General features: G+C 42.2%; 3 protein-coding genes across 5 annotated transcripts in view; 2 read left to right on the top strand and 1 right to left on the bottom strand.

The window, feature by feature from the left end:
- The window catches only part of ANXA13 (annexin A13), a 59,235-nt gene extending 50,540 nt beyond the window's left edge, over positions 1-8,695 (bottom strand). The window contains exons 1-2 of one of the 2 annotated variants that reach the window (XM_082721766.1): positions 8,598-8,647; positions 7,035-7,157 (exon numbers count right to left, since the gene is read on the bottom strand). In XM_082721766.1, the coding sequence (XP_082577892.1) occupies positions 7,035-7,157; positions 8,598-8,612 (138 nt within the window). In that variant the 5' untranslated portion in view covers positions 8,613-8,647. Of the gene's footprint in view, positions 1-7,034; positions 7,158-8,597 lie in introns of both variants that reach the window. The other variant, XM_082721767.1, reaches the window with a different exon arrangement.
- Positions 8,696-33,818: 25,123 nt separating this feature from the next.
- FAM91A1 (family with sequence similarity 91 member A1) lies at positions 33,819-78,158 on the top strand. 2 transcript variants are annotated; one of them, XM_082719424.1, is made up of 24 exons: positions 33,819-34,152; positions 39,420-39,504; positions 40,532-40,683; positions 42,346-42,403; positions 43,091-43,158; positions 43,726-43,839; positions 45,355-45,445; positions 45,855-45,917; positions 49,852-49,958; positions 50,464-50,502; positions 50,986-51,098; positions 51,528-51,643; positions 52,425-52,537; positions 52,867-52,953; positions 55,636-55,768; positions 60,041-60,189; positions 61,929-62,063; positions 62,201-62,314; positions 66,434-66,506; positions 68,845-68,994; positions 70,934-71,038; positions 71,799-71,922; positions 73,214-73,283; positions 75,239-78,158. In XM_082719424.1, exons 1-24 carry the CDS (start codon positions 34,081-34,083, stop codon positions 75,419-75,421), a joined length of 2,514 nt encoding a protein of 837 aa, XP_082575550.1. In that variant the 5' UTR covers positions 33,819-34,080; the 3' UTR covers positions 75,422-78,158. The 2 variants fall into 2 exon arrangements, with proteins under 2 accessions (XP_082575550.1, XP_082575551.1); XM_082719425.1 differs by having other exon boundaries at positions 33,831-34,152; positions 39,614-40,683.
- A 45,687-nt stretch (positions 78,159-123,845) lies between these two features.
- Positions 123,846-284,433, top strand: FER1L6 (fer-1 like family member 6). The gene is made up of 41 exons (XM_082721744.1): positions 123,846-123,922; positions 166,705-166,787; positions 170,772-170,892; positions 172,402-172,456; positions 172,550-172,681; positions 175,898-175,960; positions 179,649-179,727; positions 180,950-181,106; positions 181,768-181,954; positions 183,694-183,886; positions 185,388-185,740; positions 190,858-190,966; positions 191,720-191,903; positions 197,201-197,321; positions 199,546-199,646; positions 209,466-209,556; positions 213,723-213,842; positions 215,976-216,128; positions 221,692-221,869; positions 225,218-225,342; positions 229,200-229,334; positions 232,779-232,928; positions 239,292-239,402; positions 239,672-239,833; positions 240,942-241,122; positions 243,450-243,667; positions 245,164-245,286; positions 246,479-246,518; positions 247,662-247,771; positions 248,994-249,125; positions 250,005-250,130; positions 253,323-253,450; positions 257,035-257,205; positions 259,830-259,990; positions 262,212-262,354; positions 264,811-264,899; positions 265,383-265,481; positions 267,692-267,933; positions 269,267-269,430; positions 281,775-281,875; positions 283,824-284,433. Exons 1-41 carry the CDS (start codon positions 123,900-123,902, stop codon positions 284,005-284,007), a joined length of 5,598 nt encoding a protein of 1,865 aa, XP_082577870.1. The 5' UTR covers positions 123,846-123,899; the 3' UTR covers positions 284,008-284,433.
- The last annotated feature ends 3,925 nt before the right edge of the window (positions 284,434-288,358 follow it).

Below are 288,358 nucleotides of genomic sequence, written 5' to 3'. Positions count from 1 at the left end.
TTTTTCCACCTCTTTAAAATGACTGCTTTTTAGCTACCATAGACAAGAAACCCTGCAAAGCCAGGACTGTGTGATTGTGTCTAATATACTGCTAACTTGTTTGTTGGGGGATTTTTTATTACTGCTTCAGTTTCCTTGCTGATTATGGGTCTGTTCAGGTTTTCTATTTCTTCCTGTTTCAGTTTTGGTAGTTTATATGTTTGTTGGAATGGGTCCATTTCTTCCAGATTGCCTAATTTGTCAATACCTATGAGTCAATATAGTTGCTCATAATATGTTCTTATAATTGTTTGTATTTCTTGGTGTTGGTTGTAATCTCTCCTCTTTCATTCACAATTTTATTAATTTGGTTCCTTTCTCTTTTCTTTTCGGTAAGCCTGGCCAGGGGTTTGTTGACCTTAATTCTTTCAGAGTACAGGGCAGGATGGCTTCCCAGGGGCAATTCTATCAAACACTTAAAGAAGAATTAATACCTATTCTTCTGAAGCTGTTTCAAAAAATAGAAATGCAGGGCACCTAGGTGGCTCAGTGGGTTAAAGCCTCTGCCTTCGGCTTAGGTCATGATCTCAGGGTCCTGGGATCGAGCCCCATGTCGGGCTCTCTGCTCAGCAGGGAGCCTGCTTCCTCCTCTCTCTCTGCCTGCCTCTCTGCCTACTTGTGATCTCTGTCTGTCAAATAAATAAACTAAAAAAAAAAAAAAAAAAAAAAAAAGAAAGAAAGAAATGGAAGGAAAACTTCTAAACTCATTCTATTAGGTCAGCATCACTTTGATCCCCAAACCAGACAAAGACCCAAAAAGGACAAGTACAGATAAATATCCCTGATGAACATGGATGCCAAAATTCTCACCAAGATATCAGCCAATAGGGTCCAACAGTACATTAAAAAGATTATTCACCACGACCAAGTGGGATTTATTCCTGTGCTACAAGATTGGTTCAACATCTGCAAATCAATGTGATAAATCACATTAATAAAAGAAAGGACAAGAACCACTGATGCAGAAAAAGCACTTGATAAAACACAGCATCTTTTTTTTTAGGAGTAGAACTTATTAAAGTGAAATTAAATCAGCGTAGGATAATTTTAATGATCTTGATGATGATGATGATGATTCAGACACCTCAGAGGTGCACACAGTGCTTTTTATACAGTAGAGGCTCAGTAAATAGCATATGAATTTGCATTTTAATCTACAGGGCTGCCATCCTGGTCAACTACAGGTAACTCTATTCATACAGAAAAGCACAAGAAATAGCATCCTTTCTTATTAAAACTCTCCACAGTGTAGGAATAAGAGGGAACATACCTCGATATCATAAAATCCATCTACAAAAAGCCCACAGTGAATATTATTCTCAGTGGGGAGAAACTGAGAGCTTTTCCCCTAAGGTCAGAAACATGACAAGAATGTCCACTCTTATCACCATTGTTTAACATAGTACCAGAAGTCCTAGCCTCAGCAATCAGACAACAAAAAGAAATAAAAGGCATTCAAATTAGCAAAGAAGTCAAACTCTCACTCTTCACAGATGACATGATACTTTATTTGGAAAACCTGAAAGACTCCACCCCAAAATTGCTAGAATTCATACAGGTGTTCAGCAAAGTGGTAGGATATAAAATCAATGCACAGAAATCAGTCACATTTCTATACACTAACAATGAGACAGAAGAAAGAGAAATTAAGGAGTCAATCCCATTTACAACTGCACCCAAAACTGTAAAATACCTAGGAATAAATCTAACCAAAGAGGTAAAGGATCTGTACCCTAAAAACTATAGAACACTTATGAAAGAAATTGAGGAAGACACAAAGAAATGGGAAAACATTCCATGTTCATGGATTGGAAGAACAAATATTCTTAAAATGTCTATGCTGGGGCGCCTGGGTGGCTCAGTGGGTTAGGGCCTCTGCCTTCAGCTTGGGTCGTGATTCCGGGATCCCGTGGTCGAGCCCCGCATCAGGCTCTCTGCTCGTCGGGGAGCCTGCTTCCTCCTCTCTCTGCCTGCCTCTCTGCCTGCTTGTGATCTCTGTCTGTCAAATAAATAAATAAAATCTTTTAAAAAAATAAATAAAATGTCCATGCTACCCAGAACAATCTATACATTTGATGCAATCCCTATCAAAATACCGTTGACATTTTTCACAGAGCTGGGACAAATAATCCTAACATTTGTACGGAACTAGAAAAGACCCTTAATAGCCAGAGGAATATCAAAAAAGAAGACCAAAACTGATGGCATCACAATTTTGGACTTCAAGCTATGTTACAAAGCTGTAATCATCAAGACAGTATGGTACTGTCACAAAAGCAGACACATAAATCAATGGAACAGAACAGAGAACCCAGAAATGGACTCTCAATTCTATGGCCAAAAATCTTTGACAAAATAGGAAAGAATATCCGATGAAGGGTACCTGAGTTGGTTAAGTATCTGCCTTCAGCTCAGGTCATGATCCCAGGGTCCTGGAATTGAGCCCTGAATTGGCCTTGTTGCTCAGCAGGGAGGCTGCTTCTCCCTTTCCCCCCTACCTCTCGCCCCTGCATGTGCTCTCTCTCTTGCTATCTCTCTCTGTCGAATAAAAAAAAAAAATAGCCAATGGAAAAAAGACAGTCTCTTCAACCAATGATATTGGGAAAGTTGGACAGTTTCATGTAGAAGAATGAAATTGGACCATTTACTTACGCTATATACAAAGATAAACTCGAAATTGATGAAAGACCCAAATGTCAGACAGGAATTAATCAAAATTCTATAGGAGAACACACAACCTCTTTGACCTTGGCCACAGCAATTTCTTGCTAGACATTCCTCCAAAAGCAAGGGAAACAAAAGCATAAATGAACTATTGGTACCTCATTAAGATTAAAAAGCTTTTACAAAGGAAACAGTCAACAAAACTAAAGGCAACCTACAAATGGGAGAAGATATTTGCAAATGACATATCCGATAAAAGGCTAGTATCTAAGATCTATAAAGAACCTATCAAACTCAACACCCAAAAAACAAATACTTCAGTTAGGAAATGGGCAGAAGACATGAACAGACATTTCTCTAAAGAAGACATACAAATGGCCAACAGAGACATGAAAAATGCTCCACATCCTTTGGCATCAGGGAAATACAAATCAAAACCACAATGAGATACCACCTCATACCAGTCAGAATGGTTAAAATAAATGTCAGGCAGCAACAAATGTTGGTGAGGATACAGAGAAAGGGGAAACCTCTTACACTGTTGGTGGGAATGCAGCCTGATGCAGCCACTCTGGAAAAGAGTATGAAGGCTCCTCAAGAAGCTAAAAATAGAGCTACCCTATGACCCAGCAACTGCACTGCTAGGTATTTACCCCAAAGATACAAATGTAGTGATCTGAAGGGGCACGTGCATTCCAATGTTTATAGCAGCAATGTCCACAGTAGCCAAACTGTGGAAAGAGCCAAGATGTCCATTCACAGATAAATGGACAAAGATGTGGTTTATTTATTTATTTTTAAAAAAGATTTTATTTATTTGTTTATTTGACAGAGAGAGAGATCACAAGTAGGCAGAGAGGCAGGCAGAGAGAGAGGGGGAAGCAGGTTTCTCACTGAACAGAGAGCCCGACATGGGGCTCGATCCCAGGACCCTGAGACCATGACCTGAGCTGAAGGCAGAGACTTAACCCATGGAGCTGCCCAGGAGCCTCGAAGATGTGGTTTATATATACAATGGAATATTACTCAGCCATCAAAAGGATGGAATCTTACCATTTACATTGATGTGGACAGAACTGGAGGGTATTAGGCTGAGCAAAATAAGTCAGACAGAGAAAGACAGTTATCCTACGGTTTCATTCATATGTGGAGTATAAGCAACAGTGCAGAGGATCATAGGGGAAGGGAGGGAAAATGGAATGGGAGGAAGTCAGAGAGGGAGACTCTTAACTCTAGGAAACAAATGGAGGGTTGCTGGGGGGAGTTTGATGGGGGGGGGATGGGCTAACTGAATCATGGGCATGAAGGAGGGCACGTGATGTGACAAGCCGAGCACTGGGTGTCACACTGATGAGCCACAAGTCTACATCTGAAGCTAATGATGTATTATATGCTGGCTAACTGAATTTAAATAAAAAATAAAATAAAATACAGCCAACTCTGAATGGGAGGCTTGTTTTTAAATGAAAAAGGGATGCTTTAGTGCAAGTCCTATTTTGACATCAGAGGCCCATTTTGGTTCCTCCTATAGTCATCGTGGTGTTCTGAAGGACTAATTTTCTGGGGTAAATGATTTCCTGATGTAGAGGTAGGACTGCATGATCTAGGCTGGATTCTGCTTGGTTTCTTTCACTAATTATCTGGGGTTTGGGATACACTTTAAGGCCAGCTCTCAGTTAAAACCACTTTATCCCACATTCCCAGTCACATTTTACTTGCCTCCAGAGCCTCCCTTCTCTTCTCGGGCATCTGGACCGATTCCCACCTGTTGTTTGGCTCCTGGGTGTTCCTAATCCACCTGCGTCTGAGCTTGCCTGTTCCCCTCCCATAAGTCCCAAACTGTTTTCCATTTTAGACAAGATTTATGTTGGCTAAATATTGGCACAAGCAAGTCATAAATGTGGCATGTTCCCAAACACCGTGGCAGATCGCTGAGCAGATGTTCTAACATTGACAAGTTGTTTTTCACTTATGGGCACTTCCAAGGACACCTGCTTTCATCGGTGGTATGCTGATCTGCTCTTGGAAGAACAGTGTTATGCTCTAGTTCAGCGTTTCTCAAACTCAGCTGCACCTTTAGCACCACCTGGGGATCATCTGCAAATCCCAGTGCCCAGGCCAACCACCAGACCAGTTAATTCAGACTTGCTGGCTTCAGTGGTTTTTAAAACTCCGCAGGTGATTCCGATGTGCAGTCAAGTGTGAGAACTTGTTCCCTAGTTGCTTCTCAGACCGTCCTACGCTAAGAATCCCTGCAGGATCTTGCTAAAATGCGGATCCTTCGTGGGCCTGGGATTCTGCATTTCTAACAAACACCCAGGTAATACAGATGCTGTCTCTATTCCAGAAACCACACTTTGAAGGGCCAGGCGAGTTATTCCTAGTGCCTGTTTATCAGCCTTACAAATGATTTTCCAGAAACCAAAAGTCCTCTTGAGTTTGTGATTATTTCAACATTTGTCCACGGCTCCCCTGAATCTTGCTTTCTCCCTATTGCTCTGCCCATACTCTGTAGCCATACCCTAACAGCAAAGAGATTTCACTATTGATCTCAATTCTGGATTTTCCTCCAGATAGCGATTCTCCTGAAAACAACCCACGCAAGAGAACAGAGGAGCCCTTTCACTAAACCAAAGCAGATTTTCCCATGGAAAACCTTATTTTTAAATAATGTGATTTTCCAGAATCTTCCAAAAATAAGAGTTGGAAATCGTATTTTTCTGTTGATGCACAAAGCTCATTGAGCACACGTCCTCTAGGCTAAGCAAACTCTGGACATTGTGTGATTTAGCAAATGATAGGAACCCCTTACCCGGGTTAATAATGCTCCAAATAAGTTAGTCATAAGCACTATGTCTTCAGTTGAAAGAAACTATTAATGATAGCAACAGGACTGGGGGGAAGCACAAAATAAAAAAGTAATTTCCAGTTTTCCGAATTGGCTAGGAAAGCCTCTATACCACAGTTCCTTGGGAAATGTAGTTTCCTGACCAATATCCAACTGGCTTTGGAGTACTATCCGTCAAGAAATTGTCTGTGGATCCCAGTCCATGGACATATCCTTGGGAATTCATAACTTTCCTAGTAGGCTTTTAAGATCCATGTTTAGGTGCGCCTGGGTGGCTCAGTGGGTTAAGCCTCCACCTTCAGCTCAGGTCATGGTCTCAGAGTCCTGGGATCGAGCTCTGCATTGGACTTTCTGCTCAGCAGGGAGCCTGCTTCCCTCCTCCCCCCCACCTGCCCTCTGCCTACTTGTGATCTCTCTTTGCGTGTCAGATAAATAAGTTAAGATTAAAAAAAAAAAAAGACCTTATTAAAAAAATAAAATCTGTGTTTACTGCTAGCTGGTAATCACTTAAAAACTAATGTAAAGCATATTAAACGATCAGGATGACCAAGAGCAAGCACACAATTTCAACACTTATATTTGTGTTTCTATTTATGATTGTATATATGCCAGATAGCCGTAGTTTAATTGTTGCAAGCCAATGATGAAAGATTAGAGAACAGAGAGAGGTAGGTTTAATATAAAAATCATGCATGTTAGCCAAGAGAAGTCCCGATTGTTTTATAGGGAGTCTTACAAACACAAGCTTCTCAGTTTTGGATAGAGAAACATTACAGTAGAACTAAAAAGTCACACATCACGTCCTATTTTAGACATGCAGTAACGCAAAAGAAACCATATGATAGCCATTAGGGCCATTTTTTACACTGACTGTGGCCATTTAATCCCAGCAAGATGATATTATCTATTATGCTAAATCAATGGCATGCATTTATTTGCACCTTCTCAACTCGGATTCTACTAGTATTTAGTTTTATATATTTGTTTTGGTTGTGCAAAACAAACTTCAAAACCAGAAACATTAGAGGTCGAATTTTGTACATATTCAAGTTGTTTTCTAATGTAAATAACTGAAATCATTACCAGGATGATTTTTTGTTCTTTTAAGAAGACTTTGCATTTACTTATGTAGAAACACAGTCTTAGAACATATTCATTCCTTGTGCTATGTTAAATTCCATTCGCATTTTCTAAAATATCCTAGTGGCCATCTGTAGCATCACGCTCTCCTAAGGCATGATTAAGGGGACACTGCTGGGAACAGAAGCAGAGCTCCTAGACCACCTTTCTACTGCAGCTGCAAACACTGTAACAGACATTTTCCAGGGAAAGATTTCCCTGCTTGGGAGCTGTTGTCTGCTGATGACATCTGTGGGCTGGAGGATGGTGGAGGGTCCGATGGGACAAGTCACTGGTGAGTAAATACTGGGACCATGAGAGAGCCCAGTCATGCCTATGATTTGGAGGGAAAATAAGTGCTTACAGGCTGTTGGGCCTCTGGCTGTCCATGCCCTGATGGGTGGCTGAGAGGCTGCACGGCTGCCGAGGGTTGGCTGTCCCCTTTGGGCAACTGGTGACTGCTTTCTGAGAGGGAGTAAGACTGGCTCTGAGGATTCAAAAAAGAAATACATAAAAATGCTAGACCACTCACACAAGCCAGCTGCCCCATGGAGATGACACTCCAAAGATAAAAATCTCTTCCTAAACTGCTATGGCAGGGACCCTCTGCAGCTATCAGAAGTATCTTAAAAATAGGTTTTAGTACGTCTGAAAGATACCGAATGGCAGGCTCTTGGCTAGCAAAACAAGAAAAAAGAAAAAAAGAAATGTTATCTACAAAAGGTTTGAAATATGACACTCCCTGAAGAAGTTATTTGTAGGCTTGCAACCACCAAGTGCAGGTTTAATTTGTAGCAAAGGGAAAAAAGCTTATAAACAAAGTTTAAGTTTACAGAACATTCTGGAGTTTCATTCTCTTTGGTCCTAGTTTATATAGAATAAATCATTCTTGCCATGGGGAGCTAGAGTAGGTGCAGCCAGACCGTATTAAAATGCTTACTGCAACAGCTTTAGACACATATTTTTCAATATTAAAAAAAAAATCAAGATTTTTTTTTATCCTTAAATATACCATGATTTATATATATATATATATATATATTTTCTGATAAACTTCCACCAAAGTATCTTGGTTAAACTGTTCCCTAGACTTCCCACTGCAAGTCAACAAACTTATTTCCTTTTATTTCTTTTTTTTCCTTTAAATTATTTTTATTAACATATAATGTATTATTAGCCCCAAGGGTACAGGTCTGTGAATCATCAGGCTTACACGTTTCACAGCACTCACCATAGCCCATACTCTCCCCAATGTCCATCACCTCCTCCCCTCTCAAAAATTAAGATTTAAATCTGCCCTGCCTTGTGCCTACTCCAAATGGTAGTCTTCTAGTCAGTTTTTAGTCATTCATAGTTTATAGACACAGTATTCCACATGGGCCTAGACATTTCAGGAAAAAACCCCAAACCCCAAAGATTAAGTCCATTCCCCGGATAGCTGCAAATATCCGAATGTTTGATGCTTCTTAGAATACTGGAACATGTTCATCTTTCAGCCCACATTATATACAGCCTTGTAGGGATACTTTTACCTTGGCCTATGGCTGTTTACAACATGAACTGTCTTCCCCACAAAACTTAGGTGGGCATAGCTACGAGATTTTGTGTGACTTTGCCACAACTAACAGCTTTAGTCATATGGCCCACAAATCCATAATAACCATTTGCTCTGCGCCGGGTCCTGTTTACTGTCTCATTTTAAATACTTCTCTTTAGCCCCTCCTAAAAGATTTTTGACTAACGGAGAGAAAGTATATTGTAAGTGCATTTTAAAAGCATGGTATGCTGTTGTGAAAACCATCACACAATAAGGATTAATCACAATGATCAAGTATAGAAGTATCAATCATGATTTCTCAGTTTAAACTTCTCCACATGCTAACTACAACGAAAACTTTTTTGACTTCAAAAGGCAATAAATACTTACATGACGATTGCCCATTTTCGTTTTTCTAACACAGTTGTTCTGTATTTCATTAAGAGATGGGCTCTCATACAGGCCAAGTTTATAATAGTTTCAGTAATAGCTCTTGAGTTTAATGAGTAACTTTTGGCACGGAATTTGAATACGTCGTTGGGGATGGGTAGGGAGTGGCGAGTAGCTAAAAATGAGCTTAACCTTCCTAAACTGGCTTTCTAGGCTGTCTTTTCAAAATAAAGTATTTGTTAATACATCAAGGATAGACTTTTTAAAGTGAATAGTTTATTCTGAACTAAAATTGTCTCACTTCTGGATTCCTGAGTCACTATTTTTTAATTTTAGGTATTTATTTAAAATTTTATACCTTGTAGTAATAAAGGCATTTCCTAAACAAGACTGAAAATGATGTTTTACTAACATCGCTGTTAACTATTACACAGAATCCTTCTGAGGGTGACTTTGAGTGATGTCAACACCATATTTATAATCTGGCTAATTTTTTTTTTTTAAAGATTTTATTTATTTAACAGAGAGAGAGATCACAAGTAGGCAGAGAGACAGGCAGAGAGAGAGGAGGAAGCAGGCTCCCTGCTGAGCAAAGAGCCTGATGCGGGGGTTTGATCCCAGGACCCTGGGATCATGACCTGAGCTGAAGGCAGAGGCTTTAACCCACTGAGCCACCCAGGTGCCCCTATAATCTAGCTAATTTTTAATTGAAAAAGTAATATGTGTAGTTGGTAGTTTTTTGCTAATAGTGAAAAAGGGTACTGTGAAAAGTAAGCCTACTGACCTCCCCGGCCCCTCTCCCAGTGTTGTTGTTGTTGTTGTTTTAAGATTTTATTTATTTATTTGAGGGAGAGAGAGAGTGAGAGAGTGCATAAGAGCAGAGAAGGTCAGAAGGAGAAGCAGACTCCCCGTGGAGTTGGGAGCCTGATGCAGGACTCAAGCCCAGGACCATGGTCATGACCTGAGTTGAAGGTAGTTGCTTAACCAACTGAGTCACCCAGGCGCCCCGCTCGCTCTCAGTGGTTTTTGATGGTTTGCATAGAGAGCCATGGCGCCTGTCTCTCTTTCTCTGGCTCTGTTTGTCTCTTTCTCTCCCTTCCCTCCCTCCTTCTCTTCTTTCTCTGGCCTGTACTTTTTGTTTGTTTTGTTTTGTTTTATTATCAACAAATGGGTTTGTGCAATACATCCTAAGCTTTTATGCTTCATATACTAAAGAGATACATGGCACTGGCACATTGCTTTTCCAGTGGCCACATAGTAGTCTGCTATGAATATGAGCCAAACCTTCTATCATTAGTCCACGGTTCAAGGTCATTTAGGGTTTTGTTTTTGGGTTTGGTTTTTTTTTTTTTTTTTTGGCTTTTGTGGGACTATCTTCATTTATACATCTTTGCCTGCATGTGCGTGTTTATCTGCAAAATTAAAGTCTCAGGATGTAATTGCTGATCAAAGAGTATATGGTATGTGTTGTAAAGAGCACTGGGTGTCATGTAAGACTGATGAATCATAGTCCTGTACCCCTGAAACAAATAATACATTACAAGTTTATTAATTGAATTTAAATCTAAAAAATTAAAAAAAAGAATATATGCATTTAAAAGTCTGATAGCTGCACCTGCGTGGTTCAGTCAGTTAGGTTTTGCTCAGGTCATAATCCCAGGACCCTGAGATGGAGCCCCAGGTCAGGCTCCCTGCTGAGCAGCGAGCCTGCTTCTCCCTCTCCCTCTGTCTCTCCCCTTGCTCATGCACGTGCACGCTCTCTCTCAAATAAAGGAATAAAATCTTAAAAAAAAAAAATCTGATCGATCTTGCCCAGTGTTCTCTGCACAGACATCGAAATGCTGAACTAGTCCAAGTCCAGCTAACCCATGAGCCTGAATTTCTTTTCCTATTTATTTTTTTTCTGAGCCTGGCTTTCAAAAGGTGGGATGTATATCCCCCTACAACAATAGCCAGGGCTCATTTTTCTACATGCTGGCCACGCTAAATACTATGAGGGGTTTTCATTTCTGTCAATTTCAAAGATGAAAAATGGTTATCTCAATGTTTAATTTACATTTCTTTCCTTTGTTATTCTTAAAATTATATATCGCATCCCTTAAAGGTCATTTGCATGAGTCTTTCTGGGGTCTGCGTATGTCCTTTATTTTTAATTTGAGTTATTAGTCTCTTCATTGTTTATTTGTAACAACACTTTATAATAAGATCTATGCCTTTGTCAAATGTAACAATTATTCCCTCCCCCCCAATTTGTTGTTTGTCTTTAGCTTCTGTTTGAGTGTGTTCTGAGCTAGTATGTGTGAGTACAGAAAGTGTCAGTTTTTATGGATATATTGGCTTGCTTAGAAAAACATCTCTGGGGGCACCTGGGTAGCTCAGTGGGTTAAAGCCTCTGCCTTCCACTCAGATCATGATCCCGGGGTCCTAGGATCGAGCCCCACATTGGGCTCTCTGATCATCAGGGAGCCTGCTTTCCTCCCTCTCTCTGCGTACTTGTGATCTCTGTCTGTCAAATAAATAAAATCTTTAAAACAAACAAACAAAAAACCCCATCTCTGTATTAAGATGATTAAGACTTCTTATACATTTTCTTCAGGTTTTTTAATGGCTTCTTTTTTATTTTCATATTTTTAATTTTTCTTTTTAAAATTTTAAAGTGGGCTCTATGCCCAGCCTGGAGCACTGTGCAAGGCTTAAACCCACAAAACTGAGATCAAGAGCCCTGAGAACAAGAGTTGATGTTGAATGGACTGAGCAACCCAGGTGCCCCACAATGGCATATTAAAGGCATATCTCTTTGATCCATTTGGAATTGATTTGATGTAGAATAAGGAAGCAATGGTTTCAGCTTTAGTTTTGGTTATTCCATAGATCCTAGATAGTTAGTAAATAATTCATCTTTCCACATCTGGTCCAAGAATCCATCTTTATTTGCACTAATTCCCATGCAACAGAGTACTAAAATTCTCATGGGTTTATTAAATTCGGATTGCATATATTGGTTCTTTTGTTCTTTAACCTTTACCTGTTGAGTGCCTTGGGTTTGCTAATTGCTAGGACTACAACAATGAATAAGATAGATTCAAATGTCCTCTTCCTAGAATGTAGTCAAGTATGCCAGAAACAAACCAATGCAAATTGCTATATACCCTGTGAAGAAAACCAGCAGGGTGCTATGATAGAGATGAGTGTGTGTGTGTGTGTGTGTGTGTGTGTGTAATTTACTTTAAGCAGTGGTAAAACTCTTCAAGGAGATAACATTGAAGCTAGGAACTGAAGGATGAGAAAGAGCCCATCATTTCAAAAAATGAAATGTTCCAAATCCAATGCTCTTAGTTTGTCCTGAGGTTCAGAAATTGGAAACAACTTTGCTAACTGGAGGAAAAGGAAGATAGTTGAAGAGGTCGGAATATATTGTGTGCCAGGTGGGAGGATGGGTGCGGGGAGTCAACAAGACAAAACTCTCCTCCAGGAATTTGCAGTGGAATGGGGCTTGGGGGATGACAAGAAGACATAAATTAACAATTAATGCTTCGGCCACGCTCTATGATTTTGGCCTTTAACATCTAATTTGGGCTCTATAGGTCTCCACCACCTTCCCCCAGCCCCAGACTGCTCAGGGCCAAGTTCTCCTGCCCCACATCTGTGCTGGTTTGAATCCACCCTCTGTGTCAGTAACCCTCCCTAAAAGCCTTTATCAGGGATGTCTTCCTTCCTTTCCTACCCCAGGCTGTTGAAGCTCAAGGTTCAAGAGGATCAGGGCAATTCGATATGCAGTGATCCAAGTAGAGATAAGTTCTGTTCAAGGTTCACTGGAAATGCATACAGAAAAGATATAACTTATGGCTCCAGGGAGATGAGATAGAAAGCTTAGAAGCCAAGGGAGAAGTTGACATTCCTTTCTGTTTTTCTGGATCACCACCCCTATAAGTACCTCTTGGTAATTTCACTTTGCGTGTGATCAAGTTTGGCTCTGACTGGAACAGAGCTGTTTCTACTGTCACCTCCTTTCTGCTTCCCCAGCTGGATGGATCCATAGGAAAGGGGCTACAATAATTTCAAGCAATAGCAGTAAGAGGAAGGAAGGGGAATTCCTGGGACCCCAGGTCATTTCTGGGAGGCTGTCATGGTGGGGGGAAAGGAGAGGTAAGAAGAGGAAGCAGACATTTTAGGGGAGGGAGGACACAGAACAGTGAGAGGGGAGGGGGTTTTGTTATTATCATCTTCAATATTTAGTGATTCTAAATTTTTACAGGTGTTGCCTCATATTTTTCTCTACTAGGCTGGGCCTGTTTATTTATATCTCTTGGACTGTATGGTTCTCAAAGTGGTGATGGCAGCCAGAGTTCCAATTTCCTTCTAACCTTATGAGTCTCAAAAGCAAGTCATAACTTGATCTTGCTGAAGAGTCTCTTCCTTCTATACCACCCACCAAGGTGAAGTTTCTAACACTTCTGAAAAATGTCACTTATACATCTTTTATGGCTTGAATTGTATCCCCCAAAGGACAAGGACATGAGGTCCTAATCCTCAGTACCTGTAACTTGATTTGGAAATAGAGTCTTGGCTGATAACCAAGTTGAGTTGAGATCACTAAGATGGGCCAGAACCTATTATAACTGGTGTCCTTCTAAGAAGAGGAAAACAGCATGTGAAGACATTGGCTCACGGGGAGAAGGCCATGTGATGATGAAGGTTAATAACTCTTTCAAGGGCAGAGGCAGGCTTATTGCTTGAGAAGTCCCCACAGTGCCTTCATACCATGGCTACTTAATAAAAGTTGTTCCTCGACTAAGACAAAAAGATTGACATCTACAGGAAATGATTACAGTTGCTAACAACAGCTATATATCTATACTCCTATATGTTTCCAATAGTAAAAACCCTGAGAGTAACACATCATCTTACAAGCATAAAAAACAAAAAACAACTCACAGTCCAAAAAGCTTTCTTAACCCAGTGATTGGTTAACCAGTAGCTGTATGTTTGTCACACATAAGATACCATGCTGAGCTCAGGGCATGTAAAAAATCTAGGACATCACTCCTACCCTGCCGTGCTAGGTGTTTATGTTCCAGTTGGGGGAAAAAATCCATAGAAGACAAAACACTTTGATTTAGTATAACATTTCATGGCAGAAAAACCATAGCACTGGGAAAGCAAAGACCTGGGTTTTAGGCTGGTCTCTGCTACAACTTAGGAGTATGCTCATATTAGAAACACATTCTCTCCAGTTCTTGGGTTTCTGTTATGAAAAGGTAAGAGTTGAACTCCATCTCTACATTTACTTCCAGACATAAATACTATGAATAACTTGGATTTCGGAAGACATATTGGGTTCTAACAACCTGACCCCTAATCACTTAATCAAACAAGAAATTTATTGGCTTACATAATTGGAAGAGATGGTTAGCTTCAGGCATAGCAGGATCTAGCTACTCAAAATATATCTGCAGAATCCATGGTCTCTCTTAGTTCTTAGTTCTGCTTTCCCCCATCTCAAAGGTATCCCCCTTCTTAAGGGCAAGATGGCTGCTGGTGATTCCACATTTTCATCCTTACAATTCCAAAACTTGTGAAAAGAAAATGAGAGCTTTCCTTTCCTCCAAATCCAAATATACATCCTGATCTGAATCTCTGGTGGCAGTTGGGACTCATACTTTCTCTGAACTGGCCACTGTAGCTGGGGAAACATAGTGAAGACTGGATTTCATGTCACCTCTAGAGCTGAAAGGAGTCAAGTCCACCCAAACCATGTGGATGGTCTGAGAATGGGGGAAGGGGGACACCCAGAGAAAACTGGGATGCTTTTTTTTTTTTTTTAAGATTTTATTTATTTATTTAACAGAGAGAGAGAGAGAGAGAGAGATCACAAGTAGACAGAGAGGCAGGCAGAGAGAGAGGGAGGCAGGCTCCCTGCTGAGCAGAGAGCCCGATGCAGGGCTCGATCCCAGGACCCTGAGATCATGACCTGAGCTGAAGGCAGAAGCTTTAACCCACTGAGCCACCCAAGCACTCTTGGGATGCTTTTAATAAAAGAAGGGTGAGTGGATGGTAGGGTGGCCAAATAAGACATGTCCACTGCAGAGGGCAAAAGGAGCAGAATATGGGAAGTAAAAGGAGAGAATGAAAGGAAAAGGGGAGAAAGGTCCTGAGAATGGGAGGAGGAGGTGGAAACAGTAGTCCAGATTATTTTGAACCCACTAAGAGGATGAGAACTGACTTTGGAGCCACCAAAAAGAGGAGCAAAGTGCCCTTCCTCGGAGCTTTCCCTTCCGGTCCAGCTGGCTGTGCATCGCTGGGGGCCCCCTTCCTGTGGTTGGCCACTGCCACGGACACATTCAACCGCAGCTCATGCATCTGTGTAGCAGCCTCTTTCCAGTGGCTCCTTCCTGTGGGCTCTGTCCCAGGAGCTATCCCAGTGCCGGCTGGTGGGTAGGGCTTCACTGTCCACACTTCTGGGAAGATGAACCACCACTTTTGGCCTACACTGCAGGGTTCCAGATCCCAGCCGTCATCCATTAACACACACATCATTTGCTACATTCGGAGTGTTTTAACTCTGTGTTGAGCACCATGGGGCTGAAGAAAGGAAGATAAAAAATTGGGTGTTTGCCCTCCAAGAATGTAATGTTTCTTTGTAGGGAATAAGATATTAAAAAGAACAGTTGTCAGCCAGGATAAAATTGATGTATGAAATGGCTGCTATAGACTACATTATGGACTATTATAGACAAATACAGACTATGATAGGCTATTCTGTAACTAGGATGTTACAGAAGTTGGGAAAGAAGAAATGGTGGCCCAAAGGAATGAGGGAGGCTTCATGAGGGCCTGTGCCTAACTCTGGCAAGAATTGGAAGGGCAGTTAGGGGAAGGACACAGAGGAATTGGCACTGGAAGTGGTGACTGCCTTTAGGGAATGGACAGGGGAGAATGTATTGTGTTGAGCAGTGAGTGCAAGCTGAGGAGACCTGAAAAGGTAACTTAGATGGGGACGCCTGCTCTGGAATAGTGGCAAAGGGGAAGCTATGGAACAGAACTCAGGGTTTCAGGCGGGGGTGGCTGGCATCTTCAGCTACGGAGCGGTCTAGGCAGGAGCTACTCTAGGAGGGAATGTGGATGTTGAAGTGCCAGATCGCTCACAAATGAAGAGTTTAAAGGGCAGGAGAGGGAAGAGGTGCTGGGCTTCGCTGAGAAGTCAGGGATGGAGCCCTTCGGAGATCCACCCATGCAGAAGGATGACAGAGTCTTGAGATGTGTGCAGACAGAGGGAACAGAAAAAGACCATCCAGTAAGTCAAAAGGTTCCTCAGACAAAGTGATAAGTGGGGCACCTGGGTAGCTCAGTGGGTTAAAGCCTCTGTCTTCGGCTCAGGTCATGATCTCAGGGTCTTGGGATCAAGCCCTGCATTGGGCTCTCTGCTCAGCAGGGAGCCTGCTTTCTTTTCTCTCTCTCTCTTTCTCTCTCTCTCTCTCTGCCTGCCTCTCTGCCTACTTGTGATCTCTGCCTGTCAAATAAATAAATAAATAAATAATCTTAAAAAAGAAAAGAAAATGCACACGAGATACAACAAATGAGTGTGTGGCATCGCTGGACGCAGGCTACCTTGCGTGGGTCAGCCCTGACCTTACTACTTCCCTGCTTACACCTTCTCACCCCAGAATTGGACCTCCTGTGGACACCGAATGCCTCCTCTTCACCTCTGTCCCTCCGAGTCTTGTGTGGCACTTGTCCCAGGGGAATCACTGCAGCTGACTTACAATGTGTCTTTGTGGAGTGAGTGGCCAAGATCAATGAATTCTTTAGAAAGCTGCTTGTCATAGGTCAGATTTTGTGGTGACCATCTCCAAGGGATACAAAAATTTCTTGAGCAGGAATTTCGTTCATGTGACTTTTGGGTAAATAAATAATCTGGCTGGAAAATAGGTGTGTGCGTGCGTGTGTGTGTACACAGGTTTTTCTCACTTTCAGTCAATTCAGGGTAGGAAAGCTGAGATTCCCATCCAAAGATGAGCAAGGATGTGTACGTGAGTGATCCTGCAATTCTTAGATTGTTTCCCATTACCATTCTTTTAAGAAGATTCATTAGCATGTTTTAATCCACTATTTGCTTACTTGTTGAATATCTATGTGCCAGGTGCTCTGCTGGACACTGGGGAGTGGTGGTGACAGGACCAGCGTGGGCCCTGATGGAACTTACCTTCCACTGGAGAAACAGAAACAAGTACACAAAGACACAGACAACAGAGTGACAGGTTGCCAGGAGTGTGGTGCTGTGATGGGAATAAAGGGGGTGATAGGAAGGTAAGCAGGGGAGAGAGGCCAGGGGTGATGGGGCAGGAAGGGGCAGTCTGCGTGAGTGGGGGACCTAGGTGAAGCATTCGAAGAACTAGAGGAGGCAGTTTAGGGAGAGAAAGGAGGCCCCCAGGTAGAGAGTCTGTAGTACATTTGAATGGCAGAAAAGATGACTGCTGAAGGGTGGGGGAGAGTGGGAAGCTAGTCGGTGGGGGAAGCAGATTCAGCTGAGCCTTGGAGGCTATCAGGGGAGGGGGTGAGGGTGGGGTCCGGAGGATATTCGTAGCGAACTGTAAAATCACCAAAGAATTTTAGATGACAGCATATCAGGCTCTGAGTTAGTATTTCAAAGATCACCTAACCGTGTGGGCTATGACGGACTTGACCAGACAGAGCAGAAGAAAAGAAATGGCTGAGAGTCTTTCCCAGTGGAGCAGGTGGTGGGGGGCAGGTGGCTTGGATGCAAATGTGGGGTTTAGAGATTTGGAAGTAGAGCCTAGAGGACTTGTTGGCAGGGTGACTTGTGGTTGGAGTGCAAAAGAGAATCAGGGGTGTCTCTTTCAGACTTGAGACGAACTCTTGGGTGGGGCGCCAATCACTAAAGGAGCAGGAGGCGATCTGGGAGCGGTGGGAGCAGGAGTTTTGGCTCGGATCTTGTTAGTATGTGGTGCTTATTAGCCGCCCGCATGGAGCAGTTGGGTGTGTATGCATGATGCCTGCGTTAGAGGCACCTTTGGAGTCATGCGCACACATGTAAGTCATGAGCCCGGTGGAGATTCCCAGGAGAGAGCGTGAGGATGGAGAAGGGAGGAGAAGAGCAGGCTCAGGACGGAGGCTCAGGTGACCAACACTTACCTACCGGGCAGAGAAAGGGAGGGGATTCAGCAAGGGAGACAGAAGGAGCCGAGAGTAAGAGCAGAGCAAAGTGGGAAGAACGGGATGTCTAGAAAAGCAAGAGGGTGTTTCAAGAAGGAACGTGCTTAACTATGCTGACTGCACCTGAGAGAAATATGAAGCAAACCAAGTGTCTAAAATATATTTTACTTGTACAGCTTAACCATACAGGTTTTCAGGAATATACAAACCACATGAACAGAAACAATCTCTTCTTGGATAGTTTTATTTTTTGATGACCAATTAAGGATAAATTCCCTCTTTTTAAAAAAGATTTTATTTATTTTTTTGACACACAGAGAGATCACAAGTAGGCAGAGAGGGCAGGCACAGAGAGAGAGGGGGAAGCAGGCTCCCTGCTGAGCAGAGAGCCCGATGTGGGGTTCCATCCCAGAATCCTGAGATCATGACCTTAGCTGAAGGCAGAGGCTTGATCCACTGAGCCACCAGGTGCCCCAATGATAAATTCTTTAAAAAAAAAATTCTTATTTAATTAAAGTTTTAAAAGATTAGTGGGGCGCCTGGGTGGCTCCGTGGGTTGGAGCCTCTGCGTTTGGCTCAGGTCGTGATCCCAGGGTACTGGGATCAAGCCCCGCGTCGGGCTCTCTGCTCAGTGGGGAGCCTTCTTCCTCCTCTCTCTCTGCCTACCTCTCTGCCTACTTGTGATTTCTGTCTGTCAAATAAATAAATAAAATCTTTAAAAAAATTAATTTTTTAAAGATTAGCAAATTTAATTTGATTTGTGTAAAGAGATTTGATTCTAATCAGAGTTGGCCTGGTTGGGTTGAGGTACAGCTGGTAGATGCTCACAATGTCACTCCAAAAACACCGAGGTCTCCTTGGCCACATCACCCACAAGGCACCGGACCCTGTCCTTCTTCTCTGTAATGAGCTGATGACCGGAAAGTCCTTTTGTCTTTCTGGGCTTCCATTTTTGTAGTTGTGAAGCAAGGGGGTTAGACCAGTACCTTGTAAAGTCCTTCCATCTTAAGTCTACTTTGATTCTGAGATTCTAACCAGGCCCATTCATTTAGTCCTTTCTTACTAAAACGAATGAACCTCAACAAAAATTGTTTTGTTGCTGTTCCCAAAATTTGCTAATTTGTTAGCATCGCCAGTGTTAATGGACAAAAGAGTATTTTTATTTCTGACTTTTTATTTCATGATTCTGAGCAAAGCCATATCTGTAGCAAGATGCAAGATCTGCATTTTCAGAGTCTTGTTGCTTTATGGCATCTTAAAGCCTGTTCCATGTTAGAAATCAGATTTGACTTTATAAGGTCAATGACTAAGATACCCAAGATAAGAACTCCTTGCCTTCCACACTCCTGCCCCCATTTTGGCTCTATTTTGCTGGGTGACTTCAAGACCTGAACTTCTTATAAAGAATGTGCATATGGAAAGTTATTTGTTCTGAGACCCTTTGCTCTCTCACGGGGCACAACATGGGTGGGCTCCCCCCAGGAGTTTTATAAACTTTATTTGATGACATACACATGGCAAAATGTAGACTACTGCAGTTCCATAAAAAATCATTTTTTAGCCCACGTTTCAGATCTCCTGAATATTTCTGAATTATCTTTAAATAAAGGCTGTAGAAAATTGTGATATAAGTCATATATAACGATAATGGATAAATAATTAATAGAACAGGAAGCTAATAACTCACTTGCTGACTAATATGCCATAGAAAACGTCATTGCCAAAGGGTGAAATGATAAAGGTTATGCTTCACTTTTTAATGGATAACTAAGGCTTCCTAACTGTTCCTGAGAGTCAAGACTACTTTTAGAGATAGAATTCTCAAAGTAACAAGGGAGTCAAGGAATTTATTATAAGGAATTTACTTAGTAATTAGGCACAGAGACTTATTTTATTTACTTACCATAATTTATTTATTTTTTTAAAAGGTCTTTTAAAAAAAGATTTTATTTACTTATTTGTCAGAGAGAGAGAGAGAACACAAGCAGGCAGAGTGGCAGGTAGAGACAGAGAGAGAAGCAGGCTCCCCGCTGAGCAAGGAGCCCGATGTGGGACTCGATCCCAGGATCCTGGGATCATGACTTGAGCCAAAGGCACTGGCTTAACCAACACCCAGGTGTTCCATAGCATAATTTATTTTTTAAAATTCCCCCTTTTCATTCTACTCATGTTTATTAGCCCCCTGAGAAGAGTGAGTTGAAATTTTGCATTTCACTTCTGGGGTACATGTTAAGTGGCTAGAAAACATGAAACCTTTTAAGCGATCAGTGAGTAAAGATATCTAGCCGGGTGCTATGTATCCAAGAGATGTTTAACAGCTAGCTGAGAAACCAAACACACAGACACAATAATTATGTGCTAAGTAGATGCGCAAAATGAACAGTGGTAGGAATTGAAAAGGACACTTTTTTTTCCTCCTGCTAGCACATATAAAAATACCATATGGATTTTTTTCTAATCTTTGTCTATGTCATAATATTCTTTTGTCTTTAATTCAGTGTCATCTGGGAAATTTGGTGGGTTGGAGGAAGCCCTGAGTCAAGTATTTAAGTAAGTCAAGTATTTATACTGAGTCAAGTATTTAAAACTAATTACTACAATAAAGACTATTAAAAAGAACACACACACACACACATATAAAAAAAAGAACACTTATTTGTCTGAAAAGATACCCAAAAACCTTGTAGAAAAACCAACTGCATTGTATAGACATGTGGACATGACTCAATGTTGACAATAGTGAAACCCCAAGTGCCTAATTATAGATATCGTATACAATGCAGATATTTTAAATTTGATAGAATTTTGTCTACCACAACCAGCCAAGGTGAGACTGTACTGTGGTACCTGAGGACAGTCTAGGCGCCCAAGACGCCTGCGGAACCTGGAACGGAGAGGGAGGCTGGAAGTCAGCACACGTTGGGTTGGAAAGTGTGCTGATTCATTTGCTCTGTCAGCTGGCCTGGGCTAATGGATGCCCAGATGGCTAGCAAAACATTATTTCTGGGTGTGTCTGGGTGGGTGTTTCCGGAAGAGATGAAAGTTTGATTTGGTAGACTTGAGTAAAGATTTGCCCTCATTGACATGAGGGGGCATCGTCTCTTCTGTTGAGCGTAGAATAGGAAGGGAAAAGGAAGGGCCAGTTTCTGCTCTCTCTTCTTGAGTTGGGATGTCCATCTCCTCTTGCCCTCGGATGGGGCACTCCTGCTTCTCAGGTCTTTAGATTTGGACTGATCGCACTACTGGTATGCTGGTATGGTAAGTATAGTAAGTATAGTAAGGGGTTTAGACTTTTAGATTTAGGTAGTTTAGTAAGTATACTTTGTATAGTTTAGTTTAGTTTAGTATAGTTTAGTTTAGTGTAGTATAGTATAGTTTAGTAAGTACACTTACTACCATACCATACCACTGGTATGGTATTCTTGAGTTTCCAGCTTGCAGAGGGGAGACTGTGGGACAACTTGGCTTTCATGACTGTGTGACCCAGAAAGTACCTGAAATCAATCAATCAATCAATCAATCCATCACTCTAATTGTGATATGTATACCTTCCATGAGTTCTGCTTTTCTGGAGAACTCTGACTAAGATGTCAGGGTTTTGTTAAAGCTACAGTATGGAGTCAAATCATGGTTTTGGTATTTAAAGGTATCACCAGCCACCCCTGTGTTTCATTCCACTGAACACCACCAGATCTGTCTGTAAATGTCTGCTGAACCAAGCAAACTCGCCTCCCTCCCTACGAGGTGCTGAGCACTGTGCAAATGCTGAAGATGAAGGTGGTGAGGACGTTGCTGGTGTCGCTAAGTGCACAATTGTGGAAGAGACACTAAGCATCATCTGAGACAGTGAGGAAAGTGCTCTGGGAAGGCTGTCCCAGGTACATACTGGACACTCCATCTTTTTCTTTTTGAGGGGTGATACAGAGCTTATGGAATCTCATTTTTCTCTTTACAATAGAGCTCACATCTACGTGCTATTTTGCTAGTCTGTGTGGGTACCTTAAACCTAAAAGTCTAAACCTCTTACTATGAATGGGCTCAAACCAAAACACATTCACCCTCACACTAATTGTCTTTAAACAGTCATGCAAGCATGATATTCTTCCTGTAGAGTCAATGTTGATTGAAAACCACTACTTTCAAAGATTGGTCTGATTTTGAAGGTGAACCAAGATATATACCATATGACTCTACAATCCATTTTAGCCATTTTGTACGGTTGTTATGGGATTACAGTGTATGTTTCTTAAAAGGACACTGATGAGGGGCACCATCTGGTGTTAACTTTAACCACAGCTGGTTGGAACCTGTGAATGACACAAAAAGTTTATAGGTGAAGCATGACAATTCAGAAAAAAAAAATCTCGGGGCGCCTGGGTGGCTCAGTGGGTTAAGCCGCTGCCTTCGGCTCAGGTCATGATCTCAGGGTCCTGGGATCGAGTCCCGCATCGGGCTCTCTGCTCAGCAGGGAGCCTGCTTCCTCCTCTCTCTCTCTGCCTGCCTCTCTGCCTACTTGTGATCTCTGTCTGTCAAATAAATAAATAAAATATATAAAAAAAAATAAAAATAAAAAATCTCAAGAAAATAGTAGTTTAGATGATACTTGGAAATAATAAAATTATTATTTAAATGACTGTACTTTCAGACATTGGTCTAGATAAATGCAAATTTTTAATTCCTTTTTGTGCTAAGTATTATTAGTAATAAGGCAAAAATACATTTATTTAGGGACACCTGGGTGGCTCAGTCAGTTAAGCATATGCCTTCAGCTCAGGTCAGGATCCCAGGAGTTCTAGCCCTGAGTGGGGCTCTGTGCTCAGTGGGGCGGCTGCTTCTCCCTCTCCCTCTGCCTGCTGCTCCCCCTGCTGGCGCACTCTCTCTTTCGCTCTATCTCTGTCAAATAAACAAGATCTTAAAAAAATACATTTTTTAGTGCTGTTGGCCAGACCCTATTCTAAGCACTTTGTATTTGTTTGTTTACTTAAGCATTGCATCAACTTTAGGAGCTAGTTACTATTATTTTCCCCAATTTTACAGATGGGGAACCGAAGGCACAAAGTAGTTAAACAGCTAGAGGTCGCTCAGTAAATAATCAAATGAGAATTTGACTCTCTCTCCCTGACGACTGTATCATTAAAGTGGTTATGGATTTCTGTACAACGATTGCACTGAAAATCTTCAGAACTGACTTGGGATTTACAATCTGAAATTGCAGGTGAATGTTTTTAGAGCACTTGCTTTTGTGCCAAATGGCTTGTTGTCTAGGGGACAGTTCTCAGCTTTGGTATTATTGACATTTTGGGCCACATAATTCTTTCTGTGTGTGTGTGTGTATGTGTAAGCATGTCGTGGGGACTGTCCTATGCATATTAGGACAGCATTCCTCGCCTCTACCCACTAGAAACCAGTAGTATCTTCCCTAGTCGTGACAACCAAAAACATCTCCAGAAATTGCCAGATGTCCCCCGCAGACAAAGTTGCCCCTGGTTGAGAGCTTCTGGTCTAGAGAATTCTGAACTCTCTCAGTGAGGAACCCAGAAACGATTTCCAGCAGGAGGCAATGAGATGACTAAGCAGTTCTGGTATGTTCTTTTGCGAATTCTTGCACAGTATTCATGTCATTCCTTCTCAATAGCAGGTGTGTCTCGTTTGTCATATCGGAAATAAATACCCAGTGCCAGCTTGTACCAGTTACTGTTTTTTTAATGCCATGTGTGATAAACCTTTGTGTTCTCCTTACAAAATGCACAGCCAGCTTCTTATTTTTCTAGAATCCAGTGGCTATGTACTTGGCAGGAAACTGCAAGTGATCTCAATCTCTTTAAACATTTCTTTCCTTGACTTGGTGTGTGGAATTCTTTGAGGAGGGTTCTCTGTGAAAATAGGACAGATTATAAACTAGGTCCATTTGTTTATTCATATTTTATTGATTTACTTTCTGGGTTTTTTTTTGTTTACCTTTTTTGTTTTTTAGTATTTTAAATACAAAGATCAATATTATGATTGTGATATATTAATATATCATAAAACACTGAAGAGCTAAAGAAGGACGACTCTTCTCTTAAATGGGGTTTCCAGTCATTAAATCACTGACATCAGGGTTTAGCAAGAGTGTCATGCAATCTTTTTTATTTTAATGTGCTCTGGCCTCCAACAGTATCTTCCATATCATCTCTTGCCAGCCAAAACACCTTCGCCTCCAATCCCTTAGGATCTACTTAGGCAAAAACTACCTCCTCTGTAATTGCCTCCAGAATCCTTAATCAGAAGAGCCACTTCCTTCCACTAGACCTTTTATTATTTTATACCCATCATTGTATTCTCCTTTATGTCCTGTCAAATTAAGTGCCTGGATTCTCACCCCTACAAGATGGCAAATCATTTAAGGGAAAGGATCATGCTTTATCTGTCTCTATCCCAAGTACTTAGCATAGTTCTTTACACATAGAAAGCACTTAGCATATTTTTCTTTAAAGACTGTATCCTTTTGTTAAATGAGTATTTCTCTAGAATTGGAAATCAATATTTGGCAGTGAGACAAAATCAATTGCTAACTCTATTTCTGTTGTCAGGCTTCAAGAATCAGGAGAGTGGTTAAGATCTGGGTGTGGAGTCTTCCCATCTCTTCCCCTTATGTACAGAGTGAGAGATCTTCCTTTGGGATTTTATTTAGTCCCAATTGTTACCTGTTCTATGTTTCTTTCACATTTGGGAATTAATTGCAATCTTTCATGTTAATTTCATTGATCAAATCCATGAAGCAGTCTTGCCCCCTCTCCTCTGTTAGCTTGGATCAGGGTTGTCTGCCTAAAAGAATCCCACAGAAACTTAATCCTTCAAAGGATTCTCCTAGTTCCCTTTAGATCCAGGCCCTTGGTAGGTCATGGTTTGGGTTTTCTTAGTTATTCCACTTTCCCAATGACCCATGGAAACCTGCCATGCTTCTCCTTGTGACAGGCCCTGCTATTGCTTGTTACACAAGGATCTCAACCTGTAGATATTGGCACTATCTTGGAGGGCAGATAGATAGTGAGGGGCGATCCCTCCAGCTCAGTCTTGCTCCTTCTTATGTTCCATGTGCAGAAAAATAATAGTGGCTGGGGCGTCCGGGTGGCTCAGTTGGTTGAGCAGCTGCCTTCGGATCAGGTCAGGATTCCAGGGTCCTAGGATCGAGCCCCGAATTGGGCTTCCTGCTCAGAGGAGAGCCTGCTTCTCTCTCCCTCTGCCTGCCTCTCAGCCTACTTGTGATCTCTCTCTATCTCTCTGTCAAAATAAATAAATAAATAAAAATATTAAAAAATAAATCATGGCTCAGATTAAAGCTGGCAATTGTTTGGACAAAGAAAATGTGGCTATTTGGGTTTTAAAGTTATACTTAATCATCCTCATACCCTCCCCCACACTGGGTAGTGTTGGGGGTGGGGAGTGGGGCTTTAAATCTACTAATAAATATGCTCTTAATTCAGCCTCTTCCTGTTTAAGTGCAGCCATTTCACAGGAGGACTGGATTCTCTTCAGCAGATACTCTACCTTGAAGATTTTATCTTCCCCCTCTGTTTCTCCTCAAGACATGCCAGTGGGAACTAAAATAATTCAGAAAATGTTTCACAACCAAACCTGGCTTTTAAGACTACTAACTTTCTCAGACTCAAAAATCCCATTTTTTAATTTCCAATGGTGAACCTTGACTTAATCTTTGCCTTTCTTTGTAATAGTCCTTATCTTCTCAAAGACAAATGGATGATGTTGGCTTTTTAATTAAATTTTTCATGGCTTTTGCTTTCCTGGGCCTACCTTTTACTGGGTTACATGGTTCATTTGGCTCCCTATTTAAAAGAAAAAAAGGAAAGAAAAGCTACTTAAAAGAAAAAAACAGTCACTGTGCATTAAAGCTTACACCAAGTCTAAGAAGACATGTCACTAACCACATTAAACTCTATCTTCAGAAATTCTCAAAGAAAGAGAATTCCGCATCTCTGCAAAGTGAGTGAACAAATGTTTACAAAGACCTGAGCCAACAAATAGCTGATTTTACATTGTTCTGCGATCAGTTTTAGTTGTAGCCAAGAAAGTATCCTATCTCTCACTCAAATATCATTAATAGAGATCATGAAGCAATCCCACTATATGTGAATTTAATCCCTGATCACAGTTTACACTAGTACATAAGCTCATATTTCTTGTTAGACCATCAAGAGATTACGTGTTGCTAAAGGTGTAAAGTTTGGATGACATAATGTAGAAGGAAACAAAAAAATATTTCATTTCAGCTAAGTTCTAAACCACTGAGACAATACACCCAAAGAAGCTGAAAAGATCTGGGATGGGCCGATGCCCTATGTGTAACATGAACTCAGATCATTTCCACTAGTCCGATAGTGTGTAATTCTTTATTTCTCTCAGGGTTCTTCCAACAGTTATCAAGGGGTAGAGAAATGATTTCCTTGATCTACATGAATGTGGGATAGTTATTTGCATACTTCTTTAAAAAAGAGCCTTGGGCAGGGGTGCCTGGGTGGCTCAGTCAGTTACATGACTAACTCTTGTTCCAGCACAGGTCATGATCTCTGGGTCCTGAGATCAAGCCCCAGATCAGCCTCCATGCCCAGTGAGGAGTTGGCTTAAGATTCTCTCTCTCTCCCTGTCTCTCTCCCCCTCTACCTCTCCCCAAACTTGCATGCCCTCTCTTTCTCAAATAAATAAATAAATCTTTAAAAAAAAGAAAAAAGCCTAGGACATACTGGGGGAGTTATTTTGCGTATGCAAGATTATTTTAGTTGGCCATGGCATTATTGTGTTGTAGAGTTAGAGTTAGAAGTTATCTTTATTCAATCTCCTCATTTTACAAATTAAGCAAAAGCTTATTGAGTACCTGAGGCCCAAAGATACCTGATGAGTAGTTATCAACCCCTGCTGTGCATTCAATCACCTGGGCTCCAACTGAGGACTTCTGATGTCATTGATCTGGTGTGAGGCCCAGACACTGGTCATCTTAAATACTTCTCAGGTCATTCTCATGCTCCTAAAACTATCCTCTTCCCTCGTGTGTGTGTGTGTGTGTGTGTGTGTGTGTGTGTGTGTGTGAAGATCTTATTTATTTAGTTGACAGAGAGAAAGGGGGTGAGAGTGCAAGCAGGGGGAGTGGCAGAGGGAGAGGGAGAAGCGGACTCCCAGCTGAGCGGGGAGCCTGATGTTGGACTCGATCCTAGAACCCTGGGATCATGACCTGAGCTGAAGGCAGACACTTAACTGACTGAGCCACCCAGATGACTTTCTTTCCTCTGTTAAAAAAAAAATCTGCCATTGAAATCTTTTCTTCTGTATCTAATCCACATACTTAAATGAAGTTATCTGTGAGAAGACCTCTCCAGATGCCTCCTCACTTCCATAGGCTTTCATAATCTCCTCCCTTTGTCCTCTTTATTTTCCCAACCTCTTTTACATAATAGAATTGAATAGCAACCATGGAAGTCACAAATCCCATTCACCCAAAATGCGATTTTACTCCTCATCATGGATGCTATGAAAACACTTTCGATTAGGGATAAACTATGCTTTGCAGCTGATGGACTTCCTGTTTACCTGGTCTACTAAGAAGCAGACAACATTAGGCTCAATGGTGACCTTGAGACTGTGCAAACCTCAGACAGACTACTGTCCCACAGTCCTCACTGCATCAGTTTCCAAGGAAGAAATGACAATATTTGGTGCCATCAGATATGGGAGACAAAGCTCCGATAAAGAATTTCAAGGACTTTACGGCCTGAGAGATTGGTTTGGATAATGAAGGGACGCCTGCACCCCAATGTTTATAGCAGCGATGTCCACAGTAGCCAAACTATGGGAAGAGCCCACATGTCCATCAGCTGATGAGTGGATAAAGACATGGTCTCTCTCTCTCTCTATATATATATATTCCATTATAATATTAATATTCCATTATAGATTTAATATTCCCTACTATATACACAATGAAATATTACTCAGCTATCAGAAAGAACAAAATCTTGCCATTTGCAATGACATGGATGGAACTAGAGGGTATTATGTTAAACAAAATAAGTCAGTCAGAGAAAGACAAATACCATATGACTTTACTCATATGTGGGATTTAAGAAATAAAACAGATGAATATGGGGAAGGGAAATAAAGTAAAATAAGATAAAAACAGAGCAGGAAGCAAACCATAAGAGATGCTGAACTCCAGGAAACAAACTGAGGGTTGCTGGAGGGGCGGAGGGAGGAGGATGGGGTAGATGATGGGTGTTAAGGAGGGCACAGTTGTGACGAGCACTGGGTGTGACATGCAACTGATGAATCGCTACATTCTGTCTCTGAAACTAATAATACAGTATATGTTAATTAAATTAAAATTAAACTTAAAAATTTTAAAAAAGTCAATAGAAATGAGGAAGCAAAGATTTTGCAGGTTTTAGGTATAGAAATGTTGTGTGAGATCAGCCTCTAGTGGGCACTTTAACCATCACAATGGCTCAGCATTTCAGTCATGTGGCTTGATTTTGGAATGTTCATTTCCACACCAGATATGTTCTAAACACAGCCTGACTTCAGATGACAGAAATAGATTATTTTTGATATTGAGATAAGTATTATAATATCAATCTTTTGCAGGCTCTATGGAGAGGATCCCTCTGCCTCTCTACAACAGACTTGTGACTCTCAGTTGCTATTCATCTTTGCAGAGGAAAATCCTAGAAACTCTCTAACATAGAGAAAAATGGTCCCTCATGTTTTTTGGCCCTTCCTGCTTCTCAATCCTTATCTCCTGATTCTGGAGTGTTCCAGGCACAGTGTCTGGATGAGAAGGTTTCCAGGTAGAGAAGCAGAGGAAAGCATTCAAGAGAGGATGTCTTCTATATGGCGTATTTATCCCTAAATTGCAAATGTCTTAATATTTCTGAAGTGTATAATTCAAGAAAGGATGGACAGCTGGGTCTTTCAGTCTTTTTTTTTTCTTTTTAACTTTCACCATAGAAGAATACAGAAATATTTGTCCATTCCGAAATAAAGGAAGTGCAGGCGGGATGGTTTTCATCACGGACAGTCTCCATAACAGAGGTGGAAGGAGGAGTGAGGAATGTGGCCTGTGGGAGAGCCCACATGCTCTCTAAGCCAGATTACCTGTCCTCTGCTTCACTGACTGGTGGGGGAAAGGGGGTCTAATGCTGTGAGATTTTTCACATTTTTATTTTTAAATAGGTAACAGATCTGGGTTTATTTCAAAGTAAATGTTTTATTTTGGTACTCTTTCTTTCTTTTTAAAAATATTTGATTTATTTGTTTGACAGATAGAAGGAGAGAGAGAGAGCACAAGCAGGGGGAGTGGGAGATGGAGAAGCGAACTCCCTAATGAGCAGGGAGCCTGCAGCGGGGCTTGACCCCAGGACTCTGGGATCATGACCTGAGCTGAAGGCAGATGCTTAACCGACAGAATCATCCAGGCGCCCCCTGAACTCTTACTTTCTTTCTTTCTTTTTTTTTTTTTTAAAGATTTTTATTTATTTATTTGACAGAGAGAGAGAAAGGGATCACAAGTAGGCATAGAGAGAGGGGGAAGCAGGCTCCCCGCTGAGCAGAGAACCCGATGTGGGGCTCGATCCCAGTATCCTGAGATCATGACCTGAGCCGAAGGCAGAGGCTTAACCCACTGAGCCACACAGGCGCCCCGCTTTCTTAAAGTATTTTTCCATGAATTCCAAGAGGTCAGATTCTCAGGAGACTTAAATAAGTTTTATATCACTTAAAAATTGATTACATGTGCTGTGGTATAATTTAATTGTTTATACTTAAAGAAAATATGGGGAATTATATTTAGCATTACTTGTCATACCCATGAGGAGTTCCCAATAATAAGCAAAAGAAGAAATCTGGACATTTTAAAAGACTTTAAAAACAGTTTCTCTCTCGCTCTCTTTTTTGCTTATTTATAACAATAGATGTGAGCTGTAAGAATAGAAAGTTAAGAAATTTTAATGCAATTATAATTAGATTGTTTTTTTCTTTAATAAAGATTTTATTTATTTATTTGAGGGAGAGAGGGAGAAAGAGAGAAAGAAAGCACAGAGAGAGAGAGTGAGAGGGAGAAGTAGACTTCCCACTGAGCAGAAAGCCTAATTCAGGACTCAGTCCCAGGACACTGAAATCATGACCTGAGCAGAAGGCAGATGCTCAACAAACTCAGCCACACAGATGCCCCTAGATTAAGTTTTTTCTATTGAGGTACAATTGATGTATAATAGCTTATTAGTTTCCAGTGTATATCACAGTGACTCAATATTTTTATACATTAAAAAATGATCCCCACCATATAAGTCTAGTTACCATTTGTTACAATATTGTTGACTATGTTCCCTATGCTGTACGTTACAGTCCCACTGACTTACTTATTTTAATGACTGCAACTTTGTACCTCTTAATCCTCATCATCTGTTTTGTCCGCCCCCTCCCCCACTCGGCAAAACTTCCTCCCTCTGGTAACCAACAGTTGGGGACCTGTATCTATGAGTCTGTTTCTATTTTGCTTTGATTTTTAGATTCCACATATAAGTGAAATCATATGGTATTTATCGTTCTCTAACTTATTTCATAAATGCTAAAGCATAATATTCTCTAGCTCAATCTGTGTGGTCACAGATGGTAAAATTTCAGTCTTTTTTTTTTTTTTTAATTTCAGTCTTTTTATGGCCAAGTAATATTCCATATACTGGCTGTTGTAAATAATACTACAATAAACATTGGAGTGTATGTATCTCTTTGAATTAGTGTTGTTATTTTCTTCAGATAAATACCCAAAAGTGGAATTGCTGGATTGCATGGTAGTTCTGTATTTAGTTTTTTGAGGAACCTCCATACTGTTTTCCACAGTGGCTGCACCAATTTACATTCCCACCAACAGTGCCCAAGGGTTCCCTTTTCTGCACATCCTCACCAACACTTGTTGTTTTTTGTATTTTTGATAATGCACCCATCCGACAGGTGGGAGGTGATATCTCACTGTGGCTTTGATTTGCATTTCCCTGATGGCGGGTGGTGGAGAGCCTTTTTTCATATGTGTGTTGGCCATCTGTAGGTCTTCTCTGGAAAAATGTCTATTCACATCCTCTGTCCATTTTTTAATCAAAATTCAAAAATTTTATAAGAATTTTTATTATTTTTCCATAGGTAAAATAAAACAATTTTAAAAGGTAACATATTCCAAGATACTTAAGATATAGTTCCAAGAGAAAAACAAAAGCTCTGCAATGAAAGTTTGTGCTCCCTTAAGATCAGATTTCACCACTCAGGCAATTCAAAATTAACACCACGTAGTCCCCAATCTGATTAAGAAATGTTCACCAACAATTTAGAGCATCTGAAGAAGCCAAATGGGAAGAGAAAACTTTGCGGGTTTGCATGTATTTCTACCAGTAAGATAATGAGAATGATTTCTGATTAGATAACCGAAAAAGGCCATGGCAGCTATAACACACAGAACCAGTCATTCAGTAATGCAGGGTTTAATGGCGTTTTTTGTTTTTTGTTTTTCTCTCTTAGGCTTCTGCTTAAAATATAACTAATGAATCATCGAACACTACATCAAAAACTAATGATGAAAAAAAAAAACTAATGATGTACTACTATAGGCTGGCTCATTAAACATAATAAACAAACAAACAAATAAATAAAAGCATAATTTTGGGGGAAAAAAAACTCCAAACAGTATTCTTGATTTCTGCCCTAAAGCTGATCCTGTCTAAATATCATGCCACTCTTACTTCTAAGAAAAAGGCACAGAAAGTGGATACATGTTTTTCAAGAGGCTTAATCTGGAGGAAGAAGAACTAGCCTCCCTAGAGAAACTTCAAATGGTGATGAAAAGTCCCCCAACAGAGTAGAAAATAGACTTGTAAAATATGTTAGGAATTTTCACTGTGTGCTGTGCCTGGGTTGCTCAATCGGTTAAGCATGTGAGTTTGCTTTTGGCTCAGGTCATGATCTCAGGGTTGTGAGCTCGAGTCCTGCGTCATTGCGCTCTACACTCAACAGTGTGCGTGGGATTCTCTCTCCTTTCTCCCTCTGCTCCTCCCCGCTCACCATGCTTTCTGTCTCTCTTTCTCTAAAATAAATAAATAAATCTTAAAAAAATAAAATATGAGTTCTCACTTATTCCAAATACTTTTTACTAAAATCTAAAATAAAAAAAAATTACATAAGAACTAAAATTTAGTTGAGCTGGCCATGATTTTAAAAACTCAGCAGTAAAAAAAAAAAAATACTGGAAGTTCATTGAGACTCAGGCACTAAAGATAGATTAACTTCAACTGTGACTGCTCCTATTTACCCACTGCCTTTGAGAGACTTTAAATACAAGCATGTCATGTTCACAAGGATTTGACTGCAAATCACAGTCTATAGAGACCAATTTCTATGTAACACTATTTTGGAGTGCTAAAAAATTTTCAACTCAGCTGCTCAACTTCACAGATATCTGCTCATCTGAAATGTCTAAAGCATCCTTTGAACTTCTTTGCCCTGATGTTCCTTTTAGATCACAACACAAGGAAACCATTGGCAAAGGTTTCCTGAAATAAGCAAACATTTCCCCTATGCCCAGGTATCCCATGCCCCTGGGTCTCCCTAACGCTTAGGATCTACCTGGTCTAGCAGGCAGGGTGCAAACTCATTTACCTTCTCCCCAATCCACTAGATGTGTTTAAAAATTACTTCCTAACGGATGCCTTATAATGCAGTGTGCCTGGAATGTTAACACTGGTCTTTCTGTTTAGGCTTTTGTACTTCGGGAGCAGCAGGTTCCCTCCTGATGTCTTTGACATCATTGGTTGTGCCCATCAAATAGAATTCTTTGTTGGGAACAAGACTGACAAAATGAGTGAGGCAGTTGGACATAGAAAAAAAAAAAAGCTGAAACGGCAGTGATATCCCAGGTATCTTCTCTGCTGAAACTCTGCCACTTGAGAGTGGCAAGTGCAGACTCCAGCAGAGAGGTCAGACATCTCCAGTTCACACACACCTGGTCAGGGAGCTCTGGGTTCTTCAAGTAGACTCCGTACCTGGCACTGTGGTCAACCCCACTGCATGGACTCTTGTTGGCCAGGCTGGTCACTAGGACGTTCCCTGTCAGATCGTCTGAGCTGGCCTGTTTCTTTGTTGCAGATGACACTGTAATAAGCAAAGGCAGCTCTGAGTTCTAATGGCTGGTGAGACAACAATTTACATTTGGTAAAAATCCTGTCAGCAGTGACAGGACTCTGAGGAAGTGAAGCATAGACCTGCTGGCACCCTGTTCGAAGCCAGGAGGCCTTCCTGCAGATGCCTGCCCTCTCACAGCTTTTTTTTTTTTTTTCCAATACAAAGTCATAGAATTTCATTCTACATTTTGGATATTAACCCTTTATTGGATATATGATTCGCAAATGTCTTCTCCCATTCAGTAGGCTGCCTCTTCGTTTTGTTGATGGTTTCCTTTGCTGTGCAGAAGCTTTTAGTTTGATGTAATCCCACTTATTTATTTTAGCTTTTGTTGCCCTTGCCTGAAGAGGCTGGTCCAAAAAAATTCTGCTGAGACTAATGTCAAAGACCTTACTGCCTATATTTTTGGTTTCAGGGGTTTTTGGTTTCAGGGGTTACAGTTTTCAATCAGTTTTGAATTTATTTTTGTGTATGGTGTAAGATAGTGGTCCAACCCCATTGACTGGAGATACTCTTCAGTGCTGGCTTTGCTTTTCCGCTATTTAAAGCCAGCTATGACTTCCTCCCCAAGGAGGAATTCTTAGACATTCTTAGACAACTTACTCCAGTGCCTGAAACTGGAGAAAAGTGGGACATCTGACAATGGCAATGCAGACCCAAGAATTTATCTTTATTCATCCAGACACTGACCTGTGGAGCCAAACACGTGGGCAGGGGCGGTTAACCCGGACTTGGCCTCACCACCTCCTTGCCCCGCCCCCTACAGTCTGGGGGCGGGACAGGAGACCAGTCAGTGCCCCGCCCCTCAAGCCTCGCGCCAGAGGGCGGAAGTGACGCAAGTCCAAAGCCATTTCCGGCGGGCCGAAACTAGGAAGAAACTTGGAGCTGCCTAGGCGCTCCTGCCAGGGTCTCGGTTCCTCCTGTGCCCCGTGGCCCGGCAGCGCGGAGCTGTCGGGATCCCTGGCCATGGGGCAGCCCCGGCCCTCCGCAGTGTGAGGCGCGGGGCCTCCCGCGGGCTCCCCGATAGGCCGAGGGCGGGCAAGCGGGAGGCGTCGTTCCAGCTGCGGTCACGGCCGCTGCCGGCCGGGCTCCCGGCACCATGAACATAGACGTGGAGTTTCACATCCGGCACAACTACCCCTGGAGCAAGTTGCCGGCCAACGTGAGGCAGGTACGGCCGGAATCTGGGGTCGGGGCCCCGCCCTGCCGTCACCTGCTCACCTTGCCGGCGGGACCGGGGCTGCCCCTCGCGGCGGACTCCCGCCCTTCCCCCGCCGCGGTCTCGGGGCGGTCGTCCCGCAGGTTAGGGGTTCGGAGGGGACAGCCGTGTGGGGCCACGGGGGCAGCATGGGGCGGTTGGTAAACGGGATGGACTCGCTTGGCACCTTTGCCTGGAGTCTCGTTTAAACCAGGCGCTGGGTCAGGCGCTTGCGACATCTATTGAACGCGGCCCTTGACCTCCAGAACTTCAGGATGGTGGGGAATAGACGAGAAACAAATGACTGCGTTACAGGAGGATAGCCGCGCACTCATCCTGGCGTTGTAGTGCACGTGGGCACACGGAGGAGTAAGAAATTGTCCAGGGAGTGTCTGGAGCCCGTGTGGAGGAGGCACTGAAATTGGGCCGTAGAGGACGAATGAGAGAGAAGAGGGAGGAAGGTTTTCCGGTTGTTTGAAGAACTTGGACGAGTGAAGGAGCGTGTTGAGAGTAGTTAGCAACTTAGTATCCGGGGAGCTGGAGATGTGGGTATACTGGTGTTTGGAGGTGGGATTTTGTGAGTGAGTGGAGGTTGGTTGGTAGCAGATAAGGCTGGAAAAGCAGGCAGGGCCAGATTTTGAAGGGGTTTTCCTACTCTGATGGTTGGACTGTGTCCTCTAGACAGGATAGGCTTACTAGTGATGTTTGAACAAGAGAGTGTCAGGAGGTTTTTGGGTTTTTTTTTTTGAGGGTTAATTCTCAACTGCTTGAATGACATTTTTACCAGTTGCTCAGCAAATGTTAACTGAACACCTGATTGCTATGCCTTGTTCCAGGTGTGGGTAGTTTGCTTCAGTCAACAAGATAGAGACCCTGCCTTCATGGAGCTTACATTTTAGTCAAGAAAGACAGTAAACAATTAAACGAAGAAGTACCGAACATGGCAGGTGGTGTTGAATCTTAGGAAGATAGTGATAGATGCTGCATATAAGGCGTTGTTTCTCTGGCCATGGATTGAGCTTCAAGTTCCTCCCTTTCTGCTTGGTTCAGAGTGAAATTCTGTTTTCCACTGGCGCTGGGCAGTTGTATTTGGAACGTTTGGGATGGTGGTGGTGATGGTATAGGATTATTAGTTTGCTTCCTCACTCAGCATGGGGGTGTAGTATTGGGAAACAAATAATTTTAAGGTTCTGGCAGTGCATCACGTGGTGGGGAAAGTGCTTTCAACGGAAGATACCCAACGAGAAAGTAGCAAGATAAAGGAACTAAGATTTCTTGGTTTTCTGTGGCTGCCCATGTGGCATTTATCTTGATTTGGAGGAACAAAGCTCTAAGCTCGAAAGAGTGTTCTCTTGTTAAGCTTGAATGAGGGCTTTGGTAGTTTTGTTCTTTAGGGTTTTGTGGCGTATCCAGAGACAGCTGGAAGAACCAAGAGTGCTTTTCTTTGTTTCCATCTTTACTTTTCCTTTCACGAATATAAATGTAGCATAATGGAAGAAAGATGGATGATTCAGTTACGTTTAGCATGAATAATGGATCTCAATTAGTATTGGCAAAAGCATATCTAATACTTAGGACTATTAAAAATAATCACAAATCAGTATTATCATTAGGTAGAAATGTGACATTAAATTAAAATTTAATAAGATCACTTAAAAAATAGCTGTCTTAGCTTAGGATAAACTTCCACTTGGAGCCGGTGTTGGAAAATCCATCTGTACTAGTTACTTCCTTGGACTTACTACTTATCTAGCCTTACTACTGTTCACCTAGGTCACGCTCCACCTTGAATTGCTACATCAGCTTTCTGTCTGGTCTCTCTTCCTCAGTGAAGGACTCCCTCACATTCATTCCTCACACTACACTGGGGTGAGATTTCTGAAAGGCCCATTCAGTCCTGTACTGCCTGTCTCCTGTAGATTACTTGTAACTTCTTGAATGTCAGAACTCCTCCAGGAAGGATTTCCCTGACCTACATCTGGAGAATTTGACCCTCCCCGGCACAGTTTCTCATCTATACCACTCAACCCCACTGTGTTGCATTTGCTGCTTACATTACCTGTTTTTGCTTTTGTATTTTGAGCACCTGTCACATGGTTAGCTTTTAGTAAATATTTTTGGAGCAAGTGAGTGATGGTATCAGTCAGAGGTATTTTTCCAGGACTAAAGCTCAGTCACTTTAAAAGCGGGAAATGGTCCTTGTATGGAAAGATTTTTTTTTTTTTTGCCATTATAGATACTAAACACTTTGATAGAGTTTCCAGTAAGCTTTGATGACTTTAATTTAGAAACAACTCATTTCCCACTTCTTGAAAGCTGTGAGAAGGTGATTTCAGATTTTTCTTAAAAGCGCATGTCAAATGGTAAGGGGATTCCAGATTTTTACAAACTGTACATAAAGCTTTTCTGGATGGGATGGACTTTAAAAAATACAGTAAAAGTTGTAGATAAGGCCATTATTTCAAGGTTTTTTGTAGCTTATTAGTATCTTTTATTCATTATTCAAAAACAGTTTGTAGTTATTTTAAGGAAAGTCTGATGATGTTCTGTATCATCTAAGAAAGGTCAGTTAAAAAATTGTGCGTATCTTTATTGTGGGGGGCCGTGATTGGGGTTTGTGGGAGCAGAGTCTTTAGAAAAAATTCCTTCTGCTAATAGCAGAAGGAATGTGCAGTGGTTGTCTGATAGCCAGCGGCTATGTCTCTCTGAATCTGTTACAGAGCCTTTTATATGCTGCTGTACTTCATCTGTCAGACCTGGTCAGTATTTCTGCAGGGTCAGTGGGTCTCAGAGTAAAATGACCCTTCTTTTAGTTTGCTTCCTGTGGTGGTAACGGTGTTTCAGAATGTGAATGGTGGGAAATTTGGGGGAGGGGTGGAGAGAAGCCAAGGAATCTTTGTGAACAGATCAGTTTTATTTTATGTATCTGGGTAGTGAAGAACAAAGTCAACGTCTAACATAGTTTTTAGGTATTTGTGGGCACACATATGTATTGATTGATCAGGGTCAGTTGTTAACTTAATTCCTGGCACGAAGGCTTAGATGATGAAATGTCGCATTCTCTAACTGGCTTATAATTAACAGGCCCTTATGTTTTGTATGAGTGGCTTGATTACACTTTTTGTTGTGGCGTTCCCAGGAATGAAGTTAGGAAGGCGGAACCTGGTTGTAAGTTGGGCTAAATTAAGAGATTTATTTTAAAACAGAAGAGCAAACCTCAAATGCAGAAGATGCTCTAGGTTCTACCAAAATCGTGTGCTGTGTGCGACCGTGTTTTGTGTTCTTTGGGAAAGAGGCTTACTTCTCTGGCAACAAAGTTAGAGAAAACCCTTTACAAGTTTTGTAGCAAACCCAGCATTTGAATTCTCCTCAACATCTTTATTACCCAGGTTTTGGTGCTGCATAGAGGATGTGGAGTAGTTTCTCTGTGATAACTTTGCTCCTAACCTCTGCAGATGTTAAGACGGATGAATAAAATAAAAGCACATATATTCTGTCATAGTATGGGTCATTATTTAGCCTGTGAAAACTAATTAACATAGGTTCAGGAAGAAAGATTTCCATTTTCTCACATCCTCACTTTTTTGTTAAAGTACATCCCACCAGGGGCGCCTGGGTGGCTCAGTGGGTTAAGCCGCTGCCTTCAGCTCAGGTCATGATCTCAGGGTCCTGGGATCGAGTCCCACATCGGGCTCTGCTCAGCAGGGGGCCTGCTTCCCTTCCTCTCTCTCTGTGATCTCTTCCCTTCCTCTCTCCTACTGTGATCTCTCTCTGTCAAATAAATAAATAAAATCTTTTTTTTTTTTTAAAGATTTTATTTATTTATTTGACAGAGAGAAATCACAAGTAGATGGAGAGGCAGGCAGAGAGAGAGGGAAACAGGCTCCCCGCTGAGCAGAGAGCCCAATGCGGGACTCGATCTCAGGACCCCGAGATCATGACCTGAGCTGAAGGCAGCGGCTTAACCCACTGAGCCACCCAGGCGCCCCAAATAAATAAAATCTTAAAAAAGAAAAAAAAAAGTACATCCCACCAGTGGTCCAGTTATGGGCCAGTTTATTCTATGTCTTAACCTGTCTTGTGGAGATTGCCTTCTATGGAGGTATGTGTAGAAACATTTACCTTGGCTTTCAGATCTGTGGGTAGGAAGTATAACTGAATCCTCTGATCTTTCTGCCATTAGTTTCTCAGATGCCTGATTTTATATTACAGCGTGTTGGAAAGATCATACCTAGTAATTAAAAAGAGGGAGAGCAGTCATGTTAAATTGAGTTTGTGGTTGCACATTGAATGTAATGTTGACTGTAATCAGACATACTTGTTCCTTGCTTTCATGAGAGCCCAATTTTGAACTTAAAACACCAAAGCACAGCTAGAAAGGTTTTGCCCATTAAAAAGTGTATCAGAATTTTAAAATTGTCTAAATTTTTTTTTTTTAACAAAACCATAAGGAGAAGGTGTTTTTTAGAAGTCATCTTATTGGGGCACCTGGGTGGCTCAGTCGGGTAAGCATTGGACTCCTGATGTCCACTCACGTCATGATCTCAGGGTCCTGAGGTTGAACCCCTGCATCTGGCTCCGTGCTCAGTGGGCAGCCCACTTGAGATTCCTTTTCTCCCTCTCCCTCTGCTCTTCCCCACACTTGCATGCGTGCACACACTCTCTCTCTCAAATAAATAAATCTTAGAAAGAAAAGAAAAAAGAAGTCATCTTATCATTTAGAGGTACATTTAAAATGTACATTCTCCAGAGACATTAATTTTTAATAATCATAGCCTTCAAATGTAAATAATTATCAGACAGGGATCTGTCTTTAGTTGCCACTCTTAAATTAAAAAGATAAGTCGGTGCAAGAAAGCATCCATTCATCCATCTATCCATCCGTCCACTTATTCCACACAAATTAGGAACGGTCAAGAAAGAAATCTTTTTAAGTAGAGTTTAGTTTTTTGTTAGTTTAATGAAGTTATGCTCTTGGACTGTTACTTGATATTAAATACTTTAGGTAGTTTCAGTAAGTCCTTTTAGAAAGGCAAACTGAAAATAAACACATCAAATTTTTGTTTAATATTATAGAATGAAAATTAGTATAATAGCACTTAAGAAAGTATTCTTCGTCCTGGAAATTAGAGGTAGTAGGATAAAATTAAGGGGCATGGTTTTGAAACTGTATGAGGAAAAAGTATTGTTGTTTAGTTCAGAAGCTATTTTTAAAACTATCTGAATTTTTCTTTTTTTAGAGTCTTGGAAATTCACAGAGAGAATATGAAAAGCAGGTTGTTCTTTACAGTATCCGCAATCAATTACGATATAGAAACAACTTAGGTAAGTAGAGACATTTTTATATCACGGTGGAAACACCTGTTGCTATTTACCATTTTCATTAATCTATTCTGTCTTTTCAATGCATGTTTTATAATTTTATTCCATATAGACATTTAAGAAGCTCTGTACTGACCCATCCCACCTAACAACAATTTGTATGAGCAAGTAAATTTTTCTTTCTAAATCGGATTCAAATTATTTTTTTTTAAAGAGTATCCATTGTAGATTCATTTTACCTATAAAATATTAATCTCAATTCAGTTGTTGTTTTTTCACTTTAGGTGAAAAAATAAGCCAGAAGAGAAGTATATTCATTCTTAATAGTTTCTGATTTTGGATTTTGTGGGTTTTTTTCCCATAAATTTTCAAAATATAAATTTAATGAAATCTCTGTAATAACTGGAACAAATTTTAAGCATAGTTGGGTGTGTGTGTGTGTGTGTATGTGTGTATGTGTTTTAACTTTTTCTTTAAATGTTTGGTTTTTGTCAGATGACTCATTAGTCTGTTCTATTGCCCTGCTAATCTTTCTGTGCATGTATTTACTCTCAGATTAAGCACTGTAGTTAAGAGATAGTTTTGTTTTATTTAAATGTATTTCATGGGAGTCAGGGGTCTTTTTCCATTTAAAGAACAAAACTATCAAATAATTTTTTGAAATAGACTTGATGCATTGAAAACTACTGTTCAGTTTGGCTCTCTTGTGGTATATAGTAAGGGATTTGATGAATTCTAGCTTGCGTTTTGCATCTTTTAGAGAGAACATTCCATGATTGCTTTCTTGGCTTTCTGACTTGGTAAGAATTCTTTCTCTATTTATCTGTCCTGTTGCAGATTCCGCTTGTGTACTCTGAAGTCTGTTTCTTTGTGGCTTGTTTCTTTGTTCCAACTTAGTTTCGTTTGTTCTCTTCCAACTACTGTGCTTTTATTTTTAGTTAATGTTGGTTTGTAAAGTAGTTCTTATTGCATTTATAATTATAGATAGCCGTAAGACACCTGAAAATTGAAAATTTCTCGCTTTCCGCAGTTAAACATGTCAAGAAAGATGAACGCAAATACTACGAGGAGCTGCTAAAGTACAGTCGTGATCACCTCATGCTGTACCCTTACCATCTGTCAGATATAATGGTAAAGGGCCTGAGGATAACACCGTTTTCATACTATACTGGGATCATGGAGGTGAGTTCACGGTGTATGTGGGGCATTAGGAATGCGACGGGACTCTGTGTCGTCAGTAGCGATGCCAGTAATGACTGGCTGTGCTCTTCTCAGCCCCAGTGGGCATTGTTTCTGAGTTTACAGTGGAAAAAAAAGAGAGTTGGTTATGAGTTAACTATGTCATCCACACTGTACAAGGAGTTGTTGTCCAGGCTCTCATAATGGAAAGGTACCTGTTTTTGTGCCATGTTTTTGAGGGCATTGTTGACCCTCAAATGCTATTGTAGCATTAGTCACTCATTTATGTTAGCAGAGTCTCTATAAAACCGACTGCTTTGAACACGTGATTAAGGTTGAAAATGTGGGTGACAGAACTGAGCATTGAGTTCAGAGAAACTTAATGCGTTTAACGATTCTCTGACTAGAGAAAGAATAAGTGATTATAAACCCAACATGCAATACACGTGTTAGAAAAAGAAAAGTATTTGTAGTTCTGGCTGTTAATGTCTTGCCATTTTTATTAATTTTTGGATGTTAGCTTTTTTCCAAAGTCAGTATTTAGACCTTTGTCAAGTAACTTTAAATATCCTGTTTTTAAGTGAGCTGCATGCAAAGATTGGCAATGTTTGTCTAGTATTCAGTGGCTACTTAGTTTGATGAGAGTGCCGCTGTTTTGGGCCCACTAGCTGCCTCCAGAGCAGGGGGAGGCCTTGAACTGAAGGAGCTGGGAACGTGCAGGACCAGTGAGGTCACGTTCCCATGTGGCTTCCTCTGCGAGAGCTCCCTTTGCTTTTCTCCCTGAGCCGCTTCTTCACAAGCGCTTAGGCCGTCCTGCGTCTCCCATGTGTCTGTGTCCCTGTTCGGGAGGAAATATTAGTGCCAAGCTTGAGGCCTGACAGCCCCGGCTTCTGTCGATCCCCTTTCCTGAGAGCCAGGGCGGCAGAACGAAGGTGGCCGGTCATCAGGACGGAGAATGATTCGGACTGCCTCTTTGTTGCGCTGGCACTGACTATGAGGTTTAGGAGAGATGATAGGGGAGGGCTTTTCCCCCCTTTACCAACTTTCAGTTGTGTCCAGGTGCTCCCTGCTCTCTGCTTTCTGTTCTTACACCATTGGGTGTAGGTCCTAGGTTGAAAATGGGCCCTATCCCCACGGTAGACAGTTGGTTTATTATTGGAGTAACAGAGGGGCATTGGAAGAAGCTGGATGCTGAGGTTAACTGTGCCGCTGCTTGGGTCTCGTAGGAGCCAAGATGACTGAGCGGTCACAGTCTTTGTTGGTAGTGCACGTCTCAGATGTGTGTTGATGGAAGCATGACACATCAGGAGACCTCTCTCGGTTCACGGATCTGGGATGAGGTGTGAGGCGTGGAGAGGCAGGAACCGGGAGCTCTGAAAGCGGTGTTCCGTGTGTAGCTTCCACAGAGCGCAAGTTGCAGGGCAGATGTTTGGGATTCAGGAGCGCTGTGGGAAAGCCAGACCTGAAGGGCTGATCTGCGGTGACTCGGTTGGGCCCAGGTGGCCCACAGGGAGGCCTGCATGCTTTAGGTCACACACTCTCATCTCAGTGCTTCGGGCAACAATTCTGATTATCCTGTTTGGCTCTCTTAATAGGTATTTATTCACATGTTTTTATCTAAGGATATTTTGCATTTAGAATTTTTAATTGTTTTTTTTTTGAAAGGACATTATGAACAGTGAGAAGAGTTATGATTCATTGCCCAATTTTACTGCCGCTGACTGTAAGTATGTAATGACGCTGAAGGTAACGATTAGTCTGTTGTTGTGTATGCGTGCTGTTGTCTGTGTTGTCATGTGTGTTTTAACCTGAAACATTTGAAGCATGGGAATAGCAAGCAACAGTGTTGGTAGGAATTTTTATCAGGTGAGACAAGTCAAGTATAAGGTTTAGTCTAAATGTCTAAGGGAGAAATATGTTAGAGGGTAAAATGAGAAGTCTGTATTTCTAGAAAATGAATTCTGATACTTGGGCTGTGTTGTGTTCCACATGAGGGAAGAAAATTTAAAATTTGTGCATGATAGTTTCGCAGCATGATACCCAGTTGTTACTAATAAAATTTGCTTTATTATGCTTATTTTAAGGAAGTATATATTTGACATGGGACACCGTTCTCTTGAGTAAGGAGAAACTTTTGCTGAGAAGTACACTTTGACTTCCTGATATTGGAAGGGTTTCTGCTTTTTAAAGATTTTCCATGGGACATTGTCAGAGATGTCAGCTTGAGTTCATCTTTCCCAGTTTGGTTTTCTTTTGTTATTTTGTTTGAAGAATTTCTTTTAATTTGATGTTGATTGTTAATCAGTCATCAGGGATGAACAAAAGCTAAGGGTTTTTTCCTAAAAGACCTGGGTGTACTGATATTTTAAGATACATTAAGTGTTTTTAAAATAAAGCCTCTTAATTTCAGGTCTAAGGCTTCTTGGCATAGGAAGAAATCAGTACATTGATCTGATGAATCAGTGTCGGTCGTCAAAAGTAAGTTAGTTGTTTCCTTCCCTTTCTTGTTTCATCCCTGTTATCACACATTCTCATTGTTTTAAGTAGTAGAAATACTGAATTGAAATTTCTTTGATCAAGAAAATAGGCTTCATACAAAATACCAAAACAACTCTTCCATATTTTCTAGGTTATGCTTATGCGATTATTGAATTAAAATGTTTAAGGAATAAAATATTTATTTTTAAAAATTAATTTTTGCTCTGCTGATTTTTTACTTGCTCATTCCTCTCCCAGCATGGTGGGTGAAGTAAGGACACGTTCTCCAAATTCATTTTTACCTCCTGGATTTCCTTTGGGTTTCTGGATTTAGATCCAGACTTGAGGTTTAGTGTTTTGAAGTAATTTAGTTTGAAATAATTGAAGAATGACTTTCTCTATATTATATTTCTCTCCAGTATATCTAAAATTCTTCAGATTTTAAAGCAGGAGGATTTAAAAAGATTTGTTTATTGGATTGTGAGAAACAGTCTTATACTTTGATCAGTAAAAAAGAAAGCATGGATTTCAGGCTGATTGCAAATTCTCACGTTTGTACCATTGAAGAAATTTTTCAGAAGGAAAACAGCTCGTGATCTTCTACCAGTGAAGCCGGTGGAGATCGCCATAGAGGCGTGGTGGGTGGTGCAGGCTGGATATATCACAGAAGATGACATAAAGGTAGATCCCTTTGGAATTAAACATTGGATTTTTATTTTTTAAATTATAACTTTTAATCAGAGCTCTAATTTTTCTAAAAAGTAACACTGGTTTTCTGGAGGAAAATTAAGTGTAAGTTCAAAGTTGTAAATGACTGTGGTAGGCTAGAATATTGGTGGTTTTCAAAGACACTTTTTAGTAATGAGGGGGGTGCACTTGGGTGGCTCCATCGGTTAAGTGTCCAGCTCTTGATTTCTGCTCAGGTCGTGATCTCAGGGTCATGCGATCGAGCCCCACATCAGGCTCCACGCTCCGCACAGAGCCTGCTTGAGATCCTCTCTCCCTCTGTCCCCTCCCCGCTTACATGTGCGTGCATGCATGTTCTCTCTCTCTCAAATCAGTACATTTTTAAAAATCCAGTAATGAGGGAGACTTGACTTGGTTTGTGTTCAGTAACCTGGGGACTCGGATTAGACAGAAGCTTCATCTCAAGTGATGTGAAGCTGCAGCTAGCCGCCACGATAGCAGTCAGCGCTTCCTGAGCACTTGCTGTGCGCTCGAGGCGTGGGGCTCTCTTCCCAGCACCTTTTGTATTGTCTCAGATGCTCTTAACAACCCGCTGGGTGTGTCTGCCTTGTGCTCCATTTCATGTATGAGGAAAGTGAGCACAGAGACATGAAGTAATGGTTCAAGTCACCCTGGGGGTGAAGGTGCAGGATTTTACTTCAGCCATTTTGCTGTGGGAGTGGTGCTCCTCGTGGCTCTGCTGAAGTGTCCTCAGGAAGAGGGAGGTGCTTTGATTGGGGGTGGGGAGGGCCTGGATCAAGGGCAGTGATGTTTCCAGTGGTCAGACCATGTTGCAGATGAGCCCGTGTCTGGTAGAAGAAAATGCTGAATTGGAGGAAAAGGGGCAGGGCCACGGACCAGAGGGCCTAGAGACCAGGTCACGCCTCTCTGTGGTTGAAGGAATAAAAGTGAGTGTGAGGTTTTTTTTAAGTTTGCATTTTATTTTACTTCAGAGGATGGATTAAATCTCATGAGCGGAACAGTGTAGGAACTTTCTAACAGCTGTCAGACTGTCATAAGATAGTGAACTTCCTGTAATTGATAAATCCACATGGAGGCTGAATAAACTTCCGATTTGAGAGGTTCAGAGTCAGCAAATGGATCTGAATCCCATTCAGAGATGATGATTAAATATTGGTATTTGTTAGGTAACACTTAATACTTAACAGCAAATATTGTACTTAAAATTACTTTGTCCTCCATTCTTTTGGTAGCATATTGTGGCGCCTTAATTGACGGTTATGTACATAGCTTTTCCTTTGAATTCTAGAGTGATAAAAGAAAAAGTATGTGGTACATTTAGCTAATGACACATAATAATCGTAATCATGTATGATACATAAAATGTAATAATATATAATCATATATAGTAATCATAATCGTAATAATCATTCGATTTTAAACATGATTTCAGGAGACTTCTGAATTACTTTGGATCGAACTTAATTGAAAATATTTTGCTCTTCTTAGATATGTACTTTGCCTGAGAAATGCGCTATTGATAAGATCATCGACGCGGGCCCTCAGCTCTCTGGATCACTTGATTACAATGTAGTACATAGTAAGTGGTTAGTAGAAACGGTCTTTTGTCAACATAAAGACTTGTTCTAAACCATCAGCAATTAATAGAAATTTTTATCAGTTAGATACCCATGGTACTATTTACTAAGGCATGTTGTTGTTTGAGCTGTGACTTTGGTCCATTGTTTCCCTGTGTGGCTTTCATTCAGTTATTCACATACACTAGAAATTTATACAGATGAGTTGTAAGGATATTTCTCTGGTTCTGAGCACATGAAGAAAACAGTTTTGAAAACTTCAGTTCTTTTCCTCTTCTGTTTCCTTTTTTTCTCCTTCACCTAGCATTCAGTTGTAAGGATCTTTATAGAAAATCAGGAATCTGTTTTGTTTTGTTTTAAATTTATTGTGGTTTAGTGTTCCACCTAAAACAAATACCTTTGCTTCCGTAGGCTTATATAATAAAGGATTTATTTATCTGGATGTCCCAATATCTGATGACAGTTGTATAGCGGGTAAGTATGTGCTGGTGTTTTCTGCTATTTTTCAGTGGTTACTAGGTCCTGGGCATTGCGTATATCACATCTGTCACCCTAACAGATTAGACTCATACCATTCTGAGATCTGCAATAATAGATTTTCTCAGAGGAAGACATTTCTCCTTTGTTACATGGTAGCACATTGCAGTGTGTTTTACTTAAATTCCTTATTTTTATCTTCACATTGTTGTACACATAATGTTAAAATAATGGAAATCAGAAATAAACTTCTCACATCCCAAGTCAACTTAATGATTTTACAGATTTGTCCTTTTAGTCTTTGTTCAGTGCATAACTGGTTTTATAGATGTTCAGTCCTTTCATTTGATACTTTTACTCTGTGTGCCTGTCTTATTTTTTTGTGTCACTATTGTCTTTCTTGACTTTATCTACTCCTCCCTTTCTCCTTCACCCATTCCCAAGTTAAACCACTGTTAAAGCCCTTGTGTATTTTCTGGTGGATGTATCAGTGTATTAACCTGTTGCTGGTTATTGAGGTTACTTAAACTTTTCTTGCTAGGATAGTGATGTGGTTAACATCCTTGAACACAGTGGAGCTTTTCTTCTCTAGGTTAGATTTCTTACACTGTATTTAGGTTATATGTTAAGGTATGTTTTCCAGCACATCTTTCAGCTATTGTTCTGGTTTGTTAGTATCTTTCCTCAAACTAAGATATTTAATGTTTGTGTAATCAAATATAAAATGTCAAAAATTGCCAGGGAATGACTTTGCTACTAACTATTGAGCGATGATAGCAGCTTATGACAAGAATACTCCCTCCTATCCATGTTGAATCCGGACAGGTTTATCATGTTGTCGTGTGTCCTGACCTTTATTTGTGTTAGCATGCGTCAATGTTCTTTAAGAGTGGATTTTGAACCATGTGCATACATGAATTCTATTTTCAGTTTGGAAGGACAACCAAAAAGCAATGAAATACTAATTCTGCTTTATAGAATTGCTGCTATAACACTAAAATAAATAAAATAACTAGTTTTACAGTTCGAAAGGTTTTGACAAGGAAATTATTTCTGGAGGATGGGCTGTTAGTGGTTTCCTGTCACTGTGAGAAAATAGGAAACCATTATGCGTTATTCTAGTCTTTACTCTCATCAGTAAACTAATGTTGACTCATTTGAGAATCTCCTAAAAAGATTGGTTTTTGATTGGTTCATTTCAGTCCCTGTTGACTGAGTGTTTGAACACTGACTCACATTATCACTAAGTGCATCTGCAAGGTGTGGTCCGAGAAGGGCCAAGTGGATGGCTGCGCTGTTACAGAGATGTGTTCTGCCAGGCTTTTCTTAGGATCTAGCAAGTTCTGTTGGTACAGATAGACTCATGCTCTTACAAGTGCTGAATATATCCTCCTTCTCGCCATGGAACATGGGATGTTCCCTAATTTGGAATAACCTGTGAAAGGAAAGCAGTTTGACAAGATGGAGGCCATCAAATTTAGCACGAGACACCGAAGTTGATTTCAGAGAAAGCATTTCATCTCTGTCTCAACAAAACAAGCAGTATGATGGTGGGACAGATAAACTGGATAAATAAAGAGAGTAGTCACGAAGGGGTTTGTTGTTAAAATGGATTTAGTGCATCGTCATACCGTATACTTGCTTGGTTTATGGCTCCCCTTTCATTTATAGCTTTCTAGATTTCTGTTAAGCTTGAATAGAATACTTTTAAGATACATATAGAAATAGTCTAAAAATTCTTAAAAACCTTTGTCATACAAATCCAAACCTGTAGCTGGAACTTTTTTTTTTTAAGAATTTATTTATTTATTTGACAGAGATCACAAATAGGCAGAGAGAGAGAGGAAGGGAAGCAGGCTCCCTGCTGAGCAGAGAGCCTGATATGGGGCTCAATCCCCAGATGCTGGGATCATGACCTGAGCTGAAGGCAAAGCCTTTAACCCACTGAGCCACCCAGGCACCCCTACTCTTTTTTTTTTTTTTTTAAAGGTTTTATTTATTTATTTGACAGAGAGGGGGGGAGCGAGAGAGATCATAAGTAGGCAGATAGGCAGAAAGGGGGGGGAAGCAGGCTTGCTGCTGAGCAGAGAGCCTGATGCAGGGCTCCATCCCAGGACCCTGAGATCGTGACCTGAGCCGAAGGCAGAGGCTAAACCCCCTGAGCCACCCAGGCACCCCAAGATCTACTCTTTTAACCATTTTTAGATATGCAGGGCAACATTACTAACTAGTTGTTATGCTATAAGTTACATCCCTAGGACTTACTTAGTTTATAATTCAAAGTTTGTACCTTTTTACTCCTTTTATGCCCCTCCCCCCTACTTCTGGCAGCCACCAGTCTTGGTCCCTGTATATGTGAGCTTGTCCTCCCCCACCAACATATTTTTGAGTAGGCAGTGTTAAGTTATTAAATTCTAAATTTATAAAAGAGTATAAAAACATATGCCTCTGACCCCTGTGTCTGGCCACCCAGTTTCTCTCTCAGTGGCCACTGTTAAGTTTCTTGTTTATCTTCCCAAAAGTGTGCTCAGCACATAGACATGTATGTACATGTCCTTTTTCTATGGCTTTAGTTTTACCCAGATGGTGTGTTGTAGTTCGTATTCCGTTTTTTTAAACTTAGTATGTATTGGGAGACTCTGCAGTATCTCATCATGTAGAGTTACATTGTTCTTTTTGTCTAGATGTAAATTGTGTATTTTTAACCACTTAAGTGTCTTGATTTTTCTTCTCTACACTACAGGGGTATAGCGTTGAATGTCTTAGGAGGTTAAGAGGATTAGATGAAATTGTGTACTATAGTGTGGCACTTAACATGTGCTCAGTATCCGTTTGTTGTTATTCCCACAATTGATAGTGTAGGAAAAGAATGAATGGTATGAATATGAGGTTCTAAAATACTTGTAAAGAGAAACCCGGGATCCTTAAAGTACTTGGATGATGGGAACCATGGGTAACACTAACTTACAAAGTGACTTGAGCCAGTTCTGGAAAGTGAATAATCTGGCCTGAAATGTACAGTGTGATTTTTTTTCGTAGTGCCTTCATTTTGACCACTTAAATTTTGTCTGATTTCTCTTTTAGGAATAACTTAGGTTTTGGGTGCAGTTGGTTGGTATTAGGGTCAGGGGACACAGGGATACTCAGACCCTTTGTTGGCTTAGGCACTCTTCCTTCCCAGGGTGCACATTTAGGGTGCATTTTAGGGAATGTTAAAGGAAGGCACAGTACCTCTTCATTATCAGCTGGGCAGAGTGCCCTAGTAAATTGGATTAGAGTGTCTGGACCAAAGAGATGGAGAGAAATGAGCGTGAGTACGTCTTTGGGTGGACAGCCGCCGCTGGGCTGCCTCCTGTGCTCAAGAAAGTCTTGCCTTTCTTCCCCCTGAGGCCACTGAGGAGGACACAGACTAGTGATTGCTGGTAAAAGTGGCGGTCCTGCAGATAAATTTCCTTTCTTCTCAGGATGGAGCAGGAATGATGGGAGAAAGGCAGTCAGTGCTCTCCGTTCACCTGGTCTTTGTATAGCACACCTGGTCTCCTGCTTTTCTGCTTTAGCCCAGTCACCCCTGCTATCTGTAAGGCATTAAAACACACTCATTGAAGCCTTCCCCATTCCAAAGCAGCCCCAGTCCCCTTGCCTTTCTACCCAGTTCATGTCCTCCAGCACTTCCTCTGTCTCAGTAATGCTGACAGTTCCCTGGGGTTACTCTTTGTAGGATTTGTGCTCTACTGTCAGAGTCCTCTGTGTAGATGGGGTTGTAGATGGCCTTAACTTTGGGGGTTTTAGAAAACTTGCTATGGAGTAGATAAAATAAATAAAAAACTGAATTTAGTCCCTAAGGTAGAGGTTTGCCTTTTTGAATGGGTATTTGCATATGCTTTCTTGTTTTATAAAATTGAATCACTGATAAAAGTCCGTTTTGTTTTAGTTCCTCCTCTTGAAGGTTTTGTAATGAATCGGGTGCAAGGGGATTATTTTGAAACTCTACTCTATAAGATATTTGTTTCCATAGATGAGCATACTAATGTTGCGGAGGTAAGTGTGACAATGTCTTATGAACGAACTTAACCTCAAGATTATAAAATACATTTGTGTAAAGTAGATAAAATTATTTAATGATAAGGTTAAAATGTTTTCAGAGTCAATATGCATGGGTAGGTCATAGACCATTAATATACTTAAGTTACAATTCTGAAGTTACTTTCTGTATATACATAATAACTTTAGTAAATAATATAATTTGGTAAATAACTTAATATAATTGTTGGTAAAAGGATTGCAGACTGTTGATTGATATAAGCATTTTCTTATTTTAAAAGAGACCAAAGAGGAAAGAACCTCCCATCCTTATGGTCACTATCTGGATTTGTGCTACTTAGACATAAGGAAAGAAGAAAGTTCTGATTTCAGAATTAATATATTGAGTCTTTTAATTATTCATAATTTAAAATTTTGCTGATTATGGTTCACTTGTTTATTACAACTGTATAATATTGATAATTCTAGGAGTGTAAATAATTTTTTTGTTTTTATTTTCTAGCTTGCGAATGTCCTTGAAATAGACTTATCCTTGGTTAAGGTATATAATTTTTATACTCTTTTTATTTATAAGTACTGAATGGCTTTTATTATAAACTTTTGTCTTGATAAGCTACTGAGAAATAGACACAGGGAGATTCTTATTGGCTGTGCAGGGGAGTGAGGACAGTAAAGGGGGTATCTGCAAAGATCGAAAAGACCAAGGTAAGGGCGCTGAAGCAGTATTCCACGCTGGGAGTGAGAGCCCACACTCACACTCCTGCGCGTGCAAGAAGCTGCCCGATCAGTGTCTCATGATGAGGCCACTGAAAGCACCCTCTTCTGCTGCTGCATCTGAAAGAGTGCCAGGCCAGAGAATTGGAAGTACTCTCTCTTCCACATCTGTGAACACCTTAGGGGAGGAGCAGGCCTACTGAAAAATGTTTTTTTCTGGTGGCATAAAAGTGTTCAGGGATCACTTTATCTCTACAAATAGTCTGATGTCTGGTTTATTTTAAATGCTAACTTCTTTATATTCTTTCAGAATGCTGTTTCAATGTATTGCCGATTGGGCTTTGCCCATAAGAAGGGACAAGTAATAAATTTGGATCAGCTTCATTCATCGTGGAGGAATGTTCCATCTGTAAACAGATTAAAGTAATTCATTTATTCAGTCTGAGATATTAGAGTTTCCTTTTGAAAAAAACATTGCTCTGTGTACAAAAATTTTACTTATCAACCTATCCATTGAGGTGAATGCTGCCTGTTAGTGGTATTTAATCTTTTGTGTGATAAATGGTTTTTATCATCTGATGAGAACAAGAATGCTTTCCCCAGAGGAAAGTACATACGGTATTTTATAAACAGCTGTAAAGAGTTCTCACACTCCCTGGAGCCTGCCCATGGGTCTTGGTTAAGAATAATTGCTGTATGTGGGCAGAGCATTTTGGGGCTACGTCTCCGTTTGGGGCTTGAACATAAGACGGGACTGGGTGGGTATTCACAATTTGAGTGCTGACTTCAGTAGCACAGTATAAGCTAAGATGTATATGATTGGTAAAACATGGCTGGATTCTTCATTCATAGGAGTACCTTAGACCCACAGAAGATGCTGCTGTCGTGGGATGGAGGGGAAAGCAGGAGTCCCGCGCAGGAAGTTTCATCAGCTACCGACACGGACACCAATAGTCAAGAAGATCCGGGTTAGCAGTCCCTCAGGGTATAGAGATGCCTTGTGTCTATGCAGACACTCACAGAGCGAACTCGGCTTTGTTCTTGATACTGTTCATTTGATGTGCAGTGTTCGAGTCCTTAGCGGTATGCTGGGCATTGAATATGGCACTGTCCTTCTGAGAATAAGTCTAGGGAGAGGGAAGGTAGTGTAATCACAAAAACCACAACAGTGTGAGAAGTGTTTTGGTGCTTGTGGGGAGCAAAGAGAAAGAGCTTTCTTGTCTAGAGATTTCGGAAGCCTTCATGGAGGAGATGATAATTGGGCTAAGAACGAATAAGAGCTTGCCAGCTGGTGAGTGAGGGAAGGCCTCAGCATGGGCTAAGCACAAAGGGAGGCAAAGAAAGCGCAGTGCGTGAGGGGCTGCGTGTGGTTTTATGTTGGGGCGGGGGGAGAGGAGTGCAGCGTAGCCCTATTCTGACCCCAGGCTCTTAGCGGAGCCAGGTGACTTGTCTGAAGAGGTCAGGCTAGCCAGTCGTAAGTGTTCTGACAGTTACCAAGTCTTGGTTTATTACTGGCTTTCAAGAAATACCACAAAAGTGAGTACTTAAAAGTTTTTTTTTTTTTTTTTAACTTTCTTTGGTTGGAGAGAGGTTGGATTGGGGTCTCCTAGAACTATAAAATTACTAATAGTTACATACTTTTGAATTATTAAATCAAGTTGAAATGCAGTTCTTTCTCATTCCAAAAGGTGGGCAAAGAAAAATTTTCATTTACTCGATTTTAAATTACGATTTTTTTTTTTGTTCCAGCGGACACAGCCAGTGTAAGCAGTTTGAGTTTATCTACAGGATATACAAAGCGCATTGCGTTTCTGTTCGACTCAACTCTTACTGCCTTTTTAATGATGGGAAATCTTTCACCGGTTAGTCCAGTTCTTGTTTAAATGTGACAGTGTTTAAAGATTAGATGTAAAATAGTTCATGCTTTGAGATCTTTTTTTTAAGTACTGGATTTATTCCTGAAAACACAAAATGCCAACCGTCTTGTTTTATATTCCATGGAGGAGCATGGTAACTTTTTAGTGACAGTTAGCCTCGCGCCTCATCACCTTTGTTTATATTGGAAGGCATAATAGAAATATGAAATGTTCTGTTTCATTTTAAAAAGAGAAAATTAGAACTTATTCATAATAGACTTGTAGAAGGTTTTAAGATCCATTTTAGTTTTTTTGTTTTTGTTTCTTTACGCCAGAACTTGAAAAGCCATGCGGTCACCATGTTCGAAGTTGGTAAACTCTCAGACGAGTCTCTGGACAGCTTTCTTCTAGAACTGGAAAAGGTGAGTCTGGAGTGCTCGTCACGGGATCTCAGGACGTTTGGTGCTGTTCCTTGCTTGATACCGATTGTGTCGATTTTTGGTGTCTGCCTCATTCCCCATCTTTACTGTAACAGTCATTTACACTTAAAAATACTGAGTGGATTAATTTGATTTTGTGATTTTCAAAGTGGTTTTTGGACCTTACCTCTCACTTAGCATGATTCGGTTTAATGAAATGTGGTATAGGAGAGCCCCTGGGTGGCTCAGTCAGTTAAGCATCTGCCTTTTTGGTTCAGGTCATAATCCTGGGGACCTGGGATTGAGCCCTGCATCAGGCTCCTTGCTTTCTGCCTCTGCCTGCCACCCCCCAACTTGTGCTCTCTCTCGCTAGCTGTATGTCAAATAAAATCTTAAAAAAAAAAAAAAAAAAACAAAAAAAAAACGAGGGGCGCCTGGGTGGCTCAGTGGGTTAAAGCCTCTGCCTTCGGCTCAGGTCATGATCCTAGAGCCCTGGGATCGAGCCCCACATCGGGCTCTCTGCTCAGCGGGGAGCCTGTTTCCTCCTCTCTCTCTCTCTGCCTGCCTCTCTGCCTATTTGTAATCTCTGCCTGTCAAATAAATAAAATCTTTAAAAAAAAATGAAATGGGGTATAGAAATAATTAGTCAATGTAAATTTTTAAATTACATTTTTCTAAAAGAGCCTTTTTTTTGGTTTTTGTTTGTTTTTTCCTTTGATATGACTGTCTAAGATCTCCTCTTCAGCAGTTTTATTTAAAGTTTTTGTTCCCCTTGTCTTAAATCTGGAGCAGCGTCCACGGGTACCATATTTATGTCCACTCTCACTAGCCCCATTAGCATCTTGAAGACTTTAGCCATAGCTGCTCTTAGGCACCTCTTCCCCTACATGAAAATAGCCCAATTTGTCCTTAGCTCTAAATCTTGATTGCCCTTTCCTGGTTTTTCCATTCCCTGGGTTTTTTATTTTTGCCTTTTTTTGTTATCTGTTTATGCCAATAGTTTGTTTGCTGAGTCTCCTCCTTGACTAATAATTTTGGTACCTTTTGTGCTTCAGCGATGAACTCTGTATATTAAATGTTTTACTTAGAGGATTTTTGATGATTCAATATATTTATATTTAAAATTTTTTTTCACTCTTCATAGGATTTTTAGTTTGATAGTACAGAATTATATTTGAGATAACCCTTTGCAATTAATTGATCTTTCATTTTTACCTTTATACATCCATTATTCCCTCAATGCTTTTAGTATCGTGTTAATCCCATTTCTAATGTATGTGTATCATTTTTTTGCCAATAATTTTTTTTTTTTGTTTTCTGAGATCCTTTTTTTTAAAAGATTTTATTTATTTGACAGAGAGAGATAACAAGTAGGCAGAGCAGCAGGCAGAGAGAGAGCAGGGAAGCAGGCTTCCTGCTGAGCAGAGAGCCCGATGTGGGTCTCATTCCCAGGACTCTGAGATCATGACCCGAGCCGAAGGCAGGGTCTCAACCCACTGAGCCATCCAGGTGCCCCTGTTTTCTAAGACATTTTAAGTTCTCTTTTCTTGATTTTTATTTTTCTTACCTCAACTAGTCTTTTATCACGTATAGCAAATTAGAAGATCACTTTATTTTTTATATATCTGTATCATTTTATGCCACCTAGCCATTCTTGGGAAGGCCTTTTAGTGTGAAGTTTAGTCATTAAAAGTAGTTTCTTAGCTATTTTTTAAGAAGCCTCGTCCTGATTAAGCTTAGTTGGTTAATTTTTTTTAAAGATTTAATTTATTTGAGTAAGAGTGAGCGAGTGAGAGAGAGAGAGAGAGAACATGAACAGGGGAAGGGGCAGAGGAAGAGGGAGAAGCAGGCTCTCCTCAAAGCAGGGAGCCTGACGCAGGACTTGATCCCAGGACCCTGGGGTCATGACCTGAGCTGAAGGCCAGCACTTAACTGAGCCACCCAGGCGCCCCAGTTGATCTTATTTTCAAATGCCAATCTAATTTAGTCATTCCTCTTGTAGACCTGTCCTTTTGTCCGTTTCCTGTGTTGTTTCTAGGATGTATGTATTTCTACATGTTAAAGAAGCACCTGACTCAGTGTCAGAAGAGCATGCGTTAAAACATAAGGCCAGTGAGCACAGGGGTTTTGTCCGCTGTTCTGTCCCTACATCCTAGATGGATCATACCTAGCACATCATAGGGATTCAGTGAATCCTTTTAGAATGAATTTAAGCTGTATATTCAGTAGTGTGGAAACAGCGATGTTGAATCTCATTCTCCATTGTCCCTTGCAGCCAGTGATGCAGAATCGGGGACATAGTGACAGGAATTAGAAGCATAATTGGAGACCATGGATTGGAGTACTTTCTGGATGAAGCAGAAAATAGATCTTAGATTTTTTTTTTTTTAAGCACCCTATTTGAGTCATACGTGGGAGATAAAACATATATAATAGAATAATTTAGCATTATTTGGTTGCTTCAAATTGTTAGTTTTACTTGCTAGGATAATTTCTGTCATCTTTAAAGATGTATTCAAGTGGAAACTCAACTGAGATTTAAGTTAAGATTTGTCTCAGTATTGCCTGGGCAAATTTTTGATTTACTGATTCTTAATAATGTTCTGATGTCTGTACTATATGGTTGTTGTATATTAGGATGAATGGTTTGAGAGTGATACTGCAAAATTTATTTTCTCGGTTTAGGTTCAGAGCACTGGTGAAGGAGAAGCACAGAGATACTTCGATCATGCGCTCACTCTGAGAAACACAATATTGTTTCTGCGTCATAATAAAGACCTAGTTGCGCAAACTGCACAGCCAGACCAACCGAATTACGGTATGATAAATGTACTTGATTTTGAAGACATGACCCCATGGAACTTCTTTCTAAGAAATTAAACAGGTCATGCTCCCTTATTTAATCATCGCTTAATGCATTTAGTGTAGATGGCATGTTGAATTTGCAAATAGAGGCTTGTTTTGTGACTTCCTTTGCTTGTCAGCTCTTTCTGATTTTACCTTTTCTCCTTTCTCCTGTGCCACTGGCATTTGTAGTATCTCAGTGTGCTTAGTACCTACAAAAACGGTTGGAGCGTTAACTTAAGTGGCTGGCATGTAGAACAGGCCTCGGGTTGAGGTGTGAACAAAGCCAAAATGTAGTGATTTAGGAAGCATACTATTTCCTGAAGGCAGGATCCCATTGTAGGACAGGAATAAGCAGGAGTTTCCGATTGAAGTGCTGTTGTAATACTTACTGAAGTATTTTACTTAAAAAATTAAAAAAGAGAACAGAAAACCTTGTTAAAGAGTAAAAGAAAGAAGGCAGTGGCAGTTCTAATCTGTGATGAACCCTGATGTGGCTCGTGCCCTGGTGTGCACTCTCGGGTATGGGATGGGTGGGTGGGGGGGCATGGGGAGGGGTTCCCAGGCTGTGGTTGAACGGATAGTAGGTCCTAAGGAGGGCATTGCCACCCAGGAATGCATGTTTTTAAAAAGGTGGCACGGCGTGGGCACCAGGGAAGAGCATTTGGGTCCCGTCCTCGCTCATTCACAGGAGCTGCATCTCAGAACTCCATGAATTCTTAGCACCATGAGAACATTGAATTTCACTCATTTCTTTCATTTACTTAAAAGTTCTGTTTTTCTGGCCGGGAACCAGTGGTTTCTGAGTCATACCCAGTTACATTCGACTTCTTTCACCAGCACCTGACTTTCTTTTCAGCTCAGTTTGAGCATTTAAGAACAGAATCAGTTGTCACTTTACAAAAGTGGTCATGGAGATGAGGACAGAGACACTGGGTAGTTGAGCTGAGTGAAGCCGGACACACTCAGATCCTGGTGACTGGCTTCTGCAGCTGTAGTATGTCAGGGTCAGAGTTCTGCTTTAGCACAATTAGGACTGATTTCATGCTGGGGTTCTTTCTGAGATTGTTCATAAATAGTTGCGACTGAATATTAAGTCACCAAGTGCCAAGAGGCCAAAGCACTTATTCATAGGCATTCGTTAATTTTTTGGCTACCAGGTAGATCATGTGACCTAAGCAATGAGGAGCACTATCTTGAAGATGTCTTTGTATGTAAAAATCCTGAAATTACTAGGACTTTTTAGGGACTTAGGGAGGTAATGGATTAGAATATTTGTAATACTCTGTCATAGCCATCTTGAAATACATCATCCTTTCCTGCACATTTTAGTGTCCAGAAATGTTAGTGCTGGTGACCAGTCAAATGTAACTCATTTTATAGGTAGAGAAATTAGCTTGTTTTGGTCAAATCTTCTGCCCATTTGTCCTATAAGGATTAGTCAGTGGAAGACATGGGACTTAAGTCCATGTTTCTTCAAAAAAAATTTTTTTTGCTCTATCTCGTTTATTATCTTCTCTTGAACATTAAACTATTTGTTGATTTATTCCTAAACAATCTGTTGCTTAGTAGTCTGGACTAAACTTTGTTTTTCACCATGAATGGTCTATGAACCAGAAAGTTAAATTGAACGAAAAACCCAAACCTTATCTGTATGAAAGTAGTTAAGTATTATTGTAACTCGTGAGGTTGATTTGATAGTGGACTGTTTTTGGTACCAGGTAGAGCTTTCATTGTTTAGTCTTTCCTCACTAAGATTTTTTATCTGACATTTTTTCACTCATAACTGATTTCTCAGTTTTATTAAATTTGTTCTTGATTTCTTGTATGTAGCCAAACATAAATTTCTTTAGTCTTTTTTTTAAGGTTTTATTTATTTGAGAAAGAGAGAAAGAGCAAGAGCAAATGGGAGGAGGGGCAGAGGGAGAAGCAGACTCCCCACTGAGCAGAGAGCCCGATGCGGGGCTTGAGCCCAGGACTCTGGAATCATGACCTGAGCCGAAGGCAGACACTTAACCATCTGAGCCGCCCAGGGGCCCTTTCTCTAGTCTTCATAGAACTTTGCCCCTTCTCTCCTTTTCCTAAGCCACCTGCTTAGCTCTTGTTTTCCTTCAAAATGAACCTCCCATCTGGCTCCAGCCAGATCTGTCTTCTCCCCTCCCCCTGCCACCTTGTTTGCTGGCTGTGTGCAACAGATGCTCTTCCTGATGTCTATGACTTGCTCTCCTCCATTAGCAACATTTTATTTGAAAATACCTCAAATTTACAAAAAAGTTTTAAGAATTTAAGAATAGTATAATTACTTCGAACCATGTAAGTTGGTACGAACCAGTAAGTTGCGTACCATGATCTTTGTCCACAGAATTATTCAGGGGATGTTTCTTAAGAATAGGGCTAGTCTCTGACATCATCTTCAGAAGGTTAATTGCTACAGTAACTCATATTCCAGTTTATCAGTTGACCCAGTAATGTCCTTAATAACATTTTCCCCCTCAAATGCAGGATCTAGTTTAAGATCCAGTACTACATTAAATTGTCATGTCTTCTTTATCTCCTTTATTCTGGAACAAGTCTGTAACCTTTTTTTGTCCTTTACGACATTATTATTTTTTTAAGAACATAGTCTCTTTTTGTTAGTTTTACTAGAAAGTTCTTCACGTTGGGTGTGTGGAATGTTTTGTTGTGATTAGGTTCAGGTCATGCACTCAAGTCCAGAGTATTACCTAAGTAATGTCATGTTCTTCTAAGGGTATGACATCTGGAGGCATGGGATTCCTGTCCGCCCCCTTTGTGATACTAATTTTGATCACCCAGTTAATGTGTTTTTGGTTATTCTACTACACAGTTAGGTATTCTCCCCTTGTGCAGCGACTCAGTAGTCTGTGGACAGGTACTCTGAGACCGCGCACATCACCTGCTGCTCGTCAGTATCTCCCCCGGATGGAGCGTCCAGTGTTGGTCCTGCCTGAACCATTCTTGTCTATGATGGTTATAAATTGATCATTTTTTTTCCAACTCCAGTTCTTCCGATAACAGTTGGGACTGAGCATTTTTTTATATTCTCAGTATGGATTGATGAATTTCTGTTTTTTTCAATGGCTTATAATTAGTCACTGTTTTCTCTCAATTACTTGTGTGTTATGGTTGTCTCCAGTTTTGCCAGTAGGATTCCTTTCAAGCTGCCTCCAGTTTCCTTGTGCCATGCCTCCATTTTTTAAAACAATTCTTACATTTGGGGCAGTTCTTTACTTTCTGGCAAAACTGTCTTCTCTCTTTTTTTTTTTTTTTTAAAGATTTTATTTATTTCACAGAGAGAAATTACAAGTACACTGAGAGGCAGGCAGAGAGAGAGAGAGAAGGAAGCAGGCTCCCTGCTGAGCAGAGAGCCTGATGTGGGTCTCGATCCCAGGACCCTGAGATCATGACCTGAGCCGAAGGCAGCGGCTTAACCCACTGAGCCACCCAGGCGCCCCAAAACTGTCTTCTCTTATTCTTCTGTCCCAGTCTTGGAATCAACCTTTTCTCCCAGGAGCCAGTTTTCTTTTATTAGAACATGGTATTCAAGAGCGAAGTCCTGGTACTAGTTGTGCCAAATGCTTCTGGGCCCTTCCAGCAGGCTATATGTTTTTTATTCATTCTTGCTTGAGGGGGAGATGAACTAACTTGGTCTCCTGGTGTTTCTTTCAGCCTTCTCTTTTTAAGAGAATGAATAGGACTGGAATTTTCTGAAAGGGTTCTAGTATGGGAACAGTGAAAATCTTTTACATGCCAAGGGACTTCCTGCTTTATGGACCAGCAGTCTTGGGCCCGTATTGTTAATGAGAACTCTCGTTCCTATACCAAATTCAGAACTTGGCCATGAAACTCTTTGCAGAAATTGGAAATTGGGGGACGCCAGGCCACAGCTTTTTTGTGGCCTGTATGTCTTCATAATATGCCACCTCCTGGGAACGGCTGGAGATGGAGAGGAAGTGAGGTAGAGCAAACACGTATCTCTAATATAAAAGGGAGTAGCCCCATAAAACCCCAGTAGACGGTTATCTTTCTAGATCAGCGAATAAAGAGTGTTAGCTTTAACTCCTAAAGGGTCTTCGTGGTTTCTGAGGGAATTTGGCACTATGAATAGAGATACTCTGTCTATTGGAAGGGTGTTGAACCACCAGGACGGTTAGCGGTGTTTGTCTTAGACATTGCTCTTCCACCCTGTCTGTCTTTCATCCTCCGTGTACGCTTGCTCGTCATCCAGGTTTTCCTCTGGATCTCTTACGCTGTGAGAGCCTTCTTGGTTTGGACCCTGCAACGTGCAGCCGAGTGCTAAACAAAAATTACACACTGCTCGTGTCCATGGCTCCTCTCACCAATGAAATCCGGCCTGTGAGCAGCTGTACCCCTCAGGTAAAGAGCCACTTGGAGCATGGCGAGTGCTGTCATTTCACCCTTCCCTGTGCTGACTTGAAGAAGAGGTTTACCGGTTTGATCATGTTATTTCTCAATTTGCAGATGCCACATGCTAACACCAGTAACTCAGAAAGCAGTTTTGTATTTTATGCTGTTGTAATATGTTCAGTTTATGACATAGAGTTGGTATGTTTTATTCACGTTTCATCTGATGATTTGGGACACATTGATGTTTTCTTGATGAAGGCAGTGTTTTACTTTATTACTGTTTTTTTTTTAAAGATTTATTTATTTGACAGAGAGATCACAAGTAGACAGAGAAGCAGGCAGAGAAGGAGGAGGAAGCAGGCTCCCTGCTGAGCAGAGAGCCCGATGTGGGCCTCCATCCCAGGACCCTGGGATCATGACCTGAGCCGAAGGCAAAGCCTTTAACCCACTGAGCCATGCAGGCACCCCTTATTACTGTTTTTTAAAGATTTTATTTATTTATTTGAGAGAGCACGAGTATGCGTGGGGAGAGGGGCAGGAGGGGAGAGAGAATCTCCAGCAGACTCTGCACTGAATATAGAGCTCAACACAGGGCTCAGTCTCAGATCCTGAGATCTTGACCCGAGCCGAAACCAAGAGTCAGACGCTCAACCAATGGAGCCACTCAGGCGTCACGATGATGACTGCGCTATTTTAAAGGGAATGTTCTGGATGCTCTATGAAGGAAGCCTGGATTGCCTGCAGGGATAAAGTCAATTTAATTTGGAAAAATAAAGTGTCTTAGAAGTGGAGCTACGATTGCTAAATAAACCGGAAAGGAAAGACTGCTTGAAAGCTAGAACTCTGGATGTCTCACAATTGACTTATGAACATTACTGCTCTCTTTTTAAACATAAATCAGTTGTTTATTTGTATGCTTAGCAAGGACATTGTGGCCTGTACCGTTTTCAGAGAGCGGGGATCATGTTGCTGTTCTTAGTGCTGCATCCTGCCTAGTCCCCTAAATGTGCGAGGTTACTGGTGTAGAAGAAAGGAAGGGATCCTGGTACAAGCTTGATATTTATATGCTCTTCTAGCTGCCTTAGTGAGCATGCCTCACGCAGCCCCAAATTTGTCCTCTATCCAGTAGGAGTGGTTATAGGTTAGCATTTGCCAGTTTTTAAAAAAATAATTCTTTGTGTGCTCCCCCTGCAACTCTATATACACACTTTCTCCCATTCTGTGACATGACTTCTAGGCCTAGTAGGAATCCATGAACTGAAGATGGATGGAAGTTTCGCTAGTTCCTTTTGTGAAAAATCACATGTGATTAATGACAGTAACTGGCACTTTGAAATAGAGCTTATTAGATGACAGGTGCTGTTTTAAACCTTTTGGAACAATCTTACGGTGTCTTTACAAAGTAGATATTTTATTCGCCACATTACAGAAGAGCAAAGTGAGGTACAGAGAGTTATAGTGAGCTTCTTAAGATGATATAACTTAGGGGACAAAGCCAAGATTCAAACCTTGGTTCTGCTCCAGAGTCCATTCTCCCAGTTGTGTTAAGACGTGCTTTCTCAGTTCTAGGGTAAGATTGAAACTGTTTGAATGGAGCATTTGAAGTTTCTTTTCATAGGGATAATAGCAGTTAACATCTATGTGAGGCATTACCTATTTGCAAGACTTCGTTTTTGGTCCCTTGTGAGTGAGATGTGTCTGCTTTCATTAAGTATTACAACTTTATCTTCCCTGTTTTGTGATTCCAGCATATTGGACCAGCTATCCCAGAAGTCAGTTCTGTCTGGTTTAAACTGTACATTTACTACATCACTGGGCAAGGACCACCATCTCTTCTACTGTCCAAAGGTACAAGGCTTCGAAAACTGCCAGATATATTCCAGGTATGTTGTGCGAAGTGTGTCTTTTTTTTTTCTCTATATTTGTGAGGAGGGTAGAATTTGATAAGCAGTATTTTAATGACCTTCTGAGTTTTTTTTTCCATTTCTGAACACCATTTTATTCATTTTTTTCCCCATAGGGTTATGATCGATTACTCATAACATCTTGGGGCCATGATCCTGGCGTCGTTCCTACGTCAAATGTGCTCACAATGTTGAATGACGCCTTGACTCATTCGGCAGTTTTGATTCAGGTACCGTTGCTTTATTTGAAACAACCAGTTTTGGATTTTGACTTAGAAGATTATAAGTTGTCTAGCTTTCTGCTGAGCCGCAGTTGGATGTCAGTAATTTGAGATTTGTAAAGCTGAAATGTAAGGGATCAGACGCCGGTTTTCTTGCTGGCCTTCGTCCGGCAGTGTGGGAATCGCAGAAACAACATGGACTCTGGGTGAGACCCAGCTTTGAATTCCAGCTTCGTCTTTTGCTACCCGTGTGGCTGTATTTACAGTAGTTGTGTTGAGCTAGAATTCACATAGCCTACAGTCCACCGATTGACATTGTACAACTCTGGTTTTTAGTTGGTAGGCACATGTATCCACAGCCTTCCCCATGCTCATTTTAGAACATTTCCATCACCTCAGAAAAGAACTCCCGAATGCTTAGTTCTTCTTCCCTTATTCCCCAACCCTAAATAGCACCTTACTATCTCTCTAGAATGCTTATTCTGGGCATTTCACATATGTGGAGTCACATAATACATGGTATTTTGTCACTGACCTCTTTTACTTCGCAGAATTCTTTTTTTTTTTTTTTAAGATTTTATTTATCTATTTGTCAGAGAGAGAGCGAGCGAAAGCGAGCACAGGCAGACAGAGTGGAAGGCAGAGTCAGAGGGAGAAGCAGGCTCCCCGTGGAGCAAGGAGCCCGATGTGGGACTCGATCCCAGGACGCTGGGATCATGACCTGAGCCGAAGGCAGCTGCTTAACCAACTGAGCCACCCAGGCGTCCCTACTTCGCAGAATTCTTTTGAGGTTCATCATGTAGCGTGTATCAGTCCATCATGAATCAGTATTACATTCCTTTTTATGGCCAAAGAAGAGTCCCTTGTATGAATAGCATTTTGTTTTTCCGCCTATTGCTGATGGACATTTGGGTTTCCACCTTTCGGTAATGGTAATCATAGCTACACGCGGTCATTTATAGGTTTTTGTGTGGCCGTGTTGTCATTTCTCTTGTGTCTAGGAATGGAAATGCTGGGTCATACGGTAATTCTGTGTGCAGCTGTTTAAGGATCTTCCAGACTGTTTTCCAGAGTGGCCGCACCATTTTACATTCCCACCAGCACTCGGTATTATCTGACTTGTTTTATTATAACCCTCCTAGGGTATGAAGCGGTATCTCACTGTGGTTTATCTCATCAGGTATTTTCCTGATGCCTAACAGTGGTGAGCCTCTTTTCTTGTGCTCATGAACTGTGTGACGTTTTAAAGATACTTCTCTTATACTTAGTTTGCCACCTGTAGAATGGCCATGACAATATTTACTGTATAACAACAAAAAGTAATAGTAGCAGCTAATGAGGGGATAAGCTGTTTATAGCCCTAGGATTATTGAATGAAATAGGACTGCGTGTGAAGTGTGTAGCACGCTTTCTGCTTCACAGCAGGTTCTCAATAAAGATTTCTTCAGTTTATTCAACTAACAATCGTATGTGCCTTATTCTGTGCCAGTTAATGTGGATAGACAAGTAAGACATAGTCCCTGAGTTCAGGGGATTTAAGTCTGGTGGGAAATGCTGCCTAAGCAGTCCATTTCGGTTCTTTCCTGAGTGCTGAATAGGATTATATATGGTGCACACATTAGAGTAGTACTCAATTCAGCCTTGAGACAAGGAGAAGGGCTTGGGGGACACTCATCAGAGACTGTGAGACTCAGGCTGAGTATAGAAGGAGATACAGAAGGATATAGAAGGAGAGCCCGGCCAGGCACAGGGGTTAGCAGGAATAAATCTCTGGGCAGAGATATTTTTTTCTTTTACCCTGCTGCTGCTTCCCTAGTACCTAGAAGAGCACCTGGCTCAGAGTAGTTTCTCCTGCGTGTTTTGATGTACACTCCAGGCAGGCTCTGGAGTGTAGTGTACCTTGACCTTTTTACTACAGAGCTTACACTGTACCCTCTAGATTGATGGCAGCCTGTAAAGGGTACTGAGCAGGGGATTTTTATGGTCAGTGTGTTTTGGGAAGATCAGCTTGGAGAGGTTGCTACCCAGGTATGCTACCCCCAACCTAGTAGGGTAAGAGACCTAAAGCAAGAAATCTGGTTAGGATTTAGTGTACGAATCCCAGTAAGAGGTGAAGGCAACCTAGATCAGGGAAGTGGTAATAAGAATTGAAAGCGAAAATGGGTTCAAGAATTATTACAAATTAAGATGAATAGAATTGATCAGATGTCTGAGAAGGATATAAGAGGAAGAGAATGATTCCTGGGGTGTTGGCTTGTGAAAGTGGAAGAGTGGTCCTATCCCTGCTTGACAGAAAAGAGGAGGAAGAGCCAGTCGCTGGGGGTCAGGTGATGTGTTGCGTTTGGGGCATGTTGAGTATAAGGTGCCCTTGGGACATGTGGATGGTGGCGCTCTCTAATCGGTAATTAAAAATACTTTGATATCCAAGTGAGAGTTAAACAGGAGACACTGACTTGAGTGTCTGCATCAGCACGCGGAGGTAGTTGAAACCATGAGGGATGAAGTGTTAGCCAGGAGGGAGGAACACGAGGCAGGGTTTCATGGTGGGAAATGACATAATGGAATGAGTTAAGTGTGGGCTCCAGTCAGTCTGTCTAGATGCAAATCTTGATTCTACCACTTATGAGGAGTCTCAGGTGAGTTTGGTAATCTTGAATTCCTTCGCCTGCAAACTGGAGATAATTACAGGTTCTATCTTTATAAGGTTGTTGAAGCTTATGACCGAGTTGCATAATCTGCACAAAACGGGTAGAATCCTACACGTAGCACACAGGAAGGTCTCCCGAGATGTTCAGTGTGAGGTGGCAGTGGTAGGAGAAGGAGACAGGAGTTTCCAAGTGTTGGTTACAGAGTTTTGTTTTTGCTCAACAAGAATGCCTTTTTTATTAAGTGGTATGGAAGAAATACACCTTGCTGGAATTCATAACAAAATCAAGATTTTGATCACAACCACACTTTCGTTACAACAGTCTTGATTACAGAATTTAAATTGTAACTGTACCAATGAAGCTGAAAAGAGCTGTCTGAGGAAACGTGTTCGCCTTGTTGTATGAACCATCTTAATGAGTGCTATTTTTCTCTGAAACATTTTTCTCTTTTATAGCATAGTACTTTTACTTCAATAATGTATAGGTTTTTTGAAAGGGAAAAATGTATAGATCCCCAATGTCAACTTAAATTTTCTATTATAACACCACTAAATGCATGTAAACATTAGATTCTTCATGTTTATTATTTTTACATCAAAACATTTGGGGATTTAAATGCAAAAAACCCTGTAAAACTAACAGAATTCAAATGAACATTAATTGAATGCAATAGCTAAAACTAAATTATGTGTAGCATGGGAGTGGGGTGGTTAGACTCCAGATTTTTCTTAATTTTTGAATTAATAGAATCTTCACATAATTCAGAAGTAAAACACTATGAAAAGATGCACAGAGCAAAGTGTTACCGTACTTCTTACATTGTCTGCTCCCTTCTCCCCATTTCTCCTCCAGATCAGGTACATTTATTAGTTTTTGCTGTCCTTGTCTAGGTTTTCTTTGCACGCGTGAGCCGATGCACAGTGCTGTCCCCCTGCGATTTTCACTTAGCAAGTGGAGACCTTTCCATTTTCAGTTCGTAGGGAGCTTGCTTTTCCCCACCCCCCACTGCTGCCTTGAAAATACATCTATTAATTTAACCCCTGTAGAGGGGCTTTTATAATTATACAGTCTTGAATATATGTCACTGAATGCAGGTTTTTGAGTTTTGCATTCCCAGTTCATGATCTGCCAGGCAATTGATGGCGGGATTCTTTTATCAGAACTACAGCTAACCCTTGTGTGAGTGTACTTGATTTCAGTCTCTGCTGTCTCACCTCGTGTACCTGTTAAATCGGCCTCTTTGTTTTTCATTAGCCATTCACTCCATTGGAGACACATGGCTTTGTAAATTATAATATGCCCTCAAGGTGGTCATTGCTTGGTGGGGAAAAATTTAAAAATTATTGAAAGTTTTTTAATGGAATATTAATGTAGGGTATACCATCACATGGCATAGTCTTATTTATGGTTTGATGATCTGTTTGCTCTTGGAAATACAGGTTTCTTATATACCTTTCAACTGTTTTTTTTTCATCTTTAGGGACATGGTTTGCATGGGATAGGAGAAACTGTCCACATACCGTTTCCATTTGATGAAACAGAACTACAAGGAGGTATCTTACTTTTGAATTATATCTGTTTAACATTTTTGTAATTAATCTTTGTCAACAATTTGGTAGAAAACATAGCAGGAAGTGAATTCTTAAAATTTTTCAGTCCTAGGTGCTTATGCTGCTTTTAAAAGACTGTTAGCGAAGATGGGGGCACCTGGGTGGGTTGTCGGTTAAGCATCTGACTCGTGATTTTGGCTCAGGTCATGATCTCAGGGTCAGGAGATCAAGCCCCATGTCAGGCTTCACACTCAGCGAGGAGTCTGCTTGAGATTCTCTTTCCTTCTGCTTCCCCTGACTCTCCACGCCCCCCCTGGCCCGCTCATGCTCCTGTGCTCATAGATAAATAAATCACAAATAAATAAATAAATAAATAAATAAATAAATATTGGCAAAGATAGTTTTCTGTCATGTGCCTTTTCCCACGAAGAACTAGTAGAATAAGACTAACTTAGGACCTTTGAAGGAATGCTAGTCTGCCTTGGAGATGAAGAGTTTAACAGTGGGTCCCCCCTGCCTTGTGGAAGACTAGGTTTTCTCTCTGTTTAGCCTTTCACTTTCCTTGTGTTGTTTATTTGGAGGCTGGGGGAGAAGACAGTTCATTGGGAATATTTCATGCTTAGTTGATTTTTTTCCCCCCAATGTTACATACTGTCCCTCCCACCTGACAGGGGCTTTTTAAGGTAATTTAGACCCAGTTGTCAGTCAACATGTGTGGACTTTACAGTGTACGGAGCACTTGTAGGGATTCCCTCTTTCAGAATTTGAGTTTGCCATTAAATATTATTTTTGCTATTAGAGAGGATGTGAGTTAGAGGTTGAGCTAAATTAAGCTAGTTAGAATCAAGGGGTGAAAGCCCTGTTTAAAGTTAGCTCTTTGTAGAATTGGATGTAAGCTACAAGTGCATTTGATGAAAGATGCTCACAAAATTTCTGTTAAAGTAAATTTATTCTTTCTTCTGTTTATTATAGGAGATAACCTCTCTCTTTTTTGAATATTAAAAAGGTATATATATTCAAAAGAGAAACATTATCTGATTTAAACTGCCATATATTCATACAGCACTTACGTTTTCCATTCCATGTAAAACTGCTGTTCTGTAACCTTAAGTTCTGGTTATGTTTCTGGTTTCATATGTTTTTTCTATATATTTCTGGTTCTTAGAGCCATGATGCTTGAATTTTTAGAGAGCAGTGAGTGGTTCAAGTAAACTTAGGTTAGTTTCTATAAGAACTTAATATTCTTCCAGAATGATAGTAGTCACCACTCTCCCTTACTCCCCCAAAGTAGGGAAAAGGAAGGTTTTTAAAATATTTCTTTCCTCTTCACATAGCCAGACCGCAGAAGCCTTGCGTTTGAAGTTCATTTCTCTTTTGCCTGTTGTGAATAAATGTACGTGAAATTTGGAGAAGAGTTTTCTCTTCCAAAAACCAGCCCCTTTCTCAGAAATAAGTACTTCTCTGCAATTAAATTCTGCTACTTAATCCTTTGACACTTCATAAATTCTGTGGGAAAAATATTTGTTCACCTCAAGATACAGGCTCGTGACAACGGGATCTTCAAATGTGTAAAATCTTAAAGACTGATTAATAGCTCTTTTGCCTTGAGAGAGGGTTGTGTGAAAGATAAAAGAAAGGAATCCTCGTATTTGAGTATGGAGCATCTTTCTGTTTATAAGTTCACCGAGTTATGAGGAATTACACTAATATTTGAATAATTTATTAAGGATATAGTTTGAAGTGCACTTTAGCTTTAATTTCAGTAGGAATAATTTTACTTTTAAAAATTTTTCAAAAACATGGTGTGTATTTAATACATTTCTTGGCAGAAGCCCAACAAGTAAGCATTTGAGGCAGAATAGAACCACAAAGAGAAGCCTCGAGAATTTGCCCCTGACTGGTCCTGTTTGCTTACTTAGGTAATTTGTTTTGATACAATAAATGCCTCCTGGAGGCTGTAAATAATGTGTGTACGCCGGCCTTTCATGTTCATGGGTAGTTCTTTGTTAGAATCAGCGTTGATAGATTAAAGTTCTAAGAATTGATTAATAGGGGGCGCCTGGGTGGCTCAGTGGGTTAAAGCCTTTGCCTTTGGCTCAGGTCATGATCCCAGGGTCCTGGGATCGAGCCCCACATTGGGCTCTCTGCTCAGCAGGGAGCCTGTTTCCCTTGTCCTCTCTCTCTGCCTGCCCCTCTGCCTACTTGTGATCTCTGTCTGTCAAATAAATACATAAAATCTTAAAAAAAAAAAAAAGAATTGATTAATAGAAGTATAGTTACATTTTTGATGTCTTGTTATAAAACTGTTTACTTAAAATGTGCTGTCAATCTTTGTCCTCAGAATTTACTCGTGTCAATATGGGTGTTCATAAAGCCTTGCAACTATTAAGGACCAAAGTGGACTTGCAGCATTTTTGTGGCTATGTCACCATGTTGAATGCTTCTAGCCAGCTTGCACACCGAAAACTCAGTGATGCTTCTGATGAACGAGGTCAGCCAACAGTTGGGTTCTTTGAATTAAGATCACTATGTGGAGTTGATCATAATCTTAATACTTAAGAAGCAGGCAGACTTCTGTGGGGATGTTGAATTATTTTATGCTTGGTGTTTTTTCATTAAGATGATGGAGTATTCTGTGGTGTTATTTGGACAAACCAGATATTGGGATGGAGAAAACACTACACGCCCAGCTAAAGGGGTGCTAGCCTGGGGTTGGGGTACAGAACGGGTGTGGGGTGTTAGCCCTGTCATCTCTGTAGGTTTTAATTTAAGTCCTTTTGTGGGGTGATGGCTTCAAGACTTCAGTCTCTGTGTAAAACGGTTTCTAAAGTAGAATGAACAGTTTTTCCCGTTGAAGCTTTCTCTTTCTGTCAAAGGCATGACTGTCTCAGTAACCCAGGCCTGTAATCTTAATCTTTGCCTCTTCCCTCTTTTGCCATGATGGCCATTTAGTTTCCACATTCTGTGAATTGGTCTTTTAAAATGTCTCTCATATCCTGTCTTCCCTTCTCCGTTTTACATTCGCCGTGATGGTCACGCTGGTCTGCGCCTCAGTCGTCTGACCATGAGCTGTCGCAGCCTTGTCCTGCTCGTTAGCCTTCCTGGCCTCGTTCTCCTTCCTCTGTCTCCACGCCAGCCTTCATGCTGACAACAGCTGGTTTTCCTTTTTCCTTTTAATTAAAAAATGTATTTTCCCATCACCTTCTGCTTACTGGTTGTTTCTGCTCTGGAAGAATTTTGGCTTGTATGTGGCTTTGGTACCAGCTCTGGTCCGTGACTCTAGAAAACCTTTCAGTTCAAACATCTGCTGTGGATAGATGTTGGTTCCTTAAGCCTCTTAGCGTGGAATCCCCAGTAAATATGGCCATTGCTCGATGTCCAGTGGATTGGCTTGGCTCCCTTTGAGTTACATATCCAGCCTTGGTCCTTTACCTTTGGCTGGAGAATCTGAGTAAATCTTAACAGTTGGCCGTCACATATCACAGGGCATTTTCCAAACAGGGGTATTTCAAAGCATGTCTGCTACAGTCATATTTTATTTCTTTCATCGCTCAAACATTTATGGAGTACCCGCTTAGGTGCTAAAAGGATTGAAATTACTAAGACCTAAGGAAGGGAGACAAGCCAGTGGAACCAGCCTGCTGTGTAGTGTTAAGAGGCTGCGATAGAGCTTGGCAATGGCTTAATGGGCTGCCGTAGGACAGAGAAGGTGCATCTCGGCCCACCTGAGCTATCAGAGGAGGCTTTTTAGAGAAAGTAAAGTTTGAACTCAGTTTTGAAAAGTGAGGCTTTGAGTACATAAAAGATGTTTGTTTATTTGGACAGTAGCAGCCTTTCAGGTAGAGGGAACCAGGCAGAAGAATAGCTCATCTGGGCCAAAAGAAAGAATTTGTTGGAAAGTAGTAGAAAATGAGAGTAGGGAAGTAGGTAAGGTCAGGAGATCTTGGAGGATCTCGTGTGCTAAAAGATAGGAGGACTCCGAATTTTGAAGAGGAGTGACATAATCTGACTGCATGTTTCCATGGGGATAGAAGCGACTTTGGTAATGATCTAAGTGAAAGTCTGAACTTGTGTTCTAACTTTAGAGTCCTTGTTTCCTGGGGCCTGGGTTTCACCACTTCGGCACCATGTACATTCTTAGCTGGACAGTTCCGTGTTGTGGGGCCTGTCCCGTGCGTTGAAGCATGTTTAGCTCCCTGGATATCGGTAGTGTCCCTGTCCCCATGCATGACAGCTGCATCGGTCTCCAGACATTGTCAGAGGTCTTTTGGGGGGCAGGAACAGCTGGGAACAGCTGCTATAGGCTGAAGACCCTTCGTTGTTCTCCATTGTCATTCCTGTTGTTGGAAGTCTTCTCTCCCTTTAGGGCTGATGGACGACTTGTGCCAACTACGAGAATCCTAATGTTGTGTATGTCTTTTCATTGCAAGGAGAACCTGATTTGGCTTCTGGCTCGGACGTAAATGGGAGTACAGAGTCATTTGAAATGGTCATTGAGGAAGCAGCTATAGACTCAGCAGCAAAACAAAATTCTGGTATGGCTTTAAGAATTATTTGCAGTTTTAGGGGCACCTGGGTGGCTCAGTGGGTTAGGCCTGTGCCTTCGGCTCAGGTCATGGTCTCAGGGTTTTGGGATTGAGCCCTGCATTGGGTTCTCTGCTCAGAAGGGAGTCGGCTTCCCCTCACTCCCTGCCTGCCTCTCTGCCTACTTGTGATCTCTCTCTCTCTGTCAAATAAATAAAATCTTAAAAAAAAAAAAAAAAGAATTATTTACAGTTTAAGACTAGTTTTGGAGAGTTAACTCTTCTGTTAAATCATTTGGATGTCATTTGTCTGCTCTGATTTTCCATAGCGGGCCTTTTATTTTAGTAAGTATTCATTAGGAAACATGTTTATGTATTTAGAATAACAATGAAAATGAAATGTTACAAAAATAGAACCTGAGAACAATGACTTTAGTTTCATCTTTCCTGTGTTAAATTCTTTCATCTTGTTGATGTCTTACAGTGTCTCTCTCTCTTTTTTTAATTTATTTTTTATTTTTTTGGTAAAAGGCCATTTTGAGCATCTGGTGAAAACTCTGCCTTCCCCCCAGAAGCATGTACTTACTCAGTAAAGATTCTTTCTTGATGCAGAGATTCACTGACTGGCCCTAAGTCCTCTTCCCTGTGAAGCCCATTAGTGGACCCCAGGGGTAGGAGGAATCTGAAAATTTCTGGATGTCCGTTAAGAAACCCTGGTCTATTAAAAATTTGTAAATACGTATGTGATTAATAACTATAAATTGCCTTGTAGTTGCCACAACAGAAGCAGATTGGGTTCCTCTAGAGCTGTGCTTTGGAATTCCATTGTTTAGTTCAGAATTAAACCGGAAAGTTTGTAGAAAAATTGCTACACATGGCCTTTGCAGAAAAGAGAGGTAAGGGTTTATGTTCACTGTCATCTTTTCATCTGTGAGGCTTAGGCTGTCAGTTTCCAGATCTTATTTTCCTTTATTTCACACATGAGCATAGTAATGGCCTTGTGTCTCTTCGTTGATTGAATCAGGATTGCTAGTTTAAGGGTTTTACTATATTTTTCAAAAGTAAACTTTAGCATCTCAAAATTTTGACACATGCAAATATTGGGGGCACATATTTTGATTAATTTTAATTATGTTAACTTAGTTACCCGGATTTGGTTAGAGTGCTAACCAAATTAGCATGCTTACGTGAGATCGTGCCTAGTGTTTGTAATATGTATGTCTCTGTAGAATGTTTCCCTTGTGTACTTCTGTCCCTCTGAGCAAACGCACTCAAGTTATGTCATGTAAATGACATGTGATTCTTTTGTTGGAATCATAGCTGAATTTCTCAATTTTCTTCAGTTTCGTATTTTCTAAAGTGAGCAGGTATATTACTTATCAGAGAGGACATGGAGGTTTTGTCTTGCATGCTGACTCTGATCCATTAGGAGCCGTTGCTAAGAGTCACTGTTGGAAAAGTTTTACGACTGTTGAGCAGAGAGGAATGTCCTTGAATCTGACTGTCGTGGCAAGGGTGTCTAGGAGAGTGGATGTCCACAGGTCTCAAAGTTGGATAATAATTCATTCAGTTGACTTAATAGTACTTTATCAGAAGATTAAAAGTACTCCGTCAACACAAATTTCAGTAATTCTCCAAAAGTCATCTACATGAATAAAAAAGTAGAAATACGATACAGCTTTAAAGATTGCCACCATAATTGTTACCAGTTTCCATATTTGAAAAATACTTGATTTTGGTGGGTTGATATATAGTTAATCTGTCAGACCTTTTATCAGGATGTATTTTAAAATTAATTTGGGTATTTGAAGTTGGTATCATACTTGTCATTCCTACTTGAAAAGTTCTCTTTCATTTAACATTTATATTTGCTGCTAATAGTTTAGGCTTTTGCTAATGGTTAACTTCTCAGTTTTGGTTTTATACATGATTTTTTATTTCAAAATGGTCTTTTTAGGCATTATTAACTCCCAGTTTTAATATTACTAGATTGATGAGAACCATGGCAATTTGCTTTGCCCCCAGGACAATTTCATTGATAAGAACTGTTGAAATTTTAAAAAAAATATGTGATTAATCAGAATATATTTACATATATAAATGCATTTATGTTGCTAAAATTAAACTCTTGCGAGATAATCGTTCTTCTCATTATATTTGTTTTAAACTTTTGCCCCTGTTTTTCAGCCTTCAGAACCTCTTACATTCCAGTAGAAAACTCTCTCTACAGGTCCTTAACTTTGTTCACTCATTCCAGGTAACAAAATTTTAAAAATATGGTATTTGCATAGAGCTTTAGAGGATGCAGAACACTTCCATGTTTATCTTGGGTCTCCACAGTAATGAAATAAGCATTAATTTTCATTGATCAGTAAAGATGCTGAGATTTAGGAAGTTTATTTTCTTGCATATGATTTACTGGCTGGGTGGAGAAGGTCTAAAGCTGGGACTCTGTTCTGTGCCAGGGCATCGTTCAACAGAAATGTGTTACGCATCTCCACACTGGGTGCTGGTTGCTGGATGTGATCTACCTCTGTTAACTGCAGTAGTTTTCGGTTGCTGAGAGGCAGCTGTTTGTAGTTCAGGCCAGTGCTGTAGACCTTTTGTCTTCCCCTCCCCCAGGGAAAGAAAGGGTATTCGTAGATTTGATTTGTGGATAAACTTTTGGACAGAAATATTTCTGTTCAGAATATCTGATCCAATGTTATAAAATCAGTATTTTGGAGTTCTGTTTCATTTATTTTTTTCAATAACTACTTGAGGCTGCCAGGCCCTTTACTAAGTGCTGGGGAAGCAATGCTGTCCAGGACACTAGTAGAATTTATGATGATGTTTGAGAGACAGAAGATAGTGGACTGAACATTGAAATATGTAAGTAATTACGATTTTAGTAAGCACTTTGAAGGAGCCAGACTGCTTGGGATCTGATGGAAGCCAACGGGGCACCTAATTTAAATGGACAGAGATGATACAGAAGCTGAAACTTCCTAAGGGATGGAAAAGAGTATGCTGTGCAGAGCTTAGTAGGAGCAAAGGTCCTGTGTGAGGAAAACGCTCTGTGTCCAAGGGAATGAAAGAAGGCTGGTGTGGCCGAAGCCTCATGAAAGCGGTTGGGGAGGTGGGGCGTTGGCAAGAGGTGAGGTGGAAGAGGAGGAGAGGCAGGGCCTTCTAGAGGATAGTAAACGATTTGTATTTCATGCTTGAGTGCAAAGAGAAATTATTAAAGACTCTTAAACAAAATGACATTATTTCTGATCAACTTTTTTAAAAGATTAGTTACTATTTGGAGAGCAGATTAGAAAGGGACAAGCTCGTTCAGAGACCATGTAAGAGTTTTTGGTAGCTGAGCATCCTCTTGAATTAAAAATACCCCCAAATTCTGCATGTATCCATAATAAAAGTTTATTACCCATGTGTACTGTTATATCAATAAATTATGTATATAATAAAACATAACACAAAAATAGAAATTCTGTAAGGATACAGTAGTTGATACAGGATTTCTAAAATTTTTGTAGTCCCATAGCCCATTTTGGAGACCACTGGCCTAGACTGTGGTGCTGGGCTGTGGTGAATGAATCAAGTAATTTGGGATACATGTTGGAGGCAGATTGCTGGAACCTGGCAGTTAATTCAGTGTGAGGAAAAGATTTGACGGTGAAAGGAAGGGAGGAAGCAGGCATGATTCTCCAGTTTCTGGACTAGCTTGATGTATGGAGTAGGGAGGGCAGGGGAAGAGCTTGGGGAGGGGGGTGAAGGTTATGGACCTGGTAGGTGTGGAACGGATGACGAAACACCCAAGAGCCTATGTGAGAGTGTGAGCCTGGAGTCCTGGGGAAAGGTCTGCGCTAAATATGTGAATCTGAGAGCCCTGGGAGGGCATGGAATGTTCTGGTGCTTAATGCTATGTGAGGGGTTTTTAGAGGTCGTCTAAGATTGAACCTTTGTCTTCTCTTACAGTCTCATAGCCCATTATTTCTATTTATTTCCAAGCACTTACCACAGTCTGACTTGTACTAGCCATTGTCGCATTGCGGTGATACCTGTCGCTGGTTATCTCAGGGTCTGTGAGGTAGAGATCTGTGTCTCCCACAGTGTTTTGCGTTCCGTAAACATTTCTTGGGTCAGCCAAGTCTATATTTATTATGGGCTGTATGAAGTAGTTTGGTAAAGTGTTGGTTATAGGGTTTTTCTCCTCTCTTTTTCTCTCAGGAAGGTGCTTCGACCCTGGACGTTCCCACCGAGGCTGGCTTCCCCAGCGTGCTCTCGCAGTCCTGCGCCGAGTCGGGCGTTCCGCTTCCGGCAAAGAACTTAATATTTAAAGATGGCGTCTTGTCAGAGTGGAGCGGACGGTCACCTTCCTCGCTTCTTATTGCTAATCTCCATTTGCAATAATTTGGTTCCACCCTTCGTTGCTCACACTTCTGCCTTTTTTTCTTTCTTAACGTTAGCTTTATAGTGCCAGCCACTAAAAAGCATCGTGTTGCGGCAGCGCAGTTCACGCTTCACTGATGTTCAACGGTTGGGGAACGGGTTCGCGTTTTCTCAAGTTTCCCTCATTATGGCACCTCCTCACGCCACAGAGAGCTTTTTAGCAGCCTGCACTGTATTTTTTACCTTGAGACAATCTGCATTTCTTTTATAAAACTGAGGATATATACTTTATAGGCTCTACAATGACTGTTACCGTTTATAAGCAGTCACTATGAATATTGTAGTGGTAATTTTATATGTTAGTTTATCAAACATAAATCTTGTTTAATTTTATATTTTGTTACCTACTCTTTAGGGGATCATGGGAAGAGGCGGAACTCTTCCCCTAAAAAGGCTTCTTGGTACTTTAAAGTAGCAAAACTATAAAACAATAAACATCCAGTTTTGAGAGATGATATGATGGGGCATTAAGAATTTCTGTGGATGTCTGTAAATTATGTATATGAGTTGAACGTTGTCGAAGGTATGTAAATCAGCATAGTTATGTATAACTTAACCTTGATTTATAAGGTCTTAACTCAGACTATCACTATACATTGACATCTCATGAGAAGCTTTGAAAAACATTCTATTTTTAAACCAATGTTTATATGTGGACTTCCGTTGTCACTCTGGGCTTTATATTTTCATAGAGTCTTTATGGAAGAATAGAATTTATTTTCCACTCTTGTAACTGTGGCTGCTGCACGTTTTCACCCAGACTGATTCTTGTTTAGTAGCTTTACCAATGAATTGTTACGAAATCGAATTTGATGTTTTGAAACCAAGGATTGTGATTTTAGGTTAGAATTACATATTAGAGGCATTAAGGCTATGTCTTCTGATCAAAAACACTTTGGTGATAAACTTGCTTTGAAGACTTTCTTAGGCAATCTGGATCTTAAATTTATGTGACTAGTTTTGGAGGAACTGAGAAAAATTGAGTCATTTCAAAATGTTTCTTTGGTCATTGGTTCTTTTAGATATCAAATGGTAATAAGAATAATTGGAATCAGTTTCTAGATTTTCTAAGTTACTTTCCTTGGGAAGTTTGTGCAGTGTTATAGTTTAGTGTAGCTCTTCTCATAGGATAATGGTTTGCTCGTTTAAAACTGTAACCAAACTAACTGGTCAGACAACATATATATCTAAAATACTAAAAGCGTTAGAAAATTCGGGAATGTTAGAACCTAAACATTTTTGCTGATAATTTTTGTTATTTATAGAACTGGTATTTGTGTACTTAACATACTTCTGGAAATATATGCCTTTCTTAAAATTGTTAACATAACCATGCATTCAATACCATGGCCTACCTATAGAATTGAATATCTCAGAGCAGGTCACCTGTGACACACAGTCAGTGCTGTGTTTTGGGGTAAGTGCAGTAACGTTTCGTTTTCTACTTTGTCTTATATGAGGTAGAAATCAAGTGTATGTTATCAATGTTTGTCTATAAAAGGAAAAATACATACTAATATTAAAATAATTTCTTATGACTGTGAATCACTCATTTATTTTTCCAATAATTGATATTGTACATTCCTAGTGCTATTAGGTATGTATGTAACTTTTATAGTTTTTCAACAGAAAGTTGTAAGTATTTCACTTGATCAGGGCTCTTTAATCTCATTTTCATCTGCTTTGTTTAATATTAACTGTAGTTATTTTATTTATTCCTGTGTTAACAATCTAAGCCTACAGTAATGACATGTACACTAATAAAGAATCGAATAATCTGTAGTTGTTGGTGGGGAACCCAGTGGGTGGAAAGTTGAAAACTTAAAATATGGGAGTGATTTGCTGCTATATTTCCTTTGAGAGATAATGGAGGAAGAATTGGAACCCAATAGTGATCATGAATTTTAGGGAAAGTACTGGCAAAACAGGTGGGCAACTCCCATGAATGAGGAAAGGTTCTGAATCTCCGTTGAAAAACCTCTCATACTTTTAAGGAGGGAGAATCTGCTTTTTAGAGCTGTTAGTAAAATTTGAAAGCTGCTTTTGTGCTTTGCTTTATGAATTTGGCTTTGTTTCATCCGTGTGTTAACTCATGGAAAGATGCAGCTCCTAATCCTACAGGTGTTGATCCAATTCAACAAAACGTTAAATTTTAAGTGTAGACTTCATTTGCCAAAGAAGACTTATGAAAGAATTTTAAAGTAATTTCATTTGGATTTTTGCTACCTCCCCTTTCTTTTCTTCCCTTAATGTGCTTAAACCGTCGGAAAACATTCTCTAGAAACCAAGAGAAAAATATCCCAAAGGACACAGAATTTGGTGTGGTACAGTTTCACCTCTCAGGTGGGTCTACAGAAATGGGACTTTGTGTCATTTAAAACCATACCTGATTTTCTCGATTCCTTTATTTCATTTTAAATCTGTGATCAGATGATTTTGTATTCGTTTTTGGGGGGAATATCAGTTTCTTTTACTTGATGTTGTCAATCTTCTCTGCCATTCATGTTTCTCTTTTATGTTCAGTGTTTCAAATACAGTTTGTATTTAAAGATTTTAAAGTACCACAACTCTGTAACTGAGTACAGTGGCTTGTTTTCTGGTATGATGTTAATATTCTGCAACAAAATGTATAAAGTGTTGTCAATTTGATTATTGACAAATATAATATGTTTACAAATAAACTGTGGTGTTGATCAAATTACTGCGAAAATGTGTGTATAATCTCTAAGTCCCTTTCTTAATATTAAATACAGCTGTGCTTTCAGTGCTGTGGCTTTTCTTTACTTTTCTTTAATGATCTTTTAATTTCAGGTTTAAAAGACATTTCAGATTTATAAGAAGGTTGCAAGGATAGTCCAGAGATGTTTTCTATACCCTTCCCCAAGTTTCCCCTAATGTCACCACTGTATAAACTATGGCATATCTGTCAGGCAAACTCAAAAAACTCAGACAATACTATTTACTATACTATGGACTTAAAATTTGGTATTTATCTGTCTTCCGCTAATGTCCTTCTGCTGTTCCAGAATCCGATCCAGGACACTGCGTTGCATTTCTTTCATCACTGATGCCTCCTTTGTCTCTTCCAATCTGTGACAGTTTCTTAGTCTTTCATGACCTCAACACTATGAAGAGTGCTGGTTATTATGTAGAATGTTCCTTAATAAATGGGTTTGTCTGATGTTTTCTTGTGATTAGATTTGAGGTTATGCTTTATCAGGAAGGATACACAGAGGTGCTGTGCCCTTCTCCACCGTTTCACATCGTAGGGTACATGATGTCTGTAGGCATTACTGGTAATAGTCCTTCATTGGCTAAGTTGGTGTCTGCTGGGAATTTCCACTGTAAAGTATTTTCCCCCTTCCTATACTTTTTGCCTTTGGAAGTAAATTACTAAGTCTAGCCCACAGTAAAGTGGAGGAGGGTAGTATCTATATACATTACTTAGAATTTTTCTTAAAGTTTGTTCCATTTTCCTATTTATTTGATCCTTTGGTTATATTAGTAATGTGATCATGGCTATTTATTTTATACTTAAGTTAAAATCTAATACTGTTATTTATTGTGTAAATTGTTTCAACTTGGGCTGTTGAGAACTCTTTGAGGTTGACTCCTAAATTCTTTTGATGTGCCTTCCTTTTTTTTTTTTTTAAGACCATATTTTTACTTTCTAGCACTGCCAAGTATTATCTTGATGCAAGCCCTAGAATTAGCTGTTTCTCCAAGGAACACTGGTTGCTTTTATTGAAGACTGGTATTTAGATACCAAGATCTGGGTGTTGGGTGTGCTTACTGCTACTGCTTCTACGGTTTTTTGGTGAAATGTGCTAAGAGTTACTATATGTGTACTAACCAGTATATGGTACACATCTCTATAATTATTTCTTGATATATCTGTATATATGTTGAATTAAACATTCAGTTATATTCACTGAACCAGCACTGCAGGGTTCATTCTAGTTTTGCCTCTGTGTTCATTTATAACTTCTTTCTCTGAGAGTGAGAACCCCTGGCTTCTTTATAATTTATTTGCTTACTTGTTGAACCTTGGAATATTTCTGAAGTGGTTTTGGAATAGTCAAGTTCTACCCCTGTGAGAAAAATGGTCCCACTGGAGTACAGTGTTGAAGTGAGTGTTTTGTCCTGAGCCTTATACTAGCTACTCCAAGCACCATTTTCCAAGGTTACTTAGTTCAGCTCCTGTTATTTCCCACTTCTTTCATTAAGGTTGTGTCAGACATTTGGAAAACAGATTGGCTTGTCACTCTGTGCCTTCCATCTGGGGCCTCTTACATCTCAGTTGAGTTTCTCAGTTGAGTAAAATTCACTCTGTATGGCCTTTGACAAATGTATGGTATGTTCGCACCGTCAAAGTACTGTATAGAATAGTCGCATCACCCTAAAAATGCCTCTCTTACTCCCCACCATCACAACCACTTATCTGTGTTCCATTCCTATAATTTTGCTTTTTCTGGAACGTCATAAATGGTGGGATTATACAATTCGTAGCTTTTAAAATTCTGGCCTTTTTTGCAATGCAGAATGCATTTTAAATTTGTGTTATATGAATCAATAGCTCATTCTTTGTGTTGCTGAGTACTTCGTTGTATGGATGTATCAGGGTTTATCTTTTAATGGTCACGTGTAGGTCTGTAATATAAACATAATTCGTTTTGCTGTGGGATTGGTGACTCACTGACAGCTCAGATGATGGTTAGCATTTTTTAGCAACAAAGCTTTTTTAAAAGTAAGGTATGTACATTGTTGTTTTTTTTTAAATTTTTTATTTGACAGAGAGATCACAAATAGGCAGAGAGACAGATGGCAGGGTGGGGGAAGCAGGCTCCCTGTTGAGCAGAGAGCCCGACGTGGAACTTGAACCCAGGACCCTGGGATCATGACCTGAGCTGAAGGCAGAGGCTTAACCCACTGAGCCACCCAGGCGCCCAGCATTGTGTTTTTTAGACAGTGCTTAATCGTCTCCACTACAACCCAGCAATTGCACTACTGGGTATTTACCCAAAGGTTAAAATAAAGTGATCTAAAGGGTCACCTGCACCCCAATGTTTATCGGAGCAATGTCCACAACAGCCAAACTGTGGAAAGAGACAAGATAGCCATCGATAGATGAATGGGGACTATGTGGACTATGCAGAGTGAAATAAGTCAGAGAAAGACAATTACTGTATAGTTCACTCATGTGGAATAGAAGAAACCTGGCAGAGGACCCTATGCGGAGGGAGGGAAAACAGAATGGGAAGTCATGAGAGAGGGAGAAAAACCACCATAGGAAACAAAGTTGCTGGAGGGAGGTGGGCAGGGAGGATGGGGTAATTCGTTGGTGGAGGGCATATGATGTGGGGAGTACTGGAACCAACCTGTACTATCTCCAAGGAATGCCTGTATTCCCTCACTGCCCTTTTAGTCGGTGGGATCAGAAAGTAAAAAGATTAAGTGAGGTAAATTCCAAAGAGAAAATGTTTGAGAATTGCCCAGAACAGATGAAAGGAGTCCAGAGGTATAGGAATCCAATGCAAATCAATAATGAATTTAAGAAACAATTCAATTACACCACAAAAATAGTTAGAGAAAATGTTAGCCTACATTATGAATCCAGCAAAACTCTCATTCAGCAGCAAAGGTGAAAAAGATATTTTCAAAAATAAGTTACTAAGTTTATCATTAGACTCACCTAAGAAACCATTCAAAATTCAAATAAAGGAGAATTACTCCAGAAGGAATTTCTGCAATATGGGGAATGCTGCACATAGATATTGGTTAAAATGATTAAAATTTTTTTCTGAATAAAAATAAAAACTATGTTTAATATGGGAGAGTAAGAAAATAGGACTAAAACCCTAAAAGATAATGGCATGTGAGTCAGATGTCTTACATAGAGTTAAAGCACCCTACTCACTGTATTTTTTAGAGAGTAAATAATCTTTGATTTGCACACCCAACACTTATATTTACTAAATGGCAAATTGGGTGCTAGTTTGTAAGGGTGGATCGGTGAATTAAAACATTCTGGACGTCATAGAGCTTACATTCTAGTTAGTGGGGACAGACACTAAACAAAACAGCATGCACATTAGAGAGTGGTAATTCTATGGGAAAAAAAGAAAAGTCACGGTGAGAAGGATGGGAAACATTAGGCCTGGGATTCTAGTCCACCCGTAACTGGTCAGAGAAGACCTCAAGAGGAGGGAGACATGTAAACAAAGACTTAATGAGAACATGAGCCATGTAGACATCCGGGGAAGTGCGTTGAGGGAGAGAAAACCATCTGGGCAAAGGCTCTCGGGCAGAAGCATGCATGGCATGTCCAAGGACCTTCAAGAAATGTGATGAGACTGGGGAAAGGGAGCTGGGGGGTTGCTGGACAAACCTGGTAGCAGGGGAAGATGCCAAAGGTTTGGTATCTTGCACTTAGATTCAGGTGTGCAATCACTAGGTTTCGAGCAGAAAAGCATAAAGTGTGACATTTTATCGATCCCTCAAGCTGGTATGTTAAGAATAAGGGGCAAGCATGGAATTGGCGTATGTGCAACAATCCACCTGTGAGGTATTGATTTCAAGAAGAAAAAAAGGCGATGTTTTTAGCAAATTGAGAGAAGAGAGGTGCTTTCTCAACCTGGTAAGATCTATCTAGTAAAGACCTACCACAAACATCATTTTAGTGGGGAAGTGTTAGAAAAACTCCCTTTGAATTCAGCAACTAGATAAACATACCCAGAATTCCTACTTTTATTAAATCATATGTGGGAAGTTCTAGCAGTGAAGTAAAAAAAAAAAAAAAGGTTTGGAAACAACGAAAGGAATAGCCATTATCCACAGATAATGAAACGATATAGAAAATAAATTAACCTGGTAAACTATTAGGCTCAGTGGGTTAAGGCCTCTGCCTTCGGATCAGGTCATGATCTTAGGGTGCTAGGACCGAGTCCCGAGTCAGGCTCTCTGCTCAGCAGGGTGCCTGCTTCCTCCTGTCTCTCTGCCTGCTTGTGATCTTTCTCTGTGTCAAATAAATAAAATCTTTAAAAATAAATAAAATTCAGATGCATCTCTATTCACCAGGAATAAAAAAAATTAAATATTTGGAAAGGTACTAAATGGCAAAAACCTCAAGTTCCTAGCAATGAGGTTTTAAGAATTTATGCAACACTGCTACAAAGAGCTTCTTTTGTCTATCAGCGTTTAGGTAGAAAATAGAAGCCCCATTAGTTATTTTAACAGAGAAGTAAAATAGTCAGGGAAACAGTTTTTTTTTTTTATAAACATATATTTTTATCCCCAGGGGTACAGGTCTGTGAATCACCAGGTTTACACACTTCACAGCACTCACCAAATCACATACCCTCCCCAATGTCCATAATCCCACCCGCCTCTCCCAAACCCCCTCCCCCCAGCAACCCTCAGTTTGTTTTGTGAGATTAAGAGTCACTTATGGTTTGTCTCCCTCCCAATCCCATCTTGTTTCATTTATTCTTCTCCTACCCACTTAAGCCTCCATGTGGCATCACCACTTCCTCATATCAGGGAGATCATATGATAGTTGTCTTTCTCTGCTTGACTTATTTCGCTAAGCATGATACGCTCTAGTTCCATCCATGTTGCTGCAGTTTTTTGGGGAAAAGGAAAACTGAGATCACACAGGGTCAGTAACTGCAGGAAATCTATCTCCCCCGGGTCTGAAGTAAACCTCAAAGGAGGTGAGCATGACCAGAACCTTGAAGCAGGGAGGAGGAGTCCTCCAGAGTCTGGAAGCTGGCCAGGAAGGAGACAGCACCGCTGAGCTGCCCAGCTGCCCTGGGAGCTCTGGGAGGAGGTCCCCTGTGGTGCTGGGACTCGGATTTGAGGAAGGAGCACCTCCCGGCTGAGGGAGAGAAGCCGAAACTGGACTCACGTTGCCCGTGGCGTGGTAGCAATTCCGTTTCGCCTCAGTAACCAGTTATCTGGCCGGTTCAGTGGCCCCCTTGATTACCCGCTTTTTCAATGACGTAAGAAGTTCCCAGGTGGCCAGGTGGCAGTCTCAGCTACTGGTTCCAAGGAAGCTTTGCTGTGCTCCCTAGAGGAAGCATTCCTCCCTGGGGAGCCTAAAATCTCCAGATGGAAAAGCAGAAATGTGGCAAATGGTTTATCAGTGGCGTCGTGAAGGGCGCCATGCCCATTTCCCCTTCTTGACTCCTGGGCCCTCGTGTTCTGAATATGGGAGAGCGGGTGCCGAGAGTGGGTGCCACGAGGTGGTTGCTGATTCAAAGTGTTTAAGATTCTCTAAGATAGACCCCCCCCCCCAGGTGTGCACATGGAGAAGACCTTCCCCAGTGGGAGCTCTTGCAAACTGCCTGGGGTATAAATGGAAACAAGCTTTTTTTGGAAAACAATTTGATACAACCTTGCAAAGCTGTGAATTTACATACCCTGAAATCTAGCGTTTCATTTCCTAAAAATGACTTAGGAAGCAAGGAGCAGCATTTCTGCTGCAGCAGAAAATGGGGGTTGGTGGGAATAATCCAAAAGTCAATAGAAGAATCAACAAATGATGTGTTCGTTTCCTTTTCTTTCTTTCTTTTTCTTTTTTTTTTTTTTTTTTTCCTGCTTGTGCTTCTGGAGGTTTTCCTGTAAAGACTGGTGATCATCTGTGTGGGTGAGTCCCCCCAGAAGATCACTGGGGTGTGCACAGGTGGGGCTTGTTGCGGGGTGGGAATCACTGAAGGAGGAAACTGCTTTTTCCTAGGTGCTTCCAACTGTCTGGATCTGGAGGTGTTTTCTCTGGGTCTGAACAGTGTTAATGGTCAGTGTAATGGTGCGGTCTGGGCACTTGTGCCACTTCTGGTTCAAGGAGAGGTTCTAGGGAGACTTCAAGTTCCTGTCCAGAGGTTATAAGCATGGCTACCAAGCTCTGGGAGCTGGGAAGGGAAGTGGAGTCAAGGTTTTATTAGCCATTCCCTTCCGTCCCCTGCCTTACTCCGCCTGAGCCTTTCTGACTCAGTTTCTCCTTCCATCTTAGCTGGATGAGGAAGTGGTGTGATCTGGGGAAGTCAGCGCTCTTTATAACGAACTCGACTCTCTGTTGGATTCCCCTTCGTCTGCTCTGAAGAGCCATCAGCCCTCTCAACGATCCGCCTTCCATCGTCGTGTGCTGCGGTTTGGTTACAAACCTCTCTTTATTGGTGATCATCTCTGCTTCTCATTCTCGTTGTGGTTTTTAGTGCACGGTTGCCAGGAGAAGAAGGGCAGAATGTTCTTTAACTTTTCAAAATCAGAAATTCTCCCAACCTCATTATATTTTGTTTATTCCCTTAGGGACAAGGAACTCCACTCACAGAGGAAGCCACTGTGGGGCTGGGTGTAGTGCAGGGAGGGGCTGCCGATCGAGAGGGACATGTGGGCGTGTCCCTGTCCCTTCCCTTGGCTAGAATGGTCACCTCGCCCTTTCTCTCTCTGTTGGGTGGGTGTTCTTTCTTTGTGCTCAGTCATTGGCTGTGGGCTGCCCTGAGAAGACTGTGGCCCAGGCTGGAAAGCTGAGGGTGACCCTGAAGGAACCAACAGCTGGGGGCTACCAGATAGCCACCCTCTTTGCAGCCGGACAGCTTGAAGGGGGGCGCCTGGGTGGCTCAGTGGGTTAAGCCGCTGCCTTCAGCTCAGGTCATGATCCCAGAGTCCTGGGATCGAGCCCCATGTCGGGCTCTCTGCTCAGCAGGGAGCCTGCTTCCCTTCCTCTCTCTCCGCCTGCCTCTCTGCCTACTTGTGATCTCCGTCTGTCAAATAAATAAATAAAATCTTAAAAAAAAAAAAGAAAAAAAAAAAGAAAAGAAAAGATAGCGAGAGCTCACTACCCGGATCCCCCGTGACTTCGGTGAAGAGAGCATCTGTTCTTTCCTCACCCTTCCCCGTGGTCTGACCGAGGTGCCATGTGCAGTGAACCCCCCACAGTGTAGTAAAAAGGGAATATCCAGCACTCTCTGACCAGGCTAGCCCTAAATCACTTCCTCTCAGGGCACCTGGGTGGCTCAGTCGGTTAAGCGTCTGGCTCTCCGCTCCGTCTCAGGTCGTGATCTCAGGGTTGTGAGATGGAGCCCTGCGTTGGGCTCTGCGCTCGGTGCGAAATCGGCTGGAGATGCTCTCCCTCTGCCCCTCCCCCTGCTCTCGCTCTCTCAGAATAAATCTTTAAATTACTTCTTCTCTTTTCCAAACACATATTTGTTGTGAGGCCAAATAGTTTTCATATACTTCAGTCAAAATGACGTCTCTCGACAGACGGAATACAGAAGCCTATGCGAATCCAGATGCCTTTTCGGAAGCCAGACGTTTACAGAGATCTGCAGGGACAGACAACAGTGCTCTTTTTCTCGCAGAAGGACTTCTTTAAAAAAGAGAGTTACTTTTGGGCACCTGGGTGGCTCCGTTGGCTAAGCGACTGCCTGCAGCTCAGGTCATGATCCCAGAGTCGTGGGATCGAGTCCTGCATCGGGGCTCCCAGCTCGAGGAGGAGTCTGCTTCTCCCTCTGACCTTCTCCTCTCTCATGTGCTCTTTCACTCACTCTCTCTCTCAAATTAATGAATAAAAGTCTTAAAAAAAATAGAGTTACTTTTCATTATATATGTTGTTTATTATTATACTTTAAACTGAATTAATAAATGCTCAACATTTTTTTTCAGTTTTAATTTCTACTAAAGATCAACAGGTATAATGCATTCACACAAAAGCCCTTTGGAGGCCTCACTAATTTTTAGTCTTATAAAGGAGCCCTGAGACCAAAATGTTTGAGAGCTGCTGACCTTGACTCTTCCAACTGTGACAGCAATCAGAGATATAGACATGTTTTAAAATCACCATCAGTCATAGCCTCTATAATTGTTTACATTTTTTATTATTTTTATGTCACCATTATTTTCCAATTAGGACACAATTTGCTTTCACTATGACAAATTGGAAAATGCAGACAAAAATGAGGAAGACAATGTGAACCATAATTTCAGTTCCCCGAGATAAATACGGGGAACTTTTTTTTTTTTTTAATTTATTTTCAGTGTAACAGTATTCATTGTTTTTGCACCACACCCAGTGCTCTATGCAATCTGTGTCCTCTCCAATACCCACCACCTGGCTCCCCCAACCTCCCACCCCCCGTCCCTTCAAAACCCTCAGATTGTTTTTCAGAGTCCATAGTCTCTCATGGTTCACCTCTCCTTCCAATTTCCCTCAACTCCCTTCTCTTCTCCAACTCCCCTTGTCCTCCATGTTATTTGTTATGCTCCACAAATAAGTGAAACCATATGATAATTGACTCTCTCTGCTTGACTTGTTTCATTCAGCATAATCTCTTCCAGTCCCGTTCATGTTGCTACAAAAGTTGGGTATTCATCCTTTCTGATGGAGGCATAATAGTAGTGTATATGGACCACATCTTCCTTATCCATTTGTCCGTTGAAGGGTATCTTGGTTCTTTCCACAGTTTGGCGACCATGGCCATTGCTGCTATAAACATTGGGGTACAGATGGCCCTTCTTTTCACTACATCTGTATCTTTGGGGTAAATATCCAGGAGTGCAATTGCAGGGTCATAGGGAAGTTCTATTTTTAATTTCTTGAGGAATCTCCAACGTGGCTGCACCAACATGGGGAACTTTTTTTTTTGCATGTTTATTTTTTTATTTTTTATAAACATATATTTTTATCCCCAGGGGTACAGGTCTGTGAATCACCAGGTTTACACACTTCACAGCACTCACCAAAGCACATACCCTCCCCAATGTCCATAATCCCACCCCCTTCTCCCAACCCCCCTCCCCCCAGCAACCCTCAGTTTGTTTTGTGAGATTAAGAGTCACTTATGGTTTGTCTCCCTCCCAATCCCATCTTGTTTCATTTATTCTTCTCGTACCCACTTAAGCCCCCATGTTGCATCACCACTTCCTCATATCAGGGAGATCATATGATAGTTGTCTTTCTCTGCTTGACTTATTTCGCCAAGCATGATACGCTCTAGTTCCATCCATGTTGTCACAAATGGCAAGATTTCATTTCTTTTGATGGCTGCATAGTATTCCATTGTGTATATATACCACATCTTCTTGATCCATTCATCTGTTGATGGACATCTAGGTTCTTTCCATAGTTTGGCTATTGTGGACATTGCTGCTATAAACATTCGGGTGCACGTGCCCCTTTGGATCACTACGTTTGTATCTTTAGGGTAAATACCCAGTAGTGCAATTGCTGGGTCATAGGGCAGTTCTATTTTCAACATTTTGAGGAACCTCCATGCTGTTTTCCAGAGTGGCTGCACCAGCTTGCATTCCCACCAACAGTGTAGAAGGGTTCACGGGGAACTTTTTGGTGTGTTTCTTTGCAGTACCTTTTCCCACTTATTCAACACAGAAACACGGACTCGTAGACATAGGTAAACACCTGCAACAAGGGGGAACCTTCCTCTACATGAAGCCTGGTCTCTTGCTTTTTCCATTCCACATGACCTCGTTAGGATTTTTTCATCTATGAGATGTTCTCTGAAAAGGTATACTTTCATGCCAAAGTTTCTTCATGGATACAAAGCATCATTAGTTAAGTAAATTGTCTTTTTTTTTTTTTTTAAGATTTTATTTATTTATTTGAGAGAGAAAATGAACAGGGGGAGGGGCAGAGGGAGAAGCTGACTCGTCGCTGAGCTGGGACCTGGAGGCTGGGTGCTGCACTCCATCCCGGGACCCCGAGATCATGATCCGACCCAAAGGCAGACGCTCTACCGACTGAGCCACCTAAGTGCCCCAATTAAGTAAATTGTCTTAAAAAATTGTGAGGATCAAAACTTAGGTGGTTCCTTAAGGCCAACTGAATACAATGAAAGTTACACTTATTTAAAATAAAGTCCATGAACAACTAGCCCATTTTCTCAATCCAAAAAAAACTCCGATGAAAGCCTAGTGCATGTCAATCCCGAATAAATCCTAAGAGGCTCCTTCTTGGGCCCAAATTCAAGAGTGTGATTTTTCTCTCTGTGCGGGAGGACAAGGACACAGCTTGGGAAAATGTGAATCTGCTCTAAAATGTTCTGTTGTTTTTGTATGTCTCATCCTTGAGAGAAGACAATGGACACTTTCCACTCTGTAAGCAGAAACCGGCTTCATCCCAAGTTGACTGTCCAGCAGAAATCTGTCTTTAGACCATTCCCACTGTCTTTTGAAGAACAACGTTGAAAATCCAGAATGCCAAAACACAGGTTCCCGATTAAACCTTTCTTTAAACATGATTTCTCTGTGATTTTCTTGCTGGTGTTTGGAAAGGGACAGTCCACACCCCTGGAGGGCTGGCGTTGGGACTCAGGCAAAGCCCTTCCTGCCGCTGCGGTCTTCGAGTCTTGTCTGCAGGCTCTTCCCTTCCGCTGGGTGGCAGTGTTTCCCTTCCTAATCATCCTTGCTCTCCGGGAATTCTCAGCTTGCCTGGGAGGACGGGGAGGACCGCACACATCTCTTTCAGGAGAGTAAGCAGGAGTCGGTGGGGTGGTCATCCCCCTTCTTCGCCCGCCTCCCCAGTCCTGTTAACTATTGTTCTCTTGCAGAATCACCCTGAGAACATCAGGACTTACTGCCCTAGGTTGGTATGAATATATTTCCAAGGGAAAGTGTCTCGTGCTGGGGGTGTCTGTGTAAGGTGACACAGGAATATTCTCACAAGTCACTTGACTGTATTTGGGTGGCAGTGGCTGAGATGGGTGCCCACCACCCCTTCTTCCTGACCTTGTTCTAGGAGTCACCCCTCCCCCAACAGGGGCCACGCAGGAGCATCTGGCCCAGCCCGGCTTCACGGAGGGGCACAGAAGGGTGGGTTCACAGCAGAGGGATGTTACTGAGTCTGAAAAGCTGACACTTGATCGATGTTTGCATTGAATGAAATGTTCCGTGTGCATTGGGTTTCCATGTTGTGTAAAAAACTATCACACACTTAATGGCTTAGAATCACCTCTGTGGGTCTGAGGTCACACACGGTGTAACTGGGTTCTCTTCTCAGAGTCCCCTGAGGCTCAGATCAAGGTGTCCAGAAAGCTGCTTCTCATCCAGAGCTCATCCAAATCCACAATTTGGATTGTGGCCAAATTCAGAGTTCAGAGCCGTGCAGGGCTGCTTTCCTTGTTGACCATCTTGCCTGGAGCTCTTTTCGCTCTTAAAGGCTGCCTGCGCTCCGGGACACCTGTCCCCCTCTATCTCCAAAGCCATGGGGAATCATCCTTGTGTTGAATCGTCACACTGTGACCCTCCCTGACTTCTCTGTAGCTGATCTCTAAACTCGTCTGTAACGGCTTAGGTGCTTAGGTCAGACCCACCTGCACCCAATCCTTGTTTTACCTTAATTACATCTACAAAACCCCTTCACAGCAGCACCTAAATAGTGTTTGATCAAAGAACTAAGAGAGTATCTGTGACACCGGGGTGGTGGTGGGGAATCTCGGGGCGGGGGGCAGGAATTCTGTCACTGCCCCAGATAACAGTTCACGTGTCGGAAATAAGACATGCAAGCTTCCTGCTCTGATGGTGTTTCCATTTGTGACCAGGACGTTGGGCTGGGGACATAAGATAAATGAAGAAAGGAAGCAACAGGATACCTTCAGGGGGTGCTAAGTGCTCATGAAGAAAGTAAACGGGGAGGTGTTGGAATGGCAGGTGGCTGAAAGTCCTGGACATGGGCTCTTTAGCCAAGGCCTCTCTGGAAAGGGGACATGGAGCTGAGCTCTGGAGGGATGAGTTGAACCAACGATGCCAAGAGTTGGAGGAAAAGCCTTCCAGGTGTACGGGAGGGCAAAGGTGAAATTTTGAGGACTAGAAAGGGAGACCCAGGTGGCATGCGTGTCCCATTTCCTCGGTGGCTCCGTGCAGGTGGGCGGTGCTGTCTCCTCAGAACGACCCAGGTGAGTCTCCCTCAGCACCTGGTCTGCATGCAACAGGGGGCTGGCTCTGTATGTTCGGCTGGTTGGTTTCATGTAGGAAGGAGCGGAGGGTTTCACAAAGGTCTTTAAGTCCAGTCAGATTCCTGGTTCCACTGGACCAGGGAGCTGACGCCGGGCAGGGTTGGGTGGGGGGAAGGCCATGACTGTGTGTTTGCTCCAAATCAGTAAATGGCGCATGTTATGCTCACTGCTTGGACAGTTCCGATACTTCCCGCTGCCTCCCCACCCCGCCCCTGGCCCACCAAAGAGAGCCTTAAAGGAGTTTAAAAGGATTTGAGCAAGTCATGACCGACGGATGAAAAGGCTGGAGAAAAGAGACTTTAATCTGCACCCCATGCCCCTGTACCCTGGGTTCACAGCACCCACAGGCTTTCCCAGTGATGCACAGTGGCCCCAAGCTCAGCATCAAGCTCTGAGGGCTGCCCTTCCATTTGTACTTGAACTTGTCTATTTGTGTGAAGTGGAGTAGTAGCGACATCCCTATTTGATGTCTTGATTTGAGGTACAAATTAAAGGTGTGTCTTGGGTGAGTTATGTCAAAATGAGATGGATTTTTATGCAAATAGCTGATCTGAGAGCTGAGCCCTGAAATCACATTGGGAGGGGGAGGGAAGGGAGAAGAGCCGTGAAGGGTCTATAAAGACCGTAGATGTTCAGGGTTCCACTCCGTAGGGGACCCTCTGGGAAACTTGGGGAGGCACATCTGAGCAATGTGCCTTGTGGGTCAGAGACTCTGGGGATTGCTTCTCTGACCCCGTCCCTCATTGGTTAAGAGCAGCTCCTGTGGGCATTAGCTCCCTGGTACCCTTGACCTGGCCTACCCGGGGGCTGAGCATACTTCTCGGGTCAGTGTGACACTTCAAGACAGAGAGACGTCTGTACCTGGCGAAGGAAGGCGACCATGTACACAGGAACTGAAGCTGCGGGCAGTCTTTGGGTTGGGCTGGCGGGGGAGGGGGGGATATTGATGGGGCTCAGGACACTGGGTATGCTGCTGGGGAAAGCAAGCTATGTTTTCACTTTGTCCTTGCGTGGAGCCCTGTTGGTGGAGAGCCACATGGGGGCAGGCGTATACTAGGCTAAGGCTGCAAGCTGGTTCTCTTCTCGGCAACCAAAAGGGGCTGTCAGACTCCTGTGCTCTCTGTGATACCGATTCGACGACCGTTCCCTTACAGTGCGGCTGGGCACAAACTTCACCACTTGTCTGAACTTTGACTTCCCAGTCTGAAGAGTGGGGATATACCTCTTCCTCACTGTGATGCAGTAAAGATTTAAAGAGATGGTAAATGTCAGCATGAAGATGCCTCATAAGCTTCTTCCTTTCCCTGCCTCCTCTGTGCTTTTGTTCTTAGGAATATTCATTCTCTTCTTACTGGGGGAGGAGATGAACAGTCCTCTCCTTTTACAAAGGGTTGGCATATTATAAGGACTTACAGAAGATGGTAAAGTTTCCGGATCCGTGGAATGGCTCGGACCCGTGGGTGTCCCACTGTTCATCTGACTTGAAGCTGGTCAGCTCCGTAAGGTCTGCAGACTGTGGGGGTCAGTCACGGTTCCGTCTTCATGCTGGAGTATTTCCTTCCAACTTGTGACAGTTCTCCAGGCTGGCCATCACGCATCCCTGACGTTTACACTGTGGACAACAGTCACAGAGGGGGACATAGTCCCCAGTGGCAACCGAGGAGTGACTGTTCTCAGAGCCACTCTTTCTAAAAACAAGGCCGGTTATCACTTTCGAGAATACTGGCTTGGCTAAGTGACCCTGGACGGGCTGTGTGATCATTCTGAACCCCACTTTCCTTATCAGGAAAATAGGGATGGATAAAACTTAGCCTGCAGATGCAGGCAAGTGTTAAATGATGTGGAGTGAGAGCTCTGGGACATCATCACCATTGGTGAGTCCTGACAAATATGCTTGGCACAGCATCCTGTTAATGTGACCCCAGCCGTGGCAGAGTCACTTACCAGAGTGTTCCCTTTTCTGAACATAAGAGATCCACGAAGTTTCAGTCTTTTTGACCTGGTAGCCCTGCAGGGGCATGAACTGCTCACAGCCCCATCAGAGGCCTCGGCTGGTTGCCAGCACCCAGCCAGCATCTCTGGTTGGAATATAAGCAGGATAACCAGTGGGACTCTCAGAAGAGTCTTGGGTCTGCATAACCTGAAACCTGGGCAGAGGGTTCCATTCCCTCAGATGCTGCCCTTTCAATTAACCTGTGCTGAACAACATCATTCAGTCCATCTCAACGGTCTCAAACAGTTAGGTCTTTTCTCTTGGGATCAAAATAAAACCTGTTTCTCATGAGAGGTTACAGAGAAGATAGACTAGAAGGATCCAGACTGGTCACTCAGCCATACTGTCCACCCTTACATCACTCTTCCCACAGAGCTGTTTATGGAACTGCCTCTCAGCCCTTCCCTCTCACTGACGTCATCATGAAATTGGAGGACTCAGACCTGGGGTGGGGGAGTGTGCATGTGCGTGCATATGCGCATGTATGCATGGGCACGTGCACTTACAGATATCGGAAAGGAGCATTTCCAACACTCCAGGAAACCCTCTTGGGCTCCTTTCTCACTCACGTCCCATCCAGGTGTCACTGCTGTGCTGACCTCTAGCACCTTGCTTTTGAACTTCATGTACGTGGGATCACATGGTTTGCACTGTTTTGTGTCTGGGCTTCCTTTGCTCACTGATGTGTCTGTTCGACCAATTTATATTGTTGCTTGGCTCAGGAAGCAAGTGTGTGGCTCTATTTGCTAGTGGTTAGTAATGAGTGGTGCCACTCTCACTTCTGTTCTTGATGCCCATGCCCATGGATCTTCACTAAGTCAAAAACAGCCCCATATGTTGGGTGCTGATTCAGACCATGTACAGCCCCCCCAAAGAGCCTTGCCCCAGCCCTGTAGGGGTTGCCTGTCAGCTAACACTATGACTTCCTCTTCCACTGTAGTGTGAGGTCAGCTGCTTCAGGATCATGGTAAGACCAGTGAATTCCATGATATGACCCCACTGACTACTCTCCATTTGTCGTGTTAGTGAGGGCAGTGCTAGCTACTGTAACAGAACAGACCCACCCTGGAGCCTCAGTGGCAAACACACCAGATGCTTCTTTTTTGCAGGCTTACAGTTCAGTCACCAGTGGAGTGTGGGTCCCAGACTGATGGGTACGGTGCCATCTTTAACACCTGCTAGCAAATGAGGAGAGAGAGAGAGAGAGCAGAGGAACAAGAGCAAATCTTGCAAGCATAGGAGCTGGCGTAGATCACTTCTCTTCATGTATTTGGGCCACAACTCAGGTATGTGCTTACAACCAACTGCAAGTGAGTATGGGAATCACAACAAACTGTGTGCACATCCAGGGAATGGGGGAGGTGGGCTGAGAAATAGCAGCCCTGCCTCTGCCACAGGAGGTTTCCACGATAGACCTTCAGAGTTCAGGCAGTAGAATGCTGGCTCTGGAAGGGATCATAGAGGTCATGTAGCTCACTGGTTTTCTACCAGGATTGTGCCATCCTCTTAGGGACCATACGACCAGAAATGTGTGGTGTTGTCTTGATTATGACAATCAGTGACAACCACTCACTAGTGGCGGTGGCTAGGGGCTGGGAATGGTAGACTTCCTGCAATGTGCAGTGCAGTCCCAGGCAGGGAACCATGACCTCCACTGATTCATTTTATAGGGGAGGTAAAGCCTAAGGTGGGAAGATGCCTGTCTGTGGTCACGGTGTGTCCTGGGACAACAACTCAAGTGCCCTATTCTGGGTCCAACGTCTATACCCCTCCAACACAAGACACAGTGGTTAACAGTGCATGTTTGGGAGCCAGACAACCTGAGTTTAGATCCCGGCTCCAGTATGTTCTATCTGTGTGATGCTGGGCGGATGACTTACTAATCTCATTTTCTTCATCTGTAAAATGGGAGTAACCTGATTACTTGTCTCATAGACTAGTTTTTTGAGAATAAGAATGAGTTAATTGTTGACTGAGCAAAGAGCCCAGAACAGTGCCTGGGACATGGGGACCACTCCTTAAATGTTGGGTGTCAGTATTTCTCACAATATTTGTATGTAACTGTTATCATGAAAATGAATGCCATTTCCCTTCTTTTAATGAGTTTTAATGAGGTATAATGTATTTGTAGAAAAGTTGACATAGTGTAAGGATGCAAATTAATGAATTTCCACCAACTGGGCTAACCCTTATTATCAGCATCCAGATCAGTATCAGAAGTTGCTGGTACCTGCAAAGCTCCCTTTTTCTCCCTACCAGTCACATCCCCCACAAAGGATAAATCATTATTCTAAATTCTAACAGTGTGGATTCTTTCATGCCAACTTTTGTACTCTATATGCATGGAAACACATAGCATGCACTTTGTGTGTGTCTGACTTGTTTCACTCGACATTGTATTTATGAGTTCTGTACCTCTCAACTCCTCCCCTCTCCCTCTCTCCTTGTTTACTGGGAGGGACTAAAGTGCTGGTACAGAGGGAAAATAGATGGGTGGTGACTTAACAAGAATTTTTAAAAGGAAAACATGCTACTTAGATCAAGAGGGGGGTGCCTGGCTGGCTCAGTGGGTTAAGCCTCTGCCTTTGGCTCAGGTCATGATCCCAGGGTCCTGGAATCGAGCCCCACATCGGGCTCTCTGCTTGTCAGGGAGCCTGCTTTCCCCTCTCTCTCTGCCTGCCTCTCCTCCTACTTGTGATCTTTCTCTCTCATAAACAAACAAATAAATAAATAAATAAATAGATTAAGTAAGAGGATTTGGTGAGCTTTTCTGTCTTATTTAAAATCCTGACATTTAAGAAGAGACAAACCATAAGTGACTCTTAATCTCACAAAACAAACTGAGGGTTGCTGGGGGGAGGGGGTTTGGGAGAAGGGGGTGGGGTTATGGACTTTGGGGAGGGTATGTGCTTTGGTGAGTGCTGTGAAGTGTGTAAACCTGGTGATTCACAGACCTGTACCCCTGGGGATAAAAATATATGTTTATAAAAAATAAAAAATTATATTAAAAAAAAAAAAAAAGGCCAAACCATACTTAGCATCTTTTCTAGGCTGTTGCTAGACAAGATGCTCGTTCAATAGAGCTATTTCATCTCCTTCTACAACTTTTTCCTGATAATTCTATTTGTCATAACTGAAGGTTCATTTCTTTATATAATGAAAACACACTCTAAGTACAGCAATTTTTCCACTCTGAGAAAAATGATCTCTGCTGCCTGTACACTTTGTGAGGTGGCCCTAAATGACCCCTCTGTTTCTTTCCCCTAGCATACCTCCATGCAGGCCTGTTGGTATATTCCTGTGAATAATAAATAAAAGTCTGTTGACTTGAATCGATACTCATCTTTATTTTCCAGTAGGAGTCATTGTCTGTTTAATTTCAGGATGTAGATGTAATAATTTCTCTCTCTTTCACTGTAGCTGCAAAACCAATTCTGAGCTAATGATTCAACAAGGTAAGAAGTCACCAAAGACTTGCCAGACATTTCAAGAGAGGTGCAATATAAAGTTTAAAGTATATTGTGGACATTGCTGCTATAAACATTCGGGTGCACGTGCCCCTTTGGATCACTACGTTTGTATCTTTAGGGTAAATACCCAATAGTGCAATTGCTGGGTCATAGGGCAGTTCTATTTTCAACATTTTGAGGAACCTCCATGCTGTTTTCCAGAGTGGCTGCACCAGCTTGCATTCCCACCAACAGTGTAGGAGGGTTCCCCTTTCTCCGCATCCTCGCCAGCATCTGTCATTTCCTGACTTGTTGATTTTAGCCATTCTGACTGGTGTGAGGTGATATCTCATTGTGGTTTTGATTTGTATTTCCCTGATGCCGAGTGATATGGAGCACTTTTTCATGTGTCTGTTGGCCATCTGGATGTCTTCTTTGCAGAAATGTCTGTTCATGTCCTCTGCCCGTTTCTTGATTGGATTTTTTGTTCTTTGGGTATTGAGTATACACAATGGAATACTATGCAGCCATCAAAAGAAATGAAATCTTGCCATTTGCAACAACATGGATGGAACTAGAGCATATCATGCTTAGCGAAATAAGTCAAGCAGAGAAAGACAACTATCATATGATCTCCCTGATATGAGGAAGTGGTGATGCAACATGGGGGCTTAAGTGGGTAGGAGAAGAATAAATGAAACAAGATGGGATTGGGAGGGAGACAAACCATAAGTGACTCTTAATCTCACAAAACAAACTGAGGGTTGCCGGGGGGGAGGGGGTTTGGGAGAAGGGGGTGGGATTATGGACATTGGGGAGGGTATGTGCTTTGGTGAGTGCTGTGAAGTGTGTAAACCTGGTGATTCACAGACCTGTACCCCTGGGGATAAAAATATATGTTTATAAAAAATAAAAAATTAAAAAAAAAATCTAGAAGGCATTGGAATACAAATAGCAAAAAAAAAAAAAAAAAAAAAAAGTTTAAAGTATATATTCCACAGAGAGATTCATTAATAACTCAACAATTCAGCCAGGGAGGAGGAGTTGTGAGTTATAACCTGCAGCTACAATGGCATCCAGTTTGTGGCTGAATCTGGGATTGCTGCCAGGTGAGATGGAATGGTTGTCCAAGGTGATTAAGATAGAGTAAAGGGCAGGAAATTTTTCGTAAAGAAATAGTGAAGGAAGTTGCTGTTGGATAAGGAAGTGAAGAAGATAAGGCCTGATGGTAGAAAAAGCAAAGGATTGGACTAGTTTCTCTTCATCTTTGCAAGAACTTACTTTTTATGTTCACATGTCATTGTAGAGTTAGACGTTTTGAGAATTCTTAATAATTGCCCATATATGATCTCCCTGTTTCCCTGTACACACCTGTGGCTCCAATCATTCTTGCACAAGTGACTCCCAGATCTGTGTCTTGAGCACATCTCATCTCCTGTGCTCTGAATCTGTAGATCCAAATGCTGGCTGGGCATCTCCCTCTGATGTCTTGCCATCATCTCTGTGGGTAATATGCCCAGAGATAAGTCCAGCATTTCTACCCTTTTCCTGTCAAATCCATTTCATACTGTCTTATGTGACTTGATAAATGGCACTACCCACTTTCTCAAGCTCAAGCTATGAATCTGGAAGTCAATTTAAATCAAAGGAAGTCAACTCTCCTCTCTCTATTTCTTCTCACATCTTTCATTATTGCCAAATCTTGCCCATTCTACCTTCCAAATACTGCTTAAGTTCAACTGGTCATTCTTTCAATTCTCATCACCTCTAGGGAATTTGATTCCTTTCTATTTCTTAACCAAATTATTCCAGTAGTCTTCCAAGTAGTCATCTGATCTCCAGTTTGACCAGATGGGTCTTGTCAATCTACCTTGTGCACTGATGCTATAAGGATCAATGTCAAATCATATCCGAGTCTAATAATGTATACAAAAAACTATACACAACAACCAAATGGTATTTGTTCCAGGTATGGAAAATTGGTTCACGAATCAAACATTAGTCAATGTAATCTACCATATCAGAAGGCTAAAGGAAGAAAAATCATATGATCATATCAAATTGATGCAGAGGACAAATTTGACAAAATTCAACACCCATTTATGATTTAAACTTAGAATTGAGGGTGACATCCTTAACTTGATACAGAACTTCTACAAAAGCCTGACATCTAACATCATTCTTGATGACGAGGGACTGGATTCTTCCCTCTAAGATTGGCAGCAATGGAAGGAATGTCCTCTCTCCCCATTCTTATTCAACATCCTAGTGGAACTCATAGCCAGTGGAATACAAGAAAAAGAAATAAATGTATACAATTTGGGAAACTTTACTTCATGTAATATGCAAAACTTCTAAATATGCAAAAATACAGAAGATATAGAAGAAAGTCTATGTGACTTTGGCTTTGGCGATGAGCTTTTAGATACAACAACAAAAGTGTGATTTGTGAAAGAAAGATTGAAAGGTTGAAACTGATAACAAAAAACAAAAACCAAAAAACAAAACTTCTGTCCTGGAAGAGATACTGTTAAGAGAATAAAAATACAACACCACAGACTGGGAAAACATTTGCAAAACACATATCTGATAAAAGCCTTGCACCCAAATAATACAAAGAACTTTTACAACTCAAGAATAAGAAAATAAACAGCCCAATTTAAAAACTGGGCAAAAAATCTGCACAGAATCTCACCAAAGAAGATACATGGATGGCAGGTAAGTCTAAGAAAAGATGCTCAAAATAATTTTTCATCAGTGAGATGCAAGGCAAAACAAAAATGAGATTCCAGTATATATCTATTAGAATGGCTAAAATCTGAAAAATGGAGAAAACCAATTGCTGACAAAGATGTGGAACAACAGGAATTCTCATTCATTACTGGTGGGAATGCAAGATGGTGCAGTCATTTTGGAAGACAGTTTGGCAATTTCTCAGAAAACTAAATATCATCTTTATAGGTTATTTAACTATTATGCTTCCAGGCATTTTCTCAATGGATCTGAAAACTGATGTGCACACAAAAACCAGCACCTAAATATTTATCACAGTTTTACCAAATTATCAAAAGCTTTAAGCATTCCATGTGTCCTTAAATAGGTAAATGGTTAATTAAGGTGTGCTACATCCAAGTTATGGCATTTTATTCAACAATAAAAAAATGAGCTATTGAGCCATGCAAAGACATGGATACATCTCAAATGCATTTTTATAAGTAAAATAATAATAATAGCACATACTGTATTATTCCATTGATGTGGCAGTCTAGAAAAAGCAGAACCATAGAGGTGATAAACCACTCAGGGTTACCAGGGGGTTAGGTGGAGTAGCATTAACTAGATGAGACACAGGAATTGTTTTAGGGTGGTGAAACTATTCTGTACAGTACTTCAGTGCTGCATGCATGATACTACAAGTTTGTCAAAACCCATAAAACGTCATGAACCTTAATATATGCAAGTATTAAAAATTATGTAAGAAGTTGGAGGATCCCAGGATGGAATGCAGAACATGATAAAATAATCTAACTGCATTAAAATGTATAGAACCACTTCACTGAAGGGGTGGGGGTAAAGGTAGTGGCCTAAGTGACTTAGGAAATGAGTAGAGTCTGTAGGACTGAAGGCAAAAGCAGCTACATACACAGTGTACTTTAGCTGCTAATGTCGTTTCTGAGAGGGTATGCATTAGTGATTCTAAAACCACTATACATGCATATGAGAATTTAGCAATTAAGGAAATGGATGGTTGCTGGTGGGAGCCACTTTTTTTTTCACTTGGTCATTGGAACCTCTCTCACTTGGTTCTTTTTTCCTATTGACATACCCTTCAATATTGTGGGATTTTTTTTTTTTCCTGGAGCACTTCCTAAACTGTTTGGCACTACAAAGTGTTCCAGACTCATCTTGTACACTTTATGCACCAGTCCTAGAATCTGCCATCTCCTCAAAGAACCCTGGTTCCTCTCATTGGAGGAGATGTGCTTGTCCCTACCAGGGTGTTATTGTTTGTAACAGGTCCTTTTTGCCAACAGAATATATTTATGTATACTAATCTATGAATATACACATATTTTAAAATATTTCTGTATGGATCCATCAGTAGCTACATTTAGCTAAACATGAGTTCATTCTGATGTTTCTAGCTCTAATCCATTACCACATGAGAAACTGTCATAGCCAAGAGGAGTCTAAGGAGACACGACAACTAAATGACATATGGTATCCTGTATGGGATCTTGGAACAGAAGAAAGACACTTTGAACAACCAAAGGAGATCTGAATAAAGTATGAACTTCAGTTGAAAATAATTATCAATATCAGTTCATTGACTGTGACAAGTGTAACATACTTTATTAAGATGTTAAGAAGAGATTTTGAATACAGGAATCACACAGACCTGTACCACTGGGGATAAAAATATATGTTTATAAAAAATTAAAAAATTAAAAAAAAATTAAAATGAATACAGGAATCACAGGAACTCTCTGTACCATCTTTGCAGGTTTTTAGTAAGTCTAAACGATTCTGCAATATAAAAGTTTAAAAATTAAAAAAACATTCCATTTCACAAAGCAATTGTGATAGGGTCATTCCCCCTGCTTGGGATCCTTCAATGGCTCCCCATATCTACTGGGTAGGATGAACTTCTTACATGGTGTACAAGGTGCCTCCTAATGAGAACTCTGTGTACATTGTAACTCTTGTCTCTCTTGTCTCTCATGTTAATTCTGTGCACCAACCACATCAACCTACACGGGGATCCCCATACACGCTATGTTTGTTCACATTCGCATGTTGTTAGACATCATGTTCTCTATGCATTGAACTCATTTTCCTCATTGCCACTATATCATGTGAAGAGTTCCTAATGCCTAGCTTTCATGCTGTTTACATGAAGACATGACTTTAGAGCTCTGTCTGAACCTGGAAAAATTCACATCTCTCCTCTTTCTCCTCACTGCCCCTTACAACCTCAGAATGGTTATCTGTCTTAAGGATGGTCAAGATCCACTGTGTCCTTTTCCCTGGCTCTATTGGCCTCTTCTGGTAGATTCAGATACCCATATCCTTCCTCCTCATTGGCCCTTTCATGTCCTTTGGCTCTACACAGCCTCTAATTTGACACTCCTTCCTCCCAAATCCTAAAATCCATCCACCATGCTCTTGGAGCTCATCACAATCCCCTCCATCTTCAACTCTCTTCTCACAGGTTTCATGCCTGATGGAAACCTGTTTCACATTCAAGTAGCTATTTCTTTAACTGCCCCATTAGTGACAGCTTTTTCCTACCCATAATATCTTCCATTGTACTGGGCTATGAGATGGGATATTCTCCTCTCTTCTCACTAATGTTCTATACCACTATTGCTCTCTCCTTCCTAAAATCTTCCTGCTTGAACCTTATGTCTTCAGATTTAAAGTACCCACTAACACTCTTTGCCACCACCCAAACCAAGGACATTCCTCTTCATTACTTGAAGATGTAGACCCTGGCTCCCCACCATTCTCTCCAACCCTGCTTCTCCTAATGCCTAGTGATTTCAATGTGTGCAAGAATGGCTCTGCAGAATCCTGAGCTCTCAGCCTCTCACCCTAGTCTTATCCAGTGACCTTGTCCTCTGCTCTGCCTCAGCTTCCCTGAACTCATCAATATCTATACTTGCATTCCCTCTGTGTCTCATTCTATTCAGATCATAGTCTCTGATCTTCATATTTCTATCCTCAAATGCCCTGAATCCAACAATTATTCAAGCCACTGGGACCTTATCCTGATCATCTATTCAGGGCTCTTCTTGTCCCTCATATCATCACTTTTCTATCAATTTCCGTTCTGTAGAGACCATCTCATAATTGATACCTTGCACATAACCATGGTTCTTTTGCTCTTATTTCCTTTTATTGCATTCACCTTGCCAAGTTCCAGCCATGGCTGCTGACAGATTTCCATCTTTCTTGCATACCATATCAATCTATGAACAAAGCCTGCAGGCTCTTCCTTCCAAATCTATCCAGAAGCTAATCATGTTCCCCACTTCTGTCACTGTATGAAGGCAGGGACATTGTTGTTGTTGTTGTTTTCCACCAATATAGCCTTCAAATCTAGAAGAGTCCTTGTCAAAATTTGTCTGGACAAAAGCTCTGGGTATCCTTCAAGGCTTAGATTACATGTCACTTTCTAAAGAAAGCCTTACCAGACTCTATGTTTCATAGGCTCCCAAGATGAGCTGGCCATTCCCTCCTCTGTTCTCCCCAGTGCTCTGCACTGAGAGCTTTATAGTTGCTTACGGGTCTCTCTGACCCAGCCCTCATCCCACACTAGTCTGTAAGACTCAGACACAGACCAGGTCTTCTCTTCCTCAGAGCCCTGGTGCCAACCACAACTCTTGGCACATAGAAATGGCTAATTATAGACTGGCTCAGTTGGTGGAGTGTGCGACTCTAGATCTCGGGACTGTGAGTTTGAGCCCCACATTGGGTGTGGAGATTACTTAAAAATAAAAAAGTATTTTGAAAAGTTACTGATAGGACAAAATTATTTAACTTATGTGAAAGCACTTGACAAACATCCACCTGAGTCATTCTTTTATTTATTTTTTAATCACTTATTTTAAAAAAATATTTTATTGGATTTGTCTGGAACTGCTGTCCTTCTTTTTATTCACTGTCATGGTTTTAGCCAGCCCTTGTCTATTTAGCATATTTTTCCACATCTCATTTCCTCTGCTCCCAAAACTGCAGTACAATTTTCTCTGATGGATGCTGTTTCTCTGCACAAAATAGCAGAGGTTTTGGGCTTATACACCTGAGTTCTCTGGGCTCAGGTAGGGTTCAGAAGGATATCGGGAGCTCAGCTGCCAGAGGATGAAGGTGCTTGGCAACAAATGAAGCATGGGGAAATGACAGACCATTTCAGAATGGCAGGCAAGATGAGAGCCATTGCCACTCTGCTGCTTTAATAGGCAGTTTCTGGACCTGTTCTGTGAGTAGCCTCACTTGCAACCTCATCTTGTTTGAATTTATATCTCTCAGGACTGGAATTAGCATTTTCATCAGATTTCTCCAGTGACAGGAGACTTCATCACATAGTATGAAAATAATTCTCTAGAATAGACATGTGAAGTCAGCTTCCTTTAATTTTGTTTTCTTTACCTGCCCCTGCACAGAAAATGAAATTATTATCTCCAGTGAGACTGCGTCTTTCCTAACAAAGCTTTACCATGATGAAACAGGATTACCAGGCGTAGTAGAAGTTGACAAGTTATTTTGGTTCTTTGCTTAAGCAGATTTATCTTGGTAAAAACAGTTTTTGCCTCTTTTTTAGGTTGTATTTTATATTCTAGTTGGAGGAGAGTATAATAAAGGAAGAGAGAAAGTAAGAGAGAGAGATCTACAGAAATATTTTTGTATCATGAAGAATCTAATGCTCTAGTTGTTTTAACATATTCTATTGTTATTATTTTTAGTAAAATGGAGGGAGTCTTTTAAGAAATCAGGTTTAAAATTGTTGAGCCATCTTGTGTCACTCTCCCAGGGAGATCATGGAGAGCAAGTCTTCAAGAGAACTGAGGACAGTTGGGGGTGTAGGGGCACAGCCACAGGGACTGTTTCAACATAGCAAAGAGGAGAGGCAGGAAGAGCACTGATAATTACTGCAGGGAACTTGGGGGATTCACTGGAAGCATTTTGCCCCCAAATGTGCTTTTTAGCCCTTTGATGGCCTTGTAGAAGCTGGAATTCATTGAATCAAAGTCATAAGGAGAGCCTGCATCTGTCCTTGGATGGGAGCAAGTTAAATGGAGGGCAATGATGGGGATCTGGATATCATCCTGATAATGCAAGGCTCGACCCAGCACCTCCCCAGCACCCCAGAGAGCGACTGTCCCCTCTGAGTACCTGTTCCAGGCCCTACCAAACCCCAGCTCTGTGACCTTGTGTAAGTTTCACCATCCATCAGGCTTATCCCTAGGATAGACAAGTTAATGTTTGTGAAAAATTTGGAATAGTGCTTGGCACATGGCAAGAACTATGTGTACATCAAATAAAATGCCCCCCCCCCTTTTTTTTTTTGCCTTGTCCAAGAACTATTTTTTTCTATTCCTTTTCTATAAACTTTTCCATTTCACTTCATTTATCTTGGAAGGAAACTTTATGTCATTCTTGAAAATGAAGAACTATGTTGCAAAAAGAAGCTACCTAAAAATAAAAACAAAACAATGTTATTAAATTCTAGCTATATTCTGTGCTCTGAGTCAGGCTCTGAGCCTGACACCTCCTTTTCTTTGTTAGAAGATGAGATTAGCTAATGCTTGGGCATTAAAGATACAATAGTACCAAAATGAAACTTTCCCTTTGGTGCGATCACAAGGATCAAGGGAGACAGAGAGTTATGATAATTGTAGCATAAGTTTTAATAATATTTAATCTCCCCTAAAATAATCTCAAAATCATCAGTATCTTGTGGGCATGTGTCCCTTACTATGGGAAACATTAAAAAACACACCCACCTCTTGTCGCTCAGAAGGAGATGGAATGTCAAGCACACAGCACCGTCTCTGTTTCCGTGCACTGGTTTGTTTAAAGATTTATTTCCTTTAGAGACAGAGAGCACGTGATTGAGGGGGGTGAGGTGGGGGACAGGGGAGAGTCAGAGGGAGAGAGGGAAAGAGAGAGAGGGATGGAATCTCAAGCAGACTCCACGCTGAGAACCAAGCCCTCATGGTCCATCTCATCCCTCTTGAGATGGTGACCCGATCTGAAACAAAGAGTTGGACGGAGAGGACGGAGCCACCCCAGGCGCCCCTGCACTGGTTTGTTTAAAAGCAGGAGATGGTTCTGAAATCGGATGCTTCTGAAATCGGAACCCGAGGTTCCCTGCTGAGAAATCCAATGGTTAGTTATGCTACAGTTCTGGCGGCTTTGCCTAACCCACATAAGAGGCCAGGGAATTGGGGATAAAAGGCAGGAATGCAGAATTAGCCTGTGCACTTAGGGCTAAAACTGGGATCATGTTCTCCGTAATTTTGTTTTTTTAGTTCAAACATGGAATTTTTATTTTTTTAATTTAGTTTTTTCAGTGTTCCAAGATTTATGTTCTCTGTATTTTGATGTTACAAATCTACTAGTTTGAGTTTCTTTAAAAATTCTGGGTATAGATTTACATAATGTTGTCTGTGTGAAGAACAAGTTCCTATTTCCAAAGGGGAAACTGAGAAAGATTCTCTCTAAAGAATGGGTCTTTCATCCAGAGAACACAGACTTGCCAGAGAAGCCTAAAAGGAAAGCGAGTGTTCATGACATCTCCCAGGCACCCCCACGGCCACAAGGGGAAGAGTAAAGGGCCATAGCTCTCAACATCCCAGACCCAGGGTGATCCTCCTTGATGGTGGGGCTTGACTCCACAGTGTGAGGGTCCCTGGGGAGCTGGCTCAGCCTCATTCTAGGGAAAAGGCACAACTGCTTCCACAGGTCCTGCCCCACCTGCCGGCAATGATGGGAACGATGTGTCACTACCTCATTTGCATCGTAGAAGAGTCATCAGGGGTCCCCTTCTCTTTGGGGCCTGTTGACCCTATTGATGGATCTTCTCTGCATCCATCATGGGTCACCAACCAGCCATGACCTTCACATCTGTGCCAAAAGGCAATCACGTTTCACACCTTTTCAATCCCTGCCTTTGTACTGAAATTCAAACAACGACACTATAACCAAATTGCATCATCCTTCTTTTAATTTAAGGCCTGTAGATTTCAACTCATTTAGGCAATCCTTTGCGGATCAGAGGAAGAAAATCATCTAGGAATGTGATATTAACTTAAAGCGCATTGGGTTCATAATGGGATTGTCTTAAAACCCTGCCTGGTAAAACCACACTTTTTGTTGTTGTTGTGGTTGTTTTTTCTCCCAAAGCCTTTAATGACCAAAAGTGGTGTTTTTTTAAGACTTAATTTTTGGGAGCAGTTTTACGTTTATAGCAAAATTGAGCAAAAGGTACAGAAAGCTCCTGTATGCCTCCGGCCCCCACACATGCACAGCCCCCTTCCCATTACCAACGTCCCCCACTCTAGCGGTCCATTTGTTACAATCGACGAACAGGCAGAGACACATCATTATCACGCAGAGTCCGCAGCTTACACCAGTGTTCACGTTCCGTGTTGTATGTTCAGTGGGTTTGGACAAATGACTGATGACACGAATCTTACATTATAGTATCATACAGAGGAGTTCGCTGCCCTGAAAATCCTCTGTGCTGTTTTGAAATAGATTCTAGTAGATTTGGTTATTCCAGTGTAAAACAAAGGAATGAGGCAAGAGAGCCCACCGGCACGAGACCACTCAGCTGCCCATCTCCTCGATGTGAGCCTCAGAAGCCTGGAAAGGACAAGTGGGTGTGGTGAGTGAAGAGCAAGGACCGGGTGGGGAGCAGCTGCAGAGAGGCTTCCAGGGCTGGGCGCACCGGTTCTGATCTCTCAAGTGCAGTGTCCGTGTCCGGTTGGTTCATCCGTTCATGCCGTCACTCCACAAATATTTATGGAGCTCTGACTACATGTTGGGGGAACACAGTCGTTAAACAAGAGAGACAAAGTGTCTTCCCAGAGCTTATGACCTTGCGGCGATGAGGGGACCAAAGCATAAATACATAGATAAGAAAGTTTCTGATGGTGCCAGGTGTTAAAATATGGCAAAAATGACAAGGCAGGAGAAGAGGGCTCTGGTAGTTAAGAGGGTCAAAGAAGGCCTCCCCAAAAAGACATTCAAGCTGGGATAGGAACAAACAGGGCTGAGCCGGGCTGAGAAGTCAGGGAAAGTGCTTTCCTGACGGAGGATCTGCAAGCTCGGGAGCGAGCAGGTGGGAGCCGCCAGTCACATTTGCATTTCTGGGGTCCAGCGCTGGACTGACTCTCAGGAGGTGCTCTGAGAATCCTGAACATATCCTGCTTTAGAGTCTGCCTCTGAGGAAGGAGACAGAGCAAACAAACATTGCCATGCAGGTGTGAAAGAGCTTCGAGTAACCCGCCATCGGTGGGTGACCAGGGAATCAGCTGGAGGACATTGTGACTTTTGAGTGGTCCCTGAGACATACAGGCACGAGACATAGAAACAGATACTTGGTGGCATTTGCTGACAAAAGGAAGGCCAGACAGACATCTGGGGATACTGAATGGCACAAAGTGATGGTGATTCAGATTCATGTTGATGTCTTTTCAGGTCCTTTTACACATTAAGTTGTATTTTGAACACACATTTATTGAGCTCCTATGAGATACCTGCCATGGGCAAGACCAGTGCCTGCCCTAGGAGCCCATGGAGAAGCCCTGGGGAGAGCTGTGCGGCTTACTCAAGCCTCGAATCACGACGGTGTGTTCTGAAGGCTATGATGCCCTGCCTGGAGGCTCTGGGTCACAGGGAACATGCATGTGCTGCCCAGGAGGTAGGTTGTGCCCCTAGTGGGGTGTCTCGGGAGGGCAAGGCTTATCATCCCTCTAAATGGTTCTCCAGTCTTGGGAGGGAGGCATGATTATCCACACTGCAGATTAGAAAGTTGAGGCAGTGACCATGAAGGTAGCAGAGACACATCCAGGATCACACGCATGACCTCTGCCCCAAGGCCAGAGCCCCTCCCTGGGCCATGCAGCTTGGCTGGACTGGTGGCCAGGGAAGGACAGAGAAAAGGGAGTGGCAGAGGTGCTCTGCTGGGATCCACAGTGTGGGCTGCTCCGGCTCTGTGGAGGGTTCCAGTTTTTCTTGACCAGAGGATTTTTGATGTTGCAACTATTTATGCGTGTGTCAGTCCAGGTCCCTGTACAAATAGATGGCCCGCTCGGAATGAAGGGAAATTTAAAGGGACTTTTTTTTTTTTTTTAAAGACTTTATTTATTTGATAGAGATTACAAGTAGGCAGAGAGGCAGTCAGAGATAGAGGAACTTTTTGTAAAGATGCCAGCGGGGTGTAGGGAAACCTGGAGAGTTAGTTCACACCCTCTAGTGCAGGTGAGGGTTCTGGAAGGATGTGGGGAGGGAGCCATAGCCTCTTAGAGACAGAGCAGAGCTCCTGATAGGAGTTGTGGCCCTGGGACCAAGGACAAGGCAGCCTCTGCTGATGCCCCAGGGAGGCAGCTCGGGAAATATGTGCCCTGGCCTGGCCTTTCTGTCCTTCTCCCCAGCATCTTCTGCTCCTGTGCCAACTGCTGTGCCCACTTTCCCTGAAACCCAAGTTTGGGCAGTGCAGTGGAGTGAATAGCAACCTCCAAAAATCCATGTCCTCCTGGAAGCTCAGGATGTGACCTTATTTGAAAATAGTCTTTGCAGATGTAATGAGTTAGGATGAGGGTAGCCCCTAAGTCCTCTGCGAATCTTCTTATAACAGAGAGAAAAGAACAGAGACCCAGAAGAGAAGACCAGGTGCAGACAGAGGAGGAGATTGGAGTGACGCGTCTCTAAGCCAAAGACTGGCAAGGACTGTCAGACCGCCAGGAGCTAAGAAGAGGTAAGGAGGGATCCTGCCTTAGAACCGTTTGGAGAGGGTAGTGCCCTGCCGACACCTTGGTTTTAGGCGTCAGCCTCCAGAACTGTGAGAGAACACATTTCTACTGTTTAAGCCATACATTTTGGTATTAGCTGATATGGCAGCCCCAGGGAAACAAAATCAGGCAGTGCTGTGTTTTCTCCTTTTGGTCTCCTCTAGCTCCCCTGTTTCTTCTTGAATAATAGGCAACATTTTTATAATTTAGATCTAGTGATAGACACGGTTATAATTACTCCACGTGTGGATTAACTCATTGCTAGTCTCACAACAACACTATGAGGTAAGCCCTACCATTAGAACCATTTTCTGGCCAAGGTACTAAGACACAGAGTGGTTAAGGAATTTGTCCAAGGTCACACAGCAAGTAGGAGGCAGTAATGGGACAACTGAATTGTATGCCACCTAATAACATCAAATGAGATTACATTATCACTTCTGTGATATTTCTGCCAAAGATGTGTGTCCCAAATTGGATTAGAGAACATGTCAGACAAGCCAAAACTGAGGGACATTCCACAACACAGGTGACTGAAATCTTTGAAAGTGAATGAAAACCCCGACAGGCAAGGACAGACCAAGAAACTGTCCTGACTGAAGGAGAACTGGGTGACTTAACAAGAAAATTCAGAATACAACTCTGGCCCGGGTCCTTTGGCTGTCAGGGACAAAACTGGTACTCTTGGTCGAACTTGAATGGGGTCTAAGGATAGGTGATGGGGATTCCCTTTCTGTATGTCTTACTCATATGAACTCATTTAATCTTCACAACCACCCCCTGAGGTTTTGATTTACAGATGAGACAACTGAAGCTCAGAGAGGTTAAGTAACTTGCCCAAGATCACACAGCCATGGGTAGCAGAGCTGGGATTGCCTAGACAAAGGTGGAATCTTATCACAGCACTCAACTGCCTCTCAATATGGGAACAAGCAACAAACATGCAGATAAGCTAAAAGAATTGTGAACCAGAAGGTGAACTGATGCTAAGGGGGAAGATGAAAGCAGGGAGTGCTGGGCACTGGCTTCCGAGTGAAACGCGGTGGTCAGGGATGATCTCACTGAGCAAGAGAGGGTTAGAGCAGAGACCTGAAGGGGCTGGTGGAGGAGCCCTGAAAAACCTTTGATCTGTTCATCAATTCAACCCTAGAGAAATTACAGGATGCATTAGCTCTGATGTATGAGCCCATTGCTGAGCTCAACGTAATAAAATGCACAGAGTCAAGTTACAAAGAACATATTGATGCTCAGTGCTGGGAAATAAAAATGAGATGAAGACAAATAGATTGATGAATAAGGGAGGCTTCTTAGCCTTCTCGATGCCTGGTTCCAAGTGAGGGTGGGATCCCAGCACACGTGGCCCAGGCTGCCTGCGGGGGGACAGCTCACAGAGTCGGGGCTCCTGGAGCCCAGCAGAAAGAGGGCTTGATTTGGGGGCAGCAGCTGGAGGAGGAGCAAGCGCTGTCCTGGGGGGAAGAGGCAAGGGGGGTCTGTGGGAAGGGGTGGCCAGGGAAGCCAACGAGCAGAGGTGTGACAGTCTTGGGGGCTGTGGGTGATGGATGAGAGCCCTCAGTTCAAAGGCTTCCACATTCCAGTGCTAACAACACGCTCACCTTTACACGCTATTCACTCCAAGGAGAACTGTAAGTCCTTCCCTGATGAAGGGCACCTGGGTGTCCTGTTTGCCACTCATTTCTACATTGACGAAAGCCTGGCTTCTTCTTGCTTCTGCTCGGACAGGGCAGTAAAACCAGCACGTGGGATTTGTTTTCATGGCGGTGTTTCGTTAGGTGCTGTTAGGGGTACCTGAAACTGTTCTGATTTGCTTTCTTGCAAGGGCTTTGCCTCTTTGCTTCGAATCTAGAAAGATTTTTGGAAGGAAAAAATGTGTCTTGACAGTGATTTGTTTCTTCTCTTTTTGCCTGAAAGGTCATGAGTCTCTCATTTCTTTCTATCATCTCGACGTCCCCGCCCCTGCTCCAACTTTGCTTTTGAGTGCTGCCCGGATTTGTTTGTTCTTCCTTTTAAAAGACTCACAAATCACGTTTGTGGTTCTTCTCACTGTGTAAAAACAGTATCCGTACTAGGTGGAAAACAAGGGTTTTAAAATACCCACTGTACGTAGACAACACCATCGCAGCCTCCCCCTGAACTCCGTGCTCGTGTAACCACGTGGCTGCCCTCCCGAGGGGCTCTCCTTCTTGGAGACTGGTGTCTCCATTCAGCCCATCACTCAGACCCAAATCCACCTGAGTATCCTTCACTGGACACCGTCTCCACATCCCACAGGCAATCCATTAACAATTACCAATCCTTCCCACCGCTTCCATTGCTGCCACATGGGCCAGGTGCCTTTCGTCTTTTACCTGGAACAACGCAGCAGCCTCCCTCCCTGTCCTTGGCTCTTCTGTCCATATTCTCTTCAAATACCAACCAGAACATTCCTTTCAAAACAAGAGTTCATTCATGTCACCTTCTGACTGTCTAAAGCTCCCAATATTTCTTCTCTGTTTAGACTGTTGGAGTTTCCCCATCTGTAAAATGGGGCCAATCTTGTTCGCCTCAGGATCTGTTAATAAAACGAGGAACTTTGGAAAGTTCTAGACCTGCCAATAATATATGTGGAGCCTGGGATTAGTTGGCAAATGGACACCCACATCTCACAGACATCAAGATTTGAAAGTTATAAATCAAGCCATTAACTGTTCAGTGAAACACATGAAATCTTTACATGAAATCTTGGTACATTTGCCTTCACAGAAAACTATATGGTTAAAACAGTTGATTTTATAGGACTGAAATTGGCACAATATCAAGGACGGCTGAATTTAATGTTGATTTTACATGTTTAGGTGTTCCGCTGACCGGCCAGCCACGTTAGGGTGAGTAATTTATGTAAGAACATATAACTCATCGCAAGCTATTTATTCAATAAAAGTTGGTTTTCTTGACTTTGCATCAGCAACTTGCTAGCTTTATTGTTATAACCAAGATTTTCACATAATTTGTGTTCAACTGGGAGTAAAGTAGGACTTGGTAAACTTTCCTTTTTTTTTTTTTAAAGATTTATTTATTTATTTATTTGACAGACAGAGAGAGATCACAAGTAGGCAAAGAGGCAGGCAGAGAGAGAGAGAGAGGAGGAAGCAGGCTGCCTGCTGAGCAGAGACCCCCCATGCGGGGCTCGATCCCAGCGCTTTGAGATCAGGACCTGAGCCAAAGGCAGAGGCCTTGACCCACTGAGCCATCCAGGCACCCCGAGTTGGTAAACTTTCTGTAAAGGATCAGACAATAAATGTTTTCGACTATACAGGCCATTTGTTTCTGTCTCAACTATTCAACTTTGCTGTTGGAGCAAGAAAGGACCATGGGAAAAACATAAATGAACAGGTGGACTCTGTTCTAGTAAAACATTATTTACCAAAACAGGTAGGAAGGGTGCCTGGGTGGCTCAGTGGGATAAACATTTGCCTTTGGCTCAGGTCATGATACTAGGGTTGTGGGATCAAGTCCTACATCCGACTCCTTGCTCAGTGGGGAATCTGCTTCTCCCTCTCACTCTCTGTCAAATAAATAAATAAGATCTGTTAAAATATTGTTTAAAAAACAAGCAGGAGGCTGGATTTGGCCAGCAGGTTGTAGATTGTGGCAGCCCGACCTAAAAGATTAAAAAAATAATATGCAGCTGTATTCCAAATATACAAATCTGAATATATTTTAATCAAAATGTAGTTTAAAGTAAGTGTAAAAATGAAAAAAACCCCGTTTTCTATATGTCTTAATAGTAATTTTCTCAAAAAATATCCTAAACTATCAAAACAGAATACAAGTATAATTAATGACTATCTAAATTTTAAGTTAAAACTATTTAAATAAACCTGAAGATTTTAATGTAGTTTTTTGAGACTATAATTATGTCTCATTGTTAAATATTTGTATAAAAAGGGAACTGTTGGCAGTTTTTGCACTCAGTGTCCACCTGGGTGCCACTGTAAAGGATTAGCATAATGTATCAGGTATATGGAGTCTACACTTAGATATGTACACAGTTAAGGGCATTTGGGTTGTTTCGTGTTGCAGAACGTTCTCTAGGAGCCACGTGCTGCTGTTGGTAATAGTGCCCTAATCAGCAAGTACTTCTGGACTGGCAAATTATTGCAGAGAGTGAAGCAAGACCAGGGATGCTGGGCACCGCTGGGAAAAGACTTACTGATGCAAGAATCTCATGCTCTCTGGGAGCAGGGATTTGACAACTTAATTAACTTACCTTTTCTCTTACCTAAGCACTTCTGCCACTCAAATGCTCCCCACACTCCAAAGCAGTGGATGCGGTCACCTTTGGTCTCAAAAATATAGGCAGTAGATGTGTAGAAGTGTTGCCCTGAGGGCTGGAATGATGTGAGTGATACAAGACATGTATTTGACAATATGAGTGTCGCTGTGCCAGCACTGGGTGCTCGTCTCGAGTGACAGATGCATTCATATAATCTTTAATAAACTGTGTGTGTGTGTGTGTGTGTGTGTGTGTGTGTGTTTGGTTTGCTTGAGTCTATAGGCAAGGTTGGGAAACAGTGAGCACCTGTGTGAAATATAATTATCTCACAGTAGGTCCAGCCTACGCTGCAAGCCTATGAGCTTCCACACCTGAAGCCCCTTCTGCTATGGTGCAGAAGAGTGGAGCCGGGGCCAACAACTGCTTACGAGAGCCATATTCAGCAGGAGGTATGGATCAAGCACTCCTAGGTTGAGAGGGAAAATCTACCTCTAAAATGTGGAGTGCAGCAGCTGCTTCGTAAAACTAGGGCTGTTGTCTGGAACAGCAGTGATTGTTTCAACATAAAACAAGGAACCTTGAAAGGCGGGGACCTCCCAGACACCATAGTGTTGAGCAGAAGATGGATACCAAGGTAGGGATGGCCTGGAGGGGTCTTCCATGGGTATGTGTTGACTCCAGACATTCTCTGAGATCTCACTGCACTCTGAGATTCTGAGAGTCTAAGATTAAGTGTTTGGGGGTAGCAAACAATCAAGCAGAAAGAAGAAACACATGGGACATAGGTATACTGGTGTCCTGGAGCACCCCCCCCCCCCTTGGCTTGCAAGAGTCAACTGTTAAGTATTCAGGAAGTTTGAGAAGAGGTGGCTAGCCATTGAGGAGATATGGTTAAGCCATTGTAATCAGCCACGGTGGGAGTACGTACACCATGGAAAGCGGCAGACACTGTAACTCAGGGCTTTATTTTTCTCTGGAGGGCTGGTTTACCAGCATACCCCTTAACACTTGGTTGGTCCAGCCATTAAATTTTAATCTAGCTAGGATCTATAAAGCTAATTCACATCACTTCTAGCAGAGGAGTACAGGAACCTGGAAGATTGGAGTGATTAAGCCCCCAGGCTTTGTGCACAGACAGATCTAGTCCTAACGAGCTGCATGGCCTCAAACTACTTGGCCTCTTTAAGCTTTGGTTTCTTCATCTATAAAATGGGGGATAATAATAGTATTTAACAAGATTGTTGTGAGAATTACATATGGTAATTTATGAACAATGGTTAACATGGTTCCTGGCACATGATAATCTCAACAAATTAATAAGTAGCTGTTACCATTTTTCTAAGTTACACATTGTTAAAAGCTGCAGTGTTGGGTTTAAACAGCAGGAATGATTCCTAAAACTATTCCTGTTTATATGAAGCAACAGGGGTGATTGAGAGGATGTTGCATTCCATGACTGATGGAAATGCAGAAGAACTAGGATCAGATAATAAGCAGGAACCGAGAGAAGCAAGGAGGCTGGAAATTCAGGCAGGATTTTGCCACAGGGACAGTCCTGGGTGACTGGCCTTACTGCTGGCCCCGTGGCGACCGATACTGAGTGTTTCTGCTTCTCCCAAGCCCAACCACTGGAATGCATTATCTGTCCCTGTTTCTTTGCAGTCTAAGTAACAGATTCACAGCCTTGGGCAGTGATATCCAATTGGTCAATCCTTGTCAGGGGCCAGCACCTTAATTTCTGGAAGTGTTGAGTAAAAGCAAGTATCTGATGTTTTCAGGATCTGTGCTAGAGGATGGCCTATATCTCCCACCAAAACCCACATTGTGGATTATTTCCAAACATAGGAAAAAATCTGGGCAAGTGATTGATGTCCAATATGGTGTATCCATTTAGGGGCCCTGCCTTCTTCCCCTCATATTAGTGTTCAAAAATAACAACAAACCAAAAACAAATATAAAATGTGTTTCAAGACAATTCCTGGTACATCTGAAAACAATTTAACTCTCTTGGCAACCAGTCTTCTGAGCTAATGTCCTGCTCCAAGTTTTGGAGCTCTGATTCAGGCTAATTCTTCCTTTCACTTTTGGGGATACCAAACAATACTCTGCAATCTGTGCACTAGACCAGGGGTTGGTAAATTTTTCTATAAAGGATCACATAATACACATTTTAGGCTTTGCAATTGTGGTACTGTGATTTATAATAAGTATGTATTTGATTTTTGTCCCTGTTCCTGGCTCAGAGCCTTTAAAATCCTTGGAATTTCCTAAGTGATGAGAGAGATGAAGGTGTCTTTTGTTATGTTAATGAGGTGACAAAGGAGGGGACCCTCCCAGCCATTGCCAGTACTGTGACTTGAGTTCAGAACTTTCATTTCTCCATACCCAACCTCCAGGGAGGAGAGGGGCTGGAGATTTTCAATCTTCTATAGCCTACGATTTAATCCATCATGCCTATGTAACAAAGCCTCCACAAAATCCCAAAAGGAGGGGGTTTAAAGAGCCTCCAGGTTGGTGAACAAGTGGGGATTCAGGGAGAGTGGCATGCCTGGTGAGGGCATGGAAGTTCTGTGCCCTTTCCCCAAACCTTGCCCTGTACATCTCTTCCATCTGGATATTCACCTGTATCTCTTAACATGTCCTTTGAAAAAACCCTGGTAAACAGAAAGTAAACTGATTTCCTGAGTTCTGTGAGCTGCTCTAGTAAATTGGTTGAACCCCACGTGGAGGACCTGGAAACCTCTGATTAACACCCAGTCTATCAGAAGCTCAGGGAACAGCCTGTACCTGCAACTAGCATCTGATGGGGGGCAGGGTTCAGTCTCACAGGACTAACCCTCTGGCATCTGACGCTCTTTCCAAGTAGATAGTGTCAGAATTGAGTTGAACTGTGGGACATCTAACTGGTGTCAGAAGCTTGCTTGGTGGTGTAGGAAAAACAGGCACAGAGGAACTGGGGTCAGAGTTGTAGTTATCCAACTGTGTTTGTCTGGGTCACTTTTCTCTGCCACTGTAGCCTGACAGCAACCTTTGCGGATATGTCAATGAATGGGTGTGGCTGTGGCCTGCCATCTGCAGTTTGCCAACCCCTGGATTAGATTACAAAGTTTGCTCTCACCAGTATACTCTGTGTATAATAATCAGGCAACGTAAAGGGGCAGGGGGCTGTTACTGTATACACATACTCACACACCATACATAATGCAAGAAGTAAGTAGAGGCATAGGAGGGAGGAATTAGTGACCTAGAGACCATAAGGTCATAGCTGCTGATGTCTCTTCTCTTCTTTAGGGCCCATGCTGTGTCACCTTCTCAGTTGGCAACTCAACTGGTTGTGGCTCATTAGCTAATGGGGTGGCCCAAATCTGGATTGTGTATGAACTTTCGGTCATTCTGCCTTTGTGGGGCTGGAGTGGTCATCCAACGACTTTCTTACAGGGCGTGATTATATGAGAGGCAGCCAGGGGACTTCCCATGAGTCTTACCCATGCTCTTCCTACTCTGTCTGGGAAGTGACAGCCCCTATTTCTCCTTGATACTCAAAGCTTAGCAAAGAAGTTCAGGTTGTTCCTGGGTGAACTGGAGAGACCTTGGGACTTTGGGGCTAGAATAAGCCAGGCCAGGGGGAGTCACTGAAGGTTCTTAGTCTTGTCACGAGAACGAATTCAAGGCCAGACATGCAGCACAGAGAATGAGTGAACAAGTGGGAAAGTTTATTAAATCGGAAAGTACGCTCTCAAGATATGAGAGAGGAGCGAACAAGAGGGTGAAAGCTGCACTCCCTGGGGTTGGATTCCTATCTTTTATTGATAGTTGGTAAATGTTGATTAATTAAGAAGGGAAGCAGATTTCCTACTTGTTCTTCCTAATTGGACCAGGGGTTTCCTGTCATGGCATCCACCATTTTGGGTCTGCTTGTTCCACCCAACTTCTTATGGATGCTGCCAGGACAGGTCTCTAACCTTCTGATGATGAATCCCTTGTTGATGAACTCCAGGTCTCCTGTTAGAACCTAATGAACTGCCTCCTCCAACAAGACTGCAGGCAGAGAGGTAGGTTATAAATGCTTACTACAGAACAGCAGTATACACACAAAGATCACACCACACACATGTCATACACAACAAATATGGCGGCAAGGATCTGCTCTGTTCATGTGTAGCACTTGATAAAATGTACCTAAATGATTTGTTTGTTTCCCCCACTAAGCTGTGAGCCTCCAGGAGCTGAGAACAAAACATATGTGTTTTGGCCAGATCCAAGCACAATGCCTGATAAATCATTAGATACTTGGTTGAATGAAACAGTAATGTTATTTAAAAAGTCAACATCCAAAAATATGAAGAAGTAGCTCCCAAGAATGTAACTTGCATTAAATAAAGAGGACAATAGGTTCTCATGGGCAAATGTTTGTAAGAAATATATGTACTATTTGAGGAAAATGAAGTTTTCATTTTCATTTCATTCATGTGGTTTTTGTTTTGTTTTGAAAGATTTTATTTTTAAGTAATCTCTATACTCAACATGGGTCTTGAACTCATGATCCTGAGATCAAGAGTCACAAGCTCCACCGACTGAGCCAGTTTATGAGTAGACCATGATGCAGGGTAATGACAGTGCTTACCCAAGGGCTGAGATTCGGTATTTCTCTATTTCTTCTCTTGTGAAGACATTGCAAAATACTCTGCAGTGGGAAGTAGGACTGGCTCAGGGCCAAAGCAAATTTCCTGCTCTTATTTTTCCTTGGAAGATGATTTATTTAAGAGCTTAAACTTTTAAATCAATAGAACTCTGAAAAATAATTTGTTTCCTCAGTAGATGAGACCTGTGGTGAGAAGCAGGTGCTATTGGCACTAATGTAATCTCAAGTCTAGACGAGGAGTGGGAAAATATGATCACAGGAGAGTTGACTTGTGCTGGAAAGTTTAAAGGCTGATTGAACTAAATTAAACTAAGTTCAAGTTAACAGATATTTTTGAACATCTAAAAGAGTAAGATACAGCATAAGGCAGACTGAGGGTACATGAAAAATAGGAATTCGTTCTTATCCCCAAATCTGTTATAATCTAGTGAAGTTCTTTAGGTGCTGGAGGGATCAATTAACATGTTTAAGGAGGAAGAGATTAATTCCCATCAGAGAGTCAATATAAACTTGAAAGATGATTAATATTTTGATAGAAGTGTATGGGGAAGAACGTTTCTGGTGGTGAGCACATACAGTAAAGGTCGCAAACTCAAATATCTAAGGAGTGAAGTACATCACAATCAAGACTAGAGCTAGCTGGGTGTAAGACAACAGGGATTGTGGCCATCTGGAGAGGATATGTTCCATTTGAAGGAATTAACCACTTCTCAGTTTCAGGTAACCATGACCTCAATCTATTACTTTTCTAAGAGAAGCTGAGAATTTTCTTAATGTTGGCAATGGATTAGATAAAACAACAACCACTATAACATCATGTGATCCAAATCCATTTAAATCTAGTGCGTGGACAGTGATTTACATAAAGGTGGAGAGGGAGAGATTTGCAAGCCATGTTTGGGAGCTAATACAGCTGGATGTGTGTGAACATGAGTGGTTATGAGCAGGGGCAGTGAGACCTCCCAAGACACTGAATTCACTTTGACGGAATTCAGATCCTATTCTGTGGGCAGCAAGGAGCCTGTCATCCCAGAGGTGATTTGTTGAATACTCTGGTTTAGAAAGACTTCTCTGGCTGCCTGTGGGGGAACGAATTGAAAAGTTGTTGATGAGAGCAGGGAGATGGGTTAAGAGGATGCTGCAGGAATTCAGCATGGGAATGGAGCAATGTCTGAATCTGGACCAAAGGAGACTGGGGAGACACAGTAACTGTCAAAAACTATTCATGACTGGCTAAAAATAAAGGTTGCTTTCTATTTCTTCAGAGGTTGATTTAGGAAACTGAAGTCCAAGTCCCAGATAAACCACTAACTAGTTTTGTGGCCCAAGGTCAACCATTTTTCTTAAACTTTAGCTTTTCTTCCATCAGACAGTGACAATAATAACTGTCCTGCCAACTCAGCATGCTGTAGTAGTCAAGAGGAGCAGAGCTCGTGAAGGAGCAGCCAGCACTATAAAAGACTGTATCCGTGGAAGTGACTTTTATTGGTGCTATGATAGTTAGCTCTGGGATTCTGCATCAGTTAGGACTTTGTAAACATAGTGAGACATGAAAAGTTATTATTTGAAAGTGACAATTTGTTTTAAGATTTATATGAAACAAGAGCATCTGGAGAGGAAACTTTTTACTCTGTTGTTATTAGCAGTGACAATCATGACACGTGCTGTGGCTTGTAGCACCTTCTAAGTAAAATGGCCCAACCCACTACCCTAGCTGAGGGCCTAACCCAAGACAGGAAACCTCAAACCATGCCCAACCCACGGGCAGTAGATTCATCTGCTGATTAATGGTCTAAGATGCACTCTTGTGTCAAAAAGACTCTTCCAAATGGGAATAATGGTAATTAGTTGAGCCAGGAATGTAATTTCTGTACGGAATTTCAGTGGGGGAACTAAAGAGTAAGGCACCCTGTCTGTGGTGTGAGGACAATGGGATAGATGCATAATAGGGCAAACTTACCATGGTAGGATGGTAGATGGAAGATGGTAAGATAGAAGATCACTAGAGAGAAGATCCAGTGCCTTTACATACAGCACTGCTGGGGTTTCCTTAGGTCAAGAACCATGCTTTGTCCCCGCCTCCCTGAGGCATGACAGTTTTTATTATTTTGTTCAATAAAATTCCATTCAGTGGGGATCCTTAAAACAATCTTTTTTTAAAATTTTATTTTTTTATTGAACAGAGAGAGAGAGAGAGAGATCACAAGTAGGCAGAGAGGCAGGCAGAGAGAGAGAGGGAGGGAAGCAGGCTCCCTGCTGAGCAGAGAGCCCGATGTGGGACACTATCCCAGGACCCTGGGATCATGATCTGAGCTGAAGGCAGTGGCTTAACCCACTGAGCCACCCAGGCATCCCCTTAAAACAATCTTCACCTTTCACTTGAGTTTGTTCATTCTTTCAACCAAAAGAGTCTCCTGAAGCACTGTCCTTATTCACCAAAAATAAGAATGACATTTTCTGAGGTGTTTGAATTTAAGAACAGAGGTCATGTAAAATTTGCTTTATGTCTTCTAGTGGGAAAAAAAGTGGTTAAATTAGATGGCATGAGACTGGGTAGACTCAGGAATTAGTGTCAAACACTTACATTTCAAGCACTTAAGAAATGCTGTATTTCAAATTCTTAAAGAGGGTCAGCTGCTTTTAAAAAAGGAAGATATTCTACAACTAGTCCAGGCAATGACTGTGGAAAAAGTTGAATTAATTCATGAAGTCAGTGGAATGGAATAATCACAGACTGTAGAGTTAGAAGCCTTACCCTGGAGACCAAGCCCAGTGACTTCCTGGTTGGGTGGGCATTGAGATCTCAGGTAAGGTGCTCAGCCCTGCAAGGCCCAAGGTGTTGATGAATAGAGATGTCATGGTTATGGTGGTAATGATGATGGTGGTGCAGGAATCCATGAGAAAATTCACGTGGAATTCTTCATGAACTAAGCCATATGGTTTGTTATTATTAAGGAACTAAAGTTAAAGGGTAGGAAATGAAAAGGGTTAAGGTGACAACATCGAAAAGCAATAGCAGTTATACATTAGAGAAAGAAATGGACTAATTTCAGACAAATTACTAGTGAAGAGTTGACATTCCCACAGGATTCCATCTGATTGTTATGCAGTTTTGGGAGCCTTCACTTTTTAAAGGAAGGTAGTTTTAATAATGGTGGTGACTGTAAAAATGATGCTAATAATAATCACAGCAGCCCCCACCTCCTGAACATTTCCCATGGCCCAGTACTTGATATTCACTATCTCCAACATTCTAACAGCCAGGTTATTATTCCCATTCTACCCATGAGAAAACCAGGGTCAGAGAGATTAAGAAGCTTGATCAGATTCAACCATCTAGGGATTTGAACCCGGTCTTTCTGGCTCTACATTCTATGCTCATCTTGCTCTTGGCATAATTACGTCATCTTAGAACAGGGAAATAGTCTACAGGGATCCTTGGAGAATGTCTAGTGTAGGCCCCGTGTTTTAGAGAAAAGGAGAGAGGCCCAGAGAAGTGAAATGGCCTATCCAAGGGCACACAACTAGTTACTGGTGAGACTGGATTCTCAAACTCTGGTCTTCTGACTCTCAATACCCTGATGTCTACAGGATGCTGCCTCTCTGGTGTGCAGCCATTTTGAATAACCGTGCACCCTTGCAAACAGATGGTTGGTTTTATTCTAGAGAATTATAGGTCAAATGTCCCCTTCCCGGGGGAACAGCTGGCATATGTGCTGTGGTGTCTGATAATGCAACACACCTTGGGTTTATGATGGCTTGCCTCTGGCTTCTATTGGCAGTGGGGAAGCTCTTTGTCATGGAGTGAGCAAATAAGGGAGTTCACTGAAAATCAGTCCCTCAGTTCTTGTTTATTAGCTACCTCTAGCATAAATATTACATGTGACTTCCTTAGGTGGGAGTGGGGATGACTCATGAATATACTGGGAAGAGCCAGTCTTTATGAGAGTTCATTACCTCCCAGGGTCCTTTAATTCTCATGATTAAGCTTCAAGTTAATGGATTAAACCCATTTAACAGATGAGAAAATCGAGACCCAGGGTTACGAAGAAAGTTGTCAATGTTCAAGATAAAACAAAACAAAACAAAAAACCTTAAAAAGTCCTGGGGGCAGGTTAAAGCTTTCATCCCCAGGTATGTTTGATGCCAAAACTGACATTTGTAACTAACATACACACCTGTGCTGCACCTATAGAACTTTGCACCTATGGGGGATGGGGTGGGTAGGAAATAAAGGGAAAGTCTTGACCTTCACAAAGTTTATAGTCTAACATGAGACACAAGCATGATTAATTCTAATATTCTGCCTCAGAGAGCTTGAGTTCTTTCTGTCAGACACTCTGCTAAGAGGTTTATGAGAATCATCTTTAATTAATTAGAGAGAGAGAGAGAGCATGCGTGAGTGGGGTTGGGGTGAGGTGGGGAGGGACAGAGAGAGGGAGAGAAAGAATCTTAAGCAAATTCCACACCCAACACACACCCAACACAGGGCTTTATCTCGGGACCCTGACATCATGACCTGAGTCAAAATCAAGAGTTGAACATTGGACTGAAACACTCAGGTGCTCTGAGAATCTATTTCTCAGTATGACTATGCAAGGAATTTTTATCCCCATTTTACAGAGAAGAAAACTGAGAGTAAGAGAGGTGTCACAAATTACCAAGCTTTCTATAGTTAATAAGTATTAGAGTCTTAATTCAGTCCAGGGTCATAATCACAGTGGTCAAGTTTTAAATGAATGAATGAATGAATAATATGAATGAGTGAATAAATAAAATGCTATGGGACTCCAAAGGGAGAATCCTGTAAAGTTGAAAGCTAATTACACTAAATCCTTAGAACTAACTTCAGTGAACTTCCCTCCCAGCCACAGTGATCCTGAAGAACAGGGCAGTGCATGCAATTGGAGGCAGCGTGATGTAATTAAAATAGAAAGAGAATGGGAGTCAGAGCTCCGGGTTTGAGACCATCTCTTCCTCCCAGTGAACTTGGTGGTAATTGAAGAGAACTCATTGGATCTTTCTTCTGTGTTGTGCTTCCTGTCACTGAAAGGGGCTCTCAAACATGATTTATTTTTAAGATGTGATTTTTGTTTTAATGCTTGTCTCTGGAAGGTTGCCCACAGATGCTAACAAAGACTGGGGAAGCTATAAAACATTCAGAAGAATCTCAAAGTTATTGAATTTCACTGAAATAAAAAAGGGCTAGTTCTGTTTCCCTCACAGTTCCTTCATAGACATATTTATGTAATTATTCATCAGCAAATTTATTGTGGATATTGCAAAAGCCTGTTCCCTCTAGTCTTTCAAGTTCCCAAGAGAAAGGAAAGCAGAGAGGTATTTTCAATTTAGCTGGCTGTTTCTCCCTTGTGAGCAGCTCTGTCTTTTCTTTGAGCTTTGTGGCAGAGTAAAAAGAGCACTGATGGGGCTATCAGGCTGACTCCACTGTTTCTTAGCTATGTGATTTGGACTGCTCTTCTCCTTTCCTGGGCTCTGTCTTCTCTCTCTTTTTCTCTCTCAAACCAGCCATTGAGTTTCACATCAAGCTGTGCACTCTTAGAAATGGTGGTCAGGGGCTTATGAGTTATTGGAGAGGCTCTAAGAACCCTATGTTGGACAAGTCTCAGGGGTGGGCAAATTCATACCTCACATACATCCATTACATATGTATCTGAGGATGCTGTTGCAAGTGATAAAGTGTAATTTAAAATGTTACTGAATTTTTACTAATTTTGGTCATTATGCTTTTCTTGGTTAAAATGCAGTTAAAACTGTTATCGAATCACTTATTTTGATAATCTTGATTTTATTAATTAAAATATGATTTAAAATGTTACTGAAGTTTTGTTAATTTTGGTCATTATGATATTCTTCATCAACAGATACTAAATGTTCTGTCAATATGAGAAAGGTCTGACTATATCTTTGATATTAAGAATGGGTCTTACAATTGGAAAGGTTGAGAATTACGTGTCCATTTGATTTCTTGGGTTCTTTCTAGGTCTGAAATTTTGGGATTCTAAACTAAAGTGTCCAAAATGGTAGTCATTAGTCACATGTGGTTAAAAAAAAAAAAATCCATTCAGTTGTACTAGTCACATTTCAAATGTTTAGTAGTGGTCACATGGGTTAGTGGCTACCATATTGATCAGCATAGATGATGGAACACTTCATCATTAGAGAAAGTTCTGTTAGGCAGCCAAGTGAACTAAATGATTTTATTAATAGGTTTTCCTTGAGATGAGATAGTCTTACCATATAATTCTCAGAAGAGCATGAGTTTGAATATTGAAGGCATTTAGCCCTTGGTCCCGTCACTGAAGGGAGTGGGAGGGGGCATGGCTAAGAAACCTGACAGACTGATCCATCCTTCTTGGGATAGTCTGCCTTTGTACCTTTGATTGTAATAGGTAACATGATGCTGAGAATGAGAACAGCTGTGCATACTGATGAGTGTTGATTCAGCCACACCCCCACATAGTCTTACCCACCAGATTACTCTGAAACTCAGAAGCTTGTGTTCAGGATCTAGATACAGCCAGACACCAGGATTTTGCTGGGTTCCAGCCCAGAGGAGCCAATAAGAAGAGGAAGAATGGAGAAACCATCCAAAACCAAGTAACATATTTCCTTCTCCTAATAGGAAGGCTTCTTGGGGTGTGGCTGGAGCTAAAGGGCTGGGGGCTGAGGGCAAGGGTCTCCCTTAAAAAATCCTCAAGTTAACTAAGACTTAGGGTTTAGTAGGTGAAGGTTATGGGCCAGGAGAGATGGTGTGCTTAAGAGACACATGTTCCCCTTCTGATGAGAAAATACACTATTCATTGTAGAAAATTTTGAAAACACAGAAGTTATGGAGATTTAAAGAATCCCTTATAATACAACTGGAAATAATTATTGTTAACATTAAGACAATTAGTTGTTGAGCTGGACTATAGAGGGTTAGTATTAAATGCTTTCATTTTTCTGGAACTAGAGCCTTTCCTTACTTAATTGATGACCTATTAGCCCAACTGAAATCTGGTTTCATTTTTCTCTCTGAGCATTTCCTTCTGCTTCAGACTCTATTATCTTGGTTTGTGAGTGACAAACGGGGTCTTTCCAGTTGTTTTGCAAGAATGATGTCCACTGTCCTCATTCATAGATTTGCTGAGGGATCTCCTCTGGGACTCAAACTCTACCCTTGTGACTATGGTGGCCTTGGGGTTTAGTCATGTGGTTCAGAGCTGGTCTTGACTTTTCATTTTGTTTGGAGCTGGATAAAAGTGGTTTAGACTCATTTGTATTTTTCATCTGCAAAGTGATTTGGTAGAATTACATGGGTACGTCATCAGCTCAGACTGGGGATGAGTTTTGGGTTCTGGTATAGGATTGCTGCTGAATCACTTTAAAAATTTTAATCATTTGATAAATATTTCTGTTATGAGGATAGTGCTTTACTAGCTACTGGGCTCACAAAAATGCATCTAAACACATTATTCTTTTAGAGTGTTTACAGATAAGTATTGATCAATAACAACATAGGTGATTATGAGTTGTGTGTTATAGGTATTGGGATAAAGGTCTGCTCAGGGTGCTGTGGGAGCCCATGTAGGGAAAGATATTTCACCCACATTTGGGGAAATCAAGGAAGGCTTCTTAGAAAAAGTATGTCTAAGCTGAGAAGTAAAGAATGAACAGGAAAGAACGGGCTTGAATGTGGAAGTAGAAGTGAAGGTTAGGGAGAATCTTCCAGACAGAAGGAAGAGCTTGAGTAAAAGCTGGGACATGAGAAACCATGATGCATTTGGAAATGACAAAGTCAGTAAATGTCCATTGTGCTTATTCTGCTGGCAAATATCTTGGACAATAATGTTTGCTTCAAGACTGGCCTGTGTTATTCTCTGGAGGCATATTTCCCTTCCTACCCAAGTACAAATGCCACTATATTCTAAAGAGGATCTGGGTCAAGGCCACCTTCCTCAGGAAGTCTTCCTGGATTTCCTCTGGTGGAAATAAACTCTCCCTCCTCTGAATTCCACAGAACTCCTGTCTTCTCTGAACTTCACACTTTGTATAACTTCCCTTACAGTTGTTTTTCTTTCTGCCTTAACTATGAAGAGATTGAAGCCAGGGACAGTCTTCTTGCCTCTCAGAATCTTATCTGGTGCTGAGAACAAAAATGTGTGTATTCAGACAATTCTGGATTCATGACTAGAACTGGTCTTTTGTGTTGTGTTGTATCTCATGCCCGTTTTTCCCCCCCAAGACTTTAGTGCATTTTCTCCCTCATTGCAATTATTTTTTTTTCCCCCTCCAGGCATCTGCCCTGATACTTAACCACAGTTAGGCTCAGGATAATTTTCAGAAGAAAGGAATGGCATTTGATTTTGTTTATTCATGCAGATTGGATTCATTAGGATGAAGGTTTTAAGTGGGATTACAAATAGTGCCTGGAGTGAGGGCTCTGCTGTGAGCAGGCGGAGAGCAGAACTTCTCACGTGGGTGAGAACCTCCTTGTTCCACATGCTAGTTTTTTCCAAAACAAAAAGAGATTTAAAGTTTGGGGTGAATGGAAAATAATACACAGCCTTTATAAAAATGTAAATCAATATAGAAAAAGATATAAACATAAATAAAATTAATGTCAAATCCCACCTGACAATCTTTTTGTTTAAAAGATCCCTTCAGGACACCTGGGTGGCTCAGTGGGTTAAGCCTCTCTGCCTTCGGCTCTGGTCATGATCTCAGGGTCCTAGGATTGAGCCCCACATTGGGCTCCCTGCTCAGTGGGGAGCCTTCCCCCTTTCTCTGCCTTGTGATCTCTTTCTCTGTCAAAGAAATAAATAAAATATTAAAAAAATCCTTTCAGGTATCTTTTTATGCATTTTTTCCAACATAAACTGCATCATATTATACGTGCTGTGCTGCAGCCTACTTCGCTATGAACATTACCAGCATACACGGAAAGTGCTCTTATCAGGTGGATGGTTGGAAAGAAGTGTTTAGCATTAAAAAGTGCTGTGATCCCTGTGGTTCATGTCATCACAGCATTCAAGAATCCTGTGTGTTGAATCCTTTTCTTGCATTTTCTCCCTGAACTACTAAAGTTTCTGTTTAGGTATTGTCTGGTGGTACTTTCTCAATTTCAATAAATGCATACTTGCACTGTCATTGTTGATGAGTACATGGGATCCCATTGTATGTACAAAATTTATTTAATTTGTCCCCAGTTGATAGGTTTTTGAGTTATTTCCCATTTTTAAATTAACATATAATGTATTATTTGCCCCAGGGGTACAGGTCTGTGAATCATCAGGCTTATACATTTCACAGCACTCACCACAGCATATACCCTCCCCAGTGTCCATAACCCTGCCACCCTATTTATATCCCCCAACCCCAGCAACCCTCATTTTTTTTTCTTGAGATTAAGAGTCTCTTATAGTTTGTCTCTCTCCTGATCCCATCTTCTTTCACTTTTTTCCCTCCTTACTGCACCCTGCCTCTCAAATTCTTCATCTCAGAGAGATCATATGATAATTGTCTTTTTCTGATTGACTTATTTCATTTAACATGATACCCTCTCGTTCTATCCATGTCATCACAAATGGCAAGATTTTGTTTCTTTTCATGGCTGCATAGTATTCCACTGTGTATGTATACCATATGTTCTTTATCCATTCATCTGCTGATGGACATCTAGGTTCTTTCCATAGTTTGGCTATTATGGACATTGCTGCTATGAACATTTGGGTGCACGTGCCCCTTTGAATCACTACATTTGTAGCTTTAGGGTAAATACCCAATAGTGAGATTGCTGGGTCATAGGGTAGTTCTATTTTCAACTTTTTGAGGAACCTCCATACTGTTTTCCAGAGTGGCTACACCAGCTTGTGTTCCCACTAACAGTGTAGGAAGGTTTCCCTTTCTCTGTATCCTTGCCAAAATCTGTCATTTCCTAACTTGTTAATTTTAGCGATTCTGACTGGTGTGAGGTGGTATCTCATTGTGGTTTTGATTTGTATTTCCATGATGCTGAGTGATGTTGAGCACTTTTTCATGTCTCTGTTGGACATTTGGAAATCTTTGCCAAAATGTCTGTTCATGTCTTCTGCCCATTTCTTGATTGAATTATTTATTCTTTGGGTGTTGAGTTTGTTAAGTTTTTATAGATTTTGGATACTAGCCCTTTATCTGATACATCATTTGCAAATATCTTCTCCCATTCTGTCAGTTGTCTTTTGGTATTGTTGACTATTTCCTTTGTTGTGCAAAAGCTTTTGATCTTGATGAAATCCCAATAGTTCATTTTTGCTCTTGCTTCCTTGCCTTTGACTATGTTTCTAGGAAGAAGTTACTGCAGCTGAGGTTGAAGAGATTGCTGCCTATGTTCTCCTCAAGAATTTTGATGGATTCCTGTTTCACACTGAGGTCTTTCATTCATTTTGAGTCCATTTTTCTGTGTGGTGTAAGGAAATGGTTCAGTTTCGTTCTTCTGCATGTGGCTGTCCAATTTTCCCAACACCAATTGTTGAAGAGACAGTCTTTTTTCCACTGGACGTTCTTTCTTGCTTTGTTAAAGATTAGTTGACCATAGAGTTGAGGGTCCAGTTCTGGGCTCTCTATTCTGTTCCATTGATCTATGTGTCTGTTTTTGTATCAGTACCATACTATCTTGATGATTACAGCTTTGCAATAGAGCTTGAAGTCTGGAATCGTGATGCCACCAACTTTGATTTTCTTTTTCAACATTCCTCTGTTTATTCAGGATCTTTTCTGGTTCCATATAGATTTTAGGATTATTTGTTTCATTTCTTTGAAAAAAAAATGGATGGTATTTTGATAAGGATTGCATTAAATGTGTAGGTTGCTTTAGGTAGCAGAGACATTTTCACAATATTTGTTCTTCCTTTCCATGAGCATGGAACATTTTTCCATTTCTTTATGTCTTCCTTAATTTCTTTCCTGAGTACTTTATAGTTGTCTGAGTACAGATATCTTGCTACTTTGGCTAGGTTTATTCCTCGTTATCTTATGGTTTTGGGTGCAATTGTAAATAGGATAAACTCCTTAATTTCTCTCTTTCTTCTGTCTTGCTTTTGGTGTATAGAAGTGCAACTCATTTCTGTGCATTTATTTTATATCCTGACACTTTACTGTATTCCTGTCTGAGTTCTAGCAGTTTTGGAGAGGAGTCTGGGTTTTCCACATAAAGTATTGCATCATCAGCAGAGAGTGAGAGTTTGACTTCTTTACTGATTTGGATGCCTTTTATTTCTTTTTGTTGTCTGATTGCTGAGGCTAGGACTTCTAGTACTATGTTGACTAGGAGTGGTGATAGTGGACAGCCCTGCCATGTTCCTGATCTTAGGGGAAAAGCTGTCAGTTTTTCCCCATTAAGGATGATATTCACTGTGGGTTTTTCATAGATGGCTTTGATGACATTGAGGTATGTACCCTCTCACCCTCCTATCAAGATAGGATGCTGTACTTTGTCAAATATTTTTTCAGCATCTATGGAGAGTATCATATGGTTCTTGTTCTTTCTTTTATTAATGTATTGTATCACATTGATTTGAAAATGTTGAACCAACCTTGCAGCCTAGGTTGGTCGTGGTGAATAATCCTTTTAATGTACTGTTGGATCCTATTGGCTAGTATTTTGGTGAGAATTTTCGCATCCATGTTCATCAAGGATATTGGTCTGTAATTCTCCTTTTTGATGGGGGTCTTTTTCTGGTTTGGGGATCAAGGTAATGCTGGCCTCATAAAATGAGTTTGGAAGTTTTCCTTCCATTTCTATTTTTTGGAAGAGTTTCAAGAGAACTGATATTAGTTCTTCTCTAAATGTTTAGTAGAATTCCCCTGGGAAGCCATCTGGCCCTGGGCTCTTGTTTGTTGGAATATTTTTGATGACTGCTTCAATTTCCTTTCTGGTTATAGGTCTGTTAAGGTTTTCTATTTTTTCCTAGTTCAGTTTTGGTTGTTCATATATCCCTAGGATGCATCCATTTCTTTCAGATTGTCAAATTTGCTAGTATATGGTTGCTCATAATGTGCTCTTCTTCAATATTTTTATTTATTTATTTGACAGAGAGAGATCACAAGTAGGGAGAGAGGGGGAAGCAGGCTCCCCGCTGAGGAGAGAGCCCAATGTGGGGCTCAATCCCAGGACCCTAAGATCACAACCTGAACCAAAGGCAGAGGCTCACCCACTGAGCCTCCCAGGCGCACTGCTCATAATGTGTTCTTATAATTGTTTGTATTTCCTTGGTGTTGTTAATGATCTCTCCTCTTTCATTCATGATTTTATTAATTTGGGTCCTTTCTCTTTTCTTTTTGATAAGTCTGGCCAGGGATTTATCAATCTTATTAATTATTTTGAAGAACCAGCTCCTAGTTTCATTGATGTGTTCTACTGTTCTATTGGTTTCTATTTCTTTGATTTCTGCTCTGATCTTTATCATTTCTCTTCTCCTGCTGGGTTTAGGCTTTCCTTGCTGTTCTTTCTCCAGCTCCTTTGGGCGTAGTGTTAGGTTGTGTACTTGACACCTTTCTTGTTTCTTGAGAAAGGCTTTTATTACTATATACCTTCCTCTCAGGACTGCCTTTGCTGTGTCCCAAAGATTTTGAACAGTTGTGTTTTCATTTTCATGATTTTTTTTAGTTCTTTAGTTTCCTACTTGACCTATTCATTCTTTAATAGGATACTCTTTAGCCTCCATGTATTTGAGTTCTTTCTAACTTTCCTCTTGTGATTGAGTTCTAGTTTCAGAATATTGTGGTCTGAAAATATGCAGGGAATGATCCCAATCTTTTGGTACCAGTTGAGACCTGCTTTATGACCCAGGATGTGATCTATTCTGGAGAATGTTCCATGTGCACAGGAGGAGAATATATATTCTGTTGTTTTGGGATAGAATGTTCAAATGTATCTGTGATGTCCATCCGGTCCAGTGGTCATTTAAAGCCTTTATTTCCTTGTTGATCTTTTGCTGAGATGATCTGTTCATTTCAGTAAGGGGACCGTTAAAGTCCCCTACTATTATTGTATTATTGTCAATGTGTTTCTTTGGTTATGTTATTAATCGTTTTATAGAATTGGCTGCTCCCACCTTAAGAACATACATATTTTAAATTGTTAGTTCTTGTTGGACAGACCTTTTAAGAGTGATATAATGTCCGTCCTCATCTCTTATTATAGTCTTTGGCCTAAAATCTAATGTATCTGACATAAGGATTGCCACCCCAGCTTTTTTCTTTTTTTAATGTCCATTAGCATGGTAACTTGTTTTCCATCCCCTCAATTTAAATCTGGAGGTGTCTTTGGGTCTAACATGAATTTCTCGTAGGCAGTATATTAATGAGTCATATTTTTTTAATCCATTCTGATACCCTGTGTCTTTTGGTTGGGGCATTTTCCCATTTACATTCAGGGCAACTATTGAAAGATATGAATTTAGTGCCTGTAAGGTGACTGTTACTGTATATTGTCTCTGTTCCTTTCTGGTCTGTTACTTTTAGGTTCTCCCTTTCAATATTCCCTGGAGGGCTGGTTTGGTGTTTGAAAATTCTTTTAATTTTTGTTTTTCCTGGAAGACTTTTATCTCTCCTTCTATTTTCAATGACAGCCTAGCTGGATATAGTATTCTTGGCTGCATACTTTTCTCATTTAGTGCTCTGAATATATCATGCCAGTCTTTTCTGGCCTGCCAGGTCTCTGTGGATAGGTCTGCTGCCAATCAAATATTTTTACCATTGTATGTTATAGACCTCTTGTCCTGAGCTGCTTTTGGGATTTTCTCTTTGTCACAGAGAGTTGTAAGTTTTACTATTAGATGACGAGGTGTGGACCTATTTTTATTGCTTTTGAGGGGGATTCACTGTGCCTCCTGGATTTTGATCCTTGTTTCCTTCACCAAATTAGGGAAATTCTCTGCTATAATTTTCTCCAATATACCTTCTGCCCCCCTCTCTTTTTCTTCTTCTTCTGGAAGTCCAATTATTCTAATATTGTTTTGTCTTATGGTATCACTTATCTCTCATATTCTCCCCTCATGGCCTAGTAGTTGTTTGTCTCTCTTTTGCTCAGTTTCTTTATTCTCTATCATTTGGTCTTCTATATCACTAATTCTGTCTTTTGCCTCATTTACGCTAGCAGTAAGAGCATCCATTTTTAAAAATTTTAATTTATTTTCTGCATAACAGTATTCATTATTTTTCACCACACCCATTTGATTGCACCTCATTTATAGTTCAACATGGTTAGATTTTAGTTCTTCTATTTCTCCAGAAAAGGATTCTCTAATACCTTCCATGCTTTTTTTGAGCCAGCTAGCACCTTGATAATCATCATTCTGAACTCTAGTTCTGATGTATTATTAATGTCAATATTGATTGGGTCCCTAGCCATTGGTACTGCCTCTTGTTCTTTTTTTGTGGGGGGAGGGTACATTTTTCTGCTTCGTCATTTTATCCAGATAAGAATAGATAAATGAGAGTACAAAATGAGAGTACAAAATGCTAAAAGGGTAGAAACAACCCCAGAAAAATACACACTAACCAAATCAGAAGAGACCCAAAACCGGGGGGTGGGGAGGAGAAAAGGGGGAAAAAAGAAAAAAAAAAAAAAAGACTGGTGAATAGAACAGAGCCACACACTTGATTTTGGGTGTATTTTGGTCTGTTAGAAGAAACTACCTCCCAAAATTTTAAAGAAAGAAAAACTTATATATATACACAAAAATAAGGGTAAACATGATGAAGGGATGGAATATGACTAAAAGATGAAAATTTAAAAAATTCTAAAAGAGGAATTGATAGGATATGAAGTTGGTTGAAAAAGGAAACAAAAAGAGGAGAGAATGTGATCAGGCTGGAGAACTAGAACAAAGCTATGTGCCAGATTTAGGGTTTATTTTTGTGTATTAGACAAAATTGTATCCCAAAATTTTAAAGAAAATAAAAGCCCTATATGTATACAAGAAATACAATGAAGGGATAAAATACGACTATAACAATTAAAATTTTTAAAGTTTTTAAAAAAGTTGATAAGATAAAATAGTTTAAAAAAGTTAAAATAGGAAAGAGGAAAATTAAAAAAATAGAAAAAAAATTTAAAAAACTTAACTTTAAAAGACTAAAGGATCATGGGAAAAAACCCCACAAATTCTATGTGTTGCTTTCCCCTAGCTCTGGAGTTCCACAGTTGTTGTTGCTTGGTGAACTTGGTCTTGGCAGGATATTCTTTCTCATCTTCTGGGGGAGGGGCCTGTTGCCCTGATTCTCAAATGTCTTCACCTGAGGCAGAATTCACCACCTTTAACAGGGGCCTGGCTAAGTAATCTGCTAAATTTTGGTCTCAGGAGCTTTTGTTCCCTGAAAGTTTTCTTTTCTTTTCTTTTCTTTTTAATTAATTTTTTTTTTATTAATTTTTTATTTTTTATAAACATATATTTTTATCCCCAGGGGTACAGGTCTGTGAATCACCAGGTTTACACACTTCACAGCACTCACCCAAGCACATACCCTCCCCAATGTCCATAATCCCACCCCCTTCTCCCAAACCCCCTCCCCCCAGCAACCAAAAGACAACTGACAGAATGGGAGAAGATATTTGCAAACGACATATCAGATAAAGGACTAGTGTCCAGAATCTATAAAGAACTTAGCAAACTCAACACCCAGAGAACAAATAATCCAATCAAGAAATGGGCAGAGGACATGAACAGACATTTCTGCAAAGAAGACATCCAGATGGCCAACAGACACATGAAAAAGTGCTCCATATCACTCGGCATCAGGGAAATACAAATCAAAACCACAATGAGATATCACCTCACACCAGTCAGAATGGCTAAAATCCCTGAAAGTTTTCTGTAGAGCTTTAGAGGATGGGAATGAAGTTGGTGGCCTCCTAATCTCCAGCCTTAGAGGAACTGAGAGCTCAGAGCCCCACTCCTCAGTGCACCCTCAGAGAAAAGCAGTCAATCCCTTCCATCTCCCTGGTCTCTGGCCGTGCTCCAAGCTCACCAGCCTGTGACTGAGCATTTCTATCTCTGACGCTCAACCCTGTTTGGAGTCTCCAGACCCAGTAGATTCCTGCCATGCTCACATGCCACTCCTCCCTGAGGAGGAAGGTGAGTCTTCTGGATATGCTGCTTGTGGGGTCCCTGCTTGAAGAACAGTGGCCTGACTGTGCCTCAAATCATGGTTTAAGGTAACCCTGAACTGAGAGTGCACTTCTCGGCTCCATCTCTGAAGCTGGCTTCCCCACTCCAATACCTGGGAGCTCTGCCACACTCAGACATCCCTGGTCTTTCTGTGACCCTGCAGGTCCTGAGACCACACTGTCCCTGCGAGGACTCTACTCCCCATTTAGTCTCTGGAGTTATGTCCCTCAGTGGAGCAGACTTCTAAAGGTTCTGATTTTGTGCTTTGCTGATCTACTGCTTGCTGGGAGCCAGACCCCCGCCATATCTATCTTCCCATTGCTTTGGATTCACTTCTCCACACATGTACCTTCTAGGAAGTGGTAGATTTTCTCTTCCTAGAATTGCTGCTCCTCCTTTCTTTTATCTCCTGTTGAGTTTGTAGGTGTTCAGAATGGTTTGATAACCATCTAGCTGAACTCCTGGGACCAATGATATCTCAATCTCTTGCTCCTCCACTGTCTTACTCCTCTCATTGGTCGAGTTATTTTCCATTTTTGACTAATGTAATAATTCTGTAACAAACATCCTTTTATATTCAACTTTGCCCATTTGCAAACTTTTACAATCCCACTTTAGGATGAATTCCCAGAAATGAGAAGGCTGAGGCCAAAACTCTCTAAGTTTCAATTCATATTTGTGTCAGGGGCTATTAAGGACCAAGAGGAGTTTACATTGTGGAAGCTGGAGGTTCAGCTCAAGTGGAGGCATTTAAAACTCATGCATAATCTGGGAACAGAGCAGAAAGTATTTAGAAGAGAGCTGAAGAATGAACGCTGTTGAGTGAAGGGATTACTGATTTTTGGAAGCAGTTTCTGAGAAAGTGAAGTGACCATACTTTGGAGTGCCTGCACCCTCAATGATGAGTGTATCTCTTAGAGAGAGCCCTGCCTAAAAGCAGAGTGGGGGACTAGCTTCTTTTCAGTTCAACAGATATTTCACAAGTGCCCCTTCAGTGCCAGACATGGGATAAAGCTCAGGCTTATCTCTATGAGGGGCTCTCATTCAAGGGGAGACACATGGTGACCAACAGGAGTGGCAATTCAGAGTGGATGTGCTCCCATGGAATATTGCTCAAGAGGTGGCACAAGGACCCTGAGTGGACTGAGGGGGTGTGCAGGTGGAGAGAACCCTTCTTACTAGAGCTGGTGGTTGAAAGATGAGCAGGGACTCCTCAGGCAACTAGAGAGTGGCCCTGAAAGGCTCAGCTATACAGAGGCTGGGGGCTGGGAGAGGGTATAGGGCACAGTGGTCCAGCCCGGCAGGAGTGCAAAGCATGGAAAAGGAGGTTGGTCCTTAGAGGTTATTTCCCACACCATGCACCATCTACCTTGTCTTATCCCCTGGAGTTCCTTCCTGCCTTTACTGGGTCAGGCTGGGCTTCCTTGCAGAGAGGATTTGTTTTCCATCGATTCTTTATGTAAAATAAAAATGTCCAGGCAGAATATGGTAACTGTCAATTGTAGAAACTGGCTCTGCTTCAAGAGTAGCTGAGCAGTTGCCATTTCAATCAGTCAAATATAATCCAATACAGGCAACTTCCTATGTTTCAGCTTAATACCAGACTTCCCTAAGGTCTGGCAAAATTCTGAAAATACTCCTAAGGGCAGAAAAGGATAAGTTGTGATTAGGAGAAGCCTAATCTATTATTTTATATTCTTTTAAAAATCAGATCTCTAGGCATAATAATGATGATGGTGGTGATGATAATGATGGTGATGATGGTGGTGGTGATGGTGATGATGATGTAATGATGATGGTGGTGATAGTGATGGTGGTGATGATGATGATGAAGATGATGAGCAGTGATAATCCTTGTGGAACACTTAACCCATGCCAGGTCCTATGCTGAGCACTACCCATCCATTTCATAAGGTATGAACTATTATCATCCCTATTTTACACATGAGGAAACTTAAATTTGAGATTCAGAAAGTGAAAACATTCAGCTAAATAGAATGTTCAACTAATCAAGACCCTCAACCAGGCTACCATGAAAGGATGAAGACCTGGTGCTCAGAGACAGCCATCATGTATAAAGTATTTTTTCTGTTATGCAACCAAAATGGTACTAGTTCTATGCCATCCCTGGGAGAATTGAGAAAGTCACACAAATCATTTTCTGTGTCTCATCGTTTTGATGAGGAACACTGGACAAGAAAGGCAATTAGATAATGCAGTCACCTGTTCTTTCCTCTCAGTTCTGTGTCCCATTCTTCTAACTGTTCTCTCACAGCTACTGTCAAAACTGAAAGGACTGTGTAATGTGGTGCTTTTTAGGTTGTTTCTTTGTTTTTTTTTTTTTGTATGCCTATTTGTTTATATAAGATAAACTTTTGACTTTGATCTAAAATTCAGTGGGATGTCTAAAGTGCAATTCTCTAGAAGTGAAATCTTTAGGCTGTTTTAGATATATGCTCCATTACTATTATTTGTTACTAAGAAATTATATTCTCCTTTTAAGGTATTAATATATTAGTTAGGATATTGGCTTGTCTGTGTGTAATGGACTAAGAACAGTGGCTTGTACAGATAGAAATGGGCTTCTGTTTCACAGAATAGTCAGGAAGGAGGCAGTCAAGGGCTGAGATAGCTCTGCTCCATGAGTGTGCCCAAAGACCCTGCATTTGTCTTCCTTGTAACTCTTACATTCTGAAAGTGTTATACTTACTTCAGGGTCTGCTGAATTATCCATGTTCCAAGTGGCAGAATGGGGGAAAAGATGGCGCAGCATGACCCTTGTGTTTAAGGATGGAGCTTGGTTACAACATCACATTCATGACCATCTTACTAGCTAAGGTATAACATAGCCACATTTAGCTTCAAGGCACCAGGCTTCAAGGGATGCTGGGAAATGTAATCTTGCAACTTTTGTGTCTATAAGCCTAGCTAAAAATTGATTCTATTACTATGAAATAGAAGGAGTAAAGGATAGCAGAGACAGTATTCAAAAATAAAGCTGAACAATGGTGAGAGAAAATATATGTAAATTGAAATTTTAATATTGCTTTTCTACATTGTGAAGGATGGTTTTGCTCAAACTCCAGAGTGTATCTCCTCTTCCTTGGAAAACATTGACCTATAGGGTTGTCTGGTTTTCCAACATGCTGGAATGCCCTCTCTGAAAATGATAGACTGTTGTCCTTAGAAACATAAGCTCCAGGACCAGGTACATTATTTGTGGGGTCTATTCCAAGAGAAAATATAGGATCCCTTGCTCAAAAATGATTAAGAATTTCAAGATGGCAAAACCAGAGCAATGAAGTCAGTGTGGGGCTTGTCTAAGAGTATGACTCCCAGTGCAACTACATAGGTCACATATCCATGATGAAGCTCGCTCAGGCCAGCTCTCATGGGGGGTGGGACAGAAAAGGTATTTAAGTTCCCACCACTTCTTATTATTGCCACATAGTTCTGGCAGTCAGCAGTTATAACACAATATGGTATAAATCAACACCCAGGGTAGGACTTCAACAGCTAAGTGTTAGAATTTGCTAGTGTGGTAGGGTGACAACTGGTGGAGGCTTTGGGAATGTTCTCAGACTTGGGATGCCAGTCATATATTTCTGCAAGTTAGAATTTGCCTTGTGACTTCATTAAATGCTCTTTGCATGACTTCCCCTGAAGGTAGGTTAGTACTATGTTTAGTAATCTGGATGACCTATTTTCTTCTGGGTTTTGGGACAGAAGCCGTGTCCATATGTCTTGGAAATTGTCAGCCCATTCATTTTGCCGTATTCTGTGCATGGTGACCAGAGTGTACGCTGCAGGAATGTTGAGCTGGGGCCAGCTCTGGGAGGTCATCACAAGAAGGGCTAGACTGGTGGGATGTAAGTTCAGGTTATGGTTGGGGAGGGAAGTCTTGCCAACTATTAGGTCAAGGCTGTAAAAAGGCAATATGGGGTTGGATAAGAAACCCAAGAGATCTAGAAGACTCTAGGCTGCAGAACAGAAATGGAATAAGGTAAATTATACAGAATATAAGCTGTAAATAATCACTATCTGGCTCACAATCCCATATTCACAATTCCTAAATCCGTACAGCTCTAAAATCTGGCAGTTTTCTCTAGTTTTGGCTCAGAATCTTCGTTGTAGAACCTGACGTGAGGGTGCTTATTGTCTTTACCCAATTAATATGAATGGTCACAAGTTTTGCAATGAATGCTGGCCTAAACTCTAATGAGAAATTGTTTAATACTTCCTCTCCTAAAATCAGAAATATTTTGAATTTATGGGGATCCCAACATTTGTTGAACAGATACTGTGTGCCAGACACTATTCTGAGCACTTTATATGTCTTAATTTCTTTAATATTCATGGGTTTTATGAGGTAGATACCATATTTTCCCCTTTTGACTGGTAAGAAATCTGGAACATAGAGAAGTTTTACAATTTGCCTGTGATCCTAGATAATCAGCAAATGGCAGGCAGTGAAAAAGATGAGTGTCTGGGGGACCTAGTTTTATATCATGGAGGTGAGTCAGGTCAAGAAGCATCAACAACAAATCTCATTTTGGAGCACAGTGGCTTGGCTGAATGATTGGACAAATCAGCTCTAATAGTGAATCTATTTGTCAGGTGAGGTATGAAGCTGAATGAAAAGTGTTCTTTCTACTATGTCAGCGACAGTCAGAACTGTTCTAATCGTTTGGGGAAATCAAGTGACCTTTCAGTGACAAGGCCTCATGGGTAGAAATAACCCTTCTTTGTTTAAATATCCAAAGGGCAACCAAAGTTTTATTTCTTAAACTGGATTTTTGGCTTTGATTGTAAAAGATAATCTGTATTTTAATAAAAAAAATCTTTACAGTGGCTTTTGTGAAAGCACCATTTGTCTTAGTAGAAATCTTACTTCAATGCTTTTCTCAAAAATTGTATTTCTGGTTAAGAGCTGGGTGGGCTGACTAATAGTGTATTACTTTACTGATGCCCACATTATTCAAGGCAGAATTCCAAGCCATGACAAAATAAAAATAGATGACTTTTATTGCTTCTTCTAGATGTTCCACATTTGTCTTGGTAAGAGAACTGAATTAGATTCGTTTGACAGGATTTGTTCTTTATGAAGCTTTACTAACTGCTCTCTTATACCTCTGTACATCACTTTGTTTCTACCCAAAGTTTTTGTCTGATAATTTCTTTTTACTCTTTTTTTTTTCTGGAAATAGAGGCAATGTGTGTTTCATGAATAATGAATGGTTTTATTTATATAATTGCTACAAATGATGGTAGGGGTTAGACAGTAGTATTAATTCCTCCATTAACGCTTGAATAGGAATCAAGGATTTTGTTAATTTGTAAATTACCTCTTAATGAAATTTGGAAAAAAGTTTTCTCATCATAGTTTCTCAACAGATTCTTGATAAATGCTTACTTTTATATACAAAAGCATGAATATTCCAAGATGTTTAATTTTTTGGAGCAAAAATGTTCTTGGATGAACTAATATCACAGTAGCCAGGTAGTGATTCATGCAAGTTTTTTTAGTGCTGGTAGAATGAAACTTTGTTTTTCTTTTTGACTGCTCTGCATCTTTCAACTTCCTTTTCCATCTGTAAATTCTTTCCAAGTAAAAACTGTAAATTTGCCTTCCCAGCTTTTCTTGCGGCAAGGATGCAAGCATATGACCAGGCTGCACCAGTCAGATTGCTTGCATTTGAGGTTCTGAATTGAAAGTCCATGATACAAATAAGCAGGTGCAGTGTAGAAAATTTTGGTGAGGAAAAGGGCAAATAGAACTGCTTTCTCAGGAGGGCAGTGCTAGAGGATCTCTGGCGGCATCCTCTTGTTTCCAATGTGTTGGATAAGCTGAAGCTTCTGTGTCTAGAACTGGGGTCTCCTAGGGGCTGTCTGTGGGGTGAGATAGGCATTGCTTCCTGCTTTCTTGTCTTCCAGTCTGGTTCCCTGGGTGCCCCTGAAAATCTGGAAACTGTCGTTCCTTTTCTATTTAATCTAGTGGGGGTGGTTCTGTAATTTACAACTAAGAAACGTAACTGATATGAGGATAATGACTGGGAAATGGTATTCTTCTATGTGTATCTCCTTTCAGCTGTTGAATAAGACTAATTTGCTGGGTCCTGCTTACCGCAGTCATCATTCATTTGAACTGACTCACTGTTGAGGACAGCAAGCTGGAGAGAGTGATGCATATGCAGGCAGGGTGTTTCTGAGGGAAATGGAGGATGACTCAATGCCGGTGCAATGACTGGCTGAGTTTAGAATTTACCTGTGGCCTTAAGAAAGGGAGTTAAAAGATGGGCCACGAGGAGATCCTGGATAGAGATCTTCTAGAAGGTTCCAGGGCCTTGGCTTGAGAAGCACTAAGAGCTGGTTGGAACCAGTAAGACATTTCACTAGAGGCCCATGATTTAATTCTTCCATTCACTTATTCAACATATATGTAGATATATACATATTTAAATATTTTATTTATTTATTTGACAGACACAGAGAGAGAGAGGGAACACAAGCAAAGGGAGTGAGAGAGGGAGAAATAGGCTTCCCATCGAGCAGGAAGCCCGATGCAGGGCTCAATCCCAGGACGCCAGTATCATGACCTGAGCTGAAGGCAAATGCTTAACGACTGAGCCTACTAGGTGCCCCTCAATACGTATTTAATAAGTACTCTGCCCCATGTCTATGCAAAGTACTGGGGAAATAGTGATGAATTGGGCAGGGCTGAGCATATCTTTTTTTGGTGCTCTGGGGATTTCAAGTGCTCTCAGAGAGACATGAGGAAGGATAACAAGTTCTATCACTATTTGTAATTGAAGACACTGGATACAGGAGAGCTTAAGTGATTTATCCACAAACACACGTAGCAAGTAGTGGAACTAAGAATTGAATTCAATTCTTCTGGTTCCAGATCATGTATATTTTCCAGGGTGCCAGGCACTTCCTACCTGCCAGAGCTCATATCAACTCTGAGAGACAGGTGTCAAAATATGACTACTTCTCTACTTCTTCTCATTTCTAGAAAGGAAGTCTTAGTCAAGGAGGGCTTAAATTGGTAAATAAAGAATTGGATTTCCACTTTCTAGGGCTTGGAGTCCCTTTACTGTCCCTTGTTTCCACTGCCCCAGGCTACCTCTATCATTTATACGTGAATTGGGAACATGGTATTGAGAGCTTCCCTTGTTGGTTGATGTGCAGGGAAGGGAAAATATCAGTAGGACATTGGACATCTTGAGATTAGAGTTAGGTACCATCTTGAGATGGGGATCAGGTACCATAGAATATAGTCAAGTATGAGAACTGGGGATCAGAGGGTATGAGAAAGGGAGCTCTACTTACTTGGCTATTTTTTTCCCTATGGGCTGTGTTATTTATAAAAGACACGGTCCCCACCCCTACCTGATACCGCTGTCTAGTGGGTAAGATAAGTATGTACACAGCTGAGTCATCCCTGCCATTAGACCTGTGCCTCTTCTATTGCATTTATCCTACTAGATAGCATGAGTTTCTTTCTTTTTTTAATTGAGTATTTTATGAGATAATTATAGATTATGGAGAAATGTAGAGAATACACAGTTGTAAGAGATAATACAGAGATCTCCTGTACCTTTTACCCAGTTTCCCCCAATGGTAGCATTTTGTAAAACTGTAGTACAATATCACAACCAGACTATGGACATGGATACAATATACTGATCTTTTTCAGATTTCCTGAATTTTACTTGTACTCATTGTATGTGTGTGTATGTGAATATGTATGTGTGTGTATTTAGTTCTATCAAGTCTTATCACCAGTGCTGGTTTGTGAACCCAACACCACAGTCAAGATACATACAGAACACAAAGATCCCATGTGTTGCCCTTTTATGATTTTATGACCACACCTCCATCCCTTCCTGGTTTTATTTATTTTTGGCTCATGTGTCCTTGGTATCTATAAAGTTACTTAATAAATTTGTGTTATATGAATAAATCAATTAACAGTACCTAAGAGATTAACATATATAAACAAAGGCCTCTGGAGGGCAGGGGAAGGAGCCATTCATTTGACCTGGGCCTTAGAGATAAAGAGGAGAAGCAGAGCATAGCAGTGAGTGGGCACTTATGATATGGGCGGGACAGCACAGTGACTAGTCTCGAGAGCGACTGACTAGGTTGGAATGTCCCTTCTGCCATGTACAGTCCCAACTAAGCCTCCTCAATTTTCTTATCCTTTTTTTTTTTTAAGAGAGGTGGGGGAGGGGCAGAGGGTGAGGGAGAGAATCTTAAGCAGTCTCCACACCTGGCATGGACCCAATGCCAGATTCGATCTCACAACCCTGAGATCATGACCAGAGCCAAAATCACGAGTTGGACGCTTAACCAACTGAGCCACTCAGGCACCCCAATTCTCTTATCTTTAAAATAGGGATGATGCTAGTGCCCACTTCAGGGGTTGCCTTGGAATGAAGGCAATGGCCTGTAACCCCCTTTGCCAGGGTCTGGCACGTGGTGAAATTTACCTCAATAAACGTATGCTGCTTGGAACAGTCTTAGTTCTAGTTGTTTGAGAGGGGTCTCCAGTAACCCTGGGTGGAGGTCCTGTCTAAATCTGCCTTTGTGAGAAGGCATGGACTGAACCTTCTCCATGAGGCTGCTATGGGAGGGGACACCCAGACACCATCCCACTGTGGTTCTGTAATCCTTGCCCTGGCGGTCAGTCCCGTGCAGGCTCTAGAAACACTGCTTGCACTTTTTACATCTTTTATTACATTCTGTGGACAAAATGATAGGTCAGTCGACCATTGTAAATCTGGAGATTAGTGAAGGTTCTGGAAAGCTGCTTTCCTGAATAACCAGGGTCTTATGTACCAAAAGCCCTGCCAAGACTTTGAGCAGTTAGTGGACGAGTTTTACTGTAGCCTGAGCTCTTCTTAAGAGGCATGTAGGAAATCATTTACAAGAACCAGCTTCGCTTTCCTGCAACTTCCTCCTTTGTGAAATTGAAGGGGGATGTTTACTGTGGCTCAGACTGGCATTGTGTTTGGACCTCTCTTGGTTCCACTGAAATTCCCCCACTGTGTATATGCCTGTTGTGAGAAAATAAATCCCTGTGGGTTACAAGGACGAAGGCAGTCAGAGCAGGATCCAAGTTAAGAAATCCTCACAAATCCCCCTGCCAACTGTCAGACCCCCTGCAGTAGGGCCACCACAGCAAAGTCCTGTCCGGAGAGCTGCAGAGACTTTCTAGTCTTTTCTTTTTCAAGACCGAGGTTCAACAGAGCCTGGCAAAGTTCGTTCCATCCATGGATTTCTTTTCAAGTAGTGTCATCATCAGAATTTATTTTCAAGTAGTGTCATCATCAGAATTTAATGTGTGCTGCCATATAGTATTATCTCCATCTTTCTTCAGAGCTTTTTATAATCTTACCAGTCCAGAGATTTAACACATTAAGTATGGGCAGTGCAGTGTTGGGTGGATATTGAACTGTTTCCCAGTTAACGGACTCAAGACTTAACACTGCTGTTCACACAGGCAATGGTTTTACGGGGTATGGGGACACGACATTAAATAACACTGGGTCAAGAAGAAGAAAGCTGTTCTCTTTAAAATCATCTTCCATTTACATTTTTGTCAGAGAAAATGCCTGTGACAGCTCTCCAAAATTTTACAAGTCTTTTTCTGAATGAGAATAAGCTCTATATTCAGAATCAGTTATAGCTATGATTTAACAATAGTGTTTCCCCCACCAAATTTATTTATTTATTTATTTAAACTTCAAATTAGCATGTACTTCATTACTATTTTCAGAGATAGAATTTAGTGATTCGTCAGTTGCAGATAACATCCTGTTCTCATTACTTCAAGTGCCCTTCATAATCCCTGTCACCTAGTTATCTAATCCCCCCCATCTCCCCCCCAGCACCCCTCAGTTTGTTTCCTAGAGTTAAGAGTCTCTTATGGTTTGTCCCTTTCTCTGTTTTCATTTTATTTTTCCTTTCCTTCCCCTGTATTCATCTGTAGAATTTACCAAACTCAATACCGCCCCCCCAAAAAAAATCCAGTCAAGAAATTGGCAGAAGACACAGATATTTCTCCAAAGAAGATATACAAATGGCCAACAGATACATGACAGATACTCAACATCACTTGGCATAGGGAAATACAAATCAAAACCATAGTGAGATACTACCTCACACCTGTCAGAATGGCTTAAATCAACAACTCAGGAAACAACAGCTGTTGGAGAGGATGCAGAGAAAGGGGAACCTTCCTACACTGTTGGTGGGAATGCAAACTGATGCAGCCACTCTTAAAAACAGAATATAGGTTCCTCAAAAAGTTAAAAGTAGAGCTATCCTAAACCCAGCAATTGCACTATTAGGTATTTATTCAAAGATATAAACATAATTACTCAAAAGGGCACATGCACCCCAATGTTTATAAAAGCAATGTCCACAATAGCCAAATTATGGAAACAACCCACCAATTTATTTTTAAAGTTACTTTCTGTGAAGGCATCTATTATTAGTTTACCATTTGAAATAAAACATACAGATTTATTTTATCATAAATCTTTTGACTAATAAATGGTGAGATAATTCTTAAAAAAACATGAGAGACTATGGACTCCAGGAAACAAACAGAGGATTTTAGAAGGAAGTGGGTTGGGGGGAATGAGTGAGTCTGGTGATGGGTATTAAGGAGGGCATGGATTACGTGGAGCACTGGATGCTGTACACAAACAATGAATCATCGAACACTAACATCAAAAACTAATGATGATGGATTGTATGGTGACTAACATAACACAATTTAAAAAACTCAGTTAATGATAAAGGAGAGATGTGGGTTTGGCATTGTCTGAAGGTGGTCTTCAAATACCTGAAGTGGGAAAGCATTGGTGTAATGCAAGCACTGGGTGTGAGGAGAACTGGCTTTTAGAATTAGATCCTTCAGCAAGTATACTAGGACCCTGGGCATCTTACAGCTTCCCTTGTCTTCCATTCCCTCATCTGTAAAATCAGGGGGTTAGAGTCTCTGCAACATATTCCTCAAACACCTGTTGTCTGTAAAATGTCAGGCTTATGAGTATGAAGCTACTATGATGAAAATGGGATGAATCCTGCCCTCAAGAAGTTTACAGAATAAAACAAAACACCACACAAGTTGATGTATTAGTGGAGGCAGCAAAGAACCAACTACCAAGAAAAGCAGGATATGGCTCAGTTCTGGCCCTGGGTCTGTCACTTATGACCTAATTTTTAACCCATCATTCTACTTCTCTGAGCCCCAGTTTCTTCACGATTAAACCAAAGGCCCTTCCAAACCTGTTCTGGCAGAGGCTGACATTTCCCTAGGGAGCAGGAACATCTTTCAGCAAAAGCTATAGGTCCAGCTGTTGGCTTTGAAGGTCTCTGGACAGCTCTGAGCCCATCACCAAAGGTTGTCCCCAGAACCGTTAATGGAACCTGTAAACACAGGATTCCAAACCGGAGCAGAAAGTACTTTTTCCTCTTGTCAAAATCCTTCAGTCTTCAAAATGTTATGAATTTACACAACCTTGGAGAAGAATGTTTTCTCCTCTATGTTTATTCTGATTACTTGATCACTCTATCATGATATGTTATGTCACATCACATCGCATCATATTTGGGTGTGTGCGTGCGTGTGAGTGTGTGTGTGTGTGTGTGTGTGTAGCCTCACACTGGCCTATGAACTTCCAGGACACAGGGACCAGGTTTTCACTCTTTCTGTCTCTCTACAACATCCCTCAGTGTCTGGCACATAGTAGGCAACACCCAGATCTTATGTGAATGTGTGTGTGTGCATGAACATGTTGGTGGTAAAAAAGGGAGTCATAATATTTGGAAGATAGCTGAACAAAGACTTTTTTTTTAGATCAACGTTTTTATAGAACAGCATGGGGGAAAGTATACAAAACGAAAGTAACAATTCAATAAAGGATCACAAAGTCAGGTTAATACCACTCAGATCTAGAGCTAGAATATTGTGTGCTCTGCCCACCTCCCTTTCTCTCAATCTTGCCCAAACGCAACTGCTTTCCTTACTTCGTTTTTTTTGTTTGTTTGTTTTTCCTGTAAATTTTTATCTCAAAAAGTTTCAAATCTACTGAAGAGTTTCAAAAACAATGTAACAAACACAAACAGACACTTTACCTTGACAGGATAGTTAACATTTTTCCATGTGTTTTCTCTCTCTTTATCTTTTTCTATTGTATGTAGTTTCTGCCATTTCCCCCCTGGAACCATTTGGGAGTTAGTCATAGACATCATGGTACATAATCAAATAATTTATCATTCATCATTTCCTTAGATCAAAGGTAATCTTTTAGTCAACAACAAGACAACCACTAAACTCTGGAAATTGATACAGTATTATTGATACGATTGAGATAATACTATTACCTAATATTGCACAAGTTCAGATTTCTTCAGTTGTCCCAATAATGCCCTTTATATCTATTAAAAGCCTTGGGCGGGGGAGGGGGAGGTCCCGAATCCAAGCAAGGAGTCTCACACATTGCACTTAATCATGAAGATTTTCTGGACTTTTTGTTTTGTCTTTATGAAATTGACATTCATAAAGACAAATTATTTTGCATCTTTTTCTCAGTTTACACTTGTTTGATTACTTCTTCATGATTAGAGGCAGGGTGAACTTTCTTTTTTTCAGAGAAGCACATGGATGTGTGCTTAGTACACCACTGGGGAAAGCACATGATATCCACTGGCTCATTATTGTGGGTAAGTGCAATCAGCTGATTAAGTGGTGTCTACCAGATTCCTCCCAACAACCTCTCACCCAGTGGTTTTAGCTTCCATGAGTGTTTCTTAGCTAATTAATGATCACTATAGGGATTGCAAAATGATGATTTATGATCTTTTTTTCTATTATTACCTCTGTGTATAAAAAGAGATTTCCTGAGGTACCTGGGTGGCTTGGTGGGTTAATCCTCTGCCTTCGGCTCAGGTCAAGATCTTGGGGTCCTGAGATGGAGTCCTGCTCAGTGTGTGGTAGGGAGTCTGCTTCCCCCTCTCTCTCTGCCTGCCTCTCTGTCTACTTGTGATTTCTCTATCAAATAAATGAATGAACTCTTTGGAGAAAAAAAAAAAAGAGATTTCCCTCCTCCTTTTCTCTTCCAACCTCCTCCCTCTCTTTAGCCTTTAGTATGGGTTTATGGGTTACTTATCTAATGGGTTATAATCCATTCCTGGATTATTTATTTTGATATTCAAATTGTCCCATATTTTGCTAGAGGGAGCCTCTTCAGGTCGGTTCTTGTGTTCTTTTGACATATCCCCATTAGCTTTTGAGCACTTTTTTCCTTTCTGGCATAATAAGGTTTTCCAGGTTCATTGTAAGAGAGGAATTGAACTGCCTATCTAACGTCTTATAATTAAAATGTTAGAAAAAACAGGAGGGTGAAAATCAATACTCAATCTCAACACTGGCAAATACAGCCCTGGACTTTGACAAAATCAGCAGGTTCTAGATTATTCTTACCAATACTTGAAGCTCCAGCAATGGGTTGTGAGACAGGGAGCTGGCTGTGAGAGGCTGCTGGGTACAGAAACTGCTGGTGATGGGCAGACCCACGGGCTCAGCCAAGTGCAGTTTCATAAACACCCTGGTCAGCTCCTTGAGTGTATCCATGGTAGTGGAAGACAAGAAGCATATGGTAATTAGAACCACAAGTAATTTTAACTCTTGCTTCATGAACAATATGAGAGTAGCAAACCAATTACAAAATTATCTGTTTGCTTTGCATCAGTTTTAACTTCACCTGTCCTCTCATCTGTAGAGATGAGGATGTCCAGCAGAAGAGGCCAAAGGAAAATGGAGAAGATGATGAGGTTAACCCCCCCCCCCCCAAACTGGCTGATGGGGGATGAAAAAAAAAAAAAAAGCCAAATGTGAAAATAATCCACCAATAATCCACATGTAGGGTCAGGGATTTCCAGATGGCTCACATTTCACTTGGCAAGTGTCTCTCATACAACCATGCAATTCCAGATGGGTATGTGAAAATAAATAAATATATTTGTGTATTAGGATGGGGAAAAAAATAACCACTTTGTCCGAGGTGGCCATTGGCCATACCACCAGGAACCCGTTATCACAATACAATAAAGGCCATTAGGGATGTCCCTACTGAGCCATCTACATCCTTTAAAATTGCTCCGTATTCACCCAGTTGTTTTAAGGACAGAACCCCAGAAGAGGGCCCATGCTCCTTCTGGGGCAAGTTCAATGAGAAGGCCACATCCTGGGGCAGATATGAGGAACAGCTGATTTCCATCCCACAGTGCATTGCCCTACTTTCTCACCATAGATATTCCAGGTCCTTTGATATTATTTACTGAGTTAATTAAGATGTTGCCCTCTGAGTTTTGGAAAATGTACTGATATTTTTAGATAAAAGATGATTGCAGGCTGACCTTTCAAATAAACAGAAGTGAGTTTTCTAAGGCAAAATAAGAGTCCTGCGATATCTCCTCCACTTGCACCCAACCACCAGCATTTTCTGGTCTCCTACTTGCTAAGAGAAGAGGGTGATTATTAATAAAACAGATAGGTAGTAGTCAATCTTGATTCACAGACCTGTACCCCTGGGGATAAAAATATTTGTTTATAAAAAATAAAAAATTATATTAAAAAAAAAGTCAACTTCCAGGGGATATTCAGGAGTTGAGTCAGTTAATTCACACACCACTGTTCTCTACCTTGCCCATTGCAAACACAAGTAATCTACAACAGCTTCGAAACCTTCTGAACTTTTTGTTATTAAAGCAGCTCAATTTCTTAAAAAAAAAAAATAAAAACAAAACAACAACAACAAAAAACCTTCTGAACTTCTTCTCCAGGGAACCACTGAAAACTGAGGAGAGCTTACATTTATTGTAACCCAGATCAGAGATCAGCTCCAATGCACTCTTACCCTTTCTTAGACCTGCTTATTGTTGGTTAAAATGATGACCCTGGTATAAGATTTTTAACTGTCGAGGGACATTTGATAATGTTCACTCTATCCTAATGGACTGAACCAAGAAATAGTCTAATCCAAATAACAATTCTTTTTAAAAATACTGTTCCATTCAAAAAGGAGGCCACATGCCAAGGTAGATGCAGCACCAAATTGACAGGCAGGGGTCCCGGGTTCCGCTCCAAGTCTGACCCTAGTTTGATCTGTGTGATTGCGAGCTGATCTGGCTCTCGGCTTTCCTGCAGAGGGAAGGCATTGGACTGAATTGCTAAGCTTTATCCAGTGTGCATTCTGCATTTTAAAACTTTTTCAGTGCGTGCTGTATATTATTAATGAGATACTTACACTGAATGGGATGCCAAGGGCAAGAAAAGCGAACTGTAACTTGTCTGTCTCCAGGAGCTTTCTGGGTGCCTGGGAAGACATGGAGCGTGGTGATGGTAGTTACTTTTGGATGCGCCTTCAGCCTATCAGAATATTACAACCACGTGGAATCAAAATCATCCACTTTTTACTGTGCCACTGTAGTTGCATGAGGATGTCCCATTTCTCCTGGATCTTTCACAAGATGATACTTCCCAGAAAGAAACTAGTCCTATAGCCAGTTTTGGTGGTGATTTCCCTATGTGCTTCAGTGTTAGTTGATTTGGGTTCCTTGATATTGCACAGAACTAAATAGTGTACAGGTTTCCCCTAGTAAGAGAAGCTTGTTCTACGGTACATTGAATATGGGAGAATGAACCAAGGAAGCATAGACGTGAAGAGCAAAGGTGTCAGAGGCACATCGTGGCTCCACCACATGTAGGGTGGTTGATTCTGGGGAAATCACTTCTCTGTATCTGTTTCCTTGTCTGTAAAATAGGGATATAGTAGCTACCTTGCAGAGTTATTTTGAGGATGAAATGGGATAAGAATATAAAAGTCTTTCAGTTCCTGGCATGTCATTAATGCTCAAATTAATAATTGCCATTATAACTGTAATTATCATTATCATTATTGTTCCATGTGGAATGAATTCGAGCAGGCAGCCTTGTGGAAGAGCAGAAACATCAGTATAGCCCCCCTCCTAAGGATGGGAGGTTCGCTCAGGAACTGGGAGACTGTTCTGGGTTCACATCCGCTCAGGAGGTGTGATTATCCTGAAATCCCCCTGGGCACCAGGCTTCCTCTGACTCTTTCTTGCTTGATCATATGTAGACTCAGCCCCTCTGTCTCTGTGTCAGCTGCTGCTACCACCACCAATTAATTTCTTTCTAGTCCCTCTCTAAATTGTGACTTCTGTTGACTCATAGTTTTTGAAGCCCTGTTGTTGTTCCCTTCTTGGGACCACAGCAGCCTGTTTACTCTGTGTGAGTTTGGGGTTCTGCCCCTGCTACCAACATCTCAACTCTGTCTGACTTGGATTTAAATCCTTTCAACCATCATTTTTATGACAGGTCACCTCCCACGCTGCTGAGTGACTAAGAACTGAGGTCACATGGTTTCAGAATGGCCTGAACTCTGAGAGGGGGCTGGTGAGGGTCACAGACAATCTCAGACTTGTCTTTCCAATCCTGTGAGCACAAAGATGAGAAGAGACCACCAAAGCTTACAGTGCTCTTGATACCCAAGTTGGGAAAAAGATAGGAAGCAGTATTATATATGTTAATATATATGTTAATAATGTTATAATTATTAATATATATAATATTATAATTACATATATATATATTAGCTTTAGTAATGCTTTTCATTTTCCCTTCTAGAATATTACAACTTTAGGGACACCTGGGAGGCTCAGTCGCTAAGCAGCTGCCTTCGGCTCAGGTCACGGTCTCAGGGTCCTGGGATTGAGCCCCACATTGGGCTCCTTGCTCGGCTGGAAGCCTGCTTCTCCCTCTCCCACTCCCCCTGCTTGGAATTTAATTCTTTCAGGTTCTTTGGTGTCTGCTTGTGGCCTAATATAATTAACTGGTCAGTAATACAAGACTAATATATCTGGCCTTTCAACAAATATTTAGTAAAAATAAATGTGCCTCACTTTTTCTTTTTTCTTTTTTTTTTTTAATTTTTTATTTTTTATAAACATATATTTTTATCCCCAGGGGTACAGGTCTGTGAATCACCAGGTTTACGCACTTCACAGCACTCACCAAAGCACATACCCGATGCAACATGGGGGCTTAAGGGGGTAGGAGAAGAATAAAAGAAACAAGATGGGATTGGGAGGGAGACAAACCATAAGTGACTCTTAATCTCTTTTTTTTTTTTTTTAAGATTTTATTTATTTATTTGACAGACAGAGATCACAAGTAGGCAGAGAGGCAGGCAGAGAGAGAGGAGGAAGCAGGCTCCCTGCTGAGCAGAGGGCCTGATGCGGGGCTCAATCCCAGGACCCTGGGATCATGACCTGAGCCGAAGGCAGAGGCTTTAACCCACTGAGCCACCCAGGCGCCCCCTCACTTTTTCTATAGTAGAAAAATTTTTTCTACTATCAGAGTTATTTAAGGGTCTTGTTGAAAAGTTCTAGAGTAGTATGGGAAAGAAGAAAAGAACCAAGAGATGACAGAGGACAGAAGCAAACAAAATTCCAAGAGATATTAAGGAATGTCACTTGTAATGTCTATGATCTTGTGCCAGTAGCTTGCCTTCTCTGGGCCTCTGTTTCTTCATCTAAAAAGAAATTGGGGTGATGGTCCTACTTACCTCCAAGATTAGAAAGGCTAAATGATACATTTGTAAGGTGCCTGCTATGGTATTTGCCTACTACCTAGCTGGTGACCAAAAAGCAATTGGTTCCCACCATTGCATCTTACCAAGAATGTCTCATACCTCTCAAGGAGGGGGGAGAAGGAAAAACTGGTGAAGTTTAAGAAGACTGAATCCCATATAGACTTACTTGTTTGTCTCTTGACCCGGAAATGACCTGAGTTTACTCTCTCAGGTGACTCTCACCTAACTGTTTACACAAGGAACACCTCCTTGGTACACAGAAATGCATTTTCCCACCAGGCTCCAAATACACTGAGCTTGGGCTTTGCCAGGAATTTTGCAGAAAAGCTGTAGAACAATTTGCATCACAGATGGTTCCCTTTTCATTCAAGTATTGGATCATGAAGACTTGCTGAGGTCCGATCACTGACTTTGGACATTGAGTGGAACCATTTTAATGTGAATTCACTGAGAAATGTCTGCAGGAAAAACAGGTCCAAATTTAAAGCCTGTAGACAATTTAGGATCCATTGCTTATGTTTGAAAGCTTTCAGTTTGCCCTTCTCTCAAAGATGAACCTATTTTAAATAATTAAAATCAAACCATTTCCTAAGAATAGGAATAAAGTTTTAATGTAAAGTATAATTAATTTCCTAGTCTTCCAGGGAAGCCTACATTGTTTGAGGGTTGCCTGTCTTGTTTGCTTTTCCTGTCTTTTTTTTTTTTTTTACAGTATTATTATACATATATTTGAGAATAGCAAAAGAAGAGTATCAAACCATCATTTTGAGCATCTTTAACAATGCCAAGGAAAGAATAAGCGTTTATTTGTTGGAGAGTGGGGCTTAATATCATTTCCCAAATTGTGGTCTGTGGAAAACCAATGTTCCAGTCTCCAATTCGGGAGAACTGAATAAAAGTTCTTGTTGTCCACTCAGTTTGGGAGCCACTAGAGTCTGTGTTCTGTACTTTGAGGGGTCAACTACACATTAGCATCTTGTTGGATCTACGAAGTCTGGTGACACTGGGTTTACCTCCTCACTTTCCAAATGTATTTTAAAATGGAATCTCTTTATTGGTGGAAGGTCCTTTTGTGTATGACAAGGTCCGGATTCTGGTTCTGTTAGGGTGAGTCCTCCAGAAAGCAGATTCCAAGATGGCATTGGTCTGCTCAAGATTTATTTGGAGAAAAACCCGGGAAAGATCAAGAGGTAAGAGCAGGAGGAAGCAAGGAGAGTCTTCAGACCATGATGCAGGAGTGACATCTATGACAGAGAGCAGAAAGGAAGGGGAACTGGGTTGGGAGAGTCTTCTAAGAAAGCCTCCTCCAAGTGGATAAGGATTCTGGTGGCCCAAGTCATCCACTGAAGGAGTTCTAAGTCTTGCAGGAAGGACCTGAAATAGTTTTCTGGCTGTGAGTAGTCTTTAGCTAGGGAGAAGTTCATGGGCAGTGTGGCCTCAGTGAGGCACAGGGTTGGGTTGGGAGGTGTGACAGCTGGGGCTGTCACTTAATGATGCTTTCTGTAGCTGGAGATCTGAGTGGCACATTTCATGAGAGCCACAACTTCTAGCTGTGCCCCTTGTTAGCCACGCAATGTTGAAATAGTCAGTCAAAGCTTCTGGCACCCAAGAAGTTAATCTGCTAAACAAGAGGAGGGCAGATCTGACCCTTCTTGCCTCATATAGCTGCTGTGATGCATAGCCACATAGGAAAGCTGTTTGTATTCTATGAGCATTCCAGAAATAGAGAAGGTTTTTGTTAGAGGGTAACTGTAGGCTTTTCAAGTGTATTAGCTGCTAGACTGCTGTTGTCTTGCTATCACCGCTCTGAATTTCCCACAAGCCTACTACCGTGCTGGGCATCTAATACGTACTGAGTAAATGTTTGTTGAATCATGATAACGAGTGTTGTGGGTTCTCCAAGGAAACAGTCCATGACACTGGCTGTACGTGGGATAATGATTGCAGACACTGCGCTGTATTTCCTCTGGCAGGAGACCACATAGCAGAAGGCAGAGCATGTGGGAGGGTGGGGGATGATTCCTGTTGATTTGATCTGTGCTTGTATCTGGATCCAGTGTAGTAGCTTTGTGGTAAGGGGACTCTTTTTCCCAGAGTGGGGACGGCTGGAGAAGTGTTGCTCAATCCCCGTGTTTGGCAACGTAGTCTCTCTTTTGCATTTCTAAAATAATTCTGAGGTTAATTGAATTGTAAAGACAATTCCCAAACTTCATTCTAGATAATTGTATAGCATCATTCCCCTGAAGTTCATTTTCCAGAGTTGTTTACCAGTTACGCTTGTCACTGCTTTGAGTTTTTGCCAGCTCAGCCTTTGGGGAAATACTGGGCAGGGCTAAAAGTGTTCGGAGGTAAGCACAGGAAAGAGGGTAAGTGTGGTAGCAAAGGTGATTTCTTGCTGGGTAATTTCTTAGCATCTACTGTAGCTCATCTATTTGACTTTTCTCTTCTGAGGGGTGGTGGTTTTGTTTATTCCTTTGTACATTTCTTTTCACCAGCTCAGTATTTTATTCAATAAATGTTTGAGGAATGAACCAATGAATGAATTACACGTGTGGTCTGTGTGCTGGGTGCTGGTGAGACACTGATGAGTTAGCTAGACTGAGTTCCTACCCTAATGGAACTTTTTGTTTAATGACGGTGGTGAACGCTAATGCAAAAGAATCACATTAAAGTAAAATTACAAGCTAGTATCAGTAATGAAAAGAAAAAGCACTGAGGATCCGGGGATCTGCTGAACCTGGGAAAAAGCCTCTGACAAAGTGATGGCGTGACCCTGGAGGAGTGGATATCGTGAACTCAGCAGAGGTGTGTGAAGCCATGTGGATTCAGGCATGGAAAGGAGCAGGTGCAGAGACCTGAAGGGAGGGGCATGATCCCATCAAGTCACTAAAGGAAGGTGGTGTGGCCGGGGAGGTGGGTAGACGCACGTAGCAGGAGATGTAGCAGAGAAACAAGGCTGTGCATGGGGTCTTCATTGGATTCTTCCCTGCAATGAGCAGGTAACCAACATTTGCTGTAGTGTCTACTGTACAGCCAGATGCCGTCTGCGGTCAGAATGGGTACTGGTATCTGAGTCTGACGCAGCAGCCTCGTGGGGAGGGTATCACTCTGCAAACAAGGAGGAAGAAGTTTAAATTTCAGGAGGAGGGATGAGAACTTGAGCAGGAGAATGCTTTGGGCTCAGGGCTGCTTAGCTCAGATAAGAGTTACCACAGGATCTCTGTGAAGAGATCAGATGAGGGGAGGAGGTTTGGTTCCTTTGAAAGGATTAGGGGTCTGGAGACTGGGTTCCAGCTCTGACGGGGCCACCTTAGGCGATGTCAGCTGTGTGGTCAAGAGTTTCCCCACCTGTGACAGGTGAGTCTGGGACTCACTGACAACTGATGACCTTGGCTTCTGAGGGGGATCAAATCTCCCATGATCCAGAATGGAAGGAGTGATGCATGGGAGACCTGCTCTCAATCTGTGAATCCTGAGCCGAGGCTCATTTCTCTGGGGACAACGTGCATTCAGCTGTAGATTTTGAACGAGGTTGCTTCAGGAAACTCCTATTTAACTTGCGCAGTCCTTACCTGCAAAACCTGCCTCCCAGGCCCCTGTCCCGCACTGGGGACTGCCTGCCTTTCTCGCTTGGTATCTGAACTGTGGGGGCTCTTATGCCACCAGTGGGCCCACAGGCACTAACTTGCCGGCCTTCCCCGTGAGGTACTCAGTGAAGTGAATGAAGCCAACATTCCTTCCTTTCCTGTGACGCAGATACATGCTAGAGGAAGTGACCAAGAGCAGGTGCTGTTTTCCTGGGGCTACCATAACAAATGGCCATAAATGTGAAGGCTGAAAGCTACAGAAATCTATCCTCTCACAGTTACTGAAGTCAGAGGTCTAAAATCAAGACGCTCACAGGACTGTGCTCCCTCTGAATGCTCTGGGTGGAGCAAGGGGGGCATCCTTCCTAGCTTCTCTGGCTTCTGGGGGCTCCTGGTGCTCCTTGGCCCATGTCCACATTGGTCCAATCTCTGCCTCTGTTTCCACCTAGTCTTGTCCATGTCTTCCCCCTTTCTGCTCCTTGTGAGGACACTTACTGGATTTAGGGACCACTTAGATAATCCAAAATGATCTCTTGAGGTCTTTAACTTAATGTACATCTGCAAAGATTCTTTTTTTTGCAAATAAGGGCATATTCACATTCTCTGCAACATGGGAATATCTTTTGGGGAGGCAACATTCAAACCACTATAGACAGAGTTTCTGAGGCATTTGGCACCAAAATTTCTTCTTTTTTTTGTTTTATTTATTTTCCTCCCTTATAAACTTGACCTCTTCGAAATAACATCAGGACTCAAGTCCTAGTGAAATGCCACAGAGATAGCAGCCAGAGGGCCTGAGAGCAGAGGCTCTGAGATCCAGTGGCTTCAGTTCAAATCCCAGCATCTACCAACCACTCCATGGCTCAGTTTTGCCATCCACACATTGGGCACAATAACCTCTGAGGGCTGTTGTGGGTCTTAAATAGGTTAATATTTGTAAAGTCATCTAGAATTAGCCTTAAGTAAATAAGTGAGCAGGGGACAGTGTGAAGGATTAAAAGGACAGGCTGCAATTGCTGGTGTAAGGAAATGGTCCAATTTCATTTTTCTGCATGTGGCTGTCCAATTTTCCCAGCACCATTTATTGAAGAGGCTGTCTTTTTTCCATTGGACATTCTTTCCTGCTTTGTCGAAGATTAGTTGACCATAGATTTGAGGGTCTATTTCTGGGCTCTCTATTCTGTTCCATTGATCTATGTGTCTGTTTTTGTGCCAGTACCATGCTGTCTTGATGATGACAGCTTTGTAATAGAGCTTGAAGTCCGGAATTGTGATGCCACCAATGTTGGCTTTCTTTTTCAATATCCCTTTGGCTATTCGAGGTCTTTTCTGGTTCCATATAAATTTTAGCATTATTTGTTCCATTTCTTTGAAAAAGATGGATGGTACTTTGATAGGAATTGCATTAAATGTGTAGATTGCTTTAGGTAGCATAGACATTTTCACAATATTTATTCTTCCAATCCAGGAGCATGGAACATTTTTCCATTTCTTTGTGTCTTCCTCAATTTCTTTCATGAGTACTTTATAGTTTTCTGAGTATAGATTCTGTGTCTCTTTGGTTAGGTTTATTCCTAGGTATCTTATGGTTTTGGATGCAATTGTAAATGGGATTGACTCCTTAATATCTCTTTCTTCTGTCTTGCTGTTGGTGTAGAGAAATGCAACTGATTTCTGTGCATTGATTTTATATCCTGACACTTTACTGAATTCCTGTATAAGTTCTAGCAGTTGGGTATTTACCCTAAAGATACAAACATAGTGATCCAAAGGGGCACATGCACCCGAATGTTTATAGCAGCAATTTCCACAATAGCCAAACTATGGAAAGAACCTAGATGTCCATCAACAGATGAATGGATCAAGAAGATGTGGTATATATACACAATGGAATACTATGCAGCCATCAAAAGAAATGAAATCTTGCCATTTACAACAACATGGATGGAGCTAGAGCGTATCATGCTTAGCGAAATAAGTCAAGCAGAGAAAGACAACTATCATATGATCTCCCTGATATGAGGAAGTGGTGATGCAACATGGAGGCTTAAGTGGGTAGAAGAAGAATAAATGAAACAAGATGGGATTGGGAGGGAGACAAACCATAAGTGACTCTTAATCTCACAAAACAAACTGAGGGTTGCTGGGGGGAGGGGATTTGGGAGAAGGGGGTGGGATTATGGACATTGGGGAGGGTATGTGATTTGGTGAGTGCTGTGAAGTGTGTAAACCTGGTGATTCACAGACCTGTACCCCTGGGGATAAAAATATATGTTTATAAAAAATTAAAAAAAAAAAAAAAGGCCAGGCTGGATGGCTGGATAGGGGCTGGAAAACACCCAGGGCTTTGGCACAGTCTGGAGCTAGGGTTCTTCTGAATCCTGATCCACCCGGGGCGACCTGACTTGGAATGGAAAATGTCAATGGCCGCTCCTCTCAGGACCTGCTCTGAGCGGCTGTGTTTGCTGATCAGAGTCTTGGGATCTGGCAGCCAAGCCCTGAGGAGGACGTGAAGTTCAAACAGAGATAGGGAGCGACCGGTGGACACACATGGAAAGGCATTTCCTGGGAGGCACCTGCCCCTTGCGATGGAGCAGACTTCTGCCTCCTGATATCCACTCCCCTGGGCTGCTGCATTCTAGGAAGAAGCTCCCCTCTTTCCCACACTAGTGTTGGACGCTGTGCCTTGTTCTTCTCTGACCTGTCTTGGGTCCAAGAAGTTAGTGAACGCGAGTGCGTCTGGGCACTGGTGGGAACCCCTGCTAGTCAAGGTGAGACTCTGGTTCTAATTGCTGAGCTTCTTTGCACCGCCTGCTTGAGTTGGGCTCCTGGAAGCCCACAGCGCTGCTGCTGCTGCTGCTGGGTTTCCTCTGCTTGTTCTTAGAGTGAGCCGCCTGGGAAGGGAGGGTGGCAAACAGAGCGCAGAGCCCAGGCTTCGGTGAGGGACTGCTATGTGGTTGTAGGCAAGTTACCAAACCTCTCTGAGCTGTGATGTTCAGCATCTGGGAAATAAGGATTCACAATATTTGGCTCCTCTTAGGTTCTTGAAAAACTGTGGCTCTGACGGCTGTTTGGGAGGTAGCCTACCGTGGAGGTCTGCCAGGCCCGAGTTTGGGTGCAGCTTATGGCTGTGGGATCTAAGGCAGGTTACTCAACCTTTTAGATTTCCATTTCTACATCCTGAAGGGAGATTGAACCTTTCTGTCAGATGGTTGTTGGAATGACTAAATTTAAAAAGATGTATGCAGAACCTTAACCTGATTCCTGGCTTATCCTACGTGCCTAAGGGACAGTGGCTATCATGACTGTTCCAGAACACTTAGAATGATGGTAATCAAGGGGATGAATCTATTGAATACATTATACATTGTACAATGGATAACCAAATTTGGCTCAATCCCGGTGTGGTCTGGAAAGAAAAGTACTCAGTCTTGGAATGGCCTTAACTCCTTTCTGTTCAAGGTGATACATTTTTGAAGACAGTCAAAGAACTTCTAGTGAAATCCTGTGGTGCTTTCTATGTGTATGCTCTATGTGTCCCTCTGTCCACCCGTGTGTCTGAAAGTCATCGAGCCCTGCTCTGTACCAGGCGTTGTGCCAGACACTGAAGGCACAGACATAAACTAGGTATGGTTACTGGCTTCAAAAGCTCAGCATGTAATAAAAGGGAATGATCTTTTTCAAGTAACTATTATGATCTGTGGGATAAAGGCTAAAATAAAGATAAGAACAAAGTGATAGGAATCCAGAGGACTGAGTGACTTGTTCCTCCTTGCGAAACTGGAGAACCCAGAGATAATATTATTTATTATAATAAATAACAATCTCCAAATAAAGTTGGGGAAGTTTGGCATCTTTTCAGTATTGCATTTTCCAGTCCGTGAGCATGGAAAATCCTTTACTTTATCTTTTTTTATTTTTTTTTTGTAACTTCTAGTGTACAGGTCAATTTTTAAATTTTTACTTAATTTAAAAAATTTTTAATTTAATTTTATTGTTATTTTAAAAATTAATTAATTATTTATTTATTTACTTTTAGGGGACTAGGGAGAGGAGAAGAGGGAGAGGGAGTGAGTATCTTAATCAGGTTCCACACAAACCTTGGAGCTCTACCTCACAAGGTAGACTTATAAAAAAAAAATATATATATATATATATATGTTGGACATGCTGTTGTACTAAATCCCTATTATGTGTATGGCTGCAGATTACAATGACCTAGCCACATTGGTGAGTATCATAAAGTGACCAATGGTATATTATGAGCAATAGGCTTTAGAATTCTGATGGCTACTAGTCATTTTCTATTTATAATTCTACTGAATCTAACAAACTCTAAGCAGCAATGTTGATGTCCAGACAAATAAGGATGGTTATTATTAGGATAGGAACCACTGGTGGCATGAAGAACAGAGAATAACCCCTTTCTGAAGGTCATCCAAATATAACAGAACCACCACAGTTCTAATAACATGTCCATCTACTGTAGGTAGAAATGGAAACTCACAAAACCATAGCTATGATAAGTATTGGCTTCAACCCAGTAATGCTCCACTTTTAAGAGTGCTAAATTAATTTGTTTTGATATGATTCAGTGTTTTGTATTTTATATTCATATGTCTCTGTTCATATGTTTTATGTTTGTGTGTGTGTGTGTGTGTGTGTGTGTGTGTGATTTTTATGGCTATATATGTTCATTTTTCAAAGGATAACTAAGCTATATTTCCTTATTAATTGGTCAATAGTAGGATTGGTCATTGATCTGTTATTTTTTTTAACATACACTATTAGTTTCTGGTATACAATATAGTGATTCAACAATTCCACGGAACTTAGAATGATTCCTAAGTTTTAAATTTTTTTGTCCTATTACCATATTTTTTATTTACAGTTTTTAGTTTCTAATTCTTTGTTTTTGGTTCAGAGAGGTATTCTTGATTTTTGTATATTGGCCTTGTTTCTAGATACCTTGCTACACTCACTTGGTGATTCAAATAGTCAAACTTTATTGAGCTGGTAAGGGCTTCTAGTGCAGTGTTAAATAGAGTGGGTGTTCATGAACATCCTTGTCTCATTTTTTTTCTTTTTAATCTTAGGGAGAAATCTTTCAATATTTACTGTTGATAGACATGAACTCTAGGGGGTTTTGTAAATATTCTTTATCATATTAAGAAAGCTCTCTGCTCTTCTACTTTGCAAAAGTGACTACAGAATGGAGACTAGTTTGCAGGAAGGAGAGAGAAGGAGAGAGAACGGAGAGGCAGGAAGACCAATTAGATGTTTCTCCACAATAGGAGCACTGTTGATGGATGCAGAGAAAGGATATTCTGGGCTCTCTGTTTCCTCAGTGGTTCTTACTTAATCACAGCTCCCCTCATAAAAGTTTCAAAAGAGAAAAGAGCACCAAAGTTTCCAGGACTCTCTTTCTCCAGGTGTCCCTCCTAGTGTTCTTTAAGATATTATCCAGTGTTTTGTGATAAGGGTGTGGTCAAGTCAATTTAGAAAAATCTGAATGCTGTGTCATCCGCTTGGAGAGTCACAATCTACATCAGCACTGTTAAAGGCTCTGAGACCCTACAGCAAAAATAGCTACTTAATTTAATATAGCACCCATCCTTCTATCTTCAATGTCCATGACACCAAAAAAGGAGACTTGGAAGGAATTTCCTAGGTCCCTTCTTTACCCATCATGGAACTAATGACTCTCACTTGTGACAGTATCTTTATATGTTAGCAGATCAGCATCTCTGAGGTGATAGCTCCACCCTTCTCTTTCTTTGTTATGTTCAAAACCCATTGAGACATAGACTTACTCATCAACTAGGATCAAAATATCATGTCTATTGCTGGTAAACTAGATTGGAGGAAGCTGTATGGATTGGAGTCCGGATTGGTTTTCAAATCTTTTCCTGAGAATCAGATGAAGTCAGTGAGCAGCTGCAGGGAGGAGAAGCCCTGCCTCAGTCAGTGACTTCTCCCACTCGACATGAGGTGGAAGAAAATATCCTGTGACAAGGTAGACCCAAAGAAGAGAAGACCACATGGGAACAGGAGCCTTGGGCCTTAACCCAACCCAAGGGAGGAAAAGCCAAACAATGGATGCCATACTATTATCATTCTGCCAAAAGATAATCAAGGAATATATGGGAAGGTTCTGGAAGGAAGGACGAGGAAGGTTCTGGAAGTAAAGAAAAGGAGAAAGCCTGGAAAAAGTAGGAGTCTGAAGACTTCTTTATGCTGAGACACAGGGAGGGAGAGTTGCTTGTTCCAAATGTTGGGAAGCTGCCTGTAGTCTATTTTTTGGAAGAGAGGTTAATTTTTTGTCTTTAGGAAAACAGACATCAGGTCTCCAATTAGTCTGGATATGAAGAGAATAGAATAAGAAAAATGAACATTTTCATAGGGGCCCGGGTAAGAGAAGGTTTGGGGCTGGGAAAAATTTCACAGCCCTAACTCTACTGCCTGCCAGTATTTATTTTTCTTTCTTGCACTCTAGCCAAGCAGTCATGGGCTGATCTTAGCTATAGGGGAGGAGCAGGAGAGGTTGGAGGCCAGTGGCCACAGGTTGAAAAATATGTCAGTTGTGAGCCCTGTCGGCATGCTGCCAGTTGGGCGAGATGCACCCGAGGGGAAAGCTCTCCTTTTCCTGGGGAATCCTATAGAACCAGCCTTCTACCACCTTGTCCTTGAGCATTGGCAAGCCCTTTGAAGGTCTGTCAGGGCTGAGCCAGGCCAGCTCTATACCATGTGGCTCTGAATTATCCCTGAGTCAGTCTTGGGTCAGAGAAACCACAGGAGGAAGGATTCATTAGTATCCTCGGAGATGCATTTCCTAGACTCAGCTGAGTCTTGAAGGGACAATGTTGAGGTTCTCAGTGACTGTCTGTGAAGCTGGTAACATAACTCCTTATGTTGGCCACTGAGGCTGGAATGGACAAAGTGAGGGTCTAACAGAGAAATGTTTATTTTACTGTCGCAGTGAGGTGGGAGATGGCAAATCAGAGTATGCCGGAGCGAGCTGGTTCCCGTGAGGTTGGGAGTCATTGCTCAGTCTATTCGGGCCATCGTCTGGGACACTTTGGACCAAACAGAGGACTGATCCCGCTCTTTCAAACTGGAGGAGTTGGTTCCTCCAAGGTTGGGTTGATTCTGTGCATAGTAGTGAAGGAGACAATTCTGTGGGCTAATCACCAGGATCAGGGTTGGGTGGAAGAGGAGCTGAGGTAGGATGATCAAGGCCAGCCTAACAAATATATTCAGCAAGTGCTCTGAATTTCCCAAGTTTCACGGTGGCTGAAAATTTGTCTTTGAATTTCCCTTAGAAACCATACACCTTCTCTTTGGGAGGAAAGCTCTCTGGCACTAATTACTTACACACAAGGATTTCCAGCACTGCTGCTGCACATTAGAATGACCTTGGGAATCTGAAAGGCACTGAGCATTGTCCTCACTGCTGACCAGTGACATCAGACCCTCTGGGATGGGGTCTGGCTGCAGTGTGGGAAACCATTTTCGAAAGCACCCCATAGGAGTCCAATGTACAACCAAAGTTGGGCACCGTTGCCTAAAGAAATAGGAAATAGAGCAGGTAAGTTATTACAGGAAGATAATGGGGAGAGAGGAAGAAACATTGCCGTCTTGACAAGGCAGGGGGTCCCATGGATTTATGTAACAATCTTCAGTCAAAATCCACATTATGGCTAGTTCTATATTTGGTGGTTTTCCTTTAACGAATATATCCCAGTTTTAAAAATAAGATGAGTACACGGAGCAGATATTCCTCGGTAGGCAGCTGGGAATTTATCCAAGGCTCTCTGGATAACCTCAGAACAGTGGTAAAGCTTGTTTTTGCTTTATTTTTAAGGTACTCCTGATTACATAGAAATCCATTTTTTTAATAGGGAGTTTTAACGTTTATAAGAGTTTACCATATAAATAAATCCACAAATCAAAGTGGTTTTTTTTTTCCATGCTGGATGTTATGACTGATTTTGGAGGGTCAGGGGCACAGATGACCTGTATCCTGTGTTCTCTTAGGTGGGAGAAGAGCAGCAAGGGCTGGTCCTGGTCACACCCGCGGACTCAATTAGCTTAGTGTTTGGCTGCTTGGCCTGAGCTGCTTCCACTCCACATTGCAGGTAGAAAAGGTGATTCCAGAGGGGGAATTTTGTGAGGCAAGTGGAAAACCACATGGAGACCCTAATTGTGAGCCATTTCCTAACCCTGGTTCCAGGGAGCCATGGACATGAGAGGACATTAATTATTTGTAGAGTTCCTAACAGTGCAGCATGAGCACACAGGGTGGCCATATAGGCATCACACCCCATGACAAAAGCAGAGTTAACTTTATGGCCACTTCCTGCAGAAGTGGAGCCTGAGCTCCGAGAAGTCCCATGGCTAGCCCCACTGGCATAGTTAGAAATGGTAGGGATGAAACTCTGGCCGTTGAGCTCCTCCTCCTGTGTGTTGGGCTGGCTGCCTTCCTGGCAGTGCCAGCCCTGTGGGGCCACCTGGAGTGATGTCACCTGGAACACAGGTACTGAAGGGAGCCTAACAAGCACACTGTGTAATGTTCTCATTGTTTGGATACAGATATCAGAGTCATGGTAGCTTTCACCCTGAGGAGACCAGGTTGATATTGGGGTTTCTGTGTGTCTTGACTTACCTTGGGGTGGCCCTGGGAGGAAATTCAGTAGATCTGAAGCCAGAGAGCCCCATCCTTCTTTTGTGAAGTGGGGGGTTCCCATGCTGGACTCCTGGGCACACCGACAAGGAGAAGGGGGGCTGATGGCTCCTACCCTGGAGAACTTCCTTCCTGATTTACTAGCTGATCCCAATACACAGGCTGACAGCGTTTCATCTGTAAAAATGGGAAACAGTAGCATCTGCCTCGTGGTATGTTGTGAGAATCCTTGGAGATAATATGTGTCGAATGGTGCTCCTGGCACAAAGTAAGCATTAATCTGTGCTTCAAAGTATTAGACTCACTCAGGAGAATATTGTAACACATTTCCTTGTCTCCAGTGTTGTAATGCAGTATTTCGTAGCATGTTTTACACTGTATAAGCTTTGTTCACCACCGTATGAATTGGGTCAGAAAAGCCCACGTGGGAATGAGACATGCTCATCTGGGCTAAGGGTCTGGTTCTAAATTTGAGAGCTAATAGGAGATGCAAGCAGGCCTGTGAGCTGTCTTCTTTCTCCAGGTCGCTCTCTGCTGCCCAGTCTGCCAGAGGCATGATTATTCTGGGCCAGCAAGCCGTGCCTTCTCTCTACTGCAGACAACAAGTGACTGAGGAGGAAAAATCAATTTTCTTCCAGAAGCCTTTCATGCTGGGAGTCATGCTGGGAGTGCCCTTGATGACTGACTCAGGATTTCAGGCAAACAACCTTGTGTGTTTGTGGAACAAATATCAACCCATCCAGGAGAGCCGAACTGGTTGTAAATCCAATGGGCATTTACTGCAAGGCTCTCTGGCTTCCTTGGTAGCTGGGTCTGAGCTGTGCCTAGAGCAGGGCTTCTTGGCACTGGTTCTTCTCCAAAGCAATTATAGATCTCTGGAAGTGGTTCCAGACATTGGTCTCTTTTAAACTTCATGAGGTGCCCCTGATGGTTAGCAGGGCCAAGACGCCTGGTTTCAGTGGGGTAGGGAGACCCATCTTTCCCTCTGCCTGTGCCCTCGCCAGTCACCTCAGGCATGACTTAATGCCTCAGTCACTGGCTGCCTGATGGGGGATTCAGAATGCTCAGGCCATCTGTGATGAGGATGTCAGCTTCCTGTAGGAGCTTCGAGTCTCCCTGTGGTAGATACTGTCATTTATTAGTAGTGACTTCCTGTTCGCTGATGGAAGTAACCTTCAACTAGTCTGCAGAACTCATTGGCCAAGTCCCAGGGGACATCAGATTCTGCCTCCACGAAATGATGATAGCACTGAGCCCTTGGATACTGCACTGGCAAGTCAGGGTTTGGAAGATATGGCTTTGACCCTCTGCTTGGTAACTCTCTATTGAAAACAGGAAAGTTATTGGAAGTTGCCTTTAAGAAATTTCAGAAGAGGGAAATCATCCTTTTGTATGTTCTCCTGAGATTCTTGGGAGACTGAGAGTGATTTGCATCATAGAAGATGGTAAATCAAAGAAGGAAAATGTTACCTCCAAAACGGGCACATTCTAGCACTTTCTACATACCAGGGACTGCCCTCAGTGCGTTGCTTACTTCACGTCTTTTATTCTCATGATTCTATAAAGTTATTGTACGTTATTATTTATTTCCATAAATTTGTACCCATGGGGAAGCTGAGGCTCAGAGAAATACTGTGACTTGCCCAGTCCAGTCTGGGGGCTTCCAGAGCCCATTCTTTCCATGCTACTTTATCTCAGCATCTTAAAGGACCCCCAAGATCCCATAGGCCAGTCCCCCTCTTCTGATGTTTGTCCTCTACAATATCCTTTTCCAGCCATTGGTGACCTTTGCTTGTACACCTCCAGGAACAGGGAACTCACTCCCACTCAATGCCGTCCATTTCACTGTTCAGACAACACTAAGGTGGAGGGCTCCTTAATTCCTCAGTTGAATTAAGGCAGGACATAAAAGTAATAAGGAAAAAAAATAAGTAAGTAAGTGAATAAATAAATAAATGAAGTGAACTTCTGTCACCTAGTAGCTTCCACTCATTGGTCTTAATCCTACCCATTACAATAATAACAGCATAACTAATATTTATTGAGCAACTGGTATGTTCCAGGCACTGTGCTAAATGCTTTACATTTCTTATCTCACCTTATGCATGAAGAACCTGAAGTGTAGAGAGGTTCAGGCTGCACTTGCTGGGACCAGAACCCAGACAGCCTGATGTGGGGTCCCTCGTCTAAGCCCCTCCTGAATCCTATGTCCGTAAGCGCCTCCCACGTCCTGTGTCCGTAAGCGCCTCCCGCGTCCTGTGTCCCTAAGCGCCTCCCGCGTCCTGTGTCCGTAAGCGCACTGGACAACTTTGATGGCCCTTCACTTCCCTCACATCGCTCTGGGACTGCAGGGTATTCCTGGAAGGGTTTGCTGCTCTCTCCTCCCTCCTCCTCTGTTCGGTCCTTGTTCTTCCTTTCCCATCCTCCAAGGGCCCGCCAGCCTGTCTGACTCAAGGCCAGGACTTTCTTCTGAACTGGGTCCATCCACCGTTCCAGCCAGCATTCAGTCTCTCAACTCCAGAAGAGGATTCTCTCAGGAGGACTGTGCAGAATGCTTCTGCTGTCTGTTAAGACAGAGGAGCAAGCCATTTCCTGGGATAGAAGGAGGCCCCAAGTAGCTTCCACCCACAGCTAATAATGCCAACAATAATAGTAGCTGATTTTCTGGGAACACATCATGTGTGTGCTGAGCTCTGTACTGGTGGTGGGACCCCAGTGAGTCCGTGGTCTCTTGACCTTGAAATGTTCTGGGACCTCGGCTCTGGAGATTGTGTTCACTCTGCTCAGGGTAACCTGCTCAGCCATCCAATGGTTAAAGCCTGGGTTCCTGTGGTCCTGATGCTCAGAGCTGTGTGACCTCAGAAACAGCAACTACCCTCTCTGGGCCTTGTCTTCTCATCTATAAGATGGGTAAGAGAGGGTTGCTGTGATGATTAAGTGATGTCATTCACTTGAGTACCTGGTACAGGTAAGTGAGGAGAAACAGCAAAATACCAGCTGGGTCTCTTCATAGTCCCATTTAAGTTCTGAGTGGACCCATGATTTCTGGTGGGGCTTCATGGTTTCTGCAAATGTAGACTTGTCTGAAGACCTTATTGGGTCACCCTGACACAGGTGTTTTGGTCCCCATCCCCAGGGTGGAAGAGGAGGCTGATCAGCTTCCAGGATAACTCAGGGTGTGTGTGTGTGTGTGTGTGTGTGTGTGTGTGTGTGTGTGTGTCCTCAGATGTTTGAATGACTCGACGTTACTATTACAGTGTTATTTAGTTTTTCTTCTTCTTTTCAGAAAGGGGATGTTTGGGCTCAAGTTGAAGAAGAAGAAGAAGAAAGCAGAGACGGGGCTAATCCTAGCCAATAAGGCTGCCCAAGGTAAGGCTTTGGGGGGTGAGGGAAATGCACTGCCCTGCAGCCTACAGGTCTCATGGAGCTGAGTCCACCAGGCTGAGAATGGAACTCTCCCTCCATGGGAGCAAGGCGGGACGTGTGCTGCCTGCTGGGTCTTCAGGCCCTGCTGCTCTCGCAGGAGTGGCATCCATCCCAGGACTGCTGGTCACCTGGTCACTGGGCCAACTAGGGTGGGGTGGACACCTGCTGGGCCGTGGAAGAGGACCCTAGGGAGAGGCTGCAGCAAGGTTCAAGCTCCTGTTTCTGTCCTGATTTGCTCCCTGGCCCAGGAATCTCAACCCATCTGTGATTCTCAGTTTCTCCCTCTGTGAAGTGGGCACCATGGGGGCTGCCGGGCTGACCTCACATGCCTTGAAGAGGATCCAGTGAGAATTTAAAAATAAGAGTGAGGACAGCAACTGCTACAGGAGAGGCTTATTTATTGTCTCGTTCGACCCTGCCATCATCCTACCAACGGGTGTTGCTATTTATAAACAACAGGTTTACAAAGAAGGTAGTAGAGATGCAGAGAGAGAAAGTCAAATGTGGGAGCTGCTGAGTTTGCAGGGCACAGTGGAAAACGAAAATGCAAAGCCATTGTTAAGAAATTATGAAGTTTCTGGAGGGCAACAGCAGAGGATTGGGCGAAGTGTGATGAGGTCCTTCAGATCACAGGACCCTGTGTGGCTGCACAAACCTCAGAATCTGCCCTGAGACTGGGAACACAGAGCCACGAAGCAGTGAGTGGGATTGGGAGGTCCGTCCGGGCTGTCTGAGATTGCGTCCTCCGAATGGACCGTTTGCTTCTTCAAAAGAGCAAACGAATCCCCAAGGTACAGTGTGAAGTGTGCCAGTGGGGCCAGACCCAGCATCAGGAAGACTCACAGGTTTGTTGAGTCAAAAAAGGATTAAGCACTTTAGTTGGGCAGTTCTGTGGTGGTCTCCTAGAGGCTTCTGCCCAGTGCCCCTTGACAACAGCCAATGCAAGGCCAGTTTTCTGGACCATTTCCAAACCAAAATGGTGCAGTGGGTCTGCTTTATCTTCACCCCTCTTGCCTTCTGGGGGGGGGGGGCTCCTTCACCCTTCACTGCTGCCCCCTGTGGGTGTCCTGTCACTTCGTGTGCCTCTCCCCCAGCTCACTTCCTGCCCTCACATATAACCTACAGTGGAAATCTATGGAAACTCGTTCAAACCAAAGTGTTGGTAATAACAATGAAGTCATCCTTGGATGGGATGAGAGGTATTTTAAGTGGGGGCAGGGCTTCAAGCTGCTGACCAGGGAATAGGTGGAAAAGGCTTTTAGGTCTTTTCTGGTATCCTTGAAATTAGGACCCTGCAGTAGGTCCCAGGGCACAAGGTTGAATAAGCCAGTCCCTTACGTTCAGGAACTTATGAAAAATAATATTTAGGACACATTTAATAAGTCCCTGCTGCTTTTTAGTTGACATGCATTGTTCATGAGTCTAAAATGTAGGTTCCTTTGCATCTGTTCTACAAGAGGTACAGAGAGGTTAAGTACTTGCCCAAAGCTGCACAGTTAAGAATTGGAGAAACTGGCTCCCCAGCAGAAGTCATTCTTATACAAGAGCCTGGGTTTTCCTACTCCATGGGTCAACCTCCAGGTAGCGGCCGCTACTGACTACACTGGGGAGGAAAGAACAAGCTGGTGGAGATTTAGGGCAGCCAACCTGAGCCATTTCAGAGAAGCTGGCTCCCCTGGCTCATTCTAATTAGAGTCCTTAGCCCACAAAGCAAACAGGGCAGAGAGGTACCAGGCCCCTCCTAGAAAGCAAATAGCATTCATGCTGCTGGCCAGGGGCTTGCTCCGTGGGAGACTGATAAAACAAAGTCCATAGAACTGAGGTTACTCTGGTGTCTCATTTTTTTTTGGCCTGGTCTGGGAAGTTAGGGCTTTTCTGGATGAAGTGTTTGAAGATTCTCCAAGTCAGTGCCTCTCATATCCTTGTATTTGAGGCCTAGAGTGGCTCTGTCTTAATTTCATAAAATTCCAATGATCCTAACCTATCCATTAATTAGTTACCCAATGAAATTACCAAGTTCCTTTCATGATCAGGCGTTCTTTCATTTCCTCAACAAATGCTAAAGGATGGTCTGCTGAGTCCTGGGTCCTGTGCTAGATTCTGGTATAGAACGGTGCACTTGAGTAGGGCAGAGGGAGGATAGCCCTGTGTAGGACTCTTCTGTTTGCCTTTCTAAATCAATTCTCCACCCCTTTCCAGCTGTTCTGGGTCCCAAGAGGCTGACCTGTATTGATGCAGAAGCCAGGTCCCTTTCCAGTGGGATGCCCCAGCAGGAAGTCTGAGGAGGGGCGGGGGTGTGAGCTTGGATCCAGTGGCTGGATGTGTCCCTAAACGGAACAGTTGTAGGGAAGCTGACTCGGTCTGACTTCCTCTCCTTCCAGCTTCTGGTAACTGCTCTCTTGCTTTATTTTTGGGGTCTCCAAGCACAAACAGCTTGGCTGCCTTGAGCCCCAGATAGCTGCACAACTTTTTGTGATTTTCCTGTACCCACACCTTTGTAAAAAAAGTTTTCAAATCATCCTGTTCTGAGGGAGGGGGATGGGCAAGCCTCTTTTATCTACTGAGACCTGAGGAGGTAACTGCATTACAGGTTGAGAAGTGGGCTATAAAGAAAATAGACAGTAGAAATATAACACCTCTGTGAGGTAGGTAATGTTGGCCTTGCCTGGCTTTATCGATGAGGAAAACAGGGCTGAGAAGTTAAGTGACTTGCCCCAAATCATGATGTTAGGAAGTGGCAGAGCTGGGATTTCTACCAAACCTTTAGACTCAGGGTTTTGAACTACACCACGCAGTCTGTTTGGTTTTTGCCAAAAATTTGGCTAAGAAGTGGTTCTTAATCTTTGCTGCACATGAGAATCACCTGGGGAGTTTTTTTTTTTTTTTTTTAAATGGACATCCAAGCAACATCCCAGATCAACTAAATCAGAAGCCCTCTGTGGGGCAAGAGGCGGTCTGAAGAATATGTTCACTATCCATTCATTCAAATTTTCTAGACACTCATGGATTCATTTCCTGTGGCTGCTGTAACAAATGACCACACACGGGGTGGCTTAAAATAACCCACACTAATTTTCTCATAGTAATGGAGGCGGGAAATTCACAGTCAGTATCTTGGGGCCGAAATAAAAATATTGGCAGGGCCCCACCCCCTCGGGAGTATCTGATTCCTGCCTCTTCCATCTTCCGGCGGCTGTGGTGGGGTCTGGCCCATCTCTGCCTTGTGATCATATTGCATTCTTTTGTTCTCCTCTGCCTCCTTCTTTTGATACATATGATTGCAACTAGGACCCACCTGTATGATAAGGGCTAATCTCCACTGCAAAATCCTTAACTTAATCAAAGACCCCTTATCCAAGTAACATTTACAGGTTCCGGGGACTAGGACTTGAGGTCTTTGGAGTCTATAATTCAACCAATGACACCTTTCTACTCAAAATAGGCCCTCAGACAGCAGGAGCAGGCTTACCTGGGTCATTGTTATTAGAAATACAGAGTCTTGGGCTCCACCCCAGACTCACCGAATCAGTATCTACATTTCAAAGCTTTTCAGGTGATTCTTATGCACATTAAATTTTACTGAGGAGGTTCAGAGGGAATACATGACTTGTCTTGACTTGTCTGAAGGTCCCCTGTGGCAAGGTCGTGACTTGAAATCACGTCTTTCAATTCAAATCTCGGTTTCTTTCCATAATGCCATGCATATAAATCTACTCTTTTTTTGGAAACAGAAGATGAATATATAATTTTCTTTTTAGAAAAATTAAGGTATGTGCCTTTCTTTTATGTTAAGTTTCATGCTGCAGGGACTGTCTTATAGTTGCCTTGTCCACCTCATGGTGATTGGCATAGTGCGGGGACAGTTGAGGCTCAGACCACCACTGTGTATCCTAATAGACAGTTTTCTTCCTTTGTTTGCCTCTCTAGATGGCCAGAGTGAAGCTGAGGCACCACAGGAGGGGCCTCCTCAGCAGGAAGGACCGGGAGGAGATTCGATTAATGATCAGGAATCTGTCATTCCTATTCCTGCAGCTCCTCCAAAGAGAAGGTACAGTGTTGGTGCAGGCAGTTAGCACACGTTTGCTGAACACCTCCCGTGTGCAGGTACCTCTACAGGTTCTGGGAAAAAGAGAATGATACCTCATCACTGTCTGCAAGGAGCCAAAGGTCTAAGACAGGAAGACAGAGGTCTGTATCTACTTCTTGTCCTCTATGGCAGTGCTGGCCTCTTGATACCAGTCCGCTGTCAGCAGGCCAGGGGCCCAGCTCTATCAACTTCTGGCCTTCAATCCCCTGAGTTAAGGCCTACTGTGCCTCATAATTCAGGAATGTCAGCAACAACAGGAGACAGACTCAGAAGCTGTCCCTCACCTGTTCTTTAATACATCAAGGTGTCAGATCTTTTAGCTTTGTTGTTGTCCCCAATGTTTATGCTACCCAACAAAAAGTCAGAACAAACTGGTCTTCTGCATGTGATTTGCCATTATCAGTTAATAATAATCCCAAACTCAGAGGCTTAATACAAAAATTTAATATTGTTTATGAATCTATGAGTGAGTTGGTTGGTCTTACTGGTTCTAGAGAGTTAGGCATCCATCACTCATGTGTATGTGGCCATTTGGTAACACTGTTGATTTTGGTTGGAGGGTTGGCTAGTGGTAGGCTGATCTGGGATTGCTTCACTTGGACCACTGAGCTCTCCTCCATATGGCACTAGATCCTCTAGCAGGCTAGTCCAAGTTTATTCCAATAGTGGTGATGGCAGAGTTCCAAGAGAGGGAAGATGGAGTGGAAGTACACAAAGTCTTTTGAGCCTAGGCTTGGAATTAGCAAAAGTAATTTCTGCTGCATTCTGTTGGCCAGTGCAAGTCACAAGTCCAGCCCATGTAAGAATGAGAGACTACAAGGTACAAGGCAAAAGAGCATGTATCCAAGGAGTCGAATACTTGGGGCTATCAATGCCTTCAGTTTACCATGTTTGTTTATGTCGATTTCTTACTCATGGTAATTCCTCATACACTCCCTTTTTTTTTTAAATTTTTTATTTTTTATAAACATATATTTTTATCCCCAGGGGTACAGGTCTGTGAATCACCAGGTTTACACACTTCACAGCACTCACCAAAGCACATACCCTCCCCAATGTCCATAATCCCACCCCCTTCTCCCAATCCCCCTCCCCCCAGCAACCCTCAGTTTGTTTTGTGAGATTAAGAGTCACTTATGGTTTGTCATACACTCCCTTCTATTTCTGCTCAGAATTCTTACTATCAGTAGAACAAATTAGTCATATCATTCACTTGTGGCAATTACTTCATGTGGTAAAGACTATTATTATTAGTTCCAATTTTAGGATGGAGAAACTGAGTCATAGAGAAATTAAGTCACTTGCTCATTTACATTTATCTCTTGCAGAGACAGAGAAAGAATATGTGATACAGCATAGGTATCACATGTGTGGACGTAGATGTACCTGGGGAAATATTATCATGGCTTATGGATCTTAAAGTGTGTTCTTACTTAATGAAACAAATATGTTAAAACTTTCTTTTAATAGATCAAAACTGTTGACTAAGATCCATGGTGGGGAGGTCAGGTCCCAAAACTATCAAGTAAGTGAATAACTCCTCCTGCCCGGCCTGCCCCAGTTCTTCTGTGAATGAGCAGCAAGGTCTAGAGTGCATACATGTTGTTTTGTGTTGTAGATCGCCGTCACCATCACCGAGGCCCGCCAGCTGGTGGGTGAGAACATTGATCCAGTTGTGATCATTGAAGTGGGGGAAGAGAAGAAACAAAGCACAGTGAAGGAAGGAACCAACAGTCCATTTTACAATGAAGTAAGTCATAGAGGTGACCAGCATCTTCTCCACCACGCTCCCTCTGTTGTCATCTGTAGGAATGGTAGCAAAATAGAAAAGCTGTGTCCCTCCTCACTGCTTCCCATCACTCATCTAAGCCCTGGCAAGCTCTCTGAGCCTCCTTACAAACAACCCTCTAGAGTCTCACCAAAAGGATGATGAAAAGGTGTGGGGAGGAATTCCTGCTGATATTAAATTCATTGCCCTATTTTCAATATACCCTTTTTCTTATTTCGCATATGCTCACCATCCATGATAAGCTGTGGTTTTACATTAAATAAATGTATTGAGTGCAGTTATAAAGAAGATAAACATCTTTTTCATGAAAGAGACACTAGAAATTTATTTATTAATTTTGAAATAGGCACGTTGCAGTGGAAAGTAAAGCAGATGTATTTTTCTAAGGAGTGCAAAAATTGTGACGATCAAAGAGAGGAAAATATCAAAGAGAGACAGAAGTCTCTAAATTTTATACACACTAAATTCTTTTTGAAAAAAAAAATTACATAGTAAAAAATGGTAAAAGATACAAAGAGTATAGGGGCGCCTGGGTGGCTCAGTGGGTAAAGCCACTGCCTTCGGCTCAGGTCATGATCTCAGGGTCCTGGGATTGAGTCCCGCATCGGGCTCTCTGCTCAGCAGGGAGCCTGCTTCCTCCTCTCTCTCTCTCTGCCTGCCTCTCTGCCTGCTTGTGATCTCTCTCTGTCAAATAAATAAATAAAAAATCTTAAAAAAAAGATACAAAGAGTATAAAATGATATATGATGAAAAACATATGTCCCTCTGATCTTTGATCCCTAAGCTCGCATCCCTCCCAACTCATTCTCACCAAACATTTGTGTATCCTTCCAGATACATCTTAGACATATACAGTGTGCAAACAAATACTGTAACCAAATGGTAGCATCCTATCCACACTGTCTTGGACCTTGATCTTTTCATAAAACAATGTATCTTAGAAATTAGTCTATATCAATACATATAGTTCAAACTCATTTTCCCCTCATTGGTTTAGTTTCCCATTGCATTGATACACCATAATTTACTAAACCAGTCCATTCTCTCATTGATGGATATTAATTTTTTTCAGGTTTGGGATACTACTTACAATAATATTAATATGGCATAACTGGGACAAAGAATATGTGTATTGAAAATTTTGATATCACTAAATTGCCCTTCAAAGAAGTAACAACTTACACTCCAACTAATAGTGTACAAGAATGCTTGTTTCCCTATAGGCACTTAGACACTGTGAATTATCAAAAAATGCAGCAAACTCTTAATTATTTCCCTAATGGGAATAATAATTGAAAAGGGAGTCCATAAGAAATGAAATCAACAGAAAATAACCAAATCCCATTTGAGCTGTTAATTCCCTGCTTCGTTATCCATCACTCCTGTCTTTGAGGCTCTTACTAACGTGAGATTTTTTCCTTCCCATCCTACCCATAACATCCTTCCCATCATCTCCATAACAACTTTTAGCATGGGTGTGACGTGAAAAAATATGTATGAAAATGTTTTAAAACTGCAAAGCTCTACAGGTTTGTTAAATGATATAATTAGTATTTTCTTTATGCATGCAAGTCTTGGATCTAAATGACACAAAACTGGGCCTGTGTATCATCAGTCGACACTCAAGTAAAAACACAGAAGTTGAACTGAAAACTTTTATTATAGCTTTTGACTCTAATTTTCAAGCCCAAGGCCCACCAGATGTTGAAGGAACCCATTAATAGGGACTGGGGAATATTTTCCAGCCAGAAAAATGTGTGTGGCTCAAAGGTCTAGCGAACCTGTGTGAGGTAATTGAGTTTGAAATGTGAAACTCAGCAGAAAGCAATAAACACTGGAACTAATTTATTGGTCCAAGGAACTCACAGCATTTCATCTATCAGGACAAGGTATTTCATGTGTTTTCCATATAAAAGAAATTCTGAACAACACAACTCTTTAAAAGTTTGAACATATATATGAAAAACTTCCTGAAATGTCATGGTATTTTCTGATTTTCTTAAACAGAAGACATTGAATGTAACGTGGCCTGTCCTTAATCTCCAGGGACTGCCAGTTTGAAGGTTTTTTTATTATGATGTATGATGGCATCTTTCGATTTCTACATTTTGGTTTTTCTGCGTTGCCCTTTAAAAGCAGGCTGTGAGCAGTTAGTTCTCCCTTTTCTGTTGCTGTCCTGTTCATCTCTAAGGTCCTTTCATTATTCCTCCACCTGGAAGCTCAAAACAAACATTCTACAAAGCAACTTCCTGGTCCTGCCTTCCCCACCCCTACCAGTCCCCAAAAGACACAACCCACAGCAAAACACCACTCCATCGTTCTATATCTTAGGAGAATATAGCCTCACATTTGGGAGTTACTCGGTAAAGTTCAAATGGTGAAACATCTAGTACTTGAAGCCCTCATGTGAGGACTTCTGGAGAAGTAGAGCCGTGCTCTCAGGCTCAGAAGTAACCAGCTGTCTGAATCCAGGCATGTCTTTTAAATCCTTTAGTCTTCAGTCTCTTAACTGTAGACTATAGAGACTGGCCTAGAGAGTTTCTTCAACTCTAATTTCAATCACTTTCTTAAAATTAGAAGCCCTCCTTGTCCATAATTTCTTCTCATTCTCTTTCTGGTTATTCTTGAGAATGGCCACAAAGATGTTTGAAACTGAAACGTGCTGAGAAAATTAGATTTTAACTAGATTCACCCCAAATTAAAACCACGCTGAGATATGATTTTCACCTATCATTATTTATAGGTCAAAAAGTCAAGAGAATTGATAATATCAAGGGTTGTCAGGGGTATGGAGAAATGGCTTTTTTGTATGCTGCCAATGAGAATGTAAAATGGCTTGGCCCCTTTGGAAAGAAATTTCATATTATCTACTAGATATTTACATGCCCATAAGCCATGACCTGATAATTGCACATTTTATGTCCATTTTAGAGGAAAATTCATGTATATCCTGTGCAAAAATGAAGATGACAGCATTTTTTTTCCATTTGAAAAAAAAACTGGAAGGAATGTAGGTGACCCTAAATAAGGGATGACCTGTTGATTGATGATGCATCCATGCCACTGAGGACCATGCAGCATTTGGTTAAAATGATAGAAATCTATGACTAGTCCAATAATAAAGTTCTTAGATGCAAGCCTGGAATTTATGGTCAGAATGAACTTTCTGTTTTTTAGTACTTTGTCTTTGATTTCATTGGACCCCAACTGCATCTTTTTGACAAGATCATCAAAATCTCAGTAAGTATATCATTGGTGATGAAGTGGTGGTGGGAGAAATTCTAGGTTTTAGGAACTCTCTAGAACAGCTCGGCCTGCTTAGAGGTGAATAGGTCTGGGAGGGTGAGTGTGAGATGGTGAGTTCAAAATCAACAGGTAGAACATGAAATAACTAGTGTGGAAGAATTTGGGAAGGAAAATCTCCTCAAGGAAACCTGTGCTTCCTGAAAACAAGTTATAAGCCACTCTCAAGCCACCATGAATTGAATTGTAGAGTTTACTAATGTGGGAATTTGCAGCATATGCTTCAAGTGCCATCTTGACAGATTGCCATTTTGAGTTGATTTATTTCTTTTTATGAGATGAGTTGTTAGTGTTTCTCTCTTGGGATGATATTCACACTAATGATAATTAATCACACTGCTAACCCCCTCCTCGTTGGTAATGAATAGAGAAGTAGGAAAAGGCATCAGGAAGGAACCAAATATGTCAGTAATGCTGATCAGAAAATGTGATTTGGAGCAAGTGGTTTCCATTTGGCCTCTTCATAGTTGCCTCTGAGTGTAGACCTTAGGACCTGCTCATGGGGGGTTGTGTCTGCTGCACAGACCCTTCCTCAGCTCCATGGGTGAATTCCTGTCTCCACAGATCATGTGAGACAGAGAAGCTTCTTGGTCTAGCCAGACACCTTATCCAGGTGGCCCACCACATGGAGGACAGGAATGGGATGGGAGAGTGCCCATGTGAAAGTACCTGCCCAAAAGAGAGAGAATGGGGGCCAGAAAGGATTGATGCCAGCCTCACATCACTCAGTTAAAGGACAGACAGACCAGTGGGTGACAGACTGCATTTATCTCACCAGTCTGGGAAATCACTGCTTCTCCCATGAAGAGGTTAGCATGGCTCTGCATGCCTGAGTGAGGCCAAGTGAGTGGTGGAAGGGTATGTGCTCTCTTCCTAATGGTTCTGAAAGGATGAACTCCATACTTTATGTGCCAATGCAAGACATGTGGAGAATGAGGAAATGTTTTCCTCAGCAGTGACTCCAACTCTAATTGGAATTTTGAAGATGGAAAAACTTCTCTTGGAGACTTCCTTGCTTGTCTTTACCATCCACCTAACTCTAGAACATATATTACATTATACTTATTATATTATACTCATATATTTTACATTATATATGTACATAATAATATAGATATAACATAGTATATATAGGCCCTGCATTAAGTCTTAGGTAATAGTGGAATTATTATATTCTCTTGATCAGGGGCACTTGAAGAATGTGACTCTTGAAGAATGAAAAGTTATCAAGAATCAAAATTCTTAAAAAAAAATAAGAGCCTTTATTTATGTATCTAAATTTTCTTAGAGGAAGAGCACAAGTAGGAAGGGACAGGGAGAGAGGGAGAGAATCTTAAGTAGACTACACACTCTGGAGCCCATTGTGGAGTTTGATCTCACAACCCTGAGATCATGATTTGAGCTGAAACCAAGAGTCAGATGCTTGACCTAGGGAGCCACCCAGGTGCCCCAAGCCAGACATTCTTAATTTGAATCTCAGGCCTGATGACAAGTGGTGCAGAAGATATTTCGGGCCCCAGGGCATTGCCTAGGAATGTTACATTGCATAGCTCTGGCAACCATCTGTTTGGGAGATTGGCAGTGGAGCTGGGTCCTGAGGAACTGTCTAGATTTCAGGCAAACAATTAATAGTTAGATGTTTATACCATAGCATAGACAAGGGTCATGACTCTCTGTGGGACAGTGGATTTTCACACTGAGGACCAAAGCTGGTATTGCTATTTTTCTTTCCCTAACTTGGAAGAAGAGAATACTTTGGGCTCCCCAAATGACTCTTAGGGACAGAGATAAAAGGTTTTAAAGGTAAAACTCCCTTTGGAGGAGAGTGTTATATTAATATAAGTTTTCTGGTAGTTCATGAGCTAGAAGTCAATGTGCCCCAAATAAATTCAACATGAGAGAAGAAGGGGGCGGGCACAGTAAGCAGATGCTATTGGGATAGCCAGGCTGTAGTAGACCATGGTGGTGCCAAAGACCATCTTTCCTTGCCAATGACCCCAGGCATACAGGGCCCCCAGAACTCTGTGTGTGGAATTCCTTGAAGTCCCTAGAATCCCATGTGTGCCCACAGCAGGGTACCTGGCACTCAGACTGGTGGATGGATTATTTGAGGAGGTCTCCTGTGTTATTTAAAGACCTATGTGGGCTCTTGTGTCCCATTGTGCCGATAGGGACCCAGATGCCTTTGATCTGAGAAGAGAGCATGAGTCAGGCTTATGTTCTTGCTGGGGCCTTTGGGACGCCATGGTAGCAACTGCAATCATGGGGAGGTTTGGAGTGAGCTTTGTATGTGTGGCCTTAAATAACTCCTCCCCTTGAGCCAAGCTATCCTTACTTGCCCTCAGTTCTCTTAACTCCCCTGTGAAGTTTGGGCAAGGTAGTAAATGTTGAAAGGGAGACTGGAAGATCATTATTTCTTCATTTCCTGAAGTCAGTTGAATTTATTTTCGTTAGTCGCCTCTACCAAAAGGAGCTGTTTAGAAATCCCAAAAGTCTTCCATTCACCCATCATTCGATTAGTTAATCATTCATTAATTCATTGAATGTTTACTGGACACCTATTATGAACAAGGCTATGCATGTGGTGGGTAGAAGAAAGTAGGAAACTGTTTTTGATTCAAGGAACTCACAGAATGTCATAGAAGGAAGCCCAGAGACCCTCTAGTGTAACACAGCTGGTATGGGAACCCCTGTCACCACCTCTATGACATGGGGTTTTTGGTGTACTGCTTGGTTAAATCCAGTGATGGATAGTCACTATCTCTAGAAAAGCCCACTCATTGCTGGGAAGTTCTATTATAAAACCTATCCTTGTAGTGAGATGTGTCTCTCTTCCTGTGACTTGGGATCCACATGGGGAACCTATTCCTTCTTGTACACAGTGGTGTTTCCAAGACTGGAAAATACTTCAGTTACAATCACTCCTCCTCCACAGTTAAAGGTTGAACTACTCCTGCTCCTTCAGCAGTCTCTCATCAGTGTGCCTTCTGAACCCCGTGCCAGGTCTGCTGCTTTCTTTTAGAACTTCCTCATCTTGATAGCCCTGCATTAAATTGTGTTGCTCTCACCAGCCCGGCCCTCTGCTGCTGACTTCTGATCAGATAAAATATTGAGGATGACCCTTCCTTTGTTCTGACTATTGTGCATGTCCCAAACTTCTCAGAGCACTATGTGGCAGATTCTCTGAGTAAGTTGTGAGCAGAGTATGGTGGAAGTTTAGGAGAGAAAAGAGACTTTCATCTGTGGTGGATAAGGAAAGGCTGCTTGGAGGAGGCAACATTTGTTCTAGGCAGTGAAAGATGGGTAGATTTTCAGTAGACAGAGATGGGTGTTAAAAGGTAGGTTGTACCAGAGCTCAATTTGGTTTAAAAAGATACTTTTCAGAGAGTGAGATTTGTTAGGTATCCTTCAATAGCTGAAAACCTCCTAGGAGGGAGAGGTCCAGGTGAGATGCTCTGGATGCCCTTTTCACTTGATGACCAAATGTCATTATGCTCCAGAGAAGAGTGAAGGCCAGACGAGCGTCAAGGTCTAGAATCCTCACTGAGGTGTCATGAACCCATTTCACAGATTGATCTTCAAAGAAATCTGTAGCAGCTGGACTCACTGCTCCATCTCTCCTTAGGTCTTTCACCACAAGCTGATAGGCAGCATACTGATCGGCTCCTTCAAAGTAGACCTGGGGACTGTGTACAACCAGCCTGGTAAGGAAGCATTTCTTCCCAATATCTCCCTTACTTACCTCCTAGTTTGCCACACCTGATGGTCAACTCATTCATGTGCCCATCCGCTGACCCACTCACTCAATTACACAATTGGAACAACCCTGGCCCTTTCCCACAACATTTACAATCTGATGACAACATTCTCTTTCATGTTTTCCTCCCCCAACAAACTCTATCTATAATTCAGAGCTGTGATGATGTACGACGCAGGCAGTAAAGGTGGCATAGGAATTACACATATGGACTCTGGAGCCAGATAGCTTGGCTTCAAATTCCACCCTGCTCTTTCCTGGTTGTGCAACTTTGGGCAAATGAGTTGACGACTCTGCTTCTTCATCAGAGAAAATGAAGATAAAATAGTACCTCCTTTCCAGGGTTGCTAGAAGATTAAGTTGATATATAAAGTGCTTCATAAAGAACCTAGCTCAGAGTAATGGCTGTGGCATGCCATATAAGGTTTTGCTGTATAATTCTTATTATCTCTGATTTATAGGAAAGTGAAACTCAGAGAAGGCAGGTAATTCGTCCAAGGTCAGAAGCTGATAAGTAAGAAGGCCGTCAACAGATCTAGATTTTCTCATGAGAGGTCCCTTCTCTTCAAAGCAACTTCAACTCGCACGAGTCCAGGGGGCCAGCCCCTGGGTATATCAGAGTGCAGTGGGTGGGGCTAATAAGGCCTGCTGCAGACTGTGGGGAACAGGAACACTTACAACCCACATGAAAGGCACAGTGGCCCCTCAGCTCCCATACCTCCTGCTAACACATGGAGCTGTGCATTCTGTTTTGGAAGACCTAACAGCCTTTTTTTTTTTTTTTTTTTTTTTTTTTTTAAAAGATAAGTCAGAGGTCTAGAGCTTTTGAAGTTTGGACTGACAGTGTACACCAAACAAAAAGATGCATGAGCCCCATTTATAGCCTGCGAAAGAATATGTGAATTCTCTACTCCGTTAATGTTCTCCTAGCCTATCCAAGCTAAGAACCTGTCTAGGCAATTAGCACTGAGTGGAAGGCTTTCCAAATACCTGTGGCAGGTTGGAGAAGACAGACAAGAGGGTGGTAACAAAAAGAAATGGGGAAGGAGAGGAGGCAGCATGAGGTTGGGAATACTGGAAAGAGCCACCTCCTGGGTGTTGGACAGGACTGGCTGCACTAGCTGAGTCCAGCTGTGCAGAGGATCTGAGCTGTCAGGACGCTTTTACAGGTCATCAGTTCTGTGACAAGTGGGCCCTACTCACAGACCCTGGTGACATCAGGACTGGCACGAAGGGGTACCTGAAGTGTGACATCAGCGTGACTGGGAAAGGCGACATCTTGAAGACCAACCCCAAAACTCCCGATGCTGAGGAACAAATAGAAAAGTGAGACAAGGCCCATCCAGGGTCATGCAAGAGAAATGATATGTCCCAGGTTCCATCTCTCTTTCCTCCCTCTCCCTCCCCTTCCTTGTGGGCACATGAGAACTGTCAAATTCATGGCTTGTCTACCTGGGATTCTGCTCTATCAGAGGCACCAGGGGAGACAGGTTGTCCTTGTCCTAGAAGCTGACCTCCCAAAGGCTAGCGACACGATTTATCCAAGGTGTCACTAGCCTTTGGGAGGTCAGCTTCTAGGACAAGGACAACCTGTCTCCCTATAATAACCCAAAATAGATAAGCTGTTCCTCAGCTTATCCTACTTATCTGAATTTGGCTGATTTTTCTTTAAAGGAATTATCATTTCAACTAGCGGTTTGTGAAATGGGAAGACTTAATGTCCTTTTTCAAAGTGCAGAGTGGGACATGGTGTTTATTCTATAATTCAAAGACTCGAAGGAATTAGCATTTATTCTGTTCATACCCTTTGCTGCCATTTACACCACAAAGAAAACTCATTTTAGCATTGAATCCTGATCTTTTCAGTTTTTTCTTCTACATCAGGGTCCTTCTTTCTGTCTCTAAACTGCTTCTACCTTTTCTCTCTTCTTCTAAGTGAGAGTTTTTGTTTGTTTGTTTTGTTTTTTGTTTTTTGTTCTCCCTCAAGGAACCTTTTGATCCCTCAAGGGTTTCCATCAGAGAGACCCTGGGCCAGATTCTACGTTAGACTGTACAAAGCAGAGGGGTTGCCCAAAATGAACTCCAGCATCATGGCAAATGTCACAAAAGCATTTGTGGGTGACAACAAGGACCTCGTGGACCCCTTCGTGGAGGTTTCCTTTGCTGGGCAGGTGGTAAGGAATGTTGTCATCACCAACAGCAAACCAGGGCCAAAACTCTGCTCTTTACCTAGGACATTTCTAATCAATTAGCAATAATCGCGCCTCGGATAAACCTCATTGGCTACGATACTGCCACTGCGCAAAGCTAGGACATTTCTAATCAAATGAAATAAATTAAAATAAAAATTAGGAAGTGCCTTAAGAGAGAAAGCTTGTCACAAAATGTGTTGAGTCACATGGCAGGACAGTGGGTGTGGTAGTGACCCACTCACTGTCCATTTAAGATCATGGAGAGGGGCTATGGGGTATTGCCGATTTAGGACCCAGGCAGATAGACCTCCTTCCTTACCTCTGACTAATTTTCTGAGCTGTTACTCAGTCCCCAGGCTCCATAACATCACTACCTGCCTCCCAATCTGCTCCCCAGTCTCCGCAGGTAGTCCTTGTCCTGCATAAGTCTAGACATCTCTGTTCCCTGTTGTTCCCTGCTCAAGAGCCATTGAAAGTACCAGGGCCTGGACACATGGTCACAGCTTAAACCTGGTTGGCTGGACTTTGAAGCTTTGGCTGACACACATGTTGTCTCTGCCCTCACAGTATATGCTACTTGAACTCCTCCTCTTGGCAGGGTGAACATTGTAGTATTTTTTACTTGGATCCCTTAAGTCATATAGGACATCATTTTCATTTTCTGACAAGGAAGCTGAGGTCCAGAAGGGGGAAGTGATTTGCATCAGGTCCTAGTTTTATAAGATACAAACTCAAGGTCTAACTATATCTGCTTTATTCCTGGAGATGCATGGAATAATTCATATTCAAAACAGGCAGGTTGGCCTTTTCCCAGCCCCCCTGTGATTATGAGAACTTCCTGAGGGCAGGACCCATCAATTACTCCCTTTGTCCCTGAAGCCTGGCATGGTGTCTAGTGCAGAGTAGGATGTTAGTACACAGTATTCCTCCCTTATCTGGGCTTTTGCTTGGCATGGTTTCAGTTACTCATAGCCTACCATGGCCTGAAATTATTAAATGGGAAATTCCAGAAATAAACAATTGATGAGTTTTAAATTGCACACCATTCCAAATGGCGGGATGAAATCTTGGGTTATCCTGCTCCATCCTACCCAGATGTGAATCATCCCTTTATCCAGTAAGTCGGCCCTGACTACAGTCAGTCACTTAGCCACCTGGGTTATCGGTACACTCTGGTGCTATGGCAGTATCTGTGTTCAAATCACCCTTATTTTACTTAATAACATCCCCTAGACGTAGGAGGAGTGGTCCTGGCAATTCAGATACACCAAAGAGAAGCAGTATTTCCTTTAAGTGAAAAGGGAAAAGTTCTCAGTAAGAAAGGGAAAGAAATTGTAGGCTGAGATTGCTAAGATCGATGGTAATATTTATTATAGTATTGTTTTAACTTTTCTGTATTATTGTTGGTAATCTCTTACTGTACCTTATTCATAACTTATACTTTATCATAGGTATGTATGTATAGGAAAAAAAACATAGTATATATAAGGTTCAGCACTACCTGCAAGTTCAGGTATCCACTAGGATCTTGACATGCATTCCCTGTGGATAAGGGGGAGAGGCTATTCTAACAGATTCCCATGGGTGCTCAGTGGAAGCAGGTTCATTATTTCTGGCAACTTACTTTATATTTCCTGGTTTGAAGAGAGTTTTCTTCAGTCAATTCAGAGGGCCTCTTTCCTTTCTTTTGACGGCTTACACCTTGCTGGCTTTGTTTTTAGGGGCGAACCACAGTGCAGAAGAATTGTGCTGATCCTGTGTGGCATGAACAGGTGGTCTTCAAGGAAATGTTTCCTCCTTTGTGTCGGAGGGTGAAAATCCAGGTGTGGGATGAAGGCAGCATGAATGATGTAGCTCTGGCCACCCATTTCATCGACCTGAAGAAAATCTCCAATGAACAGGATGGAGACAAAGGTAAAGCCTCATGTGTCTGACTTGGAAATGGGAGTCACAAAACGATTGATTTTCGTAATGGAAGAAGTGGAGCAGGCAGTGTGTTAAGGCATTTCCATGTTCTGTGTGGTTTGTGCTTTGGATTGGTTCAGGGCAGTAGCTGAAGCCTGGCTGTGGGAGCCAAAAAGCGTGGTCCTGGTCCCAGGAGTTCCATGAGCATCACAGTATGTCCTTGAGGTAGTCACTCACCATCTCTGGGCCTTAGGTTTCATAAATGAAAAATGAAGAGTTTAGATTAGATCAGACATTGATAGACTATGGTCCATGGGCTACAACCAGCTGGCCAAATACATGTGTATGGCTCACAAGCTAAGAATGGGTTTTACACATTTAAATAGTCCAGAAGATGTTGTGCCCCTAACTCACTGCTAGAAGCACATGACTGTTGCAGGAAGGTGCTGCTGGCTACACACTCAGAGAGCCACGAGGAAATGAGGAGTCCCAGCGAATCCGCCGGTCAGGGGAGAGAGCTTTACTCTTTCTTTACCTGTAAAACCTAACGTAGCAGATGATAACTTTCTAAATATCCCAACAAACCCCTGCCTCCTTAAAATCCCAAGGCAATCTTTCTCTGCACCACAAATCAGTGTTAATTGATGAATATATTTATGCATATATATGTGTATGTGTGTACATGTAATGTATATACCAAAAGGTTCACTGAAGCAGAGCGTGACACCTGTGCCTCTCACAGCGTGACACCACAAAAAGACCTCCATAAATACCTACTGTTTAAGTCTGCCTATCGTGGAAGGGTTTGCCGTAGGATTCCTTTACACAGAACTCACACCACCAAACAAGTTGGGAATATCCCAACTTGACGTAAACATGTTTTACTCCAACTTTTCAGGAACATCTTGATGGTGTTCAAAGAAATGTATAAAATATTTTTGAAAATCAGACATCAGGAGCCATAAAATCTTTTTATCCCCTTTAACCTGGTATTTCTCCTTCTTAAAATTGACTCTCCTTTGGGACAGAATCTCTCTCTTTCTGCCTGACCCCTCTCCATGCCTCCTCAGCCTGTTATTTGTTCTTGCTGCATAAGGTAAATCTGCTTAGCACTTATAATGTAAATATTTACTTGTTTAATGTTTGTTTCTGCTTCATTCTCCACTGGGCTCCATGTTTAGTGTCTAGCTTAGTGCCCGGCACGTGTCAGGACTCAATGACCATGGGTTGAGTGAATGAACAGACAAGGATGCATGTTGGCACTGGTAGTATCATGACAGCTGTGAAAAAGTGTAAACGTGTGCATGCCAGAAGGACTTGTCAGAAAGAAATACAGCAATGGTAGCAAAGTGGCAATTGTGGCTCTTCTGGGGATGGGATATTCTGTAAATATTTTCTCTTGTCTTTTCTGTATATTTTACATTTTAAATGAATGTGCACAATTTTCATAAAGCAAGAAATAATCAACTTGGAAACATCACTGGGCAACTAAAATGTGAGGCTTTTACAGGCTTTCTACCAACCTTCGGACCTGCCTGGATTAACCTGTACGGTTCACCCAGGAACCACAGTCTGATGGACGACTACCAGGAACTGAATGAAGGCTTTGGAGAAGGCGTGTCATTCAGGGGCAGAATCCTGGTGGAAATTGCTGTGGAGATCCTCTCTGGAGGGTCGCAGGAATCTAAGTTTTCCAAGGCACTCAAGGAGCTCAAATTGTCTTCAAAGGACAAAGACTCCAAATCTTCCAAAAGCTCCAGTAAAGACAAGGGTGACAAAACTGATGACGGAAAATCCCAGCAGGTTTCAGACAAGACCAACTCAACAGAGGTAGAGGTGGAACCTTTCGATGTGCCCCCCCAGGTAGGTCTGAGCCCTGCTCCACAACCCCTGCAAGGTGAGCCCAGGGTGAAGGTTGCTACCTTCACCTGCCACCCCTGCTTCCACAGGCTCCCAAAGGCATGCACAGGTCTCACTCTCCCTTCATAAAGTGTGTTGGCTCAGCCCTACTTTCTGGGTCAATCCACTGCCTCTTAGGGGCACATCACAGCCATCTGCTAATGATCAATCTCTCCAGTGTTCCCCCAAACATGGAATCCTATGAGAATCAAGGTGAAAGGGAAATAAAAATGTTCTGGGATAGCTGGTGAAAGTGGGGGTAGGGGGACGGGCTGAGCTCTATCTGTGGTCTGATTTTGTTGAACTTTGTTAGCCTAGCATATGCTCTGGATGTGAAGTAATGTGGGATGAGGGATGAAGAGGAAGAAGAGTGAGTGCCAAGCTAGGATGAAAGAAATTGAGAAACCTATTTCCCTGCCTAAGAAATCACAATTCAAAGAATGCCTATTACTCAGCATAAAACACATTAGCATTTTTCTAGCCTGGTTCTGTATGAGGGGAAAGAGATCTGGGTCTCCAAGAGGAATACAAACTGAATATCCCCTTAACTGTCTGATTGTTTATTTGAGAGAAAGAAAGAGTGGAGGGGTGAGGAGGGGCAGAGAGAGAGAGGGAGAGAGAATCCCAAGCAAGCTTCACACTCAGTGCCTGATGTGGGACTCGATCTCATGACCCTGAGATCATGGCCTGAGCTGATATCAAGAGTTAGAAGTTCAACTGACTGAGCCACCCAAGCACCACCCACCAACTGTTTAGAGTAGCAAGACTGCTTTGTGCTTAAGCAAATGAAGGGACTGTGTTTCGTTAGTAGCAGAGGTGAGTGGATTCTAGCTCTCAATCTGGATGATTCTGTGTCTGTGATTTTGTTTCTCAGGTCAACCAGACAATCATTTTGGGTGGAGAAAGGAGGAGATGGTGGTCTGGGTCACCTTGGCCTTAGTAGAGCCACTCATTTTAACTGCTGGGATCTAATACATCTTAAGAAGCAGTGTGGGGAAGAGGTTGGAGCTCAGGGTTGGAAATCTTGAGGGTTGATTCTATTCATGGTTCTGATTGTAACACCTCTCCATGTTTTAGTTTACTCATCAACAAAATGGGGTAGTAATAGTCTCTTTGTCATAGGCATCTCCTGGATAAATGAGGGAATGCCTGTAAAATGATCGATAGGGTTCTTTGCATGGTAGGCCAGCAGTACATTTGCTGTTACTGTGACCAGTGTTTATGATTTGTTCAGAGCTCACCACCCTATTTTTTGGACCTACTTTGGATATTTTGTGGACCTCCCTAGCTCTCCCTTATGAACCTGTCTATTGGGAAATAGCCTCTGGAAATGTGTATTGTCAGTTTCTTGTTAGAAGACATTGCTTTGATGTGATTGTACTTATGTGTATTTTTTCAGAATATATGCCAGCTTTGGAAATGATATAAGGTACTATGGGTACCTTAAGTAGCCACCTATGCTGATATCCAATTGTATCTGATTCTGTAGCAATCTTTCCTACTGTTGAGACTGGCCATTCTTTTCTAGACAGAAATTACCAAGAAAAGCCTAATAGAAGATTTTCTTAATCCACATCAGTATTTTCAAGATATTTTGCAATGGCCATCTTAAAAATAATTCTAGCAGAAAGCAATGGTAGCTTGGAATTTATGTAGAGTGTACATTTTTTACAAGTCCAAGAGCCCATCATGGTTCTTGGGTAGAAGGTATTAGGAGAGGGAAAATTCAGGTCATATTCAAACCCTTATTTCTCCTTCCTTTCTTCGTCTTGGCTTCTCATTTGAGTCAGTTTCTTGCTGGGTTTATTAGTTATCTATTGCTATATAACTATTACCCCTAAATTTAGCAACTTTTTTCGGTGGGTAAGGAATTTGGGAATACCTAGCTTGGTGGTTCTGGCTCAGAATTTTTCATAAGGTTTTAATCAAGATGTTGGTAGGGGCTGCAGTCATCTGACAGCTTGACTGGAACTGTGGGATCCACTTCCAAGATGGCACACTCATAGCTGTTAAGAGGAAGTTTTGGTTCCTCATGGACCCATTGGAAGACAAAGTTCCACATGGACCCTTCCCTAGGCTTCTTAGGATCTTTATGGCAGTTGGCATCCCCCTGAGTGGACTGGGGGAGAACAAAGCAGAAATGTCAATATCTTTTAAGACCAAACCTATAGAAGTCACACACTGATATTTATGACACATTCTAATTGTTAGAAACAAGTCACTAAGCCCAGCCCACCCTGAAAGGGGAGAAAAATTAGGCTTCATCTTTTGAGTGTGGGGTGCCCAAGGATTTGTGGACATATTTTCTACCTTCTCCAGAGCCTCTACAGCTTCAGACATGGCAATATTTCTTCTTGCAGAATCTTCTTTTTTAGCTCTCCAGGGTCCTGAGCTCTTATTTCCCTTGCTGCAGCCATGCTCTCATTGCATACCTGGACAAATGAGATCCCATGACATTGGCTTTTCCAGCTCACCCTCATTACCACCATCAAAGGTTATTTCCCTATGTCAAGCTTTCACAGAGCATAACTAATCTAACAGATGTGTTCATTTTCAAATTCTGTGAACATGTACTGACTAGTTTCTTTTTTTTAAAAAAAAATCATCCTCAATATTGGTAGGAATACAAATAGAGTTTGACTCCATGGGAATTATGATATAGAAGGGGAGGTAAGACATACAAAATAAATGTACAGGAAATAAAAAGTGATACATGCAATAGGGAGCTACAGATAAAATACTAATGTTTTATGGAGTAAATGAAGTATAACAATTAAAATGTTGGGCTCTCAAGTAAGATAGCTGGATTTTAGATGTAGTACTTGTTACTGCCCAGCCTCTGGAGAAACATTGCCTCTGAATTTTTGGGCAAATGACTTAAGCTCCTTATGCTTATTTCCAATAATCATTTCTACTTGGTGGGCTCACGTTGAGGATTTAATGAATTAATACATGCAAAGTGCTAAGAACAGAGCCTGGCACATAGTAAATACTCAATAAACATTAGGCACTTTTAATAATTTTGGATAGGTATTTTAATCTTTCACAGACTACTTGTCCTCATCTTTAAACAGATAAAATAAAAGCAACCCCCTCCTAGGGTGGTAATGAGAATTACATGAGATAATGTAGGAAAGGGTCTTAATACACATCTGACACTTAATAAGTACTCAGTAAACATGTCCATCATCGTTACTCAAACTCAGGAAATCAAAGTATGCTTCCAAAAGAAAGTCATTTGAGTTAGGCCTGAAGGATGGACAGGATTAAGAGATGAATTCTACCTGTTGAAATACTTGCCATGACTACCATTCTTGTGGTATTCTTACGTGTAGGCTTTATACAAGGTGCTCCATGTGGATGATCTCATTATTCCCCCCTGTAAGCCCTATGACAATGTTTATTTCACAGAGAGGGAAAGTGACAACCAGAGAGTGGACATGACTTGCCTAAAGTCAACCAGCTAGGAAGTAGCAGAATTGGGATTTGAAGAAAAATTTATGTGGCTAGGAAGTCTACCATTTCTCTTCCAGGCTACATGGCCTGTATTCCCATCAGGTCTTCAAATGCTTTTTAACCTCCTCCCAGAGAGTAAACTTGACCCCAGAACGGCGAGATAAGTGGATTATTTACAGCCAATACGTACAGTGGCAGCAAGTGGGAGGGCTGTGTGCTCTCTGTGACTAAGATCCAGAACTGGGTCCTCACCCTTTCCAACATTTTCTGGTCAATAGAAACATTTCCTGCTGATGCCAACAGCAAGGAGGCCCCTGTGTGAAGGAAAGCTCACCTTTCTGAGACCTGTTGTCTCTCGAAGTGACAGGGTTCAGGGCTCTTGATTGAATGGGGCTCTTCAGCTCTAAATCTGCAACTGTTTATTTTCCTTAGATGAACCTTATTGCTTTTTCCATGGAATTTAATCAGTCCAACTGTGAAACCAGGAAGCGCAGACTGGCAGCTCATTCAACCTCTTTGTTCAGAAATGTGATGCTGTGTCAGTGTCTCAGCTATATCTGCTCCCTGAACTATCAACCTGTTCCACATCAATAGGAGTCATCTACAAACAGCTGTGGTTGCATTGGGATGGTTCCTGTCTTGTGACCTGTCATGGTCCTGTCTTCCACAATGTAGTTTTCCTTGAGAGGGAAGACTTGGTGGAGCCAAGCCTGAAATCTTGGCTGACTTTAACTTGCTATGTGACCTGCAGAAGCCCCTTAATCTCTCTGAGCTTTAGTTTATTGAGGTAGAAGGAAGATGGAGCAGGTGAACCCCAAGGCCCTTTTCAGTGTAAAAGCAGATGTGATCCTGGGACCCTCCACGTGCTTATAGCTCGTCCTGGATGCACTGGGTGGACTGATGCTCACGCAAGTGCCTAGCCCTTCTGTCTCTTTTATCCAGGCTCATGTTATTTCAGGAAGTGTTATTTCAGGAAGTCTTTGAGCAGGACCAAGGTGTTGGGTTAACATGTGGTTGAGTTCAAAGAACCTGGTCTGTGGTCAGAATACTTGGGAAATTTAATAAACTCAACCTTAAGTTTAGTTTCCTCAGCTTCTTCACCTGTAAAATGGGAATGATTCAGATTTCAACCTTTTGGGGTTGTTGAGGAATAAACATAATGTATGCGACCATCCTGTATAATTCATAAAAATAATGTAAGGGTTTGGTCCTATGATTCTGTTTTCTAAATGGCTGCTCACTTGAAAGTGATTCCAAACCTGTGTTTTACCAATAGTACTATAGAAGATACACATACCAATCTTTGTCTTTAAAATTTAAAAGAAGCAGATTTTAATTGCAAGGTAGACGCTCAGAAGGTTGAGATTACATCATTCTAGATAGATGGCTCAATTTTTTTTTTTTTTTTAGATGGCTCAATTTTGATTTGTAATTTGTAGGTTCTGGTTTCTGCCTGCATGATGAGTGGGGAAGTGACACTTTAAGGCTTTAAGCCTTTCAGGCTGACACTGAAATTCAAATGCTTACAAATCACTCTGGACGAGTTAACATCACTAATTCAGCTTCCTGGTAATAAAATAAAAAATTAGAGCCAGACCTGTCTAAATATTTTTTTCTTTCTATAGATTACACCAGAAAAATGTGAGGAATTTTTACTTTTTGGAGCATTTTTTGAAGCTACCATGATTGACCGGAAGATTGGAGACAAACCCATTAGCTTTGAAGTTTCTATTGGTAAGTGCAAACAAGCACAGTGCTTGGCACATGACATTGGCTTTATATCTGTTTCTTTAGTGAATGTGTTATTGTCTTACATAGAAATAGCATTCTGGCAGAGGTTTGTACCTCAGAAAGAAATGACTAGTTCTTTGTTTCCTCTAGTGTCAATATGAAGGGATAGATTTATTTTCATGCTAAAAAAGGATTAAGAGTATAGTTTGGATTTAGAAAGACTTGGATTACTAATCCTAATTCCCTTACTCCTAGGTTCTTGATTTCTCAGGGTCTTAGTTTCTTTAACTATGTAGTTGGCATAACAATAACTCTTCATAAAGCTATTGCAAGAGTGTAATGAGTTAATCCATGAGAAGTTCTGTGCACATTGAGGGTGCTGTTATTATAACTCCTGATGATCTTCCTGTGGTGATGTACAGCTGGGAAAATCTTTCCAGGAATGAGCATTCCATCAGAGAAGGTCTTACTTCCCATCAGGAGGATGTCCTTCCAAGGAGCAGAAGCAAGTGGAGATGGAATCCAATTAGTTTGTGACTTAATTAGTTTTTACTAAAGAGAACATAAGATGGATGTAGATGATGACTCACCATCATTGTTAATCTTATTTCTTTGGTCTGACCATCATACTTCCTACCTTCATACTGAGATCTTATTTCTCTGTCCTGGGAGGATATGACCTTAGATCTTTATGCCACGTAGCCTGATTCTGCTTTTTGACATCTGACCTGTCTCTCCTTGCTACCATCTCTTTAGGTAATTTTGGGAACCTGCTTGATGGAGGGTCCCATCATGGGAATAAGAAGAAGTCAGCTGAATCAGCTGAAGAAGACAGCCTTCCACTCCTGCACGAAGGAGAAGGGGACGCAGCCCACAATGTTGCCTTCCCCATGGTCTCCACCACTCACCCAGAGAAGCCACTTGTGACAGAAGGGAACAGGTAGGAAGCCCAGTAGGGGAGATCAGCCAGGGTTCTGACAATAGGAGTCTGACCTGTTCCTGGGACTGTTTGGAAGTTCTTCCCTAAAACCAGAAACATCATTTTTTAATCTTAGTTATGAGAGAAAGGCACGAACAGGGACATCATGGTCATTGCCACTCTACTGAATCTTTTTTTTTTAACTTTTTAAAAAATTTTATTTTATTTTTTCAGTGTTCCAAGACTCATTGTTTATGTACCACATCCAGTGCTCCATGCAATACGTGCCCTCCTTAATACTTACCACCAGGCTCACCCAACCTCCCACCACACTCCATTCCAAAACCCTCAGTTTGTTTCTTAGAGTCCTCAGTGTCTCATGGTTTATCTCCCCCTCTGATTTCTTCCAATTCACTTTTCCTTTCCTTCTCCTAATGTCCTCCATGTTATTCCTTATGCTCCACAAGTAAGTGAAACCATATGATAATTGACTTTCTCTGCTTGACTTATTTCACTCAGCATAATCTCCTCCAGTCCCGTCCATGTTGATACAAAAGTTGGGTATTCAACTTTCTGATGGAGGCATAATACTCCATTGTACATATGGACCATATCTTCTTTATCCATTCATCCATTGAAGGGCATCTTGGCTCTTTCCACAGTTTGGCAATTGTGGCCATTGCTGCTATGAACATTGGGATACATATGGCCCTTCTTTTCAGTACAGTTGTATCTTTGGGGTAAATACTCAGTAGTGCAATTTAAAGGTCATAGGGTAGCTCTATTTTTTAATTTCTAAAGGAATCTCCACACTGTTTTCTCAAATGGCTGCATCAACTTGCATTCCCACCAGCAGCGTAAGAGGGTTCCCCCTTCTCTACATCCTCTCCAACACTTGTGTTTAACTGTCTTGTTAATTTTGGTCATTCTAACTGGTGTAAGGTGGTATCTCAATGTGGTTTTGATTTGACTTTCCCTGATGGCTAAAGATGAACATTTTTTCATGTGTCTGTTAGCCACTCTACCGAATCTTTAGTGACATGTTGACAACTCTCCAAATGTCACATCCAGGTAATTCATCTAAGGACAGGACAATGATGATGACTATTATTACCATATATATAACTTTGAAGCATAACGAGGTAGGAAGGTCAGAATTTAACATTTCAATCCGAACCCTATTAACAGTTACTATATTCATCTGAGCTCTGTGCCATTACGTAAGTGGGATTATTAGATACATCATTTCTTATCTTGTTTTTGCTGAGGTCAGACTAAAGAACTCAAAAAACAACTGTCATCTACCAAAAAAGACCATTTCAGAAAACATCTGGGGTACTTCTGTGAACACTCACTGATCTTTAACTCACATAAACTTTCAACATGAAAAAAGAAGCAAAATTCTAGAATTCTGTTGTAAGAAAGTGGTATTGAGCACCAAACATGTGATTTACAATAAGGGAAAGTCAGACCCAGCAAGAGTCTTCTGTGTTCTGAGCCTTGTGCCATGAGTAAAGCTTTATCTTCTCATTGTGTTCTCATAAGAGAACATAGTTCTCTCCTTTTGTATGTGAGGAGATTAGAACAACATTGCTGGTGCTCTTCGCTTTCTCTGCTCTTCCCAATCTAGATACTCTCTCTGGGCACGGATCCATGGCTTGCTGAGCACTGTCAGGATAACAAGGCCTCCCAAAATCTTTTCCCCAGACAGCCCTCTTCCCTGAGCAGCAAACCCAAACACCCCCACTTGGGTGTCCCAAAGTTGTAGCAGGTTCATTGTCTTCACAGACAACTTTGCTCCTCCTCCTATCTTTCCCATCTCATGGACAAGTCCTACCATTCTCTGTGTCCTATGAACCTCATCAAAAAGTTGTCAGTTGCTCTCTGTTCCCTTCCATCCCATGACCAGTCAGCAATGCAGTCTGGTCAGTTTTGATTCTCAAGTATTTCTCATATAAATGGTCATTTCTTTAATTCTGGCCATTGGCATGTTTGTCCTGGATTAGTCTAGCAACTTCCTACCTGGCTTGGATCTTCAAGAAATTCACTAAACTATCTGTCAGAACCAGTTACTCTGACATCATTCATTGGCAGCCTGTAGGTTTCAGGATTATTTTGAAGCTGTACCTTGTTATTTCCATCCCCATTGATTTCTCTACCATTATTTCCAGTCACTCCCCAATGGCTGTCATTGCTGCCACACAATGTCTCTGTTAGTTCTCCAAATGTGTCCTGCTGTTTGCTGCCTCTGGGCCTTTGAGAATGCTCTGCCCTGTGCCAGGCAACAAGCCCCCTTTTCAGAACTGTTGGTTTCCACTACCCTTCAAGGCTAAGCCCACATTCCCTTCCCTGAATCCCAAGTCTGATTTCTCCACCAAGCACCACTCACACTACATTAAGATGCTTTTTTTGTCTACCTATGAGACTGTGAGTACCCTGAGGACATAGACCATGTCACATTCACCTGTGTTTCTGCTCCTCTCTAAGCCTGGAATGTAGTAGATCCTCATAAATGTTTTTGAATGAGTTAAGGAATTACCATAACTGAGTTGGGCCCAGGGTAGGGGGCAGAGAGAGGAGGCAGATTACTTACTTTCCCTGGGGAAGGAGTGAGGAGTTGAGAAAGTCACAGAAAAGGTAACATCCTAAAGAATGGGAAGGGATTTAAGCAATGGAAAGAGAGTATTTGGGACGAAGTATGAAGGAGTAAGTGAAAATAATCTTAGCTGTTTATCTGCTTATCTGTGTCCTATACTTTCTAAATCCTTTCCCTCCCATGGGCCACCTACCTTGGGATTTTTTTTTTTTTCCTAGCAGCCATATTTGGTTGTCTGACCTCCTTTTCACATATCTAACAAGGAACCCAAACTCCCCAGTCCTTTGATGGTTTCTGTCTAGTCTCAAAACTGAGTTGGTCAATGATGGATCCTGTGACTGGATCTGCAACTCAGGGAGAATTTTCTGAAACTGCTCAGAGGCACAGTGCATCCTTTCACTGGGACAAGGCAGTGAAACCTCCCCACCTTGTTGGACTAGCCCATTGTTGACAATGGGTGAAAGTGTCAGGAGATCTAGTATGGAAACAGTTTGGGAAGAAATGAGAGGTCTCAAACTACACTTGGCCATCTTGTATTAGTTCTGGCCAGCCGGCTTAAGGAGGCCCAAATGAATCATGCTATGTTTCTTGGACTTTCTGTCTCTCAGAAATATTCCTCAGTCACTGACCACATAGTGGCAAACTGGAGTGGCAGCAGCTGAATTGGAGGATCCTGTGTCTATATAATAGACACATGTGTACATGCATGCACACATGCACAGACACAGTCCCTTGATTTGTGTGTTATCTTCATTAAAATACCTCCTTGCATTTGTTCTGGGCTTTCCAGTTTTATAATGCATGCACTCACATATGATTTATGTATTGGGCTGGAGTTCAGGAATGAGATCAGAGCACAGGACATCCCATGATCATTTCATTCTCAGGACTCTAAGGCTACCCTTGCCCAAAGTCACAAGGCTGGTCTTGTGTCAGGGCAGCCATTCAAACTGGCAGCCCTCTCTTCCCACTGGCAATATGGTGCCCTCATGATGCCCTCCCATCTGCCATGCTCCATCTGTACTGAATTTGCCTGAGACCCACAGCATCTCAGTCCCATGACCAGTAAGACTAGGCAGACTCTGAGAATCCAAGAGACAAAGGCCCTGAACATCATTAGTGCAAAATAATCTGAACCATAGAAACCTTGGAACAAGGGACAATACTGGATGAGAATGTATCTTGTTGTAGGATTCTTGGTGCAATAATTTTAAAAGAAGTGAAAGAGCAGTTTGATTCTAACTTTTTTATTTATTTATTTTTTGTTCTCCTGTTATAATATCAACCTCAGGCTCTGCCAAGAATTTATTTGGCTTCTTTTCTAAATGTGCCTGCCGATTCATTTTCTGCAGAACAGACTATAGGACACCTTTGCTAATTTTATGATCTCCAGAAGAAATTTGCGTTGGAGAACCAAAAAAGAACAACCATCCATTCTTTCAGGCTGAAGTTCTCTTTAGTTTTTTGGAATGGAAACAAAGCTTTTGCTCCCTTGGTCTCTCCTCTCTCTGCCTCTATAGGTGTATGACTCCAAACACTGCCCATGTTTATAGGGCTATATGTCTCACCCTGCCCATTCCAAGAATGTTGCCTTGGCCTTCCTTCTACATTTCTCTTCTCTTGGTCCTGGCTGTTTCTGGAAAAATTACAGGGTATTTGGGGAAAACTTGGTCAATGTTATAGCTATCACTAGACAGGAACTTCAACTTTTTGCCACACTTCTCCTACCTTACTTGCCTCACCCCATCCCTTTCTTTCCTGGAGACCAAAACTGACAAGTTAGTTTCTTCTTTTTTGTCTTCAATCTTACCTTGTTAACTCTCTTTTTCTCATCAACATTTAAGCATATCCAACCATCATCCTCAAAAATTTTCTTTGGCTCCACTTCTCCCCTTCTAGCTATGTCATCACCCTCTTGTCCCATTATTGACACCAATGCCTGGCAGCAGTAAATATTGGATGTGTGCATGGATGGATGGACAGATGAATAGATGGATGGATGGATAGATGGATGGATGGGCAGATGGATGAACACATGGATGGATGCATGCATAGATCATGGATGGATGGAAGAATGCATGCATGCATGGATAGATGGACGGATGAATGGATAGACGGATGGATGGATTCATGGATGCCTGGATGCATGGATGGATAGATGGAAGGATGGATGGATGGATGGACGGATGGATGCATGGATGCCTGGATGCCTGGATGGATGGATGGATGGATGGATGAATGGATGGATGGTGGTATGGGTGCTGTAGTTTAGATATAGGCACATGCTTCATCCTCATTAAGCTCTTAAAGTTCTCTAGCAATTTCATTCACTCCTGTTATCTTGGTTGAGTTTCACACAGTGTGTAGCTTATAGACATTAAAGTTAATATGTTACTTTTTCTCCCTTCTTTCCTCTCTCAACTGGAATGAGAAGTTCCTCCTTGCAGAAAGCTTGCCTGATAAACCCTGCCCTCTGGTGCTCAGCTCTAGGCTTTGCCCTGGGCCTGATGACTGTAGCTGTTAGTACCTCTCCACTGTTGCAACATATATGTTCCTTGTTGATTTTTCATGGGTCCCTGATTAGAATAGAGTTAATAGTTTTATTGTTTTGTCACCAGCCCTCCCTACCCCACTCAGAATGTATAAAACATAAATATGTGGCTAAAATTGCATGAATAATACTGATGGCCAAGTAACACCCAGACTTAACTTGTTCTCATAGGAATTACAACTATTTGCCTTTTGAGGCCAAGAAGCCCTGTATTTATTTCATCAGTTCTTGGGGAGACCAGACATTCAGGCTGCACTGGTCCAACATGCTGGAGAAAATGGCAGACCTGCTGGTAGGTGACTCTCAAAGGTAATGGATTTGAACACTGGACAGCTGGAGGCAAAAAGGATCTTTTTATTCATCCAGGAGAGGGTCTTGACTTCAATTTAAATACAAGTAAGTTGCAGCTGCCTCATTGGAGGGCACATAGTTCCTACCCTGTGGACCAAGGGAATGAGAATATATTTTGACTTTAAATACAACTACATGGATTAGAAACCCTGCTCTGCTTCTTAACATTCTGTCCCTAGGGACAGGCTGTTTTCCTGATCTCCAAAGGGCAGGAAGTTGACAACTTTCTCACATAATTGATAGATCCTGGCTTCAACTCATATAAAACTCTAAGTCCTTAACATGGTAGAGATCTTATAGGTGAAGTCCTGCCACCTCTTTTTAAGTCCTGCCTTTCACATGTTTTCTCCTTTGTTCCAAGCACATTGGATTTTCAATTTCTTGAGGTAATGATGTTTCTTTATGCCTCATAGCCACCTCCATGCCATTACCTTATCCTGAGCTTTTTCCCCTCCATGCTTCTCCTGGGTCACCTGTCAACCTCCATAGGTCAGTTTCAACTACTTCTCAGAGAAGTCTTCTGGCTTCTGCCCGTTCTCCTCTCTCATAATACCCTGTGCTTTACCTTCAGAGCTCTCTGTATTTTAGAATTGATTTGTGTGTTTATTTGTTCGATAACAATTTCCGACTGTTCAGTGACATCTGGCATAAGACCTGGCACCTGAACGGGGCCAAGAGTTATTTGAGAGATTGAACGTGTGGAAGTATTTATGACCGTGCCAATATTCAGTGACTGCTGGCTGGCTCCACCCAACACCCTGGAAAGAAGGCAGCCCTGGGACCTCTGCTTCTTTGTGCTCCTGAGCCTGATTTTTGATCTCTGTGCCTGCTCTTGTATTTCTCTTTGTGCCTTCTACTTTCTGTGCCGCCATGCCTCACCAGGTGACCCTCTCCTTCCATGAAAACCTGTGCTAAGGAAAGAACAAATTTCTCTCTTTCTCTCTCATTTGCTTTATCATCCTGTCTCTAGTTGTGTGAAACAAAGTTTCCACTCTGGTTTTGGGGATCCCAGGCATCAGGGAGGTAGATTCTGAAGGTGGTAGAGGATGCTTGGTTTAGTGTCACATTATGTGGAAGCTTTAGACTTGCTTTGTAAGACTGGTTTTGCTTCTCCTTCAGGCCAAGGAGATAGTTCATTTCTAAAAGGCTTGGCGAAACAAGAATGTTTTCCTAGAGACCATAGCTGCCTTTACCATTCATTTCTACCTTTCTCAGTGCCAGGATCCCTGCCGTACTTGGCATATCACAGCTAACATGACTGAATGTTTATTAAGTACTAAGCTGTGTTTGAAGAAGTCCACACCTCCCTATGGTGCATTAGGTGGGCACTTTTATTACCTGATTTTACAGGAAACTGGGCACAAGGGGGTTAGTTCACTTAAGGATAGAGCCTGGCTTTGAACAGAGGTAGATTGACCCGATACCTAAATTTTTAATCAGTCCACAATTTACTTGTTCTTATAGTGAAGGGGAAAGAGGGAAACATGTGTCTCCAGATATCAAACTTTGATGGGTAGTAGTGAATGCAGTTTTTGTAAATTCTAGCAAAGCAGTGATAACATGTATATTGCCTTTTAAGTGCTGTATCCCTCCAAGCCACTGGATGGAATACTAGAATTTAGACCTAAAACGGAAAGTATGATTATTAAATATACAAGTATATGGCCATTGTCATATGCAATCTATCCTCCTCCCCTCTCTAATACCTTACGTCCCTGCCCAAACCCCTATGATCAAAAGAATTAATAACTCCTGAAATTTAGAATTATTCAGTACTGCTGTATTCCCATATAACCAAATGACTTAAACATTGCTTTTGGAGTTTTTAAAAATTATATCAAATTTATTCTACTTTGTTAGGTATGTCCTGATATTAGATTTCCCCACAGGGTAAACTCTAAATAAATGGTTCTCCATTTGGAACGATGAGTTTGAGTAAAGTAAGGGAAGACTTGTATTTAGACCAATTCCAGTTAAGAAGAACAAGGTTCAAAATTAGAATACAGTGACATTTCCCAGATCAAGCACAAGAAAATGAGGGAAATCTTACCTCATATCTAAAACACGAAATAGCGAAGTAATATATCTGAGATATTATCATCAGTGTCTCCATTACAGTGTTTCCTTCTGCCCCTCATCACTCCACCTCTGTGGTTTGTTTCCAGGAAGAAAGTATAGAAGAAGTTAGAGAATTGATCAAGATTTCAGAGAAAGCATCAGAAGATAAAATGAAGGCGGTGCTCAGTGACTTCATCAGTCAAAGCAGGTACCGAGAGAGACAGCTGGCATATGGGTTGCTGAGCTTATATGAGATCAACTTTTAATTACCTTAGAAAATAGTGGATTTTCCATGAATTTAGATGGGCATTTTATAGTGTTCTATCCATCTTTATTTTCTTCAGTAATTGAGCTGGCATTTCTGGGCTTGCTATTTCTTCCTGACACTTGACTAGAGCATAAAGCAAAGAGGAAAAAAGAAAAAGAGAAGAAAGGAAAGACTCACTGCAGAGACTTTTAAATGAAACAAGAAAAATGCTAGTGACATTGAGCCCAGCATGCTTCTTTGCATTTAGTAGCTACTCAGCAACTATTTGACAATTAGGTGGATAAGTCATATCAAATACCATTTTGTAGAGTTTTTTTTTTTCTTAAAGATTTTATTTATTTATTTGACAGAGATCACAAGTAGGCAGAAAGGCAGGCAGAGAGAGGGGGGAGGGAGGCTCCCTGAGATCATGACCTGAGCCAAAGGCAGAGGCTTTAACCCACTGAGCCACCGAGGCACCCCAAGTAGAGTTTTTTTTTTTTTTTTAACTTTTTATTTTTTATGAACATATATTTTTATCCCCAGGGGTACAGGTCTGTGAATCACCAGGTTTACACACTTCACAGCACTCACCAAAGCACATACCCTCCCCAATGTCCATAATCCCACCCCCTTCTCCCAAACCCCCTCCCCCCAGCAACCCTCAGTTTGTTTTGTGAGATTAAGAGTCACTTATGGTTTGTCTCCCTCCCAATCCCATCTTGTTTCATTTATTCTTCTCCTACCCACTTAAGCCTCCATGTTGCATCACCACTTCCTCATATCAGGGAGATCATATGATAGTTGTCTTTCTCTGCTTGACTTATTTCGCTAAGCATGATACGCTCTAGTTCCATCCATGTTGTCGCAAATGGCAAGACTTCATTTCTTTTGATGGCTGCATAGTATTCCATTGTGTATATATACCACATCTTCTTGATCCATTCATCTGTGGATGGACATCTACGTTCTTTCCATAGTTTGGCTACTGTGGACATTGCTGCTATAAACATTCGGGTGCATGTGCCCCTTTGGATCACGACGTTTGTATCTTTAGGGTAAATACCCAATAGTGCAATTGCTGGGTCATAGGGCAGTTCTATTTTCAACATTCTGAGGAACCTCCATGCTGTTTTCCAGAGTGGCTGCACCAGCTTGCATTCCCACCAACAGTGTAGGAGGGTTCCCCTTTCTCCACATCCTCGCCAGCATCTGTCATTTCCTGACTTGTTGATTTTAGCCATTCTGACTGGTGTGAGGTGATATCTCATTGTGGTTTTGATTTGTATTTCCCTGATGCCGAGTGATATGGAGCACTTTTTCATGTGTCTGTTGGCCATCTGGATGTCTTCTTTGCAGAAATGTCTGTTCATGTCCTCTGCCCATTTCTTGATTGGGTTATTTGTTCTTTGGGTGTTGAGTTTACTAAGTTCTTTATAGATTCTGGACACTAGTCCTTTATCTGATATGTCGTTTGCAAATATCTTCTCCCATTCTGTCAGTTGTCTTTTGATTTTGTTAACTGTTTCCTTTGCTGTGCAAAAGCTTTTGATCTTGATGAAATCCCAATAGTTCATTTTTTCCCTTGCTTCCCTTGCCTTTTGCGTTGTTCCTAGGAAGATGTTGCTGCGGCAGAGGTCGAAGAGGTTGCTGCCTGTGTTCTCCTCAAGGATTTTGATGGATTCCTTTCGCACATTGAGGTCCTTCATCCATTTTGAGTCTATTTTTGTGTGTGGTGTAAGGAAATGGTCCAATTTCATTTTTCTACATGTGGCTGTCCAATTTTCCCAGCACCATTTATTGAAGAGGCTGTCTTTTTTCCATTGGACATTCTTTCCTGCTTTGTCGAAGATGAGTTGACCATAGATTTGAGGGTCTATTTCTGGGCTCTCTATTCTGTTCCATTGATCTATGGGTCTGTTTTTGTGCCAGTACCATGCTGTCTTGATGATGACAGCTTTGTAATAGAGCTTGAAGTCCGGAATTGTGATGCCACCAACGTTGGCTTTCTTTTTCAATATCTCTTTGGCTATTCGAGGTCTTTTCTGGTTCCATATAAATTTTAGCATTATTTGTTCCATTTCTTTGAAAAAGATGGATGGTACTTTGATAGGAATTGCATTAAATGTGTAGATTGCTTTAGGTAGCATAGACATTTTCACAATATTTATTCTTCCAATCCAGGAGCATGGAACATTTTTCCATTTCTTTGTGTCTTCCTCAATTTCTTTCATGAGTACTTTATAGTTTTCTGAGTATAGATTCTGTGTCTCTTTGGTTAGGTTTATTCCTAGGTATCTTATGGTTTTGGATGCAATTGTAAATGGGATTGACTCCTTAATATCTCTTTCTTCTGTCTTGCTGTTGGTGTAGAGAAATGCAACTGATTTCTGTGCATTGATTTTATATCCTGACACTTTACTGAATTCCTGTATAAGTTCTAGCAGTTTTGGAGTGGAGTCTTTTGGGTTTTCCACATATAGTATCATATCATCTGCGAAGAGTGATAATTTGACTTCTTCTTTGCCGATTTGGATGCCTTTAATTTCCTTTTGTTGTCTGATTGCTGAGGCTAGGACCTCTAGTACTATGTTGAATAGCAGTGGTGATAATGGACATCCCTGCCGTGTTCCTGACCTTAGTGGAAAAGCTTTCAGTTTTTCTCCATTGAAAATGATATTTGCGGTGGGTTTTTCATAGATGGCTTTGATGATATTGAGGTATGTGCCCTCTATCCCTACACTTTGAAGAGTTTTGATCAGGAAGGGATGCTGTACTTTGTCAAATGCTTTTTCAGCATCTATTGAAAGTATCATATGGTTCTTGTTCTTTCTTTTATTGATGTGTTGTATCACATTGACTGATTTGCGGATGTTGAACCAACCTTGCAGCCCTGGAATAAATCCCACTTGGTCGTGGTGAATAATCCTTTTAATGTACTGTTGAATCCTATTGGCTAGTATTTTGTTGAGTATTTTCGCATCTGTGTTCATCAAGGATATCGGTCTATAGCTCTCTTTTTTGGTGGGATCCTTGTCTGGTTTTGGGATCAAGGTGATGCTGGCCTCATAAAATGAGTTTGGAAGTTTTCCTTCCATTTCTATTTTTTGGAACAGTTTCAGGAGAATAGGAATTAGTTCTTCTTTAAATGTTTGGTAGAATTCCCCCGGGAAGCCATCTGGCCCTGGGCTTTTGTTTGTTTGGAGATTTTTAATGACTGTTTCAATCTCCTTACTGGTTATGGGTCTGTTCAGGCTTTCTATTTCTTCCTGGTTCAGTTGTGGTAGTTTATATGTTTCTAGGAATGCATCCATTTCTTCCAGATTGTCAAATTTATTGCCGTAGAGTTGCTCATAGTATGTTCTTATAATAGTTTGTATTTCTTTGGTGTTAGTTGTGATCTCTCCTCTTTCATTCATGATTTTATTTATTTGGGTCCTTTCTCTTTTCTTTTTGATAAGTCGGGCCAGGGGTTTATCAATTTTATTAATTCTTTCAAAGAACCAGCTCCTACTTTCGTTGATTTTTTCTATTGTTTTTTTTGGTTTCTATTTCATTGATTTCTGCTCTGATCTTTATGATTTCTCTTCTCCTGCTGGGCTTAGGGTTTCTTTCTTGTTCTTTCTCCAGCTCCTTTAGGTGTAGGGTTAGGTTGTGTACCTGAGACCTTTCTTGTTTCTTGAGAAAGGCTTGTACCGCTATATATTTTCCTCTCAGGACTGCCTTTATTGTGTCCCACAGATTTTGAACTGTTGTATTTTCATTATCATTTGTTTCCATGATTTTTTTCAATTCTTCTTTAATTTCTCGGTTGACCCATTCATTCTTTAGAAGGATACTGTTTAGTCTCCATGTATTTGGGTTCTTTCCAAACTTCCTTTTGTGGTTGAGTTCTAGCTTTAGAGCATTGTGGTCTGAAAATATGCAGGGAATGATCCCAATCTTTTGATACCAGTTGAGTCCTGATTTAGGACCGAGGATGTGATCTATTCTGGAGAATGTTCCATGTGCACTAGAGAAGAATGTGTATTCTGTTGCTTTGGGATGAAATATTCTGAATATATCTGTGATGTCCATCTGGTCCAGTGTGTCGTTTAAGGCCTTTATTTCCTTGCTGATCTTTTGCTTGGATGATCTGTCCATTTCAGTGAGGGGAGTGTTAAAGTCCCCTACTATTATTGTATTGTTGTTGATGTGTTTCTTTGATTTTGTTATTAATTGGTTTATATAGTTGGCTGCTCCCACGTTGGGGGCATAAATATTTAAAATTGTTAAATCTTCTTGTTGGACAGACCCTTTGAGTATGATATAGTGTCCTTCCTCATCTCTTATTATAGTCTTTGGCTTAAAATCTAATTGATCTGATATAAGGATTGCCACTCCTGCTTTCTTCTGATGTCCATTAGCATGGTAAATTCTTTTCCACCCCCTCACTTTAAATCTGGAGGTGTCTTCGGGCTTAAAATGAGTTTCTTGGAGGCAACATATAGATGGGTTTTGTTTTTTTATCCATTCTGATACCCTGTGTCTTTTGACAGGGGCATTTAGCCCATTCACATTCAGGGTAACTATTGAGAGATATGAATTTAGTGCCATTGTATTGCCTGTAAGGTGACTATTATTGTATATGGTCTCTGTTCCTTTCTAATCTACCACTTGTAGGCTCTCTCTTTGCTTAGAGGACCCCTTTCAATATTTCCTGTAGAGCTGGTTTGGTATTTGCAAATTCTTTCAGTTGTTGTTTGTCCTGGAAGCTTTTAATCTCTCCTTCTATTTTCAATGATAGCCTAGCTGGATATAGTATTCTGGGCTGCATGTTTTTCTCGTTTAGTGCTCTAAAAATATCATGCCAGCTCTTTCTGGCCTGCCAGGTCTCTGTGGATAAGTCAGCTGCCAATCTAATATTTTTACCATTGTATGTTACAGACTTCTTTTCCCGGGCTGCTTTCAGGATTTTCTCTTTGTCACTGAGACTTGTAAATTTTACTATTAGGTGACGGGGTGTGGGCCTATTCTTATTGATTTTGAGGGGCGTTCTCTGAACCTCCTGAATTTTGATGCTCGTTCCCTTTGCCATATTGGGGAAATTCTCCCCAATAATTCTCTCCAGTATACCTTCTGCTCCCCTCTCTCTTTCTTCTTCTTCTGGAATCCCAATTATTCTAATGTTGTTTCGTCTTATGGTGTCACTTAATTCTCGAATTCTCCCCTCGTGGTCCAGTAGCTGTTTGTCCCTCTTTTGCTCAGCTTCTTTATTCTCTGTCATTTGGTCTTCTATATCACTAATTCTTTCTTCTGCCTCATTTATCCTAGCAGTTAGAGCCTCCATTTTTGATTGCACCTCATTAATAGCTTTTTTGATTTCAACTTGGTTAGATTTTAGTTCTTTTATTTCTCCAGAAAGGGCTTTTATATCTCTCGAGAGGGTTTCTCTAATATCTTCCATGCCTTTTTCGAGCCCGGCTAGAACCTTGAGAATTGTCATTCTGAACTCTAGATCTGACATATTACCGATGTCTGTATTGATTAGGTCCCTAGCCTTCGGTACTGCCTCTTGTTCTTTTTTTTGCGTTGAATTTTTACGTCTTGTCATTTTGGCCAGATAAGAGTAAATGAAGGGGCAAGTAAAATACTAAAAGGGTGGCAACAACCCCAGAAAAATATGCTTTAACTAAATTAGAAGAGATCCAAAATCGTGAGTGGGGAGAAAGGGGATAAAAAGAGGTTCAAAAAGAAAGAAAGAAAAAAAAAAAGAAAAGAAAAAAAAAATTTTTTTTTTAAAAAAGAAAACACCTGAGAAAAATGTAAAAAAGAAAAAATATATATATTAGATAAACTAGTAAAAAATCGTTAAAAAAGAAAAAGGTAACAGTTAAAAAAAAAATTTTTTACCCGAAGGCGAGAAGAAAAAGAAAAAAAAAAAATGAAAAAGAAAAAATTAAATTAACTGCAAGACTAAAAAAAAATCACAGGAAAAAAGCCATGAGTTCCGTGCTTGGCTTTCTCCTCCTCTGGAATTCTGCTGCTCTCCTTGGTATTGAAACCGCACTCCTTGGTAGGTGAACTTGGTCTCGGCTGGATTTCTTGTTGATCTTCTGGGGGAGGGGCCTGTTGTAGTGATTCTCACGTGTCTTTGCCCCAGGTGGAATTACACCTCCCTTACCCGGGGCGGGGTGAGTAATCCGCTCGGGTTCGCTTTCAGGAGCTTTTGTTCCCTGAGCGCTTTCCGTAGAGTTCCGGAGGGCGGGAATACAAATGGCGGCCTCCTGGTCTCCAGCCCGGAGGAGCCGAGAGCCCAGGGCCCCACTCCTCAGTGCGCCCTCAGAGAACAGCGCCCAGTTATTCCCGTCTGCCTGACCTCCGGCCGCGCTCCGAGGTCACCGAGCCTGCGATCGGTTCAAGGTAACACCGAGCTGTGAGCTTACTGTCGGCTCTGTTTCTGTAGCCGGCTTTCCCGTTCCAATACCCGCAAGCTCTGCGACACTCAGACACCCCCGATCCTTCTGTGACCCTGCGGGACCTGAGGCCACGCTGACCCCGCGTGGGCTTCGCCCCGGTTTAGCCTCTGGAGCGATGTCCCTCAGCGGAACAGACTTTTAAAAGTCCTGATTTCGTGCGCGGTTGCTCCGCCGCTTGCCGGGAGCCGGCCCCTCCCCCCGGGGTCTATCTTCCCGTCGCTTTGGATTCACTTCTCCGCCGGTCCTACCTTTCAGAAAGCGGTTGTTTTTCTGTTTCCAGAATTGCTGTTCTTCTTCTCTTCGGTCTGCTGATGGATTTTCAGGTGTTTGCAATCTTTAGATAAGCTATCTAGCTGATCTCCGGCTAGCTGAAGCAGTCTCAGCTTGCTACTTCTCCGCCATCTTGACTCCTCCCTAGAGTTTTTTTTATATAACATAATAAGCACCATTTAAGGTCTCTGATTCCAGGTAGCAAACAATATAATAAAATATTTAAAAATAGAGTATATTAGTTGCTTATTATGGAGTAACAAATGATTCTCCAATTTAGTTGCTAGAGTTTTGATGATCTCAGTTTGTATGGGTCAGGAGTCCAGGTGTGGCTTGGCCAGATCCTTTGCCAAGAGCCCTCAGACACAATGGTCAAGGCATTGAGGGAGGCTGCAGTTATCTTGAGGCTTCAGTGGGCAGGATTCATGGCCAAGACCACTCACGTGGTTATTTGTGGAACTCAGTTCTTCATGGGCTTTTGGATTGAGGACTTTCAGTTCCTTGCTGGCTCTTGGTTGGAAGCCAGACTCAATTCCTTACCATGTGGGCTACCTCTCATGACATGGTGGCTGACTTCATCAGAGTGACCAAGCTAGAAGAGTCATAGAGAACATTCCAGCAAGATGGAGGTCATGGTCTACTTAATCTCATCTTGGAAGTGGTATCCTATCACTCTTGACATACTCTACTATGAGCAAGTCCCTACGTCCAGTGCTCATTCAAAGGGAGGGAATTGCTCATTGGCAAGAAGAAACAGAAGAAGATTACTGGGAGCCATTGTAGGGGCTGCCTATCACATAAGGAAGCAACCTGGGCTAACACTTGAATTTAATTGGCTCCAGACTTGAACAGAAAAGAGAATTTATAATAATGGAAGCAATGTAGAAAGGGCAGAGATTTATTTGATGGAAGGCAAAACTTAGTAGATAGGGGGTGGCTAAGTTGTTAGATTCTGATGTTCTGCTTTGTAAGCTCTCTTTCCTAATCTCTCAGTTACCCCACATTTTTACATTAAAAAAGGGAAGCAAATAAAAATATATATATATTTATTTCTGTCTTTCTTTTTCATTTCTCATTATAGAAGCAGTATGTTTTGGTGCTACTCCTGCTGTGAGCTAACTGCCACCTGAATTCTCTTTAAGCATCTTTGAAAAGCTCCATGATCTCATATTTTTAGAAATAAAAATATTTTTTTGGGCAAATTATAGCTCAATAATTTTCTATATTGGAGGTTACTTGGGGTGATAATCATTCCCCTTTCTCTTCAAGTTACAACCAACTAAAAACATATTTAAGATGGTCAGAGCTCAGAATGTTAGTTTTATATTTGGTAAACTTGGATTTGAGAAAACAGCGTGGACCTTAGGTCAAGGTGGACTTCTGCCCGCCCCCTGCCCCCGGCACACATTCATGGTTAAGCAGCTGAACCTTAAGGTCCTCCTTCCCCCCACCCCACCCTGCCGAGAAGAGACAGGCCACTTGTCATGTGAAGGTGAGAAGGCTGTCCATAGGCCACAGCAGGCTGGGTTTGAAAGATGAAGAATGAACAGGAACAGGAACCATGGTCATTTACTCTGATTCTGATGAGGAAAGCACTGATTTTTCATCCTGTGAGAAAGGGAGAGAGAACTCAGAAGTGTCTACCATGTCCCCTTGAGCTAGTCCATCCTGGGACTGCAATGGATTGTCTATGTGGCTCTCAGAAAGATAAATATGTGATAACAAGTTGCCTTCCTCAAAGCAGAATCTTTTTTATTCTTTTTAAAAATTAAGAGAAAATGTAACTTGACTACTATATCCACAGAGAATTTCTGGTGAGGTTTCTAAGTGCATTGAGGTCAGCCCTCATAGGAGGTGTATTATCTTAGACCTCCCCTTCTATTTCCGTGTTTCCTTTTGTTTCTCCTTGATTTTCTAAATCACAGTATTATGTGCTCATCTTACAAAAAAAAAAAAGTGTAGAAATGTATAACAAAAAAGTGTTCTCAATTCTCTCTCCAAGCCCACTCTCCAGATACAAGTGTGATTTGTCCTCCTGGATTTTTTTCCCGTGTGTTTGCAAACCCACACATTCCTAAAAACACTCTATTTTTTTCAGAAATGTTGCACACTTTGCTCAGCAGGTTGCTTTTCCTCTCTACAACCCATCACTGGCATCTTTCTACAGTAGTACACAATAGTCCTCAATGTATCACATATTTAACTGGTCCCTGATATATTAGTTGTTTCTACTTATTTTCCTACTATAAACAATGCTAGGATAAGAATCACTGTGTGAACATTTTCCTGCAAGAATTTTTAGTTATATTTGAAAGACAGGATTCTAGTTTAATTTTTGGATCAAATTATACAAATTATACAGACATTTAAATTTTGACAAGTGCTATCAAATTGTCTCTTAAACATTATTAGAGAAGAGTGACTATTTCCTCCACCAACTTCGAACATTATCCAATTTTTAATAGGTGAAAATGGTATTGATTTTAATTTGCATTTGTTATCTCTAATGAGGGCAATATATTACTTCCCCAAGTTTTAAAGCCATTGTATTTCTCTTCAATTGTATTTATAACCTCTACCGTTTTCTTATTGAGCACATTTTTAACATCATCCCTTAAAATGTTACCACTTAGTCTTTCGTATAGTTTTTAACATGTGAGGATATATTCCAGTATTGAGTCTAAAATAGTCTTTACATGCAACTTTTTGTGAAACTCTTGGTGTGTGTTAAATGTGTAAGATGATGGAAAACTACATTATTTTGTGTTTGTTATGACCTTGGATAGCAATCATCATATATATGTATAAAAGAAAATAGGAAAACAAGCACTTATTCCCCCAAATTAATTTGGGGTCTGGGTATCATTTCCAGGCCTCACTTTGTCTCTTAGAAAAGTTAGCGCAGCATTGCTTAATTCTAAGTGAGAAATCTTTGGTCTGTGGCTTCATCAACTTTCCCATTGTATTGCAGAAAGCATTTCTGTAAATCTCTGGAATTGCATAAATGGATTTTCACTAAGTAGGTTTCAGAATTGTTATTCTTCTCCTACAGTACCTTTATCTCTGAAGCAGAGAAGAAACCCAAGATGTTGAACCAGACCACTTTAGATAAAAAACGACTTACGCTCTGCTGGCAGGAGCTGGTATGTGAAAATCTATTTATACTTTGAACAGAATTAAAACATGTGCTTTAAAAATAAACCTCACAGATGAGGCAGAGGTCATAGACCAGATGAGGATACGGTTCTAAAGGTTATACATTTTTGTGATGTAGAAGAATGAATGAGAGGGGAATATGTGGGCGAGTTGGAAAGGAGCTAGCATTTTCTGACCATTTATAAGAATGATTTAGAAGCCTACCAATCCTACAACATATTCTGATGGATTTCTCCCTTACCTATTTTCTTGACATCTGTATTTTGTCAAAGGCTATAGGCTCTTGGACTTGACCTTTTGCCTCACAAACTGAAAAACCAAAAATATAACTCTTCTCCCTGCTTCAGTTTCCTTCCATTAAGAATTGTGTGAGGAGTTGTAAGCATTCTTGACAACATGGCAGGAGTGCTGTGTCTGTAACAGTACATGTCTCATAGGTACTCAGTCCCTGTCACAGTCTGAGAAATTCCAGACCAACTCAGACCCTGGGTTATCTCACCTCGAAAATTTAGTTCCAGCAGTGGCACCGAGGGACGTTTTGAATGAGGCCGTGATAATTCTGCAAAGAAAAATTACTCAGGATTTGATGGTCAGGGACATTTATAAATTGTGAGTGGGTCCCAGAAAGATTAAATGATTTTTTAAAGGTCATAGCTAATTAATCGTAGTCCAGACACTTAAAACCCGTCTCTAAACTGGTTTCCCTTTCTTTCCAGAATGAAAGGTTTGTGTACTCCTCCTCTGGACTCCAAGGGAGGGCAGATTTTTACTCTATAGAAGATCTTTGTCCTACCCCATTTCTTCCTGAGCACCTCTGACAGCTCTTCCCTGTCTCTGCAGTGTCTGTCCACTACACATATTGCCCACAGAGCTCTATTTTCTTCTTAGCATCCAATAGTCCTTGGCCTGACCACAAGTGCACAAGTTTGATCTCTTGTAGTGGCTCACCTCTCCCTCCTCATCTCCGGGTCTCTGTTTCCACCTTCCCAGTGGACATGTCATCTGCTTGTCCCACAACACCTCCAACTCTTAAACCCATCCTATTAAACCCATCCTATTAAACCCATTTAAACCCACTAAACCTTGTCCCCATCCTGTATTAGCACCACCAGCCACGCTTGTTGCTCCAACCAGATGCCTGCACTCAACTTTGAATCCTTATCCCTAACCCTCAACAATCACTTCGGCTGTAGGCCCTATTGATTCCTCCCCTTAAAGACTCTGGAATGGGCTCCACTTCTTCATCCCCAGAATCGCAGCCTAAACTGACTTTCTTAGCACCCACTAGGCCCAGTCTATTGAAGTAGGCTTTCTTCAACCCATCTTCCATACCACAACCAGAATGGTCTTTCTAAAATACAAACCTGATTAGATCACCATTGCTCCAAAAATCACTGGCATTTGTCAATCCTTCATACCCTCCATCTGAAATTGGTTCCTCTGTCTGGACTGTCCTTTTTTCTTCTTTTTTTTCCCCTTTTCTTTCTTTTTTTAAGATTTTATTTATTTTATTTCTTAAATTCAATTAGCCAAGGTGTAGTACCAAGGTGTAGTTTTTTTTAAATTTAATTTTATTTTTTCAGTGTTCCAAGACTCACTGTTTATGCACCACACCCAGTGCTCCATGCATTACGTGCCCTCCTTAATACCCACCACCAGGCTTACCCATCTCCCCCTCCTCCTCCCCTCCAAAACCCTCAGTTTGTTTCTCAGAGTCCACATTCTCACGTGGTTCATCTCCCCCTCCAATTTCCCCCAGCTCACTTCTTCTCTCTAACTCCCAATGTCTTCTGTATTATTCCTTATGCTCTGCAAGTAAGTAAAACCATATGATAATTGGCTTTCTCTGCTTGACCTATTTCATTCAGCATAATCTCCTCCAGTCCCATCCATATTGATACAAAAGTTGGGTATTCATGCTTTCTGATGGAGGCATAATATTCCATTGTGTATATGGACCACATCTTCCTTCTCCATTCATCCGTTGAAGGGCATCTTGGCTCTTTCCACAGTTTGGCAATTGTGGCCATTGCGGCTATGAACATTGGGGTACAGATGGCCCTTCTTTTCAGTACATCTGTATCTTTGGGGTAAATACTCAGTAGTGCAATTGCAGGGTCATAGGGTAGCTCTATTTTTAATTTTTTGAGGAATCTCCACACTGTTTCCCAACATCATTAGTTTTTGATATAATGTTCAATGATTCATTAGTTGAGTATATCACCTAGTGCTCATCATATCACATGCCCTCTTTTTTTTTTTAATATAATTTTTTATTTTTTATAAACATATATTTTTATCCCCAGGGGTACAGGTCTGTGAATCACCAGTTTTACACACTTCACAGCACTCACCAAAACACATACCCTCCCCAATGTCCATAATCCCACCCCCTTCTCCCAAACCCCCTCCCCCCAGCAACCCTCAGTTTGTTTTGTGAGATTAAGAGTCACTTATGGTTTGTCTCCCTCCCAATCCCATCTTCTTTCATTTATTCTTCTCGTACCCACATGCCCTCTTTAATGCTCATCACCAGTTATCCCAACCCCCACCCACCTCCCTTTCCGCAACCATCAGTTTTTTTCCTGGAGTGAAGAGTCTCATGGTTTGTCTCACGTTCTGATTTCTTCTCATTCAGTTTCCACCCCCAACTCCTATTGTCCTCTGCATTATTCCTTATGTTCCACATATGAGTGAAAACATACGGTATCACCTGATGAATTCTGCTTGTTGTTTAAGTCTTAGCTCAAATGTCATGTCATCTGTAAAACCTAGCTCTGTCTCTTTCTGGTTCCCTGAAGTTTTGCACATACATTGCTTTCAGCTCACCAAATTGTCAAAGTCTCAGGGAAAGGAAGCCTGTGTCTTCTCCTGTCCTAGGCCTTGGCTCCTAGGACAGTACCTGGTCCGTAGCAGATATTCAGTCCTCCTGGTCAGCACGAACATGAGACTTCCTATGGCAGGCCCTGTGCTAGGTGCTAGGAACATAATAGAGCTATAAGGACTTGGTACTTGCCCCTGAGGAATGTATTGACTGACTTATTCATTCCACAAACATTTATTTAACACCTACTATATGCCGGGAACTCTGCAGGACACTGAGAATAAGTAAAAAAGAAGTAAGAACTAGCCAGAGGAGGTCCCTGTCCAGTGGAAGTTTATACTTTAGTGGAGTAGACAGAAGATAGAAATGTAAACAACAAATAAACAAAAATTATTACAGGTTATGATTATGAAGAAAACTTTGAAGGCCGCAGTGGTCAGGAGAACATGGGAATACATGAGGCAGTGGTGACATTTAAGCTGAGACCTGAGAAGGAACGAGTCATGCAGAGTCCAAGAAGGACATCTGAGCAGGAGGAAAGCCCCCCACACACTGGTCTTGAGGATGGACTGAGCATGGCATATTTTGGGCCCTCTTGAGGACCTGTGTGCTCGGGGCCAGTGTACGAAGCGATACAATGAGATGAACCAGAGAGTAGACCAGGCCCATTCATGCAGTGTCTCGGAAATCACAGGGCAGTGTTTAAGGGTTTCCTGAGCACAAAAATGCGGCTGAATGAATGAATTCAAATAAACATTTTTGGATGTTCCAAACGTTCACTTTGAGCTCCCTTTCTGCATTTCTCAAATAATGCCGGTTTGATCTGGAAGCATTCCTCCAAACCTCTGAAGAGGTAGTAAGAGCAGCGAGGAAGGATGTGGGTTCTGGACTCTGCTGGGGCTCTGCTTGGGCTTGGCCTCTCTGTACTGCATTCTTCTCCCTCCTCAGCGATGGTGCCCACCCTAGAAGGCTGCTGTGAGGAACAACAAGGATTAATTCCAGAGCTAGAGCTTTGCCTGACAGGGACTAAGAACTCAATGTATTTTAGTTACTTTTGTATGAGAGAGCCAGAACTCTGGGACCCTGACAGACCTCTGACTTTTCTGGGCCTTGGCTTCTCATCTGTCAAACAAAGGTGAGATGATACTTACTGCCTCCACATGCCTATGAAATTTTTATTAAACGGGCAGCATGCACACAGGCAGACCCTGAACTAGCCTTGTGCGTGGCTCAGTGTGGAACTTACAAGCACCTTCAGGATCCTCCAGCAACCGGTAGTACTTGTCCCAATTTCTAGAAAGATCTACATTGATTCTTGTCCTGTTTCAGGAAGCAATGGCCAAGGAGGCCAAGGGGATCATTCAGCAACAGAAGAAAAAGTTATCTCTTGATGAAATGATCCATGAAGCAGAAAACTTGGTGGAAAAACTCCGCTTCCTTGTCGATGAGGTAATCAACTTTAAAGGCAAACTTCCCTTGGGAGATTAGATCAACTGTATTCCTAGTGAGGTTTGAATATTTGATGAGGGTGAAGAGGGAGACCAGTACTTTCTCCCAAGCACTGCTGAGCTGAGCAGGCATGATTAGTTTAGGGATGAGAATGGAGAGTCTTAAATTAAGCCAAAAATGTACAGCTTCATTGATTTTTAAATGAAGCCCGGATATTCAGCAGAAATAAAAAACATGTTCCTTAATGGAATCAAGAAAATTCAAAATAAGTATGGGAACTTTGATAAGATTTCAACTCTAAGAGAATTTAAACTCATCTGCAGCAAAAGTCAAAACAGCATCTCATTTTTTTTTAATTTTTTATTTTTTATAAACATTTATTTTTATCCCCAGGGGTACAGGTCTGTGAATCACCAGGTTTACACACTTCACAGCACTCATTTTAAAGTTAGTTGTAATTAGTATCTTTTGTGACTTCTAGAATGATCTAAAAAGGTCCTCATATTTGCTTTGGTCAGATACCAGATTTTGTGTGGGAAGATTTCAAGGAATAGTACAGATCTACTGCTTCTGTCAATCTCAAAAGTTTTATTTCTTGTTGCAAAGCTTTCATTCCCTGAGGACAAAATAAGCAGTGAGAGAGGAAGTTATGTTAATAGATACAGGAATTTTATTAAGCACTCAGAAGTTTCAAACCAAGCATCAGGACTTTAGGTCTGTGACTTACTCACCTTCTGACTAGGAAAACCTCTTTGTTGATGTTTCTATTTCCATACCTGGAGAGAAGGGATGCCCTCTTTGGGAACAAATGACACCAGAGGATTATAGGGTTAGAAAGACAGAGCACCTGCTTTGAGCCCAAGAAAACCAAAACATAGTCTATAACAATGTACCTCCCTTTTGATTTGGTAACTATGCTGGCTCAGAAATGTGCATTTCAAACACTCATAACATAATGGGCCTGTTGGCAGGGAATTCTGCAATTCCTGTCTTGATTAGGTCAATTTTATTTATTTATTTATTTATTTATTTTTTTAAAGATTTTATTTATTTATTTGACAGAGAGAGATCACAAGCAGGCAGAGAGGCAGGCAGAGAGAGAGAGGAGGAAGCAGGCTCCCTGCTGAGCAGAGAGCCCGATGCTGGGCTCGATCCCAGGACCCTGGGATCATGACCTGAGCCGAAGGTAGCGGCTTAACCCACTGAGCCACCCAGGCGCCCCTGATTAGGTCAATTTTAAAGTAGAATTTTATGTGCTATTTAGTCGAGTTTCTCCTGAATAACCACCTAAAATGGAAGTGAGATACTTAGTAACCATATTATAGGTCAAAAGTTCCTTGTAGAATTGTTTTTCCTTCCTGATAAGTAAATAGAAAGACATTCAAAGACATGCATGGATTTTTTTTTCTTTTTCATTTGAATATTCTGGAATGTTACCTGACTGTTTTTTTTTTTTTTCTTTCTAAGTTTTTAATTTTTTATTTTTTATAAACATATATTTTTATCCCCAGGGGTACAGGTCTGTGAATCACCAGGTTTACACACTTCACAGCACTCACCAAAGCACATACCCTCCTGACTTTTAAGAGGACCAATGATTGAAAAACAATCTGAGGGGTTTGAAGTAGCGGGGGAGGGGGTGGGAGGTCAGGGTACCAGGTGGTGGGTATTATAGAGGGCACGGATTGCATGGAGCACTGGGTGTGGTGAAAAAATAATGATACTGTTATGCTGAAAATAAATAAGTGAAAAAAAAATTAAAAAAAAAAAAGAGGACCAATGATTGAGGATGAATCATTACGTGATTACAAAAAAGCAAAACCAAAGGGGAAGATATTTTGTTCCATAGATGGGAGATAAGTAGGCCACTAGAGATGCCACATTGTGGGTTCAACTTGCGTATACTTAAAGGACCATAGCACAGTTGGGGTATGCAGTTTACATGTACTTGTGTCATGACATAGTTTTTCTCCAAGAAGTTATACTTGCTTACTTTCGTGGATGTTTAAGTGACTAGATGGTTTAAGTCACAGAATGTGTTTTACAGAGGGGGACTCTTTCAGGATAGGAGAACACTGGAAGGGTACTTGTTAAGCACCCACCCATCAAACCCATTCCCCTCTGTTCCCACAGCCACAGCACACCATCCCCGATGTCTTCATCTGGATGCTTAGCAACAACAAGAAAGTGGCATATGCCCGCATCCCCTCCAAAGACCTGCTCTATTCCCCCAACAGGGAGCAGATGGGCAAACACTGTGGGAAGATCAAAACTCATTTCCTCAAAGTAAGTCTGTACTATTTTTGACTCAAATGCAAGAAATCTCTGTTTTTCCTGAGTCTCTCAGCATTCCTAGTATGTGTCCATATCTCTGACTCTTCCCCCCAAACTTTCAAAGATCTGAGGACAGACCACTGAAACACCTAGCCCCCTCTGATTCTAACTGTGATTTGGTAGACCATCCTAAGACTGAATATTTTTCAGTTTTCCAATTAATATGTCAACAGGCTCATATAAAGGTTTTCTTTTTTTTTTTTTTTAAATCTAGGTGGTGTACCTCAAGATTGCTTTAATTTTTATTTCTTTGATTACTAGGAGAAACAAACATTTTTTTATTAGTTTTCTCTCTACCTTTTCTCTTGTGTTATTTGTCCAAGGCATCTTTCCATATGAATTCATCTGAATTTTAAAAATAAATTACAGGAGAAAAGGTTTGTATTTCACAGAACTGGTAGCTTGGGATTCCTCGTGGGGCTTCAACTGTGAAATTTCCACTTGGGTCCATGCACCCTTCATGAAGACAGGTCACCAGATGCCTCCCTTGATGCCTCATGAATGGACAACCATAGAAACAATCTCCAGGAGGTTGCTGCTGCTGACTCTAAATCAAACTCTGAGCCTTTCTTAGAGACCCTAGGTATTTTACTTCTACTACAAATTTATATCTCGGAAGTAGACTCAGGCAAATCTGGAGGAGGAATGGTCCAGAGAAGGCTCACCACTCACTAGTGACTGACAAGAATGTGTAACAGTACAGTAATAGTACAGACTGATGAACTCTTCCCAACTCATCATTGACTTTCCTGGCAATTGTAGTTCTGATTTCTTGCTATAACATAATTACGTTCTACTGCCTCAGAGAGAGTGTGAAGAGGCTCACTAACCATGCCATACGAAGAATGGGTGAAGAGATAATGCTTAACTGACAAGACTTGACAACATGATAGAGCTTTTAAGTGTCGGTAGGGCAAGCACATGGATGATAATTGAGTATGTGTGTGTGTTTCCAGAGGACAGAACCAAGCCTGGTGATAGCTGTGACAAGGAAATGCGCCCTATATAGAGGTCCATATTTGTTCTCTGTCCCCTTGATATAAACATGTCAGTGGGCAGCTAGATTAGATAGTCCCCAAGTGCCGTCCAAATATTAGAGTCTACCTTAGATGTGATTGTTAAATGTTGCAGACAGAAGAGGCATTAGGGGATAATGATTTAATGCTTGGGCTTTGAAATGAAGTGAATCCAGGTGGAAATTTGTGTTGGCTTATCAGGGCTGCTGTAACAAAGGAACAGCAAGGGGCTTAAACAACAGAAATGTATTATCTTACAATTCTGACATTCAGGTATGGGCAGAGCCATTCTCCCTCTGGAAGTTCTAGGGAACCATCTGTTCTAGCTTCAGGTATTTCCTTGCCTTATGGGATCATAACTCCAAACTCTACACTGTGTTCTCCCTAGGGTGTGTCTCTTCACATGAAGTCCTTTTTGTAAGAACTCCATTCTCCTCTCCATCTCCCCATGTCCTGCATGTTATTTCTTATGCTCCACAAATAAGTGAGAAGGGAGTTGAGGGAAATTGGAGGGGGAGAAGAACCATGAAAGACTATGGACTCTGAAAAACAATCTGAGGGTTTTGAAGGGGTGGGGGGTAGGAGGTTGGGGAAGCCTAGTGGTGGGTATTATGGAGGGCACGGATTGCATGGAGCACTGGGTGTGGTGCATAAACAATGAATTCTGTTACACTGAAAAGAAATTAAATTAAAAAAAAATGAAATCTTAGGGAAAAAAATAGAACCATACTCTAGTTTGACTTCATGTCAACTGTATCTGCCATGACCCTATTTCCAAACAAGGTCACATTCTAAGGTATTGGGGGTTAGGACTTGCATGTATGAATTTAAGGGGAGCACAGTTTAACCTATTCCAGAATTCTGGGTTTAATATTTACAAGCTGTGTGACCTTGGGCAAGTTACTTAACATCTCTGTGTTTCCTATTCTTCCTCCAGCAAATGGAGACGATGCTGAGGGTAAGGTGTGTAATTGCCCATAAAAGCAGGCAGAGTGAAAAAAAAAAAAAAAAAAAAAAAGCAGGCAGAGTGAACATCATCCGGATTAATGTTGGCATTCAAACAAATGACCATCTGATATCTAGAGTCCGTTTCTGGAATTGTGTGCCCCTTTGTATCCAGTGAAGTATTTGCGGCTCTGTGTGTTGTTTTCTATCAAGTGTGTAATGTGAATCTTAAACTGATCCCTGTGAAGCTGTAACTGAAAAAAAAAAAAAAAAAAAGTTCCCTGTAGCTATTTACCACACATGTTAAGGTTTCTCTTCAACTTTCTCCGTCCAAGGAATTCTGGGGTTACAAGCAACATTTGTCTTAAAAATAGCAAATCGTTTGAGAAGGCTCCATGCTAAAAATACTAGAAAATCAGTGTAAAGTTCCTTCTTCCTAAGTATTTGGAAGTATGCTGACTTTATTTAAAATTAGAACAAAGAACAGCAGTCACAGGAAGCCTGAGGACAGACATAACTGAGAATTGAGGCCCTCCGTCCCTAGCCTCGGCCTACGTCGGTCTGTATTTTCCTTTTGCCACCGGGATTACTTTGGGTGATGGCTTTTTAAATTTTGTTGAATTCAATTGCTCTGACTTGATGACCCATCTTGGTGAGATGATTCAGCAAAACTACTTTCAGTCCAGTTTTGATCATCACCCCTGCTTTTTCTTCCCTCTCTCCACCTCTCGTCATGTCCTTCTCTTGGTGAGTCTGAAAAAAGCAAAAGCAGCCCCAGGGAGGCAAAATGTGCGCCCACCTACTACTCACTCTGGCTTCTTAGCTGAGAATTAAAAACACAGCAAGACAGAGCAGAGAGTGCAACCCTCCAAAATCTCCAGGCTGGAGATTCCTCCAAGTTTATGCTGTGGGACAGCTGGCCTTTGGGTGGCCCCATGAGCTTCCATGTTTAAACCCGCCTGAAAGGTTGCAGGTGCCCCCCTCCCTTCCCCAGGGTCTCACAGTACCCCTTACCAGTGAAGGGTTCCCAGAAGTTCTGCAGTCAGAAAACATCTCTAACCTTTACAACCCACGCTTGCCAATGTTATCCATCTAGAATAATTATTTACGGATGTTAGGAAACTCCTTTCACGAGGGGCCCAGTTTGGGGAATATTAACCTAGGGGAAATCAAATTGCCTCATCTGAAGTCACATAGCCAAATACATAGTAAATTGTAATAGTAAATCATGGTTTCTGGTTCCATGATCTTTCTTGTTTTCTAATTTAACTATACTATAATGTTTTAGTGAACAGGATGGACTCTTTGGAACAAAATTTGCTGAGCTCAGCCTGATCCACCCACCGAAAGAAGAGAGGCATCCCACTTCAGTCTCAACCCTACTGTACCCCCAGTGGCCATAGGGCGGGAAAGGACATTCATGACCAAAAGGAAACTATGTGTGCAAGGAACTGGACATACTCAGAGCCCAGTGGGAGGGTGGCTCTCCACCTTCCTTTCCTCTCTGCCTGCGTGAAGTCCCCCTGCTCCAACTCACCTCCATCTGAATCCCATCTCCTGAGTCCCATCACTTCTCAGGACCCCAACTTTGAATCCAGCTTCCCTAGGATCAGCACAAAGTGGCGACTGGGTCTTGCCACAGACTGAAACCTCTACAAGGCGAGCACACCCTGTCTTTCTAACTTCAGTTTGTATGAATTACCATCTCTTGCCCACACAATGAGCAGGGTCCCTCATCCTTGTCTGTGTCATTCTCTTTCTTCTCTGAAAGCTTTTAGCAAATCCCCTCCTGACGCAGAGTCAGCACTGAGCCTCCGCTCCACTGTTAGTTCCCTCCCCTGTGTCTCTCTGTTCAAGCCTTCCCTCTTCCTGGGATGCCTTCTCTACTGGTCCAACTCTGGAAGTACCCATTAAAGCCCAGCCAAATAGTTGACTCACAAAGAAAAGATGAAAACACCTGCTCCTACTTCTCTGCTCCCTTAGCCTTTTCTCTTACCCTTGACCTTATCCTTGAATAAATGAATAAAAGGCAACATCCTTGTCTAGATGTGAGCTAATAAAGGAGGGCCTGGAAGTGTGTCTCGGTCATTGTGATTCCCTCCTGACCCCACCGTCTCAGTAGGGCTTAATGGCACTTCAGGCGGTTGCTGAATTGAGCTGCTGAAAATCCATTTAGGGGACCCACAGGGTAAAGATAGAAAGGTAAACAACTGTGCTCAATTTTGGACTTAGGTGCTCTCCACAGGTGCCTTGGAAACTGTCAGATCAAGCTGTAGCCTCTCATGTAGGATTTTGTGATTCTCTTCTGGAAAAGAAGTGGTGTGGAAGGAAGGGGAAAATACTGATAGGAAATCCGTAGAAACACTAAGAGACACTTAGCCGAGTCAACAAATTCTGGAGAGGTAGTTACTCTCAGAATGAAAGTCTTGCCAGCAATCCTGAGCACAGCCAAGTCTGGGGTTTGGGACTCCTCAGTTGGGGGAAGGAGTCCCCTAATCCTGGTGACTAAGAAATAAAGAAGCCACACTGCCTTGAGCTATAGCCTGCACATCTTGAAAACACAGGCATCGGTATATGCACACACTCCTACCACTTACACGAAGACACATGTAAACACACAGATTCAAATAAACATGAATGGAAATCCAAATCTGAGTACATTCAAGGGAGAGAATGGGGGCATGACTAGGTGGCTCAGTCAGTTAATCGTCTGCCTTTGGCTCAGGTCATGATCCTGGGGTCCTGGGATTGAGACCCCCACCCACATGGGGTGGGGTGTCCCTGCTCAGCAGGGAGCCTGCTTCTCCCTCTGCCCTGAAGCTCCCCCGGCTTGTACACACACACATTCTCTTTCTCTCTCTCTCTCAAATAAATAAATAAAATCTGTAAACAAAACCAAACAAAAAAATCAAAGAAGAGAATGCAGGGTGGAAAGGGAATTTGAAAGCATGCTACATGAAGAAGGGATGAAGGGACTAGAGATGCTTAGCCAGGAAGGAAGGACACAGTAGGGCAGGTGGGTCCCTTCAAGCACACAGAGACCTGAACTATGGAAGAAGCGCTTGAATCCTTCTGAATGAAGCCAAGAGGGAGAAGCTGTGGTTGGAATTCCAGGTGTCTGAGAGTTCTGGGAAGGGAGGTTTCAACTCGGTGTGTGACGAGGCAAGCTCTGGAGGTACAGAGACTGGCGTCGAGCTCTAGAAATATCTAGAAATATCTCCCTGGCTCTGTCACGTGAGAGCTGAGTGATCTTAGGGAACTTCTTTAACCTCTCTGAGCCTGAGTTTCCTCTACATAAAACAGGGGCAATAATCATACCTTCCTGGTAGATTCAAATGATCCAGGGCTTGGTGGTGCCTGTTTAAGCTTCAGGTCCCATTAAACCTGGATCCACCTCTAGAATGGTGTATGGTGGCAACTAGGGTCATTGGTGTTATTTTGATATAAGATTAAGTACTGAGACCTGCTCTCTGAACACCAGATCCACTGGACCTTTTTTCTCAAAGAGTGAGGCTCCTACTAATGAAGTGGTCTTCCTTGTAACATTTTCCCAGCTTCCTGGAAAACGGCCAGCTGGTTGGACGGTGCAAGCAAAGGTCGATGTGTACCTGTGGCTCGGCTCCACCCAACACTCCAGTGCCATGTTGGACAACTTGCCAGAAGGCTATGAAGCAGAAACGTCCTCCAAAGTGGCTGGCCCTGATCAACCCCCAGTCAACCTGCTCTACCAAGGTATGATGCCCCACTGGGCAAAGAGATCATTACATGGCTCCTATGGACTTCTGAGAAAACAGCGAGGACGGTGGCACGCATGAGCTATTAGGCATATTATTTTAGGATCAACTTATTAGCCTTTTAAAAATACAGTTTCTGAATTTTCTTCCTCACCTTTCAATGTCCCATCTCAAAAGAACAAAGTAAAGTCATTAAATACATCTGGAGCAAAAGTTTATGTTTTTCTACTAATGTAGAGAATGTATGCAGTTTGAGTTTCTTTGTAGACAGATTCTATAGATTGAATTTGCAATGGAAGCAGAAGATGTCTTTTAAAAACATCAGCAAGTTTTTGCTTTGATGTGATGTGTGGTGCTAGGGTTTTGACCTATAAACCACAGGCATTTGCATTTACCAGTAACAACCCAGTGGGAACTGGGTATCACTGGGGTCACTTGTGTTTCTTCAGCTTGGATCTTGACATGGTCACTTTTAGAAATTTAGCATGATTTATATAATCCTTTCTTCTATATGGATATTTTCTATGCGTGCCATTATTTACATTTTCATATAATTTAGGATTTTATTATAAATATTAATGCTTTACAGTTTCTATTTGTGTTCTGTTTCCAAATGGCTTCAATTTGCAGGATTTTCACTGCTGCATTCAGAGTAGACTGCAGTTACACCTTCACTTCAGCTGAGGATAGGTTTTGCATTGAGCCAGTGCTGGAAGCACAGGAGAACTATCCACAAGTTCTGTGTTAACACAAGACTCCTCTGATGTTGGTTGACCTTGACTGCCAGTGGACTCTAAGTGGCTCAATAGTTAGAAAAGACATGGTCCTGGGGATATTTATCCAATGGTTCAGCTCATGGTTGCTGTGCCAGTGGCAGTGCATAAAAGCAAGGAGTTCAGCCCTGTCTTTTTGGAAAATGCATAGCCCCTACTAGGTGCCAAGGATCAGGCCCTCTACTTTATACATTACATTGAATTTATTTGTCACGTCAGCCCTGGGTAGTGTCTTCATTTTACAGAGGGAGAAGGGATGTATCAGAAATGCTTAGCAATTGCCCAAGATTATGTGACTAGTGAATGATGAAGTCAGCTTCTCCAAACCCTGCTTTATTGTCCCTCCTTTCCATCCTGCCTTTAAAGAGCTTTCGTCTTTGAGTGAAAGACACCCATGTCAAGTTAGCTTGTTATTTCTGTAGATACTATCTCTAGAGATCTAAGATACCTGGACCTATTTCCTGTCCCAGCTACTAACTTTTCAAAGGAGAGGAAAGATTTTTTTCCAAAGCTTTCTGATCCTCCACGGTGTGTTATTTTCATGGAGTGACCTAATAAACTTTCTCTGCCGTGCACTGGCTTTGATGGCTTTGGTTGCCCTCCACACCCACTGGAGAATTTTATTTCTTCACCCATTTTGTACTTCAGAAAATAGCCATCAACCAATAATTAATTTGCACCTGCATATGGCAGGCACGGTGGGAAAACTAGTGGGGGATGCAGAGATGAAAGAGGGGTCATCTGGCCCTCCAGTGGGGGCAATCAGACTTGTCTCTACTAACCACAAGTGGAAAGTGAGCTATAATGCAAGAAGTGGGCCACCAAACTGTGAGAGCGAAGAGGAAGCTGACTTTATTAAGATAGTCTAAGGTACGGAGCTGGTAAGAGGCTTCAGAAAAACAAAAACCTCAACTAAATAAATGGCGCCCCCTAGAGTTGTGTGGTGTGCTGCCTGCGAAGCTGTAGCAGAGGGCTCTGAGGGATGCCCAGGTGGCCCCAGCTGCCAGCATCACAGGTCACATGACAATAATCAGTAACAGCCTCTGCAGCATCTTCACACCATTTCTTCCCATGGTTCAGGCACCATTTTTAGTCCTTAGATCTCCTATGTCAACCCTATGAAGAATTATCATTACCCCCATTTTACAGGTGAGGAAACAAGACACAGAGAAGGGTAATAACTTTGTTTGAGTCCATGCATAGATCTGTGTGACCTAAGCCTAGGGGAGGCACAGCAGGGGTGGGGGGCAGTATTTGCCCCCTTAATTTAACCAAGTAGACCTAGTCAAAGTGGTATGTGAGAGTTCCTGTATCCCAGTCCCCACATCAGTGCAAAACACTGATACCCTGAATGCAGTAAAATGTAGCCTTTGTGGGAGACAAGGAATAGGAGTGCGAAAGGGGTTAAAAAGGAGTAAGGGGACATAAAAAATAAGAGAGGCCTTACAAATACACAGAAGCCCAGGAATATGTCAGTCAGCTCTCACTTGGGACACTCCTGCCCTCACTGAACCCTGGTCTGCACTTACCTGCACTTACTCTGCTCCTGTCCTGTGAACAGATGTGCTCACTCCCACCTTTCACGTCCATGTACCTTGCTGGTATTTCTCACAGGACGCTAGTCCATGGCCTCCTGTCCCCGGGGTATAGGTGCTTGTCTTATCTGCTGCCTCCTCCCTGGAACTCCCCAAGGGCAGGGGCTGTCTTAGCCACTTCGGAATCAGTAGACCAGACTGCACCGTGTACACAGTAGGCACTCAAGATGACATCGGCTGGCTGAATGGAAGAATGGCTGAGTGGCTTACTCAAGACCTTGCTGAAGCAAGAGTATTAGGGGATCAGCCCCCTTTCTTTCTTTTTTTTTTTTTTTAATTTTTTATTTTTTTAAACATATATTTTTATCCCCAGGGGTAAAAAATTCACAGGTCTGTGAATCACCAGGTTTACACATTTCACAGCACTCACCAAAGCACATACCCTCCCCAATGTCCATAATCCCACCCCCTTCTCCCAACCCCCCCTCCCCCCAGCAACCCTCAGTTTGTTTTGTGAGATTAAGAGTCACTTATGGTTTGTCTCCCCTATTGTCCAAAATCTATAAAGAACTTAGCAAACTCAGCCCCCTTTCTTAAACACACACACACACACACGAGTGCACGTGCCGGTGGAAACCAGGAAAATTATGAAAACATAAAATGTGGTGTTTTGGAGAGAGAAGGTGATTTTGGAATCTGACAGAACTGAAATCCAGGCCTTGGCATTTCATAACTCTGCAAATTTGGAAGACTTCTGCAGCCATTTGCCTCATACATCTATGGGGATAATTATACATATAATCACAGGGTTGTTATGAAGATTAAAACCCACGATGTAGTAAAAGTGCCAAGAACAATGCATGGCCCCGAAGTTCCCCATAAATAGACGGCCCCTTTCCTAACTGCTTCCACTTCAGTCTCAGAGGCCGGTGATGCTCCTAGTCTGTGTCTAGGTGCACAAGGCACACAGACACTCGTTCCCACTCACTGCTGGTAAAAGCCCACTGATGCCTGTCCTTTTCCACTATTTGTCCACAGCCCGGCATGTCTTTCAGCTGAGAGCTCACATGTACCAAGCCCGGGGCCTCATCGCAGCCGACAGCAATGGACTCTCAGACCCCTTTGCCAAGGTCACGTTCCTTTCCCACTGCCAGACCACAAAGGTAACCAGGGAAGCCTGCCTATCTTCTTCCCACAGCCCACAGCTGACACGCAGTAGAGCCCAGCAAAGGGAAAAGCAGGGGCATGTTGTCTCTGGGGATGCAGGTTTTCAGCCTCCAAAGCACATGTGCAAGGAAGGACTGACACGGGGCAGGTCTCTTGTTCCAATGTGACCCAAGGTCTTATAGCCAAGAAAGGAAGTCCCCACGATGAAGGAAGGGTGTGAAGAAAGAAGGATGAGGAGGAGAAGTGACAGCTGGCATATGTGAGTGCCTGCTGAAGTGGTGGGAACGAGGCCAAGGTCAGAGGGAGACAAACACATGAGAAAACTGCACACAGACATGGCAGCGGGAGGCTTATGATCCAACCTTTGTGAAGGTCTCAGTGCAGAGGAACGTTTTCCAGCTTTGTGGTCAGGAAGCCCTAGAATTTGCATCATTGCTTTCTACTTATCAGCTGGGGGACTCTGCATGCTTTTAACTGTGCAATGCAGTGTCTCTTTCTGGAAAACACTAATTCCTAGTGGGTGTTGTGAGGATCAAAGCAGTTGGGTCTACATTGGTTTCCTCTGGGCTCTCCTGCTTTCCTGTACACTGAATGCTGGAAAGTGGAGGGGTCTCTAATCTGCGGGCATCCAGTAGGACACTTTTCCCATTAGATCATAATATCCAAGGACTCCATTCTCTGAGGCTTCAGTGCTCTGAGGAGAGGTCACAAGGAATTCACCCATCTCCAGGTGTTAAGACAAACACCAAGGACCCAAAGAGAGCTAAGTAGTTCATCTACTCTCTGACTGCATTTACTCATCAGCCCCACATCTGTCATCTAAAAACAGGGCTATGTGAAGAAGCGCAAAGTTAAGTGTGTAAAGTGATGGATGAATGGTGGCCATTACATCGGCTAATGGTGCACAGGCGGACATGTCTCTCCAAAGTGAGACCCGTGACCTGGGAGATCGAGTGATTTGTGACATGTAGACCTAGCTCATAGTGAATCGTCATCTCATACATTTCTCCAGCCAGCCTCCTGCAGAGTACTTGCTCTGTGACAGCTCCGTGCTGGGCTTGGGGGCTGCACCATGGAAAATCCCATACTGCGAGGTTAGACCAAGTCTTCCAAGAGCCGTGTGGAGAAAGGTTAGTTCAGTCTGAGGTGGGGAGGTGAGAGAGATCTCAGAAGGAAGCTGTCTGCATCCTCGCTTAGTGAAGGAGCGTGAAAACCCCTGAAGCATAAAGGCTCGAGACTAGTTTCTCTTCTCTGTGTTTTGAGAGGTGGTGATAGCTCAGTGATTAAGAGCATGGACTCTGGAACCACATTGTTTGGGTTCGGATCCAAGCTCTTGAAGCAAAGCCCTCATGATGATGACTTTGTGTACGCTTTCTAGAGCGTAAACCACCCAGGACAGTGCCTTGCTTGTAACAACTTCTATGGGACTCCTTGTTATTCTTGTCATTGAGGCATCCCAGCAGATGCAAGGAGGATTCTCAAGGGGTGAACCCCTGGATCCTTCCTCCACCAGCTGCAAAAACATGGGGTTCCAGGTGCTGGTGATCTCAGGGCCCTGAATGGGGAAGGGGTTTGAGTGATCTCACTGGGCTAGGATCATCTTCCTATTTTTGCATCTCTATCCAGTACCTTCATTTGACTTGGACTCCTATCTCAAAGGAACAAATGGCATTTATCAAATAATCACTTGAAAGGGAAAACAACTTCCTGTTGAGCCCTGAGCTTTGCCACTATACTGTTGAGCCAAGTATCTAATTTTTGTTAATAATAATAGCTGCCAGTTATTAAAAGCTCCCAATGCATCAGGAATCTTGCTAAGCATTTTCTTTTTTTTTTGAATTATTAATTTTTTATTTTTTATAAACATATATTTTTATCCCCAGGGGTACAGGTCTGTGAATCACCAGGTTTACACACTTCACAGCACTCACCAAAGCACATACCCTCCCCAATGTCCATAATCCCACCCCCTTCTCCCAAACCCCCTCCCCCCAGCAACCCTCAGTTTGTTTTTGCTAAGCATTTTCTATGCATTGTTTACTACATCTCACTGCAGTCTAAAGGTGGATGTTATTAGTGTCCCCATTCTGCAGATGAGAAGGTAAGGCTTAGGGACCGGATAGGTCCATTCTGCAGATGAGAAGATAAGGCTTAGGGACCGGATAGGTAAAAGGTAGTAGAGCCAAGATGGAAACCCACATTGGTGCAGTTCCGATCCCACTTTACTTAACCACTCTGTTTCTATTTTGGTAAGCAATGGTTCTGGTTTCCCTCTGCTGCTTCAGTGTTGTGCTGCCTCAGAGTGTGTGTGTGTGACATGTCCCACACTGCACTCTTCTTGATGGAGAAACTGAGCCTGGAGCCCCTGTAGTCCTATCTGAGCTCCACCGTTCACCTGGTAGCACCTGCCTGAACTGACCCCCCCCACCCCGGCGTTCAGAGGGAGCGGTCTGAGCAGGGGTGGTCTTGCAGCCAGTCCTCTCTAAAGTGACAGCATGTCCTCCATGTTATTCCTTATGCTCCACAAGTAAGTGAAATCACAGGATAATTGACTCTCTCTGCTTGACTTATTTCACTCAGCATAATCTATTCCAGTCCCATCCATGCTGATACAAAAGCTGGGTATTCATCCTTTCTGACAGAGGCATAATATTCCATTGTATATATGGACCATTAACTTCTTTATCCATTTATCTGTTGAAAGGACATCTTGGCTCTTTCCACAGTTTGGCGACTGTGGCCATTGCTGCTATGAACATTGTGGTACATATGGCCTGTCTTTTCACCAAATCTGTATCTTTGGGGTAAATACCCAGTAGTGCCATTGCCAGGTCATAGGGAAGCTCTATTTTTAATTTCTTAAGGAATCTCCACACTGTTTTCCAAAGTGGCTGCACCAACTTGCATTCCCACCAACAGTGTAAGAGTGCTCCCCTTTCTCCACATCCTCTCCAACACTTGTTTCTCATCCTGTTAATTTTGACCATCCAGGTTCTTAACCAATGATGCAGACAGTTGCCCTCTGTTCTTTGGTTTCTCCATCTGTAGGATGGACACAGTCAATTACCAATGCCAGTTTGCTCTCTCAGAAAAAAGATGTCATGCACAATGGTGAAGGTTATTTTGAAGACTCTGGTTAGTTCTACACAGTCAAATAAACATGTACAGTAGAGTGGAATGCCAGAGAAAGAATAGTAGAGGTAAACCCCACTTTTGAGTACTTGATGACAAAATTTTATTTGTTCATAAAATAAGCGAGTAATCATTAGATCTTCCTCACCCCCGATGTGCATTTCCATAAAATGGAAAGAGTATTCACATCTACGTGGTGAGGTTGGATGAGGTTAGCAGCCTGGGCTTCGGTGCCAGAGGATGCAGGTAAAATCCTAGTTCTGCCACTTGCTGACTCCGAACAAAGTGAGCCCTGGTTTCCTGATCTATAAGATGTGAGCAGATAACCGTCCACCTCCCAGAGTGGCTGTGAAGTCTGGATGAGACGGTGCATCCCGGGGCAACAACTGGCACGTAATGCTCAATGGAGGGTAGCGTGGGTTACCAGCACTGCACTGCCGGGAGGCTTGAGTTGAAATTATGGACACAAATAAAGTGTCAATCATTACAAGGGCTCTACTCATGAGCTTGAAGCGCTACGGGACAAGGATTCTGCACCCCCTCGTGTCTAGCACACAGCGGCAGTACATCGGTCTGTGTTGTGGCCTGGATGTTAAGGAGCTGAACGAGGAATCTTCTCTTTGCCCTCCACCAGGAACTGTGGCATGAAGGCAACCCCCCACCCGCCCGCCTCCAGCCCTATTTAATAATCTTTTGCTTTTCTTTCGGCCCCACCTTCTAGGTCATTTCCCAGACCCTGTCGCCCACCTGGAACCAGATGCTGCTGTTCAACAACCTGGTGCTGCACGGAGACCAGAAAGAACTGGCAGAGTCCCCACCTTCGGTGGTGGTGGAGCTCTACGACAGTGACGCGGTGGTGAGTGTCGCAGGCGGTGCCCACTGGGCCACAGTCCACTGATGTACTTTGTCTAACCAGCCTGGGACTGCTCAGGACCTGACCGGTGCCCAGATGCCGTTCTGACCTCGGAAAACAATGATTTGAAATGGGAACAGGATAGGATGCGGGTCTCACAACTTCAGTCTGCACACACTTCTTCAGGAACAGCATACTGGTGTGACGTCCCCTGTGGTTGTGCTCATCCTCCGGCCCTGTCCTACTGCCGCTCAGTAAAAATGCTCACTAAGAGTGTCCAGGCCGCAGGGACCTGGGTGGCTCTGTAGGTTGAGCATCTGCCTTTGGTTCAGGTCATGATCTGAAGGTGTTGGGATCCAGCCCCGTGTCCAGGCTCCCTGCTCAGTTTGAAGTCTGCTCCTCCCTCTACCGCTCCCTCCACTTGTACACGTTCTCTCTCTCTCTCTGTCTCTCATTCTCTCTCAAATAAATAAATAAATAAATAAATAAATAAAATCTTAAAATAGAAAAAAAAGTCCAGGCCTCTTGAAACCTGGAGATGTTTACTGACCTCCCTTGCCTGGAGGGAACTGGGTGGGTATCATCACCACTTCAGCCCTTGTAGCTGGGTCTTCTTCTCTCTCGGTTTTGCTGCCAAGCCCATGTCTGTTATGATGTTAACCAAAACTTTTCCTCTCCAAGTTGTCTGTATTCCATACTACGTACATTCAAAATCTTACGGGAGGACTTTTTTATTGTTTAATTACAAAGATAAACCTCCTTCTTCTTCTTTTGGATTTTACTTTTTTCCTTCTTTTTTACATTAAATAAGTCTAAGATAAAAAGGCAAAGTCTTATTTATTTTCTTTGATGTCTGCCCCCCCATGGGAGGTTGCAGAAGCACAAATATATTAAACACAATAGTTGTTCCAAGAAGGCTTCCTAAATCCTCCTCACCTCTTCAAGCATGCTGGCAACTCTGACCGTGATTCAAGGTCAGAAGGAAATGAAGATGTGAGAATTGTAGAAGAGGAGCAGGGATCTTGGACAGCATGCTCTCTTGTTTCCTGGGGAAGGAACCAGCGACCCAGGGAAGTCAAATGCCTTGTTCAAGGTCATAGGTAGCTCTAGGCAGAGCCAGAACTTGAACCTCACCTCCTGTGTCCCTCCTTTCTTGTACACGGGGAGTAGGTGGCATGGCTCTATCCATTTAGACATACTCATCCTGCTTTTCCATGTCACTCTCTCTGCACCCTGTTCCTCCAGCTATAAATCAGAGTTATAAATTGTACATAACTATGAGTTCTACAGTTGTACATATAGATTTTCTGTAGAGACAGCCACAAAATAAATAACTTTAAATTGTGTTGCTAACAAAATGATTCCCACTCTAAGTATTTTTGTATTTGAAAACCAGTAACAATAATCAAGCATTTTGGCAAACTCCTAAACCACCTGCTGTACTACATGGGTTTCTCTTTGTTTTCAGACCTCCTCCTGATCCTCATTCTACTGACTACCCTCCTGGGCCCCACCCGAGCCAGACCCTTTCCAGGAAAACAAGCCTGCATTCTCAGGTCAAAACCAAAAGGAAATGTAGGAGAGAAAAAAAAAAATACATGGAAACTTTGTATTTTCTTCCTGGAGAGATACATGTAGACACGCTTAAGGTTCTGTTTACCCCTGAGGGCTGCAGCTAGGCCAGGCCCACAGCCCTGGGGTGGTAATCAGATGATTACACTCTGACTGTGCCGGAATATGGCTCCGGTCTAGAACTTTCTCTCATTATCCAGTGGCTTGTAACCCTCATTAGGACCTGCTGCCTCTCTAAGCAATGAGTTTATATTCGGCAAATTAGCTCGGGTTTAAGTTTATACTCTTATGTGCCCAGGGCAATTTTACTTAATTATTCCTGGCTAAGATCATGGACGAAATAGTTAGACAGCAGACCACTCGCACCCAGGATAGCATCATGTCTATCCTGGGAGGGATAGTTCTGACCCCACCAGCGGATACCAGCAGGCAGGCTTTGTTTTAAAGTCAAGCTAATCCTCTAAAACAATCATAAAATCACCAAATAATCATTTGTTGAAACGAAACCCCATTCCACCTCAACCAAGGTTCTGTCTACAGCCAGGAACGCAAGTGCTGGTTTGAGTCCCAAGGCAATGAAGCAAGGCAGCTGCAAAACCCTGCCAGCCGCTGACTGTGGGCGCTGTCCTTGTACTTTGGAAGTCATTAATCCAACAGCTTTCACTCCATAAAATGTAATGAGTACCTGCCCTGGGCTGGGGGACACAGCAGGGAGTAAAACAGGCAATGCTGCCATTCCTGAGATAAAGGGGGAGGCTGCCCCATGCTCCAGCCCCATGCGGCTCCTGGAGGAAGGCAGCCCCATGCTTCCGGGGGGCAGGTGTGGGGAGAGGCAGGAGAAGGTGGTCTCCCATAGTTCTGAAGGAAACTAGAGGCCCATATGCATATGTACATACAAAAATATTTCAATGGCCTCTTTTATTACCAAGAAAAATCACTTGACTATACTGACCTTCATCATCACCATCATCATCATATTACCATGTATTGAGCGCTCACTGTATACCAGTCACTGTGCAAAAGCACATACATCATTAAGTCCATCCCCATGGCCCCAGTAACAGGCATTATTTTGAATCCCTTTTAAGACATGAGGCTCAATCCCATCTTGTTTCATTTATTCTTCTTCTACCCACTTAAGCCTCCATGTTGCATCACCACTTGGATTGGGAGGGAGACAAACCATAAGTGACTCTTAATCTCACAAAACAAACTGAGGGTTTCTGGGGGGAGGGGGTTTGGGAGAAGGGGGTGGGATTATGGACATTGGGGAGGGTATGTGATTTGGTGAGTGCTGTGAAGTGTGTAAACCTGGTGTTTCACAGACCTGTACCCCTGGGGATAAAAATATATGTTTATAAAAAAAAAAAAAAAAAAAAAAAAAAGACATGAGGCTCAAAAAAGTTGAGTCAATGGCCCAAGGCCATAGAGCTAGAAGGCAGCAGATCTGGGAGCATGGACACCGGTTTGCCTGGACTCCAAGGCTTTTGTGTTCCCTGATCCAATGGTCTCCTGGCCCGGAGAGCTTTTAGAATGTTTAGTGCCACCTTTTTTCTTCTTTTTCCCTTCAAGTCTACCCTAGATGATTATTTTCACTTAATTCCATTGAGCTCTGTATGTTGAGAAAAGAGATAACCCCTAAAAGCCTTGGGCCTGGAAGTTTTCCTTGGGAGCCCACAGGCATTCCTCTGCACGCCCCCTCCACGCCCCGCCTTGGTCAGGATAAAGGTGCTTGGCCGAAGAAGAGAGGGAGTTAGCAACAAGAGGGAGACGGAAGCGGACAGTTTTGTCACGATTACTTTTAAAAGTGCACTGACGCAGGTCAGTACAAGGTAGGTAACCATCAGGGACAAATTCCTTTCTTCTCTGCCCTAGGGGAAGCCAGAATATTTGGGTGCCACCGTGGTTGCTCCTGTTGTACATCTGGCTGACCAGGACTATGAGCCACCCAGGCTCTCCTATCACCCCATCTTTTGTGGGAGCCTCTCCGGAGGGGACCTCCTTGCTGTGTTCGAACTGCTACAGGTAAGCAGACCGGAAGTGTCATCCGCATTAGAATCCACCTCGTCTTCCTGGCCAGAGATGCGGCCTCGCTGGAAGTACACTCCATGAGCTGTACTCGGTCGCTGCCTGCTGCCCTGGGTCTGGAGATGTCTCCTTCTCGGGATATGGGAACTGCCACTTCAGAGTTCAGGTGACCCAGGCTATTTCTAGAGCCCCTGTGCTGTAGGACAGAGCCCCAGGATGAAAGAGCTTGTGGGTTTGGTCAGCAGTGCCTGAGCAGCCCTGTGTGCATGTCCTGGAGCTCACACAGGCCGTGAGAAGCTATGGGGGAAGAAGGGAGCAAACTTGTGGCACATGCCATGCATGACGCTTGCTGGCTCACATAACTTTCATCACACAGACCTCCCTCAAAATGATTCCCATTTTCCAGATTGTAAACCAAGGTTTGGTGCAGTTGACTGACCTACCTCACCCTGCAGCTCAGAGCTGAACTGAGACCTTTAAAGCTGTTTGCTTCTTACACTGCATCACGCAGTTTCCTGAAGATGGGGAGCTCTTAATCGGTCCCATTAAGACACAGGGGAATTTCTGAACGTGTGCCTCAGAAGACTTTTCTAGAAAGCAGAGACAGGATACTGGGGAGGGAAACAGAGACTCTCTGACTGTCCAGTAGAAAACCAAATGGGACATGGATGTGGGAAAAGAGGTGACCAAGGTAGGGTCTGCATCAGAGACCACTGCGTTCACTGAGGCAGGAGGCACTTTATGTTTGGATCCAATCAATTCCTCTCTCCAGGTAAGCCTGTTTCTCAGATACCCCATTTTTAAAAAAATTCACTTGGTAGAGAAACTAGAAGGCAAGCACTCCTGACACATAGGAAGGAGGGAGAGGAAGGTGACAGAGTCAGAACTCATGGGTGTGGATCTCATTTCCACCACTTACAGACTTACAGTGTGTGACCTTGCAGGAGCTACCTAATCTGTTTCACCTGCCAAACAGGGATGAGATCAGTCTACCGAAAGTGCCTGCCTTGGAATAGACAGTCAACAAATACTACCTATGTTATTAGCAGTGGCAGTATGCCATAGAGTATTAGAGCAAAATGTCTGGCCCAACCTATTATTAAAGGTGAAGAAATTGAACGGGTAACAGAGAAGTAATGACTTGCTTAACATGGCAGGCCAGGGCCCAGAATCCAGCTATACTGATCGATTCCCCTGATGGCTGAGAGGCTGGAAAGTGTAAAGGGGCAGGGAATCTGAGAGTGCCTTTAAAGAAGGTCAATATCGAGAATAGGAACCTTTCCCCAAAGTGTGCTTCTTGGAACACCAGTCCAAAGATAGGGCAAAGAAAGCTTAAGAAATGCTTCACCTTCCATAATCCAATTTGCTTTTCAGTGGTCTTCTTTCTAAAGTTGCTTTTCATTTCTGGCAAGTGATCCTCCTTTACTTGGCAACATAGTTCCCTTTTTATTTTTTATTATTTTTTTTTTTTAAAGATTTTATTTATTTATTTGACAGAGAGAAATCACAAGTAGATGGAGAGGCAGGCAGAGAGAGAGACAGGGAAGCAGGCTCCCTGCTGAGCAGAGAGCCCGATGCAGGACTCGATCCCAGGACCCTGAGATCATGACCTGAGCCGAAGGCAGCGGCTTAACCCACTGAGCCACCCAGGCGCCCCTCATAGTTCCCTTTTTAAAAACAAAATGATACCTGATAAAAATGTTCGCTGGGTAATAGTACAGATGATCAATGTGGTAGAAGAACCGCTGGTTGGGAAAACTACGTCTAGGGCAAGGCTCCCGTTTCACGCGTCAGGAAGCTGGGGCTCAGGGCTGACTGACTGGGATTCAATCAGCTGCTCTTTAGCCACAGGAAGCTGCCTGCCCCCTCTGATCCTGAGTCCCCTAGTCCCGCAGTGAGGGGCTGGGTGACTGGTGCCTACAGGCTTCCTAAGGGATGGCTCTCTGGATTCCATGGTCTTCTCTCCCTCCACGCTGAGAGTGCCCCCTCACCCCCAATCCACTGCTGAGGGTACCCCTCCCTCCCTTCAACCTAAGGATCCCCCTTCCTCCCTTTAAGCTGAGAGTACCCCACCCCACTCCCTTCATACTGAGGGACCCCCTCCTCTCTCTCCCTCTTTCCTTCTACACTGACGGTCTCCCCTGACCTCCTCCCTCCACTGCTGAGAGCACGCCCTCCCCCCACCCTCCATGCTGAGTGTCCCCCCTCCCCCTTCCCCCCCTCACTGCTTAGGGTACCCAGAGATCTTCCTGACAGCAGCGTTAATTGTCAGAGGTGAGCAGCCCAGGAGATAGAATTCATTAGGGTTTCATTAGGACTTCTCGTTTGATTGCTTGTTCAAAAAGTAATTTGATCATCAGCGTGACAATCTTAGTATGTGGATCTTTTACGTGCTGAGAAGACAAGACCTGGAAAATGCCTTCATTTGTCACCAGCTGCTCTCAGTTTTCATCTGTGTCCGATTTGCTTCAGCCTCTCCACCTCCATTACTGAAATGCTTCTCTGTCTCAGAAGGATTTAGTAACTCTGCTCTTCTGTGTCCAGACAGAATGCATTGTCTCCTCTTCCCTTTCGTACCCAAGCCAGCGGGCCCTCTCTCTGCCTAGTACTGGTGCAGAGGAATGTTTCTGGAGGTAAGAAGCAGGGTAAGAAGAGGAGGAGAGTGGAGTGGGCCGGCTTGTCTTCTGGAAGGAATGTGGAGGGATGACGTGAACAAGAAAAGGGCAAGAAGCTAGAAGACCAGGAAAGAGGCCAATGCAAGGCTCCTGAAGAGAAATATGGCAGCAGGGAAGATTTTTGAAGGCAGTTTTTTTAAGGTGGGACTATTTCACTCATTCACTCATGCAGTCAAACAAATATCATTGAGTGTACACTGTGTCAGGCATATTCTTAAGAATTCATCAGTGAGGGGTGCCTGGGTGGCTCAATCAGTTAAACATCTGCCTCGGGCTTGCTCACAATCCTGGAGTCTTGGGATCAAGCCCCAAGGCAGGCTCCCTACTCAGCGGGAAGCCTGCTTCTCCTTCTACCCCTCCCACCCACTAGTGCTCTCTCTCTCAAATAAAAAAAAATAAATAAAATCTTTTAAAAAATAAAAAGAATTCATCAGTAAATAAAACAGGCAAAACTTCCCACCCTCCTGAAACTTATATTCTAATGAGGAGAAGATCAGAGTTTACTATGTAAATTATAATGGAACAGTGGTGTGATACACTCTAAGAAGAAAAGGTAATGCCCTGTGAGATGTGGAGTGGACATGTGTGTGTTGGGGGAGGGGGCAGGTTGACATTTGAGGGAGGCCTCACTGAGAAAGTGGTATTGAAGTCAAGACCTGAAGGGAAGAAGTGAGTTGACCGTGCTGGTATCTGGGCACAGAGCTTTCGATGCAGCAGGAGTAGCAAATTCCAGGCCCCGAGGCCTGGGTATGCCTAGCGTGTTCAAGGACCAGCAAGGACACCAGTGTGTCTAGAGCATAGTATAGATTGAGTCAGAGGAAAAAAGATTATGTGGGGCACTGTAAGGAGTTTGGCTTTTATTCTATAAAAGATGAGAAGCCAAGAGAAGATTTTGAGCCTAATGTCTGACTTATGTTGAAAATCATGGATGATATATTGGGTATACACTAAAGGAGCCCAAGGAGAGAAACAAAGGGGATACAAGGAAGTCAACTGGGAGGCTTTTCAGGTAATCCAGATTGGAGAACTGGAACTTGGATCAAGAGTGTAGCCAAGGAAAAGTATTCTGGTAGAGTCCACAGGATTGGCTGATGGATTGGAAGTGGGGTGTGAGATTCATCTCCATGTCACACATGGAAGCCAACAATCATAGACACACATAGTAGACTCTCAATACAGTATTTTCAAACATGTCTCGCTCATTCACAAAAATATGTAGACAAAATATGAATGTAGGGTGGTAATGTTTTCCTTGTGAGAGGATTTAAATTTGCTTCTGAGGTAGTTTGGGGCACTAGCAATCCTAGCTCACCTGAATCCAAGATGGCGAGAAGTGGAGTTTCTACCTTTCTGCCTCCAGTAGACACTTACTCCTAGGGAACTTACATGTGCTAGAAAGTGTGCCAGGTGACTTGCATACTGTCTCGGCCATTCTTCACAGCATCCAATGAATTAGATATCTTGATCTTCACTTTACAAATGACAGAACTGAGACTCAGAGACACTGAGCAAATTTTCAACTAGCAAGCAATGGAGCCCTGGGTTGTGCTACCCATGGCACCAAAGAAGAGGGGTAACACAAATGTAAGTGATGGGCTTAGGGACACAGAGGATGCAAAAGACTTCTGAGCATTAGTAAATTTTCAGATGAGCAGGCATGGGAGTAGAGTCATGCATGACCCTGAGAGTGGCACCTCTCTAAATTTTGTACCCTAGGTCCTCATCCTGGCCCTGCATCTGGACCTCCTTTGAGGTCCTGATCTATTGTCTCCACTGGGATTTTAGAGCAATTGGCTTTTGGACCAACCTATTTGACCCACCTCTGATGCTTACCCTCCTGCCTTTGTAACTGTTCTTTATCTTCTTCTGGTCCGTGTGCCAAGTAACTACACACCAGGCATATCTGTAAGCTAGCAGCTGACCCATTTCCCTGTGTAAATGTCTACTCTTGGCTGGGAGCAATCATTCAGCCTCCACCACGACACAGAGCCCTTCAGGGTCTGAGTTGAGTTCAATGGCATCTGTCAGGCACCATGGGACAAAGTTTTTTCAGGACATTTCCTGGTGGCCCCAGAATGAAGAAATATGTGGTACTTTTATAAAAGTCCAACCAAGGGCACCAATCTGTGCCATGACCATAGCTGTTTTGTGGATTTCCCTCCAGAGCTAGAGGAGCAGTTAGCTTTCTCAGGGAGGCGAGGTTTGGCAAACTGAATTGCTCAGGCAGGGCAGTACTGAGCGTGTGTCCTCTTGGTTTCCAGAGCCTTTATCTGATCTGGTTCTGCATCTTCATTGTCTCCAGCTCTTTGGTGTTCAAAGCATCTGCTGTCTTCTTTGTCTGAGCTTTTCTGTAATTAGCTTAACCGCATCTGTCATTGCCTGCTAGAAGATGTTTGTGAAAATGAAATGGTGATATGTTTGTGCTTTGCCTGTTTTGAGGAGCAATTAAGCTTTTTTTGAGCATATGGAGCTAATGTGTCAGTCAGCCAATAAACATTTATAAAGAATCCACTGGACTGGAAAACTGCTTGAGGGGCTTAGAGAATGAATGAAGTAAACAGAGCTTCCTCCTGGTTAAGTCAGACAGACGTGCCCAGTGCATCTTGCTCTCAAAAGGCTTGAGAGGTCATCTGGCCCAATATTTGGGGCCCAAAGTGGGGAAGGGACTCATACAGAGTCACACATTGGGGCCTGGTTTCTGGACTCAGACCCCTAATTTCTGCATCAAGCTTCCAAGAGAGGACACACTACATTCCAGGGACCGAAGTGTAGGAGAACCACCACAGTGATTGGGGTCAAATCAGGGACAGCTTTTTGGAAGATGTGCACAGTGAGCCAGGCCTTGAAGGCAGTGTGGGGTGGCCTTTGTAGACTTGCCAAACCCTTTGTATGAGATTTCAGTGAGGCACAGGAATTATCCTCCTGCTGTTTCTGTATCTTCCAAATGACCAGAAAATGATATCTTTTCATTCTGGAGGTCTGTCTTCTAAAGACTTTGTTTCTGTTTCACTAATGAAAATGTAATCTCTATTTGAATAAACACAAATCTCTTGGGGCACCTGGGTGGCTCAGTCAGTTAAGCGTCTGTCTTCAGTTCAGGTCATGATCCCAGGGTCCTGGGATTGAGCTCTGCATTGGACTCTGTGCTCAGCATGGAGTCTGCTTGTCCATTGCCCTCAGCTCCTACCCCCCATCCTACTCATGTTTTCTCTGACTCAAATAAATTTTAAAAAATATTTTAAAAAATAAATACAAATCTCTTTTGTTGTAGCGAGTAATGGGGGTGTAGCTAAGCCTCAGAGCTCAGAACCAGATCAGAGCCCTTCTCCATGCCTCTGCTGTCATTCCAGTGTGGGGACCTCACAAGTCCTCAGCTTGTGAGGACCCGCTTGTCTTTTCTTCTCCTCTGTATTGTGAGCTTACTGAAAGCTTATTAAGCTATTAACTTTGTGATACATTGTAAGTGCTTACTAAGTGTTGGTTACCCTTGTGAATGTATCAGTGAATCAATATTTGTCAATGAATAAATCATTAAGTGTGGTAAAATGCACTGTCTTAGCTATAATTTAAGCTGGAAACATTAGTTTTGTTAAGTGGATGTCCTATGGATGAGGTGGTTGCTTGGCGGCACTGGTCTTCCTTGCCTCTCCCCCACCTTCTAATGAGCACTTGTTCTGTTTGGTAGGTCCCTTCGTCTGGGCTGCAAGGGCTCCCTCCCATTGACCCACCAGATGTCGCCCAGATCTACCCAGTTCCTGCCAACATTCGGCCAGTGCTGAGTAAATACCGAGTGGAGGTATGGTGCAGGCGAAGACTGAGTTATTCTTTGGGGCTAAGGGCAATGGTGCACTGCCACACCTGCCTGCATTGTCTGAGGGGGTTGCAGGGTGGAACTTAGGCATAGCTGATAGGACGGGGCCCTCAGGGAGTTGCATGGTCCCATTCCAGAAGAACATTCTTTAGCTCACTGGCAGCACATTTGACTTGCCACACCCACACCAGGGCCCGCATGTCTGCTGCTCCCTGGGTCTCTGAGTGATCACGCTCTGCTGGTCCTTTCATCAGGTCCTCTTCTGGGGAGTTCGAGAAATGAAGAAGGTGCAGCTACTCTCTGTGGATCGCCCTCAGGTCCTCATTGAGTGTGGAGGACGAGGAGTCAAGTCTTGTGTGATCCAGAGCTACAAGAACAACCCGAACTTCAGTGTCCAGGCAGATGCTTTTGAAGTGGTACAGACTCTGTTTCTCCTGTACACTCATCCCCTTCATTTCCACAGATGAGATGCCCTCCCTCATTCACTTGGCTTGGGGAAATGCTTTTGAGTTTTGGGTGTCCCTTATCTACAACAAAAAACAGTGTATTTGGGTGAAAAGTGAGAATCTCAGAATGGGACAAAACAGACTTTAGTTATTGCTGTTGGGTTGTCTTGTTTTTAAAGGTTCTGTAAATCAAAGCAAGTGGACAAAGGTTCCCAAAATTTGGCCCCCAATTCATCAGCATTAACTTCTTCTGGGAACTTGTTAGAAATGCAGATTCTCAGGCTCTGCCCCAGTTCTGCCAAATCAGAAACTGCTAGGTGTTGGGGCCCAGACCCCTCTGGCTTAACAAGACCTTCAGGTGATTCTGATGCATGCTAAAGTTTGTGAACCACTGACCTAAAATGAAACTTACTTTAGTGATTAGATTTTTTAAAAAATTATTTATATGTAGCATGTCAGTGGCTTACATGCAACCTTATGTTTCTAAAGTGATTTTTTTTGACACCTGAGCTTCTGTTTATTTTAATATTTCAACACACATTTTTGTGTTCTGATCTGGAACTAACTGAAGAAAGCTTGCTTTATGCAACGCTGTCAGTTCCAATGGATACATCTCCTAAATTAGCAGAAAGTGGAATTAAAGAATGTGTATGATGTTCGCAAACCTGTTACACTGGGCATTGTTGAGTCTCTGGGGCCACCAGGGAACATGAGAGGGAAGATACTGGCCCCTTACCCTCAGCTCCATTTTTAATGTATCCACTTTCATCTATTTTCTGTCTTGGACTTGGACAGTGTTCAGTTGAGGCAGTCTATGATTTTTGCAATTTACACGTAGGATGACTTATTAGTGTCATGCCTCATATTATAGCTACTTATTCCCTGGCTTGGAAGGCAATGCCCCAGACTTCTGGTCAACTGCAGGGGTGACCTGGAGGGACAGAATGACAAGGCAGGGACAGAGGGAGGATGGGAACCTGGCTTGCTTTGCTCCTGTCCCTAAAGAGGTCAGCAGGGTACCAGCAGTTGGGTTCAGCCCAGGCAGCACTCCCCTTTTCACCCTTGCCTCTCTTCCCAGGAGCTGCCTGAGAATGAGCTTCTGCACCCGCCCCTGAGCATCTGTGTGGTGGACTGGCGAGCTTTCGGGAGGAGCACCCTGGTGGGCACCTACACCATCAACTGCTTGAAGCAGTTTTTGTGCAAATCCAAGGAGCCCCTGGTCCTCACCTGCCAGGTGGTTGGAACCCAAGTCGAGCAAGGTAGGAAGCCCCTTCTAGATTCTGGAGCTTCAGACTACAAAGCTGTCGTGCCTGCAGGGCCTGCTAGGGGAACCCACAGGAAGAGGGTGCCCCATGGTCAAGTGGAGCTTCCTGAAGAATTTCTCCTGCAACCCCTTCAGCTTCTTGAGCTGCTGGATTCTGACTCTAAGACTGACATTAGGGTCAGCTCCTCTAAGAAGGCTTCCATGAATATGACTCCAGCTTCCTTCCGCCTCTACTTGCTGATGTTTTTCTTTGTTTGATGTTATTTTGATTTGTTCCCTTTTGGATCTCAGGAACAGAGTGGAGTTAACTGCACTTCTCTGTTCATGCTGTGTAGTCATCTCTGGTCTGGTCAAGGCTTCTTTCTCATACTGACTGCCCTCCTGTTCCTTACTCCCCATCCCTACTTCTTCCCCTTAGCCACTACAGGGCCCACACTGTCTCTCTTTGTAAAATTCAATCTGTTTAAATGACATATATATGATGCTATAATCTTCATTTGGTTTCCTACTCTTGTGCTCAAAGCTACGCTTAAGATCTATCCAAATTGCTGTGTGCAATCTAAAGGTAACCACCTTTAGATCTACCCCACTTTGCTTTTCCTTTACCCTCATGCTGTATTCCTAGGCTGTCCTCCCCACTTCCACAAATGATGCTGTTATGAATATCCTTGTGAGCACTGCCCAAGGGAGGATTCTGCATGGAATTTTCTTTGTAATATACACCCAGGAGTGAGATTACTGGCTCCCAGAGAACACGCACATGTAATTCTGCAGAGTACTACTAGAGGGCGCTCTAGAGAGCTGCACTGGTTTACCCCAGTCTACCCCAGTCTACACCAGTTTACATTCCTACCATTAACTATGTGTGGAGTACCATTTTCTTTTTCCTCAATACCTCCTACTATTACCCAACTTTTTGAGTTTTTGTTTTGTTTTGGTTTGGTTTTTGCCACTTTTCCCTATATAAAGTAGTATCTCACTAAGCATGATACGCTCTAGTTCCATCCATGTTGTCGCAAATGGCAAGATTTCATTTCTTTTGATAGTAGTATCTCATTTTTATTTTAGCTTGGTTGTCTCTGATGACTATTGAATTTACACATCTCTTCGTATGCTTATGCCACCTTGATTTCCCTTCTGTGATTTGCCTACTCACATCCCTTGCTCAAGTTCTATGTGTGTTTTTTTAAATTTTCTTTTTTGTATATTCTAGACGTCTATATCCTATAGATTATATCTTCTCCTAATCTGATAACTGCTAACCTCCCTGTGATCCCCATCTCTGAAGAGAAATCTTTAATTTTAATGTAATCATATCAATCTGAATTTCAGACTTTATGGTTTGTTCTTTCAGAGTTTTGTTATAAAACTGTTTCTCAATTCTTGGTCACAAAAAATGTTGTTTCACATTTTGTTCTATTAGTGTTATGTTTTTTACTTTCACATTTAGATCTACAGTCATCTGTGTTTGTAGATGGTTTAAGATAGGGATCCTGCTACATTTTTTTCCATAGAGTACCTCATTTTTCCCCCCAAAGAGTTTATTATCCCCCACTGTTTTATGCTGCCAGCTTTTTCATAAATCAAGTAGCTATATAGCTTTACTCTATTTCTGAGCTTTCTATTCTGACCTGCTTATCTCTCCATCTCTGTGCCCAGCACAGAGTAGATGCCTATTAGGTGTTTATGGAGTTAACTTTGCTGTTGCAAAGTCCGCAACTGGGGACAGAAAACCCCATGGGGTCTCCCAGCTGAGAGATGTTTCTAAGGGCTTCTGCCGCACAAAATGGAGAGGAGAGGACTCTTGGCAAGAAGGGACAGTGATTTTACCTTTCCATTGGATCAAAAATCCAGTTAGAAATTTCACAAAGTCCAGGAACCTACCCCTGATCCCCAGTGAGCACATGAGGTCGTGTGTCCAGAATCTAGCCTGCAGCTGGGAGCTCACAGACCTCAGGAGCCTCCGACGTTTCCCTGAGTTAACTGGGATTGGGAAAAGTTAATCCGCACAGAGGACCTATGCCCTAAACCTTGATACGCATTTTCCTTATGACCACAGTAATTTAAAATGGCTCTGAAGGATCAATAATAAGTACAAGCTTTTATTGATTCCTGATTATGCACTAGAAGGCTTACATCATGCTCTCACTTATCCCTTAGTGAGATGGGGTTTTCTTCACCATCATTTTGTCGGAGATATTAAGAACTTGCCGTATCTGAGTCCAGATCTGTCTGATGCCCAGTACTGGGTCTCTGAAGTGACCACCCTGTTTTGCAGCCCAGTTTCCCGACCTGATGTACTTCCAATTTCAACTCTTTCAGATTTGCCAATAGCCACCGAGCCCTCTGGATCCCTTGGCTCCTCCCAGGAACCACAAACAGATCACATCTATGTGGATGTTGAGCCACCTCCCACAGTGGTACCTGACTCTTCCCAGACTCAACTAAGCAGTGTAGTTGAGATCCCTGACTCATCTCCTATGCTTGAGCCTGAAGCCAAACCTGTAGCCCAGGAGCCACCCAAAGATGGTAAAGCTAAGGTCAGAATGTAACCTCTCTTCATATCTACAAAGCTTTGCACTGGAGGCTCTAGATATTAATCCTCCCACCTACCAGCTCTGTGACTGGGACCAAGCAACTTCTCATTTCTGAGCATCCGTTTCCTCATCTGTAGAATGAATATACTGATACCCACTTCACAGCATCGCTATAGAATCAGATAAGCCAACGTATATGAAATTCAAGTTCTAGCCAACTGTGACAGCCATATTCAATTGAACAGAAACACTTTGCAATTCATTAGCTTGGAAAGACAACTGTTTCTTTATCTAGACCTGTTCCACAAATAATTAGTATCTATTTTGTATGAGGACAAATAAGACAACAACAACAAGACATGTTCTGTGGCATCTAAAGAGAAATGGGACTTCTTATCTTTAGCTGGGATTCTGGAAGGCAAGATGGACAATTACAAAAAGAACCATAAAGCATGAATGTGATGAATCTTTCTAAGTCTTAAATTTCAGTGCAAAATCCTGGTGTATCAACTGATAAAGAAGAGGTCAGTTTTTTAAAAATCTTGAGGGACTGTCTGCCCAGAACATGGTGAAAGCTGAAATAAAACACAGAGTAAGGCAGATTAGTGGATACTTGTAGGCTGTTCCTATCTTATCTATTCTTAGTGTGACCCTCTATGGCTCCTCAAGGACTTCTCTGCATCTCACCAGCCATGCACCTGCCACTTCCTGTTAGAATTCCTAGCTTCAGTGTGGTTGCCACCATAAAACTGTGGGCCCCACCAGGTCACAGATGATTCTTTACAGATCTCCGTAGTCCTTGCTCTTGACGGAGCACCTGGACTGTTATAGCTGCTCCCAGAGATGTCTGAGAGCACACAGATGATGAGTACATGATGAGTCTGTCATGGGACCACTGTCATCTCCCCAAATTCCTCCTCTATGATGTTCATGTATCACAGCCTCTCCTCTCCCTCCCTCTCCTGCTTATGTTATTGGTGTCATTGACTTGCACCCATTCAGATCAGAAATTAATGCTAAAAAGAAATTATCTACATTATATCACTTAATCCTCACAACAGTGACATAACCAGATAGGATTGTCCCCAGTGGAGGAAAATGAGAATCACAAAATTTATATTAATTGCTTGTCCACGAATGCCTTTTCTGCCATAGCACACTGTATCATGCCTCCTGCCTGTCTCCTCTACTGAACGAAACTTCCCCAGTGTGGGGATTGATTCTCATTCCCCTTACACCCCCAGTGTCAGGCACAGCACCTCACATCTGTGTCTTTAAATAATAGTAAATGTTTGCTGAATAAATGAGCGAATGGATGGGTCGATGGCTAAAGTGTTGTTTATGGAAGTGGTATAGAGAGCTGCAGCTTCAAAAACTGCTCACACCCTCCTCATCTGCTTCCAAAGGGACCTGGGTGCTCCCTTCTCCGGAGACCAGCCGGTCACCGGCAGACAGATCCCTGAGGCCTCCCTGATAATCCATCCCTCATCCCTTGCCAGGATGCCAGGAAACCTACTCGAAGGTCGACCAAAAGGAGAAAGAGGACCATAGCGGATGAATCTGCTGAAAACGTCATTGACTGGTGGTCCAAATATTATGCCTCCGTGAAGAAAGCACAGAAGGTAGAGTGTCTCCTGGCTGTGACAGTCAAGGGATTGGATGAGAAAACACAGCAGCCTCCACAACACTGTCCCCCACCCCTGCAATCCCCTTCTAGGTTCTACTATAGTTAGGCCCTACTCAGGTGGGGTTCTGTTAACTGCAGAAAGATTCAAAGCCTGGAAGTTTCCAGAATTGAAAAATCTTCAGCCTCTAGCTGGAGAGGACCCTAGGACACAGACTCTATTATAAATGCTGGAAGGATGTTCAGTCCAACATGGCATCTAGAGATCTGGCCTCTGTCAGAATCTGAAAGATCCACCCATGAGAAAGTGGGTCTCTGGATAGATGGATGTAGCAATGGGGGCTTCAGGTGCACCTGGAGATACCCAGATCAAAGGGCCCCAGGTCTCCAGCAGGATTCTAAGTTCATATGGGAAGGCAGAGGAGTTGGCCTTTGCAAATAGAAATAATGAACAGGTTGCCGGACCAGGGCCTCATGCACACAGAGTAAGAAAGGGATTGAGTTACAAAACTGGAGAACCACTGGAAAGTGGTAAAGAAATTCAGGTAAAATCTCAGTGACTGAATTTGGTAAAACTTCTCGTCCTTGAGTAAACAAAGAAAGGAAAATTAGTCATGTGGTATCACACTTAATTGCATAGAAACTCTTCTGATTCTTTCATTTGTTAAGACCATAGTTTCTTCACCAAATGGCAGTCTCTGCCTCCAAACTCCCTCCTAAAGCAGACATTACCACTCCCAGTGAGGGCTCAGTCCTTTCCCCTTGCTCTACTTAACCTCCCCAGACCTTAGTATCAACCCAAAGACCCAACAATCCAGGGTGCAATGATCCAGAGTTCCAGCAGATAGAACTCATGGTGCTGATTGGGTGACGTTCTAGGGAGATGGGAAAGTAGGGAAGAGAGGTAGTGGCTGAGAGGGGGTTGTGCATGGAGGGCAGGGAAATCTGCTGCTTGCTGGTACTTTCCTTGGGATGCCTATTCTATAGCAAGATATCTTGCTACAGGCGGATCCCCAGTCTATCAGTGAGGCTTTGCTTAGAGGCTTCTTGGACACAGTTTGCATAGTCTTTTAAAATGTCATCTCCGAGAATGCAGAAGGCTGAGATGATGGGATTGGAATTGTTGGCTGTCAGGACTCATAAATGAGGCATGGTAGGGTCAATAATCTTATCTCCTTCTTTTCTCAAAGGAAAAGGAGAGCAATCCCAAGGAGAAAAGAGGCAATGCAGGTAAGTTATTTAAGAATGGGGCAAGAAAATATTAAAAGGAAGCAGGAGGCATACTAGTGCTCCACTCCCTCATTTCCTACATGAGGAACAAGTTCACAAGCATGACAACACTCTAAAAAGGTCACATAGATGATTTGAGCTGGACTGGGACCAGATCTCAGGTCTTCTGAACCCAGTTAGTGCTGGAACTCTGGCTCCTGTCTTGGTGTAGAAAGAGAAGAACAAAAGTAGGAGAAAGCTGGCATGATGGGCAGATCCAGTATGGTGAAGTTTAATAGAGGTGACCCGGGTTTTAGGTTCCTAACTTGGTTTATGAGGATCAGGTAGATCTGGCTTGGCAGAAGTTCAAATGAAAGAGGCCAGGGATTTGAAATGACCACAGACTGGATTCAGGCCAACTGTAGGTTTTCACCTAAAATCAACAGTGACAGCAAGTGGTGAGTGCTGTTTCAGGTGATACCAAAGAAGTAGGAGAACCAGAACTAGGCTCACTCAGTTCCTCAGACCCCTCCTTATTGGCAAATTTAATCTCAAGACCAGCCTCATGACATTAGCAACAGTATCTTCACTTTGCGGATCGTGAAACAGAGGTATAAAGAGATTGATTAGCTAGTTCAAGTTTATGTTCTGGAAAAGAGCAGAGCCCAAGGTCTGTCTCAGACAGTGTTTTCCTAGAGACAGCTCCTGGAAAATTCCCAAGTAATCTCTCTAATAACATTTGTGAATTGGTGCAAGACCCTTAACATAGCTGAGCCTCAGGTTGCCGAACTAGATGAATCTCAAGTCCCTAAGCAGATCTGAGAGGAAATGTAACTCCAAGTTTTGGGGTCTGTCCATCTTGGGCCTGTTCTTAGCCAGTTGGATGAATGGGCAACTCCCTTCCTTCTTTCCATCTCTGTGTCTAGTTTAATGAATTCTTACCTACACCAGGACAGGTCAGCACAATGTCTGGCCCTGGGTATCTGTTGTTACTTCATTGCTCCACGAGTGGCATCTCCTCCCATCATGCAGCATGTTACTATTTATTTTTGAAAATGAAAGTCCTGACATATGCAGGAGCAAAGGGAAAGAGGGAGCTTGACTTTGTTTCTTCTCATCTCAACAGCACTGAAAAGTCTAACAATTTCCACTAAATATCCACAGAGGTGAAACCAGATGAGGTGGTGGTAAATATAGATGGGCCAAAGAAGAAGAACAAGATGCTCAAGACGAAATCCAAAGAAGATGAAATCCCCAACCTGGCTACCTTGCAGGTGTGTGGACACCGCCATGTTGGCCACGGATGGGGTGGGAAGCTACGGAAGCAGGTTCTGTTTGTGCTTCAGTCAATCCTAGTAATGCCTTTGTCTGAACTAACTTACTTTGTCTTCATTATAATCGCTGATGCAGAGAAATGAACCTTAACAAGCATGTAAGCCAAGAAAATGGAGCTTGCTACTTTTCTATTGTCTATGTCCTCCTATTAAGAAAGGGCATAACTTGCATTGGTTAGCCTGGATCCAGCAAGGTAATTTGCAGTGGATGAGTTCCCCCTGACTCACCTCTCAGAGCTTCACATCATCATGCTCAAAATATTATCAAAATAGCAGGAGGTCTTTTTTTTAACATTTATTTGAGAGAGAGTGAGACACATGAATGGGGGGAGGGGTAGAAGGGTAGAGAATCCCCAAGAAGACTCCCTACTGACCATGGAGCCCAAAGTGGGGCTCTGTCCCAGGACCCTGAGATCATGACCTCAAGTCAAGTCAAGAGTTGGCTGGTTAACTAACTGAGCCACCCAGATGCCCCCAAGTAGCAGAAGTTCTAATTGTCACTAAAGTCAGCTCCATCAGACCCATCTTAACATTAGTTAGAGGCTATTAGTAGAGGCATATTTATGGATATGAAAATTGGGAATATGAAAATTACATATAAGAAATTTAGATAAGTAATTTTGATAGGAAATTTGCATAAGTGATTTAATTCTATTACCAGACATAAAACTCAATTCAATTTTGCATTTCTAAAGTACACATGTTATAACTTCGCATGTGGAGAATTCATGTCTATAAGCATGATAATAAAAACAAATATTCCATCATTTCATATGTGTTAAGCATGAGATGCTTAGTGGACATTTATTGATATGAATGTCCTCAAAATATTTTAGTCTGGATCCAATAACCAAATGGTATCAATTTACTATAAAAAACTTTCTCTTATTAATAATATATTTTTAAAAATTTTGGTTTAGCTATACTTTTTGGAACTTCAAAGTTTATCCAAAAGATGTTATGAATTTCAGAGTAGTACTTAGTTCTAGGAATGCTGAGTCAATCATATGCTTTATTTTGCCAAAAATAAGTGAATAGGGTCCTCATAGATTTTTCCAGTGGGTGTATATCAAGGCTGGTTTGGGAGACTCTTGGCATTTCTCATTAAATCAATCCTGGGCCTTCCTTCCTCTGAGCATTCTCTTCTCTCTTCTCCCTAAAGATATATGACGGTGATCTTGAGAGTGAATTCAACAATTTTGAAGACTGGGTGAAAACCTTTGAGCTTCTCAGAGGCAAGTCTACGGAGGATGGCCATGGCCTTGATGGGGACCGCGTCATAGGGAAGTTTAAGGCAAGTTCCAAAGTTAACCCTTTTATTTGGCTCTCCTATCTGTAAATGCTCAATATGACTCAGTTCTGTTAGTGAGATTGTGGTGTGGGTTGTGTGTAAGAAAATTCCTTAGTCTCTATGCAAGAGCCTCTCTTGAACCCCACAAAGTCTTCCCTGGTCTTTTGACCAGGCTTGTGGTCAATGAAGTGAGTTGGAACTCAGGCTGATGGGATATAAGGAGACAGAGCTGTTACCTAATAGGATCACTGAATTTTATTTTGCTTTCGTACCTCTGACCTACCAAATAGATGATCTATGCAGACCTACCAGCTGCTTGATTAAATGAATCAAACAACACCATTGATACTGGCAGACTCTTGGTGTCACCATCAACAAGCAGTGGTTGTCACTTACTCTGACCTGCTGTGCACTGGGTCATTTGGTGCAGGGTGGTGTGTTGGAAATAGCACAGGGATTGCAGTTGGCCCCTCTCTGATATTGTAACACTAACTAGCATCATGATTTTGGACTGGACTCTGGCAGCATCTGAAAATAGGAATACTGCAGAAGGTTTGAAGGACATCGTGGGGGAAAGCACCAGCTCAGCTCCCCGTGTATTAAAGGTCCTCAGTATCCCATCAGATGCTCCTATCCACATTCGTCACCTAAGAGCCTTGTGAGCTGTTACTGTACCGACACCGATTCAGTGACATACCGTGGAGAAACTCAGATGCAAGCAGGTTATGTAAACTGCCTGAGGACACCCAGACACAAGGGTGGTGCCAGCCCAGGTCCTACTGGGTCCCAGGCTCTGCTCATTTCCCGGGCACTCTGCCTTATAGGGCTTTTGGTGGGGCATATGGCCATCTTGTTTCACTGGGTCAAGCTTTGCCATTCCAGGGCTCCTTCTGCATCTACAAGAGCCCCACGGATTCCAGCATTGAGGACAGTGGGCAGCTGAGAATCCAGCAAGGGGTTCCACCCAACCACCCCGTCAAAGTCCTGATCAGGGTGTACATTGTTGCGGTAAGCCACCCTTGTTGACCCTGGGGACTGTCTTCATCTGCTCAGGCTGCCAGCAGGAAGTACCACAGACTGGGTGAGGGGAATGACAGACATTTATGTCTCAGTGTTCTGAAGGCTGGAAATCCATGATCAAGTTGCCGGCAGAGCTGGCTTCTGGTAAGGTCTCTCTTCGCGGTTTGTCAGGGGCCACTTTCCTACATGGCCCTACCTCTGTGAGCATATAGACACATGCACAGACACACATGCACAGACACAACACACATATAACAAGAGTGAGTGAAAGAGCAGGAGAGTGGGAAAGAGAGAGAGAGAGACAGGGAGAGGAGACCTGGTGTCTCTTCCTCTTCTTATAAGGCCACCCATCCTTTTGGATTAGGGCACCACCCTTATAACCTCATTTCACCTTAATTAGCTCGCTAAAGACCCTGTCTCCAAAGACAGATACATGAAGGGTTAGGGCTTGGACACAGAATGTTGAGGACATGCACTGCAGTCCATAACAGGGGGTAGGAAGTTTGGTTGGTAACATGCACATTTGCTGGCTTTTCACTTAGGGAAAATACTTTGCAGGCATATAAGAAGGCTCTGGGCAGCTTCATTTGCTCTGTGGTTGTCTGATAGCTGGACACCAAACAGGCCTGGAGCAGAAAGCTCACAGGCAAGAGGGCAGAACCAGGGCCAGGCAGGGCGGCTGTCACTAGGAAGTCCTCTCCCATGGCTCTGCAGTGTCACAGCCAGAAATTTCAAGTCAAATGTATTTCCAAGAAAAATATCCTTTCTGCTCTAGGTTTCCCATTTTCTGATAATGAGAGCACTACAGTTTTTTTCTTTTTCATTTTTTAAGTTTTTATTTAAATTCCAGTTGGTGACCATACAGGGTAATATTGCTTCAGGTGTACAACACAGGGATTCAACACTTCCACACATCACTGGGTGCACAGCATGACAGGTGCATTCCTTATTCCCCCTTACCTATTTCCCCACCCCCCACCCACCTCCTCTCTGGGGATCATCTATTTGTTTTCTGTAGTTAAGAGTCCATTTCTTGGCTGACAGCACTCTACTTGAATGGTGAAATTGTTGGCCTGATTGCCTGGAAGCCTGGGGCCACATCTGATTTTCACTCAAACCAAATCTCTGCTGAACCTTTATAGTTCATGTATTTGTTCATATCCTACCCTTGGAGTTGATTTTCATAATCCTATTTGATTGTTGTAGTCTTATTTTAAGCTAAGTTCCTTGTTCTTATTACCTATATCCTTTTTTAGAAACATCAATGACGCATAAATCAAAGATGAATTATTCTTTAATGCCAATAAGTTAACTTAGAAATTTTTTAGAAGTACTTGGGGGGTTTAGCTGGTTAAGCATCCGCCTTCGGCTTGGGTCACGATCCTGGTATCTTGGGATGGAGTCCCGAGACAGGCTCCCAGCTAAGCAGGGAGTCTGCTTCCCCCTTTCCTTCAGCCTGCTGCTCCCCCTGCTTGTGCACACTCTCTCTGTGTTAAATAAATAAATAAAATCTTTTTTAAAAGTTTTAATTTAATAAAACATCCAAAAATGTAAAAAATACTAGTACTTAAAAGTTATTCCAAGAAAGAGATCAAATCTCCCTACCTTTGCAATTCTATCCCCAGAGATAACTTACTTTTCTTATGAATATGTAAATACCTCCATATCTATAGTTGACCATTGAACAATCTGGGGTGAGGGCACCAACCCCCCTTTCAGATGAAAATCCACATATAACTTTTGACTCCCTCCAAACTTAACTACAAATAAGCCTACTATTGACTTGAAGCCTTACTGATAACATTGCCGGTTGATTAACACGTGTGTTTTGTATTCTATTATACACTGTATTCTTACAGTAAAGTAACCTAGAGACCAGAAAATATTAAGAAAATCATAAGAGAAAGTACATTGCAATTCCCTATTGTATTTATTGAAAAACACCCCCATGTAGGTGGGCCTGCACAGTTCAAACCCACATTTTCAAGAGTCAACTGTCTTTATACTTGTTTACAACCACAGGTAAGTACTTACTTAACAGACTTTTGCTTCATGCATTACACATTGATCTGTTTTTCTCTTAGTATAATTTGGTCCTTTTCCAGATGAGTACTATATTAATTCAAAGAATCACTGGGTGTTCCTTTTCTTTGTAGTAGACACCTAGTGTTTCCTTGAATTAATGTAGTACCCGTTTATTCATTCGATCAGCAAATATTAAGACCCTGCTCTAGGTCCTAGAGATAATGTAATAAACAAGACAAATGTCACACTTGCTCTGAGGAAGATTGCACACTAGCTGAGGGGCATGTGGAGATTAAGAAAGGACAGAAATAAGCAGAGGAGCACATAAAATTGGGTGATGTGACGAGAGCAAGCGGGGAAGGGGTATTTTGGGTTGAGTTCCTCCCTAAGTAATTGACATACGGGTCATTTACAAATATGACTAGGAAACCATGCTCTCATGAGCCTCCTTGAAAACACAGCTTTGTGCACTCACGTAGTCCATCTGTAGGACGGAGTCCTAAAAATGCGATCATGCCTCACTCAGCTCTCATTTCTGCAGAGTTTCTCTGTCTTACCATTCTTCACCAGCCTCCTACCTGGACCTTCACTTAGAACGTGTTTCCTTGGGACGGGTTAAGGCCCAGGTTGTCTGGAAGCAGACCTCACTCTGAGAAACAGACCACCACTCAGCTAAATGCGGGCCTGATGGAGTCATGGATTCCGAGCCCATCAGTTGCGGGGTGGGCCTTCGGGGCCCCCTCTCTGTGTTTTTACAGATAGATCTTGGGGAGGAGACGTGGCCTGCCCAAGATCATACAAGACATAGGACTAGAACCCAGAGTCATGCCTTTTGGCTGGTGTCCAGTGTAGTGTTCATTACTCTGTGCCTAGCGCTGTTTTCCACTGGGGAGATGACTCCAGAGAAAGTTCAACTTGAGCAAAGCTGTAAACATTTCTTTCAGCAACAAAATGAGAGGCTAAAGCAGTGGTTCTTAACCTCAGCTGCACACTGGAATCACCTAGGTTGCCGCTGAAAGTCCCAAAGCTCAGGGCCAATTAAATTAGAATCTAGGGATGGAACTCGGGCGTCCATATTTTTTAAAATCCCAGGTGATCTGAGTGTGCAGCCCATGCTGGGAACCACTGGACCAAAAGGATTTTCTTTCTCTCCAGGCGTTTAATCTCAGCCCCACTGATCCGGATGGCAAAGCGGACCCCTACATTGTGGTCAGGCTTGGACAAACGGAAATCAAAGACCGGGACAAATATATCCCCAAACAACTGAACCCAGTATTTGGAAGGTCAGTGGCCTCTGCGTCCTGATGTGCTGTCCTGTGTGTGTTTGCTCCTGCTGTGTTCCTGCGGGGGCGGGGGGGTGGTGCATATGTGTGTGTGTCTGGAGAGCTGACCTCTGCCTGTGGTAACAGCCAGTCAAACTAACCTTCATGCAGAAGCACTAAATTCTTTCCTTGGTCCCTTCAGGAATGTGGTTGTACCTGGTGATTTTCATGCCTATAGTTTTCCAAGAATGGTTTTCTTAGATCTCAAATTTAAGAGGCACCTGAATGGTCATCAGATTCAGCCTCCTGCCTTTGGACGGAGAAGTTTCCTTTTATAAACAAGCTAAGGGCAGCCCAGAGAGGTTTAGAAACTTGCTCAAGCTCACACAGCTCATGAGTGGAGGAGAAGGGGGCATACCTTTGGTCTTTTGTCTCCTCTCAAAGGGATTTTTCCATCAGATTATGTTGCAGGTGACCCCTGAAAAAAATAGACTGAATTACAGCTTCTGCTCGTGTTGTTTTCCTGCAAAGTGTTTCAACACACATTGCATTTGTGCATGTTTAGGTGCATGAGATGTTCTCCAGTTCACAGCAATCTTACTGGCCTCATTTGTCTTCTAGCAGTGTGTGGCACACATTTATATCCCTGCGTGGGTCTGTGTACCTAACTGCTCTTAACTTTGGATTCAGGTAAACGTGGGTTACATTCTGTCACATATAAGCTGTGTAACTTTATGCAGGTAGGTTAACCTCTCTGATGCCCGTTTTCCTACCAAACAATCGTGACACTTGACTCTCACTGGCCTCTAAAAATATACAGCACTTAGCACATCGCCTACACGAGCATGTGTTGACACTCAGAACACATTTGCTTCCTCTGTCTCTCCCGTGATAATCATTTTAGCAATGGCTCTGTCCTAACTCTACTTAACTTTTTTTTTTTCTGGAATAGCAAGGAGGGTGAGAGCAACTCTCCATTAGCCTCATTTAAATTCATTTACACTTTTGTGATCACGGTGGACCCTCTGACCTTTGACCAGAATGAACCTCTTAACACTTTATCGCTCCAGAAGAAATGAGCCCATAAACGATCTTGCCTGCTCCGATTAATGAGAATGATTAAAATAATGGTGCCGGGGAGGCCTACCCTTGCTTCTCTGATCCAGAGATAACTTTTATGATTACTTGCTATATTTGTAACCAGCACTTCGTTTTGCCAAGTGCTTTGTAATCTCTTTTTCGTTAGGTGCTCCCAGCGCAGCGCCGTGAGTTAGACTGGCCTTGTTATGCTGTTTATGGCTATGGTAAACAGAAAAGGGGATGATGGAATATTCCCGCCAGCCCCTGGCATTGCGGAGGCTCTGCCAGAAGCCCTCCATGTGCAGATGCTTTCTTTGATGTGTTTTTAATGGTTACTCGGGGACAGAATTTGCTGGCTCAATCCTGCATGTTCGAGCAAAGTAGAGGGCTTCTGTCCCCGACCTGGGGTCTGGGGAATCCCTATTTGCGACCTCACAGAATGAGGATGTCACAGGCTCCATCCCCCGATGTCTGGCCCTTGGCCTGCTTTCCTTTCCTTCAGAGCTTCTGACATAACGTGGTACGTGTCTTGTTTGTTGGCTATCTCTCAGCTCCCCACGAGAACGTAAGCTCCCTTTGAGCCGGGACTTGGTCTAGTCCATCCAATGCGGCATCCCCAGAACAGGGCCTGGTACCGAGCAGATAGATGCTTGGCAAGTATCTGGAGAGTGAATGAATGAGTAGATGGACAGGAAGTCCAACATGGTGAGCTGTTTCTGGTAGTTCTTTAATGACAGCTCCAGTGAAAATCCGGGAGCGCTTCATCTGTGAACACCCTGCTTGGGAAGATGGATGAAAGCAACTGGGTTTTCTGTCACTGTTGCCAGGGTGCTTAAGCACATAACAAGTCCTTCCTGGGTGACAGCAGCCATGTGATGGCTCTGATGGCTCAGAGACAGTGGCTGGAGGCTTCCTTGTGAGAGACCTCCAGAGTACCAAGCACCATCTGGAATTTACATCTGGGTGCCCCGGGCAATGCTCTGCCTCCTGATGGAAGGCACATCCTGATGGAGGCACAGCCATCTCTCTGGCCTGGTAGAGCTCCTCAGTCAGTTACAGCCCATGGAGCTGGGCTGTCTCTGCTTCTTTCTCTCAGAAAGGCTTCATTGGCCAGGGGGCTGTGCTGGAATCGTAGTCTCTGCCACTGGAGAGTGAGAGCCGGGGCTAAGTGGGTCTGACCACAAGGGCAGCAGCCCAGACAGGCCTGCAGACATGGAGGGAAATCATGGGCCTTCCATTCTCCCTTTCTCCCCACCTCCTCACAGTCCCTCGCTCACAGGTCGGCCCACCACACCTGTCCCAGGGCAGCTGGAGTTGGGAAGAGCTGGAGAACACTGGTGTGCTTTTTATTTTCTTTTCAAGAAGATATTTCCCTAAATTCACTCAGAATTAACTTCTTTTTTTCCCTCCTACTTTGTTGTTGTTGTTATTATTATTATTATTTTATTTACATTCCAGCAAGTTAACATACAGTACAATATTAGTTTCAGGTGTAGAATTCAGTGATTCCTCCCTTACATACAGCGTCCAGTGCCCAGCGGTACAGGTGCCCTCCTTAACGGTCTTCTGTAATGCTCAGCAGCACGGATAACACATTGTGCCAGGAAATCCCACGGCACTGCTTTTCCTTTCAACACCTTGCCCTGATGTGGTATCATGGAAAGAGCTCAGAACTAGCGGGGTCAGGGACCTGGTACTTACCCTAGTTCGGCCTGCTTTATGGTCCAGACAAGTCACTTCTGCTCTCTGGATTTCAGTTTCCCTACTGCGAAATGAAGGGGTTGGATACAGTGATTCCTGAGATCTTTTCCAGTTCAGGGAAACATTCATTGCTTACTCTGTGCAGGGGAAGCCAGGGCTCCAGCAATGCAGAGATGAGGGAGGCAGGTCTCATGGTCGAGGAGCTCAGAATTTTGTTGCGATGGCATTGCAGTGCTGCAATTCTGTTTTCGGTATTTTCCGTCTTCAAAAGGCTTTCCATTTAAAACAAACTCAGCTGACATCCCCCCATGAAGTAACAAGGGAGGGGAAAGGGAATGGTAATTTATTGGGCACCAGTTGAATACTTGCAAGCTAGATGTACACTTTGTATAAACGATATCACTCTTAACGATCTTGCTATATTATAAAGAAGACATCTTGATCCCCATTTACACATAAGGAGGCTGAGCGGGATGAAATAACTTTCCCAAAGTTTTATACCCAGGAAGGTGCAGATTCACATCCAAAATTGGAAATCAGTTCTGCTGGAGACCAACCCCCCAGGTTTTTCATACCCACCTAGATGAAGACTGTGGGACGTGGTCCACAGAAGAGGGGATTATTGGCTACTGGAAATTGACAGCAGAATTGGAAATAGAGTCTCAATGAAACACTAAACCAAATAAATATCTACTAAGTATTCACTGCATTGCTGAGTGTTTAGTGAGTTCCTATGAACTGCAGGCTAGCTAGAAGCAGACCGGGGAGATGTTCCCCATGTAGCCAGATGTTGTAGATTCCTAATGCCTCTACTTGGACCACAGGTCATTTGAGATCCAGGCCACATTCCCAAAGGACTCCCTGCTCTCCATCCTGATCTACGACCATGACCTGATCGGGACAGATGACCTCATTGGGGAGACCAGGATCGACCTGGAGAACCGTTTTTATAGCAGACACCGAGCCATCTGTGGCTTGCAGAGCCAGTATGAGATGTAAGTACTTCCTGGGGACAGGGGAGCACTGCCGGGCCAGCCCAGACTCTGCTTGAATGTCTCACAGACTTTCTAGGTCAGCAGGGCTGTTTGGGAAAACTATTTCCTGCAGGGTGGTTGGGGCTGGGGAGGCACTGATTTAGAACCCAGGTCAGGTTCTTCAAGAGTCAAGAGCTCTTACACATTCACTTAAAGGGGGAGGCTGGGTGGGCGGAATTTCCTGGTGAAGAGTGGTATTAGAAGAAGAATGGTTACTAGTACACAAATGCCAATATCCCAGTGAATTATAATGAACACTCACATGTACTTATGATATACTGAACACTGCACTTCATTCAGTTCTCTCAAAACCCACGGAGGTGTTATCCTCATCTTACAAACAGGAAGGAATGGACCAGCTCTCACTCTTTACAATGATTTTGAATCCTGCTTCATCAACAAAAATTTTTTGAAAGATTTTATTTATGTAGTTGAGAGAGAGCACACACATGATCAGGGAGAGGAGAGAGGGAGAAGCAGACTCCTCACTGAGCAGGGAGCCTCATGCGGGGCTCGATTCCAGGACCCCGAGATCATGACCTGAGCCAAAGGCAGGTGGCTTAACCGACTGAGCTATCCAGGCACCCCCTGCTTCATTTAAAAATATAGACTACTAGCTTTATTTTTTTAAGTGTATTTTATCTGATACCTTAAGAAAAAAAAATAAAAATCTTAAGAATTTTAGCCAGGAAAAGTTTTTAAAAATTCATTAGATTTCCATGGTATAATTTTAGAAATGCTTTTCTTGAATATAAAATAATGTATATTCATTGCAGAAAATTGAGGAAATACAGGAAGTACAAAATTATGCTCAAATTATTCTACCCAGACATAACTTACATAAAAATTTCTTAATTATTTCCTTTGGATTTTTTTTTTTTCTGTGCTGTTTTCCCTTGAAGTTGGCTCACACTACCCATGTCATTTTTGTAAGCTGCGTCTTACAACTATCCCTGTATCTTAAGCATTCTGTAGTGTCTTTAAGTATTTCTTGAAATCATTATTTTGGTAGCCTAGAAATCCAGTTTGGTTTTGGGGACTCTTGTGAATGTAGAAGCCCCCTTAGGTGTTTACATTCCTAAGTAACAGAGAAAGTGCCATTCAGAGAATGACGCATTGTTCTCACTCTAAAGTCAGGGGAGGAAGTCACAGGCAAAGATGGTGTCTCTTCTGTTCAGAAGGATTTCTTTCTCTTTCTTTCTTTCTTTCTTTTTAAAAGATTTTATTTATTTATTTATTTGACAGACAGAGATCACAAGTAGGCAGAGAGGCAGGCAGAGAGAGAGGGGGAAGCAGGCTCCCTGCTGAGCTGAGAACCCAATATGGGGCTTAATCCCAGGACTCTGAGACCATGACCTGAGCCAAAGGCAGAGGCTTTAACCCACTGAGCCACCCAGGCGCCCCTAGAAGAATTTCTGACAGTGGAACTGCCAGGGAGCAGAACAGTATAGTCAAGGGAGCTGTAAACTTTGTTCAGTAAATTTTTTTAAATAGATGAGAGCAAACAAACAAGCAAACAAACAACACCAAAATGAAAACCAAAGCACCTGTTTTGGGGGAAGCCTGTGTATGTGTGGCTCTGGGCATGGCTCGGATGAACTTTTCAGGGTCCTCATGTCTCTGGCACAAGGTAGGAACATTGAACACTGCTTCATAGTTATGTTTTGATTTATTGAAGTACTTAAATAAATTAAGTTCTGGTGAATCCTGTGTCCCAGTGAGCAGAGAAGTCCATGCTTGTCTTGGTCATGGCTCATGGGGAGCATTTCATTGTAACTTACTATTTTTTAACCAAACAGCTAGTGTTTAAAGGAGGAAGGGGTTGGAAAGATTTAGAAAAGAACCACTAGGAAAATCACTGATTGGAGAAACAGCACATCTAGACTCTCCACCTGTGACGTGAGTCTCTGATATGATTTTGGTGGGGGAGGGGAGGGGAGGAAAGAAGTAGAGTAATTGAAAGCCTGATCTAGGCTTTCTTCTTAGAAATAACAGTCAGATGGCTCTTTTGCAAGGGACAGAATGAAATTAAAGAGGAACTGCATGCAAAGAAATCCAGACCGACAGAAAGCAGACAGTTGACTGCCAAAGTCGGGTGGGTGGGGGGCAGGGGGGGGCGAGGAATAAGGAGCAACCACTTAATGGGTCCAGGTTTTCTTTCGGGGTGATGAACAATTTTTGGAACTAGGTAGAGGTAGTGCTTTTACAACATTATGAATGTACTATATGCCACTGAACTGGTTCATTTTATGTTATGTGGGTGTCATTTCAGTTTTTGTTTTAAGGTACATTTCTTTAAAACACACACACACACACAGAACAACTATCAGCAAAGCATGTTTCTGTCGTGCTACTCAGAAGTCTTGCCTTTCATTCAGGCATTCAGACGCAGAGGTATTAACCAGAAAAGAGAGAAAACAAAAGAGAAAAAAAAAAAAAAACATTAGCCCGAAGTGCATAGAATGGCAAGAAATCTGAAGGAAACCACTGATCACACTTAGGTGGTCCCTTTAATAGCTACTATTAAGTGTGTCCTCCCAGGGGAAGCCAGGCCTCACCCCACCCATCCTTCCCTCTCTTTTCAGAGAAGGATACAACGCCTGGAGAGACACATCCAAACCCACTGAAATCCTCACAAAGCTCTGCAAAGACAACAAGCTGGATGGACCCTACTTTCATCCTGGGAAAATAGAGATAGGAAATCAGGTCTTTTCTGGAAAAACGGTCTTTACGGAGGAGGACACTGGTAACTCCCACAACACATCCTGCTGACGTTGCTTTCGTTTTGAAAAGCGTGCTTCTGGTAGTATTTGTGGCGGGGGAGAGTGGCCAACTATTGTACAGTAATCATGCCCCTGGTAGAAAATTTGGACAAGAAAGGATGATAATGAAAATCACTCAGAATCCCCAAATTTAGAGAAAAGCATGCTGCTTGCTAGTATATCTCCATACTGTGTGTGTGTGTGTGTGTGCGTGTGTGACACAATTGAAAGTGTGCCATATACAGTTTTGTATCCTGTTTTTTCTATTTCCAAAAAATTATGATGATTTTCTTTGTTCTTTGAGACTGTCATTGATAATACTCTTTTTTATGGCTGTGTCACTTATGTACCTTGTGTTCATGTAGTGACACTACGATATGGTGAGCTCCCTTATACATATATTTGCACATTTCTGATATTTCTGTAGTGTGTATCCCAGAAATAGGATTGTTGTGTTGCATCGTAGGCAGTAACCTTAAAATGAATATGATATAAAATAAATCATTAGACACAGCCCAAATTACCCCCCACTGATGTGATACCAACAATTCTTATTTTAGCACCAAGAAGCAGATTTTCCATATAAGCCTCATGGGACATACCCACAAGATCCCAGAGGGACTTTCATAAAATTGAGGATGAGAAAAAAAGCCACCTTAACTTTACTTTCACAGTACAAATACTGGTAGATGCTGCTGGCATCTAGCGGGAAGTGGTCAGAGATGCAACCAAACAGCCCACACTGCGTAGCCAGCCTTGTAATGCTACTCCCATCCACTTGATGCAAATCAGCAGGTGTAGGAGTATACATGTGCAAAACATAGGTTCGTAGGTTCCAGTACAAACCACCCAGATAAGGACATATCACTGGATGTTTTCACACTGTTATGTTGATCCCACCACTCGACACCAAAATTTCTTCCTGCCTTGTTATTTTGACGCCAAGAACCTCTCAAAGGTTTTTTGCACACTAAATAATGACCATTTAAATTGTGTATTAATGACATACTAATGAATTTCTCTTGAACAAAATATTTTTTCACAATATACTCTATTAGGCCAATTTAATTCCTTTGTCAATACTCTACATTTTATGATGAAACCATTTTTTTTTTTTTGACCACCAAGAATCTGAAATGATGTTCATTTCCATCAGTCAAGAACTGATTAAACTTTACAATAGAAGATTTACTTTCTTTTTTAGGTTTTTAAAGTATTAATTAATTAATTAATTTTTACTGTGTTAGTTACCATAAAATACATCATTCGTTTTTTGTTGTTTTTTTTTTAATTTTTTATTTTTTATAAACATATATTTTTATCCCCAGGGGTACAGGTCTGTGAATCACCAGGTTTACACACTTCATCATTCGTTTTTGATGCAGTGTTCCAAGATTCACTGTTTATGTACAATACCCAGTGGTCCATGCAATACAGAAGATTTAGTTCACTGATTATGTGCTCATCCCCATCAACTTTTACTGGTTGTTATTATTGTTATTGAGAGATTGTGTCTGTCGTGGGGGTTTGGTTTAAAACTAAACTCAACATCCCTATGTCAAATTCGGCCATTCTAAACTTTATCAAAAAGATTTGATTTTTTCTAACAATTTTTGTGTTATGTTTATACGCACTTTTTCTACCAGTAGTTTTTATTATGTATGGTCTTCTTTGGTAGGATGGCAGATCTGAGAACCTTTCCTATGAGCAAGTGTGTTGGTGGGAAGGAACAACAATAAGGAGAAATAAAACCTCCTTGAACATACTGTGCAGATTTCGCTGCCTTGTTTGGGACAATCCAGATCCAGTAGGCCCTGTCACACTATGGCATTCGCAAACAGTCTTATATCTCCAAGAAATATACCCTTTCCAGTATCTCAAAGCACACTTGCTATTCACAGGCTCTAGAGGAATCTGATTCAAGGGGCAAATGGAGCCCTAGGCTCTGAGACTTTGACTGCTCTCTGGTCATCTTGTCAACCCATCTCCCTTCCTGCTCTCTAAACCTCCTGTCTTTTTCCCATCCCCCAACTCCACTCTCTTACTGTCCTTTTTCTCTTTTGTGGTTTTGCTCTCTCCCTGTGCCTCACTGCATTTAAATTTAACCTTAAGGGAGTGTTTAAAAGTGCACCTGACAGCCCATCACTGTTCCATTAGGGGAACCTATAGCTGATGAATGTCTTTATTTTTCTTTCTTCCTTGCAGATGAGACGGTGGAGTCTTATGAGCACCTGGCCCTCAGGGTTTTACACTCGTGGGGGGATATACCAGAGGTTGGGTGTAAGCTGGTTCCTGAGCACATAGAAACTCGGCCGCTGTACCACAAGAATAAGCCAGGAATGGAGCAGGTAGTGGCTGAGACTGTTCTGGACCCAATAGGAGTTTTCATCCCCAAGGAATAGGACTTTATCTCTAAAAGTCTCTCTTGTGTGCCTTAGGGTAATTGCTCTCAACCAGGGACAGTTTTGCCTCCCTGTCCCAGACTTTAGCAATGCCTGGACATATTTTTTGGTTGTCTCAAGTGTGTGGGGATGCTGCTGGCATCTAGCGGGAAGTGGTCAGAGATGCAACCAAACAGCCCACACTGCGTAGACAGCCTCCCACAACAGAGAATTAGTCAGCTCCAAATATCAACAATGTTGAGGTTGAGAAAGTCTACCCTCAAAACAGAGTTAAATTTAGTGCTTTTTGCCTTTTAATGGATTTGAGTTATCACACTCCTCTTTTTTAAAGATTTTATTTTTTGACAGAGAGAGAAGGCACAAGCAGGGGAGTAGCCGAGGGAGAGGGAGAAGCAGGCTCTCTGCAGAGCAAGGAGCCCAGTGTGGGGCTCCGCCCCAGGACCCTGGGATCATGACCTGAGCTGAAGGCAGATGTTTAACTGACTGAGCCACCCAGGTGCCCTAAGTTATCACACTCTTTTGAAAGAATTCTGTTATTTGAGAAACTTCAAAATCCATCTGACATGCCCAAGACATTGTCCAAAATCTATCAGTAACCCCATTAATTTTCCCAGGGAAACTCATTTCCCCAGTCCATTAGTTTTCCCAGGGAAGCAGTAGATGATGACTTATTTTAAAGGACTGACTAGAGGAAGCTGTGTGGAAAAAATAACCAGAGATCCGGGTTATGAGTTAGAAGTAAAGAGAAGATCAACTTTATTAAGAGCCTTCTTGATATGTACTTATTAATTATATGTACCTAAATTAATAAGTACTTAAATACTAAGCCCTTTATGTAAATTATCTAGTTAGGATGATTGTAGATTTGTTTATCCAAATGATGGCCATTTCAAGAAAAAGAGGCACTGCTATTAATATTTAGGAGGGGCACCACCAGGGTTTTCCTACACAAATAAAGATGTATGGTCACCTGTTACTCCCTAACATAGCCTCATGGTGTACTTATTATGATCCTTGTTTTTAAGATGAAGAAATTGAGGTTCAGAGAGTTAAGTAACTTGCTCAAAGTTACTCAGCTGTTAGTAGTTAAATGGGATTTCACCCAGGAGTTTGAGTTTTAGTCCTGTCCTAGCCCTGGACTCACTCCCGGTGTCACTTGGGCACAACACAGGAGCTTGACTCCAATGGGGCAGGAATACCCAAACTGCTTTCTCAGTAGCGTTAGGGCGTAAAAATAGTGATAGCAGGTGTGGGAGAGTGCCTTGAAAGGATAGTTTTTATCAGATGTAGAAGCCTATGACTGGTTCCTGAATTTCACTACCAAATGTTTAAAAGCTTTTGGTTATTGGTGTCCTTCATTTTACCATGTGGCTTTTTGGTTACAAGCGAATGTTAATATCTTTTTAGAGACTCTAGGATTGAATCCTCACTAATTCCTTCTTCTCTTCCTAAATGATATACTTTTTGATTAAATTGTCCCTTCCCTATGAAAGCCCTTGTATTTTCTAGCCAAAGCCTCCCCCTCCCCCAAATCCTACAGATCCTCCCTGCTCTGGTTGGGAACCCCACTTCCTTCATATAAAATTTCCCCTGACCATCACAGGCTTTGTTGATCTCTTACCTTCTTGTCTGAGCTCATGGAGTACTTAGAATGAACACAACAGAGCTGAGCATTGAATCCACTGGGCCCTCTCCCCACATGGGCACTCGGATCCCTTGCAGCAGGTTAAATTCTGATGTATGGAATCCAAAACAATGAATGGGAGGCCTTATTCTGACATTAATTAGCCATAAGACCCATATCATTTCTTTGGCTGCTCTAAGCCTCCGTTTCTTTTGATGTGTACCACAGAAATATAGCTGGGCTAAGCAGTTACTGAGATAATGATATTAAAGTGCATTAAAAACAATGAAGCATGATACTTCTGACAGATAATATTATTTTTTTAATCTTTAGGGATTTATAGAAAATGCAGAGTCAGCAGACAAGGGTTGAAGCCAGACTCTGCTACATATTGTCTGTATAAGCACGGGCAAGATATTTTCTCATCTGTAGTAGGAATAATAATATCCACCCATTGGGGATATTGGGAGAATTGACATAATGTTTTTTCAAGTGCATCGCATTGTGTCTACCACATAGTAGGTGCTCAGTGAGGGTTTGCTTGCCTTTCACCTGCTCTTAACATATGTCCTGACTAATTCTTAATAAAAACGCAAGTTCTGTCTTTGTCAACCAATATCCTAAGCATGTATAATATGAATAATATCCATATGATAAGATATGATGTGATATATAGCTAATATCCATTTCTAGTAAAAGGATCTGTTAAAACCAAGAATGATCAGTTGCCCACGTGATACCCCACCAAACTTAAAGGAGATCTTCTTTTCTTAACCAGGGCCGCCTGCAGATGTGGGTGGACATGTTTCCCAAAGACATGCCTCCACCCGGACCTCCTGTTGACATATCACCAAGGCAGCCAAAAGGGTAAGTCAGCTGCAGCCTATGGCAGTCTATGACTACGGTAGCCAACTAAAAGATCTTGACAGTTAATCAATTACAATAATTGTTGCATTGTAGTGTCAATTACATGAATCAGCTGACACCTGATAATCATCTCTCACTTCCCATCTGGCCATTTACCACAGGGATGAGTGGTAGTAATTGTAACAGTGGTGATGGTTGAAAATGCTGGCCCCTGTTTTATGTAGGGGCCACTGCGCTTCAGCATTCTGCAACAACCTGAAAAATATCAGCTAATGGAAGCAATTTCTGCTCAGAGAACTTCATGTCTTTGGTGATTCCAACAGGACACTTGGTTTTGATGGAACCAAGAACTTAAGTGTTGATATTTTTGAACTTGGTAAAGTTGAGGAAGCTTACTGACTCACAGCAGTATCAGAATCCCATACACACCGGCTAACTCTGCTTTCAAGGTCTTTAGCCTAATGCTGCCTTTCTTCATCCCAGGTATGAATTGAGAGTGACTATCTGGAACACTGAAGATGTCATTTTAGAGGATGAGAATATCTTCACAGGACAAAAATCAAGTGATATTTATGTTAAAGGGTAAGATCATCAACAAACTCCATGTCCCCTCTTCTTCCCCTCCTCCTCTCTTTAACCCCAAACTGAAGCTATGCCTCATGGAAAGCATCCCACCCACCTCCTACAGAGGAAGCCCATCTTATTCACCTTGGTAGATAAGGTCACTTTCTTTTCAAATATTATTTGGTTATTTTGCTAGGATTATTATCTTATGAAAATATTTTTGTGAGAAAATTTTATTATATCAACATCTTTTTCCATTAAATGTTGGGTACCTAAGCTTTTTGAGTGGCATTCAAAATACCTTTACACCTCAAACAAGTAGAGAGGTGTAACGCAACTGATGAGAGATTCAGTGTTAGGAAGGTTGTAAGATGAAGAGAGAAGCTCAAAGTTGCACCTTACTCTTTGCTAGTTCTACTGATAGGAAAGATGCCAACCTAGGACTCGGGAAACGACGCATTCTCTCTGTCTCTCTCATCACAAATGCGGCCCTTTGAGCCCCTAGTCATGGAGGCAGATGAGGTGGTAGAGAATCAGAAGCAAAACTCATTCAAACATGACCCCTGATAAAACCCATCTCAGAAATAGCGAATTCATCTCAGCTTCCTTTTGGTATATCTTTGCCTTCCCCAAACGGGGAAGCCTCTTCTTCATTGGCTCTATTTCTAGCTTTCCATTGAATCCTATCCATTTGGCTTACCAAATAGCCATCCTCACTGTCCATTTCCATCTTTACACACCACCGCCATAGTTTTCCCCTCCATTATTTCTTGCTGAGGCCACTGAGGTGCCATGTGGATTGCTCTGTCTGTACTCACTCTTGCCTCCTGTAACTTGTTCTCTATGTTGAAATGGGTTATCTTTTCAAAACACAATCTGATCAAATCAGTCCTATACTTTAAACCTTTTGATGACATCCTATTTTCTTTGGCTGAAGATCTAGATCCCTAATATGTCCTAAAATGTCCTATCTGACTAGCCCCTCCTATCTCTCCAGGCCCATCTCAATCTTCCTTGCATTGTGCTCTCTAGTCATGCTGAACTTCCTTCCTTAGAATGTGCCATCACACCACAGGGCCCTTGTACCTTGCTGCTGACTTCTGCCTCTTCTCCCCCAATTTCTCCATCCCCTTCCCTCTGTAGCTGTAGCTCTATGAAGGCAAGGACCACCTCTGTGTGTTCCCATTACTCCCCTAGCAACTAGCTCACTCCTTGTCTCATAATAGATACCACATATATATTGGCTGAGTGAGCACCATCTTTACCTAAATAATTGCATCCATACTCTAAGTGGTACCACTCCTCTGGGACAAGGGAGGTCTTGATCTTTCTCTGACTTGTGGGGACAGAATGTCTGCTTTCAAATAGCAAATGGTTTGGAATTATCAATTAGTTTGAATTAAAAGCACCTACTTTCTCAATAATTCACCAGGGATAAGGTATTAGGGGAAAGTGTATTAACGGTAGCTTACTCTATACTGGGGATGCAAGAGGAAGACCAGAAAAGAGGAAATAACATTGTGTGTAACTTGAAGTACAAAAAGCACCTTCCAGCTATTACCTCTTACAATTCTTCAGAGCAACCGCATTTTGAACTATGAACTAAGTACTGTCATTGCTTCCATTTTGCAGATGAAACAGAGGCACAGGGGGGTTGGACACCTTACCCAGGGCTTTCCAGTTAGTAATAGCAGAGCCAGGATTAAATTCCAGGTGGGTGAAGACAGGCTTCTACCCTCCATGCCATGTTGATGCAGGCCTGCTGGGTTTTTGAGGCCCAGACCCAGTGAGGAGGGAGCCAGTCACAGGCCTGATACCGTTAGTCTAAACCAGGACAACTGTAGAGGCCCACCAGGGTAATGAGTGCAGAGGTGGGACCCTAACAGGAGCCCTCGGGGGAGAGGAAACTCTAATTATACTTTCCCTTCACATTTTCCAAGTCTTCCCTCTTTACTGCATGGGGCTTCAGGGTCTCGCCAGTAGAGCTGACGACGCCTCCTGAACCTGACTTAGAATGATGTCTCTATCTCGCTTCTCTTTCAGACCCTTTGATTCCTATTTTTCTCTTTCAGATTCAGCGGAAACTTCCATCTGAATCTAACTACCATAATTTAAAAACTATTATCCGTGACCACACTGAAACTAGTTAAATCACTCTCGATTAGAATGATGCCTGAAAAATGTACTCAAGGACTCAGGTGTGTAATTCTTTTTCTATCTTTATTCAGGTGGCTAAAGGGTCTGGAGGATGACAAGCAGGAGACCGATGTGCATTACAACTCCCTGACGGGCGAGGGGAACTTCAACTGGCGCTTCCTGTTTCCATTTCAGTATCTGCCAGCTGAGAAGCAAATGGTCATTACCAAGAGGGAGAACATCTTTTCCTTAGAGAAGATGGAGTGTAAGACACCAGTTGTGTTGGTGCTCCAGGTTTGGGATTTTGAAAGGCTGTCCTCAGATGACTTTCTGGGTAAGCCAGTGGCTTTGTAAAGTTCACATTAATGTTAAGGGTTTTGTCCCAGTTTTCAGAGAGCTTGGTTTGATATAGCTACAAGGATAATAATTTCAGTGCTATTTATGATAGCAAAAAATTAGAAACACTCCAAATAGCCATTCATAGGGGTTTGGCTGAGTAAGTTTTGGTGCATCTTAATGGTAGAAGATGCGTTTTCAAACAGACTTAAATTCATCTTTGCCTTACCACTAAGAAGATGTTAAATTTTGAGTCCCCTCTGTACCTCAGTTTCCTCAGGGATAGTAATATTACATACCTCAGAGAGCATTTGGAGCTCTAAGGTTGAAGTATGGCTTCAAATCTAATGTAATTTTTAAAATAATATAATTTAATATGATTACATTTAATATAAAATTATTTTAATTAATATAATTTAATGTAAAATTAATATAATTTAATATAAAATACAATTTAATTTAGTAATTTTAAAATAAAATTTAAAACCATAGTAAGCACTCAGTAAGTGATAGTCCAGCAGCCATTAAAATATTTGAATATTTAATGAGTTGAAGAGTTGCACAGGATGTATTAAGTGAAAAAAAGAATGTAGGAAAAAATGTGCAAAACACATGTCCGTATGGACTCAGAGGCAGGGGTAGTCAGAGGCAGGCAAAGAAAAAGGACTGACATAGGATAAGAACAAATGTGTAGAGCAGTGATCACCTTTTGGGGGATGGAATTATGGAAGATTTTTCTATTAATTTCTGGTTTATGTACATGCTCTAAGTGCTTTCAGTTAACAAATAATCTGTAATAGGGAAAGGTTATTAACGAGAGAGAGATAAAATACTCTTGTAATATTATCTTATTTCCCATAATATTCACTCATGGAAAATACTTTCTTGAGAGCCCACTAAGGTCTTGGACAGTAGCTACAAAGACAGTAAGACTTAGTCCTCCACCGGGAGGAGTTGAGTGGACTCAGAGGGAGGTGAGTTGGGGGAGGAGGTTCCCTTTGGTGGATTCATGCTGAGGCGGAGGAAAGCTCAGAGGACAGGGACATAATCTCCACACACTCAGGGAGTAGGCAAGATGTCCAGCAGTGACAACACCCGAAGTTCTACATTGCAGCTCTGCCCTGTCTTCTACCTGCTGCTACACTGGGTGCCTCGAGGGCACCAAACATGTCTAGGTAATACTTCTATCCCACAAACCTAGTACATGCTAGTGATCCAGTGGTGCTGGCTGAATGACGAGTGAGTGAGTAAATGAATGAATGGGTGGGTGGGTGATTGGTGGTGATGGATACTAAAGCCCTTCCATGACTATCAAAGGCATCTCTTCACAGGCTCCCTGGAAATGAACCTCAATAGTTTCCCCCGAGCAGCCAAGTCGGCCAAGGCCTGTGATCTCACCAAGTTTGAAAATGCGAGCGAGGACAGCAAGATCTCCATATTCCAGCAAAAGCGTGTGCGGGGCTGGTGGCCTTTTGCTAAAAGCAAGGAGCTCACAGTAAGTGGCAGCGGTAAAAGACAGGGTTGGGGGCAGACAGGGGCCATATGCTCTTTGAATGAGTCACTTTGTCAACGTCAAGGGCCTTGAAGTGGCCCAGAGCGCTTTAGGGCAAAGGTTCTGCTGAGAGGCAAGAATTTTCACAATTTTATAAATGCATTAAGCTTCTGTATTTCAGCATTCTTGATTTAATAGCTATATCAGGGTGGTTTTCTAACCTCTTAGCTTGAATTTATGCCCCGGGCATTATTTATTTATTTTTCAACATTTCTTGAAATTATGCATTAAGTCTTGACAAATGTACAATTTTAATGGAACAACCTCATCCCTTCACCCTCAAATGCAGGACTCAATTTTAAAAGGGATCCAGACTTTTAAAACTTCCTTGAGAGGGTGGCAGCAAGGAGAGCCATTTCCCCTTTCCCTGAATTGCCAGCCTGGTCCATACTATGTGGCACATGTTGTGGATGCTTAGTCCTTTCACAAATAGTGGGAGTTCTGCAGGCTTCTTAGTGTCCCTCCATAAGGGACGGCAGATAACTCACGTGATGGGCAAGGTTGGGAAACGGGAGTGCACTAGTGACCCCTTTCCATGCTGCCTCCTCCTCTTGGTGGAGAGCATGTTCTGCCCTCTGCTCCTGTGCCCAGTGGCAAAAGCACACCTGGGTTGGAATAGTCTGGTCACACCTGGTTCTCTCTTGCTGTTGTAGAGGCCCAGTGTGTGTGAGGCAAGGATTCTCTTTGCACCGGGCTGGCCTGACTCCATGGCATCTAGTTTTATTATATTTTCTGGAAGATTTTCTCTTCCCGCCATTCTCAGTTGAATCTCTGGTGTGTGAGGTTGGGTCAAGAGAATGAGACTGCAGTCCTCGTGGGCTTAGCCCGTAACTGATCTCAGTCAGTGAAATTGATTGATGAATGGGTAAATTCACTGATGAAGTCAGCCTGGCCTCTACCCTCAACCAGCTCAGAGTCCAGTGGGGCAGATGGGTCTACAACCCAGTTCTGCAGGCAATAGTCAATGTATAAAAGACACAGGGAAAGAAACGAGAGGAGGGAGGGATGTAATTCTCTCTGAGCATGTTGAAGAGTCAAGGAGAACAGAACATCTGTTTTTCAAGAACAAAAGCTGATGAAAAGGCATTTTCTAGAAGAAGAAGAGGGTGCATATCTCCCTTGAGTAGAGGAACCATGAGGAGCAGAACATGGAGGCATGAAGTATCCCTTTGTGGAAGGCTGACTGCCCACTGGTCAGAGTTGCCAGAGCGCAGCGTGAGGTTAGGACACAGGGACTGCCAAATCCCAAAATCCAAATTCATGTCTTTTGGTATAATTCCAGGTTCTATAAAATCAACAATAGTAATGATGTATGCATGATTATATAATGGCCGTCGTTATAATTTATTGCATGTTTATAGCCCTTTAGAGTTTGCAAAATATGTTCAGACTTTTCTTATTTCATTCGATCCTAGTTGAGTCTTTATTTTCTGTCACTTATGTCTTTCTTCATTTCTTGCAACACTTTTTTATTGAGCATCTATTAAATGATAGGTCCTGGGAATAAAATATGAGTAGTAACAGTCATAGTTCTCTGCCAGCATGGAGTTTCTTTACAGTCCAACATCAAAGACAGACACACACATGTTGAAGAGTTGGGATTTCATCCTCAGAGCAATGGGGAGCCATGAATGATCTCCCACACGGAGGTGAAGGTATCTGACTCACACAGGAAACACAGACCCTTATTGCTTAGGTGGACAATGAGTGGGAGAGAGTCACAATGGGAGAAAGAGAAGAACTAGGCAGACCTATAGGAAGAAAATGATAAAAATGTGCCTGAAACATAAACCCAGAGAAGACTCTCTTTTGAGAAGGACAGTTGGGTCACTGTGTCAGATGCCCCTGAGTGGTTATATAAGAAGCAGAGAAGTGTCCATTGGATTTAGCAACACGGAGATCACCAATGACCTTTTGAAAAGTAGTGTTGTAAAGGCTCATAGCAGCACTGTTCATAAGAGCCCAGAGCGGAAACATCTGCATGTCAGTCAACTAATGAAGGAATAAACAAAAGATGTTATATCCATACAATGGGGGATATAATTTGTCCATAAAAAGGAATAAAATGCTGATACAGGCTCCAATGTGGATGGACCTTGAAAATATTCAAGTGAAAGAAGCTAGTCATGGGATGCCTGGGTGGCTCAGGCGGTTAAGCATCTGCCTTCAGCTTGGGTCATGATCTCAGGGTCCTAGGATGGAGTCCCACATGAGGTTTCTTGCTCAGCAGGGAGCCTGCTTCTCCCTCTGCCTGCTGCTCTCCCCCTGCTTGTGTACGCTCTCTCTCTGACAAACAAATATATAAAATCTTTAAAAAGAAAGAAAAACGCCAGTCACAAAAGACCACATTGATAGGAAACGTCCAGAATAGGCAACTCCATAGAACGTAGATCGGTGGCTGCAGGGCTAGAAGGAAGGGAAATGGGGAGTGACTAAGACCCAGTACAGGATTTCTTTTTAGAGTGATTAAAAATGTTCTGGAATTAGTGCTGGTGACTGTACAACTTTGTGAATATACTAAAATCTATTCATTGTGCACTTTCAAAGGATGAGCTTTATGGTATGGGAATTATATCTAAATACTTAGAAAGCACTGTTGGAATGGTGACAACAGATGTAGACCAGTATGTACTGTGGAGCAAGTGGGGGGTAAGTTAGCAGAGACATGGGCAGATGCTGAAAGCCTTCACAATTCCATCTTTCCCTCTTCCCCCAAACCATACCAGCTTTCCTCAGCTACTCTCTTCCCCAGCCACTCCCTGCTCCCTCCCACACCCCTGCTTTTCTAGGGACTGGTACTTCTGCCTGGAATGCCTTGATTCCCTTCTTCTCTGGGAAATCTCCTCCTTAAGTCTTTTGAGACTCTTTTCAGCAGTTACCTCCTCTGAGAAGCCTCCCTGATGTCCTAGCTGGGATGAGCTTGCTGGCCTTCATGCTTCCATCCCTCTTGTGACACTGATTTGTAATTGTCTGTATTCATGGTTCCTGGTTCTTCTGCTGTGAGAGGCCTGAGTCCAGAGAGTGGGTCTCTTTTTGTTCATTTTTGGAGTTTGAGGTGTCTCACGTGGTGTCTCACACTGAGTATGTGCCCAGTACATTGGTACTGAACAGGTCAACAAATAAGACATTGATGCTACCATCAAAGAGATTATATGATTTCCTTCCCTTTTCATTCAGTGTACCGAACATGTAGGAAGTGTTCAACAGATAGTCTCTTGAGAACAAACACATCAGCACACATTTCCTTATAAGACTAAGTGTCACAGTAAAAACTAGTGAAAGGGTCCGTGGACAAAAGGACGGGACCGATACAAAGCGAAAGTTAAGCAGGGCTTTATTTCGCGCCAAGCATCGAGAATCAAACTGACCGGCCAGGGACGTCTCTTGCAAAGAGGCGACCCCTCTCAGCCTCACAGACTAATTTTTATAGAGTAAAAGCCATGTGGTTGAGCCGGGCTACACACAGGTGGCCAACTGAATTACAATTCACTGTACAGTAGTTATTTGAACTAGCCTATCACTCTGGGCAGGATTGGCGCCCAAAAGGCAGGGCCCACATTCTTGGGTGGTTAGGGAGGTGCTTTCCTGATTGGATATCTCCACCTGGCTTGGCCCATCCTTGTACTCTGGGCTCTGTTACCTCCCCCTGACCTGACACGTCCTGGTATATGGGCTCTGTTGTCAGGGGCTGGTCAGTCATATTTTACTGGTTTCCCAGACTTGTTTCTAAGTAAGTTCCTCTGGGCAGGCAGGGTCAGTCTAAGTTTACTGCATAAACAACAAAATGGCTCACTCTGGCTAAGAGGCCCTTACACTAGAGAACAATGTGCCAAAGAAATAGGAGAAGAGAAGACAAGTAGATTTTAATGGTTGGAGGTTCTGAGGATGGAGACAGGTTGTTTGGGGACATGTGGAGAAGGGAGGAAGGGTGTTTAGGCTGAGACAGTATGTTTTCCTAGACTGCAGTAAGTATTATGAAGTGATTAAGACCAAAGAATGTAGAAGCAGACACCTTAGGTTTGAATCCTGTCCTCTCCTGACTAGGTGTGTGACATGAGGCAAGCTACTTAATCTCTCTATGCCTCAACTTTCGTTATCTATAAAATGGGGATTGAATACACACACACACACACATGTGTGTGTGTGTGTGCTAAAACCCCATGGGGGGTTTTACTCAAGTAAATGAGTTAATATACATGAAGTATTTAGAACCATGGAAAGAACGGAAGACTGTAGTAAACAGGCTGTTTACTCAGAGCTGGCTGTGACAACAGAGTCAGCCACCATCTTCCCGGTTTGGTAGAGATTGAAAGGCAGGGGGAAACTGGAGGGAGAGAGGAACCATGAGAGACTGTGGGCTCTGAGACACAAACTGAGGGGTTTGGAGGGGAGGCGGGTGGGAGGTTGGGGGAGCCTGGTGGTGGGTATTAAGGAGGGCACGTCTTGCATGGAGCACTGGGTGTGGTGCATAAACAATGAATTCTGGAACACGGAAAAGAAATTAAAACACACACACACCAAAGGCGGGGGAGTGGGGGAGCTTTATAATAAAAAAAAAAAAAAAAAGGAAGATACCAGGTTTGTTCTGATTCAAGGTTGTTGGGAGGCAAAATAACTAGAAGGGGAGCATCTTATGTGACTGGCTAAGGAGGATACTGGGGGTGGACACAAAAATTAGGGCATCCTCCTCAAATAGGCAACTTGGAACTAGGCACCCCCGGAAGCTGGGAGGGACGGGTGCTCTCTCCCTGGATGTGTACATTGCAAAGAGATGGCTCCAGGGTCTTTGGGAAAGGTGGGTCCTTCTAGGGCGTACCTTCTATTCAAAAGAATTTATATGCACTTCAAAGAGTACCCAAAGGTCTTCCAATTACATTTTCTAAAGTGACAGCTCTTAGAAAAAGGAGAGGGAAATCTCTTCCCGTATTTTCCACAGGAAATGTTAAGCTCCTTGTTTTTAATTTGGTTTTGTCCTTACACATCCTAAAGGGAAAGTGAGGATTGACTTTGTCCCTACCCACCCAGCAGCCCCCCAACTGCTGGTTTGGCCTGCAGCAGCAGGGGTATAACCCAGCTGCCTCTCTTTTCCCTCAAAGGAACCCATAACCACATAGAGGAAGCCAGACCGGTAACCTTCTCCCAGGGTGGCAGCAAGCTGGATGGGATGGGAGTCAAGAGGTGTCACGGAAAACCTCAGTCCACCACCTTCGGAGGTCATGCCATCTCCAAGTTTCAGTTTCTATGGCTGTAAAAAAAAAAAAAGTGTGTTGGACTGGGTGCCCCTAAGGTGCCTTTCCAGTACAGACTCTCTCTGTTTCTAAGCTTCCTACTGCCCCCCTCCTGAAGCCAGCACTCAGGAGGTCACAGTCCTGTTCCAGGCACCAGCTGGCCAGCAGGGATTTGCTTACTGCCACTGCCACGTGCCTAGGCTTATTTTTAAAGCTACTTCTCTGTACACGCAGGCAGTGCGATTTAGACTTCGGGAACACAGAGCTCCTACTATGGAATGTGGCTGTGCTCATAGTCAGTGAAAAACAGCCGCAGGTAGGATTTGCAAATAACAGGTACCCTTGGGACAAAAAAAATGTATATTGGACAGGTAGGTCCTATATGAGATATATTGCACTATGCATGTTATACATGTTATCTTACTAAAAGCTGCCTTTAAAGTAATCACTGCTTAGAAGATGAAGATCAAGAAGTTTCTTGCAGAGGCGAATCCCATCAATTGATAGTTAAATAGACCGCCTAAATCGCAAGAACATCAACAACTAAAATTAAAGGGGAGGTTTCTGTGCTTCTGGTTTCGTGTGAAAAACCCTCGTCAGTAGCTACTGTGGCTACACACTCATACACTAGGCGGTAAACATTCTACAATGAAAGAGGCAAATTCCTGGCATCCAGAAGTTCACAGCTTAACTGAGGAGGTGGTGGACACACGCATCATCTAAATAGTATGTGACAAACTCAGATTCTCTAGGAGCAGAGTGGGTACGAATTTTCATGTAAAGGTTATTTTAAGACAGAGTAGGTAATACACATTTATAGGAAATTTAAAAGACACAAGAGTGTAGAGGGAAAGAGAAATCACCCTCATGCACACCACCCAAAGAAAGCTTTTGTTAATGTTTGGGTTGTGCCCAATTTGGGTAGATTTTGGTTGATTTTACATAGTAGGGATCATTCTATATTAAAAATAGGGCCTTTTATGTTTGGTTTAATGTTCTAATGAGCACTCCCCTAGTTATGGTATCAATGTTGTATCAACTCTTAGTAGTCTCAAAATAGAAACGCCCGTTTAATCGTTGTGTTATTTCTTCAATGTTTATTCATTTTAAAACATTAAAATGTGGGAAAGTTGGAAGAATAGGACAATGATCAACCGTTTATCCACCACCTAGATTCAACACTTGTTACTGTTTTGCTGCACTGATTTTGTCTGTATATGTGAGTACACAGTCTTTCGCTGCCCCCAATCCCACACACATACTTATTGGCTGAACCATTTAAGAGTAATCTGTAGACATTCCAACACTATTCCCTGTTTAAAATAAACAAAACAAAAACAAAAACTAACCCCCCCCCCAAACCGAGTAAATTTAAAGATCTAATTGGCTTTATTAAATAATTTGTGAATAGGGCAGTATCCCATCTACCAAGTAAAGGGGAACTCCCCAAGTTAAACAAAAGGAAGGTTTTTAAAAGCAAAGAGAGGGCATAAAGGAATTTATCAGCAAGAAATGCATTATTTGGGCAAGGTGCCCTCCTTAGAGGAATGATGTCTATCAGTATATATCCAGGTTGAAATTTCCATATTGGCTGACCAAAGGTTAAATTCCTGGGGCTGGGGGTGGAGGGGTGGGTAGGAAGGAGATTGCATTTAGGGTAGGTTTTAAGACTTGGATTGTTGACATGGGGCCTTCACCTAACTAACTCCATCAGGGGCCTGTGGTTTTCTTTTTAACCATTCCTGAATACTTCAGCGTGCCTCTCCTAAGAATATGAACATTCTTATACATAACCATAATGCCACCATCACATAGAAGAAGCTAATTATGATCACCCAATCTGATATCCACACCGTATCCATTTCTCCATCTACAAGAAGGATACCCTATTACTCTCAAGATGTATTTTCCAGCTGTTTTGTTGTTGTTGTTGTTGTTGTTTTCAAAACAAGATTTAGTCATAGTTCATCTGTTGCTTTTTGGTTATTTTGTCTTTTTGGTTCATTTTGTTTTAGAATGGTCCTCCATCATTTCTTGCCCCACGACAAGACCTATTTGATGAAACTGGCCTCACTTGTCTGGTTGTTTTCTCATGACATAGCTTATCATACTCTCTAGACCCTGTCTTTCTGGTGAACTAGAAGAAATTTAGGTGTAACAGCATTATCAGGATCAGGTTAAACATTTTTGGTAAGAATACTTAAGACTTGATGCTGTTTATTTCCCGTTGATTATGCCAGGAGGCACAGGGCCTCAGACGTCCTCACTAGTGGTGACTGTGTTTACTCACATGATCGTGCTGGTGACCATGAGATCTTTTCATTGAAAAAGTACATTTTCCTCTTTACAATTGGCAAGGAACCTGTGGGTGACACTGTGGCACTGTGGGAAAACCCTGCCCTGCCACCACCTTCCACCTAATGGTGATTGTAATTAAGTATTTCACTGGTGTTGCAAAGTGATTTTTCTAATCCTTTCTTCCTTCTTTACCCATTCCTTCTTTCCTTCCATGCATCCATTTCTATTCATCTTTCCATTGCCTAGCTGTCTAGCCATCCACCCACTCATCTATATATCCCTATCATCTATCTGTGTATCTAATTCTATCCTGATTTTTTCATTTATTAGTAAGAATTCAGCTGTTAAGAAGAGCTTTCTCTCAACAAATGGAAATAAATTATAATCACTGCCTCCTCAAAAAAAAAAAAAAAAAAGACAAGAAAAATGTTTAATTCTATCAATTCCCACACTGTAGAATCAAGAATTGGTACAAGAGGTATCTCCAGGGGTGGTAAATGGGATTTTTTTTTTTTTGTCTTGCATTTTCCCCAGTATCACTATGGACTTATGGATTTAAAAATATTTTTTCTAGCTCTCTTCACTGAAAGGACCTAGAAGTAAAATCACTAAGTAGCAAGAAGCATCTGGATCCTTGTTTCTGAATACCAATCTCTACTGAAAAAACCAGGCAGGTGTATTTGGCTGATTCCAGGTCAAGGACAGATAGAACACAAGATGAGTCTGGGACATATCATTGTGACAAATAGGACAATTTGAAGAGTGACAGGATAATGACTGTGCTTTGCATATTACGCCTTTTCTGAGTTTTGAATTATTTCCTTAATTTATCTGCCCAGAAATGGCATGCTTAAGTCCGGCATGCCATTTCCCACAAAGTGAGAATTGATAGAATTAAATATTTCTCTTTTTTTTTTTTTTTTTGAGGAGGCAGTGACTATAATTTATTTCCATTTGTTGAGAGTATGACCATATAAGGTAATACACATACTTACGTAGGCATCATATGTATCCATGCATATATATGTGTATACACATGTATGTATATATGTGTGTGTCACTCTTCCTAAAAGACTTTGCCAGCACACTTCCCCACCGTTAATGTATGAGAATACCTTATCTCATACCACTGAGAGTTGTTTTAATAAGCAACAATTATCACTGAAGAAGGCATATCTGACCTAAAGGACCCACTCCCCCTCCCCAAGGCATCCACTCTCTGGGCTCAGTGAAGTTCAAAGCCCATAAATAACACACTCAGTGCAAGAAATCCAGTCTTTTCCGGACCTTTCCTGGTCATGTTTTTCCATCCATAGATGTCATTAGGTTAATAGATAGTCTCTCAAGTTGTTTTTTTTTTCTAGCTCTGATATAAAATTGTGTTTGGAGGATATTATTAGCTTAAGACCTCTACTTGGTGCTTGGTTGAGTATCGATAATTAAAATAAAGCTGGGGGGGCGCCTGGGTGGCTCAGTGGGTTGGGCCGCTGCCTTCGGCTCGGGTCGTGGTCTCGGGGTCCTGGGATCGAGTCCCGCGTCGGGCTCTCTGCTTAGCGGGGAGCCTGCTTCCTCCTCTCTCTCTCTCTCTGCCTGCCTCTCTGCCTGCTGTGATCTCTCTCTGTCAAATAAATAAAATCTTTAAAAAAAAAAAAAAAGAAAGATAAAATAAAACTGGGAACCTTCTGTGTGGAGAGATACAGAATGAGGAGTGGTATTTATCAGAACATGTCAGGAAACACTTTCCTCCTGGGGCCCATGATATCAGAAAAAGACTCTGTAAGCACTTAAGCAGGACAGTGAAATGGGGGCAAGACCCTTCATGGTAGTAACCCATGACTTCTATGCCTAGAACAGAATTGATTTCATATGCTCTGCTTCTCTTTTCTTTGCTTTTTTTTTTCCCCCTGTGGGAATATGGGTCTTCTCTGGGTGTTTTTTATTTGGGCAGATATTTCCTATCAAATTATGTGTTTCCATCCATGAAATAGTGTTGAAGGTAGCAACTATCATCTCTTTAAGAGTTTGCTATTTACCAGGTGCTAGGTTGAGCACTGTATATATGTTATTTCAAATATCCGTCAAAACAAATCTGTGGGGTACATGCTATTAACCTCTCCGGGACAGCGAGACTGAAGCAGGTAACTCACCCAAAGCCACGCAGCTGGTGAGTGCTAGAGTCCAATTTCAAATGCACACCTGTCTGCGCCAAATCTCACTCACTCAACTCTTACACCATGCTATGCTATGTGATCATAATCCTTAAACTACCCAAGGTCATCCGTTAGTTGGAAGCGACAAACATATAATGCCATGGCCATGGCAAGGATTATGACGCTTCTCTTGAACATTTCAAAATAGGCACATTTCCTTGCTGTTAAATATATAGTTTGCTTCTTTTCTTCCATAGAGAAGGGCCTCTTGGGCACAGTGAGTAACAGGGGATGGGGTTTGGTGTCATAGTATCTCAGCACAAAGCCTGGTTTTGTAATGCAGGTTAGCAACCATCATCATGCCTTAGTTTCCTCAGCTGTATGGGAGTATAGGGAGTAAAGATGTCTACTTCACCTGTTGTCAGAAGGTGTACATGGAATGACGTATGTGTGGAGCACCTATGACTGAGTTCATTACCAAGCAGTGGAAAACAAAGAGCCAACTGGGATCCTCTTGCCCTGGTCCTAACTTACTCACTTTTGATTTTTGTCCTCTTTTCCAAACATCCTGGAGTCCAGCAACTGGGTAGTTAGCAAATTAGTTAGGAACTAGTTAGCAGCTCTTAATTCTGACTCTCTTTCAAATGCAGATGATTTAGATGAGGCTTCTAGCAGATAAATACACTGTTCAGTAGCACTTATGTCACCTCTGGAAGACCTCTGGGAATTTTTGCATATTGCAAAGCCCTCTGCCATGGGTGGTAGGCTGGCCTCTTGGGTTTCTTCTGGTCTAGCTTTGCAGGGTCTCCTGTCTTTCATGAAACCTAGAAATGGAGACAGAAGTTGCCCTAAAGCCCATCTGGCCATTTGACAGGTATGGAATCTGAGGTACAAGAAGACAAAATGCCTTCAAGTGATAATTATGCTGAGAATAACCCAATCATCTCATGTTAGAATTGGGAAGGTTCTCACAAATCTTCTAGTCCAGCCATCTGGCAAATGCATGAATAAGTTGGGCAGCCCACAATCATGGAAAGAGCTTGAATTTTGGCATCATGTGGACCTCAGTTCAAGTTCCAGTTGGTTGGCTTTTGCCTGTGTGACGTTGGGAAAGTTATTTGACCTCCACTGCTTCATTTTTCCATCAGTTAAAAGAAGACCAATTTGCTTGTTGCTGTGATTTATTGATAGATAGATAAATTGAAGGAATATAGGCAAAGTGGCATTCAATAAGGAATCACAGCTACAGATGCAGTAGTAGTACCGTGACTCCACTGTTCATAGAGGTGGAGTGGAGTGGAGTGATTACACTGGACAGAAGCTTTTTATTCCTTCTTTCTTGGTTTTCAGATATTCCCCCGAATACCTGTATACACAAGCCATTACCTATAAGGCCAAGATTTGTCAATAGGAATGACAGACCATATATATCTGTGTTTTTAAGGAACATTTCTGCATCATTGGGCACGTAATGTGTTCTGAGTCGGGCCAGGGTTATAGCCTAAAAAATGAACGAGGCCTCCTAGATTTGAACTCATGACTTCATTTGTAATATGCCCACTGCATTTCTTTACTAATTCAGACAACCATGCCACTGCCTCTCTTCTCCAATTCAACCCCATCCTAGATACACTACTCTTCTCTAATTCTCCCATGATTACATTTTCATGGTTGCCAGCAACCATCCTTGCTGCTAAGCAGTCCTGGCTCTTGGTGGGGGGTGAATTGTTAAGTTAACACAGACCCATTGGTTCATCAAAAACTGTAATCTTTTTACTGAGGTAGAAAATAAGGTTATGTCCCATCCACATGTAATTCCAAAATGACAAGAACTGGAGTTCTAAGAGATCAAGGATACTATTTTTCTTAATCAGTAAGTCCCCAGTGTCTAGAACAGTACCTGGCATGCAGAGGGTCCCTAAAAGTAGTGAACGACTGAACAAACAAGAAGAAGTGACCCTTACCTTTTGCAGCTATCTTGTCTCATGCTTTGATGACCCAAGACTTACATGAGTGCTAATAACGCACTATGTTCTGAAGAAGCACCAGACACAATTTTCAGACCAAAGGGGCTGCTTCTTTTCGAAGGAGAAGGAAAGAGGAAATTCAAGTAGAGAAGAGTAATTCTGAAACAATGTGTGCAGACAACAGAAACCATGAAGGGTAACAGAAAAGTCGTTCTGCAAAAGTAGGGCCCCACCAATTGCCTCTGGAGAATCATTAGCAGAGCAGAAAGACTGTCAGATTAGAAAGGGCTCTGCCACTCAGGTAATTCGATCCCTTTCTAATTGCTATTGAGTTTCTGTAATCAGTTATCAATTAAACCTTTACAAGTGAAAGAGCCCAGGCAACCAAGGATGTGTGTGTCTGTGTGTACAGGTGAGACCTCTCCTTTCACAGAACTCAACAGCAACATCGTTTCAGAGCTTTTACTGTTCATCATAAAAATGGTTTCTCCCAGAACGGAAAAGGTAACAATCTTTCTCAAAACAAAGCAGCAGGATAGTGAAAATACTTCCTGGCGTTTCCCCACACTGGACACTGCTAAAAGGTTGCCATTGCTCCCAGGAGATCTTTGTGACTGGAAACTGAAACTTTTGTCTTTGTGCAGGGCAAGGTGGAAGCCGAGTTCCACTTAGTGACAGCAGAGGAAGCGGAAAAAAATCCTGTCGGAAAAGCCCGGAAGGAGCCAGAGCCCCTGGCCAAGCCCAAGTGAGTGGGGTTGGGGATAAGAGCATATGAAAGGCCCTTTGTAGTTCCCAAAGCAAGGGACAGGGCCTTTCTCTAGAGGGTCCCTCTGGGAGGACTGAGCCACAAGGAGGCAGCCAACAGGTACTGCCAATCCAGGTAGCTTTTTGTTGCTATAATTGAGAAATATTCTAAAAACAATATAGACTGGGAAATGGAGAGGGTCCTATTCTGTAATACTGCTTCATGAGCATTTCTAGAATAGTTTCATATATTTTTTCTAGTCTTCTTATGTGAATATGAATTCCACATGAATTTTTTTCTACTTCTTGTTGGATCAAGCATTCACAATTTTCTTAATGTTTCATTTATCCTGTTGCAGAGTTTTGCTTTGTTGCCATAGTGGTCAGAATTAGGATTTTTTTTTAAAGATTTTATTTATTTATTTGACAGAGAGAGAGAGATCACAAGTAGGCAGAGAGGCAGGCAGAGAGAGAGGGGGAAGCAGGCTTCCCGCCGAGCAGAGAGCCCGATGAGGGGCTCAATCCCAGGACCCCGAGACCACAACCTGAGCTGAAGGCAGAGGCCCAACCCACTGAGCCACCCAGGCGCCCCCAGAATTAGGATTTTTTAATGCCTGTGAAAAATTCCATAGACTTGATACCCATACTTGACTTGATCATCACCCCATAATTGGATATTTAATTTACTTCTACCTTTTTCCATCATTGTAGTGTGATGAAAATATTTCCCTTTTATAAGTTATTACTTTATTTTTTTAAGATTTTGTTTATTTCTTTGAAAGAGAGAGAGTGAGAGAGAGAGAAAGCACAAGTGGGGAAGGGGTCAGAGGGAGAAGGAGAAGCAGACTCCCCTGCTGAGCAGGGAGCCCGACCTGTAGTTCAGTCCCAGAACCCCAGGATCATGACCTGAGCCGAAGGTAGCTGCCCAACCAACTGAGCCTATAAATTATTACTTTAGAATAAATTTCCAGGACGCCTGGGTGGCTCAAGTGGTTAAGCAAATGCCTTCGGCTCAGGTCATGATCCCTGAGTTCCAGTATTGAGTCCTGCATCATGGTCCCTGCTGAACAGGGAGTCTGCTTCTCCCTCTGACCCTCTCCTCTCTCATGCTCTCTCTTACTCTGTCTTTTATCTCTCTCAAATAAATAAATAAAATCTTTAAAAAATAATAATAAAATAAAATAAATTCCCAGAAGTAGAATTACTAGAAGGATTACCCTAATGAATTTAATCCATGGTTACATATCAATTAAAAAGTAAATATATGTGGTTATGAAATATGTATACAAATTACTCTTTCAAATTGTATCTATCCTATCCTTCCAGAAATCCCTAGTGTCTCAAGATGAGTGGTTCCTTCTCTGTAATTACTTTTCATCTATCACAATGTTAGAAACATAATGGATACTTACTTACTCATTAATTCATAAATATTTGTTGAGCTCGTACAATGTGTACTTACTTTTAAAAAACTACTTTGAAGAACACAAAAGAAATCTAAGACATAAGTTCTATTCTAAGAGCTTCCAATCTGTTTAGGGAGAACACAGACTCATAAAATAGTTAACAGAGTATAGAAGACCAGTAGGTTAGTTCCAAAAAGAGCTAAAGTCAAGTGATAGATGAAATGGGAATTTGGAAGGAGGGGGATCTTTGTGAACCAAGGTGGTCAAGGAGGGCCTCTTGGAAAAGGCAGGGCTGAGCTGATTAGGGTTGGATGAATGGAGGGCTGTCAGACCTCCTCTAAACCAAGTTTTAAAATGATGCAGGAATCATCACCCAGAATGTTGGATCACTCCTGCTTCAAGGCAACATGAGCTTCTCCCATTCCCAGGCATCTCCTTATGGACCTCCAGGAAGTGGGAGTCAGAAATACTTTCTAAGGTCTGGAGAATCCCATGTGTTGGCATCATGGCCCTCTCCTGATTTTTCTCTTGCTTCCCTCGCAGCCGCCCAGACACCTCCTTCTCCTGGTTTGTGAGCCCCTTCAAGTGCTTGTACCACCTCATCTGGAAGAACTACAAAAAGTACATTATCATCGGTTTCATTCTGATCATCCTCATCATCTTCCTGGTCCTCTTCATCTACACCTTGCCTGGAGCCATCAGCAATAAGATCGTTGGGGGCCCCTAGAGAATCATGGAGGGTTGGGCACCTCTCATTCCACTAATCATCTCTTCTTCCTCATATCTAATATATAAGAGCATGTGCTCTGTGCAGGCACTGAGCTGGTGCTAGGAGGATGAACTCAAAGGGTCCAAGAACCATTCCTTATATCTAAAGACAGATCAGCTCTTTTTGGAGGAAATGGGAAAGGAGGCTCCCCTACCTTCTCCAACCCTGGCCACGACCTTCCAAACTCACGAGCCTGAAGCCATGTTTTTGCCCAAGAACGGCATGAAATGATGACTCCTTTGCCTCAGAGTAATCAACAGTGACCTCAAATTGACTTAAGCGAATGTTTTCTTTATGTAATTGGTTTTATTCTGAGAGGTCTAATTCTGGGTCTGAGACTTATTGGAAGCACTTTCTTTTAAATAAAATTTTTACAGCAAACAACCTGAAAGCATTTTTAGCAAATTACTAGACATTCAACTTGTCCCATATATCTTAACCTTGTTTAATCCTTAGAGTTTATAGAACACATTAACTTATTTAGGCTCTGAAACTGGGTTGGAGAAGACTTTTTATCACCTAAAATACTTTGCTATTGAAATTCCCATCTAGAGATGAGATGTTGCTGGTTTTCCATAGAAGTCAACACTTAAATAGAATATGTTCAGTATTCTTGGCTGCATTAAATAGAATATGTTCAATAGTAGAAATGAATTCTGGAGAAATCCACTTGGATTTTCACTCTATGGCAATTTCCAAGTGGGAATTTTATAAATATGAAATATTATTTTGTGTATGCGTGTTGGGGGGTTATCTCTATGATACCAGTAGGAATTCTCTTTGGCCAGATATATAAGCCCCAACAAATATGGTGTTTCCATACACCATGCTGTGAATGACCATCCTTGGCACTATTCAGCACTTAGTCTTACCACCATATGTAATAAGTACTATCGTGACTCGCAAGCACACATCAATTTCAAAAACAGTCCCAGAAATAATATCTTATGTACTTGTCAGCTGGGGCCAAGTTTCTTTTGAAAGAAAACCTTTGATTTTTCTACACTGTCTAGATCTGCCACCCCATCTAAAGCAGAGAGTGGAAGTGAGCAGCGGGTGTTCTGAGTTAAAATAAGGAAACAAAGGAATTGAAGTGCTTGGCCTCCTACACAAATAGATAGAGCAACCCTATCTTCTTTCAAGCATGAGAGGCCATTTGATAGTATTGAGGAGGCTGTATGGGGGTTCCCCTTTCAACACCAGAAGCACCTGGGCTACTTTTTTCTATAGATCATTTTCCACATATGTAATTCTTCTAAAATGAAGGATATTTACTTCTACATGGAAAATCATTCTAGAATGTTCCTGGTTGATCAAAATAAGATTAAAGCATGTGCTGTGTGATCTTAGATTTAGTGTTGTTAATTGAATTCTGGCCCTAGGTGCTCACTGCCTAGTAACTATAATGCCCTATTTTCCTGAAGTGTTGAAAATAGAACATTTATGGCATTGGCAAGGTTTCCTGGTGGTATTCATTACATAATCTGTGCTTATTCTTGCTGTAGAATAACACAGCCACTGGGAGTGGTGGAGTCAAAAATACTTGATGGAATAGAATGCATACACTGAGTGTATTGTAAGTTAAAAAAAACAGCATATAAGTTAGAAAACTGTATGTACAGCATGATATAAAAAGAAAACACATAGACACGGACAGATAAAGCCTAGGGGAATAGGTCAAATTGTGAATAGTGATTATCTTTAGGTAACAGTATCTTTTATTTTATTTTATTTTAGAACTTCTAAAATAAATATATATTATTTTTAAAGTAAAAATTCAATGAATAAATATAGATTTAAATGTGTTCATTTAAAAATATTTATTGAGTGTCTCGTATGTGCTGTGTAGGCGTGGGGGGGGGGGCGCGTGATGCAGCCGAGAAAAGACAAACCTAGCTCCTTCTCCATGGATGTTACATTCTGGTAGCTCCTCAAGGTCTGGTTTTATCTTCAAATTATGGGGCATCGAAGAAAAGCTCTGAGCAAGGGATGTGTTTCATGGATGAGCTTTAAGAGAAAGGACAACATACATCAGTGGTGTCATTCAGAAGGAAAAGAACACCACTACTTTAGGTTAGAATTAGAAATAAGGTATTACACTTTCTGCTAGATTTTGAACAGTAAGATGATGTTCATTTTTGACAAAATAATGCACATTATTCAAATTCACCAAAAAAAAAAAAGCTAAAAATTGAAAATCCTTCAAAGATGAATAGAATTCATCAAGTTGAATAGAATTCATCAAGTTGGCTATGAGGCCAAAAGATGTTCAAATGCTAAAAAGCCTTTAGCAGAAGTATTTGAAACACTTTCAGATCAGATGGCATCATAAGAAATGTGTGAGAAGAAGTGGCAAGCAAGGATAATTTTGGAATTAGCTATGTCTGCTGTTCTATACATAAGTTATCACTTATGGCCTGTCCTGCATGTAAAAAAATAAATAAAATAATGTTCTAGGTGTAATTTTGCATCTCTGGCCCTAAAGATACGACATTTTAAAAAATTTTAGAAATCAAATAGCAAAAACACCCATTTTCCAACAAGTTGCCATGAGTCCCTACATAAATTAGTCCCTACTAATTTATGGTCTTAAAAAAGACTAAATTTATTCATTTGACAGATTAGAGCTTTTCTTTCAGCTTAAATCTGTTTCACAGCAGTTTTGTTTATTTATTTATTTATTTTTCACAATATTTGAATCCTTTCCTCCAAACTAAGCAAAACAAAATTAGTACGAGCAATACCACACCACCAAACAACCCACAGGAGACTATCCAGTTCTGTGTTTCCAGTAGTTGAAACATTTGGTACCTTCCTTGCTCTTTCCCTTAAAACACACATTAAGTGGACATTACATGACTGACTTCACAGCTGGGGCTAGTTGGTATTTATTCATTTAAAATATAATTATTGAGCTCCATCCTCATTCCTGGTGCTGTGATCAACATTAGATACACAAAAGCACACAACCCTATAAAGTGAGTCCCTGCTTTACTGAAGCATAGATTTTGGTGGAGAGAGGACAGTGATGAAATAATGACACACGTGGATAGCTACCGACTGAGGGACTGAACAGGGGCAAAGTATTGAGAATGGAAAGAGCATCTCATGGAGGGTCCCCACTCGTGTGGCAGTCAGGAGGAGGACCTCCTGGGGAAGGAATGGATGGAGGGAGAAGGAGAATAAGACAGCAAAGAAGTAGAGCACTCTACACAGAGAAGATAGCATGTGCAAAGGCCCTGAGGGAGCAGGGAGTGAGGCACATGAAAGAGTCTGAAGGAGTGTCGGTATTATAGTGAGAGACAGAAGGTGCTGAGGTGGAGCTGGAGAGTCATGTAAGGGTCACAGCCTTTAGTGTTTGGGTCTTTGTTTTAGAAGTAATGGATGGCAAAAGATTTTTAAACAGTGGAGAGGCATGATTAGATTTCTACTCCATGGGCAGAGCAGCTTGGGAGTACTGTAGTCCTCCCCACAAGACAGGATGGTTGTTTTCACACAGTAATGAAGGCAGAGAAAGGAAGTAGAGGGATCAGAGATTTTCTCTTTAAAGTTCCAGTGTGGTCTACTGGGGAATTTGGAGTCTAGTGTTTACTCTGCTTCATACAAGTTGTGTGACCTAAGGCAGATAACTTTCCATCTCTGATCTATATTTTCCTTGTCATATGATGGCATTGGTAGATATGGTGATGAGAAGTCCACAGCATATTCTGGCACAAAATTAATCTGTTGGTGCTTCTGTTCTGTAGAGAACTTGAAGAGATGGGATTGATCTCCGAGCCAGATTGTGAGGGGCTTTGAATGCCAGGCTAAGAAGTTGAACTTTATGCAGCACAAAATGGGGTCCCCTGGGAGGGTGTGAGCAGAGAATGGGAAAGAACAGGTCTGTGTATTAGAGAAGTTATTGTGTCCGTAACGCGTGATGGATTGATGAGGATGAGATCCAGGGGCGGGGGAATGTCTTAGGAAGCAGTCACCAGAACCCTGGAGGGGGATAAGAACCTGCGCCAGAGCCAGGCCGTGGGGCTGGAGAGGAAGAGCCAGATTCCAGTATGTTGGTGAGGTTGCCTCCCCGCTTGCCCAGGCACCTGCCAGTGAGGACAGGGAAGTCCAAATTCTAGCCACACCATTTCATTTTTTTAAAAAACTATGTTCAGTTAGCCACTGCATAGTGCATAATTAGTTTTTGATGTTCAGTGATTTACTAGTTAAGTATAACCCCCAGTGCTCATCATAGCACATGCCCTCCTTAATACCCATCATGCTGCTACCCCTCCCCCACCACACTGTTCCCCTCTGCAACCCCAGATTG

This window comes from Mustela nivalis, assembly GCF_964662115.1.
Source record: "Mustela nivalis genome assembly, chromosome: 2".
NCBI classification, from domain to species: domain Eukaryota; kingdom Metazoa; phylum Chordata; class Mammalia; order Carnivora; family Mustelidae; genus Mustela; species Mustela nivalis.
The sequence above is the reverse complement of the archived record's forward strand: the minus strand, read 5'-3'. Positions and strand labels throughout refer to the sequence as shown.

Excerpts from the sequence above, each read along its gene's own strand:
- FAM91A1 (XM_082719424.1), top strand. The coding sequence starts at position 34,081 with ATGAACATAGACGTGGAGTTTCACATCCGGCACAACTACCCCTGGAGC. Across the intron at positions 34,153-39,419 it reads TGCCGGCCAACGTGAGGCAG|AGTCTTGGAAATTCACAGAG; the intron begins GTACGGCCGGAA and ends TTCTTTTTTTAG. Across the intron at positions 73,284-75,238 it reads ACTTTGTTCACTCATTCCAG|GAAGGTGCTTCGACCCTGGA; the intron begins GTAACAAAATTT and ends TTTTTCTCTCAG.
- FER1L6 (XM_082721744.1), top strand. The coding sequence starts at position 123,900 with ATGGAGAAACCATCCAAAACCAA. Across the intron at positions 197,322-199,545 it reads AGAAAATGGCAGACCTGCTG|GAAGAAAGTATAGAAGAAGT; the intron begins GTAGGTGACTCT and ends GTTTGTTTCCAG. Across the intron at positions 243,668-245,163 it reads CCAAAGATGGTAAAGCTAAG|GATGCCAGGAAACCTACTCG; the intron begins GTCAGAATGTAA and ends ATCCCTTGCCAG.